Source organism: Fistularia commersonii, chromosome 25, assembly GCF_037954325.1.
Source record: "Fistularia commersonii isolate RoL2024-O1a breed Wild chromosome 25, RoL_Fcom_v1.0, whole genome shotgun sequence".
NCBI lineage: Eukaryota > Metazoa > Chordata > Actinopteri > Syngnathiformes > Fistulariidae > Fistularia > Fistularia commersonii.
Window position 1 is genome coordinate 8,890,314 of NC_141308.1, and position 287,452 is coordinate 9,177,765.

General features: G+C 40.8%; 17 protein-coding genes and 1 pseudogene across 29 annotated transcripts; 6 read left to right on the forward strand and 12 right to left on the reverse strand.

Annotated features, from left to right (window-relative positions):
* The first annotated feature begins 18,154 nt into the window (after window positions 1-18,154).
* LOC147219149 (neuromedin-U receptor 1 pseudogene) lies at window positions 18,155-19,541 on the forward strand (annotated as a pseudogene).
* A 4,565-nt stretch (window positions 19,542-24,106) lies between these two features.
* On the reverse strand, window positions 24,107-29,750 carry cpdp (CPD photolyase). Its single transcript, XM_086172425.1, has 10 exons — window positions 29,631-29,750; window positions 29,148-29,509; window positions 28,172-28,320; window positions 27,513-27,695; window positions 27,261-27,419; window positions 26,210-26,408; window positions 25,681-25,833; window positions 25,191-25,312; window positions 24,709-24,868; window positions 24,107-24,611 (listed from the first exon to the last, which is right to left on the reverse strand). Exons 1-10 carry the CDS (start codon window positions 29,651-29,653, stop codon window positions 24,463-24,465), a joined length of 1,659 nt encoding a protein of 552 aa, XP_086028551.1. The 5' UTR covers window positions 29,654-29,750; the 3' UTR covers window positions 24,107-24,462.
* Window positions 29,751-32,785: 3,035 nt separating this feature from the next.
* On the forward strand, window positions 32,786-38,212 carry LOC147219151 (UAP56-interacting factor-like). 2 transcript variants are annotated; one of them, XM_086172459.1, is made up of 9 exons: window positions 32,786-32,964; window positions 33,138-33,278; window positions 33,370-33,521; window positions 34,696-34,844; window positions 36,152-36,224; window positions 36,342-36,397; window positions 36,490-36,564; window positions 36,650-36,776; window positions 37,462-37,935. In XM_086172459.1, the coding sequence occupies exons 1-9, from the start codon at window positions 32,892-32,894 to the stop codon at window positions 37,558-37,560; spliced, it is 945 nt and encodes a 314-aa protein (XP_086028585.1). In that variant the 5' UTR covers window positions 32,786-32,891; the 3' UTR covers window positions 37,561-37,935. The 2 variants fall into 2 exon arrangements, with proteins under 2 accessions (XP_086028585.1, XP_086028584.1); XM_086172458.1 differs by having other exon boundaries at window positions 32,788-32,964; window positions 37,459-38,212.
* A 61-nt stretch (window positions 38,213-38,273) lies between these two features.
* Window positions 38,274-62,254, reverse strand: LOC147219152 (TSC22 domain family protein 2-like). Of its 2 annotated transcripts, XM_086172410.1 has the most exons (4): window positions 59,713-62,254; window positions 49,822-49,896; window positions 40,711-40,762; window positions 38,274-40,185 (listed from the first exon to the last, which is right to left on the reverse strand). In XM_086172410.1, the coding sequence occupies exons 1-4, from the start codon at window positions 61,590-61,592 to the stop codon at window positions 39,817-39,819; spliced, it is 2,376 nt and encodes a 791-aa protein (XP_086028536.1). In that variant the 5' UTR covers window positions 61,593-62,254; the 3' UTR covers window positions 38,274-39,816. The 2 variants fall into 2 exon arrangements, with proteins under 2 accessions (XP_086028536.1, XP_086028537.1); XM_086172411.1 differs by lacking the exon at window positions 49,822-49,896.
* Window positions 62,255-67,297: 5,043 nt separating this feature from the next.
* LOC147219153 (profilin-2-like) lies at window positions 67,298-72,187 on the forward strand. 2 transcript variants are annotated; one of them, XM_086172488.1, is made up of 3 exons: window positions 67,298-67,688; window positions 68,981-69,173; window positions 70,691-72,187. In XM_086172488.1, exons 1-3 carry the CDS (start codon window positions 67,560-67,562, stop codon window positions 70,786-70,788), a joined length of 420 nt encoding a protein of 139 aa, XP_086028614.1. In that variant the 5' UTR covers window positions 67,298-67,559; the 3' UTR covers window positions 70,789-72,187. The 2 variants fall into 2 exon arrangements, with proteins under 2 accessions (XP_086028614.1, XP_086028612.1); XM_086172486.1 differs by having other exon boundaries at window positions 67,307-67,688; window positions 70,375-72,187.
* A 7,018-nt stretch (window positions 72,188-79,205) lies between these two features.
* On the reverse strand, window positions 79,206-81,581 carry ahsg2 (alpha-2-HS-glycoprotein 2). The gene is made up of 7 exons (XM_086172447.1): window positions 81,283-81,581; window positions 80,743-80,853; window positions 80,546-80,627; window positions 80,294-80,448; window positions 80,098-80,193; window positions 79,882-79,953; window positions 79,206-79,795 (listed from the first exon to the last, which is right to left on the reverse strand). The coding sequence occupies exons 1-7, from the start codon at window positions 81,478-81,480 to the stop codon at window positions 79,391-79,393; spliced, it is 1,119 nt and encodes a 372-aa protein (XP_086028573.1). The 5' UTR covers window positions 81,481-81,581; the 3' UTR covers window positions 79,206-79,390.
* Window positions 81,582-86,294: 4,713 nt separating this feature from the next.
* Window positions 86,295-93,281, reverse strand: LOC147219155 (protein crumbs homolog 1-like). The gene is made up of 8 exons (XM_086172401.1): window positions 93,082-93,281; window positions 91,791-92,732; window positions 90,587-91,137; window positions 90,294-90,459; window positions 88,247-89,147; window positions 88,122-88,163; window positions 87,897-88,019; window positions 86,295-87,101 (listed from the first exon to the last, which is right to left on the reverse strand). Exons 1-8 carry the CDS (start codon window positions 93,128-93,130, stop codon window positions 86,849-86,851), a joined length of 3,027 nt encoding a protein of 1,008 aa, XP_086028527.1. The 5' UTR covers window positions 93,131-93,281; the 3' UTR covers window positions 86,295-86,848.
* A 1,617-nt stretch (window positions 93,282-94,898) lies between these two features.
* Window positions 94,899-101,739, forward strand: zbtb41 (zinc finger and BTB domain containing 41). Of its 2 annotated transcripts, none has more exons than XM_086172406.1 (11): window positions 94,899-95,011; window positions 95,470-96,676; window positions 97,205-97,412; window positions 97,722-97,794; window positions 97,901-98,048; window positions 98,402-98,531; window positions 98,621-98,716; window positions 98,804-98,910; window positions 99,080-99,185; window positions 99,269-99,357; window positions 100,396-101,739. In XM_086172406.1, exons 2-11 carry the CDS (start codon window positions 95,503-95,505, stop codon window positions 101,013-101,015), a joined length of 2,751 nt encoding a protein of 916 aa, XP_086028532.1. In that variant the 5' UTR covers window positions 94,899-95,011; window positions 95,470-95,502; the 3' UTR covers window positions 101,016-101,739. The 2 variants fall into 2 exon arrangements, with proteins under 2 accessions (XP_086028532.1, XP_086028533.1); XM_086172407.1 differs by having other exon boundaries at window positions 94,969-95,011; window positions 95,437-96,676.
* A 1,357-nt stretch (window positions 101,740-103,096) lies between these two features.
* LOC147219157 (complement factor H-related protein 1-like) lies at window positions 103,097-107,044 on the reverse strand. 2 transcript variants are annotated; one of them, XM_086172499.1, is made up of 11 exons: window positions 106,844-107,044; window positions 106,553-106,703; window positions 106,278-106,469; window positions 105,183-105,362; window positions 104,872-105,063; window positions 104,374-104,433; window positions 104,223-104,273; window positions 103,960-104,121; window positions 103,696-103,866; window positions 103,265-103,290; window positions 103,097-103,175 (listed from the first exon to the last, which is right to left on the reverse strand). In XM_086172499.1, exons 2-11 carry the CDS (start codon window positions 106,608-106,610, stop codon window positions 103,164-103,166), a joined length of 1,104 nt encoding a protein of 367 aa, XP_086028625.1. In that variant the 5' UTR covers window positions 106,611-106,703; window positions 106,844-107,044; the 3' UTR covers window positions 103,097-103,163. The 2 variants fall into 2 exon arrangements, with proteins under 2 accessions (XP_086028625.1, XP_086028626.1); XM_086172500.1 differs by having other exon boundaries at window positions 106,553-106,758; window positions 106,844-107,032.
* A 1,017-nt stretch (window positions 107,045-108,061) lies between these two features.
* Window positions 108,062-113,415, reverse strand: LOC147219158 (complement factor H-related protein 1-like). Of its 6 annotated transcripts, XM_086172493.1 has the most exons (15): window positions 113,305-113,415; window positions 113,012-113,203; window positions 112,314-112,493; window positions 111,914-112,105; window positions 111,707-111,748; window positions 111,398-111,472; window positions 111,171-111,245; window positions 110,978-111,037; window positions 110,584-110,658; window positions 110,337-110,396; window positions 109,851-109,904; window positions 109,576-109,737; window positions 108,845-109,006; window positions 108,446-108,471; window positions 108,062-108,339 (listed from the first exon to the last, which is right to left on the reverse strand). In XM_086172493.1, the coding sequence occupies exons 1-15, from the start codon at window positions 113,360-113,362 to the stop codon at window positions 108,307-108,309; spliced, it is 1,446 nt and encodes a 481-aa protein (XP_086028619.1). In that variant the 5' UTR covers window positions 113,363-113,415; the 3' UTR covers window positions 108,062-108,306. The 6 variants fall into 6 exon arrangements, with proteins under 6 accessions (XP_086028619.1, XP_086028621.1, XP_086028620.1 ...); XM_086172495.1 differs by lacking the exon at window positions 111,171-111,245; XM_086172494.1 differs by lacking the exon at window positions 110,584-110,658.
* Window positions 113,416-116,573: 3,158 nt separating this feature from the next.
* cdc73 (cell division cycle 73, Paf1/RNA polymerase II complex component, homolog (S. cerevisiae)) lies at window positions 116,574-137,785 on the reverse strand. The gene is made up of 17 exons (XM_086172501.1): window positions 137,619-137,785; window positions 136,972-137,077; window positions 136,752-136,821; window positions 136,574-136,636; window positions 136,360-136,412; window positions 135,742-135,830; window positions 135,427-135,640; window positions 132,712-132,810; window positions 132,332-132,410; window positions 129,308-129,372; window positions 122,589-122,646; window positions 120,831-120,866; window positions 120,389-120,476; window positions 119,526-119,687; window positions 118,541-118,641; window positions 117,471-117,612; window positions 116,574-117,317 (listed from the first exon to the last, which is right to left on the reverse strand). Exons 1-17 carry the CDS (start codon window positions 137,747-137,749, stop codon window positions 117,281-117,283), a joined length of 1,593 nt encoding a protein of 530 aa, XP_086028627.1. The 5' UTR covers window positions 137,750-137,785; the 3' UTR covers window positions 116,574-117,280.
* On the forward strand, window positions 127,142-128,721 carry LOC147219160 (beta-1,3-galactosyltransferase 2-like). Its single transcript, XM_086172502.1, has one exon. The coding sequence runs from the start codon at window positions 127,293-127,295 to the stop codon at window positions 128,562-128,564; it is 1,272 nt and encodes a 423-aa protein (XP_086028628.1). The 5' UTR covers window positions 127,142-127,292; the 3' UTR covers window positions 128,565-128,721.
* A 211-nt stretch (window positions 137,786-137,996) lies between the features above and the next one.
* Window positions 137,997-146,408, reverse strand: ro60 (Ro60, Y RNA binding protein). 2 transcript variants are annotated; one of them, XM_086172503.1, is made up of 9 exons: window positions 146,361-146,408; window positions 144,897-145,492; window positions 143,701-143,921; window positions 143,431-143,577; window positions 142,757-142,894; window positions 142,542-142,658; window positions 141,366-141,482; window positions 141,022-141,168; window positions 137,997-140,106 (listed from the first exon to the last, which is right to left on the reverse strand). In XM_086172503.1, the coding sequence occupies exons 2-9, from the start codon at window positions 145,474-145,476 to the stop codon at window positions 139,954-139,956; spliced, it is 1,620 nt and encodes a 539-aa protein (XP_086028629.1). In that variant the 5' UTR covers window positions 145,477-145,492; window positions 146,361-146,408; the 3' UTR covers window positions 137,997-139,953. The 2 variants fall into 2 exon arrangements, with proteins under 2 accessions (XP_086028629.1, XP_086028630.1); XM_086172504.1 differs by lacking the exon at window positions 146,361-146,408 and adding an exon at window positions 146,026-146,147.
* A 512-nt stretch (window positions 146,409-146,920) lies between these two features.
* LOC147219162 (regulator of G protein signaling 21-like) lies at window positions 146,921-149,754 on the reverse strand. Its single transcript, XM_086172796.1, has 5 exons — window positions 149,499-149,754; window positions 149,358-149,426; window positions 149,192-149,247; window positions 148,931-149,097; window positions 146,921-148,318 (listed from the first exon to the last, which is right to left on the reverse strand). The coding sequence occupies exons 1-5, from the start codon at window positions 149,549-149,551 to the stop codon at window positions 148,028-148,030; spliced, it is 636 nt and encodes a 211-aa protein (XP_086028922.1). The 5' UTR covers window positions 149,552-149,754; the 3' UTR covers window positions 146,921-148,027.
* A 6,346-nt stretch (window positions 149,755-156,100) lies between these two features.
* On the reverse strand, window positions 156,101-157,990 carry LOC147219163 (regulator of G protein signaling 13-like). Its single transcript, XM_086172506.1, has 5 exons — window positions 157,861-157,990; window positions 157,700-157,759; window positions 157,552-157,613; window positions 157,306-157,472; window positions 156,101-156,843 (listed from the first exon to the last, which is right to left on the reverse strand). Exons 1-5 carry the CDS (start codon window positions 157,941-157,943, stop codon window positions 156,667-156,669), a joined length of 549 nt encoding a protein of 182 aa, XP_086028632.1. The 5' UTR covers window positions 157,944-157,990; the 3' UTR covers window positions 156,101-156,666.
* A 6,182-nt stretch (window positions 157,991-164,172) lies between these two features.
* Window positions 164,173-165,571, reverse strand: LOC147219164 (regulator of G protein signaling 21-like). Of its 2 annotated transcripts, none has more exons than XM_086172507.1 (4): window positions 165,372-165,571; window positions 165,081-165,165; window positions 164,792-164,958; window positions 164,173-164,634 (listed from the first exon to the last, which is right to left on the reverse strand). In XM_086172507.1, the coding sequence occupies exons 1-4, from the start codon at window positions 165,393-165,395 to the stop codon at window positions 164,458-164,460; spliced, it is 453 nt and encodes a 150-aa protein (XP_086028633.1). In that variant the 5' UTR covers window positions 165,396-165,571; the 3' UTR covers window positions 164,173-164,457. The 2 variants fall into 2 exon arrangements, with proteins under 2 accessions (XP_086028633.1, XP_086028635.1); XM_086172509.1 differs by having other exon boundaries at window positions 165,081-165,160; window positions 165,462-165,533.
* Window positions 165,572-172,620: 7,049 nt separating this feature from the next.
* On the reverse strand, window positions 172,621-177,861 carry rgs18 (regulator of G protein signaling 18). Its single transcript, XM_086172505.1, has 5 exons — window positions 177,702-177,861; window positions 177,161-177,265; window positions 176,922-176,983; window positions 176,269-176,435; window positions 172,621-174,803 (listed from the first exon to the last, which is right to left on the reverse strand). The coding sequence occupies exons 1-5, from the start codon at window positions 177,821-177,823 to the stop codon at window positions 174,513-174,515; spliced, it is 747 nt and encodes a 248-aa protein (XP_086028631.1). The 5' UTR covers window positions 177,824-177,861; the 3' UTR covers window positions 172,621-174,512.
* A 76,312-nt stretch (window positions 177,862-254,173) lies between these two features.
* LOC147219166 (BMP/retinoic acid-inducible neural-specific protein 3-like) lies at window positions 254,174-277,344 on the forward strand. Its single transcript, XM_086172538.1, has 8 exons — window positions 254,174-254,310; window positions 254,495-254,780; window positions 260,722-260,927; window positions 264,098-264,303; window positions 267,240-267,345; window positions 267,927-268,163; window positions 270,858-271,080; window positions 274,053-277,344. Exons 2-8 carry the CDS (start codon window positions 254,527-254,529, stop codon window positions 275,176-275,178), a joined length of 2,358 nt encoding a protein of 785 aa, XP_086028664.1. The 5' UTR covers window positions 254,174-254,310; window positions 254,495-254,526; the 3' UTR covers window positions 275,179-277,344.
* Window positions 277,345-287,452: the final 10,108 nt, after the last annotated feature.

The following is a 287,452-nucleotide window of genomic DNA, read 5'->3' on the forward strand; positions in this document are numbered from 1 at the left end:
ATAGATGCGCGGCTGGGCTGCAACCCCCTCCCTCTCCCCTCGTTGACGTTCTCGAAAATCCTCACCTGTATTTCCGTTTCCAGCAATTAATGGCAGGACGGACATGTCTGATATTTTTCTCTGAAAACATTATCGTGCTGAAACCAATTAGATCGTACGTCTGTCCATTACGGAAGTCTGTCATACATGGTTGTGAGCTGATAACTGTTGGGAAGTATGTACAAAGGATGTCCAATGTCAAATCTCTATTCCGTCGATACACGTGCAGCGCCTGGTAGGGGAGTAAAAAAGCGTCAAGACTGACAAGCATAGCTGCGCGCCTGCGAGGCGAGTGAGCAGTCAAGCTTTACAATCGCACAAAAAGACAGGGGAAAAACCAACGAAGAGCAGAAACGCTCTCTAAATGAGGTTCCTTTGTCTTCTGTATAAATAGTCGCCTGGATCCTTCACTTTCTGCTCAGGCTGCTGCATTAGATATACATTCAGGAGGAGTTGGTGTATGCAAGCAGAACTGCCGGCTAATGAAAGGACGATTCAGGGAAATTTTTGACACGAAAAAAAAAAAAAAAGCATAAACACCCTGAAACCGCAGAGGATGAGTGCTGGATTAAAAAACACTTAGAGCTGAAGGAGAGAAAAAGCTGTTCCTGCGGCTGCTTCTGAAAAATACATAGCATTGGAATCTTAAATACCTATAATTTACTTAAGCATATGACACAGCACACTGCGTTGGTTTTGTGTGTGTGTGTGCGTCTCTAAGCATACTGTCAGTGCATCGTGACTTATTACGGACAACTGCATTTGTGCAGAATTATTTGTGCAAGAATTATTTGTTCATTCATCATACTAATGGTCGCAGGGGTGTTGCGCCTATTCCAGTTGTCACCCTTGACCGCTCACCGGACGATCACAGGGCCACATATAGAGACACATAACCATTCGCACGTCATATATGTTAGGATTTGCCTCACAGTAGCTGTGTGTTGCTGCCACAAATGGCTGGAAATCAGTAAGAAATGAAAAGAAAGAGCCTCGGTCTCACCGGTTGCCGGGTCATTGTTCACTCAATCCTCACATCTTCCACGTCCTGACATGCGCCTCCACATCCATATACCAAAGACCAGAGGCCAGTGACCGGCGACCTGAATAGGAACTTCAATCAGGTCTAATCCTTGTGCATCCCTGCTTGTTTCCCTGAGCATCCAGAGACCACAGACCAAAAACGGGAGTGTGAATCCCTATCAGTCATAGTTCCTTTGTATTCTTGCTTGTTTCCTGAGGCATCTGGAGGTCACAGACCTGAGAACGCGGCGCAAACCCCCCGTTAGGTTTGGTCCCTATGTCGTCGCTTCGCCAGGTCAGCAGCATGTGAGATGCAGCCATGCCTTTCAGTTGGTCCAGAGACCAGAGACAAGAGCCGAGAGACCAAACTCCAGGGTCCGAACCTCCGCTGGTGTTGTTCCTGCCATGCTGTCCGGATATGTCGAGCGCCTGACGTGCGCACCAAAGTGGTCAGATAAGGTGGAGACGGATTTGCCCCTCCGCACCCCATGGTTGAATTGTTTGCCCGGTTCCAGAACTGGCAGCTTCCTGGGCCAACTCTACTTCATAACCAAACTGTTTAACCTTAAAGTTCTTAAGTCTATCCCTGTGCATGGCGCAGTCTTGTGTCTGCGTTTGGGTCCAACAGCAAATTCCTAACAAAATAGACATGCAACCATTCACGCTCTCACTCACATGTCAAAGAGACATAAAACACTTCACATTCATAAATATTGTTTAGATTGATTTGTCAAATATCCGTCCTGGAGAAGAGTTTGCTCCTGAAATATCAAACCGCACGATTTCTTTTTAGAGATTAGTCTCTCTTTTAAATTATTCTGCAGCCAGATGTCTCAATCTTCCCTATGCGATGGCTGACTTGTTTTCAAAGTACATCATGATCTGTTCATGAACCAAATGTACCTTCAGAGGTAAGAATCAAACAGTTAAATAATGTGCAAATAGACGCTAAAAACCTCAGCAGCCTGCACAGACAGTATAGTTTCACTGTTTCACTGGGTTGCATTGATGAAAGTGTCACGGTGCTGCCGCGCTCTGACTCAAGAATCCATTGACGTGACTTGACACAAACAAGTAAATTAACCTCTGGAAATTGCATACATGCAGTCCTGTAATTCAAAATTGTTCATTGATCCTACTGCATTGTTTGGTCTTTGTGTAAAAACCCTTATTGATGAGGAATAAATTATTGATCGCTGCAATGCTGTAACCATACAAGTGCAGCATGTGCCCATTTTCCTGACCGCCATCATGATGCAGTTATTATTAGCGCTATGATGCTAAGGGGGCTACCACAAGCATCTTCACCTCAATCTTTGCCTGTGCCCAGAAATTTTACTCAGACTCTGATATTGGAGATATAGGGATTCACACAAAATAAGCTTTAAATCCCTCAAAGTAGTTCATAGTTTAATAACCCAGTCATTCATGTGGATGTTGCAGATCATAAATACTTGTTTTTAGATAATTCCCTGCACGTGAGTAGTTTCTTTACAACCATCGCGCTGATTTTTTTATCGCTAATTTAAATTAATTCCCCTCATTGTGCCACTAAATGTGCACCATATATGCACTGCCACTTTGTCACTTTTATCGCTTATATTTTTATTGGTTCTTTTTTATGTGTGTTATGTGTATATGTATATTTCAAGTAAGGTGCCGTCAAATAAAATGTATTACTAATATTATTATTATCACGACGGCGCCGTGATTAACGTTTCCACCTCACAGCAATTCCGGCAGGAGGCCCTATCTGCGTGCACACGTGCGTGCGCGTGGGTTTCACCGGTCCCCTGCCACATGCAGTTGGTTCACTGGAGACCCTGAATTGACCCAGATGTGCGAATGAGAGAGTGAACAGTTGTGATCACCCTGTCACCCTAACCCAGAGTGAACCCCGTCTTTCGCCCGATGACAGCTGGGACAGACTCTAGCCCACCCGTGAACCTGACGGCAGGATATATATAGATAATGAATGAATGAAGGAACAAATCTGCAGATTAACAATGATGGCACTCCGTGACTGCTGGATGGATTTAAAGCAAGTATCTGGAAACCCGAATTGAATACTGGATGATAAGTCGACAGAAAATGTCCGCAATACAGCAGGTTTATCACCAATCGGCCTGCATCACAGTGAGATATCAGCTCCCCTAGCCGATGGCGAAGCTGTTAAAGCGTCAGGCCAAATACGGCAGAGTTTCTGCCGACGAAAAAACTTTGAGATGATTTGTACCCTTCGGGGCAGGGACCGCGAGAGAACCGGAAACGTATCAGTCAACAAACACCGGGAGTCTAACTTAATGGGAGGCAAGTGTGACAGGTAATTGAGGAGAGACAATCAGGAACAGACTTTAGCCCGGAGACTTTCTGAAAACTTTGCATAAATTTGAATATCTGTCATTGTCTGTCTGAGTTTTGTGTTTGCAAACATGCCATGAAATGAAGTCCTCACAAGCACCTCTTAAACAAGACATGAAATGCTGCAGGAGTGGTTTTTTTCCTTCATCGATTGGATAAGTAATGATTTGTGATTATGTTCAGACGGGGATCTGACTGCTACATGTTGTCGGAGGGCAAAAACACCGCTGGGTTTTTTTTTCACAAAGTACTGTCAGCGTGTTGTTTTGCGTACAGCTGATTGATTCGATGTGAGATGTTGTTGGGTTTGGGGAGCTGGATGTGTTTATCTCACGGAAAACGGCTCCTCCTGTCTGGAAGCCGCGAGGTGTCAGCCACAGCTCCGGGTTCGGGGTGGGCTGAGAGAGTCGGGAGGGTTGGGGGATGCGAGATCTCCTCCAAATACCAACCACGCTTCCTCAGACTCCCCGACTTCACAGCTAATCAGCGGAAAGCTGTCAGTTATTTTATTGGAAGTTGCATAATGGGGGATTTCAACTGGAGATTTCAGGATTGCAGGTATTCCGGACTGCAAATGAGCGGAGTTTGCTCGCGGAATAATGAGTCTTCATGCGCGGAGTGAGGCAACACACAGCAAAAAACTAATTAAGAACAATTCCATTTTAGCGGGCACAGACAGTTTTTCTGCAAAAGACTTTTTTTTTTTTTTTCTCCCCCCCCCCCCCCCCCACCCCTCAGAATTATTCACAGGAGGTGTTATTGATGATTCGCCACATTCGGCAATTTTCCCACCATTCTCCTCCTTCATTATTCATCCTCCTCTTCTTTAATCTCCTGTGAGCTGACTCAGAACTCCACTTCCATTTGCAGACTGTTCCTTCTCTGTGCTCACGTCTGTAGCATTGATTAAATGTACCCCGGTGGGCTGGGGATTACACTTGGGTCTATGAAATGGCATTTCTACAGTGTTCCTCCATTTACCGATCAGAGTATTTGAATTCAGATACGCCCGGCCCAGCCAGGCTTTGTTGACATCTGAGTTTATTCTTCTGGTTCGCATGGGGTTCCATTTGCCGCAATTTAACAATTACCGTTTTTTGGCGCGTTTTGTTAATTTTTCCGCGTCCGCTTCCCCTCGGTACCGGAGACTGCAGCCAAGCGGGTTCCCGCAGGAAGGCGGAGGACGGGAGATGGGAACAGCGGAGGCCGAAAACGAATCCAGACAATTGTTTTTCATCAGCTCAGATGGTACAGGGACCCGATCAAACGGGATAAAGACTAATTTGATAACACGGGAGCGTGAGAGAGAAAGAAGGCACAACTGCTGTTTTCGCCATCAGCTCAGTCTTGTAAACATATTTGTGGTTTGCGAGCTCAATGCGGCTTGTTAATGGATGGCTGGCCCCTGCACGGTCTCACGTGGGGAGATTGTCTCACAGTCCAAAGCCAAAGCAGGTCAAAACGGATATGGGAGGTATAATTAAAAGAGTATAATTTCACTGTTAAATTAGGTTGTGCAAATATTTTCATGCAAGCAGGTATTTTTTTTTGGATGGTGGAAAAAAAAATTCTGCATTTATTGTCACCCGTTGAGCATCAGCGATAAGGTGATTGCCCCCCCCAATGTGAGACAGCCTGTCGTACTTTGTCCAGTTTCTCTCTCCGGTATAAACCTTGACGGCTCATCAAGACCGACTGCACTTGAGACTTTGAAATCAAACGGGCTCTCTTCACTTGTGGAGCCTTCCATCATCATCATCATAACACTACTTACTTTAAAAGTAAGATTTTAAAGTGAGCTAGAACCTTATTTTCTCATAATATTTTTAGCTTTGTGATTGAGATTAATCAAAGGGACAAAAATTACTGGCCGATTCTATGCAAAAAAAAAATCTAAATTAGAGTGTGGCTTCATCGGGGTGTCAGGCTGCAGGAGAAAGAAAACCTAATTTATGGGTATGATACAATATTCAATCATATTTGCATGTTGAAAAATTTGGTATCTCTAACTTTGAAGAATTCATACAGGTATATACTGGAATTTGAAAATCGCAGGTCCTCACCAGAAGCCTGCATCAGAGCCCCTAGTTTGTTATTTATTCATTCATTTGCTCTGTAAGAAATGATCATATTTACTAAAATACAACCATTCACTTTCTCAGTCACACATCTCAATGATTTTAGGGTCTCCAGTGACCTCACTGCATGTTTTTCTGGATTGTGTAAGGAAACCGGAGAACTCGGAGGAAAACCACGGAGACGCGGGGAGAACGTGCCGCCTCCACATAGAAAGGCTTGTCAGAATCGAACCAGGGACCTTCTCGCTTTGAGGCCACAGTGGCGCCCCTAAACCTGTCATTTCACATTATCGTCCAGCGCCGCCCCGATGGTTTACAGTAAGTAATATATAAACGCTAAAGGACTACATCCATTTAAAGCGCATATTTCAGTTGTTGCTGTTGACTATGAATTATGTCACGTCAAATATTTCAGCGTTCACCTTTTTCTGAACCGTTTCTCACTCACGGCTCGTCACAACAGCGTATGGATGTCAGAGATGACTCATTTGCGTCCACGAGAGACGGGAAGAGTTTCAGAGAAGTGTCTGGGGAAGAGTTAAGTTTAAGTGTTAGCAAAAAAAAAAAAAAAAAACACAAACGCTCCTGCTTGTGAATTTCTTAACTGTTGCATTAAAGTGAAACACTGCACTTCAGAAGTCCCTTGTAAATTGCCCTCGGAGGAAACTTGTATCTGCACTCTGCACCTTGCAGCCTTGTACGATAACTGCCAGTCAAACGGGAAAAGATTTCCTTTATTTTCTCCGGGGCACTTCCATCGAAGAAAATCGCTGAGTGGAGGTTAAATCGCTGGATACGTTTAGGATGTTGACATGGTAAAAACAGGTTAGGATTACCGGATAAACAATGACTCCGCGCTCGCAGTACAGAGAAATAAGCACTTTTGAGCTTGAAAATGGGGTCCGGATCTAAGACTCCCAGAGTTATGATTTCATTTTACACCTTACATAACGCAGGTGCTTCACTTTATCCTTCGCTGTTCCATACCACTGAGTCCTTTCATATTTATTTGTTCAATAATCTCAATCCCTGGCTCCTGCTGCACTATACGACAAGTGCTTCGTATCCATTACGGCTGGATTTATTGTTTGGTTTTCTGCTCCTTGAGTTTGGAGGCGGAGCTCTGGTCACCCCGTCTCAGATTCAACTTTTACATACTGGTCGAATTAACCGGAGTAAGGTATCCCCTCCCCCTTCAGGCGCTGTTCATGCTGTCATCGTCATGGACGTTTCATTCAGTGGAACCAGAAACAAGTTTGCCTCGCTATAGTTTAAGGATACAGTCCATCCGCAGTGGTTGGAGGGATCGCAAACCCTTCGACTCAAACGCACTCCTAAAATCCTCCAAAATCCTCCTAATCCCATACAAATTGACAAATTCTTTGACCATAAACACACAGCTGAAGCATCGTGGCGAAGCTTCTTCGGATATCCGTCTTCCACGTCAGTGTTCTGATTGGCTCTGGTCCTTTCCAATACAATTCATCCACACTTGTGATAGATTTGTGAATTCTGGCCTTCAGCAAAGCCAAAGAGCAGATCATTAAATGCGCTTTGCAAAACATGCCCTTCAGTTCTTGGAAACCGTAGTCTCAGAGGATCGTCTCGCGTGGCAGTGAAGCCACTCGAAAGGTGATCAAACTTTTACTTTTCTGGCGCCGGGCAGCGGAGTTCGTCTGCGACGACGAGACGGGAGGTGTTCGCCGCCCACCTCTTGAGGGTCAGTAGCGATGAGCTGCTGGAGGCTGGAGCTCCAGAGTCAGGTCTGTGTGGGCAGATTGTTGGACACGGTAAAATTAGTCATTATAGTCTGGACTACAATGGTGTTTGAAATCAGAAGAGCTGTGCTGATACTTGCATGCTGAGCTGCTCTAATGAAAGATATACTTCATTTGGAAATTTCACCTGGAAGGAAAAAAAAGGCCACCTGAGTCTAATCTTAACTGCCACTGTCAGCAGGGAAATATTCAAACAATAAATTATGTCATTCAGATTCAATCCGGCCCGAAACAATAACTCAAATATTTCCTCCACACAAAGACAGATCCCCAGACTAAATGAGGAGCGCCGACAAAGATATATTAATTGCCACATGGAAAATGACACTACAGTGGCCTTTTTAAACGTAGCATTGCTATGACAACCAGCCAACCAAGCTGCTAAAAGTACAGTGGAAACTGACGTCCGGATACTAAAAGCAAGTTGATGTCGTTTAATGGAAAAACAGCTGATCTTCGGGTGCTCCGCCGTCGCATCCGCAGCCTTTTCTGCCCACGCTGTCCTGTGCCTTTTTTAAATAGTCTACAAAGTTAATGCGCCTTGGGGGGGAGGCGGGAGGAAGTGGGTGGGAGTGGGAGTGGGAGTGGGGGTCCACACAGCATGGTGATCTGGTCTTGCTAGGATCTATTGATGTGGAATTTACTCCTCCAAAAGTGGAGGGGGTGTGGATTGACATAATGAAAGGGAAATAAAGAAAGAAATTTGGAAAAGAGTCCATAAAAGATGTATATGGCCCCAATAAAAGGAAACACTTTTGTGTTTTTTCAGAGTTCCTCAAGAGACACTCAGGGAGCATTAGGGAACGCTGCCTCCGCTGTGGATGTTCCGACCAAAGATCCTCTGAGAGTCAAAAGCCTTGAGAAAAGCTTTAATTCGTGTTTGAATGGATCGGCTCTGAGAAACAGACTTAGCATTTAAATATGATGAGGTACCGGTGACTGTCTGCCCACCCACCACCACCTCACACACAAAAACACACACCCAGACAAACACAAATACACACATGTCCCAGCCCTGGAGGGGAGGGAAAAGGCAGTCTGGTTGAAACAAACTCGGAATTTGGGTTGAGCAGGTAATTCTTGTTGGCATAATGACACAGGAACTATTACATCATGCTGTAACCTGACGTTTAATTCAGTAGTTTTGGCCTTCATTTATTTAGTGATGTAGCCTGAGCGCCTCCTACTGTCAGAAAGATTAAGTGCAATAGATAGATAGATAGATAGATAGATAGATAGATAGATAGATAGATAGATAGATAGATAGATAGATAGATAGATAGATAGATTTAACATCATATCACTGTGAAATTAAATATTAAATCGGTCGCAAACCTTTCTCTGGAATCCAAGCAATGAAGGACATTTTGCTTGAAAAGGTGCATTTTGAATAAAACCCATCACATGTGCTTTGCAAAGCGCAGGGCTTCATCTGTTTCCGTATGATCTTTGCCCCGTCTGATATCATCTAGCTTGGAGGGAAAACCATTTATAGAGAAGAGCAACACATAGGTACTGTATATAAAACCATTGCCAACAACAGAACCATAAAGAATTTTATGACTTCATTTCAAACTGTGGTGATGTGTGCATGTTGCAGAAAAGAAAGCACCAAAAAGAAAAGGGGAAGAAAAACGGACCCAGGCTGCTGGAGAGATGATTATTGAATAAATTGTCTTCTGCATGCAATTTTTCTTGTGACCCCCCCAGACATTCAGGTGATGGGCTCCCTCTGTTTTTTTTTATCCCTCTTAGTTACAGAATCCGTTAATCTCTTCATTATTTCCATGAATGATGACACTGCGATGCATTTGAACGCAGCTGGAGTCACCAAGTCTCATTCAATTTTTAAGGGGTTTGTCAAAGGACCTTTCTGCAGAGCCTCCCTCTGTTCCCAACTGTACAACATGAGCTGTTTTGTAAACTCTGCTGGAGTTTTAAAACAACAGATATCCAAGTTTCGGAGAATGGCTGCAGCACTTTAGTGCTGGCAGTAATGACTTCAAAAAAAAAACAACCTCTCCCAACCTGTGCAAAAAAGCAGATCATGGAATTACACCTGGAGAATGTAGAGTTGTTTCAATTATTCATATTCATATTCTCCTAGAAACTCTATTTTTTTTGTGTGGTTTCTTTCTTGGGGCGGCCTATGGTTTTTAAGAGAAACTATAAGCAACTTAATACTGGCAAGAATATGCTTGGAAGGAAAAGTGACGGTACTTGAGGAGACCTTGCCTAAAGTTATCTTATTATTTCACATAGTTGAACATATGCTCAGGGACACTCAATTTACTGTTTACTGGAACACATCCCAAAAGCCTACGAAGGGAAGGGCTATATCTTATGGGATTGAAGAAATATAGTCTTCCAAAAACAAGTGAGGGGATGGAAAAACAGAGGTACGGGGAGTGAGAATAATCCTGGATTATTGATTTCATTTTATGTTGTTTGTTCTGTTTAATGTTAACCCTGTGCTTCTCCTATAAGTGAAAATTTTATGTAAATAAGGAAGGCCTAAACTGTCTGTTTGAAAGTATGTTCGCATATAACGTGTGGTTTCTGATTCACGCATTTTGTTGCAATTTCATTTAGTGATGGTATTGATATTTTTGACTTTGTTGAATATAATGTGTTTTGAATTAAATTACATTGTCATGTGTTAATTAATGCAATTGCAGGCAGCACAGTGGTAAGTGCTTCCTCCTCACAGCAAGAGGGTTCCTGTTTGGATTCCAGCAGGGGGCCTTTCTGTGTGGAGTTTGCATATACTCCCCCCCATGGGTTTTTATTCCCGGGTTATCCGGTTTCCTGCCGCAGTCAAAAAATATGCAGGAGTGTCATTGGAGACCGAAAGTTGTCCAGACATGTGGATGAAAGAGTGAATGGTTACATATCACTCTCTCAACCCTGCCTCGCGCCCGATGACAGCTGGAATAGGCTCCGGCAACCTCGCGACCCTGATTGCAGGATAGGCGGTGAATTAATAAACGAAAATAAAACGCGTTTTTCCCCGGATATTGACGTGTGTTGCATCGAACCAATAGAAAAATGGTTCGATAAACTCAGAGCCGAGGCATAAAGCACAGCTCTCCTGGTAAAAGGGTATAAACTGAAAGGGTTTTGTTTCAAGCAAGTAATAATGATGTGATATGGCTTTGCATCTACAGTGAGATGTGTTTGCTTCAGCAGCACAAAATGCATTCATAAGCTTTTATGAAAATTCTTGGTTGTTACTTTAGCTTGGTGTGTTTTTGCTTTAACCCACATTATTGTTGTCCAGCATTGTTTTAGTGACAAAACATTCCCAATACACAGTACTTGATGTACACTACAATAATTTACTCTATAAAAAACAGAAAGCAAAAAAACAAAAAAAAAACAACTTAAATGTAGTTTCCATACTGATAAAAGGGGATAGTGGAGTTGCAAATACAACCTTCTGCAGCAATAAATGATAAAGAGAATGTCTAAAAACTCTCACTATCTTTTCAGCCTCTCTAACCTGATCCGCTGTAACATGTTGTTTTTCAAAATGATCACACTGATCTCTTATCATTCTCAAATTCTTGATATACACAAATACACACACACACACACACACACACACACACACACACACGCACGCACACACACACACACACACACACACACACACACACACACACACACACACACACACACACACACATATTCATATACTGTACACATATATGTACATATATGCTCAATTTTTATGATCTAAACTTGACATGATGAAATAGGCCAGTCGTCTATAACTGCATCTCTTGGAAAGCTGTTTTTGTGTTTTCTAAAGGGATTTTTTTCCAGAATCAACCAAGCAGCTGCATCTTCAAGCACAGTGGGACGCAGGACACAATCCATCAGTCTCTCCAACTGTGTCTCTTTTCATAATGGACACTGTGTCGGAAACATGCTGGACTGACTCACCGGGGGTTGTAGTGACAGAAAATGGTCTTTTTTTCTGGTTGGAGTGACTTGCGCGTGCATGCATTGGCACACAGATACATCCATAAACGACTGTATTAAGGATGTATCAAATACAATCAAAACGATATTCTTTGAATGTCGCATTTGCATAAATGCCCCCATCTAAGTGCTCTGTTTCCACAATATCGGTGTACAAATAAAGACCAGCCGACAGTGGTTGACCTCTGCTGGGCTATTGTTCGGTAAAATATGAATAAATGCACATAAAAGTGTTATGTAATTGCATCTCAATTCATCTGTTGGTACTTTGTAAATGGAATTTGTACTCCGAATGTGCGTGTGTAGCTCGATTTCTAAAGAATAAAAGGTGTAGGTGAGATCTGTGCATTTGTGAGTACATGTTTAAGTGCATAAATATCACTAAAAATCAAAGCATTTTTTTTTTCAAAGACCTAAAACACAGCGAAGTCCAAGTTTCTCTCCCGATCAACAACTAGTGATTTAGCTTCTGTTTGGTTTTACGATGCTTGGCATCCTTGCAGTCTCCATCCAGTTCTGGATCTATATCTTGCCATAAATAAAGGCCCTGACAGCGACAAACAGCCCTGTAGAGTTCATTCTCTTTTCTTCTCAAAGGAGAAAAGATGCACTAATATTCCCAAGGTGGTACTTCCCCACAAGCTTCAAAATGTAACTCACGCAAAGAATATTACTTGCTCTTATAATAAAACACACTGGCACCCATTAGCCAAGAGAATATTAATGCATTAGCTGGTTTGTTTTGTGATTAGAAGTGGATCTTTGGAGATGAGAAGAGTTTTATAACCTAAGGACTTGTACGAGAGCTGAATTTGCACGAGAGGAGCAGTAAAAACGTCTTCAGGAGACGTTTATAGCTATTCAACTCACACGTTTTGAACACAGGTTCGGGGTTTTAAGAGTCCAAAGACACTTAATTAAATCGGTATGCCGATGATACACGAGCTTGATTCCATTAGCGCGGTTATAACAAACTTATAAACTACACTGACTGAATCTTATATATGCAAGTCCCCCTTGCAACCTTCTGCCAGCACAGGTGGAGTCCGAGCTGGCTGTAATTAAAATAAATCATCCTGACAAAATTCATGATGCTGCAAGCGGCGAGGAGTTTCGTCACACCGTGTGCTGCCATCGGCTACCGGGGGCTCCACCGTAACCGCGCGGCCTCGCATTAAATGCTTCATATTTTTCAGGGTGATAAATTTCAACAAGAGCAGCTAGAACGTTCTCTGATTTTTCAGGGACACGTTGCTATGCTGCTGGTTTTACATATCTGATCCCAAAAAAAACAGTTCAAAATTCCTGAATCTGACCGTTCAACTCCAGTTGTTTTCCTTCAATATCCGTGCTGAAAGACATTTCCTTATCACCGAGGGGAAGAAGCAGTTTGTGCCGGAAATATATGAGCTTAAAAAGCAGCACCCGGCACAATATGTTTCCACGCACTGTAGATAAAACCTCTGGCCTGACCCATAATGTGTGATAATTGTTCAGGGTTGATGTTCCTGTTCCTCTGCAGTGACAGTATGGAGTCTATATAATTGTACAAAAGCCCAAGGAAGTAAAAACCAGAAGCTGAGAATTGGGTATTGAGAGCAGCGTAGGCTTTTATTCATTGGATATACGCGATTTGATGGTGAAATAACAATTGTTCACCACATGGAATGAATTAGAAAAAAAAAAAATCCCAGACGCCTGGCCTTTTGTTGATTGAGCATTTTTAATTTGTCTTGGTGTTTGGGGATTAACACCGCCTAAATATATATTCAAAAAATGAAGAATCGGTCAAAACAACTACATTTTAAGAGATGGGGTTCATCTAATGCATGACAAAACAAAGCGTTTTTACTCCAACTGATGGACAGCATCTCATGTTGCACACTGATCAGGACGGGGTTGACGTAAACAAGTCCCAATGTCTTCAAATGAGTATTTCCTAATCAGCTGAATGCAACGAACTACGTTTCTACACTGTCTCTTACTTCTGTCCACTGGAAGGCACCAAAAAGTACAGTATCTGAATAAGTGCGACAGTCAAAATGAAAAACAAGGGTGTCAAGATCCGTCATGTGTATTGTTCCCCCGAACTGCAATAAATTTAAAAGGTAAGACAGAAGAAATATCCCAAAAAGCCTTTATTTCTGTGCTCTGACAAAATAGTTGATGTCAACCATTTTATCTCCTTTCCATTTTCCACCTCTTTACGTTCTTCGTAACGGACAAGGTGTCGTAGTTCACGATCGGGCATCTTTTGTCTCAGTCCATTGGGCACAGAAGAGCAATTTACACGACCCGGGGGTGTCATGGCTCCAGTGGCGGGTGGGTTCTATCAGATTCAGATTCGGAAAACAGTGTTATCTGTCATAGCACAAAGAGACAGGGGAGGATACAAACAACCAAAATGGAGTGAACCATGCAGTGGGAATAGTTCAGTCAGAAAAAAAAAGGTTAAATTGAAGGCTCAAAGTGGATAAAGTGGACCTGGACATCTGCTGTGACGTTCACCAACTAGCAGTTTGCTTAAGGTTTAAGATTAACATACATACATACATACATTTATATATATATACTGCTCAAAAGAATAAAGGGAACACTTGAACAACACAATGTAACTCCAAGTCAATCACACTTCTGTGAAATCATAGTGTCCACTCAGGAAGCAACACAGATTCATTTTGACTTGTTTTAAGGACATTACATCATAGTTGGATCAGCCTGGAGTGTGTTTTTACACTTTAATTTTGAGTGTGATTCCTAATCCAGACCTCCATGGGTTAATACATTTGATTTCCATTGATCATTTTTGTGTGATTTTGTTGTCAGCGCATTCAACTGTGTAAAGAGCAAAGTATTTCATAAGAATATTTCATTCATTTAGATCTAGGATGTGTTTTTTTAAGTGTTCCCTTTATTTTTTTTGAGCAGTGTATATTTATATATATTGGAAATACGTTTTTTTTAATTTTGGCAATGGAGAGAGTTTAGCAGCCTGACATCAGTAATCATAGGGATCCCACTGAGTCATGTCAAAATGCCCTTGAACAAAATCCAACATCCCGAGCCGCTATTGATGCTCTGCTCCGTCATCAATGAGCAGAGTGTGTGTGAGCGTGCTAAAGATCCGGCTCCTTGTATAGAGTCCTGCCTGCCTGCATGAACAGTTGTGAACGGGTGAATGTAACACCATTGCTCCAAGTGGTCTTTTTTAGTGGCGAGGACACTTGACCGGGACCTTTATAAATGCAATCAATTCTCCATCTCTTTTCCGTTGTCAAGTCATGTTCCCGCTGGATAACACCTTGAGAATCTCTATTTAGATTAAAAACAGTATTTTAAGAAAGCAGCACTCTTGGGGAAGATGGAAAAATATGTGTGTGTGTGTGTGAGGTCTGGGGCGTATGGGCGAAAGAGGGTTGCTCCTGGCCGAACCCCAGAATTTCCCTTCGGAGAAGAGCTATATGGATGTACTGCACTGACAGAATTTTCCGCTCCCATCCCCACTTGACTGAATGCAAATGTAACACATATTGAGCTAATTTATTTGCATATTAATACTCAGCATGTCAAATATTTCTTTGGCTCTCATCTGAGCACAAATATTCCCAATGTGAGGTTTTTTTTTTCTTATTAATTATTCTTTTGGTTTGCAGCTGGGAAATGTCCTATGAGCATTATGGATTAAAGTAAAACGTACAGTACACACAAACACACACACACACACAAACACACACACATACATACTTGACTTATTGGTTGTGTAAAATATGCTCTGTGAAATTATTTTGGCTTCAAGTTTATCATCATGTTGGTTTAATATTAGCATTATTAGTATTTGCTGTGACCCAGGCTAATGATGGTGAATGCTATTTAATAATATTGCACACTTAGACCAGTTGTTTCCCATTAATTTGATCCACTTTGTTTTTATCTTGAGATTTGACACCGGTTTTATGCTCCCACTGATTGGTGGAAATACTGTCCAAGAGTGTTATTGCACATGTTAAAAATAACCCTCTTTTTCTTTTAGGAATTCTCATTACCCCACAACCTACACAAAGGGGGTATCTTATTAGTATTTAACGTGGATACACAGAAATAAACAGAAAATGGAATGTATTCTTCATTCCACCTACGATTGACCATGTTTTCTAGGGTCAAACTAATCTTCAACCTTCATTTCCAGTGCGCTTCACTGCTGCGGTCTTTTCAGTGAGAAAAATAATGGACCATGGGATGACAAATTTTGGTTTCTATGGCCTTGCATACAAAAGTTAATGATGAATGTGCGCGCGTTTGTATCTCTGTGCTCGTGAGAGAAATAGAGGGAAAGAAGGGCAGGAGAGGAATAAAGGTCACAGGAAGTTGAATTGGGGCAGAGGAAGATCACGAAGGTGGCAAATGAGTAAGTCTGGCGACAAAGTTACCCAGTGATGGATACAGAGAGCGAAAGAGCGGGAGAGAGAAAGAGAGTGGGAGAGAGAACAAGGGGGAGAGGAGGGGTGAACACGGCTGCTCATATCCTGCCGTATACAGTAGCTCTTACACACTCGTGCACCAGAACAGTTCAGATAAAGTAGCGGCAAAACTCCACAACAAAGAGGAATATGGCCACCCTTCACGCCATATCGCTTCAAATCCCGCTCATTTTGTAAAGAGGAAGAGGATACAGTTCTTGAGGAATCTGCTACAGGTGCTTTTTTTTGTTCCTTGCATAGATTTTATTTATCTACTTGTTTTATTAACACGACAACTGTTTTATTTATACTGGATTAACAAAGTAACTGTAGGAAAAAAATAGTTCTTACAGAACTGAAAAAATGAGACGATACCCTGCATAACTTTATTATTGCCATTATCATTACAATTGCAATAAACAGAATTCTTATTATTATTATCATCATCATCAACAATAATAACAATAATGATAATAATAATAATAGTATTAGTAGAATTTTATTATTATTAGTTGTAGTAGTAGCTAGAGTGATGGTATGATTATCATTTAAGTGTGAATGCTGTAAATTGAATTTAAAACAGACAGAAAACACTTTTATTTCAGAATCATTAATGTCCCAATTCATTATAAGTAGCATTTAATTTGCCATTAACTAAGTAATTATTAATTTTCATATTAAAAAACAATAAATGAATGAACTCACTTTGCCTATAAAACTACTTTTGTCTGATTGCTGTTCTCAGCTCCTGGTTAAAGTAGTTTAAGGCTAGTTGCCATAGTACTGTGGATACTGGATGTGGTTAAATATAGAAGGAATTTGGGCAAATATCTCAGGCAAAATCCAGCCAAAAGGGTCTGGTTATGTTGTGGCATTTAAGGCTACTATTTTTCTAACTGTGTTTATTCATTAACATGTAATTTTGTTTTGCTGTACGATGCTCCCATCTTCACCGATGCATTCCCTTTTCAAGTTTACAGATACAGTCTTGTGCCAGACATTGATGGAAAAACAAAAATGGTATAATATAATAATGATAAAATATAATAGATAATTAAGAGTTAGAGTGGGAGATTAATCAGTGAATTTACATTTTTGTTTTTAATTATATAAATATTAACATGAAATGGTGCATTTTATTTCTGGGCTGTGTTTCTACATGTGGAATACGCATCATTTTTTTAATATTGTTTTTCTTTTTAGCAAATTTGGGGATTGAAGACAGTATCCAGGGTTTCAGGTGTTTTATTGTCCTCACGCTGTAATCAAGGGTTTGCCACTGTGCTTTGCTCTTCATTATCCAATGCCTTTCTCCACTGAGGACAGCTCATGTCTGCACGGAGGCCAGTCCAATCCCCTCACCCTCCTCTTCCACAGCCCTGCCTTTGTGATGTCTGTGGTATGAAGGTTGCCTTGATGTTGTCACTGAAGCCACCATGCTGATCCAAAGCCCCTTGTGCACGGTATTGATGGTGCCATCAAAAGCTTCATTTACCATTGACAAGGACACTGATAAAAATGACACCATAACAAACCCTGGCTTTTGAATCTGCCTGTCAGAGTGTACAGGGTCTTTTATCTTATTTTATCATATTTTATTTCATTATTAGATTTTTTATTTTACAATTTTATGTACTTGAAATGGCAAATACGCAAACAATTTCCAATCAAACTAGCGTTCTGTGTGTGCCCAATGACGTGGCCTTGCTTAGATCTTGTTATTGTGTCATCTGGTCACATCCTGTCTCATAAATCATCATTAAACCCTTCAAACCTAATTGTTGCCGAATCAGAACTTAACGGGGCTTGAGTGATTCCTTGAAAATATTTCACCTATGATCCAAGAGGCTTTTTCACTGTTGATGGAGCCTCTTGGAGTAGAAGTGATGCATTATCAAGAAATTGCAAATCAAGTCCTGTCACCATAATAAGAATTATCAATGGGTACCATGACTTGAATGTGTAAGAATTGCAGGGAGTTACTTTTTTTTTGGATGCTGCCAATAATTTCCCGCCGTGGCCGAATCAAGAGCCCCGGAGAGTGAATCCATGAGGAGAGGTGCACCTTTCAGCTGCTTCAGTCTCACACAATTTACTTGTCACATCTGACATGTAGGATTTGTGACTCAGTCTCCTCATGCTACAATGACACGCTATAAATTTCTTGAAGACCAATGTGGCATTACGCGTAAGGTAATACGATTACCAATTATACTTTAAACCTCATGGCCAGCTTAGCAGCACTCTTCACAACCAGCACATCAGACTGAAATTGTAAATCCTATGGAATCCTGCAGCTTCAAAATGTAACATTTTTCCCTTTTGATGTCCTTATTAGGTGAAGAGTATCCCGATCCTTCGTGCCAACATGCTGAGACAAAATTGCTCCCTTGCAGTTCTTTCCACGACCAATGCGACGATTTTTAATGACATGGGTTGCCCCGAGGCAGCTGTGATTTGCGGGATGAATATCTCCTGGGTTCTGGAGAAAGCCGACGATCAGGACGTGGCTGAACTGTGCCAGAGTGAAGAGGAGTATTTGAGCATGCACCTGGGGCCGCAGACGTCACACGTCTTTCTTCCAGTGTGCATTATCTACCTGACCATCTTCTTGGTGGGCGTCCTGGGCAACTCCCTCACTTGTGCCGTCATTTTGCACTACAAGGTTATGCACACGCCCACCAACTACTATCTCCTGAGCCTGGCAGTGTCCGACCTGCTGGTGTTGTTGCTAGGCATGCCGCTGGAGCTCTATGAGATGCGGCAGAACTACCCCTTCCTGCTCGGGAAGGGCGGCTGCTACTTCAAAACCTTCCTGTTTGAGACGGTTTGCTTCGCTTCGATCCTGAACGTGACGGCGCTCAGCATGGAGCGCTACATTGCGGTGGTGCACCCCCTCAAAGTCAAATCCATAGTCACGCGTGCGCACATCAAGAAAGTAATCTTCATGTTATGGATGCTGTCGATGCTGTGTGCCGTACCCAACACCGTTGTTCACGGGGTTGAGGAGCTGCCTTCAAAATTTGGGCGAAACTTCCCTCAATCTGCAATTTGCCGTAAGTATCGAGCTGTATAGAAGTGCAGAATGCCAATGTAGGTTTGCAGTTGCATGTCCATAGTTTATGAGCGTATCTTCTCATGCATTTCAAAGCTATCCATTTTTTTGCTGCATCTTAACCCACAGATGTTGTCTGGCCCAAATGGATCTACAACCTGATAATTCTGATTTCTACTCTGGCCTTCTTCCTCCTGCCGATGCTGACAATCAGCATTCTGTACCTGCGCATTGGCTTGCAGCTACACAAGAACAAGATAGTGAGCCAGATGGATAACAGAGGCAGTTATTCCCCCAAAGATCTCACCAGGTCCCGCAAGCATAGACTGAGCCAACGCAACCTGCAAGTGACCAAAATGTTGTGTGAGTGTCATTTAAAATCAGTTCATCATCAGGTTTGTTTTTGTACGTGCTCGGTTTATTTGAGATTTTGGTTAAAATCTAACTAATCTCTTCCTGACCAGGCGTGCTAGTGGTCTTGTTCGGCCTTTGCTGGGCTCCCTTCCATGTGGACCGCCTGATGTGGAGCTACATGGACACTTCATCCGTGCATCACCTGCAGCTCTTTGAGCATATCCACATCATCTCTGGAGTCTGCTTCTACCTGAGCTCCGTCATCAACCCTATCCTCTACAACCTCATGTCCTCAAGGTTTAGGGAAATGTTTCGCCACGTTACCTGTCACAATAGCATCTGGCACAAAACCACCAACTCAGAAAGGACCCTACATGAGAAATCACTCAGCAGTAAAGGCTGGACATGAAAGTTTGACAAACCAAGTTTAAATACACTGGAAACAGGTGGATGCAAACAAAAAAATAAGGTGAATGATTTTTTTTTTTTTCTAGAAGGATCATTGAATTATTTTATAAAATTGAAAAACGATTATGCCATTGCTTTGTCTGTTGGAGATAGTGCAAAGTCTTTGTGATGAGTTCGTATTTTGTAATATCCAGCTAGAGGACGGAAAGAGTTAATCCCACTTAAGAGAATAATTTAAGCAACCTTTGAATTCTTGAGTTCTTACATGCGAACATAGACCTTACGCACCGAATAGGCTTCAGATGCAGCCACATTAGCAGCTGTGAGGTCACAGTCTGTACTTACATAGAAATTATCATACAAATGACAGGGGCATTTCAGCACATGGCAATTCTAACCCATTAACTGTCTCGAAGGAAGGCCATTTCTATTTGGGCACACGGCGAATGTACTCATTGCATGTTGTGTGAAATATGATGGATTAGATTTCCAGCCTTTCCCCTTTACTGCCATGCGGCTTCCCTTGGCAACAGTAGCATGCTGTCAGAGCCAAGAGTGAATTTATATCAGCTCGGTTGTAAAATATGTTATTTTTTCATCCCAACAGACAGAATTAAAATCGGATGCAAACGCGAGGAAGGCATATAAACAGCTTGTTTGCAAAATTTCTAACCCGTAACTGAACGTGCCTTACTCCTACTTCCATTATATTCTGAAATAGTTGCTGAATTATTAATTCATAATGAAATAATAGCTCCATTGTGATATAAATTGACTGGATTTAGATTACCCAAGATTCCCTTAACGAACACTGCCACACGTGAATATTTATCAGCTCATTTTTAATGCTCTGAAAAAAAGAAAGTGCTCCTCTATTATTTAATGAAAGCATGTATGTTTACTGTTTTTCCCCAAGAAATAGTGTTGTGACTCTATATGGTCTGCTTGTGAACATCAGTGCTGCTAGTAAGATATTATTATTATTGTTATTATTATTATTATCATTATTATTATTATTATTTGTTCATTGCTATAACTCTGACAGATATGCAGTCATAAGTCTCTGAAGTTGTTTTTGTGTTCAATGTGCAACCGGCTCTGGGACTTAAAATTTCTTTCATGTAAACATCACAGCTAAAATACTTGCAAAACAACCGAATTGAATGCAAAGAATCCAAGAGCCACACCAGTGTTTTTTTCTTTGCGTCTTTGGGTGAGAACAAACAGATTGAATTATGAGGGACGGAGAAGGAAGGGAAGCACAAGGGGAAAATATGATGTCACCAGGTCAATAATTTGGAGTAAATGAATAATTGAAATAGTAAATGAAACGGAGGGGGAAGAGAAGACAAGGATGAGCTGGAAATATACAAATCTGTTGATGCAGTGCTATCACTGGGCCCCACCAGCACTAATGAATGGCAATCTACATATATATTACATCATCATAACAGAATACCATGTTTAGCCGCCCGCTCTGTAAATGAATTCATTTACATGGTTGCATCCAAAACGTGGTTCTTATCAACATCCATGGCTTTGTGAACAATCAAAGTGTTTTGTGACTCCACATACACCAGCCTTTGGCAAACACCAGTTTTACTATTCATTGTAAATTACTATCATCATCTGACAGTGATTATGAGCGTCGTAATTCTCGATAACCGAGACAAAACCTGTTTTTTCACGCTAAGAAGGGTTCACCCTTTGATACGAGGTGACCTATCAAAATCAAACGAGAAATGTAAATGTTATCCCCGTTTACCCGCCAGGCATGCCCTTTCCTCTACGAACGTGACGCTGATGTATTGCAAAGATGATTCAAAGCAGTTGGTGCAGCATTTAGCGTACGGTGTGTATTGTATGCCTGTCTGGCCAACAGAAGCAGACATGGAGAAAAAAGCTATAAGATTGAGTATTTGTCACGGATGGACAAATGCATAACGATTCAGTGCGAATTTTCACACGACAGCGTGAATGTTTTTGCAAACACTTTTATCTCTCGCAATGTCATTATATGGTAACATCGCGGTAATCCGAGGCCCCTGGTTTCCCCCACAGACATTTAAAACAACAGAATGGTTCCTAAAAACTCAACTGACTTGATTAACTGAGCAAAGCCTTTACTTTGTTTTGATTTCAAAATGTTCCTGTCCCCTAAACATCAACATTATCTATTATCAAAGGTGTAGAAAATGTAATTTTGATGCGGCAGTGGCCCAGTGAATCGCTGTTTAGCTCTGTTGACTCTTGTTTATATGCTTCGCTTGTTCTGCTTGTACTGTCCTTGAAAAGAGATGCTGTGAAGGTTAAATAGGAAAGCTAACATGAGGTGGAAAAGGCACTGGCCTCTCATCTGCAGTGGACTCTGCCGCCTCCTCCCTCTGTAACCCTGAGCAGAATAAGTCGGGAGGTGCAGAGAATGAAGGGCTGAACTAACAGTAATAAGCCACAACAGCAATGCATGATCACAGATCCCAGGCAGATGTCGGACTATGAGGGATTGCTTGTAAATACGAGGCCATATCTTCTGAATTATAATGTAAAAAACACCTTTTTGAAGTAATTTTCCCCTTTCCCACATGTAAATTACATTGACTGATCAATATTTAAATGTCATGGTTGTGATATTATTCAGACAGGCACTTGGCACAATAAGCTCAGAATTACGGTGAATGTCATTCTGAGCAAAAAGTAATTAAGGGGGTTTTAAATATCACAGATGAAAGGGTAAAGCGGTATCAAAAAGCACGTTGATTAAGCACCGCCACTCCATGTCCGCCTTCATCTTCTCCTTGTCTCACTTGTCTCCGGACAGATTATTTGTCAAAGGCACAGCAGCTGCGCGTTTAAGTGTTCTTTTCCGGTAAAAACTCAAACACCAGGATGTGGGGAGGTGAAACGACCTTGGGAGAGTAAAAGAAAGTCACAGTTGTCACATCTCATCTGTGGATGCCGTTATCGGTCATGCTGACGGGCTCTCGTCTTCTTTGTCCACCTGTTCTTGTCACACTGAAATGTTTCATCAACGACAAATTGTTACTATTCATGTGCCACATCATCATTGCGTTCATATTTATATTCTGAAAACGGTGGTTTCACTCTGCCCGGTGATCCCAGACCCCTCTGATACCCAGCCCTGGAATAATGAGGCCAGTACAGACACATAATGCAAAGCAGGGGAGTTAAACCTATAAGGATTTTGAGGTTGCTTTCTTGGATGTTCCCCGATGCGAGTTATCAATTCGATTTTTGGGCGATTTCTTGCTGTTTTTTTTCATAGATCGCATTTGTTATATTTCAGGTGAATTTGATGATATTAAGATCAAGCTGGAGGTGGCGGCATGTGGTTCAGTACTGTATAAGTCTTGCAAGAAGCTTTGCTTGTTAATTCTTATATTTACTTGCATATGTAAAAAAAAATAATAACATTGTCCCCTCAGTGATAACCTGCGTTATTTATGGACTGAAAAAAGGTTTACTGAATTATGTGCTTGACCTTTAACTTATAAAGACTTCAAATCGCATTCTCTTGTATTTTCTTTCACGATATCATCGGATTGTACAACGTTGTCATCGCCACGACCAGACTTATGAGAAAATGCATCGGTTAAACATCAGATACGTGCAGCAGCGACCATTCGGTGACACTAAGATGTTTGCTCGTTTTCAGGCAGTTTATGGGGCAGCAAGGAGCTAATATTTATTAGCGCGTGACTGAATCTTATCAGGAGATTTGAAGCAAGAAATTATAATTTAATCCAACACAAATATAATTAAAATATCTTCAGACCACATCAGGACAAGCATATTCTTGTCAAATGTGGTCTATGTGGAACATGTTTCTGCAACAGCTTATATTATGGTGAGGTTTAAATGCTGTAATTTGTTAGGTCTTTTTTGTGTGTGCGTGTGTGTGTGTGTTATTTCCTGAAAGGGTTGTTTTCATCTATTATTGAGGTTGCAGTTAATTAGTTTTTTTTTCTCTCTTAAGTTAATTACATCAGCGTTCACTAACTACATTTGCAGCTGCAATGTAACTCTCTTTGCAAACGTAATACGGTACCCATTAGGGCTGGTGAAATGGAAAAATGAGTGTCATGACATTCAGACGCTTCCTTTTGTTATACACATAAATAATGACGTCTGCTTTAGTATGGTAAACACGAATTCAGAGATAACAAACAGTGATTAGTTTTATATTCAGCACTGCATTGAGAGGTTTGATAAGTCTATGATCTATCCTCGAAAAGTATTTTGTTCCTGATATTAATTTTTTTTTTTAAAGTCATTTTTCCGGTAAAATAGATTTATGTTAATTTTCAGGAAAATCATATTTGAGTTATTTTATCTTTTTAAGAATAGTACTTTTAAAGTCATTGCAAATCCACATTTCTATTGATTCCCCAGCCTTAGCTGTTAATCTGTTTTTCAAATTAGTGTTAAAAAATAAAAAAGTTAGCAATGAACCGTTGAGAAACACAACACTGCATGATAAGTTAATATATAAATATAATCAAGCAATATATTACTGAAGGGGGATTAATCAAAGTGGTAGGTTTTGTGCAATAGTCTTTATTGCATTAAGTTCAGAAATCTGACGGAGTTTGAAAGAATCAGGTTAAATTGATAAGAGGATTTATCAGATCCTAGACAAACTGTTTACCATACATGTAAAGAAGCACAGTGGATATTCCGGTGCAGGCCTGCAAAGGATTGTATAAATGATGTTGTTTATGTTTAGCACCAATAAACAGCTCAATCCAACAACATTACAAATCTGAATCAAGAGATCCAACCCGAGTAAAGATTCCCGACAGCGGCAAAGACCAGAAAGCTGTGCTCCAAAGGCTCCCTGAGGTGTTGCTGCAGGAGAACAAAGTTCTCAGAGGCTTCTGTCATCCATCTGAACATCACCTTCTTCAAAGGTTTTTTGGACAGTACTCCCTCTCGAAGCGAGCCACATCGAACTTCCGGAGGCAGCCTTTGTAGTTCATGTAACGGATCTTTCCAAAAACGGGTCTCTCCGCCCAGCCCTGGTCATGGATCCCACAGATGGACCACATGCAGCCTGGAAAGGAGGGCAAGCACAGAGGAGACGGCGTGAATTTGGGGGGGGGGGCTGCACGCACCGGCGCCAGACATGCGAGGACGGGTCTGTTCCTCACCCACGAAGCCATTGGGGTCCTGGCCGTCCAGCTCGTAGCGGTCGTTCAGGCACAAGGCGATTGAGAGCGCCTCCTCGGGAGAAGACGTCCACTCCAGAATCTTTTTGGCCCAGTACATCCGCAGGAAGCCGTGCATCTTCCCTTCAGTGACCATCTGATACTAATGAAGCAATGCGACACACGACAGAGGAAAGGATTAATGATGATTATTATTAAATGAATCTATTTGCACAGCTGCACCTGACAAATATTCTCCATTGCTATTAATCTGTCACATTTGTTAACTGAGAATAGTGAAACACATTGATCACATCTCCTTAAGCCCAACGCAGTACGCTCAAAAGTCCGACATCGAAGAGAATATTCACATTGAGCTGGGACATTATGGCCTTTTCCTTTCTTGAGCTTTGACTCCTCGGGACTAAAAAAATCACCAGTCAAGGAAGGGAAGAGCAGGAGTTGTTTCAGACTGAATGAGATACCTGAGCTGCGTTCCACAGCTTGTCGTGGGTTTTGGATTTCTCCAGCTGCTCTCTGGTGTAAAGATACGGCCTCTTGTCTTTGGCGTGATCTTTCAGGGTCTTCTTCGCCCAATCGTAAGCACCTGAGCAACACACACAGCTAATCATTCCAGCGCCGCTTACGCCGTTAATTCGAATGTTATGTTAGTCTGTGAGGAGATGCCCCGTGTGAGCGATGACAGCATTAGGATTTTGCAGGTGATGCAAAACACCCAAATCAAATCAGCTCGCCGGTGTGACAGACAGTCCTGAACTTTTAGATGTTTTCACCGGGGCAAACTAATAAAACAGCACTCTGAGCATGCAGGCAGTTAAAAAAACTGAGGCCCATGTATCAAAAACCAAACACAAATGACCCGCTTAGAAGTATAAGTGCAATTATCAGCGAGAAGTGAGAAGGTTGTGTCCCCCCAACACCCGTTTATTACGGCGACTCAATGACTCAACCGACCCTCCACGCTGTCGTATTTCTTGTTGTAGAAGCAGAAGTTGTCGGTCAGCTCTCGACGCACTACCAGCTCTTCGATGAAGGCGGAGACGCTTTCGCCTGCTTTCTTCCCACTCTTCTGAACTTGCAGCGCCACACGCTGGGCGGAAATGTGGCCTGACGTGAGGGAAAAGCAGGCAGTTGAGGAGGAGAAAACAAGAGGCGGTAGATGCTGAGTGTAGAAAATATACTGCCGCATCTGCAGTTTATTACATCTTTTTTTTCCAGCAGCAAATGATGTCTCCAAAGGAAATATTTGTAATATCTATTTATCTCAAAAGAAAATGTTTTGTTATTCTCATTCTCTTTTATTGCGACCAAACAGGATTGTGAATCAAAAAGACTATTAATATAAAAGACCTCCCATAAATATTGTGAGCTCAGCCCCGTCCGTATGATCACACAGGATATATCACTGCAATCACGAGCCTGTCTGTGTGTGTGTGTGTGTGTGTGTGTGTGTGTGTGCCGCGTTCGCTTTCTAGCTGCTCACCGAAGCGGATCCAAGGGGAGAGCTGGCTGAGGGCCGGGGCGTTGGGGTCGTTACGTTGAGCCCCGAACAGTTTGAGCCGCACGTCGATGAAGGACTCCAGCATGGCCAAGCCCGCCTCTGTGCCCGGCTTCGCCCACTCCGGCTCGCCTACTGTTTGGTCAACATCCAGCGAGGCCAGGGTTTCTTCCCAGTTGACAGGCTGGAAGATTTTTTTATTTTTAAAACAATCTGTTTAACATCTGGCAAGACACTAGAAGTGCAGAAAAACAAGAGGCGGAGTGTTCAACGTCAGTGCACACCCTGCAGCTCCAATATTGGAAAATGGAAAGTGGATAAGAACCTCCAGATTGCTGAATGGATATAGTCTTTTCATTCTGCAATCAATAAAAAAAATAATGCTCGGAGGAAGCAGATGAAGGTTGAAACCTCACAGTTTATTGCAGCAATCTGACTTCCAACTACCAAATGACCTCACTGGCAGATGTCAATGTTCCGGCTACTTAAACGTCTTGGGGGAAACTTCCAGGGCAACAAAAATGGATATAGTGTAGATGTGATGTCTTGAGTTATTCTGACATCCTTAATGTTGGAAGAAAACAAATATTGTGGGGGCGCCAGCGTATTGACAGGTAAGGGCTCATTGAGCTCAAAGCTATATTTGGATAAGGACAAGGCTTCTGACCATCATCTACATTCATTTCGTGCAGAATTCTGTATGTTTCAAGGAGCAATGTGTAGCCAAACATAGCAGTTCCACTGGAGGTCATTGGGAGCAGTGTTGTACATTTTGCTCAAGTGCGCGAGCGAAGGGAATAGAGAAGAAGAGCACAAATGCCATTGATTGCCATTAATGGCAGCATAAACTACCTCTTTTTGTCTCCTGTTTCTGAAACAGAACATGGAATTTGGGGGACAACTCAGCACTGCCCTCTAGTAGATGCATGGCGATGTTAAGTACGCATGGGGTTTGAAATGGGCATGTCCGCTTACGAATGTGATGTGAGCATGAATGAGCCCTAGTGAAACACAGTCCGATGGCGTTCTCACGTACCTTGGCTGTTCTCGTGGCCGTGTGGGGGTGTGTCTCCACGGGGGGAATATCAGTGAGAAACTCCGGTAAAAGTTTGGTGATTTTCCCCCGGATTGTTCTGGCGCCGTACTCAAGCTTAGGTGATGCTACCCAGCAGGGGACGACATTATGGGCATCAACCTGTCAGACCAAAAGAGGGTTTCAATAAGTACGAAAGGTACCGTTATTCAATGAGAAAGGCATTTATTGTTAAGGCTTTCAGTGGTGCTTTACCTGGATGAGGGGAATGTCCTCCGGGAGCTTCTTCTGCACTTCCTCCAGCCACTGCAACGGCTCCCGGAGAGGGGAGAAGTCTGTCACCACAGCCCCGAGGTTGTGTTCAGACACAAAGCCGGGCAGGATGTTCCCAGCTGGGCCGTGCAGCAAGTGGAACTGGATGTCTAAGACATTGCATTCCTGTATTGTATTTTTTTTTTTTAATTAAAAAAAAAAAAAGTTAGTGAGTCACCTAATATCCGATTGAAAACAGGCAGGAATTGTGTGATTATTATCATCATTCGTTTGCAATTTTACACTTTATTTTAAGAGTAATTTACACACATTTGCTCAGATAATTCCGAAAAATTGAGAAAATTTAAATATAACTTATACTATTAATATTATTTTATTCATATTTAAAGTTTATTATATTATATAATTTATGTAATCTGCAATAACGGTCAATACATTCCGAAGTTACTTCTTCATTTTACTAATAATGGCTTCAAAAGGCCACTGAAATCATATACAATCTCTTGGACTGTGTCGATTTCACCATTACTGAGGAGGTTATAATAAGACATCTAATTAGAGCTTAATGTCTGTCACTAGAAGTGAATGGGTGACCTTTTCCTGGCAGTAAACCCATAAAAAAAAAAACATGACACCAGTACCTTTTCCACTTCTTCCAGACCCTTCAGCAGGAAGCTGTAATGTCTCAGGGTGGACAGTTCAGATTTTGGGACGAACAGGCAGGCGCAGACGTGCAGGGGCAGGTTCTCCTGCAGGGCGAGCCGCTGAGCGTGGATCAGAGCCCAGTTGTCTAATAATCACACAGACAAAACATGTTGCCAACTAAGAGCGACACCTCATTGTAGGATTTACAGTAGGCTGGGCCTTTGGACAACAATCATATTCAAATGACTACTCTTGAAAGATATATTTTCACCTTCTGACATAAATAAGAATAAGAACAACTTTATTTATCCCGAAGGATATTGTTGTGCCAGAGTTTCAAGAAAAACATAACAATAATAGATAATAATAGGAAGGAGAGAGAATAAGAAATACAAATAAATATAAAGTGTCAAAGTTAAGGCTATAAAGTGTTTTAAGGTCTTAAAAAGTACAAAGAGTTGAATATTCCCTTCGGCTAAAGGAAGAGGAATTAAAAATGATGAGGCACAGGAACATTGTGATGTCCCGTTCATGATGAATAGCCTTCCCCTTATATTATCATGTTTTGTCTTTTTTTAAAGACAGCATTTAAAAACACGTGTCATTAGGCTTTTAAATACAGTCAAGCCCCGACATTGCGCTTGATACTTTGTTTTAATGTTCATATCATCTTTCATTTAGTTATTTGATAACTCAACCAAACTCGGGCTGCAATCCAGATAAATTGTTATGCATTTTCAAATGAATTTATTTTTTTGTTGTTGTTATTTAATTTGTTGCTTTTTTGAGATTTTCATACTAGCAACTGGTTCATTCATTCCCTTATACTGAAATTGTCAATGAGCTTTGTGGAAACTGAAATTACTGAGATATATTTTTTCAATTTTTTTTACAGAATTGATGCCTTCCAATTTTCAATATAAATAAGACCTTCTACAAACATCAGTTAACATTTCCATACTGGAGTGTTACCTTGTACTCTGTGGTCTCTGGTCATCCAGTAAAGGACACCCTGGGAACCCTGCTTCACTTTTTCAGTATCAGATATGAAACGAAAGCGCCTGTTATTCAACTCCATCTCCTTGTTTTCCTCCCTCTGCTCCTTCAGGACTTCCTGCAACCAGCCGGGAGGCTTTTCCTCCTTCCCGGGAGCCACTTTCTGCTGCTTGGCGCCGGGCTCGCTGCGGCCGGAGGTTGTTGCCTTGCGTTTCTTTCCAGACATTACGGTTTTACCGGTGTGCAGCCGAGACGAGCAAAAGAAAAGATACCCGGGTTCTTTGTTTAAGTTGTTGAGTAACTTAACCAGGAAATTCGGTGCGGATGAAAGTGAAAAGCTGCAAGAAAACAAGAGAAATAAGAGTGGGGGTTACCATTAAACAGAAACGTCCACAGACTGGGGGAGGGAGAAACATGCTGCATATCAATAAGAAAACACTACTTTGGATGTGAACTTACCTCTTCTGGGTGCAAAGAAACATGCACGGAACAAAAACTACACTCGAAAGTCTAGTCAGAGAAGAAAGGAGAAGCAATGAGCTTCAGCTGCGTGGACGGAGATGCACGTTTTTGCTTTACACAAGCAGTTACGTGATCAATGCGCTGCTAAGGTTTTGTAACTGCGGCCGCGTCCCGTTTAGTTGCGCCTCCTTTCCTCGCACCCTCGACCGAGGGAGGAGCCGCAGATTCCAGCGAAGGAGGATATTGAAATAATATGCTTTATCAGTCATTTAGTAGGATCTATCCGGGGAAAACTCACAGTGGGATAATTTCATCAGTACTATACGTGATGACATTTTGTTTGTTGCTATATTTATGCCAGGGGTGGGCAATTATTTTGGTTGGTAGGCCACATTTTTATTTAATTTTTATGCGCAGGCCAACAGGTATCATGTAAACTGAACAAAATGATAATTGCAATTGAAATATTTAAAATTTTTGGCATTTGATTACAACCTTAAAATCATTAATGATCATGGAAATGTACAGACATCATTTTGTACATAATCATGCATACAAAATTAAACAAAAGGAAAAAATAAGGAGCTTCTAAATTCAATTTTGATTGAAAATACTTATCAAGATATTCAAAGAAAATAGTTTTGCGGGCCAGATAAAAAAAAAAATTTAAAAAAAGCAAAATGGGCCGGATGTGGCCCACCGGACATTAAATGCCCAGGTCTAATCTATGCCCTTCTTCGTTTATTCACAGCATTATTTCTTGCAAGTTATTTTAATAAGACTTGTCTATTTTAGAAGCTGTCTGTGTGCTTTTTCAATTTTCCTGATTAAAAGCAAGATTGCTGAACGTTGTGAATGGTGCATTCAGTGCACAGAAAGTGGAGGGTAAATGCCTTCAAGTTCTCAAAGGCCCAATTGTTGGCCCTTTCACTGGACAGGAATTTTAGGACCATCACTTTTTACCAGCAAACACAATGATTGTGAAACATCCTGGATGTGCACACAATAAGAGCCCTGCAGAAATGATGAAGATTGCCTGGATGGTGATAGGAAGTGGGGTTATTTGTCCCTATTGTACCGCCTGAAAAAAGCAGTGGTCAGACTGGCCAGCTAGCTTCCTGTCACATGTTTAAATGATGATATATTATTATCTTTAGGTATATTTTGGATCCCACAATTGTTTTAAGATCTCCCTCTAGCCAACATACATTATATCACTCAATGAACAGCCACACCAAATCTCATCACCAAAGCACCCAAGGGCATATTTCTTTGTGATTCTTAATGCCGAAAAATGTATCTCTGACAGTTAAGCTATTATTTATTGGATTATTAGAATATTGTGTACCATGTGATCTATACTCTATTTTACTCGCTCTAGTTAGATATACTGATCCGGGGTCATTTTGCTGCACAGTTCAGCACTTTGAATCATCGTGTTCATGTTTATAATCGGATTGCAGGACACACTGGGGAAGACACTTTCTTTTTGCATTACCTCTTACACTCATCACCCTAGCATGTACAGAATATACTGCACACTATGAGTGTGTTGTTTATCCATTATAGGCCATTGCAGTTTCTGGCATTTTGTGTTTTTTTATGTCCATGTATATTATGATAATTTATTGCTTTGTGTTGCACTTTTGCCCAAAACCAATTTTCCTTTTGGACAATAAATGCTTACCTCTTTGTGCAGCAACATATTAAGATAGACTGCAATATTGTAATGAAATGCCAAAGATATTATGTGGAAATCTTTGTCCTGAACCAAATATATGAGCCCTCCATGCTGCGTAGAAAAGAAAGCCACTAACAAAATCTTTTATTTAGTTTTTATTTTCCAATTCAAAGTCACATGTACAACCCCCTCCCATTCATTTTCTCTGCATTCTGTCCCAAACCATTCACTGTCTAATTTTAGTCAGATTGGTTTCCTTTATTTTGGCTCTAACAACTGGAAATGTGTCCATGAGGTGATGTGAATTTTCAGGCAGGAGCACAGCCCCAGTGAAAGGCCAGCCATGGACCAAGTCAGGTCCCAGTCTAAGCTTCAGCACCTGATGTCTAAAACTCTATAAGACTTAAGCTTTTTCAAAGTATAGTATATACTTGTGTATACTATGGAGTGTAAAACCTAAGTTTTTCACAGTGAAACATCCTTTTTTCATTGTGAAAAGGTGTGGGTATGTAAAGCCATGGGACATGCATTCTCAAGTAGTATGAGCCTTGGTTCAAATACCTTTTTTATCTTTTTTTTTACTTTCAGATAAATTTTATTGGTGTCATTGTTGTCCCTTTTTTTCAGTTTACCTGTTCACCCCAACAGACCAATATGCTTGGGTTAGATAATTGTATAATCAGGTCTTTACAGTGCATGAATATATAATTATGCCTTTTACTTCACCTGATTATACTGGGGCCTTTTGCCACACATGATTATAGTGATAAGAATTAAGAATTCAGAATTTCATTGCATTGTCTGAATCACCACATTCTTACAACATACAGTATATGACAATCAAAAATCTTGAACCTTTAAGTCAGTTGAGCCTGAAGATTGTCAGTTAACTGTCGAGTAAGACTAAAGCTAAGACATGTGCTGATAACTAAATTGATCAAAATTTGCCAAAAATCGTCCCCCTAACAATTGTCCCATCCTTAGTAAATAAATAAAGTAATCCACTACTTTCAAGAACCATAATTATAACAAGATGATGGAGTGGATGAATATTTCGAACTCAGCTGTATTTGTAAAGGAAACTGAGATAGGAAAATAGAAAAACCCATCTGCTCATGAAACAAATGTGAAAACATCAAATATTTCTATACTTACATTTCTACATTTTTGTTAATTCTCATTAGAGTAGCATCAACCCAGTCTGTTTTCCCACTCCTGATGCACTTGGCCGGACTGATGTACAACATAGAACGTGTACTGTTTGTTTGTAACTGCAGTTTTGTTTTGTTTTGTTTTGTTTTGTTTTGTCGCTTTAGTCTTTCGTCAGGTCAGCTGATCTTCGGAGCAGGCGAGTCAGTTGGAAGATGGAAAAACGAAAAAACAAATGGTACGTGCCCATTGTTGCTGTTGATTTGAACTACATTTCCCACAATGCTAAGAAAACGTGTTTACAACGCACGCGCATTGCAGTTTACGTTAGGGGGCGGTACGTTTAGCATTACAGCTTTTCTGGCAAGGGGGAGAAGCTAGCGACGCTAGTAACAGAACTGTTGTATTTCTCTCTGCTGTCTCTCGGGATGAACAATGGCAAATTTGCTGCTGGCGGCGGGAGACAAGCTGTGGTTCCTGATAAGGTCGACATGTCTCTCGGTAAGCTGCCGTTAATGTTACCGAGTGCGAGTAGCGACCAACGGGGATGTTTGCTAATGCTAACATCTCTCAGCTAGCAGCCAACTACACGGATAGTATTTGGCGGTTGAGACGGCCTGTGTCATCAGAACTGCTTTTCGTTTATATCTATTTATTTTTGTTTGTCTTAACAGATGATATCATTCGATTGAACAAGAAAGAGCAACAATTAAAAAAGAAACAAGTCTCAATGAACTATCGACCAGTAAAGAAGAAAGGCGCTTTGACCTATGGCAAGGGAGTTCCTGGGATAAATGGTGGACCAGTACAGAGAGGTGTGTGGACGTTTGTCACGGTGTCAGTGAGTTGGAGCTCCCCTTATTTTTTCTAAATGTGCACTGGTGCTAATATTACCTCCAACCGTAGGTGGCGTATCTCGAGGCGGGGTGGCTAAATTAAGAAACAGACGGGTAGCTCCCCTCCAGGGTCGACGGCGCGGTCAGGGGGTTATTACTGGACTCGCATCCCGGAGGCCGACCTCTTTGCTCAGGCGATTCAACCATGCAGCAGTCCACCAGGTACGGAGTCACTATGTAAAAAAAGTGTATTAGAAAGTGTGCAAATCATTATTTTTTACCCTGCCGTCAGTGGTTTACAAGCTTAAATATGTATCAGTGACAAATTAGAGCTTGAGTGAGCATGCCAACATCTAGCATAGGATTCGAGTCATAAATGCATTTATTGCTTAAATCAGGGTTTACTGCTCTTCAAGATTCAAAGTGTTTATTGTCATATGTAGTGTGGAAACGTGTTTCCCAGAACAATTGAATTCTTTCCTGCTGTCCACAGTGAAACCAGATAGGAAGCAAAAAAAAACAAAACAATAATAAACATATAATTGCAACTTTGTATAACAGGGCATAGGGTTAGGGTTAGAGCACACACTCCAAATTATCGCTGGAGGTCACTGAGTGGAATTTCACCTGAAATGTCTTCCTTTTTGTTCCATCTTTCAAGTTCCTTTAGACATCTGAGTGAGGAAGCACCAGATATTTTTGTGACCCCTTTGAAGGACTTTTGTCATGTAATTAGTAACGTTTGCATGGAAAGGAAACAGGTGGTGGTAAAAGATGTTTAGAGGTTTGTTTGGAGCAACATAATGCTGTTTGGTGAATAGTATACCTCAACAGCAACAGGTTGCGTTGATGATGTCAAACATTTGTGAAAATGGGACTGATTTTCTTTTTTTTCAATGCTTTTTTTCATTGTTTGTTGTTTAATCCTGCACCTTTTGGCGTAGAGGGTTGTTCAGCAAGAATGTTCCTAGATGGCTATTAACGATTTTTTGAAGTCCCAAGTTATATTACTAAAAGTTAATTTGATTAGGTAAATTGATGTAGAGAGAAAAAAATATGGACAAAAAGTAGAAAACATAACGAATGATGATTGAATGATAATGAGCCAGCCATTAAAGAAAAATGTCAAAGTACCATCTTAATTATGCAGTCATACTTCCAAACCTTTTCAAGTGAAATCATAATTTCTCTGTAACAGCACGATATAATTCACAATAGTCATAATCTTCAAGTAATGTGGTGTGAGTTGTGATCCAAGTTACTACCAATGAGAATGAAGGTAACCGCTAATAGTGTGAAACCCAGATTATTGTGAAACTAATTGTAATGGAGCAAGATTTGTGTTTGGCTGTATCTCTTCATTAAAGGGTCATTCTTTTTGCCCCCCCTTTGTCAGAGAAATAGACAGAATCCACGGGTCTTTATCCAGCGCACTGAAACCCTCTACAGAAAGCCAGAAATCCAGAGGCGGCCGTACAGACAGCCTGAGCAGCAGAGAGCCCCGAATGCCATTTCAATCAGGAGACCATTTCAGCTCCGGCGGCGGTGAGTCAACACACATGACTAGAAATCAGTGTCACAGTGCAGTGTGTCTAATCTGACATCTTCAGGTGGTGGGCTTAGAATCAAACAATGGCTTTAGTATAACTCGTTATAGTTGGTCTTGGGGTTTGCGTGGAAAACTCCATCCCCGCTAAAGAGGTCTCAGTGAAAACAAGAGGGCCTTTAGGTCAGGGGACTGAAGAAATCTCAAACACAGGCTGAAGTAGCGCAATGATGCCTACAGGGGGAACTCAAGGAGAAACTGGCTGACTCCAGCATGCTGTCACCCTCCTCATCACCCCCTCACCGCCTCCTGCAGCAGACATCTTCACACTTTTTCCACCCACCACAGACACTGCCGTTTATTGTCCAAGTGGATGCCCAGATACTTGTATGATGGACTGAATACGTGTTCCCACCTACTCTGTGAAGTTCTCCTAGTACCCCTTCAACCTGAGCCTTCATTTAAAAAGTCTCAGTGCTGTTGAAAGATCCCGCCTGGTCCCGGTGCCTCAGAAAGGACACTGTGACACCAAACTACTACAAGCCAATAGCATTAACCTTTAACATTATGAAGGTGATGGAGAGACCGGTCCTGGCAGACCTCAGACCACTGGTGCACTTATTCCTAGACCTCCCGCAGTTTGCTTATCAGCCCAGTCTCAGTGTGGATGATGCTGTAATATATCTGATGCAGAAGGCTCACTTTTCCCTGGACCGACCCAACACCACGGTCCACGTCTTGTTCTTCAACTTCTCTGGCTCCTTTAACACCATCCAACCCAGCCTGCTGAAGGCAAAAGTGGAGAACATGCTGCTGGATACGTGGACGTGAAGGGCAGACCATGATTTATGTGGCTTCAGAGCCGTATGTCCAAGTATCTGATCAGCATCATGGTTCTAATCTTGTCACCCTGGAGGAGATGGACAGAATGTTGGCAAAATAAGACAGGACAATTTAAAGAGCAACTTCAGCAACAGATTCATACAAATCCCACTGCCTAAATGAACACAACAGGAGATCATTCCTTCCCGCTGCCATCAGACTCTTAAACTCACACTATAACTCTTTAACATCAGACTGTTTAACTTTGATCACTGAACTGGAGTAAATTTCATAGATCCTCCAATCTGATCCACTGCTCTTTTGTGTTTGCACTACAGTATTTCTTATTGTAATTTTTTTATAGTTAAATGTTCTTACTTTATTGTTTTTTGATATAGCTGGCTTCAGTAACAATTTAATTACTCTCTCTTTGAATTTTAAGGTGCATTTTGTCACAATATGATATTTATTTTATTTCCTGTAGACCATTGCCACCTGTTCAGCAGACGCAGAGGGAGGCGCGCCAGGCCACGTTTCTTTTTCGCAGAGGACTGAAAGTAAGTTCCCTCATTGGCTGGTGGGAGGAAGTATGTGTCTCGAAATTAATCTGAAGTGTGTTTGGCAGGTGGTCTCTTCCCCGTCAGGCTTCACTCTCTTATATTGTGGCATTTCAGGTTCAAGCTCAGGTGCAAAAGCAGAATCCTCGCCCCCCGCCAGTCAGAACACGCCCGTGAGTTTGCGGAGAAGAACTCCTATTTGGCATTTTGGAAGGTCAGTGACAGCTGTTCAGGATGCGTTTCACCTTTTCAATTTTTCCACTAGGTGGCGCACATCAACAAACAGCAGTGGAATCTTGACTGTATCAATTGACAACCCCACAGCCAGAACTCAGCCCGAGTAAGTGTGACTCCGCACAAGCCCTGCATTACTGAAGGTCCACAGGAGTGTGGAATATTGTTTACCGTCTCGTTTACATCCACAGGCCTCCCACCGCTTGGACCCTGCATCCCCCGACTGTCCCCTCAGCTGCTGTCAAAGTAGAGACAGTAGAGAAGAAAATACCAAAAGGAGTGCCTCTCCAGTTTGACATCAACAGTGTTGGGAAACCGGTGAGGGTGTGCTAGTTGAGGTTGTTGTGGAGTGTTTCTACTCCCCGTGATGCCACATTAGAGGTAAACCATAGGTTATTATGGTTCTGAAACCACAAAAAATAGCCAATTTTGAGAAATACAATCATTAGAGGGTCAGGATGGTGGCAAAGTGATTAGTGCTTCTGCCTCAAAGGACCCTGATTGGATTTCCATAAGGCCTTTCAGTATGGAGTTTGCATGTTCTCCCTGTGTCTGCAGTTCCACAGTCCAAAGACATGGGGCTTTATTGGAATAAACATGGAGGTTAATTGGAATAATCTGAAAAAAATTGGAGTGAATGCTTGCTCTGTGTGGCGACAGTTCCAGGATGAACCCTGCCTCTCGCCAATAGACAGCTGGGATAGGCATCACTAGACAAGCGGTACAGATAATAGATGGATGATCAATCATTACAGACCACACGCTTTTTACAAATTAGCTGGAGGATGAGACTTCTGCAGTATTTTTAATTAAAAAAATCAGCTTGGCAATTAAAACACTTGGAATCTCACAGAAATGTGGATGATGTGACACGGCCTCGCTTGCTAAATCACATGAACAGATTATTTGCTCGGGCAGGCCTCAGATGTTGGGAGGACTGAATTGTGTTGGACCTGCTCAGGTGATATGTGGTTACATCTCCCGTATCTTGTCTCCACAGCAGACGTCCATGACGCTGAATGAGCGATTTCGAATCTTGAAAGATCAGCGCATCGCCACGGCACAAAGCAGCAAAGGCAGCCGATTCGTAACTGTGGGTTAGAGCAGCGGAGCAACAACAGTCGTACCTTTCTGTCCTGCCATGACCCCCGCAGAGAACCGCACCTGTTGGATGGCTTGAAGGGGACATGGTTATACAATAATTGACTTGATGACTTAAAGGACCCATGAGAACAAAGTGAGAACAAGTGTTTGAGAGATCGCGGGGAAGAATTAAAGCACCCATTCACTCTCCTCATCATCATCAACGGCTTTTTGTGTATTTATACTGCACAAGTCCCCCCCGGCTCCCGGACACGGGGCCGATGACACTGTTTGGAAGAATTTTTTCAGAGAACTGACATGTATTTGTTTAGAGGCACCTTTTTCGAGAGTTGTTTTTTAATGTCCCTTAAATAAATTTTCGTTTTGTTTTGTTTTTAGTGGTCTACTTTTTGCAAAACTCCCAATATTTACATTTCTAGTCGAATACTATTTTCTGTGAAATGTGAAGCCAGTAATTGTCAGTAAGTGTTTTATGCATCCGCAATGTAAACCTACATTCTTCAGTCTGCAACAGTGTTTTACGGTTTGGCTCCTGAATGCAAGCAGAAAGTAGTAACACTCAAAAAGAGTTAATGAGTTGGAGGTTTGTGCCTAAAAGTTGGTTCCAAGCGAGCAGTTCTTAGTTCTTAATAAACACCTTCAAAATGTTTCAATCTTGGGCTGGAGGGAAAGTGTTTTTGGAAAACTTTTGAGACAAAACACACTTTGGAATTTGAATATTGCTTTTATTTAAATACATTAAAATTTGCAATGTAACAAAACTATTGGCATATGAAATTCAAACACCATTTAAATGAACAAAACATGGCTCACTTCATTTTTCTGTGACTAGTGTCTGTAACACTAGGATATTTTCCTCTCTGCTGACACCAACGCCGCTCCGCACCATCTTCCCCCATTTACACTGTTCACAGACTATCTTACAATAAGAGTGCTGAATAAAAATGAGGTAAGAAAGTGGTTTGAAGATTACAGAACGTGCTGAACGGCAACAAAAATAATAGTGATGGAGGAAGTAAAAAAAAAAAAAAGGTGTGCATTTATAAGTAATCAATTTACACAGCTTTGCATCTTTGGTTACAAAGTAAATTGAATGATTTCACAGCTTTTCCCCCCCAGACCCCCTCAGGAAAAACGAGGGGGGGAAACATGAAGTATGGAGGGAGGCGTGGCCATAATTCATTGATCGACAGAATTCAACCTGCATTGAACACCTGGGGGTTTGCGTTTAGATTCATCAGTAGGTGAAGAGTCACCTGTCGCGGCTCGATAGGTTACACATGTACGCACATGTACATTCACGTGGGGTCTTGACTTCAGCTGGTGGTCGCAGAGTGAAAATTAGAGTTAGTGTTAAAACCTTGGTCAGAAGTTTTTCTGTTTTGCCTTTGAGAAACAACTGCCACCCTCCCGGGGTAGAATGGCCAATTGTAATGAAACCAAGAGATCTAGTCGAGGGGCCACTCTTAAAAACTGGTTTAATGACGTTGTTCGTTTGTGAAAATAGCAGCCCTGTAATAAATAAAATACTTAACAGTAGAACTCAAGAGACTGATGCACGGGACTCTATGTAAAAAGTAACGGCAGCGGTGGCACTCCGAAAACACAGCCAGACTTTCTCTCTCACTCCCCCAATTCTTCACAATAATGCAACAGAAAGGCTAAAAATGCCCCTTTACCCACTCAGTTATATCGATTAAAAAAATATCGCTCTGTTGACAATCAATCCCGCCTGTCCCTTATGTTGGGCGGTCTCCGGTCAGGTCGCAGGTCAGTCTGGCTCAGGCCTTGTCCAAGAAAAAAAGGCATCCAGTCCCACAAGCTCGGAGCCCTGCAGTCAATTGATCCGGGGGAGAAGGGGAGGGGGGGTGGGGGGGACAAGAACGGGTCTGAAAAAAAGGGACCCAACCGGAACCCCCCCAGCTTTGCACTACTAACTTCCTCTGTCCGTCTCATGATGATTGTATTAACACTGGAAAGGCCCACAGTACAGGTGCACGCTCACTTACATTCTGACATGAGTTCACAGTCGCACTTAAGGAAATCACCCTTGTGTGTGCGCGCGAACACACACACACATCCACACACAGATGCATGCACACATACACACACTGTACTTTGTGGTCAAGCTGGTGGCTAAGAGGGCAAAGGTTGTTTTTATTTTTTTTGTACTTTTTCATTTCACATAGACTAATTGTAATAAGTTGTATAGAAGATGATCTTCATTTTCTCTGTGAAGCAGGGCAGATGCATTTCAAGCAGAGGTGACGCTGGGCTGCTGTTGCTGTTGTTGTTGTTGTTGTTGTTGTTGTTGGCTGGAGTCAAGCGGAGGCTGAAGCTGCTGGGGTTTGGGGTGTTGGAGCTGCGGGTGCTGAGGCTGAACGTGAAGCGGGGGCTGGGGCTGCTGCTGAGGTTGGCTGAGTCCTTGCTGCGGGGGCGTGCTGCCGGAGCTGTTAGCCGGCTGAGTGGACAGTTGAGACAGCTGCTCGTTGTTGGCAAGAGATTTCAACACAGCGTTCTCTCTCTCCAGCACAGAGTTCCTTTCGTACAATTCCTTGATCTGCTCCTTTAAGACCTCGACCTCTTCGCGCACTGCATACATAAGGTGGCTTTTCACCAGGTCCTAGAAGAGGGAAGAAGCCGGGCGTGTGAGCTGAGGCTCATGTTCTCACCGTCGGGACAAGAACAAGCACATCAGTGTGGACGACTACACGACTACTGGTTCACAACCTTTATGCTTTTTTGGCAAGGGCAACAAACACTTTCAACACTAAAACAAAGAAGTTTCAGAAAGACTTCAAATAATTATAATTCTTCAGAATATGACTGGGCCTGGGCTTGAAGAGGAGAAATGATTTCTCAGGTTACTGTCTACATCCAATCATTCTGTGGCCGCTGGTTTTACCTGACTGAGCATAAGAAAATAAGTATCTCAACATGAGTTAACACTTCAAAGTGGGCAAAAAATGACTTAAAAATGATCTAAATCTATATAAATGAATAGGTGACTGATATTGTAATATCCATCTTTGTTCAAATCATCCAGCAATGAACATCAGTATCTTCTGATTTGCCAGAGTACCTTCATTTCAGTTGATGAGGCAAATGTTTTTTACTTAGATGAAACTTAGATAAGTTGAGCACTTACCATCGCCTGCTCAATCTTGTTGTCAATGGCAACGACATTGGTTCCAGAGGCACTGTAGGGGGGGGGGGGGGACAAAGAAAGCCGGGTTAGCATTAATCTCATTTGTGTAAGGATTCAGAACATATTCGGGGGGGGGGGGGGGACCAACTCCTCTCAGCCTCACTTGAATCTTCTTAAAAAATGCGTAAAAATGTTGTCTTTAAACTCCACAAGACACTATCCAGACAAATCACAAGAATTAAAAGCCACAAGTCTGAGCGCCAATCACACTGGCGCTGAGTTGATCCAACACCTGCCGTGGGCGCCACACAGCAGCGTGGGGCCGAACATGTGAGATGGCGCGTCGCCACACTTGGTCATGTAGGCTAGGAGTGAAATCTGGGTCAGGCCTCCGAGTTCAACCGTAGAAATTAAAAGCCACTCGACAGCGAGCGGATGATGCGAAGCTGCGGAGTGTACCGTTTCTCTGCAGACAGACGTCTCAGTCTGCACATATGAGACGGTCTTGGAGCGAGGCATGCAGCGTGGAGGGAGGTGGATTCACTCAAACTCATTGTTTCCCCTGTGCAATTTCAGCAGCGAGGGGAAAAGTCGAAAAATCAGCGGATGGAAATGTTAAAAAGAAAAATGACTAATACTTCATATCCAACAGAATGTGTTTTTTAAGACGGGTTTTTCCACATCAAGTTGCCTTGTCATATACACAACATTCAAAAGCAGCCTTACATATCATGAAACTGACAATCTCAGTTCCACAAAGACACATGTTATCGAGCACCGAAAAGAAAAATGTAGAAATCTTTATCCCCACAAGCTCTTTTGAGTCCATTCATTCATCGCTTATTATTCCAGCTAGTCAGTTGGCGGAGGGCAGCAGCCCGCGGTTACCTGTGGCTCCTCCGACCGGAGACCAGCGTGTTGCGAGCCACGCAGCGACCAGGTTCGCTGGAACAGAGCAGTGGATTGTAGGAGACAGTGCACTGCATGGTTTGTCTGTGTGACTCGGTTGCCTCATGGGCGGCGGAGGGCTAAGAGGGGGCCACTTTATCATACAACTGAGGAAACTGTAACCAGATTTAGAATGGGGAAACATGAACCGACGGCTGGAAGAGAGAGAAAGTGGAGCTGAGAGGAGGCGGAGAGACACTGAAGTGTCGTCTGACTCCGCCTGCCTCCGCCTGACTGTAACTGACATCTGCGAAAATTCTCCACAAATTACACTTCCCTTTCCATCTATTTTTGAATTCTGACTCATCAGTCCAATACAGATAAATGTTTTATTTAAAAACGAAAAAAAAAAAAGAAAAGAAAGTTTAATCCTTCTCCCATTAACTGTCAAGTTAAAATGTAGAGCAACTACATGGTAAAAAACAATTGAAATTACTTAAATCATTTTTAATCGTAATAAGACAATTCAATCAGGGCTCGGCAAAAAGACTTCTTTTAAGCCTGAACATCTTTCAACAGGAGCCAACCTTGAAACTATCTGACAAATTTAGGGATTGGCAAGAGACGGTGCTGCTTAACCAAACTATGAGCGAGACAGGGTTCTAGCAGTGGAGTGTTTTGTATCATGTCCTGCCTCCTGCACATCTGACACACACACACACATACACACACACACACACAGTCACATTCACCCACCCCAACCTCAACTAAGTATTTCCGGAATATGGGGAAGGGTCCAACATGTAAATTTCCTGTTGTGTACTGCATGCGTGTCATGGCAACTCCATATAATTATACAAGAGGGGAAAAAAAGGAAACATTAACATTTGCTTATTCTCACCGAAAACAAAGCACAGCCGGGGATGATGGGAACACCATGAAATCGACAGGGACTAAGTATCGTGTCTGGAGTTCGGACCAGATAATGGACAAAAAAAAAAAAAAAAAGGCTATGGACTACAATGATAAGGCCGGATCAAATCAGAGGTTTTAGAATTTGTTTTCTGAGGAACCCGACAGTTTGTTCCATATGACCAATCCAAAAGGTTGGTCTGTGTGAGTAGACAGCAAATGTTGTTTTTAATCACTTTGTTTCACCAGTGTTAATAAAAATGAATTCATGAATGCCGAGAACAGGGAGGAATCTCGAATGGAAAGCCAGAAGAACAAGTTGTACCACAGTTTCAAACAGGGGAGGGAAATAATATTAATGATGGAAATAACAATAATAATATTGATAATAAAAACATGTTCATGACAATATCTCCTAAATATGCTTTGATTAAACTGACCTGCCAGAACAACTATGTGTAGTTGCGTGTGTCAAAACTAATTTCAGATGTTCGTTTATGAAAGACTAGGGAAGTAGCAAAAGTTTGCGAAAAATACCAGGCATGATATTTAATGACACGTGGTTTGTTTGCATAGCTCCTTTGAATTTTCGCGTTCCGTTCAAAAACAAAATCCCAAAGTTGTTCATAAACACAGTGCATGCCGTAATTCAGCACAACAGTCCTGGAGTCACCATTTAAATCAAAACCCGCTTTCCTTGGAGAAGCACCTGCTTTATTTTACTTTCATCACAACTGGAGCACTCACATGTTTATAAACTGATTTTCAGAGGAAACAACTGCGGTTGCATTGACACTTTCCCCAAACAGAACACGTACTGTATGTTTTACCCCCTCAGGAAAATTAGACATCAACTGTGTCGTGATATAGTTTGTCCACCAGAGGGCGGCTGAGTTTTCAAAGTGTAAAATTGACTGCTCTGAATTAATTCTGAGCCAATTCTTTGATATGCATTTTGATGATCCTTTAATACTCATTTTCAATTGCTTATCCACTTGTGAATTACTACCATGCATATAAATGGATCTCCATCCTAAAATGGCGGTATAGGTATAAAAAAGTCAGTAGGGTTCTGTTAAAAAAAAAAAAAAAAAGACTAATGGAAGGTAATTGAAAAAAATTATATTGCTTTTATAAGCCTGATTATCAGCACCATCATGGACATCTGTGAGTAGTCCACAGACTCCTGAGGACAAGATGTTCTGTTCCTCTACATCATCCGATTTATGGCTGTGAGGTCAGCGGAAGAACTCAGAAGATTGTTATCAAGGTCTGTAGTTGGGGAGGAATGTCTCCCATACCTCTGCTGCTATGAACGCCTGTCACTCACATCCCGCGGCCTCCAGGACTCACTTTGATCTCCATCAGATACGGCAGCTTGTTGTACAGGCTACATGCCTATACATCACACGAGCAACAAGGTAGACCTGTTGAATAGGATACACCATGTCGCTCAGGATGTACAAACATGCACGGTGCGTGTAAAAAAAAAAAAAAAGACAAGGAAAAAAAAAAAAGTAACAGAAGATAACGTAACCCCCCCACACACACATTCATAGGTACATACAAACCGCCAACCCCCCCTGCGAAGGTTACATAACACAAAAAAAATATATACATTTAGAAAGTCCATCAACCTCAGCTTCACTGCCTCCAAGAGGGTGTCTAACTCAGATGACATGTGTCACACGCACGCACACACGCACGCACGCACACTCACTCACACACACACACACACACACACACAACTATAGTTTCCCTCTGACTGGAATCTTATTGGCCAATCCTCAGAAGAATCTCACACTCTATAAAATGGAGAATGACTCCATGGGTTACACCCTTATTGCTTCACCAGTGGTCTCATACAGTTTAAAACAACCTCTTCTACCCCATCGTGGTTCTGACGAATTATTAATGTATTTTACCCAAAACCTCTCCTGGCAGGTTCAGGTCGATCTTTGCGGTGCATCTGCGAAACGTGGCTTTTCGGTAGATCCTCAGACCACAATTAATGACTAGAAATTTCTCAGTCTGTAACAACTCCAGAACAGAAATAAAGATGTTCATAGCCGTATTCAAACAAATTAGATTTGAGCGGTTATATCAGATTAAATGTGGTTGTGAAATAGAAAGGAAATTCCAAACTGCTACACACCAGCACATTGGATGTGAATGAATTGTGGTCTATGAAGTGATTACAACACCACACTATGTATGTAAGTTAAATATTTTGATGAGTGGTTTATCATAAACAGAGAGACTCGCTGTCCACTTGCAGATGTCAAGGGTATGCAGTTATGATAACTCGCAAAACAAACACGGCACTGCATTGCAGAGATGAGCCAAGTGGAAAGATAGTGGGAAGGATACAGAAGTGTGTTTCTGGATGTTGACAACACGGGGTAGATACTTCCTGGATTGTAGCAGAAAGAGACCAAAGTTGAGATTTCATGAACAAAAACACAGCTGTGGAGGGAAATTTGAGCCAAGGTCTCATGTTACGGTCCAAGAGTGTGTCTTGGATTTGACGAGATTAAGAGGAGCAAGTGTGTGATTATTTTATAAATTAAACTGCAGAAGAATGGCAAAGGTCTAAAAAGTTTAAGGAATTGAACCGGATACTTAATATTACAGGAGACAACACAAGGCGGTATTGAGATTACTCAAGAAAAAATAAACTCAGGTGTTTACATCAGAAAATACCTGAGGTAAACTTTCAAGATGGATGTTTCAAGTGTATGTTGATGTGTAGTTGTGTCTCGTAGGGACAGAAAGGCTTCAATGAGCAAAGGCTGACCGCGTCGGGTCATAAAATGCTTAGGGCGACTTCGCTACGTCCACGAACATACTAGTTACGTTGCAGCAAGCAGGGATAACAATCAAGTCAAAACCATATTAGGACACCATCTGCTGTTCCAAGTAGAATTTCCAAGAACAGCTGGCACGGGGGGGTGGGGGGGTGGGGATTTTGGAAACCACAGCATGAGTGACGAGTGTTTTGCAATGGCTTGGTAAGAGCGCAGCTCCTGACATACAGGATCTTGTTTAAGCCTCAAGATCTGCTCTCATGCAGGGACCTCATTTGGGTGCCAGACATCAAACAAAACATAATAAAAAAAAGTTAAAGTCTTCTCTAATTACTCAACTGAGTAAGTTACCTCTACAGAACAGCTGATGGTTGCGAGGTCAAAGCTAAACAGCTGGGCTGAGAGCAAAGACAATGCTAATGGGGGCTTGAACTTATCCTGCCTCTGATTATGTAATAAATGCCTCAGTGAACTACAGTCTATATTAAACCGATGTTTATAGGCTTCAAATAGTTTGGCATTTCCCATACGATGTTTGCTGTAAAATAGGGAAAGTCAATAAAAAGAGGTCTATTAGAGACACAAATGCTACAGTCAGACCGTGGGCACGAGGAGTGCAGGGGATGAATAAACAACAGAAAATCAAATAGTTGTCATTCCTTGCCTCTGGCAGAGGTGCTGCTGTTTAAGAGCAGTAGACCCCCTCCTCCCATGCAGAAAAAACCCAAAACAATGCCTATTTGTTTTATAAGCAGTATCTGAAAACTGCGGAGTGTCAATGGTCGAAAAAACGTAGTCAGGATTGGGTGTAATTTCCATACAGGTTTGATATTTGCTTAGAGATAATGCAGATACTTTGTGTTGTTTTGCTCTTTCATCAACACTGAAAAGAATAAATACCGTGTCCAACAAGACATAAATAAAAGAATAAAAGATGCTAATAGAGACCTTTTTTTACATACTTTCTGTATATATATATATATAGTTAATGTACTGTGATTGCAGGATGTATGCAAAGATCTGAACTACCTATCAATAACTATTTTCTCTCTGTACAAACAATTTTAGATAATCTGGGAGGAATAAATGAGATATTAAAAAAAGGCAGTTGAAAATTACATCAGATGGCATGATTGACTTAAATTTAATGTCAGGATACACACTAGCAAGTCATGATAGACAACTATGGCAATATCAGATTGTTTTAAATATTCTTACTTGTAACATTGGGATGGAAAATCTTGCTGAAATGAAAGGACAGAAAATAGTGCTTATTGAATAGACTACCTTGGAACGTTTATGATTTTGTTATTGCACTTGCTAGTTTTAGCAACATTAAAAAAAAAAAGTAAGTATAGTATTAACTTTGTAGATTGCTGTCTTACGATAACTGGCCACAAGGCAGCATAGCAAGAAATGGGTACCAAGGGAACTATAAGTCACTTTGGTGACCTTGCTAACCTGGTTAGCGAGTGCTTCCACAAGATGGACATTCAAAGACCGTGAACATTTGTGAAGCCAAAGCATGTAATTCATAATTTCCAGTGATTAATCTGCAACTTATTAATCTGCAACTTTTCTAAGTGTAATCCGTTTTTACAGGACCAGCTGACAGGAAGGTCATTCCCAGAGGATTATGGAGCACGTCTTTCCCAGGGCCCCAACTAACAAGCATGCTTTTATTAAAATCTTCTAATATGACTGTGATACCATCACACATTCAGATGTTTGTTTAAAGCAACAGCAAATGCATGATGAACTGAAAAGACAAGGTAATAAGCGGACCAAAAAAGTCTCCCAATTGAAATATGGGGCCAGAAAAAGCTACTGCTGATGGTTTTCAGAAACCAAGATGTTGATGCTCTTGTGCACACGAACAAGACAGCTTCCTCAAGACAAACCAAGTATGTTAGAAATTAGTTAAAATATATTGCAAAGTCAAAAATGAACATGCAAATATAAAACATGCATTCCTATTTTTCCCAAAAAGCATTTGTAATCATTTATAACTATAAGCATTGATACAGGTGCATTAACCTCCACCTTCAAGCGGCAGTCTGGAGATTAATATGGGACACGAAAAAAGCAGCGGGGGGGCTTGTGATGTCATTATACGGCATTCTAACACTAAAGTTGTGGAGGAGCGCTTATAGAGGATAGGACTAGGAGGTCACTAAAATATTATTTCCCATGAGTGACATCACAGCTAACAGTCCATTAAAGGAGTGAATGTCAGGCAACATAGCACTGTTGAGAGAAGTCCCAGTAGAACTGGGAATGCAAACCCTGGTCTCATCATCCTGCGATGAGCCAGCTTCAGCACACGCTTTGAGTAATAGTCCACAACCCCTACATACACTGAGGCATACCAGTGATGATGTGTTCTCAGTAAGATTACTGGCTGTCTAATAGTGACTGGCAATTACCACAACTTATACCATTGCAGTTCCAAAACTTAGTGTTGAGATTATTTCAACATCGCATCTTACGATTTCAGAATAAAGTGAATGTTTTCAAATTTTGAAAAATGTTAATTCTAGTGACATGAAAATCTAAAAGGACTTTTGGAAGGAAAAAAATTGGGCAAATGCGGATCATACATTTCTAAATTGATGGACGCTGGACGCTCTAAGCGCAGTTGATCGCAATACAGCTTGGACACACAAAATCACCTCAGTTGAGTTAATAAAACATTACCAGAATACACTGCAAAAACGTCCTTTGCCATGGACATGTGGCAGGTAAATCTAAGTGACTAATAACTGAATGCAAGATTTCTATTTAAACATTCGAACAGTCGAGTGTGCCAGTCCATCTGTAGTCTGGTTGAAAACATGAATTAGACTAAAGTTGAAGTAGTCAACTGACTTAGGAATGTGACTAAAGCATTTTGCTGGGGAAAAAAGGACAACATTGAAAGAACATTTCACTTGCATTTCTATTCATGTTTTTCCTTCTATTTCAACATGGGTGATGATTGTAGCCAAAGTGGAAGCCAAAATAAGTCAATATCTGACACGGTGTATATTAAAATATCAGAGTCACTTTCACAACTTTTAAATGTGGTTGGCAGACATTGTTCCCAGTGAATGAAATAAACTTTATTCGGAAACTCAATACCAAAAGCCATCATTAAGATCCTCCAAACACAAGCTCTATAAACAAAGCACTGGTTATACTATATTTGCTTCAATGGAAACAGAAGCAGCTCTTGACAGAAGCATAACCAAAATAGTGCCGCAAGAGAAGAACCTTTTTTTTGTCATCTTACTCTTGCAATCTTTAAAACAGGCAAATAGTGCTAACATTTGGAGCTAGAGAGGAAACAGCAGGCACCTTCTCCAACCAGTAAAAATCATTACAGATATAAAGGTTTGTACCTCTCAACAAGGTCAGATAAGAAACACGACTTACAGCGTTACAGTTCACCTGAGGATGTTGGTAGTGTTTGACCTACATATTTCTCTATGGCAGTTTCATTTCCTGTTACTCAGGTAGCGCATCATGTGCTTCCGTTTTTATATTTGTACAAGACAGAGTAAGTGTCAAGTCCTTCTTAATGCATTATATTGTGCGATAACAACCATTTCAATGTGTTGGAAATCTATATCCATGCAATAAGTGTAATGTAAATAAGAATATTTAATATTTAACCTAATTTCAAATAAAAGTCATCTTACAGAAGCGATGACTCAGTGGACAAAGTGAGTATAATGCAACAGAAAACAAGGCTTTTTGTTTCATGAGCCATTATATTCCAAGGTTGCCAAATGTATCCATGCATGCTTCAGCCTCATAAATTACTGAAAAAGGTTAAAAAAAAAAAAAAAAGTTCAAGCTGCCAAACATTTCCAAAAAACAGTCATAGGTTTGGCCATTAGCTGTGAGCCATGAAAACCGTCACAGTTTAACTGCTATGACCTTTGTGAATAAAACACAGTCTAATAATACAAGCAACATGAGCAGTCAGATGATCAGACAGGTTGGAAACAAACACAACATTTACCAGAATACTCACTGAGAAGTGAAAATAAATGTGAATGCTAAAAGTGAATGTACCCAGTGGTCTGCTATGTTGCAGATTTACTTCCTGATTCAATTTGAAACATACTTAGTTTGCAACTTACTGTGAATATTACAGCCTGGTTAATTTTAGTGTTTGTGTTGCTTGTACTATTTTACTTAATGGTAGACTAACCCAAGACTTGAAATCCTAATTGGTTATTTAAGAAAATGGAAACTATGAAACGACATACAGGAAGTAAACCAAACATTTTTTTAACTGCAACAAGTGCTGCACAGGAGCATGATAGAAAGTTACAAAAAGAGAAAGTGAGTACATGAGAGGTGTTGTTCAGAAGTCTGTAGGCCAATCCTGCGCTTACTGCCAGGCTTCCTTTTCCAAACGCAATTCATGCACGCAGAGACAGTAAAAGCTCTCTGCTACTGAACACTGCACACACATTGTTACACTCTTGCAGGCCTGTCCAGTCCAGTACTGTACCTATCACAGTGGGCCTTTGAGTCCCTTAATCTGCTGCCAGACTGGAAGGCCTGGTAGAAAGCCTTGGAGGGGTTCCTGTTTCAACCAGATTCAGGAAAAGGGAGAAAAGACAGAGATAAGACGAGTTGAAACAGAGATACAGGCCATGGTTTGCTCGCGAAATCAAATGTAATTCCGAGTAATGTTTCCTTGACTGCCTCGCAGAACCTTCCAACATATTTGACATTGCGTATGGATAGAGAATTCATTTTTTTAGCTTTCATATTAACATTCAGCACATTCAGAGTTTGGAAAATAAAGGGGCATCAACCTGAGAACAGTACTACATGGTCAAAATAGAGACCGTCTTCAAGTGGAAGGTTCTCTTCAGGCACCAACAGTATACGATGGCTGCTGTTTGCAATGTTTTCCTCACAGGCAAACACAGTGTGGAAAAAGATAAAAATCTGCATGTAATTGTAATCTCTGGTGTGGTAAAAATTTTGAATCGTGATTCGATGACCATGTTTTCAGATGACTGGCTCATTCATGGGGGTTCAAGCTCAAATGTATTGATTTTTTTTGGTTTACATCCTGTCAAATATGAAAATTACTTCCTATATTCTGAGTGATTGGCTACAAAATATACTGGTTTCTATGCTATGCAATGTTTGTTAGGCAGAGGAAAAGGAAATCCCCGCACTGCCCCACTTCTGTGCATACACACAACACAAACAGCCACAGGCTCATGCAACTTCTTCACGCACACAGGCAGTGGAGATTGCAAACAACACAGCAAGTCAGCTAGATTAAAAGACACTTAATGGAGACAATAACTAGATATTCCTTGAATTTCCTGAAAAAAGCAATATAAAAACACCTGTTTACGAGTGTCAACTTACACCCTGCTGTTATAAGCCGGCTAAAATAAAGGCAGTGTCTGATGCAGCTCAACAGATTCTTGTTTGCTGGGAACAGAGCTACCTTAGACGGTAGACCCTCATCTGACAACCAGACGAGAAGGTCTTTTGCAGACTGTTTAAATAACTATATTACCAATATTGACTAAACACAATACAAATTCAGTTTATGGATTACCTTAATGCTATTAAATTATTGTATTTTTTTATATTCATCTACCATGTAAAGAAAAGACATTAACGACAAACTATGCTTAAGTGATATGAACACTGAATTCCCCCCAAAAAATGTATTATAAAACAGAATTTGGGTGTGAAAATATAAACTGAATTTTAATAATATAACTTCTGCAGTGAACTATATTTCTTTACCTCAGCCAGCCTTTAAAAGCTCTGGATAGAATATCTTCATCCCCAGACAGTACAAGAGATTCCACAAGTACAGAGTAGTCAATGTTTCCAAACACTACAAACGTATTAAAATGAGGCGTGTGCACATGCACGCGCACACACACACACACACACACTTCATGTATTCCCAACTTGTATTCAAAACTTACTGCTTCCTTTGCACACTCACACAAATGTAAATGCACAATGACATAGTCAAATGCACACAAACACAACTTTGCACACATACAACTAAGCAAACACATATGAACGCACTTGTGCACGGTGCAGATGCTGCACAGAGGAATAAGGAGTTGATTTACAGCATGTGTGTGTGAATATTGAAAGAGAGCCAAGGCTCTTTTCCTAGAAATATCTGGTACAAACTCCCTTTGTCACATTACCTCATGACTAAACACTCTCACAAACCTCCTCCTATGCCTCTGCTCAATTTTACTTTGAGGGCAGCTGTGGAAAAAAAAAACTAAATACACATACATGTGCTAGCACACACCTACACAGAGAAGCTCCCTCAGCACAGCTAAAACTCAAGTGCTCGGTATAAGCCCACAACGGACCAAAATGATCAAGGTCAGATGACTTGGAGGGCAACAACCTTCTCATGAATGAGGTAAGAGCTGGAAGAGTCATCAGTCCCTGTTTTCAAGCAGCAATATCCATTAATGAAAGCCCCTCTTTGTAATGCAACTCAAACTGGCCAATGTGTTCCACAGTGGTGAAAGTGCCGCCTCTCCATGTTGACCTGAATACCGAGTGTGAGGACAGAAAAACAGGCAAACAACACCTTTATTGCATTGACCAACGCAGAAACAATGGCTGCCCGTGCTGGGCCTTTGTCCCAAAGCAAATGTATGACCTGGCAGATGAAAATAACCTTCTGCTGCATTCTTGCTAGTTGATGTCACACGGGGGCGGTTGAAAACTAACTGGTTCACTATGGGTGACCATTTCACATCTGGAACAAAACCAAAGTGGCCAATCCATCAAAGTAATGTGCTCAAATACACACACACATACGTGCATACACTCCTCTTGTTTTTCTTTGGTTGTCAGTGGCCTTCTCTGACTTAATGCGTCCGAAATCCAGACAATCATAGAGCAGCTTCCATGATTCTCTCTCCTTCTGCATTTGAGTGTGTCTGAAAACAAGAGAGAATGATATCCTCTAACTTGTCTCTTACATTTCTAACATTGTCCACTGAAATTGTCCTCCCTTAGAGTATTTCTGTCATGATCAAGTTAACTAAAGGAAATATGACGACTGAAAACTAATGGTGACAGTGGACAACCTTGCTTGACCCCCCCTGGACATCAAAGATCCTGAATAACTGGCCCGCATGCATGACTTTGCTTGAGGCTCCATCATGAGTTCTGACTGTGCTGAGTTTGATGGGGATTCCATAGTAATCCATTAGGCTCTAGAGAAATTGCCATATAAACTGTTAGGTACTTTTTTTTTCTAAACCTAAGAAGTTAAGTTGATGTACTGGATCTCTTTTCCATGCTGGACACTTCTATAACTACACATGGGTATTGTTATCTGTACATGAATGGTCTCTTCAGGACCTCACATGCTGGTTCCAGAACCTCCTGTATACAACTTCCTCAAGAGGGCTGAAGTATGGCTTGACAAGATTTTTTTTTTTTCCATAGCATGAGCCTTTGATACTTCTTGTCATTTCTTACTTGACAATGTTTACCTCTCGCCATTTTGTCCTTTCCTCTTTCAAAATCATGCAGACGATGCATCGGTCGACAGGTGCGATATTATATATGCCACTCTCCTGCAATGGTGGTGGCCTTACTGGATGGAAACATGATCAAGATGTTCCAAGTTCCAACAAGGGCGGATTTCTTTCTTCTGATGCGATAGTGTATCAGCTTCCTAGCACCCTTTTGGGTTGAGCTAGAAAATGTTACAGTTTCCAATTTCAGTGTTACATCCCATAGCCAGGTCTTTGATTTAGTTTTCATTCATTAATGCTCCTGTAACTGATTCTTCTTTAAATGACAGAGACTTCAACCTGATGATCAACTTCCTTTTCTGCACCCTCATGTTGACTTGTTCAACTAAGTCAAACATGCCGAGGGTATAGACACCATTGGGCTTAGTTCTCATGACTATCTAAGTATGCTGAGTAAAATGTTAAATCTTGAGCTGAATTACTTACTCGAGCTTGCAAGCAGTGGAGCTTTTGCAAACCTGAGTCACATGCTTCTGTTAGATGGGTTGACCTGTCAACAAAACTGTATCACCAGAGTGCTCCCGCCATCTACCCACACACAAAATTGATCGGGATTATGAGTTAGATGCTTAAGCATAGCCTCTCAGGCATTCCCATCCCCTCAAATCATCCATCTATTTTTCTGCAAACAACACAGAGAGGGCCAAAATGATGAAAAGTCTCAATATTGAGACTTTGACAAGACATCACATAAACATATTTTAAGAAAAAAAAAAACAATCTAAACTTGACATCTGAATAAAGTATTTCCTTTTAAAAAAGGCAACCCTCATTGTTTTACTTAGCCAGACGTATCTCATTCGTTTGATCTGAAGAGTTTTATATGCACACAAAAACACAAGCGACACTACTGACAAGACAGCATAAAACCCTCAACTCACAAACAGATGAGTTGTACTAAAAATTAAATTAAATCCTGCCTTTGCCCGGACTCTTTGGTACAAGCTCTGGTATCATTGACAACTTGCCTTTAAAAGAACTTCTACAGTATAAGTTCTCATTTAGACAAATGAACGGCTGCTTTCACTTCCACATTGTGCTCCATTCCAGCTAGCGTATGAATCTTTGCACCAAAATAAGACAGCTCCTATTTATAAATGTTCAGTGCAACTTCTAAGAGCTGACTACAAATAAAATTCTGATAAATCTATTTAAACAAAATTAATTGGACAGAACTACTTTCACACAGTGCTCCATTCCAGCGAATTAACACATGTTTGAAAAATCGACTGCTGTGTTGTCCCTGTCCATTTCCTCCTTAATTTTGCAATAAGTGGTCATGTCACTGCGGAGAAGTAAGCACATGAAGGAATCACTCGTGTCAACCATTTTCCAAAAGGCTTAATTGTTCTAAGTATTTATGGGACACATCTTTGACTAAGCGGAATGTGATTGCCTTGGTGATGTCAGTGTGTCTTTGGGAGTGCATTGTATATAATTGCTGTTGTAGACATCAAGTTGGATGTTCTGCTTTGGCTCCAAGCATGCATTATGTGGTGCGGTTTCACATAGTTGAAAATGTTAGTTATCTTTGTGGCACATAAACAAGACTAAAAGCACTCTTTGCACTTTGTTTATCTTAACACCTTAACACCACTTGCCTTAAACCAGAGATGCTTTTAAATAACGGATGACATTCCCTTCAAGAGGACTAGCTCTTTGGCTTCTGCTCTTTCTCTGGATATCTGACTTCTGCTTTGCTCATAATTGTTTATGTGCAGTAGAAATCTTTGAACAATTATGCAAATGTGACTTTATCTGAGAAGTGTTATTCAACCTCCATGCTGCACAGAGAACAGCTGTGATTGGCGGGTCTGAGCACTCCTTCAAAAAAACAGCAACAAAAAACAGTATTGCATCACTCATATTATAATACTGGGATGCCAAAATTGAGAGATCAGAATCATATTCACTGTAAAACCAGAAAGACCAAACCTACTTAACAATTCAGCACATTTAATGTGTTTTTGAGGATCTATTACTAACCAACTATAATGACTAGAGGACGGCGATAGCTAGTATAAACCAGGACCCTTAACAAAAAAACCTGACATGACGATCACAGGGATCTTGTTTAACTTTGTGCTTCTAGGAAAATCCAAGTGCTTTCTTTCTTCTCCTTTTAAGAAACACAACACTGCCATTTGCAGTTATTAACAATGCTGACTTGATTTTAAAAAGAATATGATGACACTATGATATGACATTCAAATCTAATGGCTATAACCATGACAGCAACTACAAAATAAAACTTTGAAAAACTGGATGAAATGTGACTTTTGAGTAAGTACCTTAATCAATTGAAATGTAGAGAAAAATCAATGCATACTTGAAAATTTAATTGTATAACATGAAAAAATGTCTGCAGTATTTCTGAAATATACTGTGGACTAATGTTCCATTAATGCACAGTAGTCTATATCATGGCTTTTAAAAAAAAACACCAAAAATCGGCATTTGATTAATTAAAAGAGAATCTTGAATCCTTAAATATGAAATCTGCTGAGTAATTAAAACTGGACAGATGGCCAAAAGTCTCAGTAGTGGTTCATGGCCTGCAGGTACAAATTTTCAGAAAACCTATTTAAAGGCATTTTCTCACGCCAACTTTAACAGGACAGTGCAATCAAACTCAAGCAATTCGAGTCATTAGAACTTTTGACCGAGTTAGCAGCTTCATCAGGCAATGCAGGGCCTCCATACCTCATGTAAAGGTGATGATTGATGGTACTCCCAACAAACATGCAGAACAGAAGTGTTGTTACAGCAAGAACAATGCATCATTCTTTTGAAACTGCTTTAAAACTACAAGAAGGCATTTGTCACGAAGAGCAACTATGCAGGTGTACCTTTTTTATTTTATTTTTTTCTAAATCACCATTAGGTAATTTGGGATGCTTTTGTCTCAGTGCTATTCAATTTTACTGAGTTGTTATGAGAAGTATTAAACAAAAACATTTCAATCCAAGTTTAGAACTTTTGGTTTAGGTCTCCTCTGAGACCACTAATGTTGAGCAAAGAATGTGTGTACCTTTAGCTCTGTGAGGCACTCGGGATAAAATGTGCCTACCAAATGTCACATGATATGACCAGAGAGCCTCAGTGTGGAAGCAGGGAGCAAGCTGAGGAATATTAAATGAATAGAAGGCGGAGAGTAATGTTAGGGACAGTGAGTGAAAACAGGAAACAGCAGTAAACCAGAGGTCGCAGGAGAGGGAAAAACCCTGTGGTACACGGGACCTCTATGTCACTCTTTCACGCATACACTCATGCTTCCACAAAATTATCTGAATAAGCTGTAAATGTGGTAAATTTCCCAAATGAATACCACACAATGTTACTTTCCTTAGTGTGAGGGCCCCCCATCCCATAATGGTTACCGCACACATGGAGCCAACCCATCCCTTTCAAAGACCCACCCCTCATCAACCCACACATAAAAACCTGGACTCCTCTAATACCCAGAACTCCTAAACAGTCTAATTTTACAGAAACTCTTATTAAGAGCGGGCATAAAACATTCCTCCTCAGTATTAGGTCAATGACATGCCAACAAAATACAATGTACAATGCATTTATGCTAATCAATTACAAAATCTGAGGCAATTACACCGTGATTAAACATTATCACAATGTCACATTGTTATTTGACGGCTTCGGTTGCTTGCAACTTCTGGGAAGCATTAGAGAGCAAATCACAGTCTAAGTATATGGACAAAGTCTTCAGCGTTTCCTCTTGATTTGCAGCGCTTTGCCTACCTTTGCCTAATCACGTTCAGTGGCAACCATAGACTGAAAGCATTATCTGGGTCCAGTAAGACATGTATATTTTTCTAACATGCAGCCATTACTGTGAATGTCTGAAGGCATTTGTCTTTCCAGGAAGAACCAATTATAAACATTTACTACTGAAGCAGTAGTCAAGGAGAGAAAGGGTGATTTTTGACTAAATGTTTATATTACATGAGAGAAGACAAAATAGGGGAAAATGTAAAAATAAAGCAAAGGACATCATAGCTACTGGGGGGCGGGAGTGCCTGCTGAAGTGAGCCACAAGTTTCACTCTGCAATTACCACCTCCTCTTTTGCATGAACCACAGTTGCTGCTGCAAAAGAATGTCAGTCTGCACTTCATCTGTAGAAACAACTATTATGTTTGTCATGTTCTTCGTCAAGCAGCAGATACCAGGTAATACAAAGTTTAGAAAGAAAGTATTTGAGCAACTGCGATCATGTGTCACCTGTCACATGTTTTTCAAGTAAAAAAAAAAAAGAAAAAAAAAGAGGAGCGACCAGAAGCATTCTTCCATTAGACATCCCATCTTGTTTCAGTGTTGATGATCATCATTTCCATGCTATTTCAAAGTAGGAAATAGAATTCAAAAATTATCCAGATATAATGCAACAGCTGGTAAAACATATTTAGCCACAAGTAGATTATTTATATTTCAGCCGCTGTGACATTTTCTTATACCATTTCAAACGTCATCATAATAACATTTGCACCTTAGTTTTGGATGGTAAATTGAATAATACTATTCATTATGTGCTGATTATTCAGCTAATGGTAACAGTGGTTACCTACAGTCTAAACAAATTTCGCTTCGCCGGCATTTCTTTGTTGACACTGCACAGCTTTTTAATAACATTTAAATGTCGACATGACTACTCTTGCATGATTATGATTATGATGAATCCAAGAGATTTGCTGTGTGCATGAAATACATTTCATAAAGTTGAGATATCTGCTAGTGAATTGCAACTGTAGTTACATCACAATTTCACTGAAAAATGGTATAATCTTATATTCTTCAAAGTTTAAAGTAAACGCTCTGCTCTACGAGTAGCATCCAGATTTCTCATCTGGCTCCAAGCAGTTAGTCCAAATCTTTATTTCTCAACTCCCTTCACTTTTAGCTATGTCAAAAAGTCTAAATGAATGTACAGTATTGTATGTAACAACAAGCACTGCTAGTTGACACACCCCACTGACAGGCCTCTTATCAGTAGAATAGGGGCACAGTGGAAAGACTACTGCTCAATGTCTGATAGGGCTTTGCTGAGGTAACAGACCCCTCCTCTTATCAGTCTGGGAGTAGGGTCTTTTCACGGGCAATACCTTTGTACTAAAAAATAATAATAACGATAAAACGTTATATTAATACATTCAGTGGCAGAACAAGAATGCATGGAAGCTAACTTTGGAAGTTGCATTTGCACCACCAGGAGATCATTTGAGGAACACGAGGATTCTAAGTGTGTTCAGAATGCCTGCAAAAAGTGCTTTAAGGTCATTTGTGTAACCACTGCTTGAACAGGAAGGCTTTATGAAGAACATTTTTTTAAAAAGTTCACGTAGCTTCTGATACAAGTTCTTAATTTTGCAGGAATCATCTCCCTAGCTATTGTGCCAGCCATCACATGGCAATTAGAAGTTTTTGTATTTGTCAGTGATTCACATAAAGGTAAAAATATAAAGTGGGATCAGAGACGAATAACTGTGACCTTCGCTAAAACATCTGTGGCAAGCTGAAACACAACAAAGTGTGAGAGAGGTTGTCCACCCACACGTGAAGGGGAAAAAAAATGACAGTGCTGTTGATATGCCATCTGGTTTAAATTCTGATAAATCTAACACTGTTAAGACGAAGTGTCATTTCCCCTTATGATTGCCGCTGACAACAAGTGAGACAAATTGTGACTATACAAACAGTGGTAAGTCATAGTTCGAACTATATTTGATTAAATTACTGGTCCATTATTTGAACTTGTAAAACTTCTCATTGACAATGGCTTTTTTTTGTTCATACAACAATCTCCAAATAACCTGTGCTACTAAAGAGAAAGCAATCTGATATCTAGAGTCAAAGCTAATCAACTGTTATTTCAGCCAGTGCTTCAAAATCCGCTGCAAACATTTTCCTGAAGGTTTTCCTAATGGGATTGCGGGTGGAAACCATGAAATCATAAATGCAGTACCACAAAATCATGCACTCTGCAATACGTTTGTATCACAAAGTCCTTTTCTGAGCAGGAACTGACTTATTAAAAGGCTCAATCGTGCCATGCATGCACTGAATAATTAGGACTAGCATCAGGCTAGCACAAGACCTAGACTAACTATGCAGCACTTCACGGGAGGTATTTTCCCAAGATAATCTCCCGGAGAGTGATGTCCAAATCGTGGAGGGAAAATACTGTCACAGAAATTGGGCCTGAGGCACAATCTTATTGGAATTCAGAGGGAATTGGTCCTGAGACAAAATCCTAGCTGTATCCAGAAAAGTCTGCACAAAAAATTTGAGCTTACATTCAGTCCTCTGTGAATTTCATACGAAACGACTTGTGTGCATTTAATACAAGATTTTGCCTGGATAGTGAGAGCCATGGGTGTTCCTTAAAAATGGCTCGCTCCAAGCCGAAACATTGTTCCCTCTGCATCACTCGGCTTCTTCATAGTCCTGTTCCTCTATAACTCCCTAAAAGTGCGTTACACCCTGTTCATCTGACAAACTAAATAAGCAACACAAACACTTTGGTTCACAAGATACACCTTGTGATCACAACAAATAGCAATTGCTATAACAAGCTTCTCCTGTGCGAGAGGGAGAAATTAACCCTGCTGTGCATTACACTGTATGTGACTGTTCAAAGAATGTGAGAGGGATGTGCTGCTGCTGGTGTTGCTGCTGCTCCTGCAGCTGCAGTGGCAGCTGCTGCTGCTGCAGCATGGTGATGATAGTGTAAATCAAATCTCACCAGGGCATTGAGGTTTCTAACACCAACCAATCATTAAATCAAAATGACAAGGACACAGTAGCGGAACAGACTGTTACCTGTCTTCATCGCCGTCAACAGGAATGTGGATTCCAAATAGGCTGTTGACAGTCGGTGTGGCAAGCTGCAGGCTTTCGGGCATGAGGGGCTTCACTGGGTCCTTCCCAGAGACGACCGAAGACTGTGCATTGATAAGACCTTCTAACTTCCTTCCTCCGCCACCTTCCACCTGTCCAAATCCAGTTGATAAGAGACCTTGTGCCCCCTGAGGCTTGCTCTGGGATATATGACCCTGGGACAAACTAGAGGCTGTCACCTTTGGCATGGCTGCACTGGAGGCACTGGGCACAACAGTGGGAACAGTGGGGGGCACACTGGAGCCCGCTGCGATGGCAGGCACATTTTGTACACCAGAGGACGTCGCGTGGAGGCTGTGGGATTGATGTTGTCCAGTGCCACCATATTGGCTTACAGTCTGCTGCTGCAAAGCGGATCCCCCGACTAGAATTGAGCCCCCGACTATTCCCAGTCCTCCAGTCTGCTGCTGCTGCAATAGGCCGGAAACTGCTTGTCCAGTGGGTAATGACCCTCCGCCACCTACAGCAACATCTCCAGCCTGACTTGGCACTATAGCCCCTCCAGAGGCTTGAGGCATGACAGAGGAGGATCCGTGTCCACCAGTCTGTGGTCCTGCAGGTTGACCGGATACTGAAAGTGACTGGCCAGCGGATAGTCCTGGCTGCATGGAAGCGGGCTGCGACTGGTAGTACTCTGTCTTGTTCTGTATCAACCCAGAGGACTGACCGGTCAGGTGGGGCCCTATAGGAAGTTGCTGCTGCTGCTGCTGCTGGGGAGGATAGGCGACAGGCTGAGCTGAGGGAGGCATAATGGGAGACTTCTGTAGATGAACGACGGCTTGTGGCAAGCCGTTCTGCCCGAGAGGCAGCATGCTCTGGGACGCAGCAGGCTGGAGACCTACCACGGCCGTCTGAGTCTGCTGCTGCTGTGCTGGAACAGCTGCTGGCTTGCTGCTGGAGAAAGCGCACTGCGTGGCGGACCCACTAACACCCTGTTGCCGGGTGCTGTAGCTTTGATGGTGGATTTGTTGTTGTTGTTGCTGCTGCTGCTGCGAGGATTCCACTGGCTGCATCCGGGTTGAGGGGATGGAGGCATCTGCCACAGAGCCCAAGCCCTGACCTGAGTGTGTTGCCTGGGCAACCACAGAGGCTCCTATATGGCCGAGCCCACTGTCTCTGTCTGCAGCAGGATCTAGTGTTGCACTGGCGTGCCTTATAGTATCTACAGTCCGACTAACAACAGAAGACTCGGAGTCTTTCTCGTAAAACTCTGTACACATCCAGCGACCTCTCCGAAAGGGCTCTCCTGTACCATGGTCGAGTTTAATGACCCTGAAGCGAGAAGTGCAACTCACGGTGGAGGTGGTGGGAGGGGGCGCTGAACCCGCCGCTGCAGCCGGTTGGGATGCACTTACGGACACACCGGCTGGCCCGGTGCTAGCGGCGGCAGCCTGTTGCTGAATTGCCCCGGGCTGAGCAATCGGGGGTAAAACAGCTGTACCGCCGACCCCCGGTGGCTGCTGACCACTTTGAGATGAGCCCGACACTCCCACTTTCCGAAACTCCCCCATGGGATTATTTGACAGCGCAGATAACTGAGGTATGTGAGATGGTGCCATGATGCCAGTCGCCTCTGGCTCTCCAGCATTATTAAGGGCTTCCTCCGACGAACTCCTGTCACACGCCGGCTCGTATTCGGCCCGTGACATTTCGTAGATGTCCGACGATACATCTTCGGTCCGTGACTCGTCTGGATCATCCAGGCTTTCCGTGTCATCCGTGGCCCCTATACCCGCCACCTGGGCCTGTGTCACGCTTGTGATCTGGAAACAGCTCTTTTTCTTGGCCGGCATTTTAGACATATTGACAGGCTGATCCCGACACTTGTATGGCTGTATATCCTCAGTCAGTAAAGGGCGAGCTGGTTGCAGCCTCCGAATCGATATATCATAATAAACACAACACGAGGCATCTATTTTACTCCGCCAGGCTTACTGTAGTCGAGATGAATCTGCGCCATCCCTTTTCTTCTCTCAGTCTCCTGTTGCGTTTCATGAGCTCATAGAGCAACGCCACATTTCACGTCGTCTTGTCCGGCAATGCGGCTCCAGACACGGGCATAAGCGGCGAGGATCTCGACTTTTCCGGCTGTCCGGACCAGGCCGCTAGCGTCCTCGTCGAAAGCGGTCTTGTCGCAGAGTGTGTTGCCCAGCTACAAGAGCTACTTTAGGCTGAGGAGGGCCCGCAGCCCTCCACTCACAGAGCTAGCTAGCAAGTCAAGCCAACTGGCTGCAGTACACTCCCCCTACGTCGGAACAAGTAACGTTATGTGAGACATCTTCTCGAAGCGGTCCTTTTAACCCACCCACTTTTACCAGCCAAAAGACACACGGCGGCAACACTTATTACTACCCTAACGTCGGCCGTGACAATGCGACAAGCCTAGGCGTCATTGTTTAAAACAAACGCGAATTTAAACAGCGCCTACGGTAACCTCCCTCACTCAGTCACTCTTGACAAGATGGCTATGATATGTTGTATGCGACCGCGCTGCATCGTGGGTAGAAACAGCGCGCAACGATGTTTACGTACGACGCGTCGGATGCTGCTTTCAATGTCACGGGAGAAAAATTGGAATTCCAAACTGTGGCTGTGTCGTCTTTTAAATTCAGCCTACGCTCAAATCAACGATTTATTCCAAGTATATATCGTCTCTGCTTTGTTAAAAGCACTAAGATTCAAAAATTTGAAATCCTCAGTTCAAAATGAAAGCCGATTTGATCAAGTAAGAGGTGGTTTATGTTCATTTTTATTTATTTTATTTTTCTCATGAGTGTTTAGGCATTTGCGAGGTGCGGTTATGTATTCTAAAATAATCAGCCTATGGTCAGATCGACGAGTAAATTCTAAGTATGTATTGTCTTTCTTTTAGTAAAAGCTCGGAAATTCAAAGTCTGAGATATTCCATTTTAAATTAAAGCCGATTTGAGCCAGCAAGTGGTAATCTTTTATTTTTCATTTCTGTCAGTGCTTGAGCAATCGCAAGGTGTCATGAAGTCCTAAAAGAATTCAGTCCTCGATCAAACCAACAACTAATTATAATTATCAAATGTGTGTTTTAGAAAAAGCACTACAATTTAAAGTCTAAAATGCTCAATATAAAACGTAGCCGATTTGATCCAGCAGGTGGAGGTTTATATTAAATTAAGTTAAGTTAATAAATTAAGTATATAAATTAAGTATATTCAAGTTTCAGCTTTTCAATTTTATTGAGAAAAAATGTGGACCAAGGCAATTGTTAATTTTTTCAATTGAAATTTAATAAAATCTTAAATAAAATGAAATGAAAAAATAACTTCATCAGGAAATTGGCATATCTGAGACACATTTTATTATTTAAAATGTTTTAATCCAAGGGAAAATCGTACACACGCAAAATAAAATCAAGCCAGCAATTGTTGCTAAACATGGCACTAGTAGTGAAATATTCTTTTTAATAAATAAAGTACTGAAATTAAGTTTAGGATTATTGGCAGCTTTGGAACTTTTCCATGACATTAATACTGAGCTGACATGTCATCAGGCCTGCTTATACGGCACAAAGGCTTTGAATTTTTAAAAATACATCATGTTAAGATTGCAGTGCTCATTTCTTGTTATTTGAAGTCACCACAATGCTACAAAATTACAGATTTTTTCTCCTGCTCCTTCTCATTCTCCTGCTCCTGTAGGTTTTCACGGTCGTTGGCCTTCAGAAAGTTTAATAACTACCGTGCTGTTCTTCGTCAGTCTTCATTGCTGTCAAAGTTGATTTTCAAGTTCAGTAGTCCTTTGTCTTCTTCAGTCATTAGGCTCTTCATTGACTTATAATAGTGCAATAATATATCTTTGTTTCTTTCTTTCTTCAGTAACTTTTTAAGTTTAAGCTCTTAAGAACTTTAAGCTCGGGGCACTTTCATATTGCCATTGGTTTGCTCCCCCTATGTGACATCACAGCATCCATTTTTTCAGTGGGGGGTGGCCTGAGTGCCCAAAGTGACATCACGGTAAATCATGAAAAGACCTGTCACAGCAACCTCTTTCAAACTTCGCAGACCCCTTCCCTCCACAGAAATTCAAACCGGAGGAAGATAAAGAACTGCCTTTCATAGTCTCCCCTGTGTTTCATCATTGTTCTCTCACTTAACCTTTGTTACATCACATTCAACAGTCATTGTATACTCCCGCCTTTGTCACATCACATGTGGGCGTATGTCTGAGTCAGCGCCAGACATTCTGCATTATGCCAGATTTTCTTCATTTATTATAAGGTAATCCATTTAGGTAGGACTGCCTCAGGTCCCACTGCGACCCTGTGTGGAGGATAAACCACGAATGAGTGAATGAATTTATAATCCAGTTATTACCAAATAACTGTTGTAGGAGTTTTTAGAAGATACCCGAGGGCAACAATTATTTTCTTCTTTCCCCACACATCAGATAATTTGATTAAGTGACATCAAAAGCATTTTGAAAAGCTGTATATTGCCTGAAATCATAAGGTCAATTTTAGAATATCAAGTTCCCATTTTTGTTAGTGCTTTAATTCTAAAATGCTGTGTGGGCTCCATTCTTATACTTGTCTAAGCTGGCAGTGGATAAATTAATTTTTGCATAGCACTGACCCCTTAGCGTCTTTGTTTATGCTATAAATATATACACAGCTTGAAGTGTTAATTAAGCCAACAGCACATACAGATTTAATAGAAGGAGGGATTAATTCTTTGGAAGGTTGTCTAACACAATACATAAGCCATTATTAAGTTCCTCTAAAGTATATTTGTTTTTACATTTTTTAATCATCCAAAAATTTTCCAATTAATTGCAGAACTAGTCCTTGACATAGATATGTTAAATTATTCCAGCAGTCAAGCTAATGCTTTAAGACTTTGTAGTAAAAACAAATCATGTCTGAATATTGTCACCAGTTGGGCCATCATTATTTCTATTTTCTATCATATTTATAGGGTGAAGCGGAACATGTTAGCTTGACCTCAAAACAAGTTCATCATCCCACAATGCAAAATAAAATCAAAAATCCAATTGCTGCTTTGGCCAGTGACAGCAGCTGGTATGCAGCAATGATCATGATAACCACATTCAGTAGTCTTTACCATATGGTCAAACTTTTTTAACAGAAACCAGTATTTTTACTGAAAAAGATTCAAGGCTGATTCATTCTGTATGAATAAGTGGTGCAGCATGACAAGTTAAGGATTTAGTGGAGTGAATGTGCAAGCCACGAAATGCCTTTTCATTACCTATATTTGCATGCATATATATATATATATATATATGTACAAACACACGCACACACGCATATATAATGTATAAGAATGTGCCGTATTTAGGAGGGGATGTGAGTAAATTTAGAAATGCACATTATCCTGTTTTACGAGTCTGCTATAAGGTCACTTAAACAAAAATGCTGTAATTTGTAAAATGCATGGTTTGTTTTAAATGTACCAGAGAGGCAACACGCCTCTTACTGGTTCTCGCAGAAGTAACAGGGGAATACTGCCCCTGCTGGCAAAGAAGTGCATTTTTGGGTGCGACAAATTTTTCTCCTTTTTTGGTTATCCTTGAATTCTCTCAACAATTATTCCTACAGCACCCCTAAGTGTGAAGCGTGTTCACAGACTGTTACCATTAATATATTAATGAAAACTCAGTTTGGGATAAACACTGCCATTTTCAAGAAATAACTTTTCTCAAAAAAGTGCTTCATATCATAGCCAACAACAGGGACTGTCAACCAAATAACACTCCACCCTTATTAGAAATAACATAATGCATCTTGCATCATGTAATTCCATCACATCATCGACCTGCGAGACCTAACTGTTGCCGATTTCTGCTCAATGGCATGAGCTCATACTGTCAAGCTTTCCAGTCACAGCAACACTTTCATTTCTAAGGTATTTAGCTTTTCTGTTGTGAATCAATTATTCATGTAAAACAATATCACCAAGATTCTTTCACTCATTTCTGCATGAGATATTCCAGCATCTTTGTGGGACATTCACTGCATTAATGCAGAAAGGATGACACAAATATGAAGGAATGAAGATTATAAAAGGGAAAAAAGGGTGGTCTAAAAATTAGCACTGTAGTATGACCCATTACATTAGATAATCAGCGAGCAGTGAAAATAGGAATGTTTCAATCATGTTCCAGGGGAATATATGATAAGTGCATTTCTATGATTTGGAAAATCAAATCAAAATCTGTTCTCCAGATCTCCAGAATACTTTAGAGCAATGTCTTCATAATGCCTTCCTTGCTGATAACTTTAGTTTCGTAAAGTAACAACTACTTTATGTTTAAGCAGGCTCCGTTGTTTAGTGGCATATCGAGCAGCACAGAGGGAGCTAGTCATCATAGGACAAACAACTACACAAATGTGAAAAGATAAAGGAACCCTAAAAAAAACTCCAAAGTCAATGCATGAATCACACTTGGTTGTCAAGTCTGCTGAAAATAATATTTGGCCTTGCACTGTAGCTCGAGAAACTTCACCCAACTGGATCATTTGATGTACCTGAAGGGACTGTAAATGAGTAAAATCTAAGATGCTAAACAGCTGGTTCCATTGAAATTAATTTCCGCGGCAAAGTCATAAATATACACCACACCAGAAAAGTGACTAACAGTGATTCTCTTTATTCATTTGGACAAGCATCCCAGTGTCTGATCACAAAAATATATCATTGCTAACAATAAAATCTCCTTGTTCACGGAAAATAGTACGATCACTGTTTGTTTTACAATGCAATGTGACAGGATGCAAAAATTACTGTAACGCCAAGCAGTAAAGTTTTTTTTGAGCAGGGCTACACATTTCTGTTTTTTATCATCTAATTGTATCTGTGTCTGTTTTTTTATGTTGTTTTTCATAAAATTACATAACATTAACAACGCAATTGTGGAGATCAATTTCTGCTATTTGAGAAAATATTTTAATTTGAATAAATATTCAAGAAATAAAATAGTCAAGGATGTACACACACAAAGATTTCCTTGCCAGATGAACACGTGATCTCTTCTATTTTAGATGCTGTTTGATGAAAATAACTGGTGCCCAAACTCGATGTCATAAATTCTTTCTGAAAAAGTTGAAAGGGAGCAGCTGTGATCACTTTTCATGTGTCAAACTGCAGGGTAACGGCCCACCATCCAAGTGTGGGTTCCATTGGCCTCCACCGTCCCAAAACATTAGTAGCAAATGCATTACTGAATTAATTTGCCTCTGGTCAGAAACTTCACCCGGGCCCCTGTCAAATTCGATCATTTTCAGTAAAAACTTAAGAGACAATATTTGAAATGTAGCCTCAGTTTCTCCCCTATCCTTCCCTAGCCATCACCTTCATGTTAGTTCAATAACATGAATTTCAGAATCAATGAATGAATGAATGGATGAATGGACAGATCAGTAGAATTCCCATCAAGCGCTCCGTGTAGCCCGGCATTCCCTCAGACAGCGACTCTTGGCTGAGCCGTTAAGTCCCTCTTTATTCCGTCGCCTGCTGCCGTGTGAGCGCCGGGAGCTCATTGTGCGGAGTGATCTGATCAGACTACACCCAGCCGCTGCCTCCGTGCCCTGGTTCTCTGCGCTGCCCCAGCCTTGACGTGGGGGTTTAGATTGGAGACTCTAAATTCGTCTGTAGGGGTTCCCTCATATTTTTTTTTACCCCCCTCCCCCCCGGCTTGCCGAGATTGCAGCCTTCCCTGTTCGACGCGGTAGGGATTTCTAAAAAAAAAAAAAAGTATAAAACCGCTTTTCTTTTAATATGTCTTGGCTAAGCTACGTGGAGAACCTGATGGCCGATGGCACCTGTCAGGATAGCGCCATTGTTGGGTATACGGACGCCAAATATGTTTGGGCAGCATACCCCGGCGGTACTTTCAACAATATCACGGTAAGAAATCTAAATTTAGGAATTGCCATAAAAGTCTGGCTCCGTTTGTCAGCGTTGTTATGGCTCGCCCCCGCAGACTCTCCCCGGACCGTGCGGCGCTGTAAACGGTTACCACGCAGGATCGGACTAGCAAGCGCTGGTCCACGGGCTACAGCTAGCTCGTCGGTGGCCTGTCGCCGCTATATCCACAGCTTGGGAAACACGGCGGGGTCAAACCTCATGTGGCTAACTTTGCACTTCATTCATTGTAGTATTACATACGGCGAAGTGCGAAACGCGTTTTATTACATGAAGTGGTCACTACACCATTTCACATACACACGCTAAGTCAACTGAACGCGTCCAAAGCTGGTAACGGACAGTGTGTATGACTTCAAGCTAAAGGAGCGTGCATGCTTTTGTGTGCGCAGCCGTCTAGCTAACGTTAAGCCGCCTCTCTACTGATACCTGTGGCTAAAAGGACAGTCTGAATCTCGAAACGTGGGCTTCCCCTCATAAAGTACGAATTTATTATGTCAGTGTAGTCAGACCTGTTATGTTTTCCTTTCACCGCTGAGAGGCTCTTGAGGCGGACCGTTGTGGACGCATCACTATATACACGTTACTGCCTGCAGGCCACGGTTGCAAGCTGGAAATCCATACACTCAGCTCTGGTCTGTTACCATCACACATAATCATCTATTGTTTTGATTAGCACAGAATTTGCATGTTTACATACAAAGGCTGGCGTGATGGCCATTTTCTCTTTCAGTCCCTCCCCATGACTAAATGTGCTCATGACACATGAAAAGTGATCAAAATACGCCCCTTGATGCCAACAGTAACAGACACCTTCGGAGCCCATTATTATACTAAATATATTCCTATCTTTATGAAGTAGCTCTCAGCCAATCCATCAATGAATTGAGTAACCACTTCTACAATGATTCAACAATAAGTTGTCAGTTAATTGAATTCCTATTCTTTCCTAAGTGTCAAATTGGTTTGGACATTAGAATGTGTGAAATCTTTCTAGTTTTACTTTTCTCTGATCGTAATTTCAATATCTGAGGTGTTTAGACATAGTTTTCCTCACTGGTAACCATTAATTTTTTTTGACCCTACATTTCGTGCACCATTCGAAAAATGTAGAAAATAAGTGACTAATTCAAACGAATGAAAATAATCTAGGGTTTACCAATTACTTTAGCTGAGTATAGTTTATGCTATTAAATACTATACAAATATAGAAAATACTTGGTGGGTATTTTTCCATCTTCCTCCAAGTTTTATGATTTTTGTATGTATTTCAGTCTCAAGAAATTGATGTCCTCATCGGTAAGGACAGAGAGACCTTTTTCACTAATGGTCTCACTCTGGGCACAAAGAAATGTTCAGTCCTCAGAGACAGCCTCCAGGATGATGGAGATTGGACGATGGACATAAGGACAAAGAGCCAAGGAGGAGAGCCTACATACAATATTGCTGTGGGAAAAGCCGGAAAAGGTAAATTAATGGGATAAGACACTATGAATCTGTAACTTCTACAGGAGCAGAGAAAGAAAACAATATAGAGGCCTGTTTAGCAGTATTTTGCTACACTGCAATTTTTTTTGCGTCCAGGCATACCAAGAGGTACAGGTTTTGGTTGTGATTATCAAAACACAACTGTATATGGCTTGTCAACTTTTTAAATTTTATTTTAGTTGACCTAACAAGCCAAAATGTATTCTCTTCAGTGTTAGACAATAAATTGTAACAATTGTTCCCTTCACAGATGAAATCATACATTTGGTGTGTACTTAGATATATAGTGAACTGTCTCAGCTTTTTCACCATCCCAGTTTTGAGATTAGTTTTGGCAGCACTAACAAACTATTTATGTGAAACAGGCCCATTAGTTGTACTGTCATGATGGCGATTTACACATTTATAACTGATACGACTCAACAGTTTTGTCTCCACCTAGTTAATTTTCTAGTGTGAGTGGGTGTGAGTCATGAAGTTGCAGCCAAAAAGGTCTGTACTGTCCATAATGACTTTTTTTCTTTACCTAACTAAAACCTGTAAGACTTTTTTTTTTTGTAACTCTTATTCAAAGGGCTTTCTTCCCCATTTCTGGACATCACTGTCAGAAAGTCTTTTTAAAAACAAAACCCACCTATTTTCTGAACTGCTTCCTTTTCTGAGGTTTCCACCTGTTGCTTTCCTGCTGTCGATGTTGTGGTGTTGCATGCGTTTACTTGGACCAACAACAGCATTGAGACTCCAGTCAACACTAAGACTAGCAAACTAACTGGCACTTCTGTTATACAGTCCCCTGATAATACCAGAGTTTCATTATTTAATAGATTTTTCTAATCATCTGCAAATCCATTCATGTGATCTGCATTGCAGAAATCAAAAGAGGTGAGTGGCGAATTCACCTATATGCTATCAGGGGACTAAAACCTTCTGACATATAGAGAATGTTGTCATGGTTGTATTAATCCAAAATGCAGCGTTGCTGTACATAAACTGCAAAGTTCTTTGTTACAAATAAGTCTGCAGTAGCAATGAGAACCTCTTGAGGCTCTCCTCTATGTAGCACACTGTTAAATACCCCTGCAACACCCACCTCAGGTGAAAATGCCTTACTTGGAATGGGTCTCCTTTACCTTTCTCCTTTTCTTAACTGTTTCTTGTTTTCTATCTCTTTCTCTTTCAGTTTTGGTTCTTGTAATGGGGAAAGAAGGGGTCCATGGAGGCGGATTGAATAAGAAGGCTTACTCAATGGCAAAATACTTGAGGGATTCAGGGTTTTAATATTTTCAAGCTGACTTAGTTAACATTGAGGGACAAAAAGAAGAGAAAAGAAATGTTGCTGTTAAGATTTCTCCTGCAAGCTGTCAAATATCATGGAAACTTTTAATAGCAATGAGGAGTGGTAAGATGCTGTCACCTTTTGTTGTTCCCCCTTCATCCTGTGGGGGGAGACTCTTCAAATTTGTTCATTTCTCTTTTTTTTCCCTTATGCGCTCCAGTAATGGTTGTAGTCATGGGAAAAGAGGCGGTCCATGGTGGAAATCTTAACAAGAAAGCACATATGATGGCTTTTTACCTGAGGAAGTCTGGATTTTAAGCAACTCGCCACTCATCCATCAGTTTAGCATCTCATCCCACTCAAAGCATTGACAGTACATCCAAAGTTAGAGGAAAAGCGTGTTTCTTCCTCCCTGTCTATTTTATACACAGTCCTTTCTTTTCCTGCCTAGACCCCCCTCCCCCTTGCCTTTTTTTCTTTTTGACATTGTGCTTCTCATGTGTTAGACAATACAGTGATGGCATGTTCATTGGAATTGTATACAAACCAAAGGAGTGTGCAAAAAAAAAACTATTGCAAAGTGAATAAAAATATCCCACAAATTTGGACTCACTTTGCATAACATTTTCTTCACAAGTGGCTAATACTCCAAGGGGAAGAGACACCCTGTTTTGCTTTACATTTTCATCAGCATGTTGCCATTGAAAAGTTGCATGCTTCAACAGGTCCCAGTCACATTTTGTTCTGACAGAGCATAATATTCCAGCCAAAACCATCTTCTCATCTGCTGCCATGAAAGAAGTGACATACAAAGAATTGTATGCATGTACCAGTTTGCTACTCACAAATGATTTTACCCGCCATCACACGCTTTGCTGTTGTAACTGAATGTGGTCCTAAAAGTTATGACGTGGCGTTGGGTTGTTAGAGTGTTGTGTACTGAGATCATCATAACTTCGGCACATCCTGGGTTCTCAGTGGACATTCCAACTCTGTGACGGCTCAGACATTTGTCAACTCCTGCTATTTGTAAAATTTGCTGTAAATCATTGACTCTCTAATGTAATGTGAAGTTAATTTTTCCCTCCCTTGTTCCCTTTGGACCAATTGTCAATATAAAAGGGTTATCAGAGTTGCTTCAGCTCATTGATAGATGATTGTTGGCATCACCTCTTGGCTGTTAATCATTAGACAACTTCAGATAACTGTAAAACATCTAACTGCTTCTTTAGAATACAGAACTACCTAAACTTTTCATCACTAATTTGTTGCTAACATGTTCGTTAACCAATGATACAGCAGTGTCATTTATCTACATGAATGCATTTTGACTGTAAACTTGAGGTGTTGGACAGCCAACACCTCAGAGTCATTTGCCTTGTGCTCTAGTCATTAAAGGTGTATTCATAAATTGTCATAGTACGGTACTTAGAAGCATATTTAAAAGGAAAAAAATGCTATGTACACTTAACATATTGAAAATGGTGTTGGTTGGAATAAGAACATTTGTAAGTTGTCTTGTGAAAATTTTCTGAGAATAACTGTGTATTCTGTGCCATAAAAATCGATCTAATGTGTCACGACGACAAGTTGGATTTTTACCCGCTGCCCTGGCAAGAAGTAACTTTTAATGGCACTTTCCTAAGGGATATTTTGGCATCAGTAATCTCCAGACTTTGTGGAATATGTACAGAATTAAATAATAGAAAAAAAGCAAGTGTTGTCATTTTTGTAATTTGTTTTTTTGGGTTGGAACTCTTATTTCAACTATCCTAAGGTAATAAGCTCTTGTTTAAAAAAAGAACAAATAAAAGTTTTTCCAACCAGAGGTTAAAAAAAAAAAACAGAATGTCTTATCTTTTGCTTTGAACACAAACTTGTTTGTAGACTGTATCATCCCTCCCTGTTTAACCCTAGATTTCAGTTAAATAATCTCACTTCTGGTTTTTGTCAGTCCCAGACAAACAGACCCCGCCATTGAGCAAAATACTTTTGAAAATCTTTTCAAATTTACTATCCCACTTTCATAGAAAGGTACGTTTATTTGAAGAAAATCAACAAGTGATTCCCTACCTTACTATGAAGTTTAGCCTTCTTTCACGGAAGGATGAATGGGTTCCAGAACTCCCATGCTCTGGATGGATAAGGAAAAAGTTACTGTCCAAATGAAAGCAAAATGAAATTGTGAACCAACTGTTACTTTGTAGGAAACTCTTGAATTCAAATGTTTTGATTTCATCAATGATCAGGTCAATGTTTTTTCAACAATTGCGCTCTTAATGATTGAGTGATACTGATACTTATACATAGGTGTGCTGATGTCTTAATACTGATACTCCATTGAAAATGACCCAGTGCTGAAAACGTATGAGTTAACAAAGTGACAGAAAAAAAACATCAAATCATTTTCCCGTAGATGAGCGATGCTAATCAAATTTTAGATGCCTTTTAGTAGCTTAAGTGGTTAATTAATCTCCCATGACCGTTTGTAACACTTTGGTGAGAACCTTTCTCAAAACATTCAAGAAAATGAACAATGAAAATAATTCCAGGATGAATTAATACGAAGATGTGTTTAATCTTTTTTTTTTTTTTTTTTTTTGCTGAAATTACTTGACATTTAGTATTTAAGGAGGAGACCTCCCAAAATGAATGTTCATCCTTGCCCACTGAGGATTTCCCTAACATGTTGAAAGAAGGTCTTTTGCCAAAAATGTCCTCAGGAAAAGAAGTCACAACTTACAGATGAATTAATCAACAGGAAAGATGAAGCCTGAGTTCACGTGGACTGAAGGAGAGTGCACGATAACCGAACGTGTCTTTCTGGGAAAAGGCACCAGACGGAATGACCAACCTGTCTGAATACCTGATTTAAGATTCTTCTGAAAGTGCTTTTAAGTAATGACCTTTAACTCCAAACTTTGGAGAGCTATGCTTTGTCATTCACTTTGCCACAAGGCCTTTCGGTTTATTTTAGGGGGCTGCTAATTGCTAGTGTTTAAGGGAGAAGCTAATCAGTACTACAAATTCACAGAAGCCTTAGTCATTTCAAACAAATATGTGAGGCTTCAGGCCTCATGCTTAAATAAACCTAGAAGGTAAATATTTTGCACAACAGGGGACAAAGTTACATTTGAAAGTTAAATTAGTTTAAGTAAACAGGAAATGTGCTATAGAAAGTCCTTGAGGGGGGGGGGGAGAGACAAACATGCTTAATAGCATGAGTGTTGCACCAAGGCATCATCCTTACTGGCTGACATAAACTGAACTCTTGAAATAAAAGTCAAATTTAATTTGATCTAATACACCTGTGTTCATCCAAGAGGAACTTCTCAAAATGGCTGCAGGGGAATCACGAAAGTGCGAATCCTTAATTGAACTATTTGCAACACCTGATGTGGTCAAGTAGTTTTGATGCAGAGTAGAGTTTAGCATCAGTGGCACCCTACTCTGCCTGGACACGAGTCATTGCCTTTGTTCCAATGGCGTGTGAAGAGCACAAGGTCTCCAAGATTTTACCATATTTTGGACTGTTTTTGATGGCTATTTCACTGTGTCATTGCAGAACACTCTCAAGGCTGAAGGCGGTGACTAGTTTAAAACAAACCTCAACACTGAATCAAAGTAACCATAACAGTAGCTATGGGAAACTGTTGATTGGGCTAAATGCTGAGCAAGATGCCAATCTAAATCCAGACCAAATCACAAGGTTAATGGAAGGTGATGTAGGCTACCAAGCTGACATGGGTAAGTGAAAAATTAACATTGAAGCTAATATGGGGTTGTAGTATTAAGCAGTAAATTTACATGCCATCATGTAGCAAAAGCTTAGTTTCAACTTAGGAGGCGTTATTTTCTAAAGTTTGGAAGGTGCCTGGGGCACCGGAAGGAACAGATGATGCACTTCCAAAGCCGGATAACCTGGTCATAGAACAACTCCTTAAACTGGAGCCAAAAGTTGAATGTACAGTGGATTCCATGCAACTTCAGGTCCAAGGTGGTGTTTCTTCTCCTGGCTCTCTGTTTTTGGTTGACAGGGGTAAGTTTTCTGATTCACTATTGTAAATAATGTATAGTGTAATTTTTAAAAACATTGCTCTTAATCTGAATTTCTCAGGGAGTCGCCTTTCCCCTGTGCCTTTGTCTCAGTTGCCAGAAAGCTGTGGTTACACCGTCATGGGTAATCGCAGAGGGATGGCTTTCACTGCGCCATATGATGGCTGCTTTGTTGTACTAGAGGTAGGGCTGTTTATAGAAGAGGTCCACATGACAGTTGATGTGTTTTAAAAAAAAAAATTGTAAAAAAAAAAAAAAAAATGTTCTCTGGTTTTAGGAGGATAATTATGTACTCCCGTTACGCTGGTCAGGTTTACCACTGAGGATGTCATGCCCTTACAGACAGTTTTTACCCAGCCCTCCAATGGTGACCTGCCATGCAGAGGGCATGGTTGTGAGAACTGAATGGAGCACCCCTGTTTCTGAAATTGAAATAAACTGTAAGTTGCAATTTTAAGAAATCAAATTTTAAATATCATCCAATTAAAATTGCTCCACAGGGTCTTGTGGTGGACCTAGCAGCCATTTTTTTCCAATGTACTTGAATGCTTAACTGTAAATTTGTAAACATATTAATTTTAATGTGCAACCTTCATATGAATTATCTATGTTCAAGGCATTTCTGAATTATCTTTTGATAAATCAAATTCAGGCGTAAGGATTTGTTGCACACACTAGAATTTTTTTTTTTTTGACCAAACTTACACGTCTGTACTGAGCCTGTAAGGTGGAATTTTGGCCAATCGGTCTGTGGTGAAATGCACTGATCAGATGTCATGACAATGACTCCGTTAATATGCCAGATTTGACTTTTTCAAACAAACTTGAACTGACACACCTAACATTGGAAATGGGTGTCAATTTTTTTCCCTCTGAATGTCACCACTGACTCACGGTGCATTAAGGGTCAGTGGTCAGGGTCAATTGCATTTCTTTAGGATTCTACCTAACAAAGCTTTCAAATGTGTAGCAATTTTTTTTTTCATTGTAAAAATTGCTTTTTGCACTCCTTCCACAAAAGGCTCAGTTTTATTCATCTTAGGATTTTGCTAAATTGGATTTAAAAAAAAATTGCAACTATCAGGTGTATGGAATTGAAGACTAATCATTTGTGACCATCATGTATTAATTCATAGTGAATGGCAACTGGGAATCGCTATCTACTGCGTCACCAAGATGTAGGATCAGTGCTGTTGCACACCCTGAAGGACTGGTGATCACTCTTCATTACCCATCCTGTGTGGAGAAAACAGTAAGGACACCTCCTACACCTTGAGGAGGCAAATTTCTCTTGGTGGGGGGGAACTTTAACAATGGACATTATTTTTGTTTTTCAGAATGGAATGTACACAATTGAACTTGCTGGTGATGTAAAAACAGTGATTTCTTGTCCATCACTATACCCTATGCAAACAGAACAAGCCAAGCTAGTGCAAATGGGGCATCAGCAAACCGTAACATCAGGGAAATGGGATTATTTGTCAAAGCTGTCACTTCCAACTCCTGCTCCAAAATATCTTACACATCCAAGCCCTAAAAACCCAAATATTGGCAACCTGACACCAAATCAGGGTTCAAAAGAACCTCAACCTGAGTTACATTATGTAACTTATCCAAACTACTTCCAGCCAGCAAACCCCCCTTTCCAGGCAACCATCACTTCTGGAACAGGAAAAAATGGGCAACAAAGAATCCACTCCATAACATCCCTTAAACAGCAAATGTATAACCCATTCGCTTTACCCATTACACCTTCTCAACAACAAGAACTGCCTGGAGGCAATTCTCAAGGGACCACTGTGCCCAAAGGCCAGTCAAACCCCTTTTATCCATTCTACTTGATGCCAGACCCCACCCCCTCTGCATCTAATGTGGGTAAAAATGCTGAATCCTCTCAAAGTACACAAAAAGCCAACTTGGAATGGTGGCAATATGCGTTCACTTCCCATCCTTCTGTCACCAAGCAACAAGCAATTGAGCCCACGTCGGGTGCTCCAGATTATTTGCAGAGCCATGAGCACCAGCAAAAGACGCCCCATCTTTTCTACGCTGTGCAAAGACCAGTGACTGTACAGCCTCAAAAGCCTACAGAGGTGCCACAACCAGCAAAGCATGTAACTTTTCAGAGCCAGGTTTACCCGTTAGTCTATCCCTTCAGCCCCGTGCCAATACAGCCACCTGAACAATCCCCAAAGCCTACTATTGCACCACAGCCAGAGGATTCTAAGTTTCAAATGTTCAAGCCGATACTCATCCATCAAGCCCGCCCTGTGCACGGGCCTACAAATGAAGCTGCACCGGACCTTTGCCCACATTGCCAAGTGCAGCAGCAAGTCCACCATAAATTACCTGTGAACATCCCGCTTACAACCCCCTCATCGGCAGAATCCCAACATAAAATTTTTGTTGCCCATCAACAAGCCAAAGTATCAGGTGATCAATCACATGTGAAGTATCCCACTGAACCGCAAGCACAAGGCAAATACCTCCCAGATGGCAGTCCTCAGAAATGGCAAGTGCTTTACCCGGACCAACCCTTTTACTTCACGGTACCCACTGCTCTCATGATGAAAGAACAGATCATCGCCAGCAGTGACGATCCTCAACCTGCCCCAGCATACAGGTCACCCATATATTGCCCCCAGTCTTGCCCAGTTGGCCTTTCCAATTGCTGCGTCCAGCTTGCCTTCCATCAACATGTTCATCATATCCTTCCTGTGGAACTAGATAAAGATACTTCAAAGATCTATCAAAAATATCCCTATCTCTCATTAATTGAGCAAGCATTTGCGGGGTATAATACTAGCTTGACTTCTGCTTTCATTTCTAACGATCAAGGGAAAGAAATTTCCCATCAGGCTTGGTCATTTGGGGATGACGAATTGCAATCTCGCCAGTCATCAGATGGTAGTTCTGCTTCACCACCACTGACTAATCCTGACCAAAGAAGTTACCAGCTCTTTGAACGCAATGTACAATTTTCAAAAGGGCCCTATGAACAACTTGAGGATGCGCAAAGTTTATTACAAAAACAGCCACCAAAGCTTTTCATTGTGCCCTCTGATCAAATACCCATTTATCAACCTATAAACCCATCTTTGCACAAAAAGATATACAGCCCAGAGGAACAACATAGCCTGCCTTCTTCTGGGGACAGAATCGTACCTAATTGGCAGCATCCTACATTGGGATTTGTCACGCAATATCAACAGAAATATGAAAATCCAAAAAGTGCAACTGAACTCTCCTCAAACACAAAACTTGTTGAACTGAAAAGCCCATCGCAAGGAGGTAAACTTGATCCCAACCTGGTGCACTACTACATGCTTCAAGATGCACAAGCAACGCTCAATAAGACATCGGACTCTGACGTAGTCTTACACCCACAGCCATTTCGGAGTGGCTCGGAGTTTTCCAAGAAAAATCCGTTAGGGCACTCAACTGAAATGAAAGGATATGTTCTGCTAAAACATGGTCCATCAGGTCAGGTGCAAAATAGTTTTGATGACTCTGAGCAGCCTTCCAAGGATTCAGTTTCTTACACAAACCTCGAGGCAGAAAGTTTCCCAAGACCTCACAATTATCGGACTTCAAACCCCTCAAGGGATAATCACAAAAAATGGATGGGGAAAGCAATGACCAATCCTTTACATGATGTCAAAATCAGACCAAGACCAGAAGGATCGGAAGGGCCTCAGTCATTTTCCTCAACTGTTGTGCCCTTGCCTGAAGACCGTTCCCTCAGTGCAGAACAGGTAGAGACTGAATCCCCGAAACCTATGAAAAACCACTGGAAAGCAATTCCTGGCTCACGTCGTAACATCAGACCACACATTCCTGAAAAATTGTTTCAAAAGGTGACCTCAGCGACCAACCACCAAACCGATGGTAAGTCATTAATGTGCTTAAATGTGTTTCGCTATCATCGTACTAATCTGTATACTTTGCAGGTCTGGTTCAGTCCTCCAAAGAAGCTGACAGGAGGAAATGAGCTCATTTAATTGAATAAAACTATGTAAACTGAACCTATTGGTTTGTGTAATACTTCAATTTTTGGGATTGACGTGATATTGGAAGGTCCGTTTTCTCTTAGGAAGGCAAGGCATTAAAGTCTGATTTCAAGGTTTAACATGGCCATTACCCTTTGCCTTCCCATGAACCTTCTCCTAAACATTGATCCATTCCTATAAATACACTTCATAGAATTTTCCATTTGTCAAGATTACTCCAACGTGTTAATTCTTGAAAGTAATTCATAAATCCCTTGTCATTTTTAGACTTTAAATTTTATTAAAGGACACTCCTGTTCAAAGAATAACCAATTTGCATTTAGTTGTAAATAACATGCGATTAAATAGCTGCTAACACTGAGTTGTGCCGGATTCTAATTTAGAATAAATGTCCAACATAGTTAAGAGCTGCTTTGCTGTGACTTTCAAAACAAGTGTCATTGAGTGCAGGTTGGCATGAATCCACAAACCTCTGGTCTTTTGCAACCTATTTTACAGTTTGTTTGTTTTTTGTTTTTTTGCCTTCAGCTCAATAGTTCTCAGTATATTTATAATTTTGACCTTGAGTGACTTCCACCTCACTCTTGTACAAAAGAGCATATTATAGTAATACAGCAATTTATAAGCCACATACAATACTAAATTCAATTTTAATGTACAAACACAAGGTTTTGAGATTTGAAATTTATTAATCAAATGTAAATTTTAATCCACTTTCATGTTCAAAAGCTGTTTAACAAAACCAGTAGCTCTTTACATGCTTTTCCTCATCTGACTACTTTTACTGCAAAACCAACAATATGTATTGAAACAACGTGAGAGCCTGAACAGTGTCTAACATGGAAGTGAAACACTTAGAAAAATCTGACCCTTCCTGGGCATACAGGTACAAGAACAGGGTTATCTATAATGGGGTCAACAGCTGCAGCTGGTACTTCTCTCTTCACCAAAACAAGAGGGACCTCAACAGAGGCTGATCCAGAGTTACTCGCTCCAGCCAAGTGTGCAAGAACAGCTGGAGCTCCAGCAGGCATAGCTGGGTCCATGGCTTGAATTGCTGGACCTAAAACTCCAGGTAATATGGGTATATATTCAATTGATTCTGGTGACTCAGCTGATACAAGGCCGCTTAGATAAGGGTCGTAGTGAGTTGTCAGCACGTGATGTCTCAGGCCCTGCCTGCGGGACAGTCTTCCTGCATGGATATTGAATCCACGTGGTGAAGCAACAGCGGTGTCGTTGACATCTACGACAGTCCTCTGAAAAATGTAATTTATACACAGTGCCTTAATAAACAAGCAAAATGTCATTTGCTAAAGCCGGCAACATCATGTGACAGAATTACCTTGGTGAAAAATGTCTTGCAGTCAACAGTGTGACGAATGTTCGTGCCTTGAGCGACGCAAGTACCTTGAACCTGGTAAAATATAAATATGAGGCAACGTAAACTTTTTTTTAGTTTAGACAATTTTGTATTTCAGGATATTTCCCTGCTCTGTCAGAAAATGCTAACAGACATGCGCTGTCAATCTCAGGAGAAAGCAGTGTTGCGTGCACTTACAACCATGGGACCGTCCATGGGTACACAGACATCATCGGTGCAATTTGCCTCAATGACCACATATTCAGCAATAAACTGTCGTTCAAGAGTTGACGCCTGAAACAAGATAATATGAATTTTAACACTGAAAGGCAGAGAGGAGTTTACAGTTACTCTCAAACTTGTAAGGTATCCTGAACCCATTGCACTTGCCTACCTGTACTGACATCCTTCCAACCTCAACAAGGCTGTAAGTCGTGTTGATTGTAATGTTGTTGAAAGTTGCCAGAGACGCACTGACAAAGTCTAGTGCTGCAGTGTCATTCAGGGGAAGGAGGACCGGACAGCCCAAACACATGTCCTCCGTCGATTCTAAATTTCACCAAAGAAAATAAAAACATGCAACTTTTTGCACGAGGAGAGAATCTTGCACAGGTGTGTCTGTGTTCAGTGTGAGCTTTAGCTTTACCCCCAGTTCTACATTTGAATGCTGTGACTGTCAGAGCCCCTCCAACTCTCTTCAGCACAACATCGCAGTCTCCTTCCACTGCCTGAGTTGAGATAATTGATCAAAGCATATTAATTCAAATCTTGAAGATTTATCTTGTCATTTGCTTCAATTACTGTGTTTAAAGCTTTTAGATAAGGACAGAAAAAAAATCTCACCGTTAGTCTTTTGGGTCTGATGGTGCAGTTGGCAACAGGTGTTGGGTCCACCACGTGACAGAATGTCTCCAACAAGTCAATTTCCAAGACATATGTCTTTTCTCCCTCAGGCTTATGAGAGGTAAAATAAAAGAATAATTTGTTCAAATATTTAAACTGTATTTATAGAACTGTTATTGTATAGTATTTGATATGGACTGCAAATAAATGGTTGAACAAAAAAGTGTTTGTGCTGCATTCGTTCAAATAATTAAATAATTACACTCTCATTAATGGATTATTTTCAATTGTTATGGAGAGAAAGAAAGCGTAAATTGAAGTTTATTCTATTTACTTTGAGATTGGTTCCTAAAAATTTTGCAGTTCTCCATATTATTTCTCAATAATAATGACATAATATTTCTTACAATTTCAGTCGACATTTTACTCAGCCAATTCTTGTCCCAATTGGTCAACAGGTTTTGTTTAATTTCCCGCCACAAAATGAAGTAAACAGAAGGAGATATCTTCTTGACTTGAGCGCTATCCTCACTCACTCACCGTAGTTAAAATCTTAATGTCTTCAATCCTGTTCAGTGCATACTTGTAGCCATGAGTGTGTTGGGCATTGAGGTAATCCTGTGCTGCCAGAGCAGCCTCCTCCGCCTCAGGTGAGTCACACTCGGGTTGAAGCTCACCGATATTAGCCCTTACTCCCACCAGTAGAACCAGGACCACAGTGATGCTCAGGGGATTCATGTCTGTAAGAGATTTGCACGCAAGAGGTATGAGAACAGCTGAGAAGAGGAAAAAGAGAGACAGAGCTAACGTTGCATTTTGGTTTATATCTTGTACTTTAGACAGGAAAACAGCCAAGTCAAACAATGTGGATATCCCTCCCGACTCCAACGTCACATGTGGGTTGCACAGAACTTTGTGTTAGGATTACTGCCAAAACAAATGCATGCTGACCAAGAAGTACCTGGGATGAATGGCCTCAGGTTTAAATCCAGCATGGTTCACTGTGAGATATGGTGTACAAGTATTAAACTGTCACCTCAACAATTAGTATTTCACAGCTGTGTTCAGATTTATCAAGGACTGTTTATTCGAATACAAAATATAAATTGAAAGACATATCCCAAAAAATTGAAAAACCCTGGAAAAAACAAATTCCATGTTTGACCATCACCGTTGGGTAACTTCCTAGCCCCTCCCCTTAAAGTTCAGCTGACTAATGCGGCCCCGTTGGGGGCAAGCGGAGAATTACTCAACTGAACTTCTGTAAATAGGATGTTTGCCTTCCGGGGACAGAAGGAGTGGAGTGCAGTTGATGTACCCTCGCTTTCATTAACAGTTCATATTTGTGTACACTGTGTCTAACTTTAGCCCGTATTTAAATCTTATAACGCACATTGAAACGATGGTTGATGGTTGATGGTTGCCACGAGATGTGGCAAAAGCGATATAATTAAGATAGAAACTAGTCATTAGTCTGCAGTGTTTTGATGCATGGTAAAACTGTTCAGTCTGGGTTTTATTTTTTTGCTTGTTTTTCCCACAACTGTCAATATATTTCTGTAGTTGTCTTTTAATAATAACGTTCTGTCAGGTAATATAGGTCTCATTTTATTGGTTGTCCACATTCAAAATAAGACTGTGTTAAGATTTAATTGTCCTTTCATTGTTTTTGTGTCAAGATTTTCAACAATAAACGCTTGTGTTCAATTTTACACCTTTAACGGTCACCTTTTCGAACACAGGAGAGGACATTTATGAAATCGTGAATATTTCCAGCTGGATTTTGATTAGCAGACGCCCAAAAGACACACTCAATGTGCGATGCCCAATGCGCGATGAGTTGTATCCATAAAGCCCAAGTTGTGAGCGTCGGACTAACATGTGTCCCAACAAACAAGCACCTAAATCGTGTTCTTCGCTGGGAACCAGACATGATAATTTGCAAATGTAACAAATCCAGCCTGTCGTGATGTTTCAGTCAGCCCAGGTACCCAGTAAAGGTGAAGTCAAGCAGTTAGAAGCTGTTTTAAAACCCTCCGTGCACTCAGTGAACTCCACCAATGTGGCCGGGTGTTCTAAGCTTCACAAGGTAAACAAATCCTCTCATGCTGCACAGGCGGATGAAATGTTTGTCTTCTTTTCCTCTGAGAAGATTGAAGCTTTGTTGGTCGATCAATTGCAGTGCAAACTTTGCGCAGCAATTTTTGCGGAAATCATATTCATCCTGTCATAATATTCTAGATGTCATTGGTCACTACTCTTAATTTTGTTTAAAAATTATATCTGACATGCCATTTGTTTTCCCCCATAACATACCTGAATTGGAAGAACGGCTCAAAGCTCTGATTAAAGTATACGTGTGACATTTAGAAAACGCTCAAGTCAAAACATCTGTTCTGGCTTCCCCCCGAGAGATGATGCTAAAGCCTCAGCAAATAATGCCACTGAAACCTTGAGAAGCTGTTGCACCCTAAGACAGAGCTGTCTTATAAAGACAACACTAAGGACTCCTTCTCAAGCAACAGAAACTTTTGCAGTTCATTAAAGTTACTCACAACCTTCTGTTATTGTCAAACCTGCAGAATGTACTGATCGTGGTGGAAATGGATGGATTACACATTATACGAAGCAGAGAGCCATCAGGACTGCACACTGCTGCCTTGGAAGTTTCTGGCTACAAACACGGGTCATGGTGGGAAATTCACAACCAGGAGACAATTTTCCTTCATTCTGATAGTAGCTTTGAAGCTCTTGCAAAGAAAATCCATGGTATGTGATCTTTGACTCTATTATACATTATACATGAGACTTGCATTCTAGTTTTAGCATGATTTAAGATAGTTTCTAATCCCTCCAGGATTTCTGGATGAATTCTACTACAGAGGCATCATGCATGAGACATCTGAAAAAGAAGTTTGACACTGATTTCAGTGAAGAGTATATATCATTTTAAACTCAAAGCAGTGATGATGTTTCAGGAAAGCCGGAGTATGCATTCAAGTGGATATAGTGGATCATGCATATTGATGCACTCTTCCAATATTTGGAAAGAATCTGTTCCTCTGCTTGTGCAGAAAAAAGTCTTGTGTTCTTAGAAGTTGCCAAATATCAAATGTCAAACTGCTGTGGTTCAGAAGCTTATTCCCCCCTTCTGTGTCGTCTTCAAGAAGCCTTCTCGTAATGCTGGATGATTTGTTGACTTTGGTCAATCAGAACTGGCTAAATGGCCAGGTGATCATCCAGCATTTGTGATTCTCATCCAGATTTCAGACTCTGAATGCCATAGCGATGTGAGCGTTTTTCTGCAAAAGGCCATGAACATATACAGGGAGCTGATTATGGAATCTGCTCAAACACAAGGTTGTCTCGAATGTAAAAATAAATACATTTATTCAAATAAAGCACAGCAGACACACACACCAACACAAACACCAACACACACACACACCAGTAAGCTACACGTATTTTCAAGTCCACCTCCAGGTTTTAAGTCTTGAAATAAAGCATGTGGTTGTCATATTTTCAGTTCAGAGCCTCTTGAATGCTGTACACACATTGTACATTAAAAGCCAATAATCCATTAAAAGCAAAAGTAAATTAATGTGTTTGGAGACACACACACGCACTCATACACACTTGATGGTTAAAAAGTGTGAGTGCTTTGCTGAGTCATGAGGTACAATATTTATATTCATTTATTTATTGCAATTTTTATTATTTTATTATTTTCTCTACAGCTTCTTTCAGCTCATGATCATCAAGGATATGAAAAGAGTTAAGAGATGGACAAAACAGGTGTGGATAGAAATGCTGCGTTTTCAGCTTTTTTTTTAATCTTATTTTATTTTGGTTAATGTATTGACCCATCAATGTAGATCTGGCATTATAACTTGTGATCGGTTTAATTATTTGAGGATTGGATTAATCCCAGCTGTCTTGGGCCTGTTCTTGTTCAGGTTGACTCATTCTGCAAGAGCCGTCTTTTAGTGCCTATTCGTCTGGGGGTCCATTGGTGTCTGGTGTCTGCTGACGTTGTCAAAAAGAAGATTTGCTTCTACAGCTCAGGGCAACCCACACCAGAAAGTTGTGAGGGTATTAATGAGAAGCATTTATTTTCCCAAATCCAAACTTGTCCCCACCCACTCCCTCTTCAATGCGAGGAGTCACTCGAGATCGAGTTACATTGCATCTGTGAGGGGTTATAAATAAGGAAGCTAATTTATGGGGTACCCTCTACCAGAATAATAAAGTTTTTGTCTCAATGGCAGCAAACAGATGTCATTCATGGCAATGACATATTACATAAATAATATGTGTTTTAATTCAGTCTTTTGGAAAAGTTTTATGATTTAGAACTGCACTTTTTTCCCTTTTACAAGGGGAGAGGGACTAGTTTAGGATTGGCCGATTATGAATCTCTCTTGAAATAGTAAGAAGTGGTCGCTACACACAAGATATTTCTTTTCTCACATTCAAGAACATCTTGAAATACTCGACGACCAAAGCGAAGGAGAAGAAGCAGATGCCTTGTGAAAGCAGCTGGAAAGCAGTGTCCTATGAAGAGGTAAGCTTCATTGACTGTACAACGAAGAATAACCTATAAAAGTGGTGGCATTCAGTAAGTGAACGATAATATTCAGACAAAAGTGCCCCCTACTGCTGAAACTCACCACACACGATATCTTTACCCCCTCTGCTGTTCTTTTCACACAATCCCACAAGAGACCAATGAAAATGACTGTTGAGTTTTTGTCTTGGAGTTACCAGAGCACTAATCCAAATGAATATTCTTGTCCACGGTTATTGTTTTCCAGCTGATTAGTCATTTTTAATTTCCCCCCCAGTGTTCCCGATGCCTTGCTTTGGCACGGCCACTCCAGTTTTCCTAGTAAGACAAACCAAAGATTTGTAAGAGGATCTACAAGGAGCTCTGCAACCGTAAGCTCTATGAGTAGGGTGACAGCCATGTTACATGGACTGTTTGTTTGTGTGACTATATAAAGGTTTCCTTTACTGTAGCAGCCTCACAGTGCTGTAGTTGCATAGTGAAAAAACAATATTCATGTTAAATCCTACACGATGCTTTCATAGTATGTAGGTAACTAGATTGTTATTTGAAAGACGAATATTATTTATAGTATGCTCGGGGTGAAACCGCATCTGATGGCAACACTGTTACAACAGAATCTTACTGCTTAATACAAACCTCAGAGCCACCTTTAAAACGAATTGCATTTTTTTTTCTTGCTCATGTGATCGTTTGTACATCATTTTTAGCCCTTTTTATGTTTTATTATAACCAACAGTTCTCATGAGGCTTGTACAATCGTTCATGTGCAAACACAAAAAGCCAAAGATAAAGTTACCACTTCATTTATCTGAAATGAAAGTTGAGTTGAATTGATTGTTGTGATGATTGTTGATACATACGTTTATCAAGTTAAATGGTCAATAGGAATGGTTAAGTAAAAAATATCTTAATGAAAGAGTTGACAAACCTTTCACAAACTTTATTTTATTATTATCATATTGATTCCATCTGCAGGACACGTTTAATATTTTGTAAGAGAGATTCCCTCTAAAAACAGATTCATTTCCAGGAAACACTGCTACATCATTAGATGCTCCTAAAATATACGGAACATCGACTAACAGCAACGATCTGAATAGAAAGTGACCAAGTAAGGCACAAGTGCGACTGCAGTATGAAACACAGAATGATTGTAGTATGCAGAAAAAAAATAGACAATTATGTATTATAAATTTCCAGAGGATTCTGTTCAAAACAGACAGAATTCTATTAATGTCTAAAACTAGTTACACTGAACACAGTTTCACATGCAACATATGTAACATATAACATGGCAGTATGTTCTGACTCTTTCAAATTCAAAATTCTTTAAAATCTGTATAATCTCTATCTATGAGTGGCACTGAAAATGTTCTATTAAAGAACCATTTTTTGGTGTGTGGCTCGATTCCACACCTTCCCACAGGAAGTGAAAAGCTAAGCAGCAGTGGTATGGTGTCCGGACTTCACTGTAACCTAGCACCCATAATCCAAAGTCACACTAACTGCCCTCTTTGGTAACATTCTGGAAGGGGCTTATTCATTGATATGGAACCCCCAATCAACTTCTGGCTCATCATCAAGGCGTATGATGAGGTAGGACACCAGCTGGAACAGGTTCTGCCACAAGCCCAAGAAGAGATACAAGTAAAAGTCACTGACATCCATTTGGCAGTGTACACCTGAGAAATTCATATCGCACACACACTCAAAGCTGTTGACGTAGTTGATGCAGAAGCCGCCGTTCATGCAAGGGTCGGAGGCGCATTCATCCACGTCCTTCTCACACCTGGAAGGAGAGAAAAAAAATGTAGAACAGGACTGAACAGATGTGTGAGTCATGTCTTTCACTTGCGCTGCATTTGTGCTACAGTCAGGTGGTTATGAACATATGAGGTGTGAATGGATATTAACAGTCTCTAAACTGGTTTGCAGAGTTGAATTTTTCAAAAGGCAAATTCACACACAGGTTGCAGGCTGGAATCTAACTAGGTCATTATTAGCTGTTAGCAATTCAGCCTCTTGCTAAAGGACAATGTCAAGTTTCCTAGACAGCTTGGGAATAAAACTACTGTAGCACTAGATGGCCACTTGACAGCATTCTCTTGGTGTGTGTGTGTGTGTGTGTGTGTGTGTGTGTGTGTGTGTGTGTGTGTGTGTGTGTGTGCCCGCGCACGCACAGTACAATAACACACTAATTGCACCCTCATTAAATCCCAAGAATTATGAGCAGCAGAAACCATTTTCAACACATCATTGACCTTTTAAGTGGTTAACAGCAGCTTTTTTAAGATTTATTTTATATTTGCCTAAAGAATAACAAAACAATAACATTAATTAATTTGAAGTCATATCCATCAGCAGCTTATATTTTCTTAGCGGATATTACTTTTTTTAAGCTTTAAGCCCAGACTTCATCATGAAAAGTTCCATCTGCATTTGTGTATATTTGAGTAAATGCCCAATAGCATCCCTGCTTGCAAGCCTGGAGGCCTAATTCTCATGTGGTCCTGACCCAGCGGTTTGAAAAACCCAAGGATCCTAAGACTGCAAAAACAATTAAATATCTTGATGCTTGTCTTACCACTGCCCTGTGAACCCGGGCAGGCAGTAGCAGGTGTTGTCAGCTTCTGAGCAGTTTCCCCCGTTAAAGCAGCTGTAGTTCCATCTTCTGCCTTTGCATGTGGATACAGGCAGCTGAGGAAGACTAAGCAGACCAAACAAAACAAATATCAGGACTCAAAGTTAATCACCTATGGAATTCAACTTTCTAGATGAGAGAAAAACACATCCATGCCCAGAAACTCACGGATTTATCTCAATGTACCACGGGATCTCCGGAATCTTCTCGCTGTAAGATACACATCTGTTTATTAGCCCTCCTCTGGATTGCACTGCAACTTTGTTTTATTACTAAACTGTGAAAGAACGTACTTGCAGTATTGCCCGGTCAGATTGTGCGGACAGAGGCATGTGTAGCTCTGGAAGCCTTTGAGGCAGGTGGCACCGTTGCTACAATTGCTATTTTCACATAAATCCACTTCCATCTCACACAGTTCTCCGCTGTAGCCCGGCTCACACACACATTTGTACCCGACAAAGGTGTTGCTGCAGGTGCCAAAGACGCAGGGGTTTGAGACACAGGGGTCAGCGAGATCTTGGCACAGTGGCCCAGTCCATTCAGAGGGACATTTGCAGCGATGCAAGTCAAACACATCCTCACACACACCCTCGTTCTGGCAGGGGTTGGATTCGCACACGTTGGCTCCTCGGCAGCTGTAGTTAGGGAGAGTGTTGATGTTCATCCTTGCAAACTTCTCCTCCTGAGGCCTGGGGAATTTGAATTCTGTGTCCAAGTGGAAGGGAAGGGGTAGGCCTCCGATCTCCACAGGACCCAGACACCCAGAGTAGCTCACTTGAGCGTCCACGCTCGCCCCCCCGAGGAAGATGTCTGCTTCCTCTTTGAGAAAACTCAAGTCTCCACCAGTCCTGCTGTACATCACTTTGCTTCTATCCACAGTCATGATCCACTCCGAGGTCTGACTATCCACAATGATTTCCACAGAGTGCCACTCTCCATCACTGACAGAACTCTGGCTCCGCAGAATCATTTTAGGGGAATCCTCGTCACCCTCACCCTGGTACTCCAGGGCAATGCGAGAGTCCTGGAGGGAGAATCCCAGGTAGGCGGAGCCCCTCTGCGCACGCAGTATGGTGGCAACAGACTGGCGTGTACGGAAACTGAAGGAGATGCTTCCGAGGCTGCGTTGAATCTTCCCTTTACTTCGATAGTGCAAAGTTTCACTATCAGACCGAAAAGTTACATTAGATAAACCTGTAAAACAGAAAATACGCAAATATTTAATTACATCAACTTGTCAATTGCATTTATTCTACAAACCGGACTTGGATTATTCCCCTTATGATGTTCTCATAAGTGCAATTAAATTAATTCTACTAATTCAGTTGTCGGGGTGTCGCCTATTTTATTATCTTATCTGACAGCTGGCTTATGGTGAAAAGAGGTAGATGTAGATGTCAAATCACAGGGTTAAGAAGATACAGCAATCACATCATTGGTAGATACTACCATTACCGCTACCACTACTACTACTACTACTACTACCACCACTAATAATAATAATAATAATAATAATAATAATAATAATGATAATAATAATAATAATAATAATAATAATAATAATAATAATAATAATTACTATTATTATTATTATAATAATAACAATTGTGGAAGTAAATTGTAATTTTGTCCTTTCAAAGTACATTTTGGAATATTTAATTTGCATTTACAAATGTAATCATGTCACAATTTTCACATGGCCTTGTAAAGTCTTAAAAGATGATAACTCTTCATAATTCATGTTGTTGTAAAATCTCCCCTCCTCCCACCTATGAATAGACAGACAAGTATTGTCTAGACAAGTAATTCAACTTATCCCAGAGAAGAAGCTTATTTTGTGCACGGATCCATGCACATAATGGCCAGGACAGCACAGACAACACTGTAAATCTTGGATCACCCTCCATTTCTCTGGGTGGACATGTGAGATCTTTGTGAAGACTTGTCATTAAACTTCCACAGGCATGTGGCAGTAGACTTAATCTGAACAGGGATTACCACGTCTTAGAGGAATCCTATGCCTCAACTCTGTTCCCTACTGTAATCAGCCACACTGTAATTAACCAGTGCCTGTATCAGTGAGTAGCTTGTAGGGACTGCTTGTACTCAAGATCAGAAAATGTACTTTATTTGCATTGGATTTTTTCTCCTGCTGTTTAAAAATAGCAACATTATGTTGGCAACCTGTATTATTTATACCCCGAAAAATCATAGTCCTGTCATTTCATCCATTCTTAGAAAGTCTGTAGATTCATACTCATCCTGTAGCAGAATATTTTTAGACAGTGGTCTTTGAGACAGAAATAGTGCTACAGCAGATTCTCATCTCTGGAAACTCACACTCAAAGCCCAATGGGTTTGGATGGCAGACAGCAGTGGTTGGACAGGGAGACAACTCACACCACTTCACTTCCTCGCAGCGTTGCCCTGCGGTGTTTGGGGGGCAATTGCAGATAAAGTCATCCCACATTGAGTAACACACCCCTCCGTTGAGACAGGGGTTGACCTAAGAGAGGGAAAACAAAGTCAACCAAGCACTGACAACTTTCAGCACTACAAAATTGTCTTTTATTATTCTCAGTATGACTCATTAAATACTGTATTTGTATGTAACTGTTCTGTCAGATCCTCACAGCACAGGCGTTGTCACTGGTGCATCCTGCTGCCACGCTGACCAGTTGCTCCAGATTGTAAGATTCCACTGAAGTTGCAATTGGGTAGAACTGCAGTCGTTTATTGTTAATCCTCAGATCCTGGACGCATCCCTTAAAATAGCCACCAAATGAAGCAGAGGCTCTTGGATCTGCGAGTCCGCCGACAAAGACCCGATCTCCGCTGTGGGCCTGGATGTGCCTGATAGCTAAATTACCTTGACTCTGGGCTGACTGTATCAAAGTAGCCTCTTTTCCCTCCAACTTAACTGTCACCAAATGGAAATGGCCATCGCTGATCACACCCTGACCTACCAGAGTCTCAAAGTTGTTAATCTGAACTTTGACCCTTCCCTGCTCCAGCCACATGCGCAGGTACTGGCTGGTGCTGTTGGAGAGGATGAGGAGGAGGCCGCTGGACTGTCTGGTTCTAATGAACATTGATATTGTCACAGTGTCATCGGGGTCATCATCTAATGAAAAGATGGCATAACTCCCCAGGCCTTTGCTTCCAAACCTTGCAGTGATGTACTCTGGGTAGGTGAAGAGGAAACACAGAAAACACCAGGAATAGAAATCTTCATTGGAAATCTTCGAATATGACAAGTGATTAATACATTTTCATGACAATAATGAATGTTCTCCTTTAGTTCAGCATGCTGAGTGTAAATGTTCTTGATGGCAGCCCATTATTACGGTACTGCGAAGTAGAATCCCATTATTTTACGAAGTGAAGGTGTTCCAGGTAAGCTTCTGAAAATCACGTTTTTTTAATCCTCACCCCAGGTGTTGCTGAAGTCCCCTAATTGCATGACTGCGTGGTGGGAAGTCTATGCTATTTCAACTGACTCGGTAAGCTCCTTTGAGGTCTACAAGCTAAGATACCCGTGCAGATACCCGTGGAGACTATTACTGTGGCACAGCAGCGATTGAACTTGGCTTGACCCATACATGTTTGTCACTGTTGACGGAAAAGTCAATTTTATCAATATTCCTACGGTGAAATACCACCTCGAAAGAGGGTGGGTCAATTTATTGTCGAATTATCCTTGTGAAAAGTTAGATAAATTACAAGTCAAATTGGCCCATGAAGCAGGAAATAGTGTGCAGATAATGATGCTATACATGGGACTAGTTTTGTGACCTAAAAAAAACCATGGTCTTGGTGTGTGTCTGTATGCCTCACCCTCAGCACAGTCGGTTCCTTCATACGGTCTATGGCATTCACACTTGTAGTTCCGCCAGCCCTGACTCAGGCAACGTCCTCGGTTCCGACACGGGCTGTCATTGCACTTGTCTTTGTCACTGCATCCCACAGTGATGTTGACTTGAGTGTCTAAATCTCTTGGCTCGGTTACAGGCACCACCAGATGGGAGTCCACAAATACATCTCTGAGGCAGCCCAGAAAAGCAGGTGGGTCCTCTGCTCTGAAGTCTGCTCCAATGAAGAGGCTTTGACGTGCATTTGCTGGCCGGAGGAGTGACGGAGCTCGCTCAAGCAGCTGGATCCCGTTGCTGTTGAGTCTGGTGCAGTTTTCTTTGGTACAGACCAGCCTGATCAGGCTGACCGTCCCACTCAGCATCGCTTCCATCGTGAGCCATTCGTTGTTTGACACGTATTCTGGAAGTTCTTGAACCAGAGTACTTGATTCTTGATCTCTCAGGCTGCGGAGGCAGAGATGTCCATCTTTCAGCTCAACGCTGAGGAGGAGGTCATCCACTCTGCGCTGCAAGAGTGTCCCGACAGGTCGTCCCGTCCGAAAACTGAGTGTGACATTAAGAGGGGCCTCAGGGTCGGAAAGCTCTGTCTCTATGTACATGTAGCCGGGGACCTCAAATGAAAAGAGGGTTTGGGTCTGGCATTTCGGGCCTGTGAAGCCAGCAAAGCAGATGCACTCATAAGTATGCTGACCATTTTCAAGCAGCGGTGAGCATATTCCTCCATTTTCACATTGCTGATCATCGCAGCCTGAAAGTGCAATTGTGCAGGTTTCCCCTCCATAAAGACGCCCGTTTATAGTCTGCTGGGAGCAAAGGCATTGAAAACCACCAGGGTGACTCTCACAAACACCACCGTTCTGGCACGGCTGCTCTTCACACCCGTGGATGTCATCATCACAGAGAGAACCTGGACAGAAGATTGCAGCATATGTTTAAAAACCTATCTATTCTTAAATCGTAATGCATATACTACAAAATAAATTGACATAACCACTGCATTATTTATCTCGAATTTCATAAATAATATTTGAATGTAACAGAATATAACTAGAGAAAATTTACATTTTGAATAAATAATATATGTATGCTCTTCACTACAACAGTGGAACAATGTACAAATATGTAGTAATTGGATGAATACTAAAAACAAAAAAAACTTGTTTGTATAGTATAACGCATCTATCAACTCTTTGACCACAAGACATGATATCATATGAGTGAATTATATTAATGTATTATCATTACAAGAAATTTACCTGAAAAAAGCAACCATATCATCCAGACATACGCATTGAGTCTCAACATCGTCCCCAAGGAATCTCCAAACTAGTAGATATTTAGGAAAATCTTCATCCTCGGTCAAAGACAAGCAGAGAATACGTGTTTGTGCAGCTCCATCTCCAGCTCTGCTTCTTCCTGCATGTGGGTTCAGTGAAATGCTTGGAGTGCTGCAAGCCAGATAGGAGGGATTAAGCTAATGCACTTACAATGACTTACAATTAATTGTGTTGGCAAACGACAAGATCCTGTCAGGATACTAATTTCAACGACTCCAAACATATTTCTCCAGTAGAGCTCTTATGTAATTATATAAGTGACAAACGTGGTGGGATGTAAGTATTTTGGCATGAGTTCAAACACCATCTCCGTTTTCGCAAACTTCATTTTCCTGAGGAGGGGAATCAATCCAAAGGTTTAATCAAACAAACAAGGCATGACACAAGAGCATAAACGCTCAGGAACACACGGATGCAGACATGAAACAGTGTGACTGACGGACGGAAGGAGCCAGTGTTTTTAAATACTACTTGGCTGCAGCAGTTGACTGGATCCAGTCCCAGTCTTAGAAAGATGTGAACTGAGGTCAGCGCTTCTATTCTTGGGGGTATCTCTGTGACTGAAGCACCACTGACGTCATCACCAGTTCTTTCTCTGATGGGCTCTGGATTTTCCATTTGCGCAGTTTTGCAGATTGTAGGCTTATCTTACAGCTGCTTTGGTTTCGGAATTTTTGTTGTAAGTAATTATAGTGGGCCAAAATCTGGGACTACAATTTGTTCTTTAATGAAATATGTACAATATTAAAAGACAGCCATGAACTTAACATTTCTAAGGACATTTACTTGAGTAGTTTATCTCAGTATTTGAAGTATTTGTAGCTGAGTATTTACACTTTTACTCCAATGTATTTATTTCTTATTAATTTATTACTACCTATCCAGCTTCACTGTGGACGGGTAATAAGAATTTCATTGTTGAGGGAAACGTGTTTTTAGACTGTGGACATGGCAATAAACACTTTGAATATTTGAATCCTGAATCCTGAATTATATACGGACAAATATTTGATTTTCACCTTTATCTAACAGATTAAATTACTGTTATAAGATAATTTGCCCGCCTTTTACAAATATACACTAAAATTTGTTCCCCCTTTCAATACTACAATATTTAATGCGCTTAAGAGTGTTTGTTAGTTATTAAAAAAAAGAACATGAAATATAATGAAGTAGAATCATATAAAATTGTCACAATTTGAACATTTAATAATATGTTTAATTTAATATGAGCTATGTAACACTGAAAAATCAGTGACTGACTGAATATTGTGTCTTACAGACAAAAACAGACAGACAGGACAGACAGATAGATAGATAGATAGATAGATAGATAGATAGATAGATAGATAGATAGATAGATAGATAGATAGATAGATAGATAGATAGATAGATAGATAGATAGAAATGATACAAAGATGCAGTAATTCATTGACAGGGACGCTAATAGGGGATTCGTAACAGGGATTGGCGGCTAGGGTTTAAACTACATTACCCAAGGTGCCCTACCGTCACGATTCCTAACTTGAACGTCTCGAAAACAACGCGTCATCATTTTCAAGTTTTGCATATTGTACAACAAATGAAGTCACAAATAACCGTTGCTCATGTTTCTTCCGGCGTTCGATGTATTTTATATATTTTACAGATCTAAATAACCACTTCACAGGACAAAAGCTGTAACAGCCAATAGGCGCGCCGCTTGTTGTAGTGTTCGACATTTACGGTAGGATGGGGAAGGCGGGGCGTTATAGATATTCAGGAAATTATTATTCCTGCGTTTAGATTTCATATTACGAATGTTAGCAGGCCTTCGCAATGCTTCGCGAACGCAGCTCGTATCTTTGAGGTAAGATTTAGTCTCGAATATTCCGTCGCGGGGCCCCAGTTTCTCTGGAGGTAGGGAGGTCGTTTGTCAACATTTCCTCGGAGGGGGGCCCGTCAGCCTGTTAACATAATGATAGGGGTCCTTGAGGTGGGGATCAAATGAGCTCCTTTTCTGGATAGACGTATCTTCATTAGCTCGCTTTTCCTGTCAGTGAAGAGTCGCTTACTCTTGTGTAATACATCACCTGAAATGGTGTTGTGTTATTGTACGCGGGAACCCACCCCCCACCCTCCACAGACACTAGCAATACATCAATTAACGTGCGTTTTGTTTGGACTTGAAAACTTCCCATCGCAATGCACCTTTCATACCAGCGTCCTCGCATTTGGAATAATGTAGCGTTGATAAAGAACTGTGTCTTAAGTGTTTGCAAATCCACTTTGCAGCCTCAACGGTGCTTTTGTGCTCCTGCTTCCTAGGAGTGACTCATGGACCCCTGACACACACGCCAAATGAAGAAGAAAACTAGTAGTCCCTTGCTTTCCAAACGCAGGAGGAAAGGCGGTGCCAGAGATGAATGTGCAACAGGCACTGTGCAGCTCTGCAACCCCCCAACAAACTCTGGCATTGTCCAACAACCATCTCCGCCGAACAGGTACCTGACAATGAATCAGCACAGCCACAACCTCCTCAAGTTTCTGAACGAGGACAGGACCAGGCAGAGGTTCTGCGATGTGTCCGTGTCAGTGGGCGGGAAGCTGTACAGTGCACATAAGGTGGTGTTGGCTCATGGTAGCAGCTACTTCCACGCTGAGCTGTCCAAGAACCCAGCCATGACTCACGTGACTCTGGACCATGTGGAGGACTCTGTTTTCCAGCACTTGCTCGGGTTTTTGTACACCTCCGAGTGTGTCATCGCAGAGACGGAGCGCCTGGCTTTGACTGAAGCTGCCCGCTTCCTGGACATGATGGACATATTAAAGCTTCTTTGTGAAGAAGGGGGCAGTGACCCAGTAAGTGTGGCTCGAGCCCAGGCAGGGTCAAGTGGGTCTGCTGATGTAGAAGTAACATCTAGTCACTTGCCAGGAAGCGGCATAGACCTCCAACTTAGAACAGAAAATTCCCCGGCCAGCCAGATGTCGGAAATTCATAGAGATGGGCAGGAAATTTCAAATGAGAAAGAGAAATCACCAGGTCAGAGGGCTGCCACTATGCGAAAATCACTCCGCAGGAGGAAAACACCGACAAAGTACAAAAAGGATGACGTGGGGAGCGTTATCAGCGCCGATGAGGAAATCCAAAGGATTGTAGCGATGAGTGAGCAGGACAAAGAAAGAGTGGAAGAAGCGGGCGCACAAAACCAAACGGCAAAACTGGATGTGGGTGAAACCTCCAAATCAGCTCAGAGGGAGGACTTGGTGGGCGAGGAGGAGGACGAAGGAGAGGGGGCCGACATGAGCGAGGACGTGGCTGCTCAGAATAAAGCTGCTGAGATTTGTACCGCGGGCGGGCAGACAGAAAGGACGGAGCAGCAGGCCGTTGGAGAGGTGGAGGGGAAGGTGGCGACGGGGGGAAGTTCCCGTCAGACTACGGTTTATCCTGAGGGTTTGGCTCCTGTCATCTGCCAGACCTCGAACAAAAAGGTTCTCAAGTGCCCAGTTTGTCTCAAGACCTTTGACCGTGCAGGTGTGTGGAGAATCCTTTTAACTATTGCAAGCATTATCCTGCAGCTAGTGGTGGCCATTCTTTTCCAATATTCAGGTTTTTATTTCTTAAGTTTTTGTTTATCACAGTATCAGTTTGTCTACACAATAACACGAAAAACAGTTATATGACTTGTAATATTTGTCATTTGACTTCTAAATATTCAATTTCTGTAACTGGAAAATAAAAGATGGCCACTCCACGCTTTTTTTTTTTTTTTTTTTTAAAGATTCATTGTTTTCAATCAATGCAAAGACAAAAAAACAACCTTTTTCTGCTGCATCTTTGGTGGTTTTAAATAATCCAGTGGGGAAAATATGATCTGGATGTTTACATATTCGTAACCCAAATTTTTATGTCCATGAATTTCCGTGGAGACGCTAGACAAGAGCTGTGTGGGCGATCATTAACCCCAGCTTCTCTATTTCACAAGCTGCAATTGATATTTTTCATTGTTATTTTTCTTCAGATTGTAATACATCTTTTCTGAATTTAATGTTCATCAAACAGGGAAGTATGTAAGTCACACCAGAGTGCACACAGGAGAGAAACCATTCCAGTGCGACATCTGTCTCCAGCGCTACTCCACCAAGTCTAACTTAACTGTGCACAAGAAGAAGCATGCCAGTGATGCTCCCCTCCAAAAAAAAGAGCACAAGTGTCCCTTCTGTAGCAAACTTCATGCCAGCAAAAAAACCCTGGCGAAGCATGTCAGGAGGTAAGAAAAGACTGATTATGTCTCAGGACTGATTTCATGGTTGGCGGAGACCGTCTCACAAAAACATTGCTAATCATGAACAACACACCCCTGACTCCCATCTTTGTCATGCAAATGAATCAAGTTCATCAATTTGTTTCATAGCGATGGGAAAAAAAATATATCAAAATTTTCTCGGAAAACATTTGAAAGTACTTGGCTTGCTTACTGAGCTGCTCTTTGTATATCCAGGCACTGTGCAAAAGTATTTAATTTTCACAGAAGCTTCAGTCAGTATGAATGCACTGTGTATCTTCCCTGTCCTGCAAGGTTTCACCCAGAAAACATCCAAGAGTTTTTTACAAAGAGGAAGAAGAGGAAGTGCGAAGGCTGGGAATGTGTTGTGAGTGCTGCTTTCATATTTACATGATGCCAGTGGCTGAAATTTAAATGCTCAAACAAAATTTGTAACACAGCCTTACCTGCCCTCTGGTCTTTTTCTCAACTAGATCTGTTTCAAGACCTTTACCCGCAGGCCCCATTTGCAGGAGCATATGATCCTGCATACCCAAGACCGGCCCTTCAAATGCTCTTTTTGTGACGAGTTCTTCAAATCGAGGTTTGCCAGGCTTAAGCACCAGGAAAAATATCATTTGGGTGAGAAACATTGAGTAAAATCTCAACTGATGGGGGCTTTAATGAATTTTCTGATTCGCATGTTTTCTTTAAACTTGATATTAAGCAATGTTCTGTACTACTGCGGGGAGTATTAACTTTTCACAAGATTTGGGGCATTTAAACCCTTATTCAATCAGAGATTTAATGCCCCACAGATACCATTAATACTGAATAATCTTTAACTTAAAAGATATAGATACAAACAGTGTTCAAATTTTAATGTGTGGCATTATCCATCAGTGGTGTTGCTCATTAAATCTTGAAATGTCGTAATTTGCGACATCTCAGTTAAGCCATCTATTTAAGCTCTGTGCGCTTTTGTCTCACTGAAGGCCCTTTCCCCTGCGAGATCTGCGGCAGGCAATTCAATGACACGGGCAACAGGAAGAGGCACATTGAATGCACGCATGGAGGAAAGAGAAAGTGGACTTGCTTTGTTTGTGGAAAATCCGTGAGAGAAAGGTGTGTGTGTGTGTGTATGTGTGCTTCTGTATTTCCAGAACCTACTGCTCCTTTATGATAAATGATCAGCAGTTGTGTTCCTCCCGCAGGACGACCTTGAGGGAACACATGCGGATCCACAGCGGGGAGAAGCCCCACCTTTGTAGCATCTGTGGGCAGAGTTTCCGACATGGCAGCTCCTACAGGCGGGTCCCCTGATATCCGAAGTTGCGTGTTGGTGCTGGCAGTTTGTTCAGACCCTCTAATCCCTCGCCGCCCTGTTCCTTGTACAGGCTCCACCTCAGAGTCCACCACGACGACAAGCGCTACGAGTGTGACGAATGCGGGAAAACCTTCATACGTCACGATCACCTGACAAAGCATCAGAAGATACACTCCGGTACAGTTCCGGCAGTTATCGGTCTATGGCTTCTTTCTTTTCCTAAATGGCCTTTCCTTAAAGTTTCATATTTTTTTGTTCATTTCCACTGGAAATCCAATGATTGGGTTGTAATAGTTAACGAAAAGTCTTCATACAGCTTCTTTTTAACAGCCCTTTTTGTTTACAGGTGAGAAAGCGCATCAGTGTGAAGAGTGTGGGAAATGCTTCAGGCGTCACGATCACCTGACTGTCCATTACAAAACCGTTCATTTGGGAGAAAAAGTTTGGCAGAAGTATGTTAGCACGCATTTTGCCCTTTCTCCCTCCGTAACTGGTGCAACACTTATCTGTGGGATTTCTCTTGCTTGTTTCAAAGGTATAAAACAGCTGTGCATCAGTGTGAGGTCTGCAAGAAAGAATTTAAAGGCAAATCAAGTCTAGAAATGCACTTCAGGACTCACTCGGGTAAGAAAATAATGGGCCATATAATCCCTCTTTGTTTTATGTGTGCGTAAGGACAGATGTTTAAGTATTAGATACTTCAGGAGGGAGGAAACCTAACTTTGCGTCTCTCAACCCACAGTATCAGATAAACATAGATGGCAAAGCATTCCCTTTAAGCTTTTCATAATGATCAACATGGGCGCAACTGCACATTTCTTCTATAGAAAATAGCAATGAAAATCCATTATTACAGCTTTGGTGAAAGAAGGCCTTGAACCAGTGTATCAGCATGAACAGATTCATGGACCATATCAGAAAATTATCCTGATGCATTGCTTTGATAATTATATAACAAATATTGGTTCTGATGCAATTCCACATTCATGGTATCCTCTGCAGGGACTTGTCCCAAGCTGTGGGTGGTGCTGTAGTGTTGATATTTAAGTTAGCGAATTCATTATTTTGCTTGCCTTGTTACTGTGAATACACAGGTTGTCTTGGTGACCGTCAATGAAAGTTTTTGTGATCATTGTACTAATGACTACTGTAATTGGCCACGCAAATGAGAAACTGTCTCATCAGAATTTTTCGGGTATTTTTCAGGCACCGGAGCCTGGATAAAAATGAAAATGATACACTGACTTTATTGAATTCAACATAACCAATAGAAAATTAATACATACATAACCTGCAAAGCAATTGAATGATAAGTAATGGATAAATGGTTAGGAAAATTAAAACAGCTACTCAGAAACTGAATATATATACATACATATAAATACATATACATATACACATATATATATACATTCACATATACATATATATATAAGATAGACAATAATAAAAAAAACAAAACAAACCATAAAACAATAATCTATTCAAATCGAGGCAAACCGGTACTTCTGGAGTTAACTTCACAAATAGTCATTTCGGTTTGACACCTTGTGTCAAACAAAATTGAGTAAAAAGTTAACGGACAGTTTAAGATCTTCATTGTGATGCAACTTTAGGTTGTACCGATGTTTGACACGCATTCTTGTTGTGATGATGTGAAAGGTGAGAAACCGTACAGATGCCCCGAGTGCCACCAAACATTTCGAATCAAGAAGACGTTGACGAAACACATGGTGATTCACTCGGATGCTCGTCCCTTCAACTGCCAACACTGCAGTGCCACCTTCAAAAGGAAAGACAAACTCAAGTACCACGTGGACCACGTGCACAGCAATCGCTTTGCTGAGCAACCCGTCGCGATGCTCACCGAGGACAAGATCGGCTCCATGTCTTTCGAGGAAACCCACAAGGCTTATCAGGCGTCACCCAAGTCGACTCTCCAGAGCGGCGCCTCTTCCTCCGGTGTCTGCGTGCCCGTCACCTTGGTTCCCGTGCACATGTCAGGAGGGGTGCAGGGGGACCTGGACGCTCACAGACCTCCTCCTCACTCCTCGCAAACTCAAAGCGTCGTGAGCATGCAGGCTCAGGGGCAGCAACAGAGCTCCGGCTACCCAGCTGCTCCTGACCTGGCATTCTTAGAGAAGTACACCATCACGCCTCAGCCCGCTAACATTGTCCACCCTGTAAGGTCTGACCAGATGCTGGACCCCAGAGAGCACTCGTACCTGGGCACGCTGCTCGGACTGGATTCAACGCCCTCTAACGCTAATCCAAATCACTAATCTCTGCAACAAATCCTTGCGTCTCCCAATGGATTCTATTTCAAACTTTTTACATTTATTTGTGAGAAGAGAAATAATTTACTAAATACAACCACTATTAGATATCCTCATTTGATCGCAGTTATTTATCTCAATAAGTGTATAAAACCTTCAGGGCGGAACTTGATTATTTAAAAATGACTTTACTTTTACCAAAGAATTTGCCTACTCTCCAGCCTCACCATAATTTCACACGTTGGACTGACTTATTTATGTATTCTCACTTTAACCACAGTGGGATTTTAGCTCGATTCATTCTTGCCGATTGTTGGCATTTTTCCCACCAAATCATGTCATAGAATCAATGGTTGCTTAAGTATAGGATTATGTTCCTCTTTTAGAAATCGCTTGGACCGATCATCTTTTTTTAAAGCAATTGCTCAAATGAATTAAAACACCTGCACTTTGTTGTACTATACTTTTCACATGTCCTTTCTCTCGAGGCAGTCTTTGCTTGTTGTTTGTTCCAAAAACTAACAGTAAATTGTCTTCATTTTGATCTTAGAAACATAACATGCAAAGCGGATCATCTCTCACAGACAGCTGAGCCAAAGGTGCTTTGGCCTTTGGTGATTTGGACTTTAGATTTTCATGTTACCATTGATGCATTTCCTGATATCTTCATCCCTACAGTCTCCACAAAAATGGCAATCTCCTTAAAAATGTCAATAAAATCTTAATTTCAACTGGGTTTTGCTTGCATCTTCTGACTAAAGCCACTCATACATCTAAAGCCTTTTGAAAGATTTGTAAAAGAATTGTGAGCAACTATCATTTCATACCAGCTCGCATCTAAAGACTGTTGTTTCAAGTTTTATTTTGGTATTTGCGAAGCCTCTGCTATGTCAGTCCATCTTTCTAGACGGTACATATTGATCGGGACATCCTTCGCCGTTCCAGTTCCATACTGCCATCAGATACCGAGATGACCGGAACACGCTTCAACTCCAGTAAGATTCCCTCACCACTTTAATTTTTAAGTCTGCTAGAGCGAAAATCCTTAGGTGTGAGCCCAGCATCAGCAGAACTGTGCGACTAATCTATATTACATCTACATATTCTACTCTTGATCAACTCTTTTCCCTCTCAGGTGCTTTCCAAGTGCTCCCCATAGCCAATCATCTGCCTCCATCTAACCCTATCTTCTGCGTCCTGCATCCATAAATCTTATTTTCGGTCTATGTCCAATATATCCACTATCCCTCTGTGTCCAAAAGCATCTCAGTCTGACCTTATCATCAAAAACATCTAACATATGCCGCCCCTCTGATGTACTAATTTCTGATCCTATCCATCCTCCGCCCTCCCAAAGTGAACCTCAGCATCGTCATCTCTTCTACCTCCAGCTCTGCTTCCTGTCTTTTCCTCAACGCCACTATCTGTAAAGCATACAACATGGCTGGTCACACCCCCAGCCTGTATACCATCCCTCCATTCTAGCTGATTTTCTTATCACACATTACCCCCTACCACCTTTCTCCACCCGTTCTAACTTTCTTGCACGCGCTCTCCATCGTATACACATTCTACCCTTGATAAGAATGTTTAACATTTACATACTACGGTGGCATATGTGTATGTGAACCATTGCATACTATGCACACAATCAATTTGTTTTGGATTACAAAATCTGCCTACAGGACTGTCTCAGAAAATTAGAATATTGTGATAAAGTTCTTTATCCTCTATAATGCAATTACAAAAACAAAAATGTTGTACGTTCTGAATTCATTACAAATCAACTGAAATATTGCCAGCCTTTAATTTTTTCAATATTGCTGATTATGGCTTGCATCTTAAGAAAACTCAAAAATCCTATCTCAAAATATTAGAATATCATGAAAAAGTAATTTTTATTTTTTTTTAATTGCATTACAGAAGATAAAGAACTTCATCACAATATTATAATTTTCTGAGACAGTCCTGTATGTTTGTGATGCCAGAATATTCGGAGAAACTATAAGGCAGCATCTTTTGAATGTGCTATCAAGGCATGCCAAGAGGTTCTTGATCGCCAACAAACATGTAATCAGATGGCAAAGTGAAAAGCCAGGGAACTTTATTGAAAAAGCACACGTGCAAACATTTAGTAGTTCTGTCGATCTCTTCTCAGCATCGTCTCTGGTTACAAAATAAGAAAGTTTTATAATTAGGTACAACACAAAATATGCAGCAAAATAGAAATATGTGACTGTAAATGGAGGTCTCACCACAAATTCATCCCAACCGCTACAACCTAAAAACAACCATGAAAAAAATGTAGCAGTGAATATTTAGTGCAGCCTTTTTATCCTTTAGCTTTTCACTCAGATCATTGTTTAATCATCACTTGTCGCAATGCAGTGATTGTCACAGGAGTAGAACGTCAGAGTGTCAGAGGTCAAGAAAGGTCAGCTGTTTTGGAAAACGTGCACAATACACTCTGAAGCAAACCTAAATTATGTCACGATCAAAAACTGTTGTTGCTTGTCACACTACATTTTTTTCTATAAAATTTGACAATATTTAAATGGTTAGGTATTACCAAACAGAATTAAACAATGTAGTTATTTTTCTCTGCAAACCAAAATGAAAACTAAATCAATATATTAGCTTTATGAATTGCATAAATGACTGTATCACGTTGTGAGTTTATACTTACATTTGCCTAACCGAACTCTTCCATCTCTACATTCTGCACTTGCGTAATGAGTATTCCACCACTTTTTCTTTGTTACACACTCAAATTCCTCCGTCTCGCCATTTCTGAGAAACTGAACGCCATCCAATTTCAGTGCAGGAAACTGTTTTCTGTCCACAGTGCAGAAGTTTTCTGCAAAACACAACAGAAGTGGGGAGAAAAATATATTACATATTGCGTTTCAGAGCCGAACTGTTCCAAAGATCTCAATGCAAGTGTTCCTACCGATACAGGCGGGCAGCGTCGACCACATGCCGTCACTGTAGCACACCACTTTCTCTGGACCAATGTGTTTATAATAATCGATGCACTGATATTCCAAAAACATTTTGCCCCTCTCAACAACTTCAGAGTTAGTAATTCTGGGGATTCTTCCGCATCTTCGGACTGTAACGATAAATAAAGGCATTTTTGTTCATTTTTTTTTTTTTCCTTACAACAGTTTATCTCTTCCATTTAAAGATGTTAAAGGAGAATCACTAATTTACTTTCTGTGATGTGTCTTTCTCTCCTGTTTGACTCAGGGGTGGGAACAGGTCCTGAAAGACACGGCGGGGATGGTTTTAACATCGCTCGAGAGTAGGTTTGTCTACACAAAAAAAATCCAAAGTCAAAGACACTGGAATAACAGCAACTCACCACTATCAGTTCCACGTGTTGTCGTCGCTATGGCTTCACCACTTCCACCTGGTTTGCGGCCTAAAAAAGCGTGACAAAAGCATGAAATAAGCACAATGTAAAATATCAGTGGATGAAAAGAAAACTAATTATAGTCATTCAAATTGAATGCAGTTCTTGTTTGTTATTTCTTGTTAGATCAACCAAAATTTTTACTTTTCCTAGCAAAGTTCCTGCACATTCAAACATTTCTTCTCCTCGTCACATAATGCATTAAAAGTTCATTGACATTTTGTTTTCTTTGTCTGCTTATACGTGCAGAGAAGTATCTGGTACAAGAGCTATTAATGCTCCCAGTGGGTCTGTCACAACTTTGTTAGTTGCAGCTAAGAAACTACAGTTAAATGAGTTGTGAGATTTGATCAGAAGTGACACGGCGAGAAGTCCGGCGTCACGGAAACCCTTTCTTTAGACATACTGAAACAATGTTCACCGTTGAAAAGGAAATTTTGCACTTACTGCAGGGCGGGGCTCCTGTCCACTGACCGCCAAGACAGATAATTGATTTTTTGACATTTGCTCCCTGGACAGTAAATCCATCTGCACATTCAAACTGTAATTCTGAATCATTAGGATACACTCCCTGGTGAGATGAGTTAATGATTACAGCGTGGGGAATTTTGGGGGGCTCTAGGCATGCCCCGTTACTCACTGAAAAGAGAAAAATAATCAAACAAACAAGCAAAAAAGTCATGAGTAAACAGTCAATTGCTGTGTTTTCATTTTGAATTGTTCAGAACTTAACAAACAAACAGTTCAGACAGACTTACTCTCACAGACTGGCAAAGAGACCCACAATCCATTCACACATTTGGCCGTAGCATGGTTGTCTCTGTGTTTGTATCCTTCTGTGCATGTCACTCTTATTATGTAGTTTTCATCATACCAGCCAGTTGAGGATTCTGTGTATTCTCCGTTGGAGATAACTGGTGCACTGCAGGCTTTTTCATCTGATTATAAAAGACAGCAACTTGTAATTAAATCAAGTATACTTAAGATACAATTGAAGGGTTTTTGAGCTTGCTTGCAGCCTTCCATTTGCGAAAGCTCAGCCAAACAAAAATGGTTATTGGTGAAACATATATTAGAGAAGTGTTTCCCAGCCTCCGTGCACATTATTGTGCTGTGGAAAAGTGTCCACTTTCACCCGATTGGTCCAAAAATGATTAATTCAACGCAAATAATGTATTTCGCATGTCTATTTATGCTGGCGGCATGCAGTTCCCGCAGAATACTTAAATGATCTTCCACTAGATGGCAACAGGTAGTGGATTAACCTGTGTATCTACCTGCTGCTGCTCAAACGGCAGAAAGTACTCAGTATAAGTACAAGAAAAAATACAATCAGGACCCATTGGTCCAGAATAACATTCGGACCCAGATGAGGGCCCAAGTATGACTAGTGGTCAGAAGAAAGTAAAAAAGGTGAGCTCAAGACAATACCATGAAAGTTGTATTGCATTTCCTCAGTTCCTGCAAGAATATCAGCTTTGTTCAACCAAACGGGGTCAGTTTTCACACTGAGTAAGTAAATTGAGACTCCAGTTTCATTCTATTTCATTAAAAATGTTTTTGACACATTTACTTGGTCGCGTACCGGTTGATTTTTCTAATGTGAAATATGTGCCGTTGCTCACAAAAGGTTGGGAAACACTGCATTAAAGTGAAGTGTTTTGCAAAAACATATGGATACCATGTAACAGTTGTAAAATGTTCCTTATTTTCACCGTTGATTCTTTACAGTCATTGTATTTATGAGGTTGAAACGGCCGAACTATAGCTCACAGAAGATTATCAAGGTTTCCCCCATTTAAAATAACTTGGAGACTCCCGTATTGAATGCACAGTAGTGCAGAACCACTTACCGATACACAGAGGTGTGTCAGTCCATCTGCCGTTCTTGCATGTAATCGTCGCCCACCAAACCCCAGCCACCGTTTTACGGCCTTCATCGCAGGCATAATTCACATGAGTGTTATGTTTGTAAGATTCTTGTGCAGGAATCATGTAGCCATTTTCAAGCGGCGGGGCCTGACAATCCTGTGCCGGTCTTTGCGCTGAAACCCAGAGATAAACTTTCACTCTGAATATACGATTGCACGCTACATATGAATAGATGGTAAGTGTCTCGCATTCTTACCCTTCAGTTGGCCAGGAAACCACGTGAGAAGAAAAAGTCCAATCCATTTCACGTACATTTTGGTGGTTATTTAGTGTCGCAACCAACCGGACGGCGCAGACCTAAAGGGGTCCGACTGAGGTGCGGGTCACTTAAGAGGAGCCTTTTCCTCCTATCAGCAACATGGTTAAGAAATAGTAAACATTACACGATCCTCAAACTGTTGCCTGGAAACCAAAAGTGAAATGGCCTTCACGTCTTCCAGTCATGTTCCACTCATTCCAAATTTAAATCTCATTCATAAATACTTACAGATTTCCGTTTCAATGAGGTCGTTTTTTTTTGTCCGTTGTGGTTTGATTTGATTGTATAATCCTTTCCTCTCCTCACTGCAATTTTAGAGAACAAACAGAAGGTTGATAATATTCATGTTGGACTTGTCATTTGTTTTCAGAGCACAAAAACAGGAACGCACTCTCTCTCTCACTCTCTCTCACACACACACACATAAACAAACAGTGCTCAATTTTGGGATTTCAAAAGGCCCTCATGGACTGCTCCCTCGATCAGAGGTCAGCATTGTGAAATACCAAAAAGCACACCGGTCAATTTGTTGCTTCTCAAAACAACAGTGATGGATTTCATTTCATTCATTGTTGCATAACCTGGACTCTTAATTTTTTGTTATTTTTTGTATTGAGTTCATGATCGTGTTTGAAACGTTACAATCACTTTACGTATTTCTTTCTCAACGCAGACGTTTTTGCTCTACTGTCTTCAGTGACTGTACAAGCTGGATAAGCTCTGACCCAGAGAAGCCCGGCGTGGGGATTTTCCAAAGTCTGCAACAGCGTTACTTAGTGACCGTCTTGAGCAACTGCCTCGCACCGACATGAAAACCTGGGTCCACATGAGCAGAGAGAAGAGGGAATCTTTTTTTAGCTTTTGCTCCCCTGCTAAAATGGAGTCTGTCTCAGAACTTACATTTCCCGGCACCTCAATCCGCCGGAACGGATAAGGGAAAGCTAGGTGAAGATCGAATTAGATGATGGGGATCTAATGATAGAAGACCATCATGAGATATAAGCATTTTTCTATTGACTGTGTTTATTTGAAGTAACTCAGATAAGGCCGGTGTAACTTGTTCTGCCTGTTTATTTAAATGTCGCTTAGCAGACGGGATCAAACCCGAGGTCTCCACATGGTTTTAACAGCAGTTGGTGGGGATGACACGCTTTCACACATGTCAACGTCAAGCTGTGATTAAGAGGCTTTCCTGTTGAATGAACAAGACTTGAATTCAATTAAAAATTGCGTTGCCACGTTTTCTCCCACAAAGATAGTGTGGTTTTATATTGCAGTTCCTGATGCTGCAAAGACCTTGCGTGGCAATATTTTTGAGAATAATAACAGGAAATGAACGTGACGGTGACACAGTCTCACTTCCCGCTGAGTGACACTTTCCAGGGATCCTTTTTCAAATATGTTTAGCGTTTTTAGTTGTTGTTTTTTTTAATTAAACTGACGCCATTTAGAGACAAAGGGGTTTATAGCTGTTTATTGAAACCTTTACATCAAACGTCTTGCGTTCCCCACAGCAACAAAATGAACTGGGCCATGTCATCAGTGCATTATAATACCAGTTACAAGATTCTGCAGCGATAAGCATGTTTGTGCATTAAAAAGCAATCAGAGGTTTATCAAATTATCAAATCAAAATTAGACAGAGTAGTCGTCTTCTTGTAGAGGTGCTGTGGAACTGTCCAAAACGGATTCTATCGTCCGCCTAAGAGGATTGGGCACTGTCTCTGGTTACAACAGAAAATATAGAAGTGATAGGATTAGAAAAAACAATAATAAGCCAACATAAAAGCAAAAACATGGAATTTGAGACCATCTAGCAGCTATACTCACATAATAATGTTGATAATAAGAACAACCTGAAAATAGAACAATAACAGTTAACCAGGAAATATTCTATTGAAGTGGTTCAATGCAAATAAACATTGACGACCAAATCTGACACATGCTTTAAGAAGGGGTTTATGACATCAAGTTTCAAAATATATGTATAACCTTTGGATTGATTACTTATCATATCATAAATATATGGTACATTTTAACTTGAAAACATACAAACATGCATAGTGATATTGAATGTATGACTATGAATAAGTATGGATGTTTCTCTTCTTCAAAAACATTATACTTACAATGACTCACTTCTTGGAATATCAACAATTACAATAATAAACACATTGAAATGGTATTCTTGATGGAAAATTAAAAAGTGAAACGAATTTTTATACTTACAGTGGGTCACAGTAAGTTGGCCATTCTTACATACAATTTGACTTAGTTGGCCATTTCCAAGGCAATGAAAAGTTTTTCTGCCAGAATGTTGTAAGAATTCCGTTTGTTGCAGTAGAATATTATACTGCTGAAGCATTTGATGATCCAAAGTACAGAATGTGGCTGGATGAGAGTAATAGAAAATCATCACAACAATGCTTAGTAATACACCATTCATAAAGGTATTACGCGCTGTATTTGATGGATTGCATTTTTAAAAGCCAATCGATTAATTTAATAAATTACCAGGTACATTATTGAGATTAATGGACCACTTTACAAATGCTGTCCTTAGGGAAAAATCTGAATCCAAAATCTTGCAGCATTTAAATACTATTATTTTCATGGATAGCAATATGGGAAATTAATAACCTTCAACAACTTCCGGGGCTAGTTGAAGGTCATGAGCTTCTTACAAAATCTATTTTGGGTGTCAGAAGCGCTGTTTCTATGTTTTGCAGTTTAGGATGAGGACTATATTTCCTATGTAATACTAGTGGTGTTATTGTGCTTTCTATGTGTTGAATATTGGATATTACAGGAAACTTTGACAGATTTGCGTCACATAGATCAAACTATAGATCGGAAATGCTAAATCCAGAAATTAAGAGCACAATAGTGGTACCAGTGAATACATTGATCACTCTTAGGTGTTAGAAAGAAAGTGAAGGGAATATCAGAATGACTTATACCTTTACAGGTGGGTTGTCTTGACCACGTGCCATCGCTGAGACACTTCACAATCGCTGGTCCGACCAGCGTGTAAAAGACATTACATTTGTACTTCAAGGACATCGCATTCTTAGACACAACATCACTGTTCTCGATGTTGGGGTACTTTCCACAATTGTCAACTGAAAGAAACAGGATGTTATTTACACAGGTACGTTGAGAAAACTATGGTCAAAAGATCTTTCAATACAGTGAACAACGGGTATGTTATTTTATTATATAAGGAAGGATTTACTTGGTATGTAAGTTTGTGAGCCCCCCTGGCCATGACCATAGTTGGGGGTCGTGACTAAAGGATGAGAAAGAGATAACAGAAATTAAACTTTAATATCACTCTGTCGATAGTTATATGATATATATATATATATATATATATATATAAAACATACACACGTATGTATGTGGGTGTATATTATGCATACATATCATATATGTGCATGTAAATGTATATTATATTATTTTATATACATGTGACCATATAATAACTTGTGAATAACTTCTATCATCCCCTCTCCCTGTGGATCCCCTCTGCCCAGTGCTTGGTCTGGTATCCCTGCCTGACAAGAAAAGTGAACGATAGTAGATGAACAGATATTTTCTATCTGTCTCATATATATATACAGTATACACACAGTATACACACAGACACAGACACACACACATATGTATAATATATTGTTTTATATGTGTGCTACCAGATAACAATCTGTAAATATCCTACCTCCACCATCTCCTCTCCCTGAGGACCCACCCTGCCCAGTGCTTGGTCTGGTATCCCTGTCTGACAAGAAGAGGGAACCATATTAGATGGACATACCTAGTCTGTCTGTGTTAAATATGTATATGTATATGTATATGTATATGTATATGTATATGTATATGTATATGTATATGTATATGTATATGTATATGTATATGTATATGTATATGTATATGTGTGTTACCCCACAATAATCTAAAGAACCTACCTCCACCTACTGCAGGGTCACCATCCCCTCTCCCTGAGGTGCCGCCTTGTGCGGTACCGGGTCTGGTATCCCTGTCTGACAAGAAGAGGGAAACATATTAGATAAACATATATATTCTGTTTGTGTCATGTATGTAAAAAAATCTGTATATATATGTCTGTGTGTGTATATATATTTACATACTTTACATACACACAGGTGTATATATGCATGCAAATGCATGTATCTTGTATGTAAACATATATATATACATACATGCATACATATATGTATATATATATAAATATGCACACACACACATATATACATATATATGTATATATTCATATGTATGCAATATCATTTTATATATTTCATATGTATGCTATCACATACTAATCTGTAAGTTACCTACCTCCACCATCCCCCCTCCCTGAGGATCCACCATGTCCTGTACTTGGTCTTGTACCTCTGTCTGTCAATAAAACAGAAACATATGAGTTGGACATACCTAGTCGGTCTGAGTTAAATATGTATATGTATATGTATATGTATATGTATATGTATATGTATATGTGTTTTAGCCTGCAATAATCTAAAGAACCTACCTCCACCTGCTGCAGGATCACCATCCCCTCTCCCTGAGGTGCTGCCATGTCCGGTACTTGGTCTGGTATCCCTGTCTGACAAGAAAAAAGAAGCATATCGACATGCCTGGTCTGACTGTGTTAAATATGTATATGTATATGTATATGTATATGTATATGTATATGTATATGTATATGTATATGTATATGTATATGTGTGCTGCCCCACAATAATCTAAAGAACTTACCTCCACCTGCTGCAGGGTCACCATCCCCTCTCCCTGAGGTGCCGCCTTGTGCGGTACCGGGTCTGGTATCGCTGCCTGACACACAAAAATAACACATGTGACATACATGCATTGATACATATATATATGTGTGTGTATATATACATATATATATATTCACACATATATATATATAAAAATGTGTGTGTGCACACCCCTCTGTATATCTGTTTATGTATTATATATATATATATATATATATATATATATATATATATAGAGGGGGATTTATATACTTTTTCTGCACTTAATTATCTGTCGATTACCTACCTTTGTCTGGTTTTCCAGTGTCTTCACTGCGGGTTTTTCTGCCTGAGAAGACAAAATAAGCCATCAATAAATGAAGATAAACCATCCAATAAAGAAAACTGAAATACCCTCCCAAACAACTGAAGTAAACAGTGACAACCCACTCAACCATGTCGGTCATCAGTAGTCCACCATATCGCTGTATATCTTGAAAATGTGCCCACTTACTGCATTCAGGGCCTTTGGTCCAAGTTCCTTGTATGCAAATGATGGACTTCTTCTTGTTTGCTTCTTTGACTTCATATTCATCTTCACATTCGAAATGTAGTTCTGAATCATCAGCAAACACATCTTTGTAACTCTGGTTAACAATCACCGCATGGGGGATGATCGGGGGCCCGCTGCATGCTCCACGGCGTCCTGTAAAAAAGTAAACAAGTCTCAAGTGAGTATAATGTAGTTCAGCTCTGCGGCAACTGGATTATAACCCATCCATCAATCGTCTGCGCTCAGGGTCGCGGGTGGATGCTGGAGCCCATCCAGCTGTCATCGGGCGAGAGGCGGGGTATTAGTCGCCAGTCCCTGAGAAAATGTTCAAAAATCTAAGCGCTGAATCTGGCAGACTTACTTTCACACAGCGGCACAGAGGACCAGGCTCCGTTTTTACATATGGCTGTTGCATCCCTGTCCACGTCAGCAAATCCATCATCGCATGTTATCCTGACTGTGGCTCCATCCTCATACCAACCGCTTTCACTTTTTGTGAAATTGGCATTGGGTATATTTGGGGACAGGCAGGCTTTTTCATCTGTGGAAATAAAAAGCGAGAAGATTGGCACAATTCAATCTCTCATGGTTAATTTCCATGTATATTTGCAAGTTTTTTTTGGGGCTTAATCTAGTGGAGAAATACGATGTTGAAGAAAACATTGTTAAAAGATCACATTTAACTAAACCCCTGATGACAGGCATGGGCACATTTTTTCAAATAGATTTAGTCCTACAGGCAGATTGCCATTTTTTTTTTCCTTGTTAGCGTCATGACTCATCAGAAAATATTTTGAAAAGGGTAATGTGAAAAGCACGTAGCTGCGAGACAAGAGCCTCCCTATCCATTAAAAAATAAAATTAAAAAGTCAGAAAAAAAATCATAGGACTGGGGAAGAATGTATGGTGGCCTGGCACAAATGTAGCTCATATGTTCTTGACAGAGAGGGATTTGAAAAATACATTAAAAAGAATTTATGGTGAAAAACTGCAAAGCAGCAAAAAAAAAAAAAAAAGGGAGCAAAACATAACATAGAATACCCTTTCAATGACACCCACCTATACATTGTGGATGATGGAGCCATTTTCCATTATGACACTTCGTCGTTGCCCACCATCCCCCCGACACCGTCTTCAGCCCGTCGTTGCAGGCATAATTCAGAGCAGCGTTGTGCAAGTATATTTTTTCTGAAGGGTTAAGAAAGCCATCCTGGAGCCCGGGAGCAGAACAGGAACCCGCCGGTCGTTGAGCTGAATCAATAAAAAAAACAACAATAAAATAGAACAACACTGAAATACATCGACTCAATAAATACAAATAAGTCTGGGTGATTAAATATTAAGATTTTTACCCCTGAGCAGTTCAGGATAGAATGTCAGAAGGACAAATCCAAGATACCTGAGGAACATTGTGTTTGAATCCAAATATTCCCGGACGACAGTGAGCAAAGGCTATACTCATATTGATGTCGGTTAATAATTGCTGAGGGGCCGTTTCCCAGAAAGGCAAGAGATGCGGGAGTAAACACTGAGGGGGACGTTAAATTAGAAATCACATTGGCCAGCTTTAAGAGAACGGCGTGGAAAGCACGATTTTCACAAAAAAAAACAAATTATTCCAACTAATTAACCTACAAAGTGATTAACTAACTTATGCCCAATCATTGAGCCAAGATAATTATAGAAAAAAATGAAAAATATTCCAGCAGTGTATGATCTATAGGATGATGTTAATTGTTTCTGACACACGTATTGATGAAAGCTACTGTTGACCCCATTTTTGTACATTTGACGTTGGATTTGAGTCAGAATGTGTTTTGATTGCACACATCACACACACATCTGTTTAGATTTCAAGATGATTTCTTCATCCCGGACTGCTGTGGTCACAGTTTTGAAATACTAATCAGGTTTGAGGCCAAAGATCATGCTTGAAAGGTTGCAGTCAATTTCGCTACAAAATTAAATCACTTTATTTGTGAAATAATTAAACATAAATAAAGACCCACCGAATCCCACTATAATGACTGTCTGCCATTTAGACATTTATTCGCGTCTGTTAATGAAAGGAATAGACGAATGGATCCTCTTCAATTTATCTTTTTTCACAGAGCCTATTTGCCCATTATCATTTCATCTTCACTTCCAGTACAAGAAACACAAATATTTACTGGAGTCAAAGTATGTGGACACAATCAACCAGAATATTTCTGGGAAACAAACACAGTATGATGTTATATTTTCACATTAACATTAATTCAATTTTGTCCATTGACTTCTATTTCTACATTAACCCTCTCAGGCTCAAATTAAGTTGTAGTTGCAGGAAAAATCTGATATTTGGCTGTCGCAAATCTGCAACATCTGTCTGGAGAAGGTTAAGGAATGTCTGAACCGACTTCCACGTACAAATCAGAGAATTTAAAATCCCCCTTCCGTGCGAGTAAGGCCCTCAAATTCTTGAGAAAGCTCATAATTAGGGCAGGACAGGCCATAGGCTTACTCTGCTATGAGTACCCCTTTTTTTTTTTTTTTTTTTACTGTTTATACAATTTCCTACTATTATTTATTATTGTTATGTTTGACTTGAAACTCTGGCACAACAATTTGCTTCGGAATAAATAAAGTTGTTCTTATTCTAATTCTTATTCTTAAGGGAAATCCCGTTATGCACTTCACTCATTCCTCCCACTTCTCTTATCTTGTTTGCATTCAATGTCCATTCATCAACACATAGTAGTAACCTCATATCTTCTTCCTGAGTTCTTGAGCTCTCCCAATTTGCATGTTGCCGACGTACGCGGCTTGATCTATTGCAGAGTTGCTCCAGGCCCCCCCTAATTGTTAATTCTTTTATGAATATTAGTGCTATTAATGTATCATTTCAGCTAATACCGTGTGACTGTCACTGGCACTGGTGTTTTTAATATCAAGAGATCATTTGTACCTCCCAACCCTCGTACCTCCTCTGTCTCTGACACACTTTTTCAATCTCTCTCTCTCTTTTTACTCCATCTGGTCGAGACAGATGACCTCCCACACTGACCCCGGATCTGTTTCTGTAGAAGGCAATGTTTCCTTGTCACTGTCGCCAAGGGCTCAGATTGCCAAGGATTGTACAGAAATGATTACTTGCGGGGCCTGAATTACTTAATTTCTGTGTGTGTATAGGCAGACTAATGAAGCGCTCTGTTTTTAATGACGTATTGAAATAGATGTGTTAAAAGAAACCATTGAGAAGACCTAGAAGGATCAATTAAGCAGTTTTGTTTTCCTGACCTCAGACGGTTGACCCCTTTTTCTGTATTGTTTTATAAAGGTATATTTGCAGGCCAGGCTGAATGCGTGGTGTCTTTTTAATTGTGCTTTTCTGACACCAGAGGTCTGTTCTACCTGCGGAAAACAGAGCCCGTGTAGGTGTTAAGGTTTGTTTCCATTGTTTTGAAGATATTCAAATCACCTCTAGGTTTCTAATCGAGAATCACATACTTTTTTGAAGTACTGCAAAAAGTCCTGGATGATGCTACCCGCCTAAACAGCATGAATGTGGACAAACAATTTGCTCATGTAATGTCATCAACCAAACATCAAGTATCTATTTTAAACACAAAATACTTTTTCCTAACTTTTCAAATTAGCCCTTTGCAGTTAGAAATTTGTGACCGCTTTACATTTGCAGCTGGCAAAATGCGCATGACGAACACACATGTGCAGGAAGTTTTATCCTGACTTCACAGTGCTTTTCTCAGTGTGGGAGCAGTGAATAGAGTGACTGTGTGCGCTTATGAGATGAACATTTTGAAAAATGCACAATATATACTCTCGTCATCTGTCCTTGGCATTTACACACACACACTTAGAGACCAGCATTTATGCCTCGGGCCAAGTGAAGTGACTGTTCTGTTGAGTGCGTGATGGGTAAAGGGCTGCAGACTGCCAAGCAACCACTGCTGGGCAGTCTACAAAATCACCCCTAACTTCCTTAAATTGAGAAGTCTGACTTTCAACAGGCAGGGACTTGGGAGTTTTGTTTTGGAAGCAGCAGCGTGATGATTTTGGCAGTTTTGGCACCCTTTTGTTGATGCAGCTCTTGGTTGCATCGTCCTTGACAACGCAGACGTGGTTCCCTTGTGTCCCTTAAATGAAAATAAACATATTCTGATGCACCAGAAATCATGGTGTTTGGCTTAGACTTGTGGAACTGGGTCAACAATGCTGTTCCAGTCATAAGGGGATTTCACTCTTCAGAAACTCTTCAGCAAACAACTTACTTTAGCGACAAATTGTAATTTGACCCATCCTACTGACACACACACACTCGGAAATTTTTGGTGGTTTTGTAACCTGTTTGAGCTCATTGCCACAAGTTTGAAAGCTCAGCATCAAACCAGTGGTTACAAATACCGTCCCTGGTTTAGTTTTTAAATTCTCTCATTGATGATTGCAAAATGAAGCTATGTAGAAGTAAGATAAGGGGACTAAAATTGAATGCAACATTCAATTTTAACATTAAACAGTCTCCAGTGAAATGAATCCCTTTTATTTAAAGGGACTTTTATTAGTTCAGTCTCGAATTTGGTAAATAAACAAAACATAACTGAATAATCTTAGAGGCGGCAGGTTTCTTTGAAGCTTTATTGTCTATTTCATGGGTTGACTTAAAGCAACAGGTTTCCATCATTTCTCTCCTCTATCACGACATCAACAAAGAAGAAAAAAAAAAAGAAGACATAAAGGAGGTCATTGAATGACCGAAAGGTGTCTCCCAGGATCTCAGCTGCTCCACTGGGAGTTTTATTGACCTGGTGCCACCACCTCTTCTAAAGTATTAACAAAACATTTACCTGTGTCCTCGTCACCACGCAGAGAGCTTTGGCTCCGATTGGTTATTAAATCATATATGTACATTAACACCCGAAATCCCCCCCCCGGGAAATGAAAGAAAGAAAAGCAACCAAGTCTTTTACACTCTTCCTCGACTCAGTGGCTCTTTTGTTTGTACCAATTCAAAAAATGAGTGAACCTCTTCTTCCTCTCCAGAGGGAGAAGAGGTTTCCAAAGTATGTTGCCTTTATATATATAGATTTATATACATATAAAACAAATTTTGGTATTTTTGCTCCACTACATGAAAACATTAGAAAACAGCTACAACAAAACCATAAATCGCCTTGATCTTCGATATCCAGCGTATTGCATCAGGAGTCCTCGGAGTAGTGTTGGAAGGAGGGTCTGCTGGGATGTCGTTGCGGCTCGAGGCAGGCCGAGGAGGGCTGGAGGGGTGAAGAACCGATCGGATTCCCAGGGCGTGGACGCTGTGACTGCAGCTTAAAACCTGAGGTGAGATTTGTGTTTCACCAGGTATCTGGAAAGGGAAGAAAAAAGGGTGGAGAAAATAGCGTTTGGAATTGTGACAAAAAATCAAGTGGAACTTCATGAAAATCTACATAGATCTCATCAGCCTCTCTTTGAATTCCGGCTGGCAATCATTTAATCATGAAAAAAAAGAGGCTCCTACCTGTCGAGGGTTTCCCAGAAGCGCAGGAACACCGGCCGGTCCAGGTGGCGCCTGTGGCGGCTGAGCTCCAGGACGGTGACGTCCCACTTCTGCACGTTAGGGTCCGTCTTGGCCTCGTCATACTTCAGATGAAAGGCTCGAACTGGAGGGACACAAACGCATGCTCATGATAACTGAAATGGAATTTCTAACTTCTGATTTGCACGCGATTACCGGGTACAAAAGATAAGATCGAACGCGTACGTTGTCTCGGGGACAGTTATACAGGGGAAAGTCTCTTGCATGGCGCATTTATAATCATGAGAAAATACAATTAAAAAAAAAAAAACATTAACATGAGGTTATTTCCATTAGTTTTAATCCTCCATGTGTTCATGAACTTTTATGGTTTACCAAATGTTAAATGACAGGCGCATGTCGCCAATACAGATTCTAAATACTGTGAAACAAGTCAAAGAAGAAGAAGCCAGTTCTGTGAAGACATCCAGGGGCTGGCCTTGCTGACTGCCACCGGCCGGTCAGCTAATAGTACAACGATGGCTAAAGTTATTTATTTTTTATTAGGTTGTAAAGTAATTTTCGTACAAAAATAACAAAAGCTTGTTGTATTGTCATAAAGGTATCTCTTAATTTTCAGAGTCAAATGTCAACAAATAAATCCAATACAGGTCAAGTGGTTATTTTATCTATGGCTACAATCGCAAAACTGCTAACAGTTAAGACAACTCATATTTCATTATATTTCTTATTCTTCCTCCTTTCAACTATTATCTATTACTGTTATGTTTTTTTTTTTTTTCCTTGAAACTCTGGCACAACAATTTCCTTCGGGATTAATAAAGTTGTTCTCATCTCATAATTATGGCCGGGCTCATTAATATTTCAACGCTAATTCATTTCGTTGTATTCTTATTCTTCCTCCTTTCTACTATTATCTATTACTGTTATGTTTTTTACTTGAAACTCTGGCACAACAATTTCCTTCGGGATAAATAAAGTTGTTCTCATCTCATCTCATCTCAAAACCACACTGTCGGGTGAGACTCCAAAGTCGATGGTCTTTGACTGACTTTTTGCAAAAATGTCCACCGGAGATCCGTCGGGCAGCAGCCACGGCCAGCCCTTGAACTGCCAGGCGGGACCCTGCACGAAGACGGCCACCACTCGATCCCTGCAAGCGACAGTGACGGCTTACTGTTGCGAAGAGACAGTGACAGAGACAAAAAACGAGCTACTTCCAGCTTGACCATGACGTCTTCCTGCAGTGTTTTAGATGAAATGTGGCATCCTGACACGGGTCTGTGTTTAAACCTTCATTACATGACTGAAGCTTCGGGGAGTCTGAAGAGCTCCTTACTGGTTTTAAACAACTTTGACAAAAGTTTGAAAGGAATGACTAAATATGAAGGGTATCCCATAAAAAAGAAGAAATTGCACAAATCCCTGTATGCTCAGCAGATTTAAAAATATTTTTATGATTTCTTCAGAAAAATCAAAAGAGAGGCTTTTATTTCAACATCAACAGTCTCTTCTTAGAACACGAGGCAATGACAAAGTCCTGACCTTACTCAAATACGCATTAGAAACACACACCCTTAACTGTCAAAAACAACAGGAAGTGATTTATGGAGTTGTGAACAAGATTAAATTGTGACTTGAAAAAAAAAAAAAAAAAAGGAAACGAAAGCAGACAAAATCTGAATTCCGGTGTGATTTCTGCATTGTGGACCAACATTCTAATGACATCCTTAAAAAGTGTACACTTCTAAATCTTCCCTCCGGTTGGATCCTGATAATCGTTAAACTGGAACGACTACATCAGTGGCTGATCACTTTCAGGCAGGCTGGACGGTGAATGCTTGCTCTTCCTGGGTGTAACACTTCTCTTTTTTGACTAAATGCAGGTTTCGAGTGTATTGTTCAGCCCGTCGGATTCACAACACAATGAAAGTGATCAAGAAAACGGAGAGCTTACTCAAACTAGACGGCAAAAAACATTTTCAGATGTATTTGAAATCAGCCTGATGGCGTACTGTGAGAATAGCGAGTTCCTACCAGTCCTGCGGGGCGAGTTTAAGTGGCTGGTCGATTATGCGGTACGGCACTGTGACGGCGAGCGTGGTGCCGCCAGGTTGGATCTGGTCCTTGCGCCTCTGAAGGAGGACCTCGTTGTCCCGCTGGATGCCCTGTTTCTTCTTCTCATCTGATGTGATAAATCTGATGAATTAAAACGATTAAATAATACATAAATAAGAAGTCCCTCAGTCAGTTTTACCTTCTTTTTGACTCTGCTTGAATGAACCTCATTTTCTAGTTCAAAATCAAAGTCTTACAATGAATACCAGTGGCTGACAGCACCTTTTGTCTTTGGACGATATACAATCTAACACACTGTCAAAAAATGATTACTAAGAAGTTTAAGTGGTTATTTAAAATAAGGAAACGAAACACACCGAGTCCTCGGTATGAGCAGGAGTCCCTCCGCCGAAACTCAAACCCGGCAGTCTAAGACTTTACAAACCTGATATATGTTTTTTCCAGTTAAAAAGGTTGCATTTCTAACTCAATTAGACAAGATCCGAGTTTCATTTTTTTGCCACGTTGACACATTCAATTTCAGTTTATTAAAAAGAAAGGAGAAACTATACTGCTTTACTGGGAGGTGTGCAGGCTAATGGTGCCGACACGAGGCACTGAATAAGAATCCAGATTTTCAGTTCAGCAAGCAGTCATTTTTTTGCTTGTACAGCAGGATATGCCAAATTGCATTCTAGTGGAATGAGCGTTATTTTTATGAGCCTCTGCGTTGACAGTGTTAAAGTGCTAGTGAGCTGAGTGCCATTTTATTGTGATAGGCAGGAAACAATGGCCCGGGAGAATCAATGGGCGCCCTTTGCTTTAAACCTTAAAACACTAACTTGAGATCCTGCAGGAGGTCCTTGGCGTTTAGCATTGTGATTAGCGAGGTGGTGGCAGCCGGGATGATGATGATGGGTGTCCGTGATCCTGCGGATAGTTGAAATGCAAAGGTCTTGAGCAAAAAGGTTGAAGCCTCAGTCAAATGGAGGCAGGCAGATGATAGAGAAATCAGGGCACTAATGCTTAAAAAATATCAGTTGGTATAGAACATAGTGCATTTATTAGGTCCTCTGACAAAAATGTGTACAACCCCATCTCACAATGATTTAATTGGTCAGTTATTGATTAATGTCTCACATTAAACTTTAGATTTGCTTTAATGGTGATAATATTAAATTGATTTTATCATCCTCTGGATTTAATAGCGCTGATGCAGAGCACATGCCGATGCATACGTCTGTGTTCTAGATCATCGCAGATAACAGGAAAAGACTGGCTTACCTTTCTTCTGGTTGGGTGGTGGTCTAGCTTGTGACACTAGAAAAGAGAAGGGTTTTATGAACAAATAACCCTTCAAGAAGATTGTCAGGTTTTACTATTAGGTGGACAACGGTGGTTAGAATGACCAAGACAATAATAATAAAAAAAAAAATCATTCCGAAGTTATGAATTGAATAATTCAAACTCTGATGCACCCATTTAAAACAGAAGATAAAAACTCAGGAGCCTAGAATCACACGCCTATGAAGGCGCAGCAGATTTTGATTAACATTCAAGTAGTGAGCTGCTGCATTCCTTCTCATACAGATCAATCTTTGTCTGTCAAGCTGATCTTTGCTCTTTATCTATCGGACAAACGCAGGACCATCGGCTCGCTGCTCACTGAAGCGGCTTTGTTTTGAACATGCTTTCCAGAGAACAGGAAGATGCTACAATGGATCAGTTTGGGTCAGTCATTTTGCTTTGGAATGAAACATGTGATTCTTTCTTCTCCCCAGAACAAAAAATCCCTTTCAAGGAAGACAGTAGATCCAGAAATCATGCCTCCTTTCACATGTATTTTTAAATAGTCCCCTATTTTCCCTGTGGGGAGGAAATGGCTCAAATATGCCATATGAGTATGATTCAAATTACTTACAAGTGGACAACACAATCAGTATGCAGTATCACCACACAAATTTCTCACCAGCACGACAAGACTGGTTAGCAGCAACAACTGCTTTCATGTATTTTGCAGGGGGTCTTCCAGAGAGCAACGACGGCAGGTCAAAACCTTTCTGCAGTTTTTTGAAACCCCAAGTACAGCTCAGAAATTTATCATGAGAAGCAGGCTACGCTTTGAAACTGAACTTAGAAAATAAGGGGCCTCAATGTGAAAATCCAAAGAACTGCCGCTTTGTCTGGAGTGCACTGCGGCAAATGTTATCTAAGAAGGGGTTTTCCCGCTTTCCCAAACTTGTAAAGGAGTTTGTTACAGATATAAGGCGGGGAGAACATTAATGACTCTTAACACAGGAAAAAGGCAAGGGTCTATGGAATACACTTACCAGAAGTTGAATAATCTTATTTGAGGTGTGTCACAAAAAGAGTCAGTCTCTTATTAGTTTAAATACTAACGATAATCCAGTTAAAAGAACGGCATCTCCACCTGATCACATCAAAATTTCTACACTGAGCTGTTTCCTGCATGTGTGACATTAACATTTTGCAGCTGTACATTCTGGTTTCTTCTTAACAGACTGCAGCGTGGGAGTAAGAAAACCTGGAGTGTCAATGTGTTGAATACATCCTAACGCCTAAAGATTTCTTTATCTAATTGCCTCCTGTTACTAGAATACACTACTATTAACCAATATAAAAGGCCATATCATGGGGAAAAAAACTAAACATGTTGTTTTATACTATGTAATTGAAAGGATCTTGAAAAACAAATACACAGTTGACGTAAAAGCTGTAGGCTGCTCTGTAAACTTTTCCTCCTCTATTAATTATTACATATGTAGACAATATAACTGAAATAGTACATGAAGATTTTTCAAAGCTTTGTGTAAATTTCAAAGCTTGCATTCAGTTCAACTTTTGGTTAAAAAAAAAACAAGCAGTATAATTTGTGCTGCCATGTATGAGGATAAAATGTATCAAGGCCCTTGCATGTATATGAGGTCTTTACCAGTGTCCTGCCATTGTAATGTGCAACTTTTAACAGAAAACGGTTAACTTGTGTGTAAGAATTTCAGTTTTTTTGGATGGAAAACTAACCTGGACGGGGGACAGGCTGCAGCACAGGAGTCTGGGCCTTTCGAGCAGAGGCCCCTTCCTGAAAAATTAGGAGTTAGATAGGATTAGTTATGAATGGACTTTGTGAGAATAACAATTTTGGGGAAAAAAAAAGTGTCATGAAATAGCTTTTTGAAGTTTTGTATTTTTGATAATATAAAAAAAAAAAAGTAATCACTTATGAGAATACAGAGTGAAAAAATAAGCGGTGCAATTTTAGTGGTACAAAGAAAGGGTTTTCAGATGAAACGGTGACCTTGACCATCAACCATCAAATAGCCATCACTTTGTCCTTCTGTGGAGTAGTCTACTTCTGTTATGCAAAAACAAATGCGAGCTGTTTTCGAAAGCTGACACTCAGTTAATGTTGGAGACCACTTGAAACACAAAGCATTCAGTGGTCGCTGTTATGGGGGGGCGTCTCAGAAGATCTATTTCCGGACTGTCGGTCAAACTCAAGGCTCGCGGGCCAAATCCAGTCCACAGTGGGTTTGACTTTGGCTTGCAGGATAATATTCAATTACTACTAGAGCTGGCCCACCTATATGTTAATACGACAAGTCCCACAATACACTACAAGTGCTGTGACACGTCAACTGAGTGCTGGCAAGCGCCACCACCTCAGCTGGCCTTGCTGAGTCACCTGTTGCCAACTGTCAGCTACCTCTCCAACAAAAATGGGTAACTGAAAGGTGGACTTTGAAAACAGGGGTTTTCATGACAGGTGGAAGGCGGAGTATATGTTCGCGGGGAGAACAGTGGCACTTCTGATACTGCGCAGCTGTCGACTTTTATCCATGGAATGGACTCAGATCTGTGCGTAACAGAGGACCTTTTGGGGTTAGGATCAATGCGTGGCACAATTTTGGAAAAGGATATCTTTGAAGCTGTATGTGGAAGTGAAAATGAAATGGGCCTGTCTTGAGATAAACTTGTGGGACCGACAACAGATGGAGCTCCCACAATGTGTGGTCAAAAGATTTAACTGGTGGGCAGGATCCGGGAGAAAATGTGAGCAATAAGGCAAGAAATTACGCAGGAAAAGCTGCTTGTAGCAGCCCATTCTCATCCCAATGCGTCAACCGCCTGACGAATGTTGAAGGCTTCTTTTCACATGTACAAACGCATTAGGAACCCTTTTCTCATCTTTTTTTGACAGACCTGGAGCATCATGTCTACATCAACACTTATATCTCTCTAAACCTAACGAAACTAAAAATGGGGTTGGCATTTTGCACATTTGTGTTCTAAAGGAGAAATCATATTCCTCCACTGACCCGACACCCGACATGAAAGAGGTGCCTACTGTGTCGGTATGTGACGCATGGGAATGTGTTGTTGAAAAATTAGGAAAAAATATTTGACGCTTCTCCAGGTTTGTCGAAAAGTGACAAAAGGGGGGGAAACTAATGTATTGGTAAGTGACACTGAGGGAAACTTTCGTCAGGCAGTTGACATGTTGGGATGAGAATGTGTTGCTTATAGAGCCATAAGACATTTTGTATTTAATGTTGATTATATACAAGAACTTACGAGCTCTGTCAGTTCAAGGTTCGGGCCTAGACTAGAGAGCATCAGAAAGTGGGAAACAGCTGTAATGGGTTTCCTTTTTGTATGTTTTTCTTGCAACCACAAGGCATTTGGAGTTTTTCTTTAAAGGAAATTCTTATTTGGCTGTCAAAAATGTTTTCATTAGAAATTACTGTGAAAATGCTGTAGATAGAGCCATAAGAAATTGTTGCAACTGATTTGTAATTTATTTATTGTTTAATGGTGTTTTAATAGGCAATTATTTAAAAGCTTTCAGGGTCAATACGTGCAATAAGTTAATTTCAATAAGATTTCAACCCTGATCTAGCCTTAAAACATCTATTGCTTAAGAAAATGACATTCCCAAAACTACAAAATTGGCCCTTTAAAGAGTTATTTTGACAAGCAACAGCAAACCCTTAACTCCTCAAGATCCAAGCATGACATGGCATGACATTCCTTTCACGGTGTGGTTTTCAAAGCATGAACATTTTTCGCCACCATCTCAATTTTATTGTTTTCAATGTCTATACTTGTATCATTGGTTAGAAAAAAAAAATCAAGCTAAACTGTTTTATGTCTGACCTCTTAGATACATTATAGATACTTTTTGTTGTCCTACAAAACAAATAAATATGGTGTATTTTTAAGTGACATCACCTTGAGAGGTGAATATGGATTGTCTTAGTGATCCAAGCAAAACTGAGCATTGATTAAAGAAGGACTTTATTGACTCCAGCATGTGCCTTGGACAATGAATGAAGCGCTGACTCAAGTCAGAAAAAATGTTCAGTCGAGTATATCTGGAACACTGAATGCATCTGAATGGAATGTGTGACCTGCAATGACCACACATTTGCAACAAAAACAATCCCTCATCCGGTTGCCTCCATGGGAGAAACCGTTAAATTATACAATGTGTGAAAGCAGCCTTGCTTGAAAAAGAAAACCTGCTGCAGACAACTGAATATGATGTTTGTTACATTTATCACCGTTCTGCTCATCATCATACACCATGATGGCCAGGCAAGAAACAATTTAGAAAAAAAAAAAAAAAAAAAGAGCATGTTCTCCAAGCAAGACCTGATTAGATAATCAAGAACCTACAGAAGAATTGTGGAGGTGTCTTCCGTGTCCATTTTGATCCAACAAATTGAGATAATGCTTTATTCTTCTGTCTGGAGAGAGGGCGTGAATACAAATAGGTCAGGAGCCCAACCCCCTCCCCTTTAACAGAGCAGGCAGCAACAGCAGCAGAGACGGCGTGACGTGGTGGGAGAGCATACAGCCACCAAGCCTCGAGCTGCCTTTTGTATAAAAAATAAAAAAATAAAACCATGCGCACGCGCGCATACACATGCACACACACAACTCAGAGCCCCAGCCCCACGTCCTGTTCATCTTCCTCCTCCCCCGCTGATTTCACCCCTCCAGCCTTCTCACAGACAACATAATCGTGGCACGGAGCTGAGCGTGCAGAGATGCTGAACCGGACGAGAGGAGGGAAATGGAGCCAAAAAAATGGCAGCAAAAGGAAGTTCACGTGAGACCAATCTGAATTAAAGAAGAGGAGCGGGGGAGAAAAGGACTAAAATGAGAAGAAAAGAGGAATGGCATGATGTTCGGCTCGTGCATTCAGGAATGACCCCGATCTATTCATGGCTTGATGTATACACCGTGACAAGCGTGGACACTGAAAGGATCCTCGGCTGCAGCTAACTTTCAACTACTGACTCTTTTCCCTTCTGCCAGAGGCAGCAGCAGCAGCAGCACTGTTAGCATCAAGCCTCTGGGGACATTGCGCCAAGAAGATGGAGAAACCGCAACGCTGGGGCTTCGACACATGTTCTGCTCAAGCGCACGCATACACAGGCAGGGGCTGCGCCTGCACAGGAAGATAAGGGTAAATAAGCATTGGAAGGGGGCCGCTATTGTTTTCTCTGTCAGGAAGAACAGCAGCATGCAAGACGTTGATCACTGTACAGCGATACAGAAACAATGGAACCCAGAGAGACAGCAGTGTTTACACAAGTGGGTGAGCTTATATTGTGAATGCTTAAGAATAATGCACATATCACAAGCATGCAATGCTACATACATGCAGGAACTTATTCCAGCTGTAAAACGGCTGTTATTAAATCTGACTGCGTGTGTATCAGAGGACCTGATGGGTGTGTCTTTCTAAAAGGAAACACCGAGTTTCCCTTTTATGAGAGGCAATGTGCGTCTCACCAAATTTTCTTTGAGCAATCACATATTGCTATTTAACTCGTCGTATTATTCCAGACCCCGTTTTCTGACCGAGGCTTGAACATGTATACACAGTGATCCAATCCTAAATGGATAGCGTCAAGTGCGTTAGTTTGCACCTGGCTTCTCCTGTGGCGGCTTGCGATTGAACCCCTCTACAGACAGGGTGGGCTGACATTTTTCCCATTTGTAGAAAAACAAACAACAAACTAACAGTAATTTCATGGTGCATTTATCCATAACCGTGTAAGATCACTAGTCATACTCCCAATGGAGTCTCATCTACAACAAAAATTAGAGAATAGTTCACCTCATTTTTGTTTTATAAGTAATCAAGAATATTGGTTTAACCAATATTAATACAAAGTATTCTCACTGTCAAATAGAGAAACAAGGAATTAACAGTAAGCCATAAAGTAATCTGTTAGTCAGGCCTGCATAACATACAGATTATATAACACATACACACACACACACACGCACACACGATGTAAATTGTAATGCACTGAAGTCCTATACAGTGCAAGGTTTTTCTTCATTCATGGTATTAACATTTTGAGAATTAAATAGAGTGTCAATCTCAGTTGTGTATATTGGTAAATATTAGGTGTGATATACAAAAACGTATTAACCCAAATGAAACAAATCTTTTTCTCTTTCCCAGGCTATAACTGGATATTGCATCATTCATGCAGATGAGGATCTCACAGCTGGATAGTCAGATAACAAAGTGATTCACAAGGACAAAAAAGACAAATATACCGAATAAGCCCTTGGTCAACATTTTGATCAAGTAGCTCCAGGTAGCTCCTATAATACACTGGCAGAGATCGAGAATTGGTCAGAAACTTCTGAGGGGAAGTTTCACAATCCAACAATTGTCAGGACTCCAGGGCAGCCACAACCATGCAGTGGAGACGACGCCATTGCTGTGCACACACAGCGAAATTTCTCTACCTTCTCTCGCTGCTGGGAGTGCTGATCTTTTTGGTTTACCAGGTTTGGCTGCCCAGACTCACCGGTTTGCCATGGTGGAAGGGCCACCCTGTTGTGTACGGAGGCGGTGGATTTCATACCAAAACGAGGTGGAACATGACTTCTAAACATTCATTGTGGAGGTTTGTGATTGTTCCACAGCCAACTATCAAGGCTGAAGCTAACAATAGCTCCCATGAGAAAGACGGTGTGTCCTCTTCTCAGGGAGACATGGTCTTCCAGAGCTCTTTGGCAGCCAACACTAGCCAAAGTTTGCAGGGCAATCTTAGTACCACAATCAGACCTGGGCCATTTCCGTATCTCATTAGTGAGCCAGACAAATGTGCAAGAAGTGGTCCGGCACCATTTCTGGTTTTGCTGATAGCCACAGAGGCTCGCCAGGTGGAGGCAAGAAATGCAATCAGGCAGACTTGGGGGAATGAGAGTGTGACTCCAGATTTGGGATTGCACCGGATGTTTCTGCTGGGGAAAACTGAGGGGGAGCTGGGAACTTTACAGCAAAGGATGGTTGAAGCAGAGAGCCGGAGGCATCGCGATATTATTCAGCAGGACTTTTTAGATTCCTATAAAAACCTGACTTTAAAGACACTCATGGGGATGAACTGGGTAGCACTGCACTGCCCACAGGTTAGTTATGTCATGAAGACGGACAGCGACATGTTTGTCAACACAGAGTACCTCATCCAAAAGCTTCTCAGGCCTGAGCTGAAGCCCAAGAGGAACTATTTTACAGGCAACAATATGAGAGGCTTCGCACCCAACCGAAATAAGAACAGCAAGTGGTACATGCCGCCTGAAGTGTACCCAAGTGAAAAGTATCCCACATTCTGCTCTGGGACTGGATATGTATTCTCCGGAGACTTGGCGGGCAAAATTTATAGAGCTTCTCTAAGTATCAACCGTCTGCATCTGGAAGACGTGTATGTGGGAATATGTCTGGCTAAACTCCGAATTGAGCCCACTCCCCCACCAAACGGCTTCCTTTTTAACCACTGGCGGGTGTCTTATTCGAGCTGCAAGTATAGCCATCTCATAACGTCACACGGCTTTCACCCCAATGAACTGCTTAAATACTGGCATCATCTGCAGAGCAACAAACACAATGCCTGCATGAGCACGCTGAAAGAGAGAGCAGGAAGAACACACTCCAGTAGAATAACTCGGGGCCGACAACCAAAGTAATTGAAAGTTAGTCGAAAAAACACGATTTCTATCTCGGTACACTTTTTTTTTCCCCCCTAACTGGACATGAAGTGTGTAATACCCAAGCCAATGGAATGCAATACGGACACATTATCTGCAGAATCACTGTCCTGTGAGAAACTGATGCAGCATTGTGGAGATGCCTTGCTAACTTTGTACAACATAGACAGTGTTAAAGATTCTGAGTCAATGTGAGAAGTTTGTGTACAGGGTTTTACGTTACAAAACAGTAAATACTGTTTTAGTGTTTCCCATTCCAATAACATCACACATCTTGTGCAGTATTACTCTTGTAAATGAGTATAAAATGACAGACAAGATGTTTGTAAAAAAAAAGGAAATGTGATAAGCAGGTAATTTATGTTATTGCAGGGAAGGGCTGAAATTTTCATAATACTTCAAAAATTTAAAATGAGAAAACTAAAATTGATGGAAATGACATTTTAAAATATGCCAAATTGCAATGAATATGAAGGAAGCATGGGGTGAGTCAAAAAATAAAAATAAAAAAGGGGGTTGGCTTGAAAGCTTCAAAGCTTGAAAGTTCAGTTTGAGGCGATCAGTTTGGTAAATAAATGTTATTTTCTGTTCATGTTGATCCCACGTCAATAAAATTTGCAACACCAGCAGGGTTTCATACCAAAACTATATCTTTATCAGATAACAACAACTGTAGAGTGGCTTCCCTAACTGAAACAAAGAACTAAATGTTTTCCTCCTACCGTCACAGACTTCAGCGTCATGCCGTGGTAGGTTCCCATGGTGTCGATCTTGAAACCCTCCGTTTCTAAGGGGGGAAACAAGGTGGGTTGGTGATGATGACGGAGAGGGGAAAAAGAAAATTTCAAACTGTGCACTCTTCAAATCAACATTTGCCAGAAAGGTTATATTGCTCTTCCTGCATTTATGGGATTTTCAATTATCCCTGTTCAATCTTGGTCATTCGTTATTGTGGCAATTGGACTTTGTTTACTTTCTTGAGAACATTTCACCTCTTGTCCGAAGGCTTCTTCGGTTCAAATGACACAACTAGATTTTATGACAGACGATGACCTGATGAGATCCTTCACAGACACAAAATCTCGTTGAACTCACTGTACTTGCAAGGGGTACCCTGCATTTTTCCTGTCTGCCCTGTTCTTACAATGTTATTCAGTGTGGCAGGTGCATGAAAGTTAATTGCTTGCAGAGTTGCAATTCTGCAAATCGATTGCTCGACTTGTTTTTCCATTTTAAGATTGTACTGTGATTTTGTTTACCCAAAACATTTCCCATGGGACATGATCTATTTGATAAACAAGCTTTTTAAGCAATTCTTGCATATGTACATGGTAAGGAAGAAATTTATGTTTTATCCATCCATCCATCTTCTACCGCTTATCCTGCACTCAGGGTTGCGGGGGATGCTGTGGTCTATCCCAGCTGTCATCGGGCAAGAGGCAGGATATACCCTGGACTAGTCACAAGTCAATCGCAGGGTCACATACAAAGACCGACAACCCCGCTGCATGTCTTGGACTGAGGACATGGAGAAAACCCACTCAGAAAGTGGGAGAACATGGAAACTCCACACCTTGTGGCCCCCTTAATTAAACAAGAGTCATTTTTGCTATGAGGCCGAAGCGCTAACCACTGCGCCACCATGCTGCCCGAATTTATGTCTTATGTTATATTGTGTATTATAAAATCTTGAGTTGCCACTATTGAAGCCATATGCTGCTGTTTATTGGGCCGAGCTAGTTGAAGGGACTCTTGCACTGTAATGTGCTCAAAGAAGGGAATCATGAACAAGAACATGCCCATTCTTTCAATTTGGAAAGACCACTGGCCCAACACCTGGACATTGATGTCATGGTTCCAATTCCCCCATCGTATTGTCTGACTGAGACCTTGGTGTTGAAGAATTTAGTGTCAGAGAGGGGGAAAAACAAAATCTGTTAAATGTTTTAGTGGGATACTGTATTAGAAAAAAAGCATCTCAAACATTAGTTACCTGTGATGTATTATTCGTCAAACCGTTATCTACCACTTATCCCACTTGGGGTCACGGGGGAAGCTGGAGCTCAGCTGCCATTGGGCGAGCATCGGGGTACACTCTGGACTGCTCACCGGTCAGTCACAGGGCCACATATAGACAGACATCCTATCATTCACACATCAGGGCAATTTTTCCACCCACTGCATATTTTTGCACTATGGGAGGAAACCCAGGAACCTAGAAGAAAATCACAGACACGGGGAGACAAACTCCACACAGAAAGATCCCCTATTGAAATCGAACCAGGGTCCTTTGTGAGGCAGTTTGACACAATTTGACAACTGCGCCACCATGCGGCCAAGTAATGTACCATGGACTTTGTAAACACAATGTTTGATGCAAAACTATTAATTCCCTTTTCCCTAATTTGAATTATTTACCTGAAAATCACTGAGAATTATATAATCTGATGAATCACATAGAAGACCAGGAAAAATGTTGGAGGGTTTATTTAAAAAAAAAAAAAAAAATTCAAGATCTCACAAAACTGTTTACTTTAAGCGAATTGGTCTCCTGGGTCATTTAACTGTGGTCGGAGCAGAAACTCAACAGAAAAGACAATCGAGTGGCAGAGGTTTGTTGAGTTTTATTTGCCAATGTTGATTAGTTGTGTTCACTGCTTGTAAAAAGGAAGTCATGGAGGATGATTCGGAGTATTTCCGTCACAATGAGACCAAAGTTCTTAAGACATCCCAAATGAGGACATGATGCGGGAGAAGAGAGACAAGGCTGGCTTAAAATTTATTCAATCATGTACTGTAGCAACACAGAGTTTAAGGTAAGCTAATATCATTATGCTCTAACCATCCAAGTTCCAGATAAAGTTCAGCCCTTTGGGGAGTTCCCTCCATCATCTTAAGAGTCTTGCTTCCCTCATTGAGACTCCTCTCTGATCCAGTTATGTTAATGTCAATCTCACATCCTCTTTCCTCACCCGTAGTCCATATTCTCTGTATTTCCCATACATCCGTCTAGACAGTGAGGCTGTCTAGAGTATTGCAGTTGGTTCTTAATTAAATCAACCAGGACCCCAAGATCCAAATAAGCTTTGCAACGAGAAAGTCCTCTCTCGCTGAAGAAGGTTTTTAGATGTCTCTCACTAATATCGAACCCGTGTCTACTACCAAGCACTGGTTTAACATAATGGTATTTCAGGCCCAGGTCAAAATAAAACTCCATACACTTCTCCCACTCCATTTTTTTGTCTGCCGTCTTTCAACTCTGACCATGGATAACGTGGAGGAACATTGTTCTTAACATGAACAGTTTTGCAAGATCTCACAAAAGTTGGTCGGTATATGAGGGAAAAAAAAAGTATATTACCATTTAACATATACATACTGTATATTATGATCAGAGACATTAATTTTTTACCAAATTGCTCGGATCGAAAATTAAGAAAGCCAGTCATCTATTGGGCTCAAGGCACAGTAATTCATGTATACCTAAAGATCCAGAGCCTGATATTGCAGCGAAACGATGTTACCTTCAAAATATCAGAGCTTTGATATGGTTAAATTAAAAAAATGAATGCTTGATAGTCAATAAATGGTGTTGCCTTAAGTATTGGATTCTAAGGTACTAGAACCAGATGTCAATATTTTAAACCTAAAGAGCCAAAGTCAAACACAAGGATGTCTTTTCTTTTAGGGGTCACAAATAACCTTTACGCTAATCAGCAATCAACAGAGGGACAAATTAAACTCACCCTCTTTTCCCTTGAATCGCTCCTGATCGTATCTGTTGTAGGCAGCTGGGACCGGCTGCTTGTTCCTTAGGGATGGGTCCTGGAGATGAAATGAAATCATACAAAAAGTAAGTCAATACTGCAAAACACAGACACAGTACAAATACAAAACCCGCTTTAATTATTTTTCTATTATTTTTCCCAGCTGTATTTGGCACAGAAGGTGCTAAAGTCAGCATCAGATCCTTTTTCAATCTCAGAGTGAGATGAATAAATCCAATCGTGAAACTTTGCCCACTGTGGACGCCATTTATCGTCAAGGGGTTCCACATGACTACATGAAATGTGAAGAAAGGGGAGTATAACCCGGGCATTATGGGACAAGTGAATGATATTCTCACCACTTGAGTGGTGTTCTGTGCTGGTCTTTGCTCTGGAGCTCGCCCTTCTTCTCTCGCTTTCACCGACTGAAGGATGGCAAAGATATTCTTGGAGAAGTTCTGCAGAAGAGAAATATGGGTGTGTATTTAATGACTAGCAAGGTCTAGAATGTACACATTCACAGGCCCCACATACAACAGCTCCTTTTCCTCTAATATTGACAAACGTCTTCGTATTGTACGAAAAGAAAAATGTTTCACAAGAATGCCAATAAATTGGTGACTCTCCAGGATGAGCTAATTTCCATTTTTTAGGCAAACTTTTTGCAAGTGAATTGTTTATATCTTTGCTCATTTCTTTCCTCATTCACAATTAACATAGATTTTTGGAGAATTCAAGTGTTCAGACTGACAAAAACCTCAAGAGAGCTGAAAATCTTACTAATTGTTTCAATGGACAACTAAATGTTATATGTAACAACAATGCCATCTATGGGTGAGAGAGGGAATAAAGGTGAGACGAAGAGTGGTACTATCCCTTACCAAACACACGCTAATGCAAACATGCTAGTCAAAAAATCATGTATGTGAGGTTGGGAATCATCTTTAATTTTTTTTGCTCATGTTGTGTACATGAGCAAGGAAATGTGCCATGAGAAAAAAATAGGCCTGCAAGGTTCAATATGAAACTGAAGTGTTAGGGCCAAGCCCAAAACCTCTTAGAGTCTTATAGAACAGTTCATGTTTGATATCCTATTAATACAACACATAATTTGCAAAAAAATAATAATTCAAACAGTCTACTGTGGATACTTGTATAGAACACTGTACAAGGAGCCAGCAGAGGACTGGCTATTATTGAAATTAGCTGAGAGGGATTCAAGACTCTTGATAAAATGTACATACATCCAAACAGCAAGATTCCAAAAACTGAAACATTGTCTTAAAGTAAAAGTACAACCAAGAGCTGGGTTCTAATAATGAAAGGGTTTACAGAGGAAAACCCAGGAACAATATTGTACTTTTGTTGCCATCTAATGATAACTTTCATTTTGCCACAAATTTCGATTGTTTCTTTCTAAAGCATGAATATCAAGATTGAGGCTCAATCCAAATTTAAATCCCCCGCAGACTGACACTCATCACTTTATTTGGCCTTGGCAGCATTGAGTGGGAACTATACGGGCAAACTAATTTAACATGGTTTTTCATTGAACTGAGCATATGATAAATAACAACAAACAGACTACAACTTGTGAAAAAATACAAACAGAGGTTATAAACCAGAGGCGAGCAACTTCAGGGGTAACTACTTCACTTACTTTTGTAAACCAATGCCTGGGAGCAACAAATATGCTTTGATGCGCTTCAGATTTCATTTCAAATTTGCACTGTCCCTGAAAGCTCTCCTAACGTATTGGTATATTGAGCGTAACCTTTTTTTTCGAATTTTTTTTTTAGTATTCACTGCCTCTGAAGGATTATCAACTGCATGGCATTTCATAACTCTAAAATAACTATACTTCTGGGCCAGAAAAAAAAACACCTTGCAGGCAAGGTAAAATGTTGGCCTGACATTTCTTTGGTTCTATCCCCAAACTCCAAAGCTGCAGTGGGTTATGCACCTTGATCATTTTTCTTCCCAATTAGTTGCCATCAGTTTAACTTTCTGCTAGTAAAGACGGCAAATTCCATCACTTTGGTTAATTGCCTTGTTGGTTGTATCTGGTTTTGACTATAATAATTAAAAATAAATGAGTTCCTACTTTCTCATAAATGTAATTATGAGAAACCAACCTTCTGCAATATCAACTTCTATCTTCTTTTCCCTAGCACAGTGATGCTTTATCTGCCAAATAATTCCCATAGCATCTGCTCCTTGTTTTTGCTTGTGCTATCCATTATAAAACTACTGCCAAAAGCCTGACCTGTGAAGAGTCTGAGTTTAAAAAAAAAAATGAATAAATGAGGACAGAATGCCAGGTGGGTGAAACTTTCACACAGGGGACTTTGGAAAACCATTCACATTTCAGTTAAGAATTCTGCTTTCATGAACATACGATGTCCCTATGTGCTGCCCGGGGGAGGATTACTGAGGCATGGGGAATTGAAAAGACTCGATTGTGAAATACTGCATTTCTGTGTGGTCAAAAACATTTTGACAAGGTATTATTCACCCGGTCATGGTTAAATGTTTCCCCCAATGTAACAGATTCTGGAATGTCCGTTTCATAAGGAACAAAACCAAACATTTGGAGATACACAAATGATAACAAATGACAAACACTGAGATTTCATTTCAAGTTTTAAACGGAAGTTTGCACCTTCGCTATGATCCCTTTATTAATACTTCATTATCTCCTCCAAACCGTTTGTGCTGTAGAGACCTAAACTTTTACCTCTCGTAAGTTAGCTTTCTTCAAGAAAAGGTAAATAAGGGCTCAAGAATATGATGTAATTGGGACAGGACATTGTAATTTTAAAAACAAATACAAACCAGATTTACTTTCTTAGCAAAACAAAGGACTATTATAAAAATGGTATTCAGAATCTAATTGGTCTAATGTTGCTCATGTAATTAATCGTATTAAGCCCTGTGCAACAATTCCGGACAAAGAAAACTTTTTTTTCTGCCTTTTATAACCAAAACACTGTGAATAAAAGGAAGAGAGCAGTGAGTATGCCTGAGGCTTAGGAAAATAATAGTTGGCAAATTCGTTTATAGTGAATCCTAACCTTTCCAGTGCTCTGGAGAATGGTTGTCCTTGTCCTCCACACTCTCTCTCTGCTGACAATGTCTCTGGTGACATCCCACTCGGCATCCACAAAACTTCTCTGTTTGAGGGTGATGTCATCATCCAGGTCTGTTTTGATGGTGGAGCGTTTCTTTGCCATAATCTTGGCTTTAATGGCTGCAATTTTCTCCACAGACATGGCCTCAGACAGGGATCTGGATGAGCAAGAGGCAAGTGAATTTGCTGAATTAGCATTAAAGAAGCTGCAGGTGTTTATATGCAGACTTAACGCCACACAGAATAAATGCAATCATACCTAATCTGGTCAGTTTGCACGATGCCCTCTTTGTGACCCTCCAGGCGGGCAGCCAGGCGTTCCTTGTCCAGACGAACTCGTTCTTCATCCTGAGGATGAAAGCAAACTCATCATTATCAAAATAAAATGAAAGCACTACATACTTAAATTTTATTAATTTAGCAAAGCCTTTGCAAAATACTGTATAGCGATTGGTAAGTTATATTACCTAGTTTGTGGCCCCATCCAATGCTTGGTGTTTGATAAGTTACAGATTCTACATATTAGTCTAAAATCTTACAAATGCTGAAGCAATATAGAACAAAAAACTTTGTTTTTTTAAGATTATCTATGAATCTCCATTCCATGTCAGAGATTATGAGGTGTGTATTGGTAAATAGACAGCCTTTTTTTGTTGATCCTTTGATACACTTAAAGTTCAACTATAAGCTCTAAAGCATCAGGTGGTCTCAAAGCTCAACTTCATTCGGCATGAATTCTATGCCAGTAAAATAGGCCACATGGGTGTATGATGTCTGAGACAACCAGAGTACATTTTAGCATCAAGTTTTAATAATTTTGGCTTTAAATTAATATTTAAAAGGGTAGTTAGTGGAGGATGGGCCATGTTGAGTTTACCTCAATCCTTGGTTTTTTGGCTTCAGAAGACACCTCATCCGCTGCTCTTTTGACTAGCAGAGAAAAGATCAGTGTATTACTGCAGGCTTGCCAATTAGGTTATATAGACTTGACTGTATCATCCAGTTACAGAGAGCAGCGAAGGAGCAAAGAAGTACATCACAACTTGATGTAACTAACTCTTAAAAATGCATTTATGAAAGTGCAAACCTACCTTGTGTTGGCCTTTGCAAACCTATTTCTATAGGTGCACTTCTGTCAATACTGGTCGATGTTGCTAAGAACAGACAAAAATTGTATTATTATTGCTACCTGAAAAGCTTTAACAGTTAAATGCATGCAAGCAGATTTCTAGTGAGTTTTAAATCATTACACAGCACAAATCAACTCACAGCTGTCGCCATTGAGATACGACAGCAAACCCTTTCGATCGGGTCGTCTGACAACAGGGATGTTCTCTGTCTAGATACAAACACAGAAAAAAAAAAGTGAAGTGTGACAGCCACTGCTGTCAAACACTAAAGATGTTCTGCATAGATTTAAAAGTGCAAAAACTTTCAGTGAAGAACTACGAGGACACCGTTGACTTCATCTGATATGTTGGTCACTTACTGCAGCTCTTCGCACATAGGACGGATGTGGGAGATGCACATTGTTGAGCAAGAACAAAATCGAGTCCAAGGTATAATACTCTTTGGGCTGGCCCTCTTTACCAGTTCTAGAAAATAAACAAACAGCGAATACAGACAAGTTTATTATTATTACCTTTTTTATCCTAATCACAGCAACGAAGCATAATTACACTAATAACTTTAAAACTGCTTCTATTATCCCGTAAACAAACTAGATTAGTACTGGTTTAACTTTTAAGTGGTTTGTAGTTCCTAACAAGTAATAGTTGATTTTCTGGGCTACAAGGGAAACAACTCAGCGCCGGATAACGTCGCTAATGAGATAGCATCGCATCATATCACTAATGTTAAGTTTATTTTGAAATTTTCGTAAACAAATTTCCAGTTCACCAAAAGCAAAGCTATACCGCGAGGACTTGCACAGTGGGTGCTGTCGCCCTGGAAAAATTCCGAAACGGAGAATAAAGCTAGCCGCACCGTGTTTTAAGTTTAAAATACGAGTCGTAGAGTTGGGTTAGCATCGCGTAGCTAACAAGCTTCCCTTCATTACCAGCAGCACAAGGCACAGATGAGCTACAGCCGCAGGCCCGCAGAGTCGATTAGCAGTTCTATTTTGCGCTGACATACCCCCAGATTATGTAGTTGGTTTTGACATTTTTCGGCCAGGAGAACTCTCCGAATATCACTTCATCTCCTTTAGCGACGATTTCTTTTTTCTGGATGTTATACTGACGAAGAACACTCAACACATCCGCCATCTTCCCTTGTCTTGGTATAGAAGTGCGCTCACAAGGCCCCCGGTTATCAACACGATGTGGCCTCGCAGGATGCCTGATCCGAATTTACACCGGGACCGGGAGCAAGTTTAAAAGCAATTTGAACTCAGATCTGCGTGCACATTCCCAGATAAACTTGATCCTTATTTTGTGCGTTGTCAACTGTTCAAAAGCTCCTTAGATTGAAACAACTAATGATCATTTGAGACCAAACACACCCAACAACGTGTAAACAGCAGCAAAGTGTTTATTAGGGGTTTACATTGCCACTACAGTCAAGTACTTACATGTTAAGCAAAATTGGATACAACAGACTTGATGTAAAACAAGTTGACCGTGGTAGTGAAACACTAACTCAACTCAAATACCATTGGTCATGTCAGTCTGTCAACTACAAATACATCAACTATTATATCATACACATTTAAATTTATGTAGCACTTTGACCTTCTCTTGGGGGGAGGAGGGAATAGTGGATTTAACACTGAAAATAAGTGGTGCGCATGTGCGGAACAAACATTTTTTTCACAGTAACGTGGTCAATTACCTTTTCACATTTACTCATTAGGAGATGAGTAAAGTTGAACATTGAAAGTCATCAGTATTCACTGTTCACTAAAACAGTAGCGATTTCCTTACATTTTCCCAAATGAATGGGGTCCTAACGCTTCAAGTCCCCATGTATTTAATCTGTGATTGATGAAAGAAGAAAGACAAAGCATTCTACTTTCAGTCTCTATCATGACATGCTTTCCAAAAGTACATTCAATTTGTTTATTTTTAATTCCAGGAAGGTAGCTTCTATGTTATTTCTTGCATAACGGACTTTCTTACATAATAAGAAAAAAGAGACATAACTGCGCTAGCAGATTCAGTCTAGGTAAACAGCTGTTCAAGGTCAAGAGTTTTTCTCACCTGGAAAAACAAAAACAAACAAAAAAAAAAAAAAATCCCAAACGTGATGCATAGAATTCAGACTTAAATATGAAGAAAAGTCAGTTTTTTTTTTCAAACTAGAGTAAAAAACAAATCTCAAGTTATAAAGTAAATAGTCCCCCAGTTACGTATCATCACAATAAAGAGCACCAAAGGTATTCTTTTTCAGAGAACAAATGTGACAGGAGAGGAACATTCGTGCCATTTCACAAATCAAACTGGCTTAGGGAGAGAACAAATGGGAATATTGGAGAAAAATCTACAAATGTAGTTGGCCTAAAGGCAACAAGTATGTAAATGGATTTCTAGACATTACCCTAATGTAAAAAAAATGACCAAAAAAATGAAATAAAATAAAATCACAACTCACCGGAATAGTAAGAAATATATTTTTAAACTTTTGGTGATTTTTTTTTGGAACCCTTACAATATATCTGTGTTCTTGCTTTTTCTTTAACAATTCTAGATAAAAACAGAGGGACGAGTTTTCAAATTTTAAACATGTTTACCATCACATCATATCTGCTAAGTCATATCAGACACTTTCTAGAATCATAAATCCCCTACAGTTGCACTACATCTATTATCTTACACTGTTCCTCCTCTTCAATCTGTGAAAATCTTGGTGAATGAGTAATCACTAAAAAAAAAAACAAAAAAAAAAACAAACAAACAAAAACTATGTATAGTTTTGAAAGGTTCAAACTTGAAAGGGTGTGTGTGTTTGGGGTGTCGACATGGTTTTCTTGGTCAGATGGGCTGTTAAAATATTTCGAAATTTAGTAGTAGCTTACTGATATCAATGGCAAGTTCATGAATAACAAGAAAATGGTGGAATGGCAGCCGCTGCTGAGGTTCTGTTGTCTGCAGAATGTAATCCTTCATCAGTGTAGATGTGATCGTCACCTTCCTTGGTGTGTGGCCCTTTAGTGTCTCATCAAGATCCATCAAATATTATGGTTTGCACTTAAAATTCTTGGCAACATAATATGCATTCCCAGATCATTTCCTCTTCAAGTTTCAGACAAAAAATATATGCACATAACATTTCCAGAGTGTTGTCCAGCCTGCTGGACACTTTGTCAATTTGTAAGTGACGATACAAAAAGAGAAATTGGACTTAGAAATGTCTGTCTTTTGGATTAGTGCTTTTACATGGCACTCTACATGCTAAGTGAGCCACGTTTGCGCCACCTTGTTCCTCCATTTTTTTAGCTAATGATGCAATTCAGACAGAGTTCAGAATACTTTCACATAAGATCTTGAGCGAAGTTACGAATCACGCTGAGGGCTCCCAGATCGAAGCCACAGATGCTCAGTAAACCCCTGTCCTCGGTGTCTGTGACGGTGTGTCCTATGGATGTCAACCCGCACATTACCAACTTGGAAAAGACTCCTGATTTCTGTTGAGAAAACGTAGAGGCAAAAAACATTTAGATTTCAGCTATTCGGAATCTGTGTGTACTTAAAATGAGCACTGGCTTTAATCATTTATGCTGTAGCTCTAATTCATATGCTTCATAAAGTTAGTTTGTTCTCTGTAATCTCACACAGTGGAAACAGTGTAAATGATTGAAGCAGCAAAACTAACAGGGTTGCTGGTCTTCAAGAACATATTTTCAGCAACAAGGAGAAGAAGAGGTCAGTCTTCATCAAGGCTGTGACAATCAAAATAACTGTTTGGAAATCAAGTATCATCTCCAGCGATTAGTCTAATTTTCCGAAACAAAATCCCCTTTATTAAATAACAAATAATATATATATATATATATATAAATAAAACACACAACTTGAAATGTCTCTTACAACGCACAACTAGTTTCTTTATAAAAGAAGAATCTTTATTTAAGATTCAAAGTCATGTTTCCTTTTGAAAATGATCAATAAGATGGAAACTGTCAACAGACATCGGCTCTCAATAGAACAGAACATGTCTATTTTCACACAGAACATGATTTTAGAAGACCAGAATGTTTGACTTCAAGTTTTTCAGAGAACACATTATGAGGATTTATTATGAGGATTTTTATTGTAAAAACCGCAATGGTTTCACTGTAGTTGAATAACTAGTAGCTTTCGTCCCCTATTTTATGTCATTGATAACTGGTAATAGAATGAACACGATCAGTCTGAAAATTAGTATGGAATAGTTGTTAAAAAAACATTTCTCTGATTAAGTATGCGTCTATCAAATCACTCAGTAGTCCCTGAAAAGGGTTGTATGTTTAATGCTGTTTTCAAAAACAACCATTTTCTGAAAGGTCATTATCCAATTAACTCCCATCCCTGAGCAGTCATGAATAAATAAATTGATGTACTTGTCTGTGCTTCTTGAGAGTTTCCACTGGGCTGCTAGCGCACGTCCACAATGGGTTGTTGGTTAGAATGATGAATACGTCTACAGCTTTCTCATTTTCTATGGCCCATGTGATGGGAAGAGTGCAGTCTGTGCTTCCCCCAGGGATCTGCAATGTACCGTGAAGTGGAGAGGTCAGTGCTCCAGTGCAAAATAAGCTCAATTATGCCAAAGTGTTAGTGGAAGGGCGAACTGATTTCTAAGTCTGTAACTGATAATGTAATTAAAATAGGTTGTGTTTAATAATTCAGTAATCAATATATTATATTTAATTGTTTAATCTTGGGATACTGTTAAAGGCTTTACCTTAACAAGCTCCACTGTTGCTTGTGCAAGAGACATTTCTGCAGAAATGGTGCATGGTACCAAGGCTCCTTCAGAGTAGCCCATCACATATGTGTCTGCCTCTACTCTCGCAAAAATCTGTGGCAGGCAGAAAGGTCAGACGAAAAGCATGATCATCTCCCACACAAATACAATGAACATCTGTTGAAATGGAAGTTTTTAATGAGAGCGCAATACACCCAAGTGTCTGAATATTAATAGGATTTTTTTTTTTTTTTCAATTCAGGTGAATGCATCTCAAGGGATGCCCCAGTAAACAAATATCATCCATGCAACAGTGCCCGTTTTGACAAGTCCACAAATGGAGTCTACGCAGTGAGAATAGCAATCAATAGGGTTTTCTACCCAATGATGCTGTATCCTTGAGCAGCGTTCCACATCTTAGTGTATTTATGACACTTTTAGAAACAGTTTGGCAGATGATGGACACTTGCATGGTCCAATCATCAAAAATGCTAAGGAGGTAAATCTATTGGGTGACTGCAGTTAATGATTGAGTACAACTTTTACATTATTAAAAGAATGGTTAATGTACTACAGAGAAGTAAGACTGATCTCCCAAAATGACCATCTTTTTTGGACTATTATAATTTTAACAAACTATCCAATCTGATGTTAATAACTGAATGTAAATATCATCCATGAAACAATTTGGATTTTTCCACACATCTTCTAGTTTGAACAGCTGATTTGAAAACAAGATAGTAGCTCATTAGGTTTCAGGATTTCCAAAGACATTTTGTCTTTCTGTCACTTTACAGTTTTTTTTCTCCTATCGTTGGAAATTCATCAAATGTTCCACTTTTCACCTGTATGTGTTGGAAAACCTACAGAAGACGCATACACACACAGCACTGAAAGCTGAAAACACACACATTCCCCTCATTATTTACTTTCACAATGATGCACATTTCTATTTTTGCTGACGGTGACCTCAGGTGGTTCCTGAGAGGCCTGTGGACTAAGATCACCACACCGTGGAAAAGGCTGTGCCAAAATCCGCAGTATGTGTCATCAGACCAATTCCCTAACCCAAGCTTTTTACAAAGATGAAATGGTCTGAACATGGCTTACATGAACAGCTGCTCCGCATATAAAATCCATACACTGGGTCATCTCGCACCAGTGTTGTCTTACCATGGTAATAGCCGCAGCAGCGACGGCAGTGCTGACCGAAGTCCCTGGTACAACACTGCTCAGTGATGTGCTCACATCCACAGCAACTACAAAGCGTTTTCTTGCTGGCTCCACATTCTGGGGATTTGCAACAGAAAAGACTTGTGAAAAGTGGAGTGACTGGCTGAATCCTCTCCTGTGAGCTGACACAAGTGTAAGAGATAAATAAAACTTACCACAAAACTCTTATAAAATGCAGAGTCCATGGCTCTGAGGATATTGCTGTCAGCTTCCCATTTTGTTTTACCCTGGTAGCCTTGGCCTCTTTTGTAGTTTTCAGAAGCCAAGAGTATGCTAAAAGGGTGTATCTTAGCCTGATAATTTCAAAACACACAACTAAAGTTAGGGCCTGGTAATGTATCAATATCTATCAAATGTCAAAAAAGTGGGACTTTGAATATGGATGGGTTTTTCTCCTGTCATATTAATAATTTAGCAATTTTCCAAAGCATGCAAATAGAGTAAATACTAGTAACTAACATCATGTGAAAATATATCTAAGCAAAAAAATGTTGCTAGAAATCACCAGAAAGTTTGGATAAAAAATTGTCACAAACTGCCAAATCTAAAAGTCTGTAACAAATTGTCTGAAAATGACAAGAAGCCATACACATGTGAAAGGGGGAAAAACTGAGGAAGATGCTGAAGGTACATATTTAAAAAGTGTCAGATTTAATTAAAAAGGATTTTAAATACTGGGAACTTATAATTTGTGTTGTTTATTTAAAACTTTTCTAAGTACCATGAGATATATTGATAGCGGTAAAGCATCTTAAAATTATAGTTAATATTTCTATATGAAAATAAATAAGTATATAACTGAGGGGTTGATGAGATGTGCAGGTCATACCTTCTTCAATGCAGCCTCACACTGGATCCTGTCGCATAAAGCTTGTGTTTCTGAACTTCCGGGCTCTAGAACCTTGTTTGCAGTCATCTTCCCTAATATTCTCAGCACTGATTGTAGTGGCATTTCCTTCAGCAAAGTTCTCCATACCTAAAATTAACACAGACTTGAGAGCAAAACTCAAATATGCTTAAAAAAGTGTTTTTCTTTAATATATTGTACCTGTTAGAGGGTATTAAAGTACGTGGTAAAGTGCTACAAATAAACACATACCTGATTTGACTTCAGATGGTCTGTTAGAAGCTGCTCCCTCTCCAATTTGTGTTCCTCTATTAAATTGATGACCTCTGTTTCATCACAACTGTGCTTGACCTTCTGAACCACTTCCAAATATGTGAGCAATTTGACAACCTCTTCTGAATTCTCTTTATCTGCGTAGGTAACCTGGACCTCAGCCCATCCTTTTGTCACATATTTGCTGATCAAGGCAATTGCTGAGAGCAGAGAGGGATCTGAGCTTTAGCAAACAAATATAGCCTCAAGAAAAGAAATTGTTTAAAAAAAATAAAAGGCAAATCTGCAAATGAAAAGCCATAGTTCAAATACAAAAATGAAGGAATAAATCACAGATGTTAGGACAAAACACTTAATTGTAAATGCTGAGGCAGTATCTTGTGGTATTGCTAAATTTTTAAGGGTGTTTCAACTGGCAAGGACTTTCTTTAAACTGAATTGATATTTGATCCTTTACTACTGATATGCAGGACATTACTTTGTATCCTTAGTTTTCAGTTTGGATTACTCTATTCATTATTTTCCAACTTGTACGTGTACTTGACAGGTCAATGAAATGTCAGACAATGGCAAGAGAGTCATATCAAGTATTTCCCAATTTTTAAAATGACTTGCTCGGATGTCCGCAATCAAACACTAAACTAGCTTGCTAAAAAAAAAAAAAAAATGTTTAAAAGTTGTGTTTAATGGGATGATGCTATTCTATGTGTATCCTTTTCTAAAACTAAATTCAATGAAACAATTGACAAGGGAGCATATTAATTTGAAATCACTGTGTTAAACTATAAAAGTAAAGCCGGACGTTTTATATTTATCAGTTTGGTAGAAAATAAAGAAAAGTTTGTGTAACAATTAATTGCAACAGCTCAATTTGCAAGGACCTGCTGGTGTTTACTGAACAGTTCTGTTTAAAATGTATTCAAATGCAGATGTTCTAAGCTTAACAACCTTTCCTATATCAATCTAGTTTTATAGAATAATGCTCAAGCATGAAAATAAACAGGTAAACAAACAAGACAGCGATTTGAAGGCACCTGGCGACATGTCTGCCGACTCAAAACATAAATCGGGAAAAAAGATTGCCTTCACTTGTAATTCAATCCAAATATTGCAATGTCATGACAGCATTTTGCCTGTAAATAGCTATGTGTCACATGTGTTTGTCTGGGATTTACCTTCATTAGCGGGTTTGGTGTGAGAGAGCCTGAGGATATCTTGGTGGGACCATCCCTCTCTCTGTTTACATTTGGTCACAGCTGCAGCCAGACTCATTGCATCTTGCTCATTGTACCAGTCAGACACTGCTTTCCTCAAGGCACGTCCCCAAATTCCGCACTTCATACCCTCTTTCAATTCCTTCTTGTACTGGATGAAAGAAAACAGATGGGCTGGGTCCCGACAAACATCCTTTATAGCTTTGAAGGCTGCCTGCCTTGTTTTCAGCTCCGAGTGTTGGGAGCACAAAGCCAAGGCGAAAAAGGAGGGGCCAAGTCGGACAGCCCGACCATCTTGAGCAAATTTTTTTATCTCCTCCACCACCTCAGCACCGCGGCCCTCCTGAAGCAGAGAGAGCAGAGCACCAGCGCTTTCCATGCTGAAACGACCCTCATCTCTAGCAGTGTAAATGTCTCTGTCTGAGCCATAGCAGAGGAAGCGACATAGTCTCGTCTTGTCGTTGACCTCCCACGGACAAGTACCACCTGTTGAGTTGACAGTATTATTGCTCTGTACTGCAGAACTTCCCGATGGCTCCATTGTATTTGGAGGCAGCCTGAAAAAAGTCAACAAAAAGAAGTGAATGAAGTTTCTTTTGACGCGCTAGAATGTCAAAGTGCTTCTGGTTGGAAATCGGAACTGGTTTGACATCATAACGTTACTTTAATCTAATAAATCACTGATCCCAGTGAGCAGCCAATGAATTAATGAACAAACCAGATATGTAATTCATCAATCAGCAATTACATCCAGCATAATAACAACATTATCACACTAACTCGACGGTCAATTTTCTTTCTAGTTGAGTCCTAGGAGACAGAAAGAGCATCGACCCAATTTGAACATGATGCATCTTGCGTATGTTGACAGAGGATGGTGGAAAATCGTAAAAAATATCAGTCGTACCTTGTGTCTAGCTGCTTGTTAAATATGCCGACCTAAACAGTTGGGGTTTGCTAACCCAGTTAAGCTAGCTAAAGCAGAACGCTTGGCCAGTGCGAAGTTATTTTCGTTAGCTTAGCCGTCTGGCCTGGTTAATACTATCTGGAGAGACATTTACGGGATAAATAGGCTAGTTTAGTATCTTACCAACTTTAATGCACTTGTGACGTATCTCGAATCGAGATATACCACGACACTAGCCAGTGGTAAGGACCGAAAGCTACACTCCCACATCCGAGCCTTCCAGGATGGGTATTGGAAAGTTGAGCTGAGAGGTTGATGGAGCTCGTCTGGGATGGGCTACTCTACTTGTCAGCGACGCGGATTGTCATTCAAATATTTCAGCGTCGCAAAAACGGACGACGGCGTGTGACGGACGAGAATTAAAAAAAACGGTATGTCTTCTAATAATGTCACGTAAAAATTAAAATAAATCAACCACAGTGTAATATGCACCGAGTTGAAGCTTTTGATATAGCTACCTGCGAGAAGAAGGCCTCCTCTCTCAGACGGTCAGCAAGATTCCGTCCGCGATGGACGATGGGATATTGAGTGCTGTATGCACATTAATTTAAAAATATTTCTAAATCTCAGAACCAGTAAAGTGCCTTGGTATTTTGGTTTGTGACCTTTCACGAACACAATTTCTGATGGTGACAGTCTGTGATTTCTCCTTCCCAGCTGCACATCTCAAGGAAAGAATAAAGAAGTAGTAATAGAGCAAGAGGATGAATAACATGGGCCCTAAAATGACCAATAATTCAGTGCTGATTGTCCGTACCTTTTATTTAGGTGTGGAGGGCTCAGTTCCTTGTAATTTCTTCTTTACAATGTGAAAGTATTTTAAATTTCAGTCAGGTGCCATTTATTTTTCCCCTCATGTTAATTAATGGCATACATAGGATTTAGTTTAAGGACTGGTGCAGGCTGCGTGTTAGATCACTTTTGTAGTATCCTCAAAAAACACAGCAATAAATAATTATGTGAAACTCTTCAAAATCCTTCTAAAAATGCAAAATATAAGCTAGAATTGGGATGGAGTTTAAAATGAATGTTTAGAGAATATCTTTAATTTTTTTGGCACAAATCATGTTTCAAAATAAAAATAACCAACAACCAAAGTCCTGTACAGGGAGATCTTTAAAATTGTATATTGCAAATTATTCTCACCTAAACACACCATTTTCTCTGTAAAGACTTTCTGAATTGTCATTGATTAAAAAAAAATCTTTTTGAGAGGTTTAAGAACCATAAAACTATGTAAAAAAGCTTACAAAATTCAAAAATACTAAGGGATATCGGCTATAATAATGAGGTAATAGTGTGGGCTGAGTCTGATGGTAATTATCGTCAGATGATAGTTTCACCTAAATGAACACGAAGGAGGTGTGTGCTCCTCTAAATAAATGGAAGACATGGAAAACTGAATACCCTGCCAATTAATTGAGATCAGCTAAAAAATTTGTCCAGATCTTTAATGGCCCCTTTGCCAAATTTCATGAAAATAGGCTGAATAGTTCTACTGCATTCTGACAAAATAGACAGACACAGCAAACAAAGGAGATGGACAATAACCATAAAATTATAAACCTTATCATCCTTCATCCATCCATTACCTTTGATTGTTTTACCTTTTTTTTTCCTTTTTTTATTGTTAGGTAGTGTAACGCCACAAATATTAAAACAAGAAAAATATTTTGATTGCATGCTTTTTACCATTGGGTGGCAGTAGAAGACAAAACAGAGATGAAATATGTCTCCAACACTCAAAGATAGTCTGTTTGTTCAGTTTCGTTCATGCAACTTTACACGTATGAACACTAATCACAAATGGAGGACTCTTTGTGCTCAACGATGCACACCATGACTTTTTGATTTTCACAACTATTGTGCATGTGCAGCCTACATCACTAAATACAGAACTGTGGTCCTGTGCTTTTGACCTGTGCAGATTTGTAGTTTAGATATGAAAGCTTACATTCAAGACAAGTAACACTGAGCAGAAAACATAGCTTTATGCTTTGGAGCATTTCCAGTCAAGATGGCACTGCCAGCAGTCTGTCATTTACTGGTGTTTAGTCTTGTTAACATGCTCTTTGAAAATGTCTCTGCAGCTGTGTTTCATGTCAGACTGTTGACATGCATATCGTCAGTCCTTGTAAAAAAGAAAGAGGTCACTGCGCAGGTTGTGTGGCACGGATTGATTCTCTATTAGTTCCCCGACGCACTTTATCCTCATGACCTTTTGGTGTTTCCCAAGGCCTCTGTGCTGAGACGTTGCATCAAAAAGAACTTTGTATTGCTCGGACTGAATGAAGCGTGGGAAGGAGCCATTCTCCATCAGGCTGTAGATTTTCTTTTGTGCCACAGTGAAAATCAAGGGACTAGGATGGTGGAGGTTCTGTCTGATCACCTCTTTTGTGTAAAAATCTATGTTTATCTGCAAAGAGATGGAAATGGACACATAGTGAGTAAAGCTAAATACAAAATTTCAGTTTAGAAAAAAAAACTTAAGCCACTATTCCAAACATGTAATGATATCAAGTAACTTTTTATATTCTCAAAAGTTAGGTCTTAAATTCATCTTATATTACTTTGCAGGGTCATCTGACATGCATAATAATTTGGATGAAACATAGTTATTGATTTTTTTTTATGCATTGGCACAATTCCATACCCAATAAGGATTCATTTTTAATTAAACAATATTGGAAAAGTAAATTTGGTGATTAAAAATGTCAGCCTAATCAGAAATGTTTAGAAAACCTTCCACAATATGACAAATGGGTTGTCAGCTGGTTATAACTACCAAGAAATAAGAACACAGTAACACAGTAACACATAGATATATAAATATTCGAGTTACAGCGGCATAAAATGAAGAATATGAAAAATACACACCATATGATTTTTTTCAACTTGCTGATAAATAAATATGAAATAATATAAATGAGAGTTTTTTTGTTTTTTTTTCATCAGTCGATCACATGTGTGCTGTCACGCAAAATGTTCTCCCCTTACATTTTAACTGTCACATGAGAGTTAGTTTCACCTGAGTGGGCGACTCGGCCTCGATGAACTCTTTATAAATGTGTGTCGCCCTGCGTCTCAGTTCCTCCACGCTGTCCAAACATTTGAACTGCTGACAGGCAAGCCAAAAGTCCAGGTTCTCCTCGCAGAACTCTGACTTTAGAAAGTCCCGGAATGCAGTCTGTCCACCTTTAAATGGGATACAGTAACTGATTAGACGGAAAAAAGACAAAGGAAACAAAAACGCGCAATATTCATTCACAATTACTTAAAGGCATATTACTTTTGTGGGAAAGAAGCAGCTCAAGGGATTCTGGACTCCTTTCATTAGCTGCCCGCCTGCAAAGTAAATAAAAAAAAAAACCAACATAAACATTTTGAATTTCTTGCTCTGTAAAGAAAAAATAAGCATGTCACACTGTTGACATGAGGAATAGATAGATAATCACCTGTTTATCTTCTTCCTTAAAAATTGTTTTTGGATTATGTTACACATTCTTGATTTCCATGCTTTGCATCTACAAATGTAAGAACATATTAGTATCGCAGACATGTAAAAAAAAAAATGCTACTCCTTCTTCCGAACTTACATTTTTGTCGTGTCATGGAGGTCCAGAGAAGGTCTTTTACACGACCCGTTCATTTTTTAACGTAGAATTACACCCTCCCTGTGAGTTGAAATCTTCAAATAATTCACAGTATGCATGATGCTTTAGGGAGATGAAGAGTTCCCAGTTCCCATCTTCACAGCTGCTCCCCTAGATCCCGACTAGCTCTTCTGATGGATGAGGGCTGAACCCAGAGGAATCCGACTGCGATGTCAAGACATCCCTCTCCTCCCTGAGCCACAGGTCTCTCCCCCTTTTTTCCCCTCTTGCGTCTCGCTATTTTTGGCTCCTATTGAAACACAGCCTTGTTACACAATTAGAGAAAACCACATGAATACTAAGTGCGTCAAACCTTGTGCTCTTCCTTAATGATTAATTTTAGAACAAAACAACGCAGTATATCACATTCACCACACTTAAATGCATTACATAGGCTGTTGAACACCCCCAAGTATCTACGTCATTTCGAAGGCCATTCATGTCTGGGCTATTCTTAGTCACAAGTCGAGTGGTCATGTGTTTCCAGAGTTCATGAGTTTATTGCCTCTTGTTGGTCGGAAGGTCTTTTAAATATTTTTTGAGTGGGATTTAAATTCAGCGTCATCAATTTACACATTTCAACAAGGAAGTTTTTAATGCCCAGTCCTTTCATAAATTATTATTACAACAATGTGTGTGCCTGTGTGTCTGTGTACGCAAAGACACACTGCAGAAGCAGAATATAAAATGATAACAGGGAAAACAATAAATCCAAAGCTTTCAGGCAGGACAACAGAAAAAGCTTGTTCGTTGTTAATTCATAGATGAAGGAGGAAAATCAGTGATGGAAGTTAGGTCGACATCATGGATTTCGTTATCAAAGGTTGCTGATTATAAAACGAAAGGATTCTAATCAAAGAGATATTACCTGAAATAAAGCCTGGAAATATATATATATATATTTTCATAATGTGTTTATGATTAAACCACTTGCATGATGTTATGAGGTCTGAAGTCTTTTGCCCTCTTATTCTGGAGATTGGGACCTGGGAAGTTATGAAACCATGAATTGTGTGTTTACTTTTGTATGAATGAAGATATTCTGCCTTCAGCTGGTATCCACTTGCCTAAATAACTGTAATAATCACTTTAATGTTTTTTAATGAATGATCAGAAAGAAGTTACTCAAAATCACCCAATCTTCTTCAAAAAGTAATTTAAAAAAACTGAATAAAAGAAAGTAAGTGTCAGCCACTTTCATTTGCCGTCATGGGAAAGTTGTCTTGCAGGGAAATTTTGCCAGACGGTATAACACAGCAAGAGCAATTGTGCATTTTAAATATTGCACTTCTAAGGTATGGTTATAATTCTGATTTTGTGTGTGTTAAATGGGGGTAAGAGTAATTGCTTTGACACGTTTTCTTGTTGTTTTTTTTTCCTCTGAAATTAGGATGATTATGTATAGGCATTTGGCTTGCTGATTAGGTCTCGGCTAGTTGAAAAATGTAAACACGTGCCGAGCAGTGAAGCAACGTACAACATCTGTGCCTGTTGTCGTGTGTTACACCACCGCTCAGAGAGGAACCATTTTACTAATATTCTTTGGGGACCCTCAGGCTAGGAAAACACAGCATCAGCTTGCAACTTTTGTATCGGATGACAAGCAATTCTGTTAAATTTTATAACATATAAACCCCCTTTGTTCCAAAATTAGCAGTTATACAACTCAATCATGTCGCTGATATAAATATAGAACCATGATTTACATGTTATATTTTGAGTTTTGTATCACCTCTGTCAACTTACTACACGTCAAACCAGTAACTTTACCACTGAGACATAAACAAAATATATGTGATTTATGTCATCCTTTATGAAAGAGATTGTGTTTATTAAATTCAGTTTAAAATCTGCCAGTAGTCCCCTTTTTGAAATGAAATATTTAAATATCTTATCATACCAAAATACAGCAGGTAGAATTTAGTTGGCAGAAAATGAAGGTTAAAATGACCCTCCATGTTAAAGGTACAGAGTATCAAAGAGATGGAAATTATGTTGTGCTACAACAAAGTTTAAAAATCAGAAATGCTAATTTAAAATGAATCTGTTTTTTAAATTAGATTTAACAACAGGAAGCACTGGGCCGAGATGAGGGGAAATAATGTTGGTCAATTCCAGTGCTGCCGTCCAAGTAAAACAAAGCAAGCCCTGTAATACCTGATGATAAGAAAGTAGCAATTTAGACCAGCTAGTTTTCTGTCGTTATTCGGATCAAAATACCATAGCATGGTCCAGAAATATTGCATATTTCTATGAATTGGCTCAGATGGCAAAACTGATTTGAAAAAAAAACCCGATTGGGATGACAAAGTAGCTCTGTGTTATAAATGTGAAGAGAGACGTCTGAGGTAGAACCAGTGACCCCCTTCTCATTACTTTAACCTGTGTAAAAAGGCTGCTCCAGCTGAATCAGCAGCCAGAAGGCAACTATTTATCTTCAGCTGAAATAGATTCAGTTCAACAGAGAAGTCTAAAAACCTAAAGGGAATTGTTCCAAAACACGGCGCTTTGAAACCTGGAACAGTTTGTTAGAGAGCACACTGTAAAGATTCTCCAAATAAAAGGGAACCCGTCTGTAATTTCTGACAACTGAAGGATTTCAGTTTTGTTTTACCAAAACAAGCCCTGTTTTTAAAAACAGAAAGAGATGAGAGCAGGGGAGATGAACACACCAAAAAGTTCTCCCTTTCAACAGATTTGTCAGGTTGATTCAATTTTCAACAAGATGCACCTGGTCGAGCACTATCTCGGGACATTTTTCATATGAAGCGGGACCAGAATGTGTTCTCTGTGTATAAACAGCTAAGATTTCCAGTTGGATTAGAGCCCGAGAAATTAAACAGAAAAACAGAAAAAAACACTCTAAAGGCAATCTGCCATGACTGGTCAATGCGATTAGAAAAATATTGAAAGCTGGTATTGTTGATAGATCCCGGGTACCATTCAAATTCTGATATATAATGTCAAATATAACTATTTCCATTAGCTCCCTCTTTTTCCATATATTGTTGATGATAATCTGTTGGTAATGTTAATATTTTCTACACGTTTTTTTAGTTTATAATACCTTGGTTTAGACAATAACAGGAGATGCAGTTTTGATGTTGGTCAGTCAAAGATTAATAATGCGGGCGGCTCACAGAGTCAGTCAGTTGGAACTAACACATTCAGAGAGCTGATCTGTGAAGCTGTGTCAAAAACGACGTTAAAAATAGCGTAATGAAAAAAAAACAAAACAAAACAAACCCCACCTGAGTTGAGGTTTAGCTGAAACATTACAGTGAGAGTGAGAAGTTGTGTATCCTCAGGCCTGGTAATGATGATGCCCTCCCCTCTCCCCCCTTTACTTTTCTGCAAACTGAGTGGCAAAAAGAATTTGGAAAGCTGGAAGTAAAGCTCATCTATCATGGGAAAATATGCCAAAGCAAAAGTTGGTGGATTTGGGAGGGAGAGCTTTTTGTGGATTCTGAAATCTCAGAATGAGAATGTTGTATCTCGTATGCCCGGGACATCTTCGAATAAAATCAATATTGCGCTTTAGGGACCTTATATTAGTAGGCAGTGGATTGGTGAGGTATCAGCTATCACAAGGCTAGAAATTTAAAAAGCTAAAATGGGCCCATGGAATTATTGAGCCCACCACCTCATTCATGTGACCCGGGCTGAAAACAGGAAGTGTAGCCCGAAGGAGTGCTGTCATCGAAAGGTCAGCGGGGTTAAACTGTGACTCACTGACAGAGAAAACAATGAAATTGTGCTATATAATAAAGTTCTGACAAACAAACTTGACCCCTGATTGGCAGAGAATGAATGTGACCAGAAATAAAACATGAAAAAGGGGCATGTTACAATTATGTAAATGGTGGCAGCAGACATTATTTTGTTACGTGTTTGAATTACATCACGATTGTTTTGAATGTCTCAAGTAGTCATGCCTCTAATCACATTTTAGCTTTACATAATATAATTTTGCTAACTTTTTTTTTCCAGTCCTTTAACAACAACACTGGCTGAACATGTAACGTGGATGTTTACATGCATGTTTGAAAGATTGCCGAGAAATATCAATTTGTATCGTTTGACACAGGATTAACATGTTATTACAACAGACTAGAGTCAAACTATGACGTATTTAACGCTTTTTGAATTCCTACTGGTTGCGGGGCACTTTGTTTTGGTTCAAAGGAGTTGGCAAAAAGAGGTTACACTGTAAAAGAATAATGCAATTTCCCTTAAAACCAAAGACACACCGGAAATAACTTTTTTAGACTAATAAAATTACATACTAGCTAAAGGCTAGACTCCCACAGCAATTACATAAAAATTGAATTTAACTATTCTACATTTGTGCATAGCCATCCTGGTGAGATTAGATAAAAGCTTTTCTTACGTCTCATGGAAACGGTCTTGCTTACTTCCTTTGTTTTTATAGTGATTTCATTGTTCGTAATAAAGATAAATATTTTTAACCAAATCCTTGTGTGGACATTTTTTTTTTTACCAAGCAGAAAATATGAACTTTGTGTAATTTTTCACCTGCTTCCGAACAGAGCTCCTTTTGTCCAACTGGTCGCGCAACAACGTCACACAGTAATCCAGTGACCTCCTATAGCAGCCAAACTGATGACTTCTGTCTCATGACACATGTGGCTCGTACTGACCTCAAACACTTCAAGCTGTATGCGAGTCATGAATTGAGCATCCTGTCTGTCAGCAATAACTGTTTCTAGACCTTTAAGACCTCAATTACTCTCAAGTATCTATCTATTCCCATTAATATGTTAAAAGCAAAAGTCCCTGGAAAAAAAAAAAAAAACCTTCCATTTTAAATGAATATCTAAGTTGTATAAAGGTGCGCGAGCTATGTAAACTTCATTATTTCAATCATTTCATTTGATGTCATCTAAAGATGAGAGATGAGAACAACTTTATTTATCCCGAAGGAAATTGTTGTGCCAGAGTTTCAAGTAAAAACATAACAGTAATAGATAATAGTAGGAAGAAGGAAGAGTAAGAAATACAATGAAATATAAATTGTCTTAACTGTTAACTACAAAGATTTGAACATTCCCTGCGGCTGAGGGAAGAGGCATTAAAAAAAGCATTCGGTAACTACTTTTTAGATACGTGAAGTTGAGTTAAGGTACAACATAAATAACTTCAGATTTTTACTTGAGTTAATGTACTCTGGTTTCGATACCATTCATGTTATATTATATCATGATATTTTTGTCATCATAATTACTTCTGTGCTTCCTGATGTAATATGTCGACAATCCCGTCCTTCCACCTCGTGCACACACACACAAACACACTGTCTGTCTTGCCTCTTGCCTGTCTCTCTTTCGCTCTGCCTCTCTCTCTCTCTTCGTCTTCTTCTGTCACCTTGTCCCTAATTAGGAATCACCGTGGCAGATCATCAGCTTCCATCTGGCCCTATCCTCTGGAGCCTCCCCTGTCGCACCCACAAACTGCATGTCCTCCTTCACCACATCCAAAAAACTCCTCCTGTCTGTCAGTTCCTTCCCCAACATTCGTATATCATTATCCGCACTCTATCTCCTCTTCACATGTCCAAATCACCTGAATGTGGCCTCTCTGACTTGTGTGCTTATTTCAAATCCCGTCCATCTTCATCACTCCCAAAGAAAATCTCAATATCTTCATCCCTGCCTCCTGTCCTTTTGACAGAGCCGCCGTCTCTCACCGTACAGATGGGATGGTCTCACCAATGTCATGGTTTCTGCAACTCTTTTCCCAAATATTCACACCCCTGCATATTCCTCTACTGCTCGCCTTGCATCCTCCCTGGTCATTTTCATTTAAACACATGTACTGGTACAAACCTTCATTCCTCTTCCCCGCAGAGCATATCTCCACCTTTCCGGGTTGCCCCCCACCTGCTCCCTGCTATCACTACAGATCACAGTGTCATTGACAAACATCGTAGCCCATGACGACTCCTGTCTGACCTCATCGGTCAGCCTGTCCATCAACGTCACGAACAAGAAGGGGCTCAGCGCCTAGCCATGATGCAATCCCACCTACAACAGGAACCTATCTGAGTGTGTGACAAAAGAAAGAGGATGTGGTTGTGGAGCCGTCAGCTTCTCCCCAGATATGTAAAACCTGTCATATTCACATAGTTGAATATACATTTTGCTCATAAATGCAGCATTAGGGTCAGCCCTTGCAATTTCCATTACGGACTATTTGCGCTTATGTCATTGATACACTGATGAATGAAAGCCTGAACAGAAAAACAAACAAAAAAAAGGCTGAATGAATCAGAGAATGATGGCAAGAGCTCAGGGCATAAAGGGGACCATGACACGTAAAAGCTTATGTAACAAGAGCACATGCTGAGTTCCCGTGTGTCGTCTCCGGACACCGCATAGCTATTTCAACACTCACGATCGAGTGAACAGTGAGGATAATTACACTTATAAATGAATTTTGAAATCAGTTTTTACAGTTTACAGGAATGTGATCTTAATATGACTTAGTAGATCCAATTGTACTCGGTATGTGACACTACACACAGGTTACTATGCGAAACAATATGTTTTTATTAAATATGTACAAATTCATTTTAATATTCACATTCAAACATTTTATTGATATGAAATATTATCATATCAGGCTGTCAGCATGACAGCAATTTACACAGGATGTAAAGAAACATTCAGAAATGGATGAAAGATAAAGATGAGTGCAAAAGCTTCGCACAAGTTGTTTTTGCACGGTTATCTTTTTCTCTCGTTGGATACAAATAAACATCTCATCATAGTCAAATAGTGATATCGACACTTTCATTCTCAGCGGAGTGCATTTTTGCACTACATGTACTTCCTGGCACACAAAAGGCCAAAGCTTTCATGCTGACTGATGCGACAATTACTGTTTAATGTACAGTGCTTGTCATTCCAGCTACTTTTTAAAAACTACAGGATTGAACTTCCTCGTCCTTGAATTTAGCTCGGTGGGCCAATGGAAAGCCCAAAAGCAAGACTTGCACCCGATGGCGCCAGGGTAGACAAACATGCTATTGCGGTCATCATCTCTCAGGTTTTTGTTCGCAGCATTCTGGCTCATTTTCTATCTCCCAAGGTTACTTTTTCAGGGAAGAATCCAATAAAGTCCCGTAGATGTCTGACTTGAGGAAACGGGGGTAGGAGTCCTTCTCCATCAGGCTGTAGACGATCCTCTGAGCATCATCGAAGCATGCTGGAGTGGGCATCTGGATGCCTCTCCTGATCATCTCTCGGGTCTGCTGGTCAATGTTTACCTGAAAGCAGAAGAAATATGTTGGGACCGCATGCAACCCGTATTCACCCGTATTCACATGCAACCCGTATTCAGGGATTCTGACTCCGGCTGACCGTGGGCAAGGGACAGTGTTCTGCCTGCTACCAGTTGATCATGGGGCGACATAAGAAACATACAACTATTCCCTAACAAATCCACTGTTACGAATCTCTCCCATGTTTTTGGATAATCCATACACGCGTGGGAAACACTTGCAAACCTTGCAAAGTAAGGTTCCGGTTCAATGGGACAAGGAGCCATCTTGCTGTCTCCATTGTGTGGAGAACCCCATGCAAATTTCCATAGGAAAAAATGACAAATATTCATGTACTTGTCTGAACTTTATGTTGTTTCCGCTAAAAGAGAGTGAAGCGGTGAACTCAAACAAAGCCTGGTGCAAATATCTTGTTCGCTAATATAGTGACTTGAAATATTTACAAACCTCTCTCGGAGCATCCGCTTCAATGTAACGTTTGAAGAGCTTCTTGGCCCTGGATTCCATCCGAAAAGTCGATTTTGTTTTCTTGTATTCCTCACAAACCAACCAAAACTCAAGATTTTCATAACTGAACTCCGACTTCAAGAAGGCACTGAATATCTGCATTCCATCTGAACAGAAAATGAGTAGCATTTGGATTAAGAGTATAAAATGACAGTGACTATCGATGGGGCTGAGTGATTCACTCACATTTTGATGCTAACAGTCCACCGAGTGATTGTGACCACTGGGAAATCTCCTCCAAACAAAGCCTGCGATGGAGGGGCACAATGTCATTTGCAAACCTAAGAATTGCAGAGAAAGGAACGGGTGCATGAAAAATGTTTTTGTCACCTACCCCTTGAGACCAGCGGCTTGAGATGATCTACACCGCAGTCGAGACTTCAGGTTTCCTTCCCTGCTCAACAAATGCATGTTATTTTCCCAAAGCCGCGTTCTTGTTCAAAACAAGACAATCAACAATTGTAGCACAAAAAGCGCACCGTCGTATATACGTACCTGTCTTTTCTCACTTTGTCTTTCTCGGTATCCACATTGTGGTGCTGGACGTCCCTCGACGGTGTTGTGACTAACTTAGGCATCGGCGTGGTTTTGTGTGAGCACGCAAGCGGATTATGGAGCGCTATGCTGCAACTGTGCGTTTGATGGATCTGCTCGCTCTCAATTTATATAAGCTGCAGACATGTGAAGCAAATTTGGTGAGGTGTCACAACGTCATTCAGAACTAACCGCAGAAAAGAGGAAGCTGAGAGCTGACGCCAACTGGCTAAGTCTGCAGATATAGATATCTGGCTGGGCTTCATCAGGACATGTGAGGTCAGTTGTTTGTTATACTGTTATAGGATGCAAATAAGACACTGGAAAATTCAACAGCAGACACTCTAGGCAAATATTCTTCTTGCGGTCCTATGTCCTCCAGCTATGAGATTTAAAGAACTAGATGATGAAGAACTAAATGTAACCAAAACAATGAAATGACATTTCTCGTGAGGGAACAAACAACCAGAAGAACAACTGATTGACCCACAGTGGGTAAGAAAAATAGAAACAGTGGCATCCTGGATGAAAATAGACCAGTGTTTACATTCTTATCAACAAGTGTGCTTACATTAGTTGATCATTTATAAAAAATGATTTCTGCTGAAAAACATTTATTTTTTACACCAATGTGTTTTGTGGCTGTTTTCATTATCCGTTGGGAAAATAATTTCAAGACGAATGAGTCTTGATGCTATGCTGGTTCGGTAGGTCAGGAATTTCCACATTTTAAATGTCTATTGAGTAACAGCAATTATTTCTTATTATCTTGATTACTAAGATATAAAACATCAGTTGTTTTTGTGAGTGTCTGAATGATGCGGACAAATATGTAATTTTTGATCGTAGTAAAATCTAATTGTAGCTGGACTATGTTTAGTTTCTTGAAGATGATTCACCCCTCAGCTGAGGGGCTTCTTCAGTTCTGACAGATGACAGGAAAAGAAGCAAACCATCTTAAAATAAAGTACAGTAGCTACGATTGAACTACGATAAAATATTACCTGAATGATTGTCATCCTTCACAGACACAGCATTATCCTACATTTCGCTGATAATATGAAGCATTAAAAACACTGTCATACTCAATTCCTGAAGCATGAAAATACAATCATTAAACTCAATATACTGTGCATCGGCCATATCGTAAAGAATTATACACTGCTTTGCAGTGTTATTTAGTATTACAGTTGGATCTTTTTCATAAGATGTGATTATGACTGGTCAACCCAAAATTTAGCCCTTTTCATATTTTTTCTGCCCGTTTGTGTCCCTCATCTGTTTGGTGTTTCTTCAAGGTGGGCGTGTCCCTTCACCCACTGTTGCTACCAGAGCATTTGTCACCCATAACCATGCCGCAGTTTATCACCCTCAGCTTGCTGTTGGATACTTTGGTCTGATTGGCGCTTCAGAAAGTGCCCACCTGGCCCGGGAGTGTGGAGAATTTCTCTTGATTTTCTCTCAAGTGGTTTGATCTGGCATTTTTCCAACCAGACAATCAATCTACTTAACGCCAGCATCACCTTTGCTTTGCAAGCTGTGCACTCCTGCCCTGCCACGCTCATCCTTCGTGATCATTTAGTTGTTGCAAAATTCCCTCATTACACCTGTTAAACCCGCATACAGTCTTCTTATGTGTTTAAGTCCATCATAAATAATTACATATAAACAATGAATAATGTACAGTTCATTAAAACTGATTATAACGTTAATAGAAAGTGCAGAGACAAATGAAATGTTTGACTCGTAATTGATAAAGTAGCCCTGCAGGGGTTTACCACAACGGCAGAGCCCTGTGTGTTTTAAAGCTGTGTGTTCTTTCAGTTGTACAGTGAATTATATATGAGTCAAATTCGATCTATCTAGCAGAAAATCACAGTTTGCCTAAAGGAGCATTATAATCTGCACAAGTTTGTTTGTTATTTCTGACTGACTGGAGAGAACCTGCTTTGAAATCGACACCACCGGCACATCGAGGCCAGGACCTTTATGACCATGCGTGCATAGATATGGTCCCGCACAGCTTATTATTTATATGTTTGAGTTTCAGATATCGCTCCGCTCCAGCCAATGGTCCCATATAAAAATGTTGCATTCTTGTTATACATTCTTGTTTCTCTGGGTGCCAGATTTTGGTCTGAAATAGGGGAGAAATTATGCAAAATTACTCAATTTGTAATAAAAAAAACAGTTAGTTTCATAGGCACAGCTCTAGGGTAAAAATTAAAAAACAACAGTATCATTTTAGTGGGATTAAAGCACACATTGGCTATTAGATGAATCCTTGATGCGTAAAAATACATGTCACATTGGTCGCAGGTTGCTCAAGCTATGACACATAATTAATCAAAATACTTGATACTCACAAAGCCACATACAACGACGATTTCCAATCGCAAATGTTCTTTTAATGGAACAGCTTGAGAGTTAAAATGTAGAACTGTGAGCGTATTTATTAAAAGGCAACTTGAAAAATCTGAAATCATCTGCACCCACTGGTTGCTGGTTTAATCCCCTGGTGTGGCGACAAATTGCCAAGACAGATAAGGTTGTGAGTATGTTGACTATGTCTATGAATATCCACTCTGAAAATCTGCATTAAACATGTGTTGATAATTTCCCCTTAAGGGATGAATAATGCATACGGAAGAATCCTAGGAGTTGAACAGTAACTGATTTGTGTTTGAGAGGTGAGCGAAATAAATAGCTTCAACGGGAGAGCGGCTGCAGCGGCAGAGAAAAATCGAGAACGCCGGGTTATAAAGAGAATCGAGAACGCTGAGTTTTCGTATCTCCCAAAAGGCCAGTTCAGGAGTCACAGGTCATTGTGTGCTGTAGATGCTTCGCTCAGGGAATTAAAATGGTACACAAGTCATTCATTCATTCATTATCTATAATGCTTACCCTGCAGTCAGGGTCACTGGAGCCTATCCCAGCTGTCATCGGGCGAAAGATGAGGTTCACCCTGAACCCGCTGCGGGTCGATTGCAAGGCCACGTAAAGAGACATAGAGACATAACATTCACTGTCTAACAAGTCTGGGCAAATTAGGGTCTCCTGTGAACCCACTGTTGGTTTTTGTGACTGTGGGAGGAAATCCACATAGACTAGGGGCTGACCATGCAAACTCCACATAGACTCCAACCAGCAACCTTCCTTCTGTGAGGTGGAAGCGCCAACCAATGCACTGCCTGTTACACAACTCTTCTCATCAAACAGAGTAACTACAGCAACAATGACAAGCTGACACAGAACCAAATGATTTGTTTCAATGATTTACCGATTTTCTGATTTTTGCGTGTCGGTAATAAATGCTTTCTTTGTGTTGTGGACTAAACCTCCCAGAATGATAGGAAGACAGGGGAGCAGGATATCCCAATGTGTCCAGATAGGAAATATCCTGAAATATCCAAGTTTTCTGTATCGTGTGATTCGTCCATGATGGAATCTGATTCGGGCCAAATGTAAAAATAACCCAGATCTGAGCAATAAATGAGAGTGGAACAGTCATGCTCCTAATGTCAACTGTGTGCCATGAGGTTGGAGTGTTCGTCCATCACAAGAACTTATTTAATCTTAAAATAGTTTAACCGCAAATACAGATTAAAACTGCCATCACGTTCAAAAGGCGCCTGTTTGTCCTCTGGCAAATGTTCCCTTTACAATGGCAAGACATAGCGAGTTGGTTAAAAACGGCCCTTTAAATCCGTATCCTATCCTATCCTGAAAATGTCATGATATAAATGGCAGGGCATTTTTTTGTATTTTTAGAATTTAAAAGAAATATATCAAAATTTCTATATTTGTTATACTCCATCACAATCGGGTTCATTTATTACAATAATGATCTGGAATTTCCAGGTGGAAACTGCTGCAGCTCAACTTCTGTGCTAATACCTGATAACTTCATTGTCAACCACTCAAGAGCCTGAAGCTAAAAATGATTTTTTAATGTTTCGATTCCATTACTCCCTGAACAAACAGTCACAAAAGAGCGACTGTTGAAGAAATGCTTGACATAAATAGATTTCAAACATAATTCTAGTGCTGACAAGTGTCAAACCACTACAGTTTAAATTGAGTTTAAAGCTGAGCTTCTTGAAAAGGAAGACAGAAACTGTACATTTTATTTACAGAAAAGCAAGCGACTGTACCCGAGCTGAAGAAAATTACTTTTTCTTTTTTACAAAACCACCTCTGAATTAGAACATGTTCAAGGAGGCAATTGCGTCTTGCGTTCACAGTTAGTCATGTCTGCGTTCATCTTTGTATGTCACGGACGATTTATTACGGTGGTGAAAACTGTTATCAGACATACTTTAATCCGTTGCAACACTTGTCTGTGACTTTCCTCTGTCAAATGTTCTCACTCTCTCGGTCATAACAAGTTTTCTGTCATTTGTGTTTTCCTCACTTCCTCTGCAAAACACCCCCCAGCCTTGCCGTACCTAGAGTTAGGGTAATTCATAACTATTACCACAGATGCGTTTTTTTTTCATTTTTTTTTTTCAATTTTTATAGCAACCAAAACAAATGAAAAACTCACTCCATGGATAAGCCAAGCAGCTGGAGTCGTCTAAAGCGGAAGAAGTTGTGGTTTGCTGTCTGCATAACCGTTTGTGACGAACATGTGAAACACTTCTCAAAACCAGCCCTGCGTAACCTCAGTGCTTCCAATTTGGACAGAAGCAAAGTTTTTTATGTCTTCTGCCTCAGAGCACACACACGGAGAAACCCTGTTGTGCCTACTTCTACTTTCCATACACACATTTAAACACACATTTACACACCGAGAGAAACAGCTTGGGCGGCAATCATAAAGAACTTGCTACGGAGGCGATCTGAGCTTTATTTTACATTTATACATTAACCCGTTGACTTATTGCGAGGTTTTCCACTCGGATTGATTCCACTTTGTTAAAGTAAATATTAAGTATAAAGGTTAATAGCTTCGGAAAGCTTGCTTCATCGGGCTTTTTCATATTTGCAAGTTTTGAAAATTTACCTTTTAAGGAGCACTCGGTCACGTACGTTTATATCTTTGACGCCATCTGGATTCAGGTTCATATGGAGAAAAGGTTCATGTAAAGGACAGCAAACTTTGTATAGATTTTAATCTTCACTTTTGGTTGTTCACTTGCGCTCATAATACTTACCTGGCCACATCCCTGTGAAACCAGCTGAACTTCCACCTAATGGGAAACCCCATGACTAAAATTGATTTTTACCTTGTCTGTATTGCTATTTATCCATCTATATCGAAAAACAGTACAGGTGTGAAATGTCACTTTATGGTACAGTAACTTGAGATAACCAGCACAGTATAGTTTTCTGACGACCTATTTTCTATCATCCGAACTGAGCCCCGAGTATCTGCAGGAAAATCCTCCTTCCAAAGTGTGTGAGTTAGTCTGAATGAAGACAGTTTGCTCTCTGGTTTTTGAGTGTCCTAGCACTACGAGAAATATTGAATAATGCCTTATTTACTCCAGAACTAATCCTTTTAGGGTTAAAATCTCAAAATCGCCAGCAACCCCCTGCAAAATGATTCAGAGAGATAAAAGCGGTAAGTGCTTAACAAAGAGTTTTTCTTTCTTTTTCAATTTTTTTTATTGTGGGGTGAATTTTCCCCTGCTAGTCAACTCACAGCTGATTTACTTGTTTGACTTCATTTACAGGAAACACACAGATGAAAAAAAAACCCTCTTCACAGGTTAAGAAAGAAAGACTTGTGTGAAGTAGAAGATAAACAATAAGGTGGAGTATTACTGGCACACAGGAACAGCAGAGAGTAGAAACACCGGCAAGACATACAGTCATATTGCTTGTCTTTACACTTTTCACTTTTCACCTTAAACTAATTCTAAAAAGCCCGCACTTCTGCAAATCCAGAAGACACAACAGGAAGTTTGCTCAAATGTGAGTGCAGGGCGCACTGCGATCTTCCCTTTTATGTCTTGTCTCTCCTATTTTTTTTTTTTTTTAATTTGATCTTTATTTTATTTTTTCTAACAATGGGATGCGCTTGAAGGTCTTTGTTGCCATCTGGTGTTTCCGACTGATGATTATGTATACAGGTGTCGATGGCGGCTGTTTGAATGTTACTTAAAGGTTCACACAAGAATACCATTCAATTCTCTCTCTTTCTAAATATATAAATATATATATATGTATATTTTAAACAATGCAATCCATGAAAAAGGGACAGATATTAACAATTCACATACCTTTTGGCACGGAATTTGTCAATGCATTTGAAATTGTAAAGATAGGACAGATGATAGGGATGATGAGGGATGATAATACTTAATTTGGGATGTCTTCATTTAATGAGATGTGACAGAGGAAAGAGTTTAACTGCACAATTTTTTTAAGACTCCTTTTAATCCCAAGATAAATAATAATACAAGTTTTCTGAAACTGTCTACTGATATACACAGGTTGGAAAAAAACACAACCCTATTTCGATTCAGGCACAAACCCCGTATCCATGGTGGAATCAAAGGAGACTGCAGCAGATCAGATTTCCAAGTCTGGAAGCTTCCAGGTAGAAAGAAGTCACCTTGAATCATGTCTCCTCAGGAGTCCCCGATAGATGTCGGATTTTAGGAAGCGCGGGTAGCAATCCCTGGCCATCAGACTGTAGACCAGCTTCTGAGCCGTATCAAACGAAGTCAGGGTGGGCTGGGTGATGTTCTTTGTTATGTTTTCTCTGGTACCGCAATCTATATTGATCTGAAAAACAAAGAATATTACCTGGTGATTCCTATGATCTCCTAATGCTTTTATTTTCTGTTTACCATTTTAAATCTGGAACAAAAAGTTGCCAGGAAGTAATTATTTCAATGCTTTCCAATAAAATTACATTTCCAGGTTAAGGAACTACAAGTACCTGTCTGGGTGCCTCTGTTTGGACAAACTCCGAGTAGATCCTGTTGGCAGAGGAGATCATTTCTGGTTCTGTCTTGACTTTTTTATACTCCTCACAAGCAAGCCAAAAGAGTATATTCTCCTCACTGTACTCGGATTTCAGGAACTGCCGGAAGGCTATCAGTCCGGCTGAAACCCACAGATGAAAGTGAGACGGTAAATGCATGACCCCCACCCCCAACCCCCCCCCCCCCCCATCCCGCCGCTTCTAAAAAAAAGTGCTGTAAATGGAATTGAAAAGTGTATCTCACCTTTGCAACTGAGGACTTTATCCACAGACTCAGTCCACATCTCAACGTCGTCCAGTGGATCCTTGGGAAAGCAACACAATCTACCCTTGAAAAGAGCATCCAGATCTATCACTGGCCCAGTGATCTCTACATCACACACAGTTTGCAGACCATTCTAGCAAGGCGCATCAATTATTTAAAGTCTTAAAAATGACCTACAAACAGTCAATTTACTCTCAGAAGCGGAGTGTAACCTCCCATCATTACCAGCACATTTTCAATAATAAATACATGCTGCAAAGTGAGACTTACAGTGAGTGAAAACCTTTTCCCCATGGCTGCTGTAAAGTGTTGCCTGCTGAAAATGCTAAAGGCCCAATAATCGAGTGCGCAGTAACTCACTTTATCGCCATCTCTCTCGTCCTTAATGCAGGGAGACAGAGATAAGATCCTGCCAGACAAAGGTTGGGGATGTGATTGTTTGGAAATGAAGGAGTCAAGTGACCGAACAAATCAAAATGACCCCCCCACCCCTCTCCATCCACCTCAACATAAAATGGAATATATGGAAATTTGTATGCAAAGTGTTGTTGTCGGGAGAGACTAGGTGTTCTTCGGTCTCCGCAGAGGCGAAAGTGGGAGCGTGTGACCCCGTGATTGTAACTGCTGATCTCAACTTTGCAAAGAAAAAAAAAACAGATATTTTGACATTTTGCTATGGAGATATAACCTGTTGATGAAAACATACAAGGCCTAAAGAAATTCCCATTTCATTTGGACGTACTCCAGTGTTAAATAAGTAAATATTGAGGTGTTACGGAAGCATGCTGCAAATATGGTGAGACAATGGCAAAATCAGAGTAAGATCTAACCAAAAGCAATGGACACCAGTTGGAAACGTCTGGAACAGTCCTGACCATAAACAAATGATGACAAACAAATTCACTACCAAGAAAAAAGGCTCTCGATTTTGACATTTGCATATCTGCAGTGTTCCTTATTCATCAAGGTGACAAAGGCATAAACAAGAACTGATTTATTGATAATCCTTATACAAAAGCTCTGGCTAATGTGGGGGATCAGTGATCCGTGAAATTGAAAGTTTTGGATTTTGACTAAAATGCTCTGCGAGGCTGTATTTAAGCAGGGTGGTGATTCGAGCTGAATGCCAACATCACTTACTAACAGCAATGTAGCATGACAGTCTTAACATTATGCTAATGTTTACAATGTACACCATCTTAGTCCTTTCCAAGCACTACACGGTTATATAGTTTAAAAAAAAAAAAAAGGGTAAAACATGCCATTTGGGGAAAAATTAATTAAGAGCATTAATTTTAGTTAAAAGCAATGCAAATCTGATAATAGCAGTTTCATCATGATTGATAAGGTGACGATATGTGTGATAATGCATTGGGCAATTTATTCCAAATGATTATAAATATCATGATGCTAAATATATAGCTTCGGCGATGATTTTAAATATGGTAATGAATACTTTGTAACTCTTATTTCTGCAGGGGCAACTTAGGGGCATACTCTCTCTTTCATGACGAACAGATGGACAGAAAGCTACTGGCTCAACTTAAATTGCACTTTTTCATCATGTGGTTCCAAGTTGCTTTGCACTAGAAAGCATTCATCCATTCATCCACACTGATGGCGGAGGAGCCGCTGTGCGAGGCGCTAACCAAGCCATTTTCGTGAAATTCGGGATTTCGGTGTCTTGCCCAAGGACACTTTGACATGCAGACAGGAGGAGCTGGGGATTGAACCACCAACCTTGTGATTAGAGAGAGAAATACCCCGAGATTTCCCGGGGGCCTGGAGATAGAGATGAGTTTTTTAAATGAGAACTATCGCTTTTTTTATCTAATTTCAAGCGTGTTTTGTGAAATTGTGATTTTATCATATCACTATTTATATTATACATGATTTAATGGTCAAATGCTCATCAAATCTGCTGGTTAGACTTCTACATATAGAAGACTGTGTTGTTTACATCTTGCTGCAGGGAATTGCAAGTCAAGACATTAAAAAACAGAGGATTCTTATCCTACAGTTCCTGTCATGAATCCAAGACCTAATTGATTTTCTGAATCTAAAGATTAAGGCAAAGTGGGAAACCAGTACTTATAAATAGTATAGCCATAGAGCGAAACAGATAACAATTTTCTTTCTGCAGTTCAGGGTAAAGCCTTATAGTCTAATTTCCGTGAAAAACAGCTTTCTGCCCTTGTCAGTTTTTTTTTTGGTTGTTATTATGTTTTTTTTTTAAAACACAGCCCTTGAAAATCCACACATTGCCCACATCGAATCAATATTCACGGCCCCAAAGTGACAAAAACAAAATAGAATCAAATCTTTATTTTCATAAAGAACTCTCAAAATAACTATTTAGTAGTTGGTGTACAGAGATACGATCATGCGATATGATCCAGGTATATATTCAGTTTAAAAGGTAAATTCTCAGCTTGCATTAATTTTCTGATGTTTGGATGCACAAGCTCTTTTGTTTCATAAACAGAAAACTATATTCAGTGGTGTCATCATGCTGAGAACTGTCCTTCCCTGCCGTGAGACATGTGTCTTCATTAATACGTCTGTGGTGAGCATTTCAACCTGTTGTGACCTTCCTGATGGACCCAAACACACCCGGAATGTAAATTCTGAGAGATGATGGAAAACATCCCATTTGCATGTGGACTCACGCGGTGAAGGATTTTGTTTTTCAAAAAAGGCACCGCCTGGAAAAGTATCATGATTACAGTGAGCAGGCATTGTCACCATGCAGTTACTGCCGTCGTTCAGAGTTATAATTTAACATTCTTATGTTTGAAATGTCACCTACAGACAGTGCCGAGGAGAAGAAAAGGGTGAAAATGAAGACTTTTATAAAGTAGGGCGCTCTCACACCCATATCAACAAAGTAGCGTGCCGTGATCTGTCAGTCGCTCTCTGTGTGGAGTCAAAGATGCAAAGTTTTTACAACACACAGGGTGGCACTGTAGTCCTCTCCAGACCCCCTCTTTTAATCCCTCATGCATCCACCTCTCGGGAAGTCTTCGCAGCATTACATGTGTGATTGTCTTCACTGTTAGTCATGGTTGCTTAGTTCCTCAAGTGCCAAATTTTATGTCAGTGTAGGGTGAAGATCTTATAAGTAAACTCACTTTGATTTGTATTCGGAAGCCTGGAACTGAGCTATTGAGGGTAGCATTAGATTCCTTCGGAAATTCTTAGCCTTTGTCTCATCTTCTTTGCAGATATCAATGATCTGGGGCTGAATTTCCTTCCAACAGTAACACATAAAGCAGAATGAATACTAACAACAACAAAAAAAACACAACAAAAATAAAAAAATACTTGGAGGTGCCCCTGCCCGACCTCAAGCACATCAGAATGAGAGTGGATTAGAAGGAAACAAACAATGACACAAAAAAACTAGAACCTTCGGAGCTCGAGAAGGTGCAGCAGGGATTGTCCGTGTTGTAGCCATTTTTGTGATGATGGGTAATATGACCAGTGCCCCATCCTGTCTGCCAAAATCCCTGCTAATGGACTTTACTTATATAGTTCTTTTCTACTTTAATAGCACTCAAAATTCTAGAAAAAAACATTTCTGACACTGAATCATTTCTTTCACTGCTCTGTTTTAATACTTGTCCTTCACACTTTGCCGTCACTGTTATCCTTATATATTTACTAGCTTCATTTTTTCTTATTACTATTTTTAATTTGTCTATTTTTTTCATCACTAGTTTAATCGAGCCTTGATACACTTTTCAATTTGTCTTGTCTCTTTGTTTTCCTTGAGTTGCGCAAAGAGTGCCAACATGCCTTTGGGGAAGGAAATGAGCTGAGCAAATAAACCTGCCTCGCCTTTAAAACGATGCGGTCGTATTCACAACATCATGAACATCATCTGGAATCACAAGGTTGTGCAATATTGCGCAAGAATATAGCTGCAACTCCCCACGTGGAGGGTGAACATTCTCCCCGTGTTTGCCTGGGTTTACTCCGGTTTCCTCCTACAGTCCAAAACCATGCAGCAGGTTAATTTGGGAAAAAATGCCCTGAATGAGGGAGTGAATGATTATTTGTCTGTATATGTGGCCCCGCGATTGACTGGCGACCAGTCCAGGGTGTACCTCAATTCTCGCCCGATGACAGCTGGGATAGGCATCAGCATCCCCCCGCGACCCTGAGTGCAGGATAAACGGCAGACGATGGATGAATGGCGAGCTGCAACTCAGGAAAAATATTCTCTCCACCCCGACACATTATTCTGGTCTACATTCTATTTTTCCCTTTTTCGTGTGATTTCAATTTCAAAAATGTTTTCAATTATATTCGGCTTGCATTTCGCACTGAGTTTTTCGATTTACTTGTACATGGCATATATATGTATATACAGGACTTACTGAGAAAATTAGAATAGTGTGATAAAGTTCTTTATCTTCTGTAATGCAATTAAAAAAAACAAAAATTACTTTTTCATGATATTCTAATATTTTTAGATAGGATTTTGAGTGTCCTTAAGATGTAAGCCATAATCAGCAATATCAAAATAATAAAAGGTTTGCAATATTTCAGTTGATTTGTCATGAATCCAGAATGTATGACATTTTGGTTTCTGTAATTGCATTACAGAAGATAAAGAACTTTATCACAATATTCTAATTTTCTGAGACAGTCCTGTATAGATACACAGACCTACTCAATGGCAATCACAATTTCACATTTTCAGAATAGTTGCTCATCAGACTGAAACCATTGGACTGTGTCCAGTTTTCTGTGTTCCAGAAACAATGTCATTTTCAAAGTCAGATTTTTCTTTCTATTTATTCATTCATTCATTCTTTCTTTCATTCATCTGTTCATTTATTATCTGTACCGCTTATCCTGTGCTCAGGGTTGCAGGAGTGCTTGAGCCTGTCCCAGCTGTCGTTGGGCAAAAAGCGGGACCCACCCTGGACATGACGACGCATGCAACCATTCACGCTCTCATTCACAAGTCTCGGTTATTAAGGATCCCCGATGAACCTACTGCAAAATTTTTGAATCTTGGGAGGAAATTGGAGAGCCCAGAGGAAACCCATCCAGACAGAGAAAAGCCTCCAGTCGGAATCAAACCAGGAAACTCCTTGCTGTGCGCTGCGGGTGGGGTGTAATTTTTTTTGCAGTTTAACAGGATACAGACAGCTTAATATAGGTGGAGATTTCTCATCCAATTATTTCAATGGCTAAAGGGAAATTTCTGCCCCCCGCACACACACACACAACAGGATGGAAGACCTTTGAGTTTGAAACAGGGAACATGAAAACAAATACATTCCTTATACGGGAACCTCTGGAGGAGAGGTATTTTTTAAAATGGAGATCTCATTTTTTGACGGAGTCGCTGAAACTTTACGAATAAACCTCTCATAATCAATATTTTGTATTGATCTTCTCAAACTCAAGAACAAATCTTCTATTACATGCCTCGTATTTGTGCAAAGCCTGCTTCCTTATGATTTTATAATAGTCTTTTAAAGGGAGATTATGGTATTTTTTTTCAACCCGGGTGATTGATGGGGACAAAAAATGACTGCAATTGATGCAGTATTAAATATGAGGGGATATTCTACATTTGGTGGTGCAGTGGTCAGCGCTTCGGCTCCACAGCACAAAGGACCCTGGTTTTGATTCTGACCAGTGGACCTTTCTGTGTGGAGTTTACATGTTCTTCCTGTGTCTGCGTGGGTTTTTTCCGGGTTCTCCGGTTTCCTCCAACAGGAAAGAAATTGGAAAAAAATTGCCATGAATGAGTGAGCGAATGGTTGTCTGTCTATATGCGTTGCCCTGCGATTGACTGGCGACCAGTCCAGGCTGTACCCCGCCTCTCGCCCGATGACAGCTGGGATAAGCTGCAACATCTCCCACCACCCTGAGTGCAGGATAAACAGCAGACGATGGATGAATTCTACACAGGCGCTAAAGGAGCTTGTTTTTGCCACTGAAAGGCTCCGAAGACACCAGTAGTACATCCACCGGTGTCTGACAGGTTCACATTAGGTATTAGTGTGTTTGCATGCAACATCAGTTTCTGTGATCTCGTGTTTGGGGGAGCGGGGGTGGGGGTGGGGGTGGAGGGAATTGTTCAGTGTGTGTGTTTAGGAGGCAGATTGGAACATAAGAGTACCATAATAGAAACACTCTCTTGTTTCCTGGTGACAAAAAAAATAAAAATAAAAACAAACCAATGGCCCATGTTTACACAACACGGAACTATAACAACTAAAACAAAATATCAGACTTTGACAAGCGCTCCCGAGCTAGTTTTTGGGGACAGCGATGCTGAGGTTGTTAATTTAGTTCCTACACATGGATGCAACTTGTTTGCAGGCAGCAGAAATGATGACCTGTAGACAGAGAAGTTGTGCAAAACCAAAATGTTATTATTGGTGGAAAAACTCCCGTTGTGAAAGCTGACTACAGAGTGGGTGCGAACTAATCCTGTCGGTTGTTAGCAGTGGAAGACAGTGAGAACATGTCTAGGGATGAGCAGTGTGTTTTGGATATTGAACATTTCTATAGATAAACACCAATAAGAGTTGACAATGAAACAATAAAAGCTCTATCTCCATAATGAATCATCCTATGATATTTTCAGACACCAATAATAAACTTCTGTGACTTTCAACAGCTAAAGCAAGTGCTTTTGGCAGAGAGACTTTGAAATCAAATCTGATATTACTTCTCCCCTTTAATACTGCTCTCCATGCAGTCATTCTTATTTCCCATCATTTCTTCTGAAAGCTGCACGTGGTGACTCGGCCCGTGGTTGAAAAATAGGGGGAGTGCATAATGTGTGCAGTAGCTTATTTTTGCGAGGACTGAGTGATGCGTTGAAATGCCAAAGACTAGAAATGAGAAATAACTGTGAATTCTTTCTTAGCAGGCGGCTCACCTCAAGCTATGATGAGCTTGACAGGCCAGCATTTGTTAACACCACCATGATCTCCATGTTCTCTGGCAGCGAGAGGAAGACGACAGAATGCACCGCACCGTAGGAACGCTGTTGCCCTCTCAATTAATGTGTAATTAACTTGAACTGCGGCGTGCTTCACACTGAATTTTTTTGTGGAACGGCAGTAATTTGAGCTGAGGTGGATTCTCTGAAGCATCCTGATAAAATCTGATCTCTTATGTTAATGGGCAACAGCAACACCGCTTGTATGGGTTTTATGCAAGAGCACACTTAAGCTGTATATGTTCTCTGCAGTGCATATTCATGAAACTGGGTGGGACCGCTGACAGGTTTGAATTAATACTTATTTGTCTCTGCAAGAAGCATAGCTCGTGCATGCATCTACAGTAACATGAATAATTCTGTGCTCGAGCGGTGGAAGCTGATAAGGTCTATTAATTTTTCAGTGATTTGCAATAGGAAGCTACGGAGGATCACAATTTTCCCCGCTAGTGTAATATGTACTCATTATGACTCCATTTGTCTTATTTAGACTTAGCCATTCACACCCATTAATGCCACTAAAAGCTCTCATTAAACTACATGTAAGTAAGAAAAGTGTTTATTTGGATATTTCCACATATGGCAGTATTTACATTTTACAATTGCAAGGTGAAAATCATCGCAATCTCTTACTTATATAGATGTATGCATCCGCAAAAGCAATTATAATTAATGAAATATATTAGTATTCAAAGATGATATCTTCATTTTCTGTGTCTGAAAGGCAGATATATTTCAATTTAGAACAGAAATAATAGATCTGTACTCCTCATTAAAAAGTTTCAGTGCCTTGCAGTCACAATGGGTGCAGGCTTTCGCTGCAACTTTCTGGAGGCGGATGGACACCGACAAGGATAAAATCACGAATCCATTATAATGAGATACAGTCAAATTACTTACACGTAAGATCAGCTATGCTAACATTGTGTGAGGTTCTACTGAAAGGAGTTAGTTATGCAGAAAGAGTAGTTTAGGAAGCAGTGCTCATACACAGCTGGCATGGAGACAAGTGACTCAGGCTGTTTCCAACCACCCAGCAAAACTTCAAGTTTTGCAAAAAAAGTGAAAGAATCACCGGTACAAATATAAATTTAGAGGCGTGAGAGGACGGACACGCTGTTCCTCCGTCGCCACAGAATAATCGGGTGTAAAGGGCACCGAGAAATTTGTAATAGGGCAAAAATGGGCCCGGTCATGTTCAGATAACTGCACGGCTTTAACGGAGCGGACTTTGTGAATCAATTCTGATATCTGAATAGCTGTTAGTTTCTGCTCTAATCCATCTATGTAATACGGTCCTTAATGATTTAATGGCAGTTTTCAATTCCGAAACATTTTTGCCATTGTTTTATTACCGAGAGTCACATGACATCATCACTACAACTCCAACGTCTGTCTCGAGCTGATATCAGCCTGAACTGTCACCAGTGTTTTGCCTTGGGGTTGGACAAAAGTCAAAATTTATTTTGGTTATAACCAACGACTGAGACCACCACCATTTGCATTTTTTTTCTAGCAGGACTTTGGGGGGATTTAAATGTTTTTTTTCCGTTGTTTAAAAAAAAAAAAAAAAAAAGGATTTTAACCGATTGCCGTAGAAATGCATGGCTTTGCATGTCGACACTTATTCACCTGTGGCTTCTTCGCACAGGACGCCCCGCCCTGCTTCTGATAAAAAAAAAAACAAAATTACTGCTCTTTCTCTTTATCTCCGCGGGAAATATCATTGGAGGAGCAAGTGAAGCCTGAAGTCTCTGCTCCCTGGCTAACCGAAGCGCACAGCTGTGCAGTCCAAGTGGTTGAGCGAGCGACACTGAGACTCACAATGAGGCCACGACAGCTCCAGTATATTGCGTGGCCCCAGCGTTTGTGCTGATTGTGGACGTTTTGAAAAAATAAACAAACTACCCGGCTGAAGTTTGCCCGCAGCCTACGATGTTGCCCGTAAATACATATTTTTCATTCCGCTATCTCTTTTCCCTTTTTACTCTTGGCACAAATACACATTAGCAAATACTATTGTTTCGTATCATCAAACCGCCATGCCCTGATAGTAAAGCTTTTAAAATGTACAAGATGCAAACTTGTGCCGCAGATCAGTTTCGGGCTTTTTTATCCCTTCCCTTATAGTGGTAGTGGACTATCCCAGGGGTTCCCAAACCTTCTGACCCCTAAATTTAAGATACTTGTGACCCCTGATATTCCCAGAAGAAGCAGAAGTCCATAGATGTTGCCCTTACTGGCTGATTAAAACATACTTCATATTCAAATTTATTCTAGAATAAATCTAGGTGCAATATTCTTCCCCGCAACCTTGGCAAATATACATTTAGCCATCTGATGAAATGCTGGAAATGAGCATGGCGGATGCACTGTGTATTTCATTCGACTTCCATTCTGGAAACCCCTGGCCTGTCCTTTCCTAGATATCTCTTTCATGACTGAGCCACTGAGCCTGACACGTCTGCAGACAACCAGGCTACAGATCGAGCCGTGGCCTCGCCTCGGTCATTGAACACACAGGAGCGTGACCTCCTGCGAAACATGGTGGCTCCCGGGCCTTTCCTCCTGGTGAGGCGCAAATAAATGTCAGACTGCAGGAACCTGGGGTAGGAGTCCTTTTTCATCAGGCTGTAGACCGACATCTGGGCTGCTTCGAAACAGCTTTTCGTCGGCTGCGCCATTTCTCTCCGGATGGCCGTTTTTGTGTCATAATCGATGTTCACCTGGGTAAGAGGTAAAGAGATGAAAAGGAAAATATGATTATCAAACACCTAAGTTTACTGCCACAGTTAAGCAGATTAATTTCACACCGCCGAATTCCCATGTTTGCTCTTGTCTTGAAGCAAAAGTGATTTTTATCTGTATCAATGTTGAATCTGCCGGATGTCTTCAGAAGCTCTTCTGAAGTTTCCAGAGAATAAAGTACCCATCCATTAGAATTCATTAAAACTGTTGCCTAGTGAGAATATCTTGGAGGGACTAATCTCTTTTTGTGGAGCCATATGACCTGAAGCTAATTTGAATTAAAAGCTAAAATAAACAATTACTGACTCATATCAGATTCCGAAACATTTTCTGGGTAATAAAATAGATAAGGGTGTTAATTTTCCGGCTCCTAGTTTTTGTAAATGAATGGTTTAAAAACACTGATTAAGACCATCATAATTGGGAGTTCTAGTCCTTAAGCTCCTTACAGCCTCACAATGATCTTCACTAAGACATAAGAGACCACTCTTCCTCCTGCCATCATGCCGCAGCTTACATTCATTTACATTTGGATTGCCATGCAAATCGCTCAAGCAGTCAGTTGCTTGAATTCTGCGCGGAGAAATAGCTTTAATATTTACATATAGTGTACATATAGACATCTTGGAGTGGGAAGGTGTGGGCAGGAAATGTCAAAAGCCCAAACAAGACATTAGCTCTGAACGGTCAAATCCACTCCAAGCCCCTCCAGCTGCAGCATCTTGGATGGTGGTCGCGTCATCCGCGCAACAGAAAACCTTTGAAACCGCAGTGGTCTCAGATACAACCTGCGCGCTCTGCAGAAGTGCACGCACTCGATGCGTGACCTTAACAAGCAGCCGCCCCAAACAATTGCTTACAAAGGTCAATCAGCTGCAGGCGCACCACTATATAACACAGTAGCATTCTACTTCCACTGTTATTTTTATTTCAATAACATCCATATTTCGAACCACATCCCCCCAATTGCACATAAGGCAGTGAATGTATGAACCCATAAAGGTTTGACAACTTCCCATATCATGGTCAGGGCACATTTAAAAACCTGTGAACCAAAACATAACCTATTTCATTTTAGTTACATAATTCTGTAATGATGTTGTTTGCGGTGGAAACCTGTCAAAAGTCACCCTTAAAAACTAGCATTGCAATAGCTAAAAATTTAATTTAAATAAAAACAAGACATAAAAAAAACAGAAAAAAACCTGCTGCCTGAAAATTTATGAGAAATTGGAGGGAATAATCTGATTTTTTACACATAAATCCATAAAGCAATGAGATAAAGGGGTGATCAAATACTCCTTGCGACGCAGACTTTGTGTTTATGCTGTGTATATAACACACATTTTTACGGTGATAGATGTCTGTTTTCATTCCAACGAGCCCCACTTTGAGTTTCCATTATACCACCTGAGCAGTGTATGATAAATGAAAATGTCTTACCTCTTTGGGGGCATCTGATTCAATAAAGACTGCATAAATATGTTTGGCTTTGGACAGCAACTTCTTGCCAGAGTCGAATGCCTTGTATTCTTCACAAGCCAACCAGAACTCGATGTTTTCCTCACTGAACTCTGTTCTCAGGAACTGAGAGAAAGTTTCCACCCCATCTGATTATAGGGACACACAGATAACGGTGGAACATGTTAGTCAAGAACGGTTAGATGAAGCGGTTTGACAACAGGCACATTTTTTGTTTTCAGCTTGTGGAAGGGCGAAGATGGAGAATAAACAGGCCGCATTATCCACAACACCTGAATGTGCTCCGTGTAAACAATGAAATTGTCTTGAAACATTTAGCTTCAGTTTATAAAATATGGATGTTAGCTTTATTATGCAGCATTTGCTCTGATAACTACCCCCAAATGACAGCTTCAATTGTTTTACAATGCTCCGACGTGACACAAAAGAGTGCGTGTCGCCACGAGGAACTGGAAGTTTCTGTGTGAACCTCTGAAGCAAACAGCAAAAGATGTAGTGAAACTGCTTTCTCTGTTAACTATTTACTACCCGGAGCCGCCACTTCACCGGTTTATAGTTTAAAAGGTTGAAACTGTTTGGGAGAACCAACAGTTCTGGGGGTTTCTGGACCTGACCTGAGTGCTTCAGCAGCTCGTCGAAGGAGTCGCTCCACTGCAAAGCAGCCTCTGCTGAGATGCTGAGACAAAAAATCAGAGACGTGGTCAGCTCCTCCTTAATGATACAGCAAAAATGTTTTACACTCCTTGTTGCTGTGTTTCCTCTTTAGCGTGGAGCAGCCTTGTACTCAAAAAGTACAAGGATGAATCACATTAATGACATTATTAACACGTGATATTAACGGACATTGTCTCACCTGCTGGATAGGTTATCTGCTTTCTTATGAGGGCTGACATTTTCATGAGAGCCGGACTTTGTCAGAAAAAGGCTTAGTCGGCTCTTCCTCTCCTTGTCTTTCTGACTGCATAGAAAGGAAAATACATCAAGTTTCATAAACCGTCTTGCCATCTTAGTGTGGCAGCATTTACTCATTCAGCAACTTTATCAGACCGACACTCCTAGCTGACACATTTTTACACTTTACATGACACACAATAAATTACACTGGTGGTTTCATAAATATTGGCAGACCGGAGAACGCACCGAAAGTATCATTATTGAAGACAACAGCTTGTAAAAGTCAACCGCAGATATTAATGTATGCGGTAGAGTTCAGCATTTATCAAGAAGTACAGGGATTTCACCAGTTTTGGCATTAAACTGAGCAAAGTGCTTCGTCTAAACAGAAAGCAACAATTATTTAACGTGTTGTAGCACCACCCAAAAGAGCGACAACAATTGCTAAGCTGTCAAATTAAGTAAACATTAAAAAAAATTGCTCCGGATCACACACCGACCTGCTGGTATCGTCTTTCATTGTCCGTGCTTGCGAGTCATCTGGACCGAGCACTTTGAAATATGCTTCCTCCTTTGGGGCCATGAAGTTGAATTGAGGAAATAGAAAAAGCAACGTTTCCATCTCGTTCTGTCTGTGTCAAGTGTATGAAGCATAAGGCCACAAATAGCGCAGAAAAAAGTATTTCATCATTTGCTGAACCTCCTCTTTTATAAAGCCTGCTCGCATTTCAGTCCCTATACCTTTAGCTCTGCTTCCTGTAATGGCGTAATCACTTACTGCTAAAAGCTCTATCAGTAATGCAAAAAAACCCCTCTGTTCAACATCCTGTCACCAGTTTACCGAATAAATTGAAAAAGACAGCTGACTACCTAATCCACTCATTACATTTTTTTTTTTTTCGCTTGAAGTGATCAAGAAGCATTTGAACCTGAGATATGCAGAATCAAACTTACTTGCACATTATATCCATTACAACTGTACAACAGTTGTATACAACTTGAATAATGATTACACTTTTGCTGGGAAACAGGTGCCAGGCACACGTGCGTGCGTGCGTACACACACGTACATACACACACACACACACACACACAAACAGCATCTTATAATGTATGTATGTTTGTATATACTCTTTATCTATCTATCTATACAAGACTAATCCTATGGCAGAGGTAAGAGAGGTCATAAACTCAGAGGTCAGTTGAGTCAGTAGAGCTGATACCAGCAGTCAGGCCAGACTTATCAGAAATGGAAAGAATAAGTTGTAATGAATAATAAAATGGGTTTGCAGAGACTCTGCTTTGCTCTTTCCTGAACATCCAAGCACTAATGGAGACAGACAAACTCGGTGTGACACAGTGAAATGCAACAGGGAATAGGTGCATTTTGGGTAAGATGGAGACAAATGTGATGTCTGTGTTGGAGGGAGGGGGGGGTGTTTTTGCAGAAAACAGGCAGAAGTCCTTGACAATGTTACTTTTGTTTTAAACAAACAAACAAACAAAAGACGGTGCAAGTAAAAGCATTGCGTAGAAAAATAAAGTAATGATACAGTGCATGAGCTCAAATTGAAGATTTGTTTTCCTGGAAGTCGTAGTATTTGAGGACCACTTGAGCTTGTCTCTGTAGAATAGTATACTCACAGACCAGAAGGCTGTTTGCGTGGAGGCTTGGATGGGGGAGGTCTTTCTGCTCACCTTAAATCAAAATGTGTGGCATCATAACTAATTTTTCAGCTTATAAAATGCTCAGAATAAAACTTGGACAAGTGTGAAATGGAAACTGAAAATTGACTTTTTAGTTTAGTGACGGACGTATCCCTTCATTAAAACTGAATTATAGAAATAAGCAAAATTTTACGGCAGGAAAGGCAAGAAGGTAAACAACAACATCTCACGCGTTCTGAGAGTGATGATTTGATTGCAGACATCGATAGACTCAAGAGTAGGTGTCAGCCACCCAATAAGCCATGGCATGATTAGGTGAATTCTGTGGCGTAACTAACACGACACACAAGGTCCCATCAAGACTCACCATCACTTTCCGGCACAACTTCATGTGGTGTCTCCAAAAAAAGATTGAATGATTGCCTCATAATTTTCCAAACATCCTAATTAATAATTTATCCTTTACAAATCCCTCGCGGGGAAAGTCGTTCTTTGCAATTAACCCATCATGGATGAACAATAGTCTGCCGTCGACCAGCGCCAGGGGAGCAGTAAGGGGCTCATTGTCTTGCTCGACAACACTTCGACACACTGGGAGGAGCCGGGAATCCGACCAGGAATGTTGGAAAAGACGAGCTCTCTACCTCCTGCGCCGCCCCTTAGTTATTCAAATCACCATTGCATCTTTTTTAAAACCACTATCCCTGTCCAAAGAATTAGGCATTAAACCAATTTAATAGGAAAGTTATTTCAAGATGTATGCATTTGTCTCCACCAAAAAGAGCATCGCACCAAAATAGTATTGTGTTAAAGGGGAAAAAAAAAGAAAAGAAAGAGGGCAAACAATTGCAAAATAGTTAACAGCACAAACAGCAACATCTGAGAACAAAATAAACTTCAGCCCATAAAAAGTTTACAACTATTGAATCAAAGTTAATTAAGGGGAACATACAAGATTAATGCATATCTCTCCGCCCTCAAGGCCTCTTCACAATCCACCCATGCAAACATTGAACTTCATGTTATTTAAATCTTTCTCTCTCATCCATTTTATCATTCTGTCATAATGACACAGGTAGAATTACTCCAGGGGAAGATGAATGCTAATAAATAAGAAATCTGAGGTACAAAACAGTCAGTGGTGATTTCATAAACAGGACAACTGGAAGGGGTGAGAAATCATCAGATACATAAATTCACATTTCAGTGAAATACAGTGCCTCAAGGTCATATTTTGACTTAGAGTGAGCCTCGCGATCGAGAATAAAGAGCATTTTTGATGGTCCTCGTGTTCCCATCGTGTTCATTTTTTATTGACATTGTTGATCATTCGGTCCATTGAAAGAAACATTTTTGAAACCTGATCATAATTATGAACAGCTCTGATACTTTTGATGCAATTTGAACAATGTATGGGTTTAATATATAAAACAGTCTTTCACGAACCAGCTCCTCCTTGCAGAATCTCTGATTCAGCCCAAATCTATCAACCCGTAAGGAGCTTTAGTCACTCCATGAACCCTCCAACTTCTGTGGTCTAGGGTTTGAGTCACGTCCTGTTTCCTGCACCGTCCACCCAGATGACCCTCAACCCCTCTCTTAACCACAGTCTCCAATGAGTTGCATTCATGAGAGTGCAATTCATGACACGAATACTGTATCTTTGCAAATTTTGTCGGTCTCATAGTGAATCTAATTATGTGAGACTGCTTTTAATTGCAAATCCCATCTCCCGAAACATCAAATTTCACACACTTGGCATCCAAAGACCAAACAGAAAACACAATTGTCAAATGGTACATTAGGTGCTTGGCAGCCACAGGCACCGCAAGAACCAGGTAGAGGGGAGCGTCGAGATCTGGAAGAGTTCGATTGTTGTTAACATGAAAACTGAATGAATAGAGAAGAGCCGAAGGAAATGATGAAGCACGTAGAGAGGAAGCTCGAGTGTTTACTGCTTTCATTTCCATGGTTGTGTGGAGCGAGATTTGCCAGTGGACTGATTGGTGAGTAACAGAATTTTTTTGGATGGAGCACATTTCCCCACTCAGATATAAAAACTGTTAGACCACTGGATAATAAGTTTTGCCTTTTTTATAAAGGAGAATGAAAACCATACACCTGTGCAGCTTCCGGCCAAATGAATGCCTTTCCCAAACGCACATTAAAAACAACACATTGATTGCAAGAGACAAATTCTACGCTGCAGATGTACTTAGCTACAGACCAATGATCCAATAAACTGAAACTGCAGTATCCTTTGCCTTCAGGTAAACAGCTGACAGCTGAATCTCTAAAAACCAAATTGAACCGCAGTCATTTAGACCCACTGTATGTGTTTGCCTCTTGTCAACATACCAAATGAGAAAAGCAACAAAATCGACACACAAGCGATGAAATAAGGTGCCCTCTCTAGCTGGGCACATGAGACCAGGAATATTTTATCTTATCAGTTTGAAATAGTATTCCCATTTGCTGTTTAAATTATAGAACTATTTCAACAACACTGACTCTTTGAACAAGTCACATTAATTCACTAATGCGCTGCAGCAACAATTGTTTCAAGAGGATTTATTTTTGCACCCACCTAAATATGACACCACATGATGTGTGGTTCATGTGGGATTGTTATTTTCATGTTTTTTCACCGCTGTATTGATTTCAGGTTAGTGCCTTGAGGCATCAGCCAACGGGGGGGCATAAAGTGACCAAGGTGACTACCATAACACTTGGAGGAAGTGCTAGCTGTTCATGAGGTCACATCACAAAACAAGAAATACTATTATGTTATGTAAAATCCATTCATTGACTGGGCTGAATATTGTGTTATGGGTAACTTCTCTTTTCATCTACAACATAGAATATCAATAAAGTTCTTCCCTGTGTATTAACAGAGAGTTTCAATCGTCCTTGAGCACTTTGTTTTCCTTTATTCGTGTTGAAGCTAGAGCCAAAAAGTCTGTGTTGATATGGCTTGTTCACATTGGAGATAAATTAAATGTCAAAGCAGTGGAAAAAGAGGAAACCTCGAGAAACTGTTTAAAAGGAAACTGTCACAGTGGTCTGCTAGGCAGAAAAAAAGACATTGTACATGCAACATGTCCTGAATGTCTTAGAACTTGTAGACAAAGCCAAAACAATATTCATTCATAGATGTATTGTATATACAAAAAAAAAGGCAAAAAAAAAAAAAGCAAACATCATGTGATTTTCAAAAAATGTCCAAAGGAATGATCTAAAAATGAGCAAATTCAGAAAGAAATGGAAGGCATTGCTGCTTTTGACATGCTTTTGCATGAGAAAATGAAAGTTTTATGTGTTAAATTGAAGGAAGGGCCACTCAAGTCAGGTTTCCCCCAAGTTGCCAAGCTGTGTTATATTATTGTTTCCTATCATTAAGCAGAACATCCAATGCTGCCTCAGGTCCGCACAGGCCAGTGTCTCCCTGAGCCGGTCCCAAGCCCCGATAAATGCAGAGGGTTTCGTCAGGACGGGCATCTGGGTTAAAATTTTTGCCAAAACCAAATCAAACCTAATAATCTGATACCAGATCGGCCCGGGTTAACAACCACCACCGCTTGTACTGATGACCTACGGGGTACCAGTGGAAATTGGGCTACTGTTAGTCGAGGAAGGAGAGGAGGAAGGCATGTTCGGAAGCAGAGAGAGAAGAGGAAAGGCAAGAGTCTGGGACTGAGAGTTGGGACTTTAAATATTGTGACTATGACAGTAAAAGGTAGAGAGTTGGCCAACATGATGCAGAGAAGGAAGATGAATCTGTGGAGCTTCTCAGTCATTCAGGTCATGGTGAATTCTTGTCGAAATCTTCTCGTCTTTGCAACTGCACTCGAATTCTCCACTTAAAGATGTTTCACCCCTCATTCAAGAGGTTTCTTCAGTTTCGGTGACCCATGGGGACTTCCCGAATGTCACTGCCAGGTTCCAAAAACCTGGCAGTTATATTCAGTTAGATTTTGACAAAGTGGATATACAGTGTATCCAGAAGACCAGGTGAAAAGATAGTAAAACTAGAAGCTTAGGAGCAGGCTTTAAGTTGTAGTATCATCGTACTGACAGGAAGAGATATGGAGTAGGAGTTATCTTGCAGGAGGGGTTTGTTAGGAATGTTCTGTAGGTGAAAAGAATGTCAGAGAGACTTATGAGTCTGAAACTGGAAATTGAATGTGTGATGCTTAATGTTGTTAGTGACTATGCCCCGCAGGTGGGATGTGAATTAGAGGAGAAGCAGAAGTTGTGGAATGAGTTAGATGAAGTGATGCAGAATGTCCCCAGAGATGAGAGTGATAATTGGTGCAGACTTCAATGGGCATGCTGGTGCAGGCAATGGAGGAGATAAAGAAGTGATGGACAGATTTAGAATACAGGATAGGAATGCAGAGGGACAGATGGTGGTAGACTTCGCAAAAAGGATGGAAATGGCTGTAGTGAACACTTTTTCCCAGTAACAGCATAGGGTAACTTATAAGAGCGGAGGTAGGAGCACGCAGGGAGACTACATCTTGTCTAAAGGATGCAACCCAAAAGAGATCAGTGACTGCAAAGTGGTTGTAGGTGAGAGTGTAGCCAGACATCATAGGATTGTGGTTTGTAGGATGACTGTGGTGACAAGGAAGATCAAGAGTACAAAGGCAGAGCAGAGGACAAAGTGGTCTGAATATAACTGCCAGGTTTTTGAAACCTGGCAGTTACATTCAGAAAGTCTCCATGGGTCACCGGAACTGAAGAAGCCTCTTGAATGAGGGGTGAGACATCTGAGAGTAGGGACTGATGAGAACAGACAGGAGTACAGGGAGATACAGCGTAAGGTAAAGATAGCGGTAGCAAAGGCAAAACAAAGGGGGTATGATGACTTGTTTGCTCGGTTGGACAATAAGAGATTGATCGATACAGTTTGGTGAAACAGAGAGATGAAGATAGAAAAGGATGTCCAACAGGTCCGGGTGATTAAGGATAGAGAGGGAAATGTATTCACAGATGCTAGAAGAATGATGGGAAGATGGAAAGTGTACTTTGAAGAGCTGATGAATGAGGAAAATGAAAGAGAGGCAAAGGTAGAAGAGATGACTATTGTAGACCACAAAGTAGCAGAGATAAGTAAAAGTGAAGTGAAGAAGCCATTGAAGAGGATGAAGAATGGAAAAGCAGTTGGTCCTAATGATATACCTGTGGCGGTATCAAAGTGTCTAGGATAGGCAGAGGTAGAGTTTCTGGCTAGATGATTCAACAGGATCTCAGAGAGTGAGAAGATGCCTGTGGAATGGAGAAGTGTGATGGTGCCCATTTTTAAAAATAAGGGGGATGTGCAAAATTGCAGCAACTGTAGAGGGATAAAGTTGATGAGCCATACAATGAAGTTATGGGAAAGAGTAGCGGAAACTAGACTGAAAGCAGAATTCAATATTTGTGAATAGCAGTATGGCTTCATGCCTAGAAAGAGTACTACAGAAGCAGTATTTGCTGCATCACGTTTGCGTAGGCCTCGAAAAACTATATGATAGGATGCCAAAAGAGGAACTCTGGTATTGTATGAGGAAGTCTGGTGTAGCAGAGAAGTATGTTAGACAGGTGCAGGACCTGTATGCTGGCTAGTGTGCTGTAGGGGAAACAGAGACATTCAAGATGGAGTTAGGAGTTCATCAGAGATCATCTCTGAGCCCCTCTTGGACCATGGACCATGATGATTGCAGTTGACATTGTGATCTGTCGTGAGAGCAGAGAACAGGTTGAGGAAAATCTGAAGAGGTGGAGGTATGCTCTGGAAAGAAGAGGCATGAAGGTTAGTTGCAGCAAGAGACAGAGTATATGTGTGTGAATGAGAGGAACCCTGGTGGAACGGTGAAGCTATAGGGAGTGGAGATCAAGAGGTTGGAGGTTCTTGGGGTTAACAGTCCAGAGCAGCAGAGTGTGTGGAAAAGATGTGAAGAGATGGGTTCAAGCAGGTTGGAATGGGCGGAGAAAAGTGTCAGAGGTACGATGGAAGACTATCAGCTAGAATGGAAGGAAAGGTGTACAAGACAGTGGTGAGACCAGCGATGCTGTATGGCCTGGAAGCAGTAACAATGATGAAAAGACAGGAGGCAGAGCTAGAGGTCGCAGAGTTGAAGATGCTAAGGTTTTCTTCGGGAGTGACCAGGATGGATAGGATCAGGAATGAGTTGATCAGAGGAACAGCACATGTTAGATGTTTTGAAGCAAAGGTCATAAAAGTCAGACTGAGATAGTTTGGTCATGTATAGAGGAGGGATAGTGAATATATCGGTAGACGGATGCTGGAATTGGAGCTGCCAGGCAGGGGGTCTCAAAGAAGACCAAAGAGAGGATTTATGGGCACAGTGAGAAAGGATATGAAGGTAGTTGTTATGAGAGAGGAGAATACGGAAAATAGGGTTAGATTGAGATGGTTGATCGGCTGTGGTGACCACTGAAGGAAAAAGCCGAAAGGAGAAGAAGAAGAAAAGGATCATTGAGCAGTTCAGCCAAATACATGGGTAATCAATGCATTGTAAAGGCATCATTATAACTCGCGTTGACTAAAAAGGGAAGTGAAGGAGTTGAAACTGAGATGTGCTAAGAAGTGCTGAGATGGATAGAAGTGGAAAGAAGGGTGGTGTTATTTCCTGTCTTAAAAAAAAAAACACAAATAAACTTGTCACATTTTCATATAGAACTAGTTACCCTTCTCTGCACATTTTCCCTCCCACTGGGTAAAAACTCAAGAAGTTGAACAAGAACATGTGTCAGACTTGTAACAAATTCTGCAGAATTGGCTGGAAGAAAAAAAAAAAAGACACGATAAAATTTGACAAGGGCGAAGAAAAAAAAACACACAAAGCTGAGCAAAACAAATAAACAGAAAGGATTTGAAAATCCTTGAAAATGCACATCCTTTTCAACAGTCACTTTGTTTTGCTGTGTTCAAACAACAGAAAAACAATACGCTTCTGAAAGACGACTTTCATCTGAATTTGGGACATTCCAAGCGTGATGAAGAGGAATACATTTGGGTGTTCAGTGGGCATTGATAAGGCCTTGATCTTCCCCAAGACGTTACTGTATGTCAAATCAGGACAGAAGAATGAAGAACTCCATCTCTTACTGGGTTTCTTGTCATCATCTGCTGTATTAAACATTCCATCTAATGACAGACGCTCTGGATTATCATATGTCTGTGTCTCATTTTTGTCTTCTCATTTATTTGTTGCCTTATTTGGGGAAAAAGAAGAAAAAAAGTTGAGTTGAAACGATGCCTACTTCAACATGTAGATGCAAAATCCCACCAGTTGTGGTGGAGTGTGATGTATTTCAATGTAGTTGAAAAGAAAAAAAAAAAAAAAAACAAGATCCCCAAACCCTGTTGACTGTGTATCCTACCACTTACAATGAGCACAGAACTTCAGTGAGAGAGAAGAAAGAGTCTTGTGTGTAAAATGTTTTTCACAGACAAAATTATTTTATTTTATCTTATTTGATTTGATTTTTAACCATTAAAAATAACCAAGAATAACAGGAGTAGTGGCGCGAGTAGATAGAAAATAATAACCCATTAAGCCTAAACTCATAGATCTGTAATTTTAAAAAAAATCAAGCATTTTATTAAGTTAAAAGTTTTTTTTTCTTTAAAAAAGCACAAACCTCACAAATAATTCACATCAAACAGGCGAATATACACAAAAACAAATTCTCCAATTTGCGAGATCACAGTAGTAAAATGTAAGGGAAACACAAAAAAAAACCCAAAAAACAAAAACAAAGAACAATTCTCTGGAAAGTATTGTTTCTTCGTCAAGGATCCACTCTGCTTCACTTTGAATACAGATGTCCCACTGCTGCCAAGTGTTTTGCATGCAGCTGATAACCTGGAACTAATTAAACCATACAAAACACCAAACATACAGACAAAACCCCAAATGTTTCTCCGTGCAAAGTATTTTTTCCGCGTAAATTGGCAAGTATCTCCCTCGCAGGTTTATCGTCGTTTTCAGTATCTGGTCCTGATGCACTAGTTAGCGTGTCAGACGATAAGCCTATTTGTGGCTGCTTACATGTGCTGGTTTGATTTGCAGATAGAGTCAAATGACAATAAGGAGGGCACAAGATTTCTTTTTGCTACTGAGGAATTTATCGTGAGCTGGTGTCCTGCTATAACTCAGCCATTACATGCAATTTCCAAGTTTGCTATGAATCGTCTGTACTAGTTCTCTAGGTCTGAGAGAATACCCAGTTCCGCTATTGTGACGAACCCAGTTTAATACCCCGCTCAGCCGCTTTTTCCGCTTTGGGCCGACCATCATGCAGATGGTGCTCTCGCACTAATGACTCCTGCTTTTTATCATAGGTACTCTTCCACTGTGAGTGACAGAATCTTAAACAAAAATCCAGAAAAAGACATTGTATGATTTTTGTCATTTGCATTTTATTTGCATTTTATTGCATGACATAAGTATTTGATCACTTACCGGCCAGTGAGAATTGCGGCTCTCACAGACCTATTAGTTTTTCTTTAAGAAGCCCTCCTCCTCTCCGCTCATTACATGTATTGACTGCATCAATTTGAACTCCTTACCTGTATAAAAGTCACCTGTCAACACACTCAATTCAACAAACTACAACCTCTCCACAATGGCCAAGACCACAGAGCTGTACAAGGACATAAAATTGGGATGGGTTACAGGACAATAGGCAAGCAGCTTAGTGAGAAGGTGACAATTGTTGGCACAATTTTTAGAAATCTCAAATCAATCTCCCTTGGTCTGGGGCTCCATGCAAGATCTCACCTTGCAGGGGATCAGTGATCATGAGGAAGGTGAGAAATTAGCCCAGAACTACACGGCTGGACCTGGTCAGTGACCTAAAGAGAGCTGGGACCACAGTCTCAAAGAAAACCGTAACACACACCGTTGTGGATTAAAATCCTGCACGCAAGGTCACCCTGCTCAGGCCAGCACATGTCCAGGCCCATCTGAAGTTTGCCAATGACCATCTGGATGATTCAGAGGAGGAATGGTAGAAGGTCATATGGTCTGATGCGACAAAAATAAAGCTTTTTGGTCTAAACTCCACTCGGTGTGTTTAGAGAAAGAAGAAGGATGAGTACAACCTCAAGAAGAAAATCCCAACCGTGACGCATGAAGGTGGAACATCATTCTTTGGGGATGTTTTTCTGCAAAGGTGACAGGAAGACTGCACTGTATTGAGGGGAAGATGGATGGGGCCATGTATCGCAAGAGCTTGACTGACAACCTCCTTCGCTCAGTAAGAGCCTTGAAGATGGGTCATGGCTGGGTCTTTTCGCATAACAACAACCCGAAAACATTCAGCCAGGGCAACTAAGGAGTGGCTCCGTAAGAAGCATCTCAAGGTCCTGGAGAGGCCTAGCCAGTCTCCTGATCTGAACCCAATAGAATATCTTTGGAGGGAGCTGAAAGTCCATATTGCCCAGTGACTGCCCAAAAACCTGAGGATCTGGAGAAGAGTGGGCCAAAATCCCTGCTGCAATGTGTGCAAACCTGGTTAAGAATGACAGTAGACATCTGACCTCTGTTGCCAACAAATTGCCAACAAAGCTTTCCGTACAAAATATTAAATTTTGTTTTTCTGATGTATCAAATACTTTTCATGCAATAAAATGCAAATTTATTACATAAAAATTTCACTCACAGTTGAAGAATACCTCTACAGTGCGAAAGGTGCGAAAAGCTAAAAAATCAGCAGTGTATCAAATACTTGTTCTCCACACTGTAGTTATTAAAGCTTGACAATGAACAGAAAATGAAAAAAAAGAAAAACAATTAAGTAATAAAAAAATCAAGTTTCTGGCAGCATTAGAAAATTCTTCATGTAACACCATTCATTCATTCATTCATTCATTCATCCATCAATTGGACCACAGGGCCATAAATAGAGATATAACCATTAACTCTCGTTCACATGTTTTGGCATGTTCTCCAGTGAAATCTGTTGTTTTTGGACTGTGGGGGGTGGTTAGCGCTTCATCTACAGTTTCCTCTGTTTTTTCCTGTTTCTTCTCCTAATCCAAAAATATGCCAGTGGTTCATTGGAGACCCTAAATGACCCTGTCTCGTGAATGAGAGAATAAATGGTTGTATGTCTCTATATGCGGCACTGGTGACTGGTCCATGATAAACTCTGTCATCGCCCAATGACGGCTGGGATAGGATCGGCTCCAGCCCCCCGGGACCATCCGTGTGGGATAAGCAGTATAGATAATAAACGAATGAATGAATAAATGTTACGATGAAAATTCAGGGAGAAATGGAGTCCTGTGACAAAAGATGACAAATTGTAGTCAATTTAAAATCACTTAAATCATTCATGCATTTATTGTATCACTTATCCAGCACAAATGTCACCAAGGATTTCGACCTCAGCTGTCATTGGGCGAGTGGCTGGTTTAGCCACTAAACTGGTTGCAGTTTAGAGTTTTCACTCTAAACTTTCACAAAGCCAGAAAACCCAAAGAGAACCTGGTCGTGCACGTGAGAACACAGAGAAGCCCCAGTAGATTGCTAGACCTTAACAGGAATCGCTTTTTGCTTTGAGGTGACAGTGCTGACCCTAGAATGTTACATCACTTTTATTTTTTTTTTGCTATCAGCAAAAAACTCATTAGTGTTTCAATTAAATTATGTGATTGGAGGATTAAACCTGTTCAACTGCACCAGGAGTTTGAAATGCTTCTCGCAGCATTTGCTGGTTCACAGCTCTGCGAACATCTGTGGGATTTACCTCATTTTACTTTACAAGAAGCTCGGGCGCTTTCAGGAAATCAACGCAATATATAGTTCACATGTCTGAGAAGCAGACAGACGAGACAGTATATACAGCAACGCCGTTTCAAACCGGCAACATGAGTCATACTGAGACTCCTCCACACATGGTGTACTTGATTTTAGTGCACGTCATACTTCCATGGCGGTAATCATTGTGTGGTGTGAATGGGAAAGTATCAGAAGAAGAGAAAGAAAAATAGCTGCAATAGAGGACGAGACTCATCAAGTAGAAGATGATTGGTACGATTTTTAAACCAAAGTTTGGTTCTTTGCTTTTGCTGAACAAACAATATCAGTATGTGTGAACCTATTGAATATTTTTTTCTTGTACATCTCTTTTTCAGATTTTTTTTGGCTTTGGAAGGAACTTTTAACAAGACCATGTTGCAACATGTTCTGTCCTGCACTTTTCATCAGGAGGCACAGAGAGGGATATATTTGGGGCAAAGCAAAGCAAAAGGGCTGTGTCAATGTCACTGTTTCGTTTTTGTCCTTATATTCACTGTTTATCAGTATTCTATAATCCTGTGCAAGAAATGTATTATGTGCTCTTGCAAGTGTGCACCGGTAAATGTTTTAATTAAATATAGAGCTACCAATGCCAAACTAGCTATGGAGGGGGCTTTTTGTGTATTTGGTTTTTGCAGTTATGTATGGGATATGACTCGATCGTCAAAATAAGAAACTGAGTCGAAGGAAATATCTTGTTAACTTGTTTTACGGCCTGTTAGAAAATGTGTTGGTTTTTTTTTGTTGTTTTTTTTTGCTGACACATGCATACATTATCTATAAGATGCATATCAAGGGCTCAATACTTTGAGATCCACTCAGAACAAATGAGAAACTTAAGAAACAACAAGGAAGGTGTTATGCAAAAAGAGAGTGATTATAGTGTTCCCGCATCAGAATGAACGGGCACCTGTTTGACATGGATTAGAACAAGGAGTTATTTTGAAATCAAACAGGGGTCAAACAGACCTGGATACAAGGTCAAAACAACCAGGTTAAATAATTTGCACACGCTGACACTGCTGGCTTGAAATTTCTAGTCTCCTTGGTTTCCCATTCGTGCTATTAAAAGACTGGTTGATTAAAATCATACACTACCGTAATCATAGCCCTGCCTAATAACGCTGCCATTTTCATAGACCTTACAATATTTCCAGACAGTGACGATATTTTCATCCCACCTCGCAGATGCCTGGGCCAGACCACGCAACACCCCTATCACCAGTATGACAATGCACATCCGCTTAAACACAGCCACTGTGCAAGACTTGCCATTGGCATGTTTGCTGATTCCTGATTAATCCAATAACCCATTGTTCAATGTCATAAGCCTTGGCTATTGAACAAATCCTAAGAAAAAAACAAAAAAAACAAAGCAATTATAATAATGAAAGAATTTTTGGAATAGGTTTGATAATCACTAAAGCTCCCTCATTACACACACCATCAACATCTTCTCCCCGTTGAATTATTTGTTTGTATAGTTTTGCATCATGTCACACACAGTAATCTCCATCTCCAGAGGATGTTGTGTGTGGGTGCAAGAACCTGAGTGAATGTGCTGAGAATAAGTGTAGTTTGGTGGAACCAGGTGCAGAGAGCAAGAGCAAAAAACCTGCAGCACCAGGAGCAAAAGGTCCTCTGGAGAAGGACAAAGTGTTTGGAAAGCTAATGGACAGAACGGACCTAAAGAGGAAGTCACTTAACACCAAACAGGGGAGCGGACTAAGAATCCGATGAAGAAAAGATGAATGCAAAATACTCAAATAGAATCTGGATGATGACACAAAAAGAAAAGTGTAGAAAAAGACTGGGGTGAATCAATGGGAGCGTATGACCTTGAGTAAACTCCTGAGATATAGGCGGACACATGAGAAAGAAGGGAGGAGGAAGAGAGGACGGGTGGTGGTTAGTGAGGGGGTTGCAGGAAGTCAAACAAAACAACGCATGGCAAAGACAAACCTATCAAATAAAACAGAAGATAACCATGACAGGGCTTGGCATACAACATGGCAAGATAGAAAACCCATTCCAAAACTACAGATAAGATGTAACGGTGGCACATTTCAAAACAGAAAATAAAGGGAAACTAATGCTATAAAGAATCCAAACTACCAAAAAATTAAACTGATCAATCATCAAACGGCAATTGGTCAAAGTTTGAAACACCAATCATTGTTATATAATATTAACAAAATTATAAATATTTCAAAGCTCAGATCAGTCTTGCTTTATTGTTTTCTTTTTTTCAACACCTCTGCAAGGCTCCTGAACGCAGCACCGGGTTTGAATTGGATTTGTAACCCGTTCTTATTGTGCACAAATTCAACAGATTAATGTTTCATCAGACACATGATTTTCCACATCTGGGTTGATAATGTGATACATATGAGCAAAGAGAAATTGACCGCTGAATATCATCACATACATTTTTTCATCATCACTCAGATCTATAATGATGTATAATGACACGTATACTGATGTATAATGTGAAATTACAACAAGCAGACTGAAGTTTTATAGCCTCAAAAATGCCAGGCTTGGGATTTCTCTATTGTTCTCACGGAGAAATGAAAAACTGCGGCTCATGAAATGATATTTTTTCTGCCTCGGATGACAAGACTACCAACAGGATCATTTATCTGTTAACTGACACAATGAGGCACAGACACGATGTACTTTCCTCTAGTTGTACCATAATCTTTGTCAGACATAGCCTTTTCTGCCTGCTGATGCAAAATGCAAACAGATTCCTGATTACCATACCCTTCTCTAAAAAGATAATTTTTCACATTTTATTTCTGTCTCTTGCTCGTCTTTAAAATCAAAAGGGACCACCCTGCCCACTCTTGTGAAAAAAAGTCTTCAACTAAATCTTATTTCAAATGAGAATCAAAAGCAAGTCTGATTTCTGCACTCTGTCTCTCCCGAGTATCACAAGTTACAGTTTCCCATTTTTCAAAGCATTGATGTTTTAATGTGATTTAATTTAGGTTCCTATCCAATTCAGTTTTGTTTAGTTCTTTGAATATCCCGGAGCATTTTTTTTTTTTTCTCCAGAACTCCAAAAGGCTGCGTCTCTGCTGGGATGGAGCCCAGTTAATGTGGCTGTGTCAAGAGAAGGGCTGCAAAGTGAGGGTTTGCAGACACCCTGAGTGATGTGGTTGTAAAGAGGGCTGGACAGAGTTCTTTATCATAGGTCTATGAGACTTTCAGAGTCTCTCCAGTAATCAGGTCCACATGCCAATAGTGATGGATTCTGTTCAGCCTCTATTCTGCACCAGACAACACGCACATACAAATCAGAATTTACATGCCCGAGACGTTACTGATCAATAAACATTTACTCCTGCAGAACAAAATGCATCTGCAAACCGTTCTTTGTAATCAGATCAAACTTTTCTGTTGATGTATGAGAAAATGCATAAATGGGACGGCCTCTCAGTACTCCGTCTTTTATCATGTACTTTCTGCTTTAAAGTAAAACTCAATTTATCACATCAGCAGGTCTCAATTTAATTTTGGTCTTAACTTCGTTCGAGGATGGCTACGCAGAAAAAAACACTCCGCACACAAATTCGAGAAGACGAGCAGACGCTAGCAAATTCGAAGTTGTTTAAGAGAAACTCCTAACATTTATTTTGGCTAACATTTATAAATACCGCAGCTTACCACTTCTCCCCTGTGAGTTCTTCCACCAGCATTTTTGTATTTGTCAATCCACTCCTCAACGCCTGACAAATTTTGCGACATCCATTGAAATTTTCACGACGCACACGAATAATATAAGCAAAAAAAACAACAACCCTGTACTTTTGTCAGGAGCGAATTTTCCATTCGTTCCAACACAGCTTTTCACTTTTTTTTTTTTGCTACTGCTGCAGCCAGCTGTCCCTGTTTCCGCTGTTAGTGCTGTGATCTGCGATGTGGATACAGTGTATTACAGCCTTCCAGGTAAGTGAAGCTTCTCCTCAGCCTCCCCTCGCTGCCTTGGTCCACGGAAAAAGAAAGGTTGGACACTCCAGCCTTCTGAACTCAGACAACCTCCACTGATTCGCTGCCTATTGTCGATTCTGTTGCCTTGGTGACCTATTTCAAACAGCTGATTCACAATCAATTTCAAAAACCAACAAACCAGAAAGGCCGGAAAATTAAATCAGAATTAGGTGGTGAGTCAGGAGTTGAAATCCCACTCTGTATGAAGTTTTGAATATCTCTCGCTTAACTAGAAAACATATTCTTGGCCTTGATAGATTTAAAACTTGGGAGTTTCATATCAGACACAAGACTGTGCTTTAGAATGACACGTGAAGGGTTCTGTGAGCGCAAAAAAAATAGACTCATAGAAAGACTTAGATCAACGAATTGGGGGGAAAAGTATTCTAAGCGAAATGCTGCAATGTTGCAGACAGAGTTTTGATATTTCACATTTTGACCTCTATTTGACTCGACGGGATGACGGGTAATGTGTGTTTGACTGTTGGACTATGAAGGAACAGACTCAAGCTGTGACACAGATTGAGTGCGTTTCCGCAGGACCGGCTTTTTTGTACCAGCCTGAAATATTCCAGTAAAATATACACACAACATCGCGAGTCGATCCCCCTGGGAAAATTTGCGCATCGGAAAAGCATTACAGCTGGAGATTGACTTAATCCTCGACAAAAATTTTGACTTCCTTAATTGAATAACTTTTTCTTAATCCTGCACAAAACTCATAATGTTTTCTCAATTATGACTGAAAGTCTCCGCTCTTCAAACCCACCAGTTCTGCTATCACACTTTTACGGCCTAAAAAAAGAAGATAACATTTCATGCCTAAAAGCATCGATATGGTTTTTAGTCACACTGCAGGGAGGTCAGAGGTCATTCATAGTTATAGGCCGCCAGTCCTTGAAGTGGTGGGGATTCTGTGTCGAGCTCAAGGACATTTCAGTTCGCTGGTGCCTCGCAGAGTTCTCCGGTATAAAGGTCGATAACCTGCTACTGTGTCACCCTGCAGCCTAAAGTCACCTCTGAAATACTTCCTCCAAGAATAAAAGAACCAAAAAGCAGAGCAACAGCATTTGATAAATTCTACTTTTATAATTGAAGAAAAAGGAAGTTTTCTAACCTGCGGTAAAAACTACCAAGAGAGCGGATAAAAATGATGTGCCACGTTGTTTTCCGGTGTTGTAAATCAATGTGTCCTAATAAACAATAGTGCGGAGCAGAAAACCTCTCGCTTGACTCTTGTTCTCTCCAGTGTACCCGAAAAGCAAGATTCATCTCGGTGCATGTATCTCCAATTACGGCGCGTATATCCTCATCCACATTTCGACTATTTATGGCGAATCGTGAAATGCTGTCTTGGAGCCACCTGCTTTCTTTCCCTACTCTTGTCTCTCTTTCTGAAATATTGAGAAGTTGTGAATGCTTCATGACTCATCATCTGGGTTTCTGCCCCCCCAACCCATGTCTCAGCCTGTCTCCCAGAGCACACAATCTCGGAGAGTGCTGTTCTCCCGCTCACTGTTTGTATGAGGCAACTCTAATTAGAGTGAATTATTTGGCTGATGGTCTGCGAAACACATTTTGCCAATTATCAGTGTACTATAAACAGACTGTTATCTGTTGAGTCCCTCTGCCTGAGAGCATGGAAGGACGGGAGTGTGATTAATATGCAAAGAAACCAGGTCACGGATAAAACTGTCCATTGGTCGAACTGCAGACTCCATCGGAACGGTGTTGTCGTTCAGATGGGGCAATTTTGTCTGGCACAGGAAGCGTCTCAGAGAGGTCTAATCATCCAGGACACATCTGATGCGTTTAGAAATAGCTGCCTCAGAAACGTGCAGGACAAGGAGGGGGAGCATCGAGGACACTTCGAAAATAATCCTATTTCCTGTGTCATGAGATATCTTATAACTGTGTATTCAGTTTTCAGGGCAGGATTCATTCATTCTTAATGGTTCTTATAACACAGAAATCCTTGTGCAAGCCAAGTAGAAAAGAATGTAAAAAAAAAATCACTACTCAAGAAATGTTGTATTAGACATGGTATGAAAATGGCACTACTTTTTTTTTTTTATCATGAACCAGAAAAATGATTTGGATATCATTTATAAGGAAAGTGAAAAAATATCTCACCGAAAGCTGGGGGGTCCAGCCATTTCCGCTTCCAAAATTTAATAACATACTTTTTATTTTTGCACTCTTGTACACAAGGACAAGCACAGTAATTGATTGACTGTGTTAACAGATATGTGTAGGCAGTCTATTATATTGCTATAACTTTGCATAATTACCTTAAAATTATAACTTTTGGCAGATTTAGGAGCAGGTCAGCAATGACAGCAAATAGTTTTAATTCAGATGGTACAAACATATGCATAATTTCGAAATCAGAATCTTAGTGATCGCAAAGAGTAAACAAAACACTCAACACATATTCAGGAGAAATCTTGAGTCCAGTTCTTCATCTGGTGAAAGGAGAAACAAAGTGTGACGAGAAGTGAGAAATTTGCATGGCAGCTGTGAGAGATAAAGGCTAAGTGGCATTTAAGGACTCCTTTTAAGGCAATTACGCATTTGTCTCTGTAAAAAAAAAAAAAAACAGCAAAAAAAAAACATAGATAATGGTACTTTAGTTTGTTTTTAGGCCATTACAATATTTTTAATTAAAAACAAAATTAAAAAAAAGACAATAAACGCTGCACTGATTCGACAAATTTCAGCTGCCAATTGCAGCGGGATAAATGTGTGCATGTGCATGTGGATGTGGATGTGGATGTGGATGTGGATGTGCATGTGCATGTGCATGTGCATGTGCGTGTGCAAGTGCACGTTGTCATGCGAGATGTCTCTATCATTTTCCCTCCCAGAGATACATCCCCTAGACTCAAGGGGCCTCCAGGTCAAAAGTGCTACTCTAGTGGTTTTGGTCTTTGGATTAGGTCACCCTTGAATCGAGCCGCATGAAAATGGAGCCAATGCTAAGGGATTTGAGAATTAAAAAACAAAAGAAAAAAAAATCCAATATCAGCCTGTCTTGATAATATATGCAATGTCAAATTATATTTGTAGAGGCAGCAGGAGTTACTAAAGGTCTGAAAATTAAACATGATCAGTATGCAAAGTTCTTTATTTATATAGAGGGGACAAAGTTAAAATTCAGCAAAAGCCGGAGATGGAGTTCCACCTCCTGCTCACACAACTGACCAGCTTACCTTTCTGATTCTTTCCAATCATGTAATTTCCGCATCCATTGAAGTTTCCGAGGAGATTGTTAGATGCTAGAATGAATCTGAATCGGGTAACAAGTGGTTCTTACTTTACTATTACATTTTTCTCAGTTACCATTACAGACCACCCTTGTGACCTTAGTTTTCTTCTCAAAATAGAAGTTCAACTGCATTGTTAAATATGGTGAAAGCTTTTTTTTTTTTTGGTCAAATGGTCATTTTTTTTGATTGATATCAAACATTTGTGCCTGTGTTCAGGCAATTCTTAATTAATTAGTAACTGATTAATTCATGGATCATCTAGATCAAGGGTGGGCAAACTACGGCCCGCGGGCCACATTCGGCCCGTTGGTCTTTTTAATCCGGCCTGCCAAAGATTGGCACGGAATTCATACTTCATATGAATGATTGGATCAATGAATGTGGGAGCTCAAACAGGAGATTTTTTCATTTTTGGAGCTACTTGAGAACACTTGAGAATTTTCCTGAGCTGAATGACACAGATTGGCGTTGTGTTTTAACCTTTACTGTGGACATACTGACACATGAATGAGCTGCACATGAAGCTACTAGGATAAAAAAATCGCTTTGTGCATGAAACGCAAGCAAACGTCAGAGCCTTCACCGAGCTGGTTTTATTTTTCAAAGCAAATGTCAGACGAGTCTGAAATGTACTGTTAACAAATGCGTTTTTTTTTTTTAATATGTATAGTATCTTGTGCGAACCCGGCCCGTCTGTCAAATTTTAAAAGTCAATGCGGTCCCAGAGCCAAAAAGTTTGCCCACCCCTGATCAAGAGTCACTGAAGCCTATACCAGCTGTCATTGGGGGAGAGGCAGGGTTCACCCTGAACAGACTGTATAGAGACATAAAACCATTCACCCATCATATAGATACATACATCGGAGTTTGTCATCGACGACTGGGCAATTCAGGGTCTCAGATGTACCAGCTGCATGTTTTTGGACCTTGGGAGGAAGCCAGAGAAAACCCATGCAGACCATGCAAACTCCGCGCACAAACAAATAGAAACAGTGACCTTCTTGCTGTGAGGCGGAAGCGGACACGAGAGCGCGACCTCACCCCCAGGATCCCGGACAATTGTTGCAAATTCAACAGCGGTGATGACTCAAGTTAAAGAGAATAATACCACAAGCATGGATGGAAGCCCCGCAGCCCCTCAAACCGCAGCATAACTCCTACAATGATCAAACATTTCAACTAAAAGTAATTTTCACCGCTTATATGGAGGCACTGGATAAATATTTTAAAAAGCTAAGTAACCAATTATCACTTTATGAAAGAATAAATGCCACATCTGATCTCACAATCAAATGCTTTTTTATAATTTATCATCAACCACCAGCAGCACATGGGCCCACGCTGTTATATTGTATGAGGTCAGAATACATTTAGATCTCTGTTACCGCCAACACGCTGTAACAGTGGGACAAGAACTTAACTGTTATTTCGCCCTGTTTGCACTCAGTGAAGTCCTTAAGAAAATGCTCAGGTCCGCATTCCGGGCTTCTGTGATTTCCATTGATCCAGTCCACCAATCCACACGGCTCTTTAATTAAGACTTAACCACCCCGTGTTTGGAGAATGACGTGCTGTGCTTGAAACAGTGACAGGTGGTGGATCTTGCTTCGCTTGCTAGGGAGCAACTCAGAAGTCACCGGCTACACGTCACCATTAGTAACATCCAGCATGAGTAGAGTGCACGTGTCACATTTTGTTAGTTTATTCTTAAACTCCTTCTGCTTTCTGTTAATTATTTTTATGTAAACGGTTGCTGAACTCTACGCTTGTAATATATAACTACGTAATATAAAAATGTCTGGTGAGTCCTGAGAAGGATCCAGTGATGAGAAGTGAAATATTTTGAGGAATTCCAGGGAATGAGCTCTTTAAAGCCTTCAGGCACAGGACACTGTAAGGATAGCTCTGACAGTAGTCATATCAGCGGGTCGATTAAAAAAAGGACACATTTGGACGGATCGATTGTAACTGGATCAGACGATACACAAACTTAAATGAGAGATCTCCTCTCTTCAGCAGATGCAAACCAAACCATGACTCAATCATCAAGCTTCGCTGTCCATCTCCTTCTAACGTCAGACCGTGGGGAACTTCAGCTTCAGCATCCGTACTGCTGGATTGTATTTCCCCAATTTGCCTGCATGTGTTGTTGCACTGGTTTCGTATCTAGAGTAGCACATATGATTGTGAATTGGTCTTTTTTTTTTTTTGGTCATATGTGATCACACACACCATTTTGGGTTCTTCTTTTTTCTGTAAAATTAAATCTAAGACCTTAGCTCCCCACACATGTATAATTAAAAAAAAAAAAAAGTGCAAGTGCGCAGGAATATGATTAAGCCTTTGGAATTGAAATCACTATAATCCAAATACCCAAAGTTTGCCTCCAGGCAGTCACACAGACAGACATCAGCTTGAAGTCTTTTCGGTGTTAAGATTAACTCATAAACTAATGGCACCTGGATTAGTTCTGGTCAGAGACAGCCTTTCGTCCAAGAAGGCCAAAAATAAAAAAAATATGCCGGAGTTTACATCAGTCTGATATTACTCGGTAATGGTAACTCTGAGTTGTGAGTCTGTTATTATTCAAAGCTGCTCTACTGTTACGTAAAACCATTAATAATGATAAAGATGGTCCGGTGTGCAATAGATGAGTTGCTATCTACGGAAATGAAATTTAAGCCAAAAAGATATTTCAAAATTAATGATCAGTATTACATATTTCCTCCCAATTGGAAATTGACTGGTACTAATACACAAATCAAGACTGAAGCACTGATTAAAGCATGTGATTGGAGAGTCAAAGTAGAGAAAACAAAAACAGGAGTCCGTGTGCCACTGATTTTTTTTTTTTGTGGATCATAAAAACCACCGAGGAAGTCATCAGAAACCTCCATCTCTCTGAAAGAGCTCATAACAGTTGAAAGAGCTCATAACAACTGAAAACGCTCATAATAGTTCGTACGCCTCATTCAGACAATCGACACTTCATGTTTCCCACCGTTTTGGCATCACCAGGTCACCACATACAATCAAGTGAGTCTTATTGGTTATTTTAATAGCTTGTGCTCCAGTTAACACAATTTCATTGGTGTCTCATTAAAGTGTTTTTAATGAATAAAGAGGCGACTTAATGAGATCCAAAAGTGACCTGCAATGCTTTTCAACATCATTAAAATAACCCGCCATCAAAGTGTGGACTAATCTTGCTTAATTACCATGAATGTGGACAAAGCACTTTGGAAAACTTAATAATCACCAAACTGAATGTGACTTGTTTACGGCTGTTTCTTGTTGCAATTTATAGCATAGAAATAGGACAATTGCAGTAAAAAAAAAAAAGGAAACAGACTCGAGAGACATATTCAGACATATTTATGTCGAATATCACAAAAACCTATTCTGACATTCAAATGAACAGGTCAGCTTTGCAAGTATAAACTACACAAGAGAGGATGTCGACGCCTGACTGCTCATAGCAACTGGAACATGTAGAACTTTTACAGCTGCAGGCGGCAAACGAATGAATAGAGAAGATACTTCAATTTGGAATTAATCCGGCTATAATTTAACTTTGGCGTATAATCTAACGTGAATAATGTAAGCCTTTTATGATAGTTCCTTCGCTTGGAACAGGAGATTTAAGCTGAATAAATCTGTTAAAGTATCTGTGTGGCGAAAATCATTTAAAATCACTTTTCATAGGAATGTATTGTATTGCAGCACTGAGAAAAGTTTGAGGGAAAGATAAAAAAAAACAAAAAAACACGATCCCTGTACCGTGGGTTACCTTGAACACGTGCGTGCGTGTGTCTGTGCACACGCCTGCTCCCACACACACAGGCACACTTGCTCGCCTCGCAGGTAGGAAATAATAATGATGCAAAATGAAAGGGGTTGAGAGCTGCAGTTCATCTGTCAGCTGCCACGGCTGACATGCCTACGGCCTTCAGAACTGCTGCAGGAAGCTTTTCGCTCACTGGACAGTTCTGGTTTTCTCTCATCAGTCTTGGCGAGCTTCAGGTAGCGACAAAGCTGAACCTCTAGTCACCATGGCCTACATTCCTTGAAATGTTTTCATTTGAATGGACTAAAAATCTATTTCCACTTTACATTTGTATTTTGCGTAACAGCATTGAAAGAGCACATCCATCAAATAACTGATTGCGATGTACTTCGAATTATCAGTTAATATGAAAATTCTAGATATGAACTGTGGAAATTGTTTGAATACGGGTTAATGCTGCTTGGAATAAGTTTTGAATCAACGGTGTTTTTCAAGAGGATTTACAAGTTTAAAAAAATACAATTCTATAAGCATTTGAAGTCTTCCTGTGCAGAGCGAGGCACTCAGAATGACTGCACAATATATTGAACTTGATCAAACTTGAATTGTCTTGAAATGAAACGAAAAACTTTCCAAATCCAGTCAGCGGGCATCTTATCAGACACAGAAAATGCACCTATGATGGTTAGATTTGGAATAATACGGAATTTGATAATGTCCATCAGTGGATATTTGTGCCTCGACACAGAGAGGAAGTTCTTTATATGTAGTTTCCCCTCCGGCACCCTTGATTGCGTCCCTTAATCGCAGTCCTGGTCACAGTTATTCAAAAAAGGCTTGCGTCACAGGCCTCCAATCCAAGGTCAAGAGGACACTGAAATGTTTGTGTCCACAATCAAGTCTATTTACATTTGGTTAAACCCTCATTCATGGCATTTACTCTGCCACATTCATTCATTCATTCATTATCTACACCGCTTATCCCATAGTCGGGGTGTCGGGGCTGCTGGAGCCTATCCCAGCTGTCATTGGCCGAAAGGCGGGGTACACCCTTGAACGGACGCCGGTCCATCACAGGGTCACATATAGAGACAAACAAACAATTGGCTCACTCTCATTCAGACGTCTGGGCAGTTTAGCGTCTCAAGTTAAGCCGCTGCATGTTTTCGGACTATGGAAGGACACAGGAGAACACGTAGGAAACCCCACGCATACACGGGGAGAACATGCAAAACTCAAAAACAAAATATAAAACATAAAGGCACTTGCAATGACCAGAGAATTCGTGTTTAGACCGGAAATAAAATGTTTAGACTAAGAGCGTCATGCCTATCAATATATAATCGTGTAACATGATGACACTGTCACCTGTGTATCCACTCAGAACTCAACAGGGAAGCTGGGCTTCACACAGGAAGTAAAGAATGTGAATTTTCTATGTAATCAAGCTATCCCCATGGTTCTCTGCATATTGAATAGAAAGTGCATGTTAAAAATGAAATAACGGATGTAGTTAAGCCGAGAGAATCGAATAGGCAATGCATTCAGAACTCAATAAACTGTTACTGTGTAATCATAAGAAGGTATGAATTATTTTCATTTGTTAGAAGAGCCTTGTAGTGTTAAATTGCAAATTACGGATAAAATCCCATCTGTATATATTTCGACTGGTTATTACTGTCGAATTCAACATGTATTCGTTTATGACCACAGTTTTGATTTTCAATTCATTGTACAATTTTTCATGGAGAACTACAATACCTCTTTTTCGTTCCTTGATGATAATCGGTCTCAAATGCTGTTCATTGAAGAGACGTCTCCAAACCAATTATCGCCGTCAGGTCGGGGGGTCAAATGACACAAATAAAATGGCTGCAGGTATTTTGAGGCGGAGATTTTTTAATAAATAATCGGTCCGGGGAAGCATCGAGGCGGTGCATAAATGATTGCATAATGAAGTGTATTTTCTTGAGCGCCCGGTTCGTTACTAGTCCGAGCGACACATTTGCATCTAGTTGTATGTGAAGCCACGTTTGATTTTTTTTCTTTGTTATTTCAGACTTGAAAAGAGTCCAAGTAAACCACCGGATAACCAGACATCAGAGACCCCGCCCTTGTTGCGATGTATCAATACCACATCTTCCCTGCGGTGGAAGGAGCGGAGCTTTGACTTAATTAACCCAATTAGATTGTATCCAAGGCCAAGATTAACTATGATACCTCTCATTATTTGCCAGCAGTCGGCCTCGTTTGTCTTCAGGACACAATCTTCTCTCTTTTAAGTCAAGGGTAAAAAGAACAACACACTGGGTGGTTTACCAATTGTAACTCAACGGCTGTGCTCAAGTCAGGGCCAAATGAGTCAATACGGGACAAAAGAACATCAGCGCTCTCTTATGAACTGATGACTAGATTACCTTCAATTGAGGAAACCGCTACAGGAAATTAGACAGGTGATTCTTTCTCCTTCAGAAAAAAAAAAAACAAACCCATTATGTATTCATGTGAGCCCATGAGCAACCTCTTCGGGGGTTCCTCCTTGCACATATTCAAGGGGATTAAGTCAGTGTGATAGAGGACACAGTTCCTTTCCCACATTTCTCCTATAAGAACTAATTAACAGGCGGGAAAAACACAATTCCTTCAATCAGCCTCGTGCATTCATTTTATTCACCTCAGGACTCGCTGAGACCAGTCACCCTAGAAATGTTTGTTTCTGACGGCTAGATTTAACTGTAAAGTGATTTCGTCAGTATTTCAAACTCAGGAGTGTCAGTCAACCCACCCACCCCCGAGATCTGAAAAAAGTTATTCACGTGCTTGCTGTCTGAGGGAGGAATAGTCCAGTTACAGAGATCTTCAAAATACACCCATATCCCCCATTGATAGAGGGGATCAATAGATAATTCCGGGCTGGACCCCCTGACAACTTCTTAAAAATGTTTTGCAAGCAGTCAATAATGTTCGCTGAGCCATTTCAAACAAGTCAGAGTGATTTAACAATTAACATTTCATCTCACTCAGACTGAGGGCTGGACTAAAAGCTTCTGACCACATGAAGTAAATACGTCTTGATAGCCATTTACGCTTTCACCATAATCATAATCAATCTGTCCCGCTGTACAGTTTCCAAGTTTCCTTCCTTGCATAAAGTAGCAATCCAACAAAGGATAGTCAACATAAGGATATTCATACATAAAAAGACACTTACCATGCATCCTAATCATTTGATGATTCTGAAAACTGCATATTATCTTCCTTTATCAAAAGTACCCATGCGCATCTCAGTAAAGTGATGTTTCTGTGTGTTTGTGATTAACTCAACCATTTTCACCCAGTGCATTCATTTCTTGAATTAGAACAGAATTTATTTTCTTAATGGTATTTCTCCCTGCTGTTCTAATGTCTGCTGTTTCCTATCAGTACTGTTATTACTATTCACACCTATTTTTCCTCTCTCTATTTCCTTCTTTTACCCCCAGTCGTGTCCACAGAGGCTCAACTGTTTTTATTTCAGGTTAATTTCATTTGAGCGGATGGCAACTTTAATTTCAAGGAATAAATGTATACTAACATCAATAGTAATAGCAACACCAACAAAACTACTTCTGTTACTACTAATAACCTTATAATACTACTGACAATAATTATTACAATAATATAATAATAAACATGAATTGTGTTATTATTATTGTTATCACCAAATAAAAGAATGAATAAGGAAATTAGGAAAAAAAATAAATGCATACGTTTTTAAAAGAGAAAGAAAATCAGAACATCGTAATCTACACAATAATATTTGACTTTCTAAAAAGTCAATTTAAAGCCTAAATAGTGAAAGAATGAGACACAACTAACATAGAGCTGTAAAATGAGAACAGGTCTGTGGAAAGTGTGCGAAGGGTTGAATGTGAAAATGCATCCCAATAGTTTTTTCTGTCCTTTGTTCATCATGAGGGAGAACAATGAAAAAGTGTCTTCTATTGCTATCGGGCCAAATGGTTGCTTTAGTCTTTTTGATCTTGGAAGGAGTCTGCGTCCTAGAAAGGATCTCCACTGGGAGCATCTTGAATGCGGCACACTGGATGCAGCACCGTGAATAGAAAACTCATTGCAGGAGACTGACGGCCGCCTTAAGGTGAAGGAAGCTGCGCTGCGATTCAAAGATCTGCTCCAACCTTCAAACTGGATGGGAAAACGCGGGCAAGGAAAGTGATGAAGTTCATGTCTCTCCACCCCGCGCATGTACTGATCATCAAGAACACATTCCATCACAGCTGCAAACTCTCATTTTATGTTTCAGACTGGTGTCACTGCTGTGCTCTTTGGCGCTGTCTCCTTGCCAGTCAAGAGATGAAGCCTTTGAGCTGTTTTGAGGAAGTTAAGTGATGCAACCGTCTATCATGTGTCCTGAAATGTGGCAAGTCTTGTTGATGAATTACGCATATTCCCTCAGAAGTAAAGTAAGAAGGTTTCTCTCCTGACATAATTGTTTCAGCAGCATGGGGATAAACTTTTGTGAATGTTTGCATTTTCCGCATGCCCGAGTTGTGCTGACCGCCGTTGACACTCGTCACTGCGGCACGACAGGCACACGGGACGGGAACGGGCTTCGTGTTTATCACGCTTTCCGTGTTAAAGAGGGCGAGTTAGCTGTTGTCTATCAAAACGAGGGCGCGGCATCTGAAAGCTCTGACAATAAGTTCAAGAAACAGCGAGAGACTTCGGTGATTCGGTGATTCGGGGGGTTATGATGAAAGGACGCTATCTTTGTGACTAAACATCTAATCATGCGTGGTATCACACACAACTGATAGGTTTATTTCTGCATAACTACAACATTATATTGTAACATTAACTCCATAACAGCATTGAAGCGTGTCACCCAGATGGGTGTTAATCTTTAAAACAGTGGGTGGGGAAAAACAAACACAAAGACATAAATAGTTGGGAAAAAAATGGGGAGGATATGCCACATCAGCTGTGCAGTCATAAAGGTGATAAACAGGAAGATGGGAAGAAGTGGGTTTAATAAACACACACTAGTCATAATTTTTCCTTCCAATTGCACTGTGCATTTCCCATTTTACCTTTTCAAGCTTGATCTGCCTTAACCCTGATGGCTTGCTGGTAAAAAGCGTTTTTCATCCTGCAAGAAGCTGGGAATGAAAACAAGATTTTATATTGTTTTTATGCAAAAACCGCTCTAGAATTATATATTTAAGGGCACTCTTTTTTTCAGCATCATATAACTGGTTAATTCAAAAAGACCATTGTAATTATGCTTCGGATAATACCTTACAAATTCAATCATCCTTCCTCTATAGTTTAATGTATTCTGATAATTGAGGGGTGAAATTGCTTGGGACGGAAGGAAATTCACATGTATAAGTCTGTGTAGCTATCCTTGTTAGGAGAATGTATTGACTCTTTTTCATTATGTACTATCCGACGCCAACCAAAATCCATATCCGAGGTTTTAACTTTATTTATTCAGATTTTAAACCCAATATTCTCTCAGGCTCTCCTTATCACTTACCTGTTTTGACTCCAAGTATCAGCCTTACAATTAGTTGAAAGAAAATGCAAATACAAGGTTTGCTTTGGGTTTCCGATTCCAAATATAAACCCAAACAGAGATCTGTGGCATTGTGGGAATGCTGTCTTATAAATTAGATTTATCATGAGCCTAAGCTATTATGCCAACGATCAATAAAGGACAAATTTCAGAAGTCGAAGGGATATTAATCCTCCTAATTTAATCAAAACAGCATGGAAGGCAGTAGTATATAACAGGAGACGTTTGCTATACAAGACAAAGTTAGCCATGGTTACCTGAATGAAGCCTTTCAGGAAGGAAAATATATAACTTCTTCTTTGTTTACTTTTATCTTTTCCCTTCAGGTGTCGCCACAGCGGATCAACCTCCTCCGTTTAACCCTATTTTATGTGTCCTCATCTCTCACACCAACTAACATTATGTCCTCTTTCACTACATCCATAAATCTTCTCTTTGGTCTTCCTCTAGACCTCCTACCTGGTAGTGCCAACCCCAACATCCATCTACCAATATATTCACTATTCCTCCACTGTACATGACCAAACCATCTCAGTCTGGCTTCCCTGAACCTCTTACCAAAACATCTAATATTTTCCTCCACCTGTACTCCGCTCTCAGTACGCATCACAATGTCATCTGCAAACTTCATGGTCTATGGAGATTTTCCATCTAACCTCATCTGTCAGCCTGTCCATCTCCGCCACAAACAAGAAGGAGCTCAGAGCTGATCCGCGATGGAGTCCACCCTCCACCTTGAACGTCTCTGTCTCACACACAGAAAACCTCACTACTGTCTCACAACTCACATACATGTCCTGCACCAGTCCAACATACTTCTCTGCTACTCCAGACTTCCGAAGACAATACCACAGTGTTGTCTTGGCACCCTGTCAAATGCTTTTTGTAGGTCCACAAAGGCAAAATGAAGCACCGTCTGACCTTCTCTGTACTTCCATACTGGCAATCTTAAAGCAGATACTGCATCTGTAGTACTCATTCTAGGCATGAAACCATACTGCTTCTCATAAATGCTGACTTCTGCTCTCAGTCTACTTTCCACCACTCTTTCCAATACCTTCCACTTCGCCCCTTAAATTGTTCCCACTATTTGCACATCTCCATTATTCTCAACAATGGGCACCATCGCACTTTTTCTCCATTCCTCAGGCATCACTCTTTTCACTCTCTAGGATCCTGTTGAATAACCTGACCAAAAACTCTGCGGCTGCCTCCCCGAGACACTTCCATACCTCTATAGGCATATCATCGGGACCGACTGCCTTTCCACTCTTCATCCTCTTCAATGCCCTCCTCACTTCAAGCTTTACTAATCTCTGCCATCTCTCCGGTCCACAATAGTCACCTCTCCTACCTTTCGCTCTTTCCCGTTTTCCTTATTCATCAGCTCTTCGAAGTACTCTTTCCATAACCAAAGAATGGTTCATTCTTAATTCATTATCTTTCTAAAGTATTATAAATAAAGTATTTCTGCGTCTGACTCTTTGTCTCTGTTGATAAAGCCGACGCACCGCCATGAAAACTTTACCGACATGAAAGTCTTGTCATTAGAGGCAAGCAAACCTGATAAGATTGGAATAAGGGTGAACATACGTGAGGGGGCTCTGGCGGAGGATGCGTGGTGAGTTCTCGCGTGACGATCGACCGCCTCTGTGTATCTCTGAGATTTTGGGAGTTCATTCGCGGGAGGAACACACAAACTTCACACCGTCGAGATTTGTTTTTTTATATTTTCATCATCTATCAAAAAAAATGACTCCATATCCATCAAACTGACGCTCCCTGAATCCTCCCTCTCCCCACTGCCTTATCAACTTTTCAACTCCCTTCATATGAACACATCACTGATGCTATCACATACTCTCGGGCTACCTGCGCACTTGGTGCACTGCTAATTTGGTTAGCGCCTGTCAGCCTGTCTAATCTTAGTTTTTTCGTTTACTGGATGCAGACACAGGGAGCTGCCGGCGTGAATCCAAAATTATAAAGGGTTTATTAATGAAGTAATACAAATGAAATCCAGTCGAAAGAAGTGCAAGAAAAGACGTGAAAACCAGAATAAATTAAGTCAAATGAGGAATTTGATGAAGGAAAATTAAAACTAATATACCCGCTTAGCTAACCGGATAAAAAAAAAAAAAAGACAGTTGAAAAAGGGGGCAGGAGTTAATTGGGCACGACACGAGGAGCAGAGCAGGGCTGACAGAGACCGAATTCAGGAGAACTCGATGAAAATGAAAGGGAAACACACAGGAGTCATGACCAAAGGAAGCACTTGTGAGAGAACACGACTAACAAGAAAAAATATCAAAGTAAAACAGTGACTGACATGAAATACAAATGCGAAGATGAATACGCAGGGAATTAAGGAGGAAACAGGGAATGAATGGCAGACGAGGATACGCGGTGAGGAACTGTGTTTAAAATAAAAACAGGCACGAAGAGTAAACCTCACAGCACAACTACGTGTCAAAAAACAGAGTCCAACGTTACAATTTCAAAGACAGAATCCAAAACCTGTGACATCTACCTGGTCTGTCAGCCACGTCTTACTGCTCCCCCCCCCCACATCCACCACTGCTTCTCCCTGTCAATCAAAACCTCTTCCGTTGCCAATACGCTCAACAAAACTGGCACCGATTCCAACCGCCTAAATATTTACTGGATGATTCCCAGTTCATTTTTTTTTTTCCAGCGGTAAAAAAGTTTTCCGGTCATTTTTTTCAGTATCTGCCAGACTGTATTTCTGCTTAATTCAAATAACCTCAACGACGGCTAAAACAATTTCATGCATTTTAAAGAATGTACAGCCCTGTTACTCAGTACATGACTCCCTCCCAAAAAAAACTCCTTTCTCTGCTTTTAATCTCTGTTCATTTTTTAAAAAAAAGCCTCTCTGAGGGCTAAAGCTCAGAGGAAAGTTTCATTCCTTAATATGCGTTCTCCGTTGTCTGACTTTGTTCGAAAGAAATGTGAATATAGCAGTTTATTGATTGAAAAATTTTACTAGGCAGAAGGGAACAGTGATGTGATTGTCAACTGAAAAAGAATCGATGACCTTAAAAACCATAGATTATAATAACACTATGTCCTTAAGGTAAGACATTTTGAATAACTTGGAGAAATATCGGTCCCGAATGCCCCTGGCCGAGAAGGAGGGATAGAAGAAGAAAGAGGAGACGCACTCAGGGCTATAGCTGCCGGCCCAGTCTCTCTCTCTCTCTCTTTCACTCTCTCAAGATAAAAATGCAACTCTTATCTCTGATATTGTGGCCTTGTCTCGATCCGCACTGATCTAAAACGACTTTGTAGTTGCAGAACATTATCCTGCCCCTCCAAAGCCATCAGTGGCATCAGCCAACACACAAGCATTAATTATAAATCCATTAAAAGGGGTAGCTCTTCAGCAATGCAGCCATTATCAGATGACATGTCATTACTTTTCCTCTCTTCACGGCAGTGGCGAGGGGTGACAGGTTCAGAGGGAAAAAAAAAACTTAGGGTTACAGTTTCATGCGATCTGACAGTGCAATAACAGTGGGGTTTTAATTAATTGAATACATTCACTTGTCAAGTTGAAAACACGGCGCACGGGGGCCAGGAGATCTGGTCCGAAAGCGCATCGGGAGAAAAAGGAGTCATTTACCACACTGGCATCATGAATTCTGCATTTCTAAATGAAAACAAATCTTAGACAGCAAATGGGAAGAAGTCGAGTAAGTCGTAATGAAGAGAAAAAACAAACGTACGAACTCGACCGGGGAAAAGAAACACACAAGAAATACACACAAAAAAAAAATTGAACCAGTAATGAGCGGTACACCAAGATGGGGAAAGCACCGGAGATATGCACTCTGATCACGTCCAACTGCACTCATAAACCTTTTAACATGACTTTATGTGGTACGAAACATTTAGATTACATCTCAGAAACAATCTTCGTAGAATGTGGGTGATGCACAGTTCGTATTATTGTGGCGGACACATTAAATTCCTGATTTGGCCTCACTAGCGGTTAATTATTTGTAGTTTGGAGTTTTTTATCATTATTCACCATCAACACCTTGACGACCTGTAATTGACTGATGGAAATATTGATATGATTTGCCAACGTGACAAGGTTTCCGCAGAAACACCGGCGTGGTGTGGAGAGCTGGAAGTTTCACCGTGGATGCCGTCGCTCGCCGCTCCTCTCACTCAATCCTACCGGGATGTGGAATTGCCTGCGCCCTTCCGTGATTGGTTCAGAACCTGCTATTTTTCAAAATAAGATCCAACCGTTGATGACTCTATTGACCTTCCAGTTGATTTACATATTTGGCAGTTAAGTCTCAGCAGATACCCGGCAGCAAAGGAGTGCAAACACAACTGAGACAAGCGCAGGCAAAGACACGCAAATAGAGCCAACGCACACACACACACACATACACACAGAGGAGAAGACAGCTTGATGAGGTGATTAATTTCACTATCATAATCATGCCATAACTATCATGTTGCAAGTAAAAAAACAGGCTTTGCTTCGCACAAATTTAGGCATCAGTCAGTTCTTTTCAGAAGTAACAAGGTCCATCTGGCAGCCCCAAAACCTCTGATTAACACACAATGTGAAATGTGCATAATCCCATTACAATCTGATTTTAGAGGCTCAGTAACCGCTGGTAACATCGATTCATCTTTCGTCTTATAGTAACTTTTGCAAAGACAAGATGACACTGGAGATGCATGTGACTAGCATATCATAAATGTAAATAAATTCTTCGTCTTTTTGTATTTCCACCATTGTTAAGCCCACAGCCAAAATCTTATCTTTCAAAACCAGTTGGATCCCAGAAAAATTACCCACAAGGTTGACTTATTTTCGCTGAAAGAAAAAAAAACTGAGGTTCAATCCATCCAACCAAAGCCTGACCTGGAAAAAAAATAAAAAAAGACACCGCAGCGATTGCAAACCGCAGCCTGATGATGGGAGGTCATGTTTAAAAGCATGAACCAGCACCCAAGGATACCATAATAGTCCCGTAACAAGCATTCGGTGATGAAATCGGTACATGACAGGGAACGGGGTAAATCATCAATCCCGTATGGGATTAATCCGTAAAACAGTGTTTTACAACATGAACCAAAGACACGATGTTCTCCTTCACCGAATAAAACGTTTGTTTGTTTGTTAAGAACACCCAAAACCACGGGATCTTTTTCTTTTTTTTGTCTGTAAACCAAAGCAGACTACCATTCGTTTCACGCCGCGCGTGGAAGTGCGGTGGAGCTGACTCTCCCCAGAACAGCAGCGCAGGCAGGTGCAGCGTTCTTTTCTCTGCCCCCTTTGGACTTCATTAAAGTTTACAAAGTCTTTGTCACAATAGGAAAGTTTGACTGCTTCTTGCAGCAACCATAACAGAAACTATGGGATTTGTAATTGTTCTATGACTCCGGATGTATTTCCACACAATGAATATATACACGTCTTTCTGAATGATTAATTGTTTTCAACTGTCTAACTTGGAACCAGATTCACAAAATGGGTGTCAAATATACATTGACACTGTTCATGGATATCACCCGTATAATTGCATACATATAAATGATTTATTGCAGTTGTCCCTGTTAGGCGAGCTTCCCCTCCAACGCACCCTCGGGGTGTAAGCATCAAACCATTCTTCTAGTCAAAAACATCGACTGTCTGCAAATTCCCGGGTTTTCCTCGTAAAAATTGCTTGTGTTTCAGCAAATCAATCCACGCCGCGATGTTTTCCCAAATCATATGATATGCCTTTTATTGGCAGACAAAGCTCAATTGTCATGATGGATTAGATGACATCGAGGGGTGCCGCCGTCGTTAAGAATCGAGATTCTTCCAAGGTCAAGATCACATTTTCTTTCCGAACCGAAGAGCTGGTATTTCAGCCCCCGAAGTCCACAAAGCTTCAGCGTCAATAAATATCCTTTTTCATCGGAGCACAAACTATCACCTGATGGAGGCCACGGCGTGCTGAATGCTCAGGACTGTGTGCTGGAAACAGCCCTGACTCTTGTTGATTTGCTTGGAACTTTGTATTCATTAATTTCCCCATTCATCTATTTATTTGCTTTTACGGGATTTTCTTGCTACATGAGGGAATGTGACAGCGTTTCATGTATTCAGCGTTTTAAAAATAACTTGAGATCTTGGCTCAAGTTTTTTGTTTCATCTTTTTCTTTCATATTTCCCCTTTTTATCTCTTTCCTTTCATCATTCCGACTTTCTTGCCTTCCTCTTTTTTTTCTCTATTAATTTAGTTATTTTCTTATTCATTTATCCCAGCGGGACACTGCACTTTCCAGCCAAAAGCAATCTCACAGAGCCATACACAATGAATATAACAATAAACACAGCACTTTACATTCAGGGACAAATGAGTGCACTGGCCCTGCATTCTGGCAAACTCCGTTTGACAGCCAGATGGAGGAATCTTAAACTCACTGAACAGGGCGCCACTTGGATCAGCCAGGGGTTTCCGTAAAGTTCTAGCTTTAAACGATTGTAAAAGGTCACCCAAGGTCGCCCCCATCTTAGAGCGCACATAAATGACCAAATACACCATGCGTGATCATTGTGAACATCGATGTTTTTTCATCTGAAAATGAGAAAATATCTTAGATGACGGATTTGGATGCTGTTGTCTCATCGAAACTTTTGCGGCTAAAAAGAAATAAAAAAATAAAAAAAGTGCTCTAATAGAAGGGCTCAGATGTTCCCTCAATCAACTGGGAGAGCTATCATATGTCTGTGCCAAATCATTTTGTAGTTTGTTTGTGTAGCAGGTGGACTGTGTGCAAACAATAAAACCCACCCCAAACCAATTTGATTTTCGCTATGTTGTGCAGGAAAGATAAGCTATAATCAAATGGCGTGGTGACAGGGAAATCATGCCTAGGGAAATCACACATAGAAGGCTTCTGTGCTGATAGATGTTCTTATGCATGTTATCCTCTGCAGGGTAAACAACTTTCTGCCGATTGTACTTGAATGACCTGATACTTGGAGCCATAAAATCCATAAGAAGTCATCGTGACCCTCTCCAAAAGATAAAAAAATCTGTCAATGTTTTTCTTCAACAAGACAAAATGAAAAGACTAATTCTGCCAGTGCAGATGGCCACCTAAAATAATCTTCTGGCCGGTAATAAAAAATGAACAACCATTGAAAGCTATTCAAATCCCTCTATCTCAAGTCATACAATTTCTGCAATTGAATGAGTCCCCCGCTCCCCCCCCCAAAAAAAAAGAAAAAGAAGAAGAAAAAAGCTACAGTGACAATGACAAATCTGCATGTACAAAATTAGCCTCGGGCTTATCACAATTTGCTCTGATTCACACTCAGACATCTGAGACGTGCACGCAGGTCTGAAGTCACAGAGAGACAGTGAAAGCGAGTGACAGAGCTGAGTGCACCTGAACCTTAACCTGACTTTATTTATAGACCCTGTTATTAGCCCTCACAGGCGCCGACACAGAGATGCCACTCCATATTATAAAATTATTATATTTCCCTGGTGGTATCATTCGTAAGGACTAATGATTTTCAGTTTCCACCCTGCTATCCAAGACATCCTCATTATCATTAATTCTGCTTTCATAGGTTGAACACCTGAGCGGTAATTGTTATCCTTGTTAGCTCCTACAGACTGGAACTGCACTTCATTAGGCATTTACTTCAGCGGCATGCTGCTTTTAAATGATACTAACAGATGGCGTGATATAATACCAACAATCTGCTATCGACTTTATTTATGCTTCTTTCTGTACCAAATCAGTGGAATTGTAAAGAACCGTTTCTCGTCTTTCCCTGACAAAGGCTGCAGTTATTTAGTCTTTTGGCACGGCACGTGATGAATATATATTATGCAACAGCAATGCAGCACCAGAATATCTTTACATAGATTCGCTTGATTTGCCATTTGAGATGATTGATACATACAGTATATACACACATTGGATGAGACAACGCAATAGTAAACGATACAGAACCGTGATATACATGACCAGACTTTCAGTAAATTATTCCCATAAATGTCCATAAATGACAGCGTATATATTGAATGTAAAACTCTTTGGGTGGCGCCGGGGAAACACGTCTTGATCTCATTCAATTTCCAGTATGAAACAAAACTATGAATATGGAGTATGTTTTATCAGTGCTCGGATTTACCATGGATGATGTCCGGGGTGAGTCTTCGGGCTTTAATGGATTCTTCAACATGGGGAAATAAAGATAAGAAGAAATCCTCTCAGTCAAATATAATTTTTGTTAAAATGGAAAATTCTTGATTAATACTCAGTCCTTCTTTCACAGACAGCAATTTCACTTAATCATCTCAGCTCGGCAGGTCTGCGCCTTCCTAGTTAAGTAATAAATTACATATTTATATATTTCTTTTACACGAATGCCTATCTTACCTCACCCTGCCTCTAATCTAAGTATTAGAACTGGAATACCTTTTTTACTTTTTTGACAGCTTTAGTTAAGACTTCCTTTTTCGCACTTTTGATCAATTGAACATTTTTGACAAGCAGTGACATTGGAAGAAACCATGTATCCATAAGCGCAGACCAGATGTCCGAGAGTTCTTCGTCATCCCCAACAATTCAAATACTTCATTCTAACAGCCAAATAAAATTGTCAACAGATTTTTGAACAAGAATATTTATAATCATTTCATGACCCCTTGGATGGATCAATGCATTATCTGATCTCTGCCATAGTTCAGTTCTTCTCCCTCCAGCACCTTCAAAGTTACCATGGTGTTGAAACACTGAGGCATCAGTATTAAAATTAAATCAGTTAAGTTTTTAATGTGCATTAGAACGAAGCTAAACGTCAATGACACGGTTCATCGGAGGGTCCCTGCTTTTTGACCTGACAAATATGTACAACACGCAATAGCAGCAGAATGGGTTTTAATAAGAATTGCGAGGTTGGGAAGCGTTGACCGAATCTCAGCTGCCTTGTGGTTCACAGACTGAATAAAACTGAGTGCATCCTCAATGTACCCTTCAAATTTTCAACACAAAAACTGAAACCAAGCTATCTAGGCATCTACAAATATTCAGATGACACTGATCACTGAGAGGTTCAAATACAAGATGTGACTTTGGTTTGCCAGTTACCACAGGCAATGGCAAACTTTGTCCAACACTTGTTTGGTGCAGTGTATTTTATTCTGCTTTTTTGGCTGCAGGTACAGAGTGTGTGTTTGTCAGGGTTCACGGAGTGCACGGCCTATGAAGTATTCATCTGTGTCTACATTAGTGTGTAGGCTGATTGAAAATGCTCAGTGCAGTGTGTCTGACTGAGTTTGTTTGTGTATGTAGGTGCATGAATGCATGCATTTGTGGAAGAAAATACAAATAATATTGTGTAGTTGTGATTTGCTTGTGTTTGCACGCCGTCCGTGCTTCTTTTCCTGTAACAACAGCTTCCTTCTAACCGACATAGCTATTTTCACTTCTAATGTAAGTTCGGAATTTTCAGTACATGTTCTTATGAAGTACATTTGCACAACTAGAAAAGGTCATTTTATACAAGAAAAGGATCCTGAGGATTTGAATAATTCCTCTTCCACGACCAATTTAACTTTAACCACTATTCTCAGAGTCTTTATTAAGACACTTGGGAACATATTAAGGGCAACCCTCATTTATAACGATGCAAAGATCACAAATACACCCACACATGCAGAAATTTGCTACAGGGAAACTTTTACGTAAAATGATAAAGTGAGCAGATTACTGCGTCTGTATTGAACACGTACAAATCTAACATTTTCTTTTCTATATCATGCAGATGAGACCTTGGCACTTAGGAGGCCCAACTGGTAGTATAGTGTGCTTAAAATTCAAATATAACATCTGGCTGCTGTGATGCATGAATCCTTTCCTCTGTGCCATTGTGTATATCTGCCTTGGTTATATATGTCTTTACACTTTATAATAACCTTGATGACTACTTTGGGTGTACAGTATGGTGATTAGTGAGGCGTCACACCAACATGCCTTGAGATTAGTGTTAATTTTGCCTATTAGTCATTACATTATAGCCATTACGTTCCATCTTTTAGACACAGAAGTCTTTTCATTTTGCCGTCATCTCTCTGTGAATTATTTCACAGCCAGGCAGCTCATTTAATTTGTTTTTTTTTTTTTTTAAGGCAAATTTATATTAGGAACATTTTAATTGTGTAACAAAGCCACGGGGAACTGTCTCCATGAAATAAGCGGAAGAGGGACTTATGGGAGCCAGATGATGCGCCTACCTCTACCGATCATTCGCAATTATCACTTGAAAAAGGATGAATAGCAGGAAGTAGTCAAAAGTAGTTCTACCATCAGGCAACGCTCAATTTTGAGGCTCTAAATGATCCTTTCTCATGGACTCTCACGAACAGTTTGAGCCCAGCCCCACTTCAACACAGGATATTAGAGCATCTGGCAAGGCTCATTTCAGCCAATTACAGGTTTAAATCATATTTCTTACATTTTGACAGAGGTTTTTCCTTTCACAGCAACAGATATACGGTAGTAAATTTCTTGAAGTGTAACTTGCCGGTTAAATGCACATTGGTTAGCCTATTATGTTGGAGAGACAGCAGGATGGAGAGAGATCTCTTCAGCAGCGCTTCGATTCCCACACGTCCACAGCGTCACAATAACCTCACTGCTTCCTTGTTACTGACCAAATGTGCATAAACTGTCCAATCAGAAGTGCAGGAACTCAGATCAAGGAAGCTGAAGTGTGAAAATCACAAAGCTGGATTCACTGAATAATTTCAAATGTGTTCAATCCTTGCTGTAAATATTTTAACACATAAATATATAAATGATTTGTTACATGAATGTGCCAATGGTAAACTGTATTTCAAACTGCCTTTTAAAGAAATGTACAAAATTTTATTGAGAAAACTCACTTGTGTTATGATTCTGTCACACTACTTGGTTAAAAAGGAGGGTTATAAATGAAAATATATTTGGTAAAGCAGTGGTAAAGGTGGTGAGAAATGTAGTTAAAATAATGCCGCTGCGCCCCAGCAGCACTGTAGACGCTGCACTTCTACTCTGACAGCTACAACTAAATGAAACTTTAATACAGAGTGTCACAAATACACTCAACCTCTACCACATTCTGCCTGAGGAGCTGCACCACTCACAAAAAGTCTCTTCCTCGGACTGCAGGACTCCACAAGTGGACCTGTTGCATTCAGAAATGATAAATTGATAAAGATATATTTGTATAAAATATTCACATGAAATAATTTTCATGATTTCATGCAAAAAGTTTTCTGTATGTAAATCTATATTAAAAAAAAAAAGTTAAAATTGGAAGATCAAAAATACATCCATACCGGGGATTGGCATGGGGATTGGCCATGCGGCTCCCTGCGCCTTTTGAAAACAATTAACAAGTATTTAATTAAAATGTATTTAATTCTAGTTCCTTCATCCTGGATGCTTTCCCGGTTGTCATAGGACGAGAGGCGGGGTTCGGTCTGGGCAAACATTAACCATTAGAGACACGCAACCATTAACTCTCTAATTCACGGATCTGGGCAATTTAGGGTCTCCAATTAGCCTTCTGCATGTTTTTGGAATCGCAGGAGGAAACTGGAGAACCCGGAGGAGGCTCATGTAGACATGGGAAAAAATCACACAGAAAGGCCCCCGGCTGGAATCGAACCACATCGGACCTGCTGCGCTAACCACTTTGCCACTTTGTCAATAAAACATGTTTCCCTTTTAAGCAAAATAAGCATATTGAAATATATTCTTAATCCATTGAATTTCCAATGGACACAGGAAGGCCCTCTGTCAGAGCTGAACAAGGAAGCACTGACCACTGCACTACCGTGTTGCTTTCACACCCGATGCTCGGTAAAATCCATGATGCCAAAAAATGGTTGGCGTATCGGGGCGGAGCAATACAGCTCTGATCCCCTACAATATTTGATTATGAGGCCAGAAGCTCTGTCTTTTTTCAGTTTTCCTATGGGTTTTTAATTCATCAAGTTTCTAGAGGTGCATATTCATTCCTGAGGATATTGATGAAGAGAATGCTGGTAGAAAATGTGGTTAGAAACTATAACAGAAGTCCATCGAGAATATTTTGTTCATTGAATTGACAATCTTTGTAAGAGCGGATGTGCTGAAATTATGAAGTGCATCCAGCGTGTTGCTGCATTATGTAAAGGCTGAAAGTGGTGGGAGAACCAAACCACACGGCACAAACAAGAAAAATCAGGATATATCTTTTTGGATCTTCATCACACCGTAATGGAAGACATTCTGTATTTTCCACTGTCTCCAGATGGCAGGAGATGTGGAGACAAAGCAGCATGACTGCATCTTTCTCTGCAGTCCCTGCTGTGAGTGAGGGAGATGACAGGACGGTCGCTGTCTGCAGTGACAGATTGCCCGGGAAGAAGCCTGTCTAAATAAATTACAAACACGCAGTGAACCCGATGCTATGTTTGAGATATGGGGAGTGTATTTCTGTCCTGTACGTGAAATAAAATATGACCGGTTTGCTAATCACTGCAGTGATTTTTCAACTTGAGAAATTGAATTAATTAGATGCAGATGATTTCCCAGTTGTTTCAGGACCTTCTCTGTCATTGTCTTCATTACATTCTGTTCATGCCAGGTGCCACATGACTCTACATGTACAATGTTATGAGGATATTGGAAGGTAAATGTGTTTTTGAGGATACAGAGGCCACTCAACCCAAAAGGTATTTTCTCACAGAGCTCTGGTACTTCTTTGACATTGACAGTGACTTTTTTTCCACCGACAAATGGCTTCTAAATTACACTCCAGGTGAAAATTGAATTATTTTATTAGAGGCTCATTACTCACAGCCCACTGGGGTTTTATATTCATTTTGCAAGAAAGCCATGAACTCCCTGCCAAGGAAAATAATGCGGTAATTGTGCACCATAATATTTTGGTTTGTTTTTTTTAGGGTGATTTTTTTTTCCAATAATGCCAGGAAATAAGGTATGATTATAATTTTTTTTTTTTTTTGTCAAACAACAACAAAAGATGTTGAAACTGACAAATAATTACAAAAAAATTCTGTACACACAAAATAATACGGGTATGATGCTGGAGCAGTGGTTAGCACTTCCACCTTACAGCAAGCAGGTCCCTGGCTGGATTCCGCACCAGCACACTCAAGTTATGTTTTATGTGTCCAAAATAAAAGTTATGAAGTTGCATACAATGGCGGATGCTCCAGCTTCACAGCAAAATGCCCCCAAGTGAGAATTTCCTTGCGTTTTCTAAATTTGAAACAAACAGAAAACATCAACGGGCCCTCCTCAGTGCTCGTCTCCTCCCATGCGAGAGATAAATGTTATGCCACGTGGCTGAAAATAACCAACATATTGTTATTCCTGGCATCGTACAAATATTTAACTGGTCTGCGATTCATACAGAAGATCACAAAGCAACCTAACAAAAATAACTCATACTGAAAGAAAAGGGATACTCAAGGTGTTTCTGCATGGGTTTCCTTCCTGCCAGAATCATGCAGCAGGTTCATTGGAGACCAGTGATGTGCGGTGAGGTTCATGGCTGGTGAAGCACTGACGTCATCAGTCAGATTTACAAACACATGAACCCTACGGAGTAGCTTATTCACCATTTTATTGGAAGCAGATAACATGTTTTGTTTAAAATATCGTATCAGCATTCTTTACATATACAAACTGTGGCCTAGAAAAAGCACATTAAAAAAAAAGTTATTATCTCTTACCTTTACTTATAAATGAAGTCCATGCGCCGCTGAGCGGTTTTCCTTTAGCTTAGCATTGTGGATGCTGATGTTGAGTCTTTGCTGTTCATTCAAAGCCAAATCTATCCTGGACACCCCCGTATATTCTTAGCGCGATTTGACTTTGAATGTGAGTGGCCGACCGCTCATGTTTGATTAGGCTTCTTTGCAGATTTTTCAGGACAGAATATCCCATTCGTCTCCAGACATTGTCAGAAGTTGAGAAAGGAATTCAGGAAAAGCCAGAAAAGGCGCTCTCTTACTGGACATCCACACAGTCAGCTTTTTCGTGTTTACCACTCCGTTTGAAAAGACCGAGTCTTCCGTCTCCTAGTCCGAAGCAAATCCGTCAGCGCCGACGTCGGTCTTCCCTTACTTATTATCTCCTGCTTCCACTGAAAGTCCAGTTTAGAAAATTCTTTCAGTTTAGCTATGTAATCCTCCATTTTGAAAATAAAGCCAAGCATGAGGAAAAAATGACTGGATGACTGCACTTGACTTGCTAACTGTTTACAGTAGCTTGCTATTGCAATTCTATTATTCTTTAGCCGAGTAGTAAAAAGGCTCCCTTGGATCACCGGCGCCCCCTACCGTGAGGCCCCGTTACTGCGTGCCTCACTTTGTGTGCCTTCGCTGCCGCTCCACGAAACACGTTTCAGTTGTTAATGAAAAAATTATACACATCAGCTAAAGTATGGAAATTTAGTTCATATATTAGTGCTTAAAGTGTTTGAAAATTTTTAAAGTAACATCCACAGAGACAGCAATACGGTCTCAGCCGCATCACATGGCAGCGCAGTTGTTGCGCAATCCATATGTCACCGCACGGCTCTTCTTCATATTTAAACGCTAAATTTAATTTTTTTTTTCAGCAATTTTGGAAAAAAAAAACACTAAAATTGTGAAGTTAGGTGGAAATAACTCTATAGTACAAATCACCGAATAAATAGAACCATTCAATTTATTTTTTCATTTTATATTTTTTTCTTTCAATGATGCCAGGTGAGGCCCGGCCTCACCTGCCTCTACTGACTGCACGTCACTGTTGGCGACCCTAAATTCCCCGGACATGTGGATGAGAGTGTGAACGATTGTATGTCTCCGCATGTGGCCCCGTGGTCCACTGGCAACCAGTCCAAGGTGAACTCTCACTCAGTGACAGCTGGGATAGACTCCCGCATCCTCGCGACCCCGCCTGCAGGATAAGCAGAAGATAATGGATGAAAAATTTCAGATTTTTTTCAAATTAAATTCACAAACAAAATTCCATGAAGATGACGATCAGTTCGCTGACTTGAGGAGAAGTATCACTCGAGAGGGCTCACATGGAACAGGAAGCTGTCAAAGATCACAAGATCCTGAAATTCAGATTGCAATTAGATAAAAATCAAATATGTAACATTTGATGACCAGGGGAGGATTAGTTAAATATTATAATACAAGATATCCTAAAAATGTGTGAAAAAGCTTGAATAGACTGAATGGTAAAACAAACTTATCATATTTGTTTGAAAAGTGTAGAAAGCTGTGAGTGGCCACGATCAAGCATCATTAACATACAATATACTTTGGGTTTTAGAGAAAATCGCGTGGCGTAGAGACTTCGGCTATTCACATTACTTTTGATAATGTTTTGGCCGTTGCTAACATCTCTGCTAAATGATCCTTGCAAACTTAATGTTAATCAGCGTTAATCAAACCAATAAGCATCAGACGGGCTCGCCTGCTTGTTCATTATGAGCTAAGTACTGGGCATTTATTGTTTTCATAGGCTGACACAGCTGTTCTGACTTAATACATCAGCGCTTTTGGATCCCATCCCACGTTAACGGTTCAACCCAAATGTCCAGATGGAGTGATTTAAAGGAGATGACGAGTTAAAAAAAGGAAAAAGATCCATCTGAGGAGGACAATCTTTTATTTCCAAACATAGTAACCCGCTGATGTTTACTTCACCTTTGACTCTTTGCATGACTTTGCACTAACGTGCATCTCTACTTCAGTTGTTTTTGCAAAACAGAACCAGGCTCCCATCGCACAAATAAACATGCACGCATGCGCGCGTGCACGCACGTACACACAGACACACGCATACACACACAGGTGCACACAGATGCTACATGCACCAACTACACTACACATCAGAGGACAGGCAGTATGCAGTCACTTGGTTTGTGTCTCATTAAAAGTGTTTGCCTGGATGACACCGTTCTGGTTTTAACCATCTGTGACCATGTCAGCTGTCCCACAAAACTGTGAGAGGATAAAAAAAATATCGCATTCACTTTCCGTCTCATGCCTCCGTTGTAGCTTAGCTAGGAGTGCTCGAAGAGGCCCATTATAAAAATGGTGTGCAGGACTGGCATTTCAAAATTTTGCCAATGGCCAAAGCCGGAGCCTGCCCATGGGCCCCTCACTGGCGGCTCAGATTGATTCGCACTGGACTGTGAATGCAAGTCATATACCATTCAGGCTGCGGGGGTAAAATCCGCCACTGCATATTACATGGATAAGTGATCGGGTGCCAGGAAATGAGATCGGACCTACGTACTGAACTGAAAGCAACATTTCCTCCTATTTTGTAAATACCTGGTGGATAAATGCTGTCACAGGCAGCCATGAAGGTATTTGCCGAAACATTTTTTATTCCGCAAAGAGGGTTGCACAGCTTGTATTGACCTCCCTTCAAGAGAGTGAAGAATCTTCATGCCACGCCTCTGCAGCTCAAAAAACGCATGGAAATTCTCTGTTTGATGAGAATTTCACGAAAGGTATTTTGCCCCTAAGGGGACGCTGTGGACCTATTTCCACAGGAAAAAAAATCTCACATTGATTCAAATATAAATGAACAAATAATATTAATAGTAATACCAAATAAGTCACCCCTCTCCCCCAACTGATTTGAACCCAAGTTAACTTAAGGGTATTCATATTGTATTTCATTTTCTGAATTAGTAATTTGTTGCGCATATGAATCGAATGACGCGTTATCTTAGAAATTAATGACATCGGTAATAAGACGATGCTATTTGATTTCTTCTGTAAGTTTATGTAAAACGCGTATTGAGAGGAGCGACACATAAAATCTCGCCTGAGGTGTCACATTGGGTCTGGTAGGCTCTGCACTGAACTAACGCTTGGGTAAAAGTGTGACAATAAAAGCGGAAAAAAAAAGGAAAAAACTAGCTATCGAGCCATCCGGGCGTAAATTCTTGGCCTCGAGGTAATTGAATCAAGTTCCCTCTACTGAGATTAAAATTTCATTTATTTCCCACTCCCTTTGATGACAGATGTCAATATTAATGTCTCTGGAGGTGATTTTCCCTGACGAGTGCTTATACTCAGCAAGGTTTGCCAGCCGATCCTAAGGTTTATCGCGGATTCAGGGAGCTTGATTTGTTCAACGCGCCAACTTTACTTCTGCAGTCAAACCGTCAAGCTAAACTAACTTTAAAAGGCTCAACTAGCCTGCAGTTAGAAAAACAATGCTACATATGGCTGCTACATGTGGACCTATGAGACTGAAGAACCTCCAGGCTATCCACCTTTCCTGGCCTTTTGGATTTATTGTTAAATTCTTAGTTAACGATGAATGTTTTTTTTTCCGAACACTTGTTACCAAATATGTCTTTTCAAATTTGAGGGTAATTTGGCAGAATGCATATATTTGCATGGTCCCTGCTACATTTCCCAAGAAATTGAGACAGAAATTAATACAGTGGCTACATTTTATGAATAATTTTATGGAAAATTCACATATCATGACCTTGTGTTTGATCGACAGCGGAGACTGAATGCGGGACGTCACCTCTCGGATGTCCCTTTGAGGATGTGACCAAAACCTTTTCCTGATAGTTATTGAATCCAGCCTTTGATTTGGACCCGCAACAAAACTTAATGGGATTTCTTTCATCTGTGCTCCATGTAAAAATGGTTTGACATAATCTGAATGCATGTGCCGTAGATGGTGTATCCTTCAAAATATCACTTCTTCTCCAGGGAACATATATATATATTTATGTTTTTTCTTATGTGTACAGTACAAGGAAAAATCATTGTATATTTTCCTCAAGAACCTTTTACGATCGAACAAAGACTAATACCTACTCATTCTCACCCCTGGGGGATTTAAACCCCTTCCCGCTGCATTGTACAGTGTTGTATTTCTTTTGTCGTAACGTGATTACTTGTATATTCAACCCGCACAATCATTTCCTATTATTCTTGTTGATTATGGGTGGTCATGGGTAATAGCAGTCCAAGCATGAATTTAGACTATTTTTTGCTTCTTCACTTCTCTTCTTTTCTTTTTTTTGTTTTTTATTTCAAACCACTGGTCCTCTGATGCAAGTCACGACAGCTCCCTATTTCAGTTGATACTTCTGGTCCTCACTTCAGGACTCGTACGACCACAAAACACATTTAATTTTTAATTTTCTCCACTTCCACCATGAAACATTCTCAATTTCTTTTTTCTGTGAAACCGAGTTTTGCGGGTTTGCGGGCTGTTTCAGTCATGGAGATGGGGTCTTTTCACCAATTGGCCAACACTTTTTCTGAAAGGATGAAAACTCAACAAAATAGAGGTATAAAGCAAAGGGTTCATCACTTTGTTTGTACCTTGACATGTTTGGCTTGTGTCCCAAATATATAAATTAATGAAATGTCTAATTGCTTGTAATGACAGCAATTTCCTTTTTTTCTTTTAGTTTAGTTTAGAAACTGTTTTACTCCCTAGGTGGTATTCATGGCCATCCCTGACAACCACCCCAACCTTTTTGCAGGTGACACAAAATCTACTTTACCACTTTAGAGAAGGATGAATTCTCGTCAAGCATATAAAGTTTTATCATGAACTACATAAAATGTTCGCTTTTAAAAATAGGGCACTAAAAGAATTACGCCGCTGGAGCATTATTGTCCTAATCACATCGGTTATTCTTTTAGAGCAAGTGAAGGGAGAGTCACAGTGCAGCAGGGAAGTAGAAACACATACACCGCGAGAAGCCATATTATCACGGTGCGTGCACGACTGCTGTTCTTAAATTGGTCCTCGTTCAAAGCGCCGTTGGAAAGCTATGATTTCTGTTATTCAATTTGTCGCAGGAAAATGTTCGTGGGTAATCATGTGTTAAAACATTGATTACTAAATAATAGGTCCTAAAGTGGGGGTTTAGAGAAAAACCAATCCACCCCTAAAATGATGAGAGAGCTGTGCAAGTAGTCCAAATGGATGAAGAACATGGTTCGGTTTTAGTTAGACCGCAGTGGGACTCTCGTTTGAGGCTAATTTGACAAGTCTGCACTCCGCATTGGCACAGCAAGTGTATTCATCATTAAAAAGTGCACGGGGCTGCTTCTTTGACAGGTGAAGCGCACGGAAAATCGCAGATCACCTATCAAAGTGAAATTGTTTTGGGATCTGTACACTTTCCAACATCCCCAGTCCTTACAGCCTCTATTTAAAGAGAACCAGAGATAATTATATGGCTGCATTCCATCATTTGATGCTTCTATAATTATTTCCATATGGCTTCAACTGATGTAGTTCAGCTTCAGTTGTTAATTCAGCAGTTACAATTAGAGCTCTGCCCTAAATGTCCATAGTACATCATAGCCTAAATTATAATATTCATAAATTAATTTTGGTTTACGTATGGAAATAATACTCTGAAAAAAATGCAAGATCTTGTCTGCAGGTCAGGTTGGTGTTAGAGCAAAGTAACCTTGACAACACATTATCAGAGAAAAGTCAAATGTTTTCAATGATCGCAAAGAACACGACGTCTTTCCTCGTATGTCCAGAGCTTGATCAAAATTTGACTTCACATTCACTGTCAGAAATTTCATCGCACAGCTGATTGATAACATTGTCAAACTGTTAAATTAACACAGTGAGTAATAACAGTTTTGCCCTTCAACTTCGAAGTGTCATTTGTCATTTAAAAAGCAGCTTTACCTGCCACCATGTCAACATGACCACATGCTGAAGTGCAGCAGAGTGTCTTTGAGAATACACGGCGCAGGACCTTGCTTTTTTTCGCTATGTCCATCCATCACAGCTACTTCAGCCTCTTCAATACTTTCGCCCCTCCTTCAAAGACTCCTCAGTGCTTGCCGGAAGTTACTGACCTTCACCTCACACGAACCCGACCGCCAACAAGGGAGAAATCACACGTAATGATCCTCACGCGCTTCTCCCCACAGTCATGGTGTCGTCATGTCCGTTTGATTCCAATTTCCTATCCTTGATGAGTGATGAACTAATGTGAACGGTGACTTACTTGAATGTCAGTTCGTGACAGATAGCGGCATCCATCACTTTGGTGTCATTATTCAAACGCTGTTGAGTAAATGCTGCAAAAAGTGGGTCAAAAGCAAAAACTTGGGGAGTTGCACCAGATGGATTTTACATACGGGGAGGTTGCATGATAGAATTTGAAGTTTAGTTTTGGATCCAGCCTGCCACAAATCAGAGCGGCGGTGAAGTCAGTGTTCACAGCAAAGTCGGCACAGTAACTAAACGAGCATTACATGGTCGAACCTGTGAGCACAGACAGGAAAGGTAGAATTTACCCCGGGGTCTAGTCAAGTTAACATATAATCCTGCATCACAGGAATACCTGATGAATCGTGTTACATATGTATGAGTGTTGCTGCCACTTTTTATATCCCCATGAAATGGTGCAGCAGATGGTTATAAAATTCACATGCATCCATGTTAATGTCTGTGTGCTTGTGTGCGTGTGTATGTGAGCGAGAGAGAGCAACACAGGAAAGACCAAACTGTTAATCTGAGTCACAATTCGGGCTTGTTACAATAGCGGCACAGTATAGTAATGACCTGACATATTGGGTTTACGTCTCATAAAGCCATTGCGGCTTTTCATCTGGCTTAATCTGCAGATTGTTCATATGGAACATAGTCCAAACAAACAAATATGTGCAAAATGAGTCAGGAGAAAATAATTAAATTTACATGCACATATAGCTGCATGCAGTAACTATGTTAGAGAGTAAAATCAGGTTAGCACAAATAAATAAATAAATAAATAAATAAATAAATAACAAGGCAAATAAATTTACATGCATTTACATCCCCAACACAGCCAGACAATACGGGGGAAAATGCAGTCAGACAATACAGGGAAAAATCCAACAGCAGTCAGACTACTTATTTGAGGATGACATTTTAGATACCTAATTCATTGGATTGCAGGAAATATTTTGGCAAGTGATTTCGTGCATGTATATGTGTATGTATATGTGTATGTATATGTATATGTATATGTATATGTATATGTATATGTATATGTATATGTATATGTATATGTATAGCATGCATAGCACAGATAATTTCATTCCATCACGGACATTTTGTAAGATCCATGCACAATTCCATCGTCAGTAATCAACCCTTTTCAAAATAGATTAATGAAAAAAGGAAACATAAAAAGAGCATATCTTTATTTGTTCACTGAGGTCTTCATTTAGAATTAGTCATTATTCCATTATGTTTTGGTCCATAATGACACAGTCAAGTTTGAAGGGAACAAAAGACTTGAAAGAATGAATAAAAAAAGGTCCTAGACTGAAGCAAGAATGCCTCCAAAATTGCAGTGAATGTCACACAGTGCTGTTTCCCCTGCATGTGTATGTGGCTGTGTGTGCACGAATAATCATTGCCACTGCAGAGTAATTCTTTTGAAGTGACAGTCTAGTGCAGCAAAGGTCTCAAAATGTACAACTGAATATATTGGCTGAGATTAAAACATTCGGCTGGGCAGGTTTGAAGCAGCCGACACTGACTTTGGGCTATTTGACTGACCTGGTCTACGAGGGGACAACAGAGCCAGGAGATCAAGGTTGACAGAGAGCGACATTTCTTTGAGTTTATGCAGAAGTTTAGGGCTGCAGTTTCCAACCTTTTAACGCACCCTCAAAGTCCTATGTGATGAGTCGTCAGAAAAGGAAGGGACCTAACGACACACTGAAATTTACCAAGTTGCGTTGAATCCCAGTGCTGGTTTTCTTTTTGGTTCACTTTGCCTGGACCCACCGTGTCATGGTCTTTTAGTTTATTTTATTTGATGTGTGTTTTGGTTCATTGCATCAGTTTTATGATTCCTGCTTGCTGTAGTGTATTTTTTTTTCAATTGATTGATTTATTTTTACATTTGGGTCCAAGGGCCTCCACCATGGTGACAACATTTTCTAAAAGAAGGCAGCCTTAAGGAATTGAAAATCGTAGGGTAACTCCCATAGAGTGCTGAGAAATGTCTGACCAAAATCCAAGAAGGAGGTGTAGACGTAAACATCACAGTTAGCTGTGTTGTTAACACAGATTGCACTGGGGTTTAAAGTTGACTTGCCGTAGCAGCGTTGGATCCATTTAAATTAATGAGGATAACTAACATTGCAGTAACACTGGCACTTCATCAATGCATGATCGTAACCTCATATTTTCTTCCAAGTCCTTGGGCTCTCTCATATCTCGGGTTCCCAGGGGGCGCGGCTTGTTGTACTGCAACCATCCTGCCAGGCGCGCACCATTTTTTTCTTTTATGAATTTCAAAGCTATTATTGCATCATGTCATCTGGAACCATGTAGCTGTTAGCACTACTGTTATTGTTAATGTGAGATCATTTTGGCCCTCTCTCCCAAACCTCCCAGCCCCCGTGTCTGTCACACTGTTGCTTTCTATCACTCTGTCCTCTCCCTCACTCTCTTTCTACCCCAACCAGTTGAGACAGAAGGCCACCCACATTGTGGTGGGATTTGTTTCTGCCCGGTAAAAGGCAACGTTTCGTCGCCAATTTTGCCAAGTGCTTGCTCATGGCTGAATATTGAGTTTCTGTCAATCATTTTAAAAAGTGTGGTCCAGACCTGCTCCTGGCATCATGAGACAACTGTGTTGTGATTTGGCGACACATGAATAAAAAGAGACCATGCATTTATAATTTGTTCACATCATTGTCCCCGAGCCCAGAGTGACCTCTATGTTTTAGCAAGAAGGAGTTCCCTTAAATTGCACATAATGTTAATGCAACACTGCACCCTGATTTTCAAAATGTGCTTTATTATCCCCTTGCGTTTTCAAAGGATAATGGCAAATAGAAATTAACCTGGCGCAGATCGAAAGCTGCTGCCATTATATAATATTCAGAAACGGCATCAGGCTCACATGCATATCTGATGTGATTTGATGAAAATCTAACCAAATATATTCAAACAGGTGAAACAAATTCAGTATTTACTTATTTATTCATTCATTCATATATCCCTTTTCATTCAGTAATAAGATGTCGGAATACAATGGTGTAAAAACCGAGAGTGAAGGCCAAAGTCGAAAATAAGGCCAAGTTCCTGTACGTATAGACATATTGCCCAGGCATGCCCAAGGTCACTTTCCCCTTGGGTGACACACCATTATATTGGGGAGAATGGCATGAGTGGAAAAAAGGAGAGATTGAAAGGGTTGCAGGTTTTTGCTGTAATGCAGTCCAGTTTGTTGGAAGTAAAAAGAGCGATGCACTGTGGGTTTTATAGGAAATTTTTCATGAACAGAGCTCACGATTTGTTGCCTATAAAGGAATAAAACTCTGCTGCACTGAACGCTGTTGATATCTGGCGATCGCGTAGACGTTTCTCACAGTCACCGTGGGATTGTGAGAAAAGTCCTTTCCATTCCTCTGTATGTCCAGTACATGCTGTGAAATTGAGGATAAACCAAAATCTGACTTTGATTTCTTTGAAGAAATTTTGTTGCACTATTGACGAGTGATGAGAAAGTTTACACTTTCAACAATGCCAAAGAGGAAATCAGGACATTGTCTCTGGCCTTTGACCCGGTTACAAGAACTGATACAGCACAACCTTGTTATTAGTGTGCCGGTAGTTATTTTTTGTCACATCAAATTATGTGGGGATTTTTGAAAAAACCTTTATATCAAATATGCAAGATATCCAAGAGAATTGTTTTTATTCTTTTCAAGCAAGGACACCTGAAACAATGATAATGAGAAGACTATTTTGATTTTGATGCTGCGCTAAAATAAAATGTTCAAACGCTGTGTTGTCCCTCAGAACAGGCATCCTGTCTGTGAGAAATTTGCACAACAATATCTTACAGTAGCAATACAGGACTTGTAAAAAACAGAATACAAGTCAGTATTGCTGTGAGTCCTGCATTCTTTAAATATACGCAGAGCTGAAAACCCCGTAATGGCTGTAGATGGAAATATCTGCCCAGATATTTTGACATCCTCCGTGTAAATGCAGATATAATAGCAAACTGAAAATACTGTCCCCAGTTTCCATATCTCTTTGCCCTTCTCCTCAGCAGTAGTATGAAGGCTTCCGAACAAATTAATAAGAGCAAATATTTTACCTGATTTCCCTACCTCATGACATTCATGAAGAAGAAGCTGAATTTCCTTTAAGGTCAAAGCTCCTCTGACAATAACTGTCTACATACTTCGGCCTTTAATAAGGTACCCTGGGATAAGGTGATACCTCCACCTTATCCTAAAGTAACTACTGATGCCTCCGGGAGGTTTCCCTTTCAGATTCCTTTACTGATACCTAAACAGCAGGACCATATAGGGGAGAGCTTGAAAAGAACTTCTCAGAGTTCCATCAAAGTAGGGAAGAGAACGGATGAAGCAGGGTGGCATTTATCAACAACACAGGGGGAAGGAAGGGGGTGTGCCGCTGTTCAGCCTTACGGGAAAGTCCAGCCCAAGGAGATGTAGTCCTGCGATTGTTATGAGAAGCACAGTCTCTGTACAAATCCTCCCTGGACCGTCCCCCTACTGACCTCCAGTAAGCACATAGTGTCTGAAGTTTGTGCTCCCAATTGATGGACACGAGACCTGGACTGTGATGGAGAAGAAGGAGTAAGTAAATCTCTCAATTTACCAATCTAGATATATACCTCACTTGAAAATTCCCCTTTTTCACTTTATCTTTGCTCAAAATAGTACCTTTGTAAACTGGTTGAGTCCATCCAAATACTAAATCAAACTTTATTGGAGTTTTCAAAGAAAAAAAAAGCAGACGCTCACATCTCATCCGTCCTTGATTCTTTTCAACAATGAAGCATAACAGCCCTGCAAATTCAGATTTAGCTCCGCGCCCTGCTGTCAGCTTCCAAAATCTCAGGATGTCACAGACAGAGTCTCTGGTCTGTTTACTGCTTTGAGCAGGTAGAGAATGACGCTCAGAAATACAGCCGCTTGTTTGTAACTCACTGTTAATCCAACATTGCCGTCTGGATATCAGCAGCAACTATCTATCTATCTATCTATCTATCTATCTATCTATCTATCTAGCTAGCTAGCTAGCTAGCTAGCTAGCTAGCTAGAAGAAGGAGTGAGTAAATCTCTCAATGTACCAAGCTAGCGGAATGATAGCTAGCTAGCAGATAACTAGCTAGCTGGCTATCTATCTCGCTAGCTAGCTATTTGGTTCTGTGAATTGTTATAGTCGTTATGACAATTGAACAATAATGACAATTGAACAATAAAAATGGTGCAATTTTTCAAAGTGAATGTTGCTCTTCAAATATCCTGTCTAATGTTTTGTCTCTCATTGGCTCCACGAGGTGTAATATAATATTAACGTGAACATAAACCAAGTTTAAAAAATGGATAGCTGTTATACTTAGATTAAGGGGTTGAACATTCATATACTTTAAACAACTGTCACTCCATTCAAGATCATCTACCAAGAGTATTCATTTATTCATTCATTATCTATCATCTACAAGTATGCTGATGACACAGTCCAACTGAATGGGCTTAAAGGAAATCCCATCTGGGAGGACTGATGGGCATAAATATGCTGTCATATTTTTCTCATACTAGAATGGGTTGTTTAAAAAGCACAAAGAATTATTTCTTCTAGAACATTAACCCATGGGCCCCACCATTGTTTTACCAGCGGAATGCAAGCTGGGTTGATTATGTATTCCGGTTGCTCGTGTTAACTTTCTACTGGTGTAAACTTTCATTCTGTGTGGTACGGTATATACAGTAATAATGCCACATTTTGCTGCTTTTGGGTGCAATTTAAAGTCTCAGGAAAACAAAATGACTGATATTGGCTTGCACAGCTTTCCAAGGGGCAGGAAAAGAAAAAAGGAATGGGAAATTTCAGTTGTCTCTGAGCTTCGCTCCGGAACAATTTGACGCATTTAGCCGATCTAAGTTGCTGAAAGAACTCACGGGCACGGGCATTGCTAGTTTTAAATGGACACTAATGCTAAACTCTGTGACTACAACTTTCTTTCAAAAGCATACAAAAGGTCCTTGGGGAGTGCAGACCGCTCGAAGAAACGCCACAGGCAGGAAATGTTTGATGTTCTCCAGTGAGGATGCCAAAAACCCACTACTGCAGAACTATCATCTAATGACGAAAAGATCATGGATGAAGCTGATGATGATTCACACAGCAGTCCGTAAGTCTGAATCGGATGGGACCGAGGATTGGGACAGCAGTGACAGCTTTGCAACATAAACAGTTGCGGATGACGAGTTAAACGTTTTTTTTACATTTTCATACCTACTGAGATATGTTGAGAGATTTTATCATTTTGATGTATCTGGTACATATGTTGATCGAATCAAACAATAACATCTTGGTAAGTGGGTATCCCTTTAAGAGGGCGGGTGTGTGTAAATAAGAATTGAAGCTGGACGGAAATAAGAAGCAGCAAATCAGACCAACTTTGTAAAAGCCCGTAGAGTTTCATATCTGGGTTGAACAGAAACATTTTCCACAGCCCTATCGTTATCTGAATGCGACGGTGTGGATAGAATGAAAGACCCGTCATTTTAAAAGAAAGTTAATGCCACTTTTAACACACTTGAACAAACGTCTCCTCCATAAATTGCTTTCAGCAGCAGAGATTTCTCACAAATAGCTGTGTCTTTGTGCCTTATGTCGGTGTTCTTCTCGGTGGCGGCCGGACGCATGCGCCGGTTCCCTGTTGGTGACGACTGAAAAAAAGAGAGACTTCTGCTTCTCAGAAAAATAAAATCCATGTGGACACTGGCCTTCACTGTCCAACACTGATGAATGATATTGTCATTTAATTGCCAGGAAATGGCTGCAGCTCAAATCCTTTCATTTGTTCTTTGTGTAATTAATTCTGATTGATTCTAAAGCATCCGCAAAGGCTACTAACCATATTTTGTCACTCTTATAAGAAGATGCGGCATTGTTTTTTTTTATAGATCATAACACTCATATACCCTGACACTTTGCTAATGCAGGATTTCACCACTGCCCGTCAAACTGCTCACAAAAACAGAGCTCTCAGTAATGATTTCTTTCAGGCAAATGTTGGGTAAAACTTTGCAATCTCAACATCGATGACTTTGGGCCCCTGACGATTCCCCACAAAAATTAAATATTTAACTGTCTGTATGAGTAAAAGATACTTTTAGAGGTGATGCTCCCACTCTGACAGCAAACCTACTGACCAAATCAATGACACAGAGGTACTTACATTATATTTTAAACCACTCCAAGCATTTACTGCATAATAATCATTCCAGGTTATTGCACACTCAGAGCTATAAAAACACCATGAGATCTCAGAGCAGAACATATGGTGCCATCAAACATAATGTTGCCAAGCCACTAATGCTACAATATCGCAAAGCATTAATTGATAGCGGCACTTTGACATTGCATTAGACATGTGGCTGAACTCACTTGAAGAGGCTAGTACGGCTGCGCTTATCACTGAATTTATGATTTGTTATCATACAAAATGCTAAGTGCCAAACTTAAAAAATAATTATCGGCTTTTCAATTATTTATTGTAACAGCAACTTCTGGACAAATGGTTTTTTTATGCCTCCGCAGAGACTACAAAGGGCATTATCAAATGGAAATAAAGCGAACTGCACTACATGGGAGGGTGATATAACAGAGTTAATTAGTTTTGCAATGGGACACAGAGATTTGTTTGAGACTGATTCGAGGAGAAGAATCCATATAATTTCCTTGATCTCGGTTTTAGCAGAGTGTCCTCAGTTATAATCATTACAATTAGGGTGTTATATCTCGATGTGACTAGAGGTGAGCTGAAAAGAGATAGAACTTCCCATTTATTTTCAAGGTAGTGTTCGTGATGATGAAGAAAAGTTGTTAAATATTGAACTCAGCACCTATAGTCATATAACAACTTGCTGCATTTGCCTTGTATTCAACTTTAGGAATGTGCATGTCCAAGGTACCAAATAGCAATGACTGGCAGCGCGTAGAAAAAGAGAAATATAGCCGAATACGGATTCAGATAACTTTATTTTCCATTGCAGCATAGTATTAGAAATTCATCCTTGACATAGCCATACAAGTAAACAAACAGTGAAAGCAGCAGCACAAACTTCAGGCCATAACGTAAGGCATTAGATTATCATACAAACGATTAAAAGGACAGCAGGATTAAGTTGTAACATAATCTTAATATTTTACAAATGCTACAAATGCTTGAGAGAAACTAGTTTTAAGTGCTTCCGGCTCACAGCAGACGTTCTCGATCTGACCAGGGCTTTTCTGTGAGGAGTTTCTCCCGTGACTGCATGGGTTTCCTTTAAGTTCACTTGTATCCTCCCCACAGTCCAGAATGATGCAGGAGATTCAATGGGGACCTTAGACTGGCCTGCTGTCCGAAATATAGTGAACAGTTTCCGTCTTTATGTGACCCTATCATCAACCAGCGACCGGTCCAGAGTGAACCCCGCTTCTCGCCAAACGACAGCCAGGACGGGCTCCATTCCCCGGAGTGACCCTAAAAGCATCATAGGCATCATAGCTAATGAATGGATGAATGAATGTTTTATTGGTTGTAGAACACATGTGGTATGAGTTTCAATGTACAGCATCAGGGTAACGTGCCCGTCAATATTCAAGATATTAGAGCAAAATACCAATGGAATCCATGCAATGAGTCAAATGCTTAGTATCAATTCTATATTATTCACAGTTATATACATATACAACCACTGATACAGTATCAGAATTGTATTAATTGTATTCATTTCCTCCAGTAGATACCTACTGAATATTTATGGAAGATTCATCTTGCCACAATATTTTAGAGCATGCTTACATTTGTGAGATGGATAAACGGGTGAACCAAAGTGCACACAGGAAACAGGTCGGGGAAATATCACTGCAGTTGTGGGGAATACGACATAATATTCAAGCTAAGATCAGGGGCGCTTTTCAGCAAATGACCCACTCACCTCCTACAAATTCAACCCTATTTATGCATGGAATATTACAAAACATACGCGTTTATTAGGTTATTATGTTGATTTCATGACAAACTTCCACTTGATAATCATATTCAGGCAGTGAATAAACTTGGTTATGTGTTATTAAGGATGCTAATCTTTCTTCAGGCTGGATGCGCTCTTTTTAATAACTTGTATATTTTCCCAATTGTCGCAAGATTGTTTTATATAGTTAAAATGGTACGTTCACCAAAAAAAAAAAAAAATGCCATCAGCCACGCTTGGGAGTATGTTATATTTTTCTCCATGTAATGAAAAGTTCAAAAGTTTCTGTTGTCACTCGGAGGAAAGATCCTCTCAAAGCCTGTCTCTGTATTTAGATCCTCTGGGTGAATGATGGCGGCTTCCGCCAGCTGTGGGTGTGACTTGAAAGACGTGTCCTTGACAGAGAGGTAGCGGGTAGAGTTCACGTCGAGAAGTTGGCCAAGGGGTTTCTGCTCAAACAGGCGTATTCAAGGCCCTCTGCAAGGATCTAGTGACATGGCTGGGGCAGGTTTAATGAAGAAAGAACAGAAAGAACTCTGGGGATAAAAGAATTAAGCACTTAGCTTCTGAAATATCTCCTAGCCCGACACGACGGAAACAAGTTATTTCCTTGAAAGGAAATAATTTGTGACTCTAACTTGCCCGGTGTCTCATTAAAATATAAATGTGGCAGGGAGCGAGTGTATCTGCTCGTGAAGGAGATCGAGGCAACAACTTTCTGACTGGTACAACAGTGCTGTGCCCCAAAACAAGAGACTTACTCAAAGAGTAAGGACAAAAAAAATTCACGTTTATCTTTACCCCATGTTAATTCAACACAGACGCGAAGATACACAACAGATCAATGTTTAAAGTGCCCTGGTGTCAATAAAAAATAAAATATCAAAAATCAACATCGCATTTTCTAAAGTCCAAACTTTTTTTTTTCGTTCAGTGAACGAATCCAAATCTCATGCTGCAGTGAATTTGCATTATAAATGTTTTTTCCACTGACCTTTGCAACCAGATAATGAAATGAATGAGTGACATTTAAGTTGTTTAGACTGCAACTTGACAGTTTTGTGTTTTTTGTATATAAAATTTTGAAATCGTAAGGCATTAAACTGTGAACCGCCAGCTTCGGCTGCTTTGTTTATTGTCATCCCCCCTTTAAGCGGGTTCCTTTGTATGCAAGAAAGAAAATCTGAACCCCAGCTGAATCAACAGGGACATAGACAGTAATCTGAGAGACTTTTTGTTTGTGTGCTGATAACTAACTACGGGAGGCACCGACAAAATGTAAAACAAACCCGAGTGCAGCAGCCTCGCTTGAAGTGATACGTTTCAAAGGATTTTGCCAACGTTTTTTAAAAAAAAAAAAAAAAGCAACCTTGAGCCTGGCCGGCTGTTGCTAAAAAACAACGGCAAACCTCAAGCGTTTGTCACGGTTTGTCAAAGTGATCCGATCGTGAGAGAAGGGACATGTCACTCTGATGGTCTCCAGGCACCTCAACTTGAAAATCTTCTCGGTAACCTTTTGGCTAGTGGGACTAAATAATTAACAAGGTGCGATCTTGTAAGATGTGAAACTTGAATGATTACAGCTATGATCAATACGGCAACGTGTTCTGCTGCTTCCTTCCATACCAAATGACTGAGGAGCACGAACTGGAATTCCTTTTTTTGGTTCGTTTTCCACTCCACAAGTTTCAATATTGATTGTGAGTCGTATTCCGAAGGTTTTTTTTTTTTTTTCTTTTTACTGAGCGACTGTGGGTTTGTGCCTCTGTATGTGTATGACTGTCCGGGGCGGTGTAATTGTGTGTGTATACACAAAACATTTCTTTAATTTAGCTTAGTGAAGCATGGGGACTCTTGCTTCGCTTCGGTGTTCATTTCATACTCCCATTTGAATTGCACATTCGGAATGCAGATGAGTTTCTCTGCTGTCTTTTTTTTTTTTTCCTTTTTTTTCACAAGCTGTTTGGCTTTGTCCTAATGAGGAATCAGTAAATGGGGCTCTATTAGAATAGATACAGCGCCTAGAGGCAAGTCACCGTAATGTGTTGACACAGAGAAAGATAACGAGCTTGAATCGAGATTTCCCGTTTTCGACGCGTGGATAAAAATCTCGTCGTTACACGTGATAACCTGTTAGTCAGACTGTTCGGATCCCCCGCCGGAGGTGTGGGGGCGAGGGTTGCGGTATCAAGTTAACCTTCTGCTTTGAGGGGAGTTACACGTCAGACTCGGCGCCGGGTTTCTGGAAGTCACATATGTCTGAACTAATTGCTTAAACACACCTCTTTAGAATCCCACTGTTTTGAGGCCCTGCGAATGAAGCTGCATCCAACCGCATTCTCACAGCACACACACGCATAGACACACACACACACACACATTTATATATTATATGGGCTTGCTCTTCTTGGATGTCCTTTCTCAAGAGCTCCAGGGGATCCGGTGGAGGGGGATCGATGTTAGTGCCCGCACCTCCTGACCTGCGATTCAGGTCTCCGCTACCTCTCCTCCAGCCTCAACAGCCGAGGGGCTAAAAACAATGTGAAGTGAGCTACTTGTTCAGAAGAATCGCTGCGGCTTTTTTCCGCTCTCCTCACCGGGAGAGATCCTTGAAAGGTGCTTTGATTTCCAACGGTCGTACACAAAATGTGGACGTGGATTGCTATAGTGCTCTGTCCGTTTCTATCCGAGTGTGATACTTTGTTGCGTTGCTGTGGCTGAAAAGGGTCTTTTGAAGATAAAGATCTTCTGTCAAGGTTAATAGTTCCATCTAAAACCTGTGTTGATACAGACTTACGGAAAAGCAAAGACAAAATACTATGGAGTAAAGATGCCAGTCAAAGTGCCACATTCCATGGTCTGTAAATCATAACATGGCTTCACCCTTGAAACTCACAATTTGTGTTTTAATAGCAATGAAATTATACTTATTTCAACTATTCCAACTCCTTTGTGTTCTTAAGCATAAATAAACCCCAGCATGCAATTATAAAGAATACTTCTGCATGGAATTTTGCAAAACAGTTGGCGGTGACACTTTTCAAAAACAGTTAGCGCTGACTTATTAGCAATTCAGTTGAGAGTGCAGTATTAGACTCAAGAGGACAAATGACACTAATGTGGGACTCTATGTTTTCAAATGAGGCTCTTAATCCCCAATGATGGATGGTGATGGTTTCTCATTTCATTTCCACAAATGCCACATCGGCAGTCTCACACTCTCGGTATCCCTGTGCCCCCTGTGAGACGGAGTGTCTGATCTTTATGCCGGTCACTGTTACAGTAAATAAGCATTAGCAGTAATATCTCACAGCAAACAGTCAAAGAGACCTTATTTTAGTCTTATATAAGCCATGGTAGTTGCCATTTCGCAGCTCAAATAAAGTTAAATACTGTGTGCCTGCACTCCCTCGAGAGTTAGCAGATGAAGTATGCTCTTGGGAAAAAATCCTGGATCATTTATTATTATCACAGAGGATGAGAAGGGAAATAACGTCACGGTGTTAATTAGATGACCTTTCTCAATTTAAATAAAAATGACTGGCGATCCAAGCATTATCAGGCAACCTTTAACATCCATTGCCACCAGTTCCTGCAGACACAGTCATAGCCAGAAGATGGACGGGTATGTAAAGCATCAAACACATTCAAAACACTAAACCTGTGTATTAAAATGCACAGGCCGAGAGGCAAAATCTGTTGCCTGCACCATAATGACTCATTAACCACGAGAGCTGGTAGCTCAGAGCCTGCAGGCCAAACAGAGGTCTCATGCAAAGTAACTGTCTTCAGCTCGATGTGTTTTCAAAGTAACTTTTCTGAAAGTTCTGTTTAGTCCCAGGATGTTGCTCTGTAAACATAGAATTTGTATGAGGATGACTTCATTCTGAACACAAATAGTATAAATATAGTCCACCGTCCCATTTTCACTCAGTGACAATTTCACTCCCTGATCTTGTTGGAAAAAAAAAAAACTACATTTCATTTTTGGGGTCAGTCGCCTCCTTTTTTTTAAAATCTAAAGTATGAATTATGAAGCTAGTGGAGATTCAGGTTGGCTCCAAATTGCACCTTTAAAAGGTCACAGGTTTTATCCATGTTTCAGACTCACTAATGTGCTGCTTTCCAGTAGGAAGCCGCCACACGGTCACAGCCACCAGGAGGATTCGCTCTTTGGTCCTCCTATTGTGTCTTAGCTTATTAAGATAGTTCTGTTTTTCTGAATTTGGTAAAATAAGAGGACAAAAGCATTTACGGTCATAAATAAGGTGGCACGTAGATGGGCAGGTGGGGATAACTGCAGGAGATCTCACGGATGACAAGCTAGTCAAAGTCGAAGTCAAAGTCAGATTTTTTTTTTTGTCAATTTCACCGCACGTGTCAGACATACGAAGGAATCGAGAAGACGGTGACATAAAGTTAGCAAAATAATAATAAAATGCAATTTACTGGTGCTGAGGTGGAAAGATGAGACGTAAAGGCTTCAAAACTGAACTGTATAATGTGTGTATCATGGGCTTCTGTACAGAAACCTCTAGACATTGTTATCCATGCTGTATACGGTGTTCGTTATAGGTGTTATAGGTGTTACTATGGTGACAAGTTTAGTCCAGACACTCTGGGTGAGAAGGTCCTATGAGCAGTCAGCATCAATATCAATAAGCTACTCTTTTTCCTCTAGACGGTTATTGTTCTTCCCAAGTAGCTTTTTCTGCAGTAATGCTTCTACATTTTTATTCACTGAACCAGGATCCGTAACATAACAAAAGTGCAATGCAGGTCTCATAACAATAAAAGATTTTGCATTCAATTCTTGAGCATAAAAGCACACATTGTCTAATTTGGGAGCATTTATCCTCTCTTCTGCAGGTATTTAATTATTGCCGATCCTTTTTTATGAATCAACACAGCTCCGGGTGACACGGCGGCAGTTATTTATCAAACAGCTTACGAGTTAGAAACTTAAAAATGTGAAAACCCACAGGCAAATACCAAACAGAGCGCGGATGTTGTTACAAGATCAGTGACAGACATGTCTGAGGTCAGATGACTAACAATGACGTTTCCCGTCAAAATATGAAGAAAGACTTTGCAGCGGTGACCGAAGCGGGCCCTCGGTTCCCCTTGGTGTTGTCTTTTTTGAATATTGCGTGCCTCCAGAACAATGCAATGGCAGCACAGTTCATTCAGGGTAATGTATAAACACAGACAGACAGAATCTCTCTAAAAAAGGAAACAGATGAGACTCATTATTCCTTTCTTATCATTTTCTCAAGAAAAGCAATTACAAGCCAATTTTCTTCCTCCACTTGTCTGTCTCTCATTTCTCTCCTCCAGCATTTACCTGAAGGTTTTATAAATATAACGTCTGAAATCCAAGCGACAACATTTGCCTTCTATTTACAGAGATCTTGAAGAAAATGTGAAACTTGACCATGATCTCTGTATACTCCAAGATGAATGCATTCATTTCACCAGATTCGCGTTGAGGTTGTCCTTGTTAAGGTATCATGGTTTCTGCTTGGAGGAGATTGGGATGGCTTCAATACCAACATGCACAGTTCTTTACAAAAGGAAATCAATATTTGCCCACATCAATGTGTGGTTAATAAAAGGCATCGTATGTTATTTCACGTCTTTAAGCCAATCCATTACTTCTTTCAAGGGTTTTACATTTTATCCCTTATAACTTGACCTTCACTTCACTAGACTTATCAAGAACCCGTTTCTTGTGAGTCATTTCATATTAACAGAAACCGCCAATGAACATAAATTGCCAGGCACTGCATTATGATGATCTACAGAGTTCATGTATAAGATTTTCATGTATGAATTGGGCAGTGAGGCAACATGGTGGTTGGCGCTTCTGCCGCACAGCGAATGGGTCCGTGGTTCAATTCCGACAAGGGGGAGGGGGTTCTGTGTGGAGTTTTCATGTTCTCCACGGGTCTGTGTTTCCTTTGGGTTCTCTGACCCCCCCCCCCACACACACACACACCAAAAACACGCAGTAGGTTAGATATCCACAGTTGCCCAGATGTGTGAATGAGAGAATGAATGGTTGTTTATCCTCATATGTGGCCTTGTGATTGACAGCCCCTTCGCTACCATGTACTGCAGCAGTCGTGGTATAGATAATCAATGAACAAATGACTTGCAAGTGAAGTTAATCCATGTATTTTGGCTAATTTTGGTTGAAAAGCAAACATTTTCAATGTTTATTTTGGCTCAGTATGCGCCTGTTCATGTGGCAAATCCTCATTTTTATATATGTTTCTATTCAAATTAATATTTCGTATCAATTATATCCAGCAGGGTTCGAAAACGGTTGAGCAGTGTTCATTCCTCTCCTTCTGATTGGTCAGTTCATTAACATGTGGTTTACAACAAGGAAGTGTGGTTGTTTTGAAACATTAAAAGTGAAGTAAATCCTGCCGTCTCTTTGATGTAAAAGTAGTTCAATTGCACATCAAACTCACTGACAATTAGAAATCAGTCACCAAGTCAATGACACTGTTCTGACACACTAACACATTTTCATTCCTCTTTGGTAGACCAAACCACAAGCACTTTATCCCTGTAAAAGTAGTATATTTAAAAAAAAGTTTAGCCTATATACGGTATCTGTAAACTATCTCTGAGAGTTCGTGCTCTGAAACAGGATATCGCTGAGGTTTATTCTTGCCTTGAACTCTCGCCTCGACCAAAATTAATCCAAAAGCCAAATATCCTAATCCCGAACTGCTGACTCAACTGTGTAAAGCAAGGACCGGTCAGAATCTTTACCCTCCAAAATAGTCCAAAAGTCAAAATGACACTCACAATCAAAACAAAAGTCCACAAACAAGAAGCACACACTCTCTTTCCTGATCTATTTTCTAGGCGAGGGATTGGACACACTTCATCCACTGGACAGCATAATCTCGCACCCGCTGTTTCCGACACGCTGAGAGCTTAGGCCGAGAAAGCATGGGTGGCATATTTTCTATCTTCAGTGCCAGAGTTTTCTTTACAAGCATACAACTGCTGTCGACGCGGCTGATGAGGACAACAGATACCGGTGTCAGAGAGAAAGGGAGAGATTTCCATATAATGAGCGTTGTTCTGCGGGGAGGGGTGACGCCGACTGAAAGAAAAAAATGATTGCACCCATACTAAACTAATCACGTATTCTTAACTAATCCCTGGATAGTGAAGAGGGAATTTTTACAACATTCCCACTTAACTAAGTTATAGGCAAATTGAGCGTCAGAGGCCGCCAGATTAACAGATAAACAGCCGAGCGAATGACAGGAAGCAGGAGAGAAGGAATGGGAAAAGAGCAAGAGACTTAAACTAAGAGTCTTAGTTTTGGTCAAAACACTCTCTTTATTGTGGTTTGTGCAAGCTGACATGGCAGACTAGCCTGACACAAGAAAGGCCAGAATGAATGCCAGCGTTTGAGCGACGATTCCTCATTTAAACGCGGCTTGCTTTAGCACACACTCGCTGCCAAAAAAGAAATGGTAAATTACATCTTGCTGAAAATGTTTTTATTACAACATGCAGACTCATTGTCCTCCCAATGAAAACTGCCCGCAGTGCAAGACAAATACAGAATGTAGGATACAAACCACAGAACCAATATGTTTTTTCCTTAAATAAAAAATAAATGCATGCATATTAATTTTCTTTTGACTGCTGTTCAGCCGTCCCATGACAGTGGGCGTTTTCCTGCTCGCGGCCATGACTGGACTCATTAATGACGGCAGGCAGGCGGGTCGTGTTCTGGCCTTGTTCCCTAAAGCGGAGCCGGAGAGGGATAGATAACACTTGAAAAAGACATTCCTCCCTCCAGGTGCCACAAAAATACATAAGTTATTCCCATTCCATTCAAATGTTGTTTAGATATTGCAGTCTAGACCAAAGTGGAGGAAAAGTCAGATAATTATATCCATTCCTGGAGCCACGGTGCAAACACGGCTGAGTTGCACTGTCCTGCTTTTCTATGCGACATCATTTTAAATATCACCAAAGTACTGTAAAAAAAAAACTTTTGAATCCAACTAAGTGAGGGTTATGAAATCCCGGCAAATGGAAAACTCTGTCCCCTTTGCACGGGGGGGAGGTCTGACCTCGCCTCATTATTCCTTTTGGTGTTGTAAGCTCATGCGTGTCTACCGTGCACATTTTTTTTTTTTTTTTGGAAAGTCAGTTCTCCATTCGATCAAATTAGCAACACAACCCATTCCAGCGAGAGCTGGAGGTCACGAGATGATTTCGCCGCCTATACCGTCCGTGAAAATGTGGAAGAGCTCGGCAAACTGGTTTATTTGGAAACGGTGCAACAGGTAAGAGACTGTGTACTCAGCTTCTCTCACGGTGACAATGGATATATCAGGAATTGTTTGGATTAGGTGTAATGTGATGAATTCAAATGATCCCCCCGGACAAAACGCTGATGATTGTTTCTTTTCACATTACCATGCACCGCTGAATAGGCTTCCGAGGGGACTATCGGCTGTAGCCATATGATAAAACGATCAAATGAAATTTTTCTTCTTTAATTGTACTCAATTATTATTTCATTTTGGTTTTTTAATCGACGGCGTGACTTGAGGAGTCAGCAGCCTCTCTAAGTAGCAGGATATCTTGTCGGAACCGTCGGCGAGCTCAACCCTTTTTTCCGAGGCCAGTCAATAGAGCGGCGCAACATTGGGAGAACTACATCTTTTAAATAATTAAAAATACATTAAATGATTCATGAGCCGTCTATAGAAGATATTGCATGTGCTATCCTTTTGAAAATCATCTTAAAGATAATAAAGGAGAAAAAAAAAGTTGGTATTGTCTTTTGAGCTTAACCTCATCAATGCAGTGATCTGTATTATATTGTGATTGATAGAATAAAAAAAAAGGGGCTGGCCCAGCAGAGCAGCGGTTTAGCAATTCTGCCTCACAGCAGACTCTTACTTGACAGCTAGACATAATCCCTTGGCCATTTTCCCTAAACCCTGGTGTCCAGAAGGAAGGGAAAAAAAAAATATGAACACTGAAATGCTTCTTTATATTTAAAAATTGAAACACACGAGAGGTAAGTGTCTTTTACAAAGTAAACCGCTGCCACGGTAAGGAGTCAAGGGTCACGGCCGCTGCCAACTTTTCGTTGGAATAGAAGTGCTTTTTGTTCGTCTGCTGCAATTTCGGTGCATCACGGTGATAGAATATTGACTGGTTAAAAGGATCTGGTGGTTGTGAGGATGACTTTTTCCCACCTGGGAATAAAAAAAAAACACATGCGCATGTTGTTTATTTATTTATTTATGTATTCATTTGGCTGATCGACTTTTTTCGCGTTTCATGTTAAATGCGGCAAAACTGACACCGAAACGTCCTTCGCCTGCTAATGTTGACACGTTTGGTTAATACAACATACCACAAGCCCACCTTTGCCTACTTTATTCTGTGCACATATTGGATGTTTACTTATTTTCATATTAGAAAAAGCAAATGAGCATTGTGTGTGGCATGGGAGTTAATTTTCTACATTCAAGGATATTTCTCAACGATGCCACAACGGGACTTACAGCAATGAAGAAAAACATGTATTCTTAAAAGCTAGACACCGACAATCAAAGACCAATGTTTACTAAATAAATTCAGACAGATTTTGCTGCCAATAATAGGAATAGATTTTTTTATTCATTTATCACAAACACCGTGAGTCCCAAGAACTTTTCCTCGCAAAGTCCAAAAACATGCAGTAGGTCAACCGAAATTGTCCAGATATTAAAATAAGAGAGTGAATGGTTGTATGCCCTGTGATTGACTTGCAACCGGTGCAATGTGAACCCCGCCTCTCGCCTATTGACAGCTGGGAAAGCCCCCCCCAACCCTACCCGCGACCCTGAGTGCAAGATAAGTGTTAATATAATAAATGATGCTTCAAAAGTTAATAAGATAAAATTAAGGGTTTTGTGGGATGAGGAACATCAGAGTGCTTTTACCCATATCTGGGTCTTACATCACTCGTGGCGACAACCCACAGCACCATTCACAACCCCAAATTGTTAAAGCTAAATGGCCATTAAAGGTCATTTTAAGGCCACGGCTTTAAAACCAGACCTTGACTGTTACACACTCGGATCTATACAACCCAAATGCACATTGTGCGCTGGCATTGTTCGCCCTCTTGAAACTGCTCCTGCAGTCTGAACAGCTCTGTCTTATGTTAATATAAATCAGGGCTGCATCGAGTCATTCAGACTTCTCAAAATGTATTTCTTCAAATTTTTAAACAATCTATCTGATGCAACCGTTTGAGGATAATGCAAGATATGATCTTTTCTAAATCTTGACTAGCAGACTAATACATTGTTATCTTATTCTGGATTCATGTGCAACAACCGCTGCATGTTGTGTCTGCATTGTCCCCCACAAACACCGCAGCTGAATCTCCAGTGTCAGACTTCATAAAAGGATTTGTACGGCGAAGGGCACAAACAAATACACTTTTAAAAGAGCAAAAAAAGAAATGAAGACGTAATACATTTGCGGGGACAAAAACAACTTTTGGAGGATGCGAGGATGCAATCCAGGGTGACTTTCTGATTTACCACTTCAACTCACAGCAACCAATCCATGAGGACACGACCACACCACCATGCACTTCTGTGAGACTCTGCAATCTTTGGCAATGATGTACAGTTGTTGCCATGCTAGTCCCTTTTGTAGCTTTGTCATTGGTAGTCTGAAAGTAGCACAAGAGTGCCTCGCTGCAGAAGCTCTCGTTGTTCAAGGGCATGGAGGTCTGCAGTGGGATTGCAAAGGGTATGGGGACGTGCCTATGTTAACCCCTATTTTGGTTTGACATGCCGTTTTCCGGAGCAACTTGGGGGTGAAGAGAATGTCTTCTTAGCCTTTCCATTTTTTCCCCCTTAGTCAAATATCTGTGACCATAAGCGAGTGCTGGAATGTAAATGAATGGGCTGTGCAGAGACCACGTCAAATTCCAAGCTTTAGAGCAGATTCCAAAGAGTTGGGGTGTCCATGGATGAGTTTTAATTGGGCCTGAAAAGAGATGAAACACCTCAATACCTTTTTTTGAAAAATCCAAATTCAACCTGACATTTCCCCGAACAAGTTTACCTAATGGACAACGGCAGCGGCATAATTTCTCCTCATTAAATAATACCGTGTAGGTAGAAAACTTATTCAGCGGGAGCTGGAGTCACTCCAGTGATTTAGAATATTTGTTGTTTATGAAAAGCGACTGAGATCAAATGATTTAAAGTGAATGAAGGATGAAAAAAATCGCATGTCGGGGGACAGACGTGGACCCGCCAGTTAAACATTCAATCATGCTACAAGCCATAGATGTCTGAGCCAAATAAAGGCCACTGCCGCTCCCTGCATTAGCTCTGACAGAGTTGCTTACCGCGAGCTGCTTACAGTCGGCGTGCTATAAACAAGGTTAAAGAAATTAATGATAAATTAGTGACTGGACTTGGAGCCCGGCATTAGCGTGTGAAATATGAGAGAAATAAAAGACTCGGCCGAGAGTCTCTGTCCATTATAAGAATCAAGGAAATACAAATTTCTGTGTTTTATCCTTGCTCATGCACTGAGCCTCCCGCAGGCATCGGGGGGGGGGGGGGGGGGGGGGGTTGCAGCGAGTTACAGCAGATTGTTTAACCGTCTGTAGACGTTTAACGGTTTTATTTATTTATTTGTTTGTTTGTTTTGGGGGGTTTTGAGGTTGTTGTTTCCTTTTTTCGCCCATTGTCGCAACTATTACACCGTCGTTTTCTGCGGTGGCAAGCTGCAGCGGAAAAGCTCCACGAAACCGCTGTACATTACCTGCTCAGCACCAAATGGCAAAATGAAACATTTAGCGACTTGCCGCTGAGGAAAGTGGAGCATTTAGAGGTTTAATTATTTCCCTAAGGCGCTGGTAGGAAAAAGAGGGAGTATTGGACTTCTTCCACCAGATGGACTAATCCAAATGAATGATTATGTTGTTCAGACATTGCGGGATGTTTAAATAAGCAACTGTTTGAAAACTGTTTCGCCATATCAGCTTAACAATGCGTCTTTCTTTTTGTTCCTCCCCGCTATTGTCAAATGGACAAAATTATCAGCTCCCACAGCTTTAACAAGCTCTAAGTTCTGTATCCCCCACTCACCTGTCGCACGTCATATCCATTCAGGTCATTTTGATGCTACTTGGTGAATTTTGAACATCGCAAACCTTCTCTTGAATGCTATCTAAGGCGGTGGCGTTTTTTTTTCTTGAGGTAACGATCTTCAGTGTAATGAAAAAAATTCAACCAAACTATCACGTCCCCTTCAGAGCAATTATCTGCAGACTTTGGTCTCCCTACTTTCTCGGACGTTGTTACAGGGTGCACTTTGGCAGTGAGAAAATAGTTTCTCGTGAAACTGCTGACAGTAATGTCTCTGGATTATCTTGTGCAGTCTAGAAGAAAACTGTGGTACTTTAACAGCATCCGAAGCCGTGAAGTGTGTATTTGCACGTACGGGCGGGGGGAGGGCGTCGCCATTAAAAGGTACACTTCGTTCTCACATGAATTTATCACCGTCCTCATCATGAGGCTTGTTAACCAACAAAAAAATCAGCAGAATCTTGAGCTGAGTTGCCGCTAAGTTACAAATTTTGCCTCACAGATGTTCGGGTCCTGTTGTGTGACAGGCTTTCAGTATTCTAGGTCATCTCTCCAAAGCTCCAGTGTGACTCAAGAATGAAAGGGCATGTACAGGGATGGAGCAAAAATAGCAGCTGGGCCACAGAAGCCAAAGCTTTGACAAAGCCTCGGACATGTGTGTTCCCTGACCTGAATAACCAAGAGAGTCACAGAGCGCTCGACCAGGTTGACCCCGGACATGTTGGGAAATTGCGCTATTTTCCTCACTCGTCCATCTGCACTTCCATTTGTTGTATTTTTGCCCCCACAAAAAAGCAGAGCTAATGCGATTTGTTCGGTTATCAAATTTGAAAAAAAAGAGAAAAGCTGCGCTGAATCGCTCTTAAGTGGGGAGGAAGTCGAACCTGGACGCACCTATTTCGGTAGATCTGAGCGGGATTGCGTCTGATTCAAAATTCATGATCCAAAGCGTTTATTGTCACATGAACAGTGTAGAAATGTGTATCCCTGTACAGTGAAATTCCTATTTTGCTGTCCGCAGTGCATTTGGGCTGCTGATAGGAAGAGTGTAAACATTATTATAAATATGATTATAGATATGAATATGGCCAGTGCAATAGAACAGTGGCATTGCAATAACACATTTGAGTCCATTTTGGTGTGCAAGTCACAAAGTGCAGGTGCAAGAATGAGAGCAATTTAAGATGGCAGTAGACGTTACAGGTGCAAGAAGAATTTCTTGCACCTGTAACGAGTCAGTTGTTTAAGAGTCTGTTGGCAGTCGGGTAGAACGAGTTCTTTAATCGTGTCGTTCTACATTTCACACTCCTGTACCTCCGGCCGTGGGGTAGGATTGTGAACAGTCCATGTTGGGGGTGGGCGTGGCTCCTGGCAGAGGCAGCTCTCCTGTGGACTTTGCGGTCGTCGACGCTCTGCAGAGAAGGCAGTGGAGTGCTGGTGATCCTCTCTGCAGTCTTTACCGCTCGCCGCAGGCGTCTGCGGTCCAGAGCAGTGGTGCTGCCGTACCACACTGGGATGCAGCTGGTCAGGATGCTCTCAACAATGCAGCTGTAGGTTGCTGAGGTTCTTAGGGGAACACGCCAAACCTCCTTCGCCTTCTCAAGAAGTACTTCCGCTGTTGAGCGCTCTTGACCCTCTGTGTGGTGTTGAGGGACCAAGTGAGGTCCTCGCTCATGTGGACACCCAGTGGCTGATGAGGGTGAGGTTGTTGTCCTCACACCACTTCACCAGACTGACCACCTCCATCCTGTAGGCCGTTTCGTCTCCGCCGGTGTTGCGTCCTATCACTGCACTGTCGTCTGCAAACTTAGGGTGACGTTGTCCTCATGGGAGGGGACAGAGTCCTGGGTGAACAGGGTATATAGCACGGGGGCGACAAGTAGGAAAATCTATTCTCATGTGGATCGGACGTGTAAAATCATGACATATTAACCTTTGTTAAAATACCTATTGTTCATTTTACCCCTGAAACCTTGTAACTTTTGGCTTTGCAAGCCCAATTAAACTTGTTTGTTGCCGTGATCCGGCCCTCGGCCCTCGAGTTTGACACCCCTGGTGTAGAGGGTGATGCTGGCAGAGTTCAGGTTACCTATCCTGACAGACTGACGGACAGGAAGTCCGGGAGCCAGTCACAGAGGTTGGGATGCAGGCCAAGGATGGACATTTTGTGCGTGAGTTTATGGGGTATGAACGTGGTGAATGAGGAGCTGTAGTCCACAAAGAGCATCCTGGTGTCGGAGTCTTTGTTTTCTAGGTGGGAGAGGGAGCAGTGGAGGGTGGCAGCCATGGTGCCTGAGGTGGACCTGTTGGGCTGGTATGCAAATTGCAGGGGTCCAGGGTTTCCAGGATGTCATTCTGAATATAGGCCGGCGCCACTCTCTCGAAACGTGCCGAAACGATCGGGTCAGAACAGCGGGGTCGCTGCACATCTTTCGCCGTGAGCTGAAAACACACCTCTTCACCAAGCACTTCACTACTAATCGTACTAAGCCCCCAACCCACCTGCCCAAAAAATAAATCAATAAAGGTATGTATGTATGTGTTCTAAGATGGCTATTTGGTTGATGGTCACTTCTGACTTCCGACTATTGGTTCTTTCGATCTTCGGTGACTGAATTGCACTTCTTGTAAGTCGCTTTGGATAAAAGCGTCTGCCAAATGACAAACGTAATGTATCGATCAGTAACGGGCCAAGGTCTCCTGCTCACGTGACCACGGCGCTGTGCTGTTTCCTTTCCACACATCTTTTCTGATTTGCTGGCGCTGGAGTGGTTGGAGCCAAATTGTTGACTTTAACTCCAGGGTTAACTGGAATCAGCGAAGCATGGACCTTGTCGTCGTCATCATCCTGTATGTTTTGTTCCCTTTGACATTCAACACCTGCCAAGTAAGATTTCATTTCCATTTCACAGAGAATTTCAGAGAACAATAGGCCAACATCACAAGTGTGAATTGTCTACGCGTCAGTCTTTCACAATAAAAAATGGCCCGAGGAAGTTGTTACACCTTAAATCACTTTGCGGGTGGACGCAGTGACACAATATCAGCTCAAATATGAAGTTGTTTACTTAACTCTATGGAGGATGTCAGCGCTACCGGGCAAAATTAGCCACTTTTATTTGATTTCGAGAAAGAGAATGCTTAGCGCCGCGTGTCAGGGCAACCGAAACAACGCCCCGCTCTCTGCCAAAGCCTTCACATCACACAGGTTGAACTCGAATCGCTTTTCCCTGCAATCCTCACTTCCGAACGTGCGCGGGGGGGGGAATCACAATGTCATTCTTGACTCGTGATTACTTTGGCACGTTGCATGTTGCCCGGCTGGAGGCGTTTGTTTTCAGGCGCATCAACGGCTCCGCTACGTCAAATCCTTTCACATCATCATCCTCCTGGACAGTTCTGAGTTCCTCAACCCCTCCGTGCCGATCCACCGGTAAATTCCGATCCAGCTGCTGGATGTGTCGGAAACGTACCATATGCGAATTCGTTGCATTTAGAGGGATAGTTCAGATAAAAAATAAGCACACACACACACATATATCTTCCCCCTTTCGGTATAGCTATAGCTATTGATACACATGAATCAGTTTGCTGATAACTGCTGAATATTTTAGATTTCTTTCTCCTCTTTAATGCAACAGGACTGAAAGAAGTTTTTCTTATTGGTGCTCAATGTACTCCCTCCAAAAAAAGGGATCAGAGTCACATAAAAAAAGGCTGTTTTTTCCCCAGAAATGCAGGGTTTGTTTTTGTTGAGAATGGAATGGCAGTTTTGTTTTCTTTTTCCTTTCTTTTTTAATCCCGTTGACTGTCAGTTGAGAGAAATAGTACCTCATAAATCTGTTTGCATCAGAGTCCGTGGATTATCTGCATCGTCGCGTTATTTTACCGCGGCTGATTTCTGTGCTTCAACGACCCCAAGACAAACGGCGTTAGGTCTGAGAAAAGCCGACATCTGCAACGTTCGGCGTCTCACCTTCCAAACCGTCCACTTTGGGTTGCACTGAAGTCAGATCATTATTTCGGGCGTTAATGTACTATCAAGTCTTAATATTTGAAACTAGTGATGTCACGAATGAGGTGGCAGCACAGCCAAATTCATTTTTAAATAAATATCTAATTCTTCGGGCTGTCAACAGCTCTACCAGATAGACCTATTTTTCTCATAGTTTGAGTGCAATGAATGTCCAAATCATGGAAATTAATCAAAAAATTGTTAATCAGCAAACTTGGTCTTTTGCTCCTCTCCTTCCCCATTAATCATCCCCCAAGCTCTTATCTGGTGTCTGGATCTGGAGTCTATATCTAAAAAGTAATAATTAATAATGTAGAAACCAGAGGGATCAAACCTCTGTTTCTTTGTGCATCTCGCCGTTTCATACTATTGTATTCTTTTACTCAAGTATTTTTTTTTCTTTGTTTTTTTTTTTCCCTATGACTTTTGATGGAATATTTCCAAACAGCTACTTGTATTTTTACTTCACTAACAGACAAGAATCCTTCTCCCCCCCCGGTGGATTGTTGGGCCACAAGTGATCAAATCCATCTACATTGATCCTGAGGCTCAGCGGGCGGGCAAGGATGCGACTTGGAGGGGGAAGAGTGTGAATCAAATGAGAAATGACAGAGAATTCAAATAGAAGCGGAGAACCTGAAAAGAACGGGGGTGTAGAGGGAAAGACACTAGGGGGCTGTTGGTCGGGGCGGCGGTGGCTGCGATAGGGAAGTCAGGGATGTCAAACAAGGAAACCAGGATAAAGAGAGTGTGAGGAAAAGCGAAATAGTGTGGAGGGAAGAAAGAGATGGGGGGGGGGGCTGGAACTTTTCAATTACCGCACACACCGACAACAAAGACCCAGATTTCAAGAGACTATAAGAGTCTGCAGCCCAGAGGGAAAAGCTCATTTAGCCTCCTTCATTTCTTCTTCCCTTTTCTCCACACAAATTACAAGTTGGAATATTTAATGTGTTCCTTTTGTTGCACAAGCAAACGCAGACTTTCCTGTCATTAGTGATGCCAGGACCGGCCACCTGGGGAGAAAATCGTCTCGTCAGAAGATTACAAGAAAACCCGCTTCCAGAATTAACTCCCCGCGTTAATATTTCAAAAGTCGGTCGTTTGATACAGTCCGGACACGTGACCGCGACGGCGACGGTAACCAAGGGTGTTCCCGCCGTGACGATGTGACCCTCATTATGAGATTGACTCTTCTCATTTGAACTGGAATGGGAAGAAGAAGGGGAAAGAAAACACCCCCTTCCACCCAGAGGGGATCTTGCCAAATAAGTTTAAAGAAAAGAGGAATCAATGGAAGCAGACTATTGATTAAACCTCATCATGGATAACAGACACTCCTGCTTCCCATTTAATGCAAGGAGGCTTTTGTCAATCAGGTTTTTTTTTTAAGTGTGACAAACATGCACAGCGACAAGAAAGCAAAACACAAAGACTCTCTGTCGAAACAAACTTCTGCTTTTGTTTTTTTTTAAATTGTTACGGAGCCCGCGAAAACAAACACAGGCCTCTCGCTGGAGTTTCATCTGCATCACACAGGTATACTCAACATATATTCTCCAGATCTCTTCGCCCGCCTGGGCTTGAAAGCAGGCGGCGGCTTAAATCTCCAGGTTTTCACATCTGAGAGATTTGTCTTCTGCATGTCAAGCGTTGTTGCTACAAAGGAGGCTGAAGGACCACGCACAATCAGATGATCCCGCATCTGCCTCGCACCATCGAAGATGCATCCCAGCAAACGTTCAAACACGTCTTTACATAACAGTGGTCGCCGAATCTTCGACGGATCCCTGGGAATCTGATAATGACCACGGATTATACTCTGAATCCAGCCCAATGCCTACATGCCTCAGGCCCACGGGAGGCATTAAGTCATGCGACCACTGGTTTTTTGGAGCTGTGATATGGGAAACAAAGTGGAATAAAAAAATAGGGGGGGGGGGGGGGGGGGTGACGAGGTTATTATCAGGTTCCTTTTTAGACTTTTAATGTGCTGTATTTACAGAAGCAGCAGCACTGCGAAGGCAAAATAACGAGGAAGAGTTATGTGACACTAATGGTGAATGATGGAAGCGGCCCCGGCGTCCATCATCAAAACTGGAATTTACTCAAGCTGTATATATTAGCTCAACCTCTGGCTCTCTCGCTCTCTCACCCTCTCTCTCTCTCTCTCCAGAAAAGAGAGAGAGGGAGAAGAAGAAAAAGAGAGCGGGCAAAGAAAAGCTCTCTGTGTGGAAGCACAGCTCATTCACCGGAGCGGCGCGCACCGCGGGAGCAGCTGCGGCGGGGGAGCGCGGCGCGGTGCGGCGCGCTATTACGCATGAATTTCGGGAGTGTGGAGGGGTTTGGGGGGGTGGGGATGAAATAGTAGGGCTTGAGGATAAAGCGGTGGAGCTTTTTGAAAGTGGGAATGAGAAAACCGTCGGTTGCTGTCCCTCCTCCGGGAATGTGAAGATCCGGTGTGAACTTCTCCCCTCCTCCTCCTCCTCCTCCTCCTTCCCCCTCCCTCTGCTCCGCGCAGGGGACGCCCGGCTGCCGGGGGTTTCGCGTCCGGAAATTAAAAAAAAAAAAAATTTTAAAAAAAGAAAAGTTGCAGGAGAGAGCGGGGACCGAGTTGACGTGAACCCGATTGTTGGTTGGACTTGCAACACCAGAAGAGTTCGGTTGTTCTTGGAAGCGCATCGTTTGGTCCCAACTGCATAATCAGGTGAGAGTCTTCATTAATATTATGATTATTATTGCAATTACTCGTATTGGAGACTTAAATAGGGGGAAATGGAAAAAAGGAATGAGCAATTGAACGCACCATATTACCTCAATCCCATCATTCTCCAATGTCTTTTTCCGTGTGCGTAACAATAACCGCGCCGCCGGTGTCCTTCTCCACCCAGTCCGGGGAGAATGAAGTGTCGCTGGGTGAAGCATGAGCTGCCAGAGAATCAGTCTTAAGCGGCTGTTTCTGCTATGGACGAGGGCGGCTCTCAGCCTGTGGCTCTGCTGCTCTTGCTGCTGCTGCTGGACCTCCGGGGCCGCAGCCGCCGCTGGACGAGCCGACGGCGCCCCCGGCGCTCTGGCTTGGCTGCTGTCCGATAAAGGGCCCTTCCACCAGTCACTGGAGTTCACGGAGGCTGCAGAGAGGTACCAACAGGGCTTCAGCACCAGATACAAGATCTATAGGTGAGGACACACGTGTCTGTTTTATACTTGGAGGGGTGTTTGCGTGCTGTGTGCGTTTCGCTTATATTTTGGATGCGTCCAGGTACTCATTTTCCTCAACACACCACAGATCTTTTCTCTGATGAGCCCCTGGGAGTGAGAGTGGAAATTAATCAGTGAAAGCAGCTGCTTTAGAGTTTGGAGTGCAAACCTGCACACTCTCAGGTTTGCCCCCCACAGGTATTGCACACACACAGAATCAGCGAAGCAAAAGAAACACCCAATTTCCCCTTGTCTCCAAGTGAACTGCTGAAACGAGATCAGTCATGTGAGTGATTGTCTGCACATTATTTTTAGTGGGTGCTTCTTTCACCTGCTTGCATTTGCTCTTTTTTTTTTTAATGCAGCAGTAAGTTGCCTAATCCCGTGACACCTGAGTTGTTTCACTGCCTGCTGTGCCTCCCACCCCCACCCACCCCCCCCCGAGCTTCACTTTGTTGCTGCCTTTGTCTCAATGCTCCTTCACGGGATTCTTGCACTTGCAATCAATTCCTCCTGAAGCTTTGTTTCATTACGGCGTGTCAGCCCCCCTCCAACCCGGGTGTTTGTGTGAAATGGAAAGTCTGATGTATGTGTTCATTATGCTAGAGTTGTGGTCCAGTTTCTCTGCTGTGGTGGATAAAGGTTTGCTGAATGTCAAAAGGTGCAAGACATAATAAACAATAATAATGCCCTGGAGGGAAAGGTTTATTCATCTTTTAGTGACACATGCAATTTTTCCATACAGATCCCGTGGCATAATTAGGAAAAAAAAAAAGTCACTAAAAAATGATAAAGAGTTTTAGAGAGCGGTTTGTCGAGGGTGGCTTCTGTCTGCAATGGCTGACTGACAGCTCACCTCTCAAACGTTTCTCAGCCTGAAAGCGTTCGATCTTACAGCTGATAAACTGCTTTTTCTTTCTCCTTCTTTTTCCCCTTTTCTTTTAAAGCAAAAACCCCTTTAAGGATAAGGGAGGTGCAATGTGAGGAGGACAAAAAAAACAGAGGGAACAACCAAGGTTAAGAAATTCATTTAACAGAACGGTCACTTGCCCTCCGTGATTTTTCTATCGCCGTGAACAATTCTGACAGAGCACTTTCAGCATTCTTTAAAAGACCAAGTGCATTTTATTTTAAACAAACTGGCTGACAATTCCTCATCTTTGACCTCTGATTTGCAGATTCATTAATATTTTCCCACGGAGAGCAGGCAGCAGGATAGGTCTGCGTCGCTCATTATACCGCGTCGATCGCTCGGGAACATACGACGATCCACCGTGTTTCGATATCTCAATATATCACACCCCGCGACTTGGCGTGAAGTATCCGCTCGAGGCTAAATACTGGACAGGATCTACACTGTCCATCTGCACCCCAGAGACCCAATACTCAGCTTGTCCCCTTGTTATGATAATTGGCTGTAATGGCCTATTCCACAGTGTCCCAGTTCCCCAATTATTTCTCTGCTGATCGTTTTTTCTCATGGCAACGATTTGATTGCCTCCCAGACGGAGAGCGAGGCACACGGAGCAGCAGGCGGCGCGGTGCTGTGGGAGAGACATTAACTGATTTCCCAGCTGGTTTGTAAATAAGTTCCCTGAGATATTTTGTCCGAAGGGCACGAGATAACAACAACCGATGACGCGGTACTTCATTGTGGCCTTGCGCTCGGTTGCCGCCATCGGCGGGATCACAATGCATTATATTGTGTCATATTGCATCCTCTCACACCGATTGTGTGACACTGAAGCCGGACGAGGGTGTTTTGCATTCTAGAGGATGCCCCACCAGTTTCCTTGAGCTTTGTGAAAAGGTTATCAACAAATATCGCCAACTTGACTAAATGAACAATCGCTAGCTGAGTACCATGTAATGAAACCGCACATTTTTTAGATATTTTTTAGCAATTTTTTTTTCATTTACACATCATAACATTGGTTTCATCGTTTCAGAGAACACCCATCATGGACCTCGGTAGGATTAGATAACATTCAAGATTCAGAGTGTTTATTGTCATATGTACAGTGTGGAAGCATGTTTCCCTGTACAATGAAATTCCTACTTTGCTGTCCGCAGTGCATTGGGATATGTATTGACAATAAATAGGTAGTGTAGGCAGTGTAATTATTATTATAAATATGAACAGTGTTGGCAGTGCAAGTAATACATTGAATGCATAACACTGAAGAGTTTCTTTTGTGTGCGAAAGAAAACGTCTGTTGGTCATTTTACGCAATCATCTGCAAATGGTTGAGTAAATCATTCAGAAATGAATCTTTATCAGAGTAAAGAGTACAGGTTCCTGTCAACATCCCCTTTAAATTTCTGTGAGTACGTAAAGGGGGACGGCTGACGGACAGCTATTACAAGCAGATGATCAAGACGTCGCTAAAACCTACGATTTGCTCTGGTTTCATCGCGATCACGAGGTCGCTTTTATCAGGAGGTAGTAAACTTTGTTCAGTCGAGTCTTAAGATGATTTTTAAAAAATGGAACAGGATGTTCCTCGTAGAACTTCGCCAACTGACCAACTTTTAAATGATTGTTGATGCACCTCAGCTGCAGGTGTCATGACGTGAATCGCAGTAAAGATCAAGGGGGGAAGCAGTCAGTGACAATTTCCCCTGAGTCCAGTTTCACCAACAGACCGTGAACTCTACATCAAGTTTGGATGTAAAGTCTGTTTCCGCTTCACGGTTTTTCAAACAAGCAATGGACTGATTTTCGGTCCCAGAATGGTCACTTGAGATGCAACTTAACCGAAAGTCTGTAATTTTGCAAAAACACCATGTTTAATTATGCTTGCGTCGTTTCCCCTTTGCTTTGCATTTCTATTTTATTCCGTGCACATTCTTGGTGTTCGATTGGGTTTGCTTTCAGGCAGAGCCTGACAGGAAAGTGCCCCCATCCGTCAAGTATTTTATAATTATACACAGTTTCACCTCTTCTCACCTGAATGCCAGAGTTTTGATGCCCCTTTATGGAGGCTGTCGGTGTATTTTTAAACTAGCATCTCCAGCAGTGTGTGTGTGTGTGTGTGTGTGTGTGTGTGTGTGTGTGTGTGTGTGTGTGTGTGTGAATATGGAGTGCATTAGCTACCAAGTGACGACTGCGTGACAATAATATTTCACCTGCAGTAATGTAAACAACTTTGCCTGAAAAGCAAATAAGAGCCAGGGAAAGGTTAAAACTGTAAGTGAACTACACAAGAGGGCGGGAACAAAATCTGCATTTCAAAGGGGAATCTATTCAGATCTCCTTCGACCGTTAGTGTTTCATAAAATGGTCATCCTCCAGAGCCAGGAACATTTCGTGGAGAAACGTCAGCTGGCTAGGGACGAGTTTTAAAGATCAAGCTGATCGTGACACTTACAATAGGGCTTTATGAGTTGGTGTAACCCTCGAAAGGTTAGCAGTGCCTCAACTCTGCCTTAAATCAGAAATTACTGCCAGACGCGGGTATATTTGTACTTGCACGCACTGTAGTTGCTCTTTATACCTGAGAGTTTGCTCTTCTTGGCCAGGGTGAATGTGCAAGACCCCCCCCATACACACACACACACACACACACACACATACACAGACTTGAATGCCTTCGACACCATAGTAACCAAGAAACGTGACCTCAGGTCCCTATCTACCGAACATACGTCATTCTACGTCTGCCACAGTGTTCATAAGTGAATAGAATTTTTTTTTTTTCAATGATCCACAAAGAAAAAGCTGCAGTATTGTGGCTTACTCTATTCATCAGTCTTCAGACAGCCAGCCTTTATTCCACTCCAGAAGTGAGATCACCACTAGACAATCTGCTTGTGACAGTACTTTTGCTGATTGGACTCCCTATTTAGCAAATTTTCCATGTGTTGCTTTTTAGTCTCACATTGAAGAAACCCTGATGTATTGATCTTCTGATGGCGCTCATGATTATACTTTGGATGCAGTTGATTCAGTTTCTGTAAAGCATTCAAGAGCGCCTCGCACTGCCCCTTTAGAATCCTTCCTTTTAGCCCTGATTTGATGTTGGGAAAGCTTACCCTTGCCTAGAATAACAATTTGACTTCTGACACTTTCACTTAAGTCTGATCACCCGCCATCACAATGCTACTTAGTAATCAATGTTCTGCTGGAAATGTGGAGCACAACACTCCTTTTCTTACAGGTAAACAAAGACTGCAAGCTGCTGATGAGACGTTCTTTTATCCGAACTCATTCAAAGTGCGGAAACTTTAAAGATCAGATATTTTCCTGCCTCTCTTTTGTTCTCATGTTGTACACTATTATATCATAATGACCACCTTCTAAGAAAATGATAAAAAAAAAAGGGACGAGGCTAGATGGGGAGAAAGACCGATAGGTCTTCTTTCTGTGAGATGTTGTTGAGATATGCTTTCGAGGGAGCTGCAGGATTGTGTTCGAGTCAAAAACAAAAGTTGAGAACCCGGACGGAGTCGCTTGTATCACCAGTAAGACTTTCATAAATCCACACGCATTTTATCGTAACTTCGTAACACGGGTTCTATTAAACTCAATCTTGTAGTACCTGCTGATGCGATCGTTGGATTATAATAATTAACCTTCCAGTTAAAATCATTTTGACGTCTTTCCACGGTGAGAGATGTTTATTTTTGTCGAGCAAACTTCCAGTAAAATGTCTTTTTGACATGAAATTGGCATCTGGCGTAGGTTGAGCAGGTCGCCTGTCAAGTCTTGATAAAAAACAATTATAACAACCACAATAGGAATAAAATGTTTGAATTGGGCCTAATATACTATAAATGAGGCATTATGGCATAATTATAGTTGGATTTCAGTAAATGTCAGCCTCTCATTTCACGCTGTACTTTGTAAGTTCTTTACCATTAAAATCAGAACAACTTTTTCCGTACAGTAGGCAATCTTTTCTTCATGGTTTGTCGTAATATGATTCCAAGCCAACGAGCACAGGAATCATCACCATGAAACAGTTTGTTCTTAACAAGAAAAGAAAAAGGTACAAGGCGTGTTATCGAATGACTGAGGGAACTATGATCTACGATGACCACGGCAAAGTCACCGATACCTTTCAATGCTCTTGTCATCATTTCAAAACTGAATCAGAGGTCACTCGGTTCGAGGAAATGACAGACAAATGCAAAGTTCAACATCGGGGCCGGCGGCAAACACGGCAGCCAATCTTTGCAGGGAAAAACAGCCATCTCTGTCGATTCAAATTTTTTTATACTACATGATTGCGGGTATCATTTTGTTCCCTGCAATGGAAATAGAAATCTTTGGGGGTTTTCTTTATCCTTCTTAATAAAGGTGTCGACAAAGGGGATTGTGGCAGTAATGGATCCTCTAATGGCTCAAAATGAAAGATCCTAAAGCAATGCCAGGATCTTAATTTAAAAAAATAGATATAAATAAGAAGTTTTTCATTGATTTTCATATCGCTTTTTCAGACAGTATGTGTTTTTTAATTCAATTATGCACAAAACAACAAGAAAACAATGGCTTGGTGCTGTAACATCCGTTTTGTGCGGCCGTGGCTGCCGCTCGCTGGAGTTACGGTGTTGTCGGGCGCTGTGCATCTGCGCAAAGGCGACACTTTTTGAAGTTGATTTATTCCTCTGAAGGAGAACGCTGTCATGAAAGCAGAAAATCAAATAAGACACTTTCCAAAGTTCACATCACTTCGACTGCCACTGGGATAAGACTCTGTCTTATGTTGAAGGGCTCACATCACCCACGGAGACAAGCGCTGAGGTGACGCATCGGGTCGCTTGTTATAATGTAAACACACAAGTGCACGTGAGTGAACAGGTGACATTTACCTAAACTTTACCTTCCAGCAGTTTGCCGAGGACCGGACCGGAGCCTTACTGTGAACACCAAGGAAGAGAAAAGAGCAAATGCACGTGTGTGTGTGTGTGTTTCCAGGGAGTTTGGCCGATGGAAGGTCAACAGCTTGGCCGTGGAGAGACGAGACAGCTTCAGCGGCAGCGGCGGAAACCTGGCTTTGCCCCTCGACCCCGACTTCATGCACACCATCCGCCAACTGGGGAGACGGCCAACCCTCCAGACGATTACAGAGAGCCTGATCAAGAAATATGGCACACACCTACTTCTCTCCGCTACTCTGGGGGGTACAGTAGAGAGCGTGGAGCTTCAAAGCTAGCGTGTTTCACACACTAATGTGATGTTTTTTTTCCACATATGGGAGGGAGATTTTGCCGTCTGTTGCTTTCCGAACAACAAAGCATGTAATCGTCTTTTCTGGATCAGTGTTTTTGGCGAACAAAAATATCAAATTGTTCTGGTGTATTGCTTGAAAAAAAAAATTGGAAAAGGCATTGTCAAAATCCCTTTGTTTTGTTTTTTTTTTGTTTTTTTTAAATCACTTTGCCATCAAAAAATTGTCACTAAAAAGTTCCTAATCTCTTTTATGCAACTTGACAATTTTAATCTGATCGACTTGTTTGCTTTTCTTTAATGAATCATAAGTTAGTCTTTATTAGAGTAAGTGCCGGCTTCAAACAGATCTCGAAGTTACGCTGTCTGAACCTCCCGGAAAGCAACTGCAAGCCATGTACCTGGTGAACCAGTACTTTTGTGATATTTGATTTGCATATTATCTTATCACTACTCACACAGCGGCACAAAAATCAATAGTAAACATTTGTTTGGGGAATGAATATCTCCAAAGCGAAGGCACAACGGTTCTTAAGGTCTCTGCATTTGATGTCGGTGCTTAAAAATCTCCCGGGCAGAAATCCATCAGAAAAAAAGCCGAAAAAACAAAACAAAATGCGCATCCCCAAGAGATTAGACTCGACATTGTAATGCAGAATTACTTTTTACTGAAGCATGTCACTAATTGCCGTCAGATGGAAGGACTCGATCCGCCCGGGCAGGCGATTGAAGCCGTATCATTTCCTGTCTTTGTATTTCTTTTTGTGGCATGTTCCCGCAGCAAAACTAATAACCCTAACCCTGATGGTTATTATTTTTAAGACCCTTGGGGGTCACCAGCACTATTACTTACAATATCACAAACACTTAGAATAGTGTGAGGCAAAAATGTCAAATACTGTATTTCAAATGATTATCTGAAATGTATTTATTCTTCATTTTACTGTGGAAACATTTAGTCAAACAGCCCTAATGGGGATGGGTCTTTTTTTTTTTTTTTAAAGGGTCAGGGGTTGAACGTTTTAGTAGAAACCGGTTAAAATGCTGGGAGGATTGTTGAGGTCGAGGTTTGCGGAGGAGAAAACGCAAGACGCACCCGCCCCTCAAAAAAAAAAAAAAAAAAAGGCTGTATTTTAAAGTTTGGCCCTACAGCCATTCTGACATTGACTAATTATAAGTGATAGCTGGTTATGTAGGTCAGAGTCTGGACACTCAGCTGTTGCCTCCACCTGAAACTATAACAATATAAATGAAGCAGTGTTGGCCATTGGAGGTTTTCCAACAGAGTGCCGTGCCACATCTAATATATATCCACAAATAGCCCTTCACAATTTCACCGAGTATAAGGTATAACAAGTCAATACAGCTTTTCAATTAAATATTACACTTCTTTTTTGAAGCACTGTTTATATCAAACTTTGACAGGCACATCAGATCGTCTTATTTCTGCCGCCCACACACTCATACTCAGTAGAATACTGAACATATAACAAAACATGTTGATTCATTCAGACGCCTCTATGGGAAAACAACGGGGCGGCAGAGATCAGAATAAGAAAAACCTGAAGTACTTTTATAAATATTGGCGTTAACGCTTTGCTTTTTAGATACTTGGAAGAAAAAGCGTAAATGAAAAACACTCTGAGTTACAGATTTCAGGAACACTCATACGGAGGGGAAAGCTTTTCTTAAACAACCATTCAAATGGTTAAAAATCTGCTCATTATCACATGAAACCAAAATATATAATTTTAAAACCATCTCTTTTCTGCGTCAGGTTGCCTCGGGATCGGCCAGGTTTTTAGTCATCAGCATGTTGATGCAGCCAGAGAGCCGTGCCAAAGCCGGGCAATAGTTTTTGCAGTTTCCTTATTTCATCACTTTTTTGCAAACAGAGTGAATCAGTATATGTCGCTCACGGCCGTCAGCATTTTTCTCTACGGTCAAACCAGCTTCAGATTAATTACCCTAATGTAAAACAACTTCAAAAATCTTCTCCGGTTTCAAGTTTTTGCTCCGAGCAATCAGATATTGTTCCTTTTTGAAATTAAATGCACTATTTACAAATATATTGAATTGCAGTTGACGTTTTTGTTTGGGAGTTTTAAGGCTTTTCTTTAGCAAGAGAGATCAAGGCAGCCGTTCTCGCGCTTTCGATAATACAATATCATTAAATTCTTTGAAAATGTGTATCTCGGAAGTTGCCTAGGATTCAAGGATTAAAGGGAGGGAAATATTTTGAAAGTGCCCCTTGACTGACGGAGTCGCCGATGTACAGTTAAATTTATTAAAATTAATTAACATATCGGAAATGCAAGTTAGCTCGTATAGAATGTGCCATTTCACTTCTGTACCAGCCGTACCAATAAACCGTAAATACAAACCATGAATATAAATTAGACAGGTATATAGTCGTGCGTGTTGTGTTTTGCGGAAGTTCTCAGATAACAGGGTTGTATACAGGGTATGAATAAATGTATAGTAATCTTAAGCCCATAGATTTTCCTTGTTATGTCGGTAGGTTTGTGCAAAAAACCATCGGGCAGCTGTTTTGCAATACTTAATGTAGTGGTTGAATATTGGCTAAGTGCAAATCCTTATAAGGTTAGGAATGGATCGATTAAACACGCCGATTGTTTCTCCATCAGTGTTGTGGAGGTGTGCGCTTTCATCCGAGCGACTGTACAAATAATTAAGGCCTCAATTCATTACCTCTCTCGTCAGTGTTGATTATACCCTGGTGAAGAAATATCTTTTCTCAAATCTATTTAAAATCACTAAAAGGTGATCCCTTATGTCGGCTTTAACAAGGTATCGTTTCAACAATGCCCTTGCGCCGCAGTCAGAAATGTCGATACGTAGTGCGAGGAAGCGATGACTTCTGTCTTATAATAATAACAATTAAGGGAACGTGATCGATGATCTTGAATGTGCTCTTGATTTAATAGATGCAGAGACCTCGTCTGTGCCTTTTCCTCCAATCATCCAAACCATCAGTTCCTCCGCAGCACTTAATCACTGATGCACTTCTCTGTCCGATCTGAAAGGATACTAATGAAAGGTGATTAGCGCTGCTCCGTCAGAGGTAATGAAGCTCGTGTTCACTCTGCATAACCGTTACCAGGGGAAGAGGCTTTGACCATATTTGTGGACAAGAGGAAGTTGGACCAGGAGTCTTCACCTTTGGCGGCAGAGGGGAGCCGTCACAGTAACATGAGCGGGCCGGTGACCCTGGAGGCTCTCCATCAGCTCGCCGCGTCCTACTTCACCGACAGGGAGAGCACCCTGCGCCGGCTGCACCATCTCCAGATCACATCAACCGCCATCCGGGTACGTTAAAGTCCAGATTGCACACTTGTTTGAGTATTTTGTTGAACTTTTTAAGCAGTGGGCTTTATCTGTGAGTGGGGAAAGTAAAGGCGCATCGGTTATTTTTCCTACACGTGCGTCTTCTCTAAATTTGCCCTCTTTATTTAAAAAAAGATCATCGACGCGCAGTCTTATCCAAAACCCGCTAATAATCATTTAATTTTATTTGTTTGACAGGCAATATGTATTATTCCCTTGGAGAGGTAATCAAATATACAGAAATAACTTCTGTGTTTTGCAAGAGAACACTGTCATTTCCTGATAATGTGTTCACAAATTGGAGATATTGTGAGAATAAAATATTAAGTAGGCATAGTTCCGTCTTGGGAAGTTAGATAAAAAGTACAATACGGAGATGAATACGACACTAGAGATAGTTGCAGCGAACATAAATCTCAAGCCTTCAACTGTTTTGTTTTTTTCCTATTTCTAAACTAATTTTAGCACCATTTTATATCAGTCATTGCAGTTGTTAACACTTCCACCTCACAGCTAAAAAGGTCCTTGGTTCGATTCTGACAGGGAGGGCCTTTCTATGTGGGTGTCTGCATGGGTTTACTCCAAAAACACACAGTAGCTTCATTGAAGGCCCTAAATCGCCCAGATGTGTGAATGAGAGAGTGAATGGCTGTTTGTCTCTATACTGTACGTGGCCCTGTGATGACTGACTCTGACTCTGAATATCGGCATGGATATTAAACAAATTTTTGAATTTTTGTAGATAACACATTAATGCCACCATTCATTTATTATTCTAGTCTCGATATCATTATAGCTCAAGAAATCATCCCCCATGAAAGACATTCCTTTTACCTCACCGCATTGATGCAGGGATATAACAATAGAAGACTGAGAACTGCCTCAGTGTGAGACTGGATGTCCTATTATGGGGATTCACTTCTTCTCGTGCCCGTCAGCTAAAAATGTCACTTGTAAACATCAACATTTCCAGATTATGGATCACAATTTCAGTCACAATGGTTGAATTAAACAAAACACATACACAAACAGGAATACGGTCATTTAATATGTGTGCATCTACAGTTTGTATTATTATTTTATCATTCATGTGGTTGGTGCTGCACTCAGGAATCATCAGTAAAATATGCACTTACATTATTAAAATAAGATTCAAAAACTATAAGCACATTACTAGAAGTACAGCACACAATAATTTTTTATTTTTACATTATTAAAATGAATTTTTCTTATAACACTCCAAAAGCGTATGAAACCTCTGACTTGCACATGGAGAAAGTTTCAAATTCATGGTACTTTGGTAGTTCAACCTGCAGATATCACACATGCGCAAATCCTTTAATACCCGCTCAGGGGACTTATTTCCACAATATATTTAATCAGGTAGGATTAAGAACAAATGCTTATTTGCAGAGTTGGCCTGACATGGAGAATTTAGGTGTCGTCAGTGCTGGCATGCTGCAAGACTTTAAGCGAATCCCCGTTTCACATTCCTGTTTTTTTCTCTCTGACACGAGGAATATTAGCGCTGTTTAATGAGGACACTTTAGGTGATATCTAGCAGACTTTAACTTTGAATTTACAGATTATAAGTGGTGTTTTTGAAAAAACACCATGGAGAAGAATTGATCTAACTTTTGTTCAGTATGCAAGGTGCGTTATTTTATTAAAAAAAAAAAAAAATGCCATTCAGAATCAAGTGCCCAATGGAAAGCTTAAAAGAGGAGAGTAAAGAAGCAGAACAGAGAAGCAGTTGTGCGTCCTCACTATAAAACACCAATCATCCATTTTAACATCTGAAGTAGCTATTAGAGTGAACTCATAAATCAGCCTGAGGGAGAATCGTAGATGCTAAAGTGAGTAGCCACTGATGAAGACAAGTGCCCTCCCAGACGAACTGAGAATGTGTTCCTATGGTTATGCATCAGCTTGATGGATTAGAGATATCATTCCATTAATTTCCAGCCAGGCTGACTTCCATTCATTTGCCAATTTGCGGCGTGTACGGAGCTCGGAGCGAAAGAAAAAGAAGGAGCGGGAAATGAATTCTGCATTTTACGAGGGATATAAAGCAGCAACTGCAATACATGACCATACATAAAAAAGAACACATATGGCACCGGAGATAGAGTGAGAACTATTGACTTTTACTCATGTTAATATGGGATATAGGGTTTTGAAGTTTCAAACTTTAGTTTGAGAACCACTATGAAGTTTGCATTGCCTGCATTACAATTCAATGCAATACAATGTAAAAAAAAAAAAAGTGCGTGCCATTAGAATATCCTAGTTTCTCATATTTATAACTTAGTGTGCTAATTTTTTCAAACGTGACCGGGTCAATAAAATTCATACATTGCAATAGATGTCAAATCTATTTATTTATCTTCTTTTAATTGCATTATTTGTAGAAGTGTAAAATGAACCATGTCTATTTGCCTTATGTTTCAAGTTTGACTGCTCCTGTAGGAGTCACCCTAGTGCCATTTCAACTTGTACAGAGGTTCCACTTGACTGAACCAACATCTGCTCAACAACAATGGAGGCGGCACCTGTAGTGTGGTGGCAGATGCTTAGAAACATAGTGGATTCATGATAAAGATGCAGGCACTTCATATTTAAATCCATAACATACAGTAATGTGGGTGGTTAGTTTTTGCTTATTAAAGAATAATGAGTCCTGGGATCCATAATGGGTATTTTATCCTATAAGAGGGTGCTCAAAAATTCTCTAGGGGGTTAATTCAGGTTATGATCTTTGAATATTTTAAACGGGAAAATAAAATACGTCGAATTGAATTATGATGCAAATCATCGGGCACTTACTGTACTCAGACTTGCCATTAAATGTGCGTTTATTTTCTGATCTCACCAGTAGATGTGGGTTTCCCATAATAACTTATGTCGTGTTTTCACAGGTGACTGAGACAAGGACCGGGCCGCTTGGCTGCAGCAACTATGACAACCTGGACACCGTCAGCTCAGTGCTGGTTCACAGTCCAGAGAACAAGGTTCAGTTACAAGGTAAGATCATTTAAAGGACTGAGGTCGGGAACAGCGATATCTGCATCTCCTCTTTCCCGACAATGAATTCCTGCGGATGCTACACTCTCAGACGATGTGAGAGACAAACATGGCCTATTTAGTTGTTCCATGTAAGCCGTGTTCATTAGATGTTTTGAAATATCACCACAAAGCTATCATTTTTTAAGATATATTCCCACAGAGCACCTGCAGACTTCAACAACTGGCAGAACAATAACATATTTATGGCTGGCTGTTTACAGAACTGCTACTATATTGAATTTTTCTGGCAGCGAGGTGATGACGAAATAAGCTGTTTCTATTTTTTCCAAATAAAAGGAGTGTGTCATCAAGTTCAGCAGTGGGGCTTCATGAGGTGCTAAAAGAGTTTTTTGAATAGCGATACAGATGCTTGGCGGAAGAATTAGATATATCACGCTGTGGCTACAGTAAATGTCACCATGCTCATTTCCTCAGGCCTAAAGCCTTAAGGTGCCCTAGACCAGTCTACCAATTACCATATGACAGTTTCTTTTGTTAAATCTTTGTTTTTTTTCATCACCGCGTTGTACTTTCAACAGGTCTGCAGGTCATCCTTCCCGGCTACTTGCAGAACCGCTTCATTCAAGCGGCTCTGAACTACATCGGCTGTAAATCTGAGGGCCAGTTTGTGTGCAAAAGCAGCGAGTGCTGGTGCGACTGCAGCGTCGACTTCCCGGAGTGTAACTGTCCCCACTCTGACCTGGAGACTCTCGAAAACAACCTGCTGCGCATTAAAGAATCCTGGAGGCTGGCCAACCAAGATTTCGAGGAGTCGGGTGAGTCATGGTCTGTTATTTTTTGTGACCACCCAAAATGACTTAAAAATGTCAGCTTTAATAGCACAATCAAACACCCACCGGTGAAACATCAGCTCTACAAATTGTCTTGGACTCCAGGACACAGGTAATAATTTTTACGAAAAGGAGTGAACCGAAAATGCAAAAGCTTAACATCAGCTGGAACTACATCTCGCTCCAGTTATATATTAAGGCTTAAACATACGGTATATCTTTTGTTGTATCGGAGAAAGTAGACTCTTTTTGCCCAAGGGATGCTGAAGCTCAGTAAACAGTACGCTGGATTAATGTAATTAATAATGTGATGACACTAACACGGTCGATTGTAGTAAAGGTATATGTGTAGCGCTCTTTGATTGATTTTGTGACATTGACCAAAAGGCCTGCCGTGTAAGAGCACACGGTATGTTCTACCCTAAGGGCTCCTATAATTTCCCCCAGCTCCGTGCACGACAAATTGGCTGCCGCACAAATAAATGAACCACCAATCAAACAAAGCATGGCCAGGGCCCAAACACCTAATAATGTATTATTGCATTAATTCTGAGACGGTCCTGTAATTATGGTAAATACACCATACCGATACTGAGAAGATTAGTTGTCCCAACTGGAATTTACATAGATGTTTGTTGCGAATCTGCTAAATCATTCCTTTGTATGAATAACCTGCTTTTGGAGGAAACAAAGTCTCGTTTATACTACTATATCATTAAGAGTGTCATGGTGCGACGTAGGGATGATTTCATATAAAGCCACGCAATTTTGCATACTTTTAAAACACATTCTCCTGTGTCAAGCAATGCATGATTATGAATTTTAATATTATAAAGAGGGATTAATACGGAGCTAACTGGCGCGTGGCTCAGTTTGTAGATTCAGAAGGTTGGCGGTTCATTCCCCAGCTCTTCTTGTCCGTATGTCGAAGCGTCCTTTTGTAAGGCAATGATTCCTGATGGTCCTGCATGGCAGCTCTGGCGCACTCAGTGTGTGAGTGCCTGTGTGAATGGGTGAATGCGAAATTGTCTTGAAATGTGTCTTGAAAGCGCTCTATAAGTGGAGACCATTTTCAGAAGCCGTCCCTGCATAAACGCAATTTGGACTCCTGCAACTTAAAAAGCAAATGGGTCACAAGTTGGGTTTTCACCTGCATCCGACAACAATAGCTAGTGATATTGAACATGTCACTTTTTTTGTCATTTGACACAAGTGACTATTCTGACTGTAACAATCGAGTTGTCTTACCTTGACTATGTCTAAAGTTAGAGTGAAACAAAAAATGAAAGGGTACCTTTCATGCCGCCCCCTTTCCTTATGGGTAAAAATGGCTTGCCGAACAAACGTGAGGCACTTTGAGAATTCCTGTGATGTGAGGCTTATTTCAGCAGTGCCACAAATGTCCAAATGGCTTGGGGTAGAAGAAGTGTCGCTAAGTGGTCTCAACAGTTTCAGTCCAAGTCAGCGGGCGCTTCTTCCCCCATGTGCGCTGCTTCAAACGAGCGCTCCCACTTTCCCTTACCTATGTTAAGACGAGATCGTCTGAAAATAAGGTGTGTCGGTAAATACCTTGTTCAGCGCAATCTCGTGCAAAGCTTGTTTTAGAGCAAACCCGCGTGAAGCCGAAGTGAAAACCCTAGCGAGTACCCTTGTACTAGATTAGACGCTGTGACGTCTATTGGATTGCAATCAATAGGATTATATGTGTGGAATTCTTACTAACACTCAGGTGAACTCCCAGTTGCTACGTGCAGAAATCCATGCATTTACATGTGAAAACCATGTAATACCCTTTTAATACCCATCAAACAGGCAATGGCGTTCTGTGTAAAAGCCCATGAGTCACCCTCCCCTCTAACCACTGGACCGGGACTGAAAATGTGAAAACTTAGAGACCAAACAGGAAACAGTGTAGTGTTTGTTGCAGTCCAATTTACAGGAATGGGTTCTAAGGTAGGCAAATAAAACTTGGAGGTGGATTGTGAAACATCACCCACCAGTCAGGAGCCAAAGCTTCTAAAACGAATTTGCACAAAACAGGGGAAACAAGGAGACGAAAGACAGGATGGCGGAGGCTGGCAGACTAAGGAGATGTAAGTGCAGCACATTAAAAGCTGCTTCTAACAATTTTTGGGGAAATTCACTTGGTCGTTCCAATTAGCGTCATGAGAGTTATGCACAACCGTGAAATTTCTCAGCATTTCGCCATGTCCTACTGTTCCCTAGCGCAGTGTCCACGTTCACTCCATTAGATGAATAAACAGCAAATATCTATTCGGCTAACTGGTGCAAATAGACCTGCAAATAAAAGAACGATCCAACGATATATTTTTTTTCAGAGTGGGGTGGGTTGGAATGATGTTCGTCGCAAAGTTTGGAGTGTGTTTTTGAGGCAATCGTTCGGATTTGGGTAGTTACACTTAATTTTTCTACACGAACAGGAATTTGATGAATTTGAGGTCTTTCCAAAAAATTATTACCACTGCGGCGGTTTTACTTGAGGTGATCACGTGTCACTTCAGAGTTTGAAAATGCGACAAATGTAGATGCTCTTCTGCAGTGGCGGTGATGAGGATTAGGCATTTTTGATAACGTGGCCAATAGCCACAGGTTATCATGGTTTACTTGGGTAATAGCCATCGGCAGGGTTTACATATTCATGTTCTTCCTTTCTGTCAGAGGAGTTCCAAAGCTTTGTTGGGAAACTGCCAACCCATCACGCTGTAAACACATCTGTCGTGGAACACTTGTGGAGAACCGATGCCAGCCTGCTCCAGCGCTACAGGCAACTGGAGACCATCGCCAACCAGCTTTTCACCAAAGCTCGCCGTGCTGCTAACAAGCTCTTCAGCCTGAGCAAGAGGTGCCAAAAAAAACCCCAAATAGTCCTGCAGAGGTCGAGGTAAGAAGCAAGACCGGAACAAGTGGGAGGATTATTTATACAGCAGCCTCTTAACTCAAGGTGCACCCCAAAACTTATAATTATGAAAATGATTTATGCACCAGGCACTGGAAGAAAGCAATGGAGCGAGACGGTACTTATGAGAACACACTTGAAGAAAGGTAGCTGTGGGTTGAGGCACAAAGTGCTGACGGGAGCACAGTTGCTTCTCGCTTTAGGAAAACACAAAGCGTATCAAGTGAGGGAGTTTGTTTGGTCTCTACACTGGTTGCAGAAGTATGAGCACACCTTCTCTAATCCCTTTTAAACACCCAAATATAATTTTCTTCCGGTGCCCGGTACAGTGTCAGAAATGTACACATATGGTATAACTTATTTTTTCACTCGAGAATAGGTCAAATGGTCACTGTTGAGTCAAAGTTAACAAACACCGGTAAAACATACATTTAAATACTCCCCGATGAATGAATTTAACTTTTGATTAAGAAAGTGCGAAATCATGGAGACACGTGCTTCATGTCCAGGCAGATCTTTCATTCCTCTGAGCTGGAAATGTTGCATAACCATACATTTGATTAAATGTACCGAAATAAAAATTGTAAGAGAGAAATCCCATGTTTTACTAAATATGTTTGCAGTTTGTTTCTCCTAGCTATTAATTATTAGTCATTGCTACTTGGCATATAAAACAGAAATACACTGATGGATTATTTATCACCCACACTGGCAGGAGTTTGTACAAGAGCCAAAAACAGTTCCTTTACATAAACAAGATCACCAGCGGTTGTAGTAGTAGTAGTAGTAGTAGTAGTTGCAGTAGAGGTTGTTGTTGTTGTTTAATAAATTGTGCTTGAGCAGTAACTCGAGTAGAATTAAAACAAAATTAAAATATATCAAAAGCTACCGAACAACCCTGGTTTCTTCTGCGTTTAATTTGATTTCAATATATTGGATTTATTTAATTTAACAGCAACAGTCCTCAGGATTAGAAACGAACTTCCATACGCATTTGCTTCTGTTAACCAGTCATTTTAACTGTTAATGAGTCCTGAACATTTCACTTCAATATTAAACTCCACCAAGCGTTTAAAGTTATTTACTGTTGCTTTAATCATATTTTATACCAAGAAACATAGGAATTCAAGTGTGTGTCTCTTCAAACATTTTCAATCCGTTTTAGTTTTCTCGGATCCAGGTGTGTGCCGCTGCATCCAAATCTCTCGGCACAAATCAGTCTCGTATCAGATTTTTCATTTAGATCATTAGCAAATTATGCTATGATCATCGTCGGTTGTAAAAACACGTTTTAATTTTGCTCAAAAGAGAACCATCTGCGATCGGAAATGATCAGACAGCTGAGCCACCGAGGCCATCTAAGGAGTGCCTGGGGGGCCCCGGCCTCCAGGGGCCTCCACAACTCCTGTCGCCTCATCATGTCTTCTCATGAACATCAATAGATTTAATGACTATGGCCACAGCTGAAGAGTCAACATGAGGAGTTCTTTATTCGTCTAAGTTTTGACGCTAAAACACCGCGCTTACATTTCAATGTGTGATTGCAATAGTTTTCATATCTATTGAATTTTATATCGTATATTTATTTCTATTCGAATGCAATGTCTTTCTTTTTTCGGCAAAATATTTCTCGGGGTTTGCGAATTCGTCCGCCGAATACCTGATCATCACCCGGACATTCTCGTATGAAACAAACGTAGTTTGCCGTATTCTCATTTGCATAATTTGCTTAACTTTCGGTCTCTTCTCCAGGCTGCACAGCTGAGCATGACTTGTTAAATACACACTGCTTGCACACTGTTGGTTTGAATATTTCCATTCAGCAGACAGCAGGAGTAGTTTAAAAACATGAAATGCTGTCTGTATATATTACTAAACCTATTAGCATTAACACATCAGACACACTGCTCTCTTTCAGCTCAGTGTCAGCATGGCTCTCTGAGGGACTGACCTCGGAGTCCGCTGCTCTGTCGCTGTTAATTTGTCTGTAAATATAAGCTGCTAGTGTTATTTGTAACTCATCCCCATATATTACCTTCAGCAGAGCCGGCAATGAGATTAAAGGGCACCAGCAAACCTGACTTCCAACCCACTTCTGTTTAATGTGTTCATACATCAAATAAAAAAAATATACAGTATAAGGTCCGGAAGCATTATTCATCCCTTAAAATGTATTCATGTAGCGTGAATAAGAAGTATGCGGCATTAAAAGGACTCCCTCGATTTCAACCAATCAAAGGCGTCCGTGAATAAACTAGACTTAAATATATACCTGATCGGAATAATAAGATTCCGATTATTTTAGCATAATAGCGTCATGAATTCCACCTCCAGTTGACGGGATCCATGACTACTTTGCATATATTTGTGCCTGTATGCATCTAATGTTGCAGACCAACAATGGAGACCACTGTGGCCGTAACTTCTGTAAGATTTATCCTGTCCCTCATGAACGCCCCATGCTGATAGCTATTTCTGGGAAGGAAATTAACTAAATGACACAATCCATCAGCTTACTAGTCAAACGCGGGCGCTGCCTCGTCAGTCTAAAACCCAATTATACTCACTTATCATGTGCCTAGCCGGAAAAAAAAAAAATCAATAGATTTAGATTTTTTTTTCTAATTCTTTTGTTTATTTCTCACTGTAGCTTTTTATTTGTTTCATAGTAGCAGTGCGACAGAATTTACTCTGTGCGGTTTCATATGTGTGCACAGAAGGGGGGTTAAGAATGTTCAAAAACTATTCATAGAATTGAAAATTTGCAGTGTTTCCAGCTCATACTAAAATAATTACCATAAAACTGGAGGCTGAATCTTCTCCTCGGACCATTCTCTTCCAGAGAAACATGAAACAGGCCCACGGAGAAAAGTCCCAATGAGATAGTTTGGACGAGTCCTGAATTTTAGCTTCTTCAAATTTAATGCGGTTTCATACAGCTGGTGTCTCTATTGCAGGTCCCTGCACTTCTGGTTGAGCTACACACTCTCCATTTTGTACTGCAGTCAGAACAACCAGGTCGGCGTGTATAGTGATGAGAGCCGCAGCTGCTCCTGCCCCTACACTCATCCTCCCTGCCAGGCCCTCATTCCCTGTTCGGTGGGAGATGGTCCCCGCTGCGCTTCGTGTTCCTCAGAGAACCGCACACGATGCTCGAGCTGCAACCCCGGCTTCACCCTAACCCAGGGATCGTGCCGACACGCGGTGCCCGACCCCACAGACCCCTACCTGGGCTTGGAGAGCGACAGAGACCTGCAGGACACGGAGCTGCGCTACCTGCTTCAACGGCGAGACCCACGCATCTCTCTGCACGCTGTCTTTGTGAGCAACGACGTGCAAATAAACAGTTGGTTTGACCCTTCCTGGAGGAAAAGGATGCTGCTCACCCTCAAGAGCAACCGGGTGAAATCCAATCGTGTTCACATGCTCCTTGGACTCGCCGTGCAGTTTTGCCTCACCAGGAACAGCACCCTCGAGCCGGTCTTTTCTCTGTTTGTAAATCCCTTCGGTGGCAGCCATTCAGAGAGCTGGACAATTCCTGTCGGTCAACACGGATACCCAGACTGGGAGCGGACCAAGCTGGATATTCCCCTGGACTGCTACAACTGGACGTTGGGTCTGGGAAACAGATGGAAAAGCTTTTTCGAGACGGTTCATTTCTACCTGAGGAGCCGTGTCAAGGAGGGAGTGACAGTGACAGGAAAGAACTCGACCGTCAACCCGGAGAACCCAGAGCCGACTGAGCCGTCCAACATCGGCTACATGAAGGTGAATAGCATGCAGCTGTTTGGATACAGTGTGCACTTTGACCCCGAGGCGATCCAAGACTTGATTCTGCAAATAGACTACCCGTACACTCAGGGATCACAGGATTCGGCTCTGCTGCAGTTGGTGGAGCTGCGCTACAGGGTTAACCGCCTCTCGCCTCCGGGGGCCCCACATGTGGATCTGTTTGCCTGTCTGCTCCGCCACAGACTTAAACTGTCCAGTGCAGACGTGACCAGGATACTTACTGCCCTGCAGGCTTTCAGTGCCAAACAACCAAACTATACCGACTATGAGGCGAATAAACTCTGTAGCTAAAGGTTCACGTTGATGTTTTGTATTTTCGTGCCACAGACCAGCTTGTGTCCTTTTATCATCCGGATCCATTTGTGTCACGTGAGAGGTGAATTGTTCAAGGCTTTGTTGTACATACACTATGTGCAATTAAAAGTGACGCTTGTATAATTTCAATGTAGCTTTATGGTTTAAAGCCCCCCCCCCCGGAACTTGGGTTAAAAATCTGGGTTACAAGAGCATCAATAAAATATCAAGTTTATTATTTTGGCACTTACAAAGTGAGCTAATCTGCTTCTTCGGCGGGTAAAGTTTGATTGATGGCCCGGTAACACGGGCATTGAGAAATGCAACATTTCATTCCTCGATGTGTTGCAACAAGGAATGCGACACCGTCATAACTGGAACACACTCATTTAATGACACAGTCATAGAAAAGACACAATAATCACTGGGGGAGAAATTCCGGTCATGTCTTTTTTTGACTTTGACCAAAGCTTGGAGTGTTTGTGGAGACCATCTCTCAGCTACATAAGTTGCCATGACTTTTGACATAGTATGCAAGTCTTTTTTTTTTTTTTTTTCCCCACAACACTTCACCATTCATCAAATATCACGGCCTAGGATGTCTTACACTTTTACGTCCGTCTCCCGGGAGAGCTGTACTGGTGTGTGCTGTGTTGTTTTTGCCCATCTGGAGCCTCAGAACACAAGGTCCCCATTCTCCATTTAGGTAACAGCCTTGGCACAGATTACTAAGTATATAGTGGGAGAAGGGGAGGGATGGGAGCAGCCCTCCTCCTCTGTTCCTCAGCCATCCCTGTCCGCCATTCACACTTACTGTGATAGATGAGCTGGGGAGTCACAGAGACATGCCCAGCATCAAACAGCAGTAAGCTAGGTATCGCCGACAAGGATACTACTCTCGCCCGGCATCGCGGGGGACTTGGACCCTCACAAGAGCGACTTTGGCCGAAAAGAAATTCAGCCTTAATCCCCCCAGGCCTGTCAACAACGGAGCCGTGGGCAAGCAACATGGCACCCCTTTGATTAGAAGAGCATCTACGGAGCTCGCAGCGAAGACAAAGCTTCATCAAGATTCACCAGACATGTTTCTTGTGAGATTAAAGACAGATACAATTTGCACCGATGGTATCGCTCAGAATAAATGTGCCGTGCTTGTTGGTGCAGTTCTTATCCTGAGGTAGGGTGCTGATTATACTCCGGTACCTTACTGTCATTCGTATCACCGTATGCAGCAGCGTTTCATTTTTCTGTATAATCAGTTTATGTGGCAAAATAAAATGAATGTCACACTTTTCAAAATCTGCTTGAGGCACCGGTGGGGCTCGAGTGCTGATTGTCACTGACCGTTTTTTAAGACAGCTACTTTGTCCCCCCCGGCAAGAACAGGAGCCAGTCAATCATACCGGTTTAAAATTTCCACCCTCTTCAGATACGCGTTCTCTTCTAATTCAGAGGAAAATGTTTTCGGATGAGGCTTTCGCGGCGTGCCGTTTCCGAGACGGCGGCCTTTTCATACAGTCAATTTAATCCTTTTAGGTCAAAGGTGAAAAAAGTATTTGTGATAACGCTCAGCCAAAGTAGCACTTCATCTTCCATAACGTCTCGTCTCACAGTTCGTATTCACAGCTGAATTGCGTGCCTGTGGCGCGCCTGTTTTGAAAAGTCTGACCTGTTATTTCCATTTGGTCATTTGAATTGTCCTCTACTTGTCGATCGGAAACACACCGCTAAATGAGCAGTGGCAGCAGCTAAACAGTTAGAGCTGATTTTTTTTAAATACCACCAGTAGAAGGAACCAGGACAATAATGAGAAAATAATTAGGCTAAATTACTAGCGATTTGATTGGAACAATAAAGGCTTTGCTCTGTTTGTATCCTTTCTAATAACTGTGTAATGGCCTTTGTTTTCCAGAGGCATAATTCTTGTGCTCACGGAGGGACTGACGTTTTAGAGCCTCAGGAAAGAAAATGCTCCACTGCACTGACTCACACAGACATGGATGCTGTTATGGGTCCGTCTGCTCATTCTTCAGATGTACTCGATTGCACCGATGTTTTTGGTTCGGCCTGGCAAAATGTATCCTTACTTACTCCGGGGATGTTTGTGACTTGAGAATGTTTTGATGGGCTCACCATGAACTTTTAAAGAATTTGTTTGCGGATACACCATCGACGTCGATACTCTTACTTGACCTGTGCAGATTTATTCAACTAAAATGGCATTATTCTTCCTCTTGAAGTTCGCACATCTATTTTGATAATGTTATTCGCCGATTTCAAAGTCGGATATTTTTATTCGAGTCTCAAGCTATCTCGTGTCAACTTCATCTGATGGATTCTGGGTCAAAGATCCTTCAGTTCAAATCGAACCAGTCACACACACTTAGCAATTAATGGGCTAGATGTTTGGTAAAGTAAAAAATACTTTGAAAGATTGTATCTGAAGGCAAGGAGAATAATTGTGTGCGAGCAGCAACGCACGCGCGCACACACACACACACACACACACACACGCACACGCAAAGCTCAGGCTGAGTGATAAGCAGGAGCTTTGGGCTGGCAGCCTTGTGGGCCTCTGAGGAAACATGAGTTAGACTAATGTGTGTGTCTGTTTAACAAGCATGCTGGTGATGGGAGGCAGGGGCTCAATGAAGGGGAAGAGTTTATGGAGAGGACGACCCCATGGGAGGCATCAGGAATAATGGCCGATGATACGTCAGACCAACCCAGACGGCTTGCTTTAAAATCCATGAGGGACTTTTCTGTTAGAGTCCAACTGTAGAACATTGCTTGAGTTTAGCACTTTGACAATTAACTAGGAAAACAGAGCAAGGAACAAATAATTGATCACAGTTCATCAGCTCAGGGTCATCTGTTTTATATTCATACCAGAAATCAGTTTCAATGGTGATTTGCTTTTTTTTCTGCAAGTGATGGGGAAAAGGGACTTTCATAAAGCTTTACAGCTTAAATACTAATAATATCCCACCCCGATGGCTTATAGTCAACATAATTCTAATTTATATAAGATTCATTTAGGAAAGCGAGAATTACACCGCCCGCGGCATGAGTCCCAGTGTAGATGTAACAATGATAACATTACAAAAAATGTCAGGAGAATGCAGTAAACCATCTGAGTATTAGCAGCCCTTTTTCACCGCACTTGGTTCAAACTCAAATACAAGGCACACGGGGTTTGGCAAACCCTTTAATTTAGTATTTGATAATGATGCGAAGCACTGTGTTGAAGAAGCAAGAACAGATTATTAGTAGTTTAAGGCGGGGCTGACTTTAACAAGGCCAATGAAGTCAGCGCTGACTCACTTAGACAGCATCAAGTATGGGGTTGGATCCTCGCTGGCCAACCATCGACAAGGATAATTACAGAGATCTGGGGACACAAGAAGGAATCCTTTTTTATCTTTATTACACTCGCTCCCATCCATGTAGTCTCTGTTAAAATTGGTTATCTATCGATTCATCGTACTAAATTGCATCAAGCTGCCCTATGCGAACATGTATTATTAATCCTTCACAAGCGGCTGGAAGCTTAACAAAACTCTTTTAAAGTTCATTACAAAAGATATGAAATATTACCCATAAAGAAATGCAGCATGTTATTAGAAATGCTCAAGGGCGACCCATTTATTCCTAAACTTTAGGAACATATCATCGTTAGTATCATCATCATGGATAGAAACTTGGCATGTTCGGGTCCTGGTCTTAAATGAAGTCTATTCTGCACCGAGGATTATGTTCAAGAGCAGATTGAAGGTCTATTCGAAATCCCTGTTAACCCGGCCTTGCACGGTGAGGAGCGAGAGGAGTGGAGAGTATCATAGCATAAATGTGATGGATTAATAGTCATTTAGCCATAAGAAACCCCACACTGGCTGTGATAGCTGAAAAATCTGACATTCGAGCAAAGTGACATGTTTGTTGTTTTTTGTTCTTGATTTTTATTTGGAGTTAGAACAGCACCAAGCTTGCGTTGCAGCGGTGGACTGGCACAGACATGCCCTCAGCGCTACAAACTCGCCCAAGGTGGAGCAGACGGTGAACAACAAAACAAAGTAATAGTTGTGAACAGAGAAAATGACATTGCACTGCACTATTCAGGTAGAATGGTGCAATGGCCAAGCACATTTTGTCCTCATTTATCGGTAAAATATATGATTGGTAAAATATATGAATCACAGCCATACACGGTGACAAGTCCTCTGGCAAAAAGCACTGATAAACTCGCGCCAGATTCCTACAAAAACAGCTGGTGTCAGAAATTGCCTTCCCAATAACCATCTGGACACATGATTTATTACGAGTGTGTATGTGTTCAAGACCCACAAGCTAAGAATGCCGTACCTTGTTTCGCTTCAATGGTCCAATTTCTTGAAATTGACACGAAATCTCGGTAAATGAACACACATCGCTGCTTTTTAGAAGTATATTTACCTCAATTTTCCTGACGATATTGATTTCGGGTTGAATTTTACTGTAAATTATCAATATCTGTAAACTCGGCCCATGGGCTCACACACTTGGTGCTTTGGGAAAGAAATGTCAATAGTATTGTATAACTACACGGTACACTGCAGTATTTTCATTTGAAATGCTATAAAAGCTCTTGTACAACTTTGAGCTAGTTGCATCTGTTTACATACAGCACAATATAAGCCATCCTAAAGCAAGACAATAGAATAAAAATGTTGTGAAAAATGAATAGATAACCATTTGAAAAAGTGAGAACACGCCTCATGAACACAAAGATAATAAATAGTAAATATGTAATTTGTGATGCGGCCACTGAAGAAAGTTCGCTACAATATACATGTCTTTTTAGTGGAAAGCAACGTGTTGTGCAGTAAAACAAAATGAATCCACACCAGACAGTTTGCACCCCACCATCGGTTAGGACCAACATCTCAATCTTATTTCATTGTGAGAGCTTTGTGCTCCACAATAAAATGTTGTGGCTCACTTCCTCGCCAGAATGAACAGCAGAGGTTCTTGGATTTACATAAACTCTTTCTTTAATGAGTAATGCTGGTGCACCATCTCTCCACACACACAGATACACAAAGCAGTGCAACCATAGGGTTGGATTCCTCACCCCACCCTCTCATTTTTGCTTGAGCATTAATGACACACTGAGGATCAAGGTGCAGTATTGAGATGAAAGAGTAGATGCAACGGATTTACAATGCTTCCCAGATCACTGATAAAGCAGTGTAAACAAATCTTAGCCTGGGGTTTGCACCACCAGGGAGTTGGGATTTAGTCTCCAGATTAGGTGTCATCCTTTTTAAAACTTGCAGCGCTGGAGAGGAAGGGCGCAGCAATCCTGACAAGGCCCACCAGAGCTCCAAATGCAACATTTCCACTCCATGTAGACTTGCAAGGCGCGTACACAAGTATTGTAAAATCCCTGCACTCATTATCACGCTGTGTCTGAAAACACTAAAGCTTCCTCTAAGTGGCTCTAGACACGAATGTGATGTACAATAGTCCATTATTCACAATCTTGGGAATACTTGTCAGCTCGAAATTTGAGGATCCAATCATACTAACTGATAAGCAAGGCCACTTTCGCTTCCAGTCAGCCCCATGTGGCAGTGTAACTGTCACATAATTCTCTTGCTTTCTTTTGGACTGGCATACAGTGAAGTGGAGCTGATGTGCAATGTGGAGTAAACCATTGGAGACTATTTCATCATCTCATTAGTGGAAGCCACTATCTTTGGTATCATCTCTTGCAGTCCCTTCGCATGTTTACCCCTCAAAACTTCCCTAAAACACAGTATAAGCCGCTTAAATTATAAGTGGATGTGGGTCCTTTTCTTTAGGGGGTAATATAATTGCACCAAACCAAGTTCTGCTAATGCACCCTTTGTATTTATGTGCCGTTCAAAAGCCAGGGTGACCAACACTGCGAGTGTTTCTTTGAAGCAATGTTGGCCACAATTTGTGCTCATCCTACAGGGTGAATTTGAGAATATACAAAATATATATTTATATATAGACATTTGATGTAATTAATATTGTGGATCATAAATAAACAATTTGTACGGTTCATTTATACGGCATCGTTGGATGTTCCGGACCTAGCGGCCGGTTTCAGCCTTCCTTGGTTACATTAATCAAAGTATGGCTGACTCTCACAAAAACAGCCATCTGAAGACTGTTTTGTGATTAGGAGGGTATAAGCTCTCTTCTAAAAGCCCTTGGAATCAGCACTTTTGGCCTGTGGGGACTGTTGGAAAGCAGAAGCTGCCATAACTGGACAAATGGCAATCTCACAGCCGAGGAGCTTGCGGCCAATTATAATTCGGAAGCAACCAGCATATCCAAGGACGACTTACGAAAACCTTGTTGGATGGAGTAATTACATCTCAAAATCAAAAGTCATTCATCGCTCTGATTGCTGCGCACCAGCAGAATGAATAAGCGGACCGATCTTTTCGATTACAATGTATGTCTCTGTAATAGCTCTGTGTTCTTGGAGACGAGGCAAACACGGTAAGTTCACGTCAGTGACGGTGACTAAGTCAGTGACTAATCTCACCTCAAGAGAAAATAAACTACCTACCTGAATGCCCTTTGAAAGTTGTTGTGCCTTCCCTGGCTAAGCTGTCTCTTCAATTAAGAGGGAGTTCAGTAAAGCAAGGCAAAGCCAGGTTGTCTGTGTAGCAGCAACAGCAAAGGATTCAGCTTAACTGGGTCACAGTAAATCCAGTCATATCGTCCAGGCACATCACGTCTTTTACTTGAGGAGCGAGTAAGGCCACTGAGCTTTAGTTCAGCAGCCCCTACTGAGTCACACACACACACACACACACACACACACACACACACACACACACACACAGAGGGACATCCAGGTTCAGATCACCTGAGGTAGGTTAGAGTAATAAGAGCAGTGACTTTTACTCCCTTTTAACATTCAGCCTTTGCACCCGACCGGTCCTCCCGCCTGCGCTGCACTGCTGCTATCAACCTACTGCAGCATGATCGCCGCTTAAAATAAATGAGGTGATTAGCGATATAAAATGATGCATTTTGAAAGTATTGGTGACTAATCCCGTGGACATTTTCTCCAAAAGCCCAGACCGGAAAATAATTTGAAGATGACGGGCCCAATGTTAATCGCCTCGCTACTTCCGTCCACGCATGTGTAGCGACGCTAAATATAAAAGACAATATGAATCTACGTCCCCCGGAAAGTCATCTGGTTGCGTGAAAGATGCAAAGTTTGTAAATATACCGTGCAACAATTTTTTTTGCAGCTGGAGAAAGTATGGGGCTTTAAAAGCAGATGACTTCACTGGTGATGATAAGAGAAAAACATTTGTAGAAGTGTCCGCACCAATCCATTTCTATTTCATGCCTTATTTCACCTTGTAAATGATAACGGAACATCCCAAGACGTGATATAGCAGCATTTTGCTTTTAAGACTAAGTCATGGACCAGGGGATTTTTTCTTTTTTTTTTTTTGGGTATCTAACATTGGAATTATTTGATGTTTTATAATGGATCCATCTAATATGTGTAGAGGTCTGTGTAGCTGTCGCAGCCTGCTGTCATTTTCAGGCCATTTAATCAAAGTAAACACAGCGGATGGCCATGCGTGATGGCACCGCGCTCTGGTGCAGCACTTCTGAAATCAAAGGCGGCCGATTTATCACGACTGCTACATTTGCCTTCAGAGGGACGCAGGGATTTAATGAACAGAATGGGGAAGTTCTTCATACATAATAAAGCAACTGTGGAAAACGGCAACGCTTTATAATTAGGGTACAAATCAAATCCACTCGAATAATTTGGTCACCTATCATGTGTCAAGTAAATGGGAATTAACATATCTCAACTGATTATATGTATTGTGATCTCCTCGCGTATTGTCACGATGGTTTCAGCATTTGTTAACTGATAGAAATTGGACTTGCTTTATTCATGGATTTAACTGTCATGAGTCATGCATTGGTGAAGCACCATTTTAGATCCGTGCCCTTTCCACTGAGTATCACCAGACTGCTCACCCACTTTCCTGCATTGATAAATGAGGCCACATTTACCAGCTTCACTTCGACAATAGTGAACAATTTTTGAACGACGCCAAATGGATAAGGTCTTTTCATATCCGTCCGTCACTCAGTCGCTCTGTGTAATTTTCCTTAACAAGACATGGCTTTTAGTTGAATACACCCGTGGTCGGTTTTTACGTCCCTTTAAAGTCCTCTCTTTGTCGTGGACGCCTCTGTCGACGGTTGACGGCGAAAAACTTCAATACGCTTCTTTCCAGGTGACTATGAGTTTATCCATCGCCTCGAAAAGCGTGAATCCATTGTTATTGCATTTCAAGGTATTGCTGTAGACTTTCTTTCCAATTATTTTCTTCATGTTGCTGTCAAACCCATCAGCTCGGCAAGGAAAATTGCACCACAACAGACAATAACGCTCTCGTATATTCTCAGCCCCCCCACTGTAATCCATCCAGTCCAACTCTCTTCTCCTCCGATTCTTAATCACCTCACAGAGGACTCCGATTGAAAAACCCTTGACATTATTAATGCTTGTTAAGGCCCATTTTTTTTCAATGACCAATGCAGGCTGTTGTCAATAATTTATAACTATCCTGTCAATGAACGTGTCCTAGCCTTCTTCAAACATTACAGGCCTCATGCACTGAATAATTATTGATTTGGATTTACAGTCTCATAAATAATCATCTCTGTGTCAGGATTTTTAAATGTCTGTTTCTCTCTCTCCCTGTGTTTAAGATGTGGAGACGAAGGCATGTTTCAGTTTCTTTCTGGCCTGCCTATTGCAATTCCCTCTATCCGGGAATCAGTAAGTCAGCCTAACCTTGCCTGCAGCTCGTTCAAAACAGCGAGATGCCTCATTGGCAACAAGAAGAGAGGCCACATCTGCTGTGGCCTCTCCTCACATGGCTACCAGTAAAATACTGAATTGATTTTAAAATGTAATTTGTTTTTAAAGGACTGCACGGTCTGGCGTCAGCTTATCTGAACTCCTTATCCCCTCAGTCCAGCTAAATCCTCACAGCTTCTTACTCCACGATTGCAGTTAATAACCTCAAGTCATTTTCCGTGCAGTACTTTGCCACCTTCTTTTATATCATTAGGGCCATCTCTTTTCTTTAGCACCGCCACGGTCCTGGATGAACACTCGGCTGATTTTCGACTTGTGTTTTCAATACGTTTCAATACGGCGTACCGCCACCTGTGTCCATCTGCTGGCAAAAGACGGCCGCTGATGCAATATGCGTGATCTCAGGTTGAAAACGAATAACACCGACTATGCAAATTTGCCCTAGCAGCGAGATCAGTTCTCGATCCTTGCCTCTCGCAATTTTTGCAATATCAGTATTTAGCTCTCACCACAGCAGTGTTACAACAAACACACAATGTCATGAACCATTATTTCTCCAAGGCAACAAGGGAGCCGTCTTTTGTTTCGTTGCGTCTTACTTGTTTGCTCACTGCTGAGCTGGAAAGAGCCAAAATCATCAGATAGTGAGCCTTTTTTCACAAACGTTAAAAATTGTTGACATCCCATAACGCAGTGACTTGGTAGAAAGAAAAAATAAATAAGGTGTTTATATTGTGGCCCATTAACTTCATTCGTCCTGAAGCTGCCAGACGGCACTGATAAAAATCAATGATTTACAATTAAAACGACATCTGACAGAGTCAACATTGGGAGAATGATAATAACTGTTTTGTCTACATATCATTGCTGAAATTCTAAATTGATTAAAGAAAATGATTGATTGGAGACTTGCTTGGATTTTCGTAAGTAGTTTCAACTACAATAGAGAAAACTCTGAAAGGATGTTTTGTTTATTTTTTAGCTTGCTTTTCTTAAGTAAGTTGTTGCACGAAGTTGGAAGCAATCCCAGAATCCACTAGTTTCTGGGAGAGCGACATCCATGAGTCGTCGACAGTTTATCTGACCGAACAACCAGCAACAGTCAGACCTAAGGGCACCGTAGACCTAACCTGCACTTTGTGAGCCCGTGGGAGTCGGTCTGCAGGTTTAAAACCAGAATCCTCTTGTTACAATGCAGCCGCATCAACACTCGGCCGCCTTATCCTTGTCTTTTGTTTGTAGGACTTTTCAAATTTACATAACCACTTTGAGTGTCTGGGTTATTTTGCATAGTTGCCAAGCAAACATAGTAATTGTGCAATGTTTAGACCTGCTGTTGGCTTTATTAGGCCTGGGAATCACTAGGAGCCTCAGGATTTAGATCGTGTCACGATACTTAAGACGCCAATTATGAATTATGAAATCGTAATGCTGTGAATATAATTCATTATTGCCTTTTTAGCTGCAAATTACATCCTCAAGGTTCTCAACAGCTGTAGCACTTCGTTTTCACGCCGCTTTATACTTTGGGAGAATTCAGTCATCAAGCAAACATACTGGGCGACAAAACATTTATCATTTCTTGCAGACACCTTCATTCACAAAAGGTCATGTGATCACAAATTGCCAGTGCAAATAATATTGTTGATGTTCCTGCATTGTATTTTACAATGGTAGTAGTTTATTTGGACACTTTTTAAGAGAACAGGTCTATGGAAGAAAGCCTGGATACAATATCGCTACACAAAATATCTCTGCTCATATTTACAGGACTTAATAGAGAACCAGCCAAATGACCGACATTTTCAACACTGTCTGGTTGAAGCACTTCGTGACATTGAACTCAAGGGTTAACAAGGAACAGCATGCAATCAGCGCAAAGAACAGGCTGCGCGTCTCATCTCCGTCTTCTTTTCCTTTCTGCTGTTGACTACAAGGGCCACCACAGTGAATTATCTCCCCTCATATGACCCTTTTCCCTGCATCCTCTTCTCTCACACCAACCATTGTCATGTCCTCTTTCACTCCACCCATCAATTTCCTCTTTGCTCGTCCTCCGGGCCTCCTGCTTGGTGGTTCCAACCTTCTACCCGGATCTCGACTATCCCTCCTCCCCACATGTCCAAACCTTCTCAGTCTTACTTTATCTCCAAAACATCTAACATACGCTGTCCCTCTGATGGACTCAGTCGGGATCCCATCCATCCTGCTCACTCCCAAAGAGAATACGAGCATCTACATCTCTGCTGCCTCCAACTGTGCCTCCCGGGTTTACCTCACATCGCAGACACTTTAAACGCTCTTTTGAAGCCAGATCATGTGTTTATACATCTGGGCTTTCAGTCCTAATTTCCTCCGACATGCATCAGATGCATTAAGAAAAGATCAAGTAAGGATAAATGATTCTCGCCTGCTCCTCGCGATGTTGTGGGTTCTCCAAGCCTCCCCCCCCCCCTCCGCCGGCTCCCAACAGAGAGATCCCTGAAAAAGTAAGAGCGAGAAGAAGAGTGCGAGTCCAAATTCTTTGAAAGGCACCTCCGTTCCCCCCGCAGGTAAATGCATCTGTGCTATGAGCATGCACATTTCTCGCATGATGATGATGAAAGAGAGATTCAAGACTGCACGAAGATGAAAGACATGTCTGTGCTCCTCTCTGGATTCATTACTCTCAATTCAGGTGTCTTTTTACTCTTTCCTCTCCTCCACTACCTTCCTTTCACTTTCCCATCTTCACCCTTTAGACACACATCTCTATTCAAACCCCCGCTCAGCTGTCAGAGCCCTCTCCGAGGCTCGATGAAGTCATCTTCACCCAGAGACGTCCACTAATAGGATCACATGCTCAGAAGACTTTGATGGGGAAATTGAGACAAATCGACTGAATTTCACCGAGGTTGTTGTATTTTGCCACCTCGCACAGAATTATCTCTTTGTAGTAAATCTTATTCACGGCATCTAGGGATTTAAAAGACAAATGGATGAGTTGAGAAACGAATCTTAACACCGGCGCACTGATGGACCGAAGGTCGCGTCTCTTCTAATGTGCATGTTTTGGGTTTTATTGCGCCTTTGGAATGCAGGTAACAAGCGCTGTCAAATTTCGGTATCGCTGACGCCTCGGCGTGTTTGTTTGGTTTTCAACCCAAAAGCCATTATTATATTTTGAATTACACATCTTATCGTCGTTTTGCTTTCGCTCCTCGGTGTCTTTCAGTCAATCCTTTGGCAAAACAAGAAATAATCTCAGCTTCAGATCTTATGCCACTCATACGTACATAAAGATTTGGAGAAGACTTGAATAAAACTATCATCCAGCATCTGCTCACATCTATAGACTAGTATTTAGAGTTTTCAGTCTGAGACTAGGCTGAGATATTACAA

Bases quoted from the DNA above. Each gene is read 5' to 3' on its own strand.
- cpdp (XM_086172425.1), bottom strand. From the start codon at position 29,653: ATGTTTCTTTGCACCCAGAAGAG. The intron at 29,510-29,630 runs GTAAGTTCACAT...GTTTTCTTGCAG, and splicing joins TTTCTTTGCACCCAGAAGAG to CTTTTCACTTTCATCCGCAC. The intron at 24,612-24,708 runs GTGAGGAACAGA...CCTCCTTTCCAG, and splicing joins GGACCCCAATGGCTTCGTGG to GCTGCATGTGGTCCATCTGT.
- LOC147219151 (XM_086172458.1), top strand. From the start codon at position 32,892: ATGAACAATGGCAAATTTGCTGCTGGCGGCGGGAGACAAGCTGTGGTT. The intron at 32,965-33,137 runs GTAAGCTGCCGT...TTGTCTTAACAG, and splicing joins TAAGGTCGACATGTCTCTCG to ATGATATCATTCGATTGAAC. The intron at 36,777-37,458 runs GTGAGGGTGTGC...TTGTCTCCACAG, and splicing joins TCAACAGTGTTGGGAAACCG to CAGACGTCCATGACGCTGAA.
- LOC147219152 (XM_086172410.1), bottom strand. From the start codon at position 61,592: ATGTCTAAAATGCCGGCCAAGAAAAAGAGCTGTTTCCAGATCACAAGC. The intron at 49,897-59,712 runs GTAACAGTCTGT...TGGTTGAAACAG, and splicing joins GTTGACGGCGATGAAGACAG to GAACCCCTCCAAGGCTTTCT. The intron at 40,763-49,821 runs GTACAGTACTGG...CCCCCCCTACAG, and splicing joins TCAAAGGCCCACTGTGATAG to TGCCTCTGGAACCAATGTCG.
- LOC147219153 (XM_086172488.1), top strand. From the start codon at position 67,560: ATGTCTTGGCTAAGCTACGTGGAGAACCTGATGGCCGATGGCACCTGT. The intron at 67,689-68,980 runs GTAAGAAATCTA...TATGTATTTCAG, and splicing joins GTACTTTCAACAATATCACG to TCTCAAGAAATTGATGTCCT. The intron at 69,174-70,690 runs GTAAATTAATGG...TATGCGCTCCAG, and splicing joins TGTGGGAAAAGCCGGAAAAG to TAATGGTTGTAGTCATGGGA.
- ahsg2 (XM_086172447.1), bottom strand. From the start codon at position 81,480: ATGAATCCCCTGAGCATCACTGTGGTCCTGGTTCTACTGGTGGGAGTA. The intron at 80,628-80,742 runs GTGAGATTTTTT...ATCTCAACTCAG, and splicing joins TCAGACCCAAAAGACTAACG to GCAGTGGAAGGAGACTGCGA. The intron at 80,194-80,293 runs GTAGGCAAGTGC...ATCTTGTTTCAG, and splicing joins TTGGAAGGATGTCAGTACAG to GCGTCAACTCTTGAACGACA.
- LOC147219155 (XM_086172401.1), bottom strand. From the start codon at position 93,130: ATGTTGAGACTCAATGCGTATGTCTGGATGATATGGTTGCTTTTTTCA. The intron at 88,164-88,246 runs GTACGTTCTTTC...TGTATCTTACAG, and splicing joins CTGACCGGGCAATACTGCAA to CGAGAAGATTCCGGAGATCC. The intron at 87,102-87,896 runs GTAAGACAAGCA...CTCTCCTTCCAG, and splicing joins CCCGGGTTCACAGGGCAGTG to GTGTGAGAAGGACGTGGATG.
- zbtb41 (XM_086172406.1), top strand. From the start codon at position 95,503: ATGAAGAAGAAAACTAGTAGTCCCTTGCTTTCCAAACGCAGGAGGAAA. The intron at 98,532-98,620 runs GTGTGTGTGTGT...TTCCTCCCGCAG, and splicing joins GGAAAATCCGTGAGAGAAAG to GACGACCTTGAGGGAACACA. The intron at 99,186-99,268 runs GTATGTTAGCAC...CTTGTTTCAAAG, and splicing joins GGAGAAAAAGTTTGGCAGAA to GTATAAAACAGCTGTGCATC.
- LOC147219157 (XM_086172499.1), bottom strand. From the start codon at position 106,610: ATGTACGTGAAATGGATTGGACTTTTTCTTCTCACGTGGTTTCCTGGC. The intron at 106,470-106,552 runs GTAAGAATGCGA...TCTGGGTTTCAG, and splicing joins GTTTCCTGGCCAACTGAAGG to CGCAAAGACCGGCACAGGAT. The intron at 103,867-103,959 runs GTAGGAACACTT...TGTGTTTTGCAG, and splicing joins GACGCTGCCCGCCTGTATCG to AAAACTTCTGCACTGTGGAC.
- LOC147219158 (XM_086172493.1), bottom strand. From the start codon at position 113,362: ATGTTCCTCAGGTATCTTGGATTTGTCCTTCTGACATTCTATCCTGAA. The intron at 111,473-111,706 runs GTAGGTAATCGA...TTTGTGTGTCAG, and splicing joins CACTGGAAAACCAGACAAAG to GCAGCGATACCAGACCCGGT. The intron at 109,738-109,850 runs GTAAATCCTTCC...TGTTTCTTTCAG, and splicing joins CTCACAAACTTACATACCAA to TTGACAATTGTGGAAAGTAC.
- LOC147219160 (XM_086172502.1), top strand. From the start codon at position 127,293: ATGCAGTGGAGACGACGCCATTGCTGTGCACACACAGCGAAATTTCTC.
- cdc73 (XM_086172501.1), bottom strand. From the start codon at position 137,749: ATGGCGGATGTGTTGAGTGTTCTTCGTCAGTATAACATCCAGAAAAAA. The intron at 120,867-122,588 runs GTTAGTTTTCCA...TCTCTTTTCTAG, and splicing joins GCAGCCTGTCCCCCGTCCAG to TGTCACAAGCTAGACCACCA. The intron at 117,613-118,540 runs GTCAGTCAAAGA...GTGTCCCTCCAG, and splicing joins GGTGGACATTTTTGCAAAAA to TTCGAGCCTTTCATCTGAAG.
- ro60 (XM_086172503.1), bottom strand. From the start codon at position 145,476: ATGGAGCCATCGGGAAGTTCTGCAGTACAGAGCAATAATACTGTCAAC. The intron at 142,895-143,430 runs GTATGACCTGCA...TGAAATTATCAG, and splicing joins GTGAGGCTGCATTGAAGAAG to GCTAAGATACACCCTTTTAG. The intron at 141,169-141,365 runs GTAAAGCCTTTA...GGTACATTGCAG, and splicing joins CAACAGTGGAGCTTGTTAAG to ATCCCTGGGGGAAGCACAGA.
- LOC147219162 (XM_086172796.1), bottom strand. From the start codon at position 149,551: ATGAACGGGTCGTGTAAAAGACCTTCTCTGGACCTCCATGACACGACA. The intron at 149,427-149,498 runs GTAAGTTCGGAA...TTACATTTGTAG, and splicing joins CTCCATGACACGACAAAAAT to ATGCAAAGCATGGAAATCAA. The intron at 149,098-149,191 runs GTAATATGCCTT...TCCCATTTAAAG, and splicing joins GCTGCTTCTTTCCCACAAAA to GTGGACAGACTGCATTCCGG.
- LOC147219163 (XM_086172506.1), bottom strand. From the start codon at position 157,943: ATGCCTAAGTTAGTCACAACACCGTCGAGGGACGTCCAGCACCACAAT. The intron at 157,614-157,699 runs GTAGGTGACAAA...CCTCCATCGCAG, and splicing joins CAAGCCGCTGGTCTCAAGGG to GCTTTGTTTGGAGGAGATTT. The intron at 156,844-157,305 runs GTTTGTAAATAT...TTCTGCTTTCAG, and splicing joins AAGCGGATGCTCCGAGAGAG to GTAAACATTGACCAGCAGAC.
- LOC147219164 (XM_086172507.1), bottom strand. From the start codon at position 165,395: ATGGGGAAAAGGTTTTCACTCACT. The intron at 164,959-165,080 runs GTGAGATACACT...TGTGGGTTTCAG, and splicing joins TAAAGTCCTCAGTTGCAAAG to CCGGACTGATAGCCTTCCGG. The intron at 164,635-164,791 runs GTACTTGTAGTT...TTTGTTTTTCAG, and splicing joins AAACAGAGGCACCCAGACAG to ATCAATATAGATTGCGGTAC.
- rgs18 (XM_086172505.1), bottom strand. From the start codon at position 177,823: ATGGAAACGTTGCTTTTTCTATTTCCTCAATTCAACTTCATGGCCCCA. The intron at 176,984-177,160 runs GTGAGACAATGT...TTTTTGTCTCAG, and splicing joins GCAGATAACCTATCCAGCAG to CATCTCAGCAGAGGCTGCTT. The intron at 174,804-176,268 runs GTAAGACATTTT...CCTCTTACCCAG, and splicing joins AATCAGATGCCCCCAAAGAG to GTGAACATCGATTATGACAC.
- LOC147219166 (XM_086172538.1), top strand. From the start codon at position 254,527: ATGAGCTGCCAGAGAATCAGTCTTAAGCGGCTGTTTCTGCTATGGACG. The intron at 260,928-264,097 runs GTACAGTAGAGA...AACCGTTACCAG, and splicing joins TCTCTCCGCTACTCTGGGGG to GGGAAGAGGCTTTGACCATA. The intron at 264,304-267,239 runs GTACGTTAAAGT...GTGTTTTCACAG, and splicing joins TCACATCAACCGCCATCCGG to GTGACTGAGACAAGGACCGG.